Raw genomic sequence first — 269,339 nt, 5'->3', positions numbered from 1 at the left:
TACACCTAAGGAAGTGGAGGGGGCAATAAATAATTTGGTCCCCAATAAAGCAGCAGGCCTGGATGGAATTCCCGGAGACCTGCTACGTGCTAACCCAGATCATTGGGGAAAACTTATCTCTGCCCTACTAAATTCCAACTTCGAAGGGGCATCTCTTCCGACCTCATGGAAGGGTGCTGAGGTCGTTCCTATTTTTAAGAAAGGCTGTCGGAACGACCCGGCCAACTACCGTCCAATAAGTCTTCTAGACACTTCTCAAAAGGTGGCTGGTAAGGTGGTTTTAACCAGGATACTGCAGTGGGTGGAGGACAAGGGCATCCTCTCTGATTTCCAGGCAGGGTTCAGAGTAGGCACGGGGACAATTGAGCAATCCTTTAGATTAATGATGCTTTACTGGAAGGTCGTTCTCCTGGCTAGGGGCAGTCTATATCTCGCCTTTATAGACTTGCGGACTGCCTTCGACCTAGTTCCCCGTAGCCAACTCTGGAGAGTATTAAACGAACTGGGTATTCCACCCTATTTGCTAAACCTGCTAATTAATCTACATGCGGACAACTTTGCACAGATCAGGTGGGGTAGCCAGGGGCAAAAAACAGCATGCATCCCTGTAAATAGAGGGGTTCGCCAGGGATGTGTTCTTGCTCCTACTTTGTTTTCGTTATACGTTAATGGAGTGGTGGAGCACCTGCTCCAACATCCAGCAGATGCACCATCCCTGGCTGGCAAAAGAATACCTACCCTTCTATTCGCAGATGACACCCTCCTGATCTCAAAATCCCCGGCAGGTCTGCAGAGCTTGCTAACCAATTTTAAGTCCTTCTGTGATGCAAGAGGGTTGGTCATTAACACTGCAAAGACAAAGTATCTGGTCCTTAATCCCCCTAAAAAACTGGCCAAACCACCGACATTAGACTCTGTCGCGCTGGAGAGAGTCTCAGAGTTCGATTATCTGGGCGTCCGACTCTGTGACTCTATGAGCTGGAACTGCCACCTCCAAAAGATGTTGTTGACACATAAGAGGGTAGTGGGGGCCTTGCTTAAGGAACATCGTGCCTCATCCTTAAAACCTATCGCTGCTGTCCTGGACATTTACAAGGCAAAAGCTGTAAGCGCCGCTCTATATGGAGCTGAACTTTGGGGGGTCCAAAAGGCAGATCTTCTTTCTCGTTCAGAAAACAAATTTCTGAAAGATCTAATGGGGCTTCCGTATAGTACCCCAAACCTCCCCTTGTTCCTGGATACAGGAATCCGCCCATTGAGAGACCATGCAAGGCTTCGCCCTCTTCTCTTATGGGCAAGAATTTGGAGAACGCCAGAACTATCCAGCTACGCAGACGGCCTAACTGACGTGCTGGGTTCATCAGCCTGGGCCAAGATTCCTTGGTTGAGGGAAGTCAAGCGTCTTCTCTACAACCTTGGCCTCGGCGAATATTGGACCAACAGATCTGCTCCTCCTAAGATGGAGCTGAAAACGATTTATTGGGCCTGGGTAGCGGGTACTAGAAATAGTGATGCCAATCTATGTAGGACATCCATGGATTTTCTCCTAATTAAGGATATGGGTTTCTGCGAACCTTATCTGGACATTATTACAAACCGCAAGGATAGGGCGTTGTACTTTCAATTTAGAATAGGTTTACTTCCTGTTGGTGAACTGACATCTAGGTGGAAGGCCCCAAGCCAGACAATTTCTTCCTGTCCCTTTTGCGAAAACAGGCTTGAGTCTGTGCCCCATTTACTGTTTGAATGTCTGGCTTATTCAGCCCCCCGAAGGAGATGGCTCAAGCCTCTTTGCAGAATATTGGGCACCAGGTTCCATATAGAGGCCATCCGAATACTAAAAAGTGACCCCCGTCCCCTTTTTGTTTGTGGGTTAGCCAAGTTCCTTGGTTGGGCTTGGCGTATCAGATCAATTAGACTTGCTTATCTCGTTTAATTTGTTTTTATTCTAGTTCTCTGGTTTTTATCTAATTTATTAACACCAGTAGCGGATCTGAATTGTTTGGTCTTTTCGCAATGTACTGATGTTTTTTAAAATTTTAATGTGTGTATTTTACATGTATGCTTTTAAGATATATCTATATCGAAATAAAGCCTTTGATTGTTAAGAGGCAAGTCCGTTGTCCTGCATCCTTTATGTGCCCTAGAGTCAGGCGCGCAACACCCATTGGACTCACAGGGCTTCAGCCCCCCCCCCCGTCGTGTGTGGCAGTCCGGGATGAGACACCTTCCCGGGCAAAAAAGCAGCCGCACCCGGGCACTTCACAGGTCTTTAAAAGACCATTTGCATGTTAATGAGGCCTTGCTGTTGTTTCACCCCTTCTAAGAGCCCCTGCAGCTCCACTCTGCCTATTGCTTAAAGTTCAGCCCCCCCCCGAAAGTTTTGCTCAGCCCCCCCCCCCACCCCCCCCCGAAATTTGGCTCTAGTTGCGCCTCTGCCTAGAGTCTTGCAGTACGTGGTGCAGCGTCATAGTTTATCTTCAGTGTCGGAGGCTTTGGCACAGGACACATATTCTTGAGCGCATGCATCTGAAGCTTCTCCCATATGTCTTAGTGAAGAGGAAGCTCCGAGAAATATCCCATCTCCTAGAATCCCACAATTTGGTTAAGCGGAATAACGAGCTCGATCTTTAATGTTCTGGTTTTACTTTGTGGGATCCAGCCAATACATAGGCGTAGGTTTCTCTCTGCCTGCTTACGTGTAAGGCCTTGTCTTTAATTGTTGGCACCTGCGATTAGAGTGTGGGTGAGCCGCATGTAAGCTCGGCTCGTTTGGGCTTGAGTCTCCAAGAGTACCCTGGGCAGAGCCAGAACAAGGCATCTGACTCAAGCTTTTATGGGCTCGCCCAGCTCTACTCTTCCCCTCCCCATGTCCAGTTCACTGCCCCATGGCCTCCTCTTTGCTTCCACCCTATGTGATCTTAGGCATATCTTGGCTGCTGCTGAATGTCCTCTTCGCCACATCTTTACAATATTATCCTCTTGAATGGCCCTATCATGTATAATTTAGGTAGAGTTTTTCTGGTTGGGTGAGCAAGCCCGGAACTTTGCTTTGTCTATTATTCCTCAATATTAGCAGTCGCCATGCCACCCCCGCCCCCCATATCCCACCCGTGATGTGTCACCTTGGGCTGCTGCAGTTTCAGGACACACACAAGTCTGTGGCAGTCGCCATGTTCCCCTCTCTCCCCCCCTCCACCGTGACACACACAGTTCTTTAGCTGATGTGTACTGGGCTGCGCTGCTGATAGACTCCAATGACAGCCTCGTACAAGGTATTTCCCAGGTCATCCAGAGGTTGAGGTGCATAGAAAAAATGACCTCTCTGATCCTGAGAACAATGTTGGTGACATGGCTTAAAAAACGAAAACCAAAGTGTTCTGCAACTATTTTGTTCCCCTTCACCTTGAGGTAACTACAGATAAGATATAGCGCACATACCTTAAATGCAAAATAAAGTGTGTAAGTGTGTGCGTGTTTGTTTGTTTGTTTGTGTGTCACTAGACAGTCGCCCAACGGAATCCTGGTTGGGGCACTAGTAGAATAGTGGTGACCATTCAAAGTGCTTCGAGGTCCCAGCTAAATGACAGAAAGTACTGTGAGTGTGATAGTCATTATTTTTAAATTCTATTGCAAACAGTATAAAAAAACAAGCATTTGCAACGCAATAGGTCTCGCATTTGCGAAACTTTCAGCTACTGGCATTGTAAATGACAAAGCTTTTATCTATATGTTGATTTTAAAAACCGATAAATTAAAGGCATTGTCATTTACAATCCCAATAGCTTAAAATTTCGCAAATGCGAGACCTATTGCATTGCAAATGCTTGTTCTTAATTGTAGACTCCAACCGGATGGTGGATTCTTACTAATCTATGCCTCTCTTGCTATAAACTACACGCTTAAGGTAGGCCTTGCGCCTCATTGCCCGTATTACATTAATGCTCCATTATATAGTCTAATCAATTGCTTGACTCACATTAAATCCCAGGTGGACACCAAATCCATATGCCAGTCTTCATGACCGCATTATTCGAAGGAAACAGTTTATGACGCCATCTTAGTATCGGAAACTCTGCTGTTCGATACTCACTCCAGTAATTTTTTGGTCAGTCTTTTACCAATTTAGGCACTCAGTGGCTGAGGTTTCTCGCATCAGAACACACCTGACTCATGTTTACTTATATTAAACTTTATAGGCTGTACACATCTGCATCCTCAGTCCTGAAGAAGACCTGCTGTGACGCTTGTTGAACTGCGCATACCTCTGGGTCGAAATGGCAACACATTTTCTGTTCATGTCCAGCAGTGTCCTTGACCCAATTCTATAGAAATCGCTTAGGGCTATTGGAACGCATGGGATACAAATATATATATATTCCCAATAGGAATTATTGATGTTATTTATATGTGTTATGTATATATCGCTCTCATTACTCCACTTTGTCACTATATAGCACTTGATTCACACGAGTCACCTTTTCCATTTTTCTGATGAAATTAAAAAAAATGTTCATGTGACAGCCATATACAATTCTTCTTGAAAAAAGATTAACATACTGCTGTTATAGTGGTTTTGTTGTGTTCCATTGTTTTTGCTAAAACGTATTAGCTCCTCAAAAAATAGTAGTATTGTTGAATTTGACATTGGTAAAATTATCCTTGTTGTGTTGTATTGATTACTAAATGCTAAGCAATTGGGCCACCCAACAGAACTGTAGATTATTTTATCAACACTCAGGATCTGAGGGGCACAGGGTTACCCCATTATTTTAAATGGTTTGTCCGAAGAGGAGCCTAGGGAGTCTGGTATTCCTATTCCTACCCTGCCCTCTTCTCTTTTTTTATGATATTTTTGTTGAACTCAGCTTTAAGCTGTGTCCCAAGATGTTTGCCAACATTTCCTGGTTGAAGTGTTGGCAGCCAATCAGATCTCAGCACAAGTTCGAGAGGGGTCAAGGAGCCTTCGTGGATCAAGATAAACAAATTTGGATTTTCTTTATTACTTCCAAAGTTGTACATATAGGGATGTTGACCCTCCAGCAGTCCCCATGTTCAAGTCTAATTGGCTGCAAACACTTCAACTAGGAGGTGATGGCAGCCATCTTGGGACATGACTTGAGCTGAGTCCTGCAGAAAATGTGAAAAAGAAAGAAAGGGGGGCAGGGTATAAATACTCTTATCCCTAGGACTGGTAGATGGGTCCCACAGGGACCCTGCTGGGGATTAAAACATGTTTGGTGGGATTAATTTGCCATGAAGTAGCGGATGAATCAGCGGATTTGTGACAAAATTGAAAATAAAGAAGCTCAGGCTCCCGTTCTTTTTTTCAAGAAGTCCCTTAGTTGGGCCCAATCCTGGGGGCACTGCTTTTTAATTATGCAGACTATGTCTACATGGCACCACCACCTCCTCAAGGCAAGCACTGGTAATTTAATGCGGGTGTGCCTAAGGCCCCCCTGCAGCCACAGGCACCACCACTTCCCTGGGGCTTTGATTTCATTTAACATGGGAGGGTGCATAGACCCACTCCTTCAGCCCCAGGGACACCACCTCCCCAGGGATTTATTTGAAAACAATGCGAGGGGTGCATAGTCCCCCCCCGAAAAATCAGGGAGCCTCCACCTTCCCAGGGGTTTCATTTTATTGAATGTTGGGGGTGCGTAGAGCCCCACAGCCTCCTGGACTGCCACCTTTTCAGGGCTTTCTTAATTTGATTTTGGGGGAGCCACATGGACCCACCCACCGCACCAGGGACTGCTTCCTCCCTGGGGTACTTAGTACTTCAAAATATGGATGTGGGCGGGCCGGCTTGACCCACCCATGCCCAGGGACCGCCACCTCCCCAGGGTAGAATCTAGGAAATCCTAGAAAGGAGGGGTGCAGCAAAGTCCTCCTCCTGGAGCCACACATGCTATGTATTGGGATGCTCTAACCTCTTCCGCCAAGCCACAGCAAACACTCTGCTTTCAGTAAACGAGAGCAGTGAAAATGCTCTTGCTTGCTGAAAGTGAGCAGAGAAACAGACAAATTGCTTACACTCACAGGGAGTAGCATCTTTAGCAGCTCCCTGTGTGTGGAAGCAATGCGGGCTCCCGCAGCAGGCAGGAGCCGGCAGGGACTGTGGAGTCCTTGAGCCTTCTTCCACAATCCCAGTGCAGACTGGGTGTTGTGACGGGACCAGGGAACCCAGAAACACATGGTTGGACCTTGGGGGATGGGGTTACCGTGGATGAAACCTGCCTGGGGAAGGTGAGCTAGGCTGACCCCTCCCCCATTAAATTGAGGCCTGATCCCAGAGGATGTTGTCCCCAGGGCTGAAACCAGCCTGGGGAGGAGGGCTGCACAACATCCCTTACCAATTTCAAAATAAAATAGGCTGAGCCCTGGGAGATGGAGTCCCCAGGGCCAAAATCAACCCGGGGAGGGGGCAGCGTTTCCCCTCTCCCCCATTAAATTGAGGCTTGGTCCAGAGAATGGGGTGCCCTGGGCTAAAATCAGCCCAAGTAGGAGAGCCCCCTTACCCATTTTAAAAAAAAAATATATTTTTAGACTTGGCCACTGGGGGATTGAGTCCCTGGGGCTGGAAACATGGAAATTCAAAGAAAAAAACAAAGGTTACAGGGATGTAATAGTTAGGAAATTAATTTTTTTTTTTAAACCTTAGAAATTCACTGAAAAAAACAAAGGTTACAGGGACATTATAGTTAGGCTCAGATCTCACTCGTACAAAACCAGAGAAATTCAGCAGTTATAGTTAGCTGAGCTAACTATAACTTGCATGCCCAGAATGCACTGCTTATGAGTTAACCTATCACATCACTCATAACATGGTCAGTGACATCACTGATGATATCACTCATGGCATCTCAAATGACATCACTGTTTACCATAGGAAATGCATTTATTGTGTCTTTAATAACTTTGGTATCGTTTGACCAATCTCAAACTGAGATCTGATTGGCTGCCACCACCTCAACCAGGAAGTGGTGGTAGCCCTTTTAGGACTCGGTCCCAAGTACAAATTCAATGAAAAAAAGACAGAAGAGAGCAGGGTAGGAATACCCCAACCACCTAGGCCTGTTGATGGGGTCCCCCAAGCTCCTGGCTGCAAAAACATGCTTTTATTTTACAACAAATTTACAGAGGATCTGCTAATCCACGGCACACCAGTCTCCTTCACTAGTTTTGTTAAGCCCACTGGGTGGGCCAGGTCCAGGGAGAACATATATTTACAGCCCTGAAGACGTTCATTTAATTAATAAAACTTGTTGCCTAGAGAATGTTTTATGGAAATGGAATAAAGAAAGAAAAATAAAGAAGATTCTTGGACATTGTTAGACCTGGCACCTTGGCGTGAGTCTCCCTTCCACTTTTTGCTGATGTGCCTCATGTGTTTTGTTGGTGTTAGCTGCTCAGGGCACTGCCAACCAGTGCCACAGTGCAAGTGCTCCCTATGAAAAGTGTATACATTGATTGGTGTCCATGATTGGCTTATTTGGTTTACTATCAGCCCCTAGTAAAATGCACCAGGAGTGCCAGGGCTTGTAAATACAAATGCCGCTAGTGGGCTTTCAGCACTGCTTGTGCCACCCACAGAAGCGGCCTAGTAAAATGTGTCTAGGGTCTGCCATTGCAGAACCTGCGTGCAGTCTGGTACTGTCATGCTGACTGCGCAAGTACACCTACTTGCCAGTCCCTAAACCTTCCCTTAACTACATATTAGTCACCGCTCTGGTAGGCCCAAGGGCAGAGTGCATTGTACGCATAAGGTAGGACATGCCCTGATGTGTGTGGCATGTCCTAATAGTGAATTACAGCCACTTTCGCTTTTCACTATTGTAAGGCTACCTGCTCTCCATAGGCCAGAATGGGCTGCTGGAATTATTACACTCTATAATCCCAGCGGACTCAGAGAGCATGGTAGAAAGTCAAGTATAGTATGCCTGAACTCAGAATAATAAAATACTTCTTTTAGTAAAGTTTATTTTAATATCCTGTGTTTGTAAATACTACTTTTAGAAAGTTAGTATTTACTCGCCTAACCATTTCAGTCCGCCTCTGCTGTGTGTGTGTGTGCTGCCTAGTTTCAGTGAGGGCCAGGGCTGGGGAATTCCAGGAGACAGGCTGGCTGCCAAGTGGCGAGTAGAGAGATTACACCAGGATGGGTGGGAGGAGAACATCTTGACTCTGAATAGGCTTGTGCTCTGCCACCACAATGCTGGCTCCGCCCCCTGTGGAGCGGCTGATGTCTCCACCCTGTGCACTGAAAAGAAAGAGCAGAGTCACCACAACAAAGTGCTCCAAAACCGGACTGAGCCAGGCGCAGGCCCCCTGGCCACAAAGAACAAAAGAAACTGTGTATAAAAGAAGGAGCCCTGCTCCTAAGAAATCAGATCCTGTTTATGCCAAGAAGAACCTCCACCCGAAGAGAAGGACCTGGGAAAGCTGCATGGAGGAGTACTGTCTCTAAGCCTGAGAGACTGGCCTGTGGTGGGTGCCTTGCTGCAAGAAGGAGAGGAAAAGACTGAGAAAGACTTTAAAATCAACTTGTGCTTTGTGAACAATCTCCAAGGGCTTGCTTGTGAACTTGCCCCCTGAACTGCGCCCCAGGAACAGTGGGCACTACCCCTCCCTGGAAGAAAGGAAGCTGCTGCTGGTGAATTGCCCTGCTGACTCCAGAGAACCTGTGTGCCCTCCTCCTGCCGAGCAACGCGACCCCTGCACGACTGTGCCGCTGTGAGCACCGTGATGGCCTGCCCCCACTGGCCTGAACAAAGTAAGCTGCTGCCCCCTCGTGCCGGAGCTCGCATCGTGAGAAAGGACTGTCTGATCTGAGCACCGAGCCTCTGTGGCCCCCGAGCCGTAGAGCCCACCGCAAGGACCGACGACCCCCAAGTTCGCCGCTTCTGGACGACATTGCAGCGCCTCGCACTGAATTCACCCCCGAGCCGCCCCTCCTTCCACCGACCCCGAGGCAAACTTTGAAGTCCCGAGGCGCCCTACCAAGCATCGTCGTCCTCTGCCGAACGGGACTTCACCGCGACGTGGGACGCCCCTCGTACGACTGCCGAGACCGCCCCGAACTCAGCATCAAGAAATAAGGTATTGTGCGCCTCGAACGCCCCAGCGTACTTGCAGCGTACGGCTGCATCCACCGGAGCGGTACACGTCCTCGCGGGCCGACTGTACGGCCCGTACTATCTTGGAGACTATCGTCCCCGTACGCTGACCCCGCGGGAAGCGTGAGCTATTGAAGGGAAGCGTCCAGAAGAGTGTACGGCCCGTAAAAACACCGGTACAACGCGTACCATCACCCGTACGGCCCGTACTGCCTTGGACGTCATCGTCCCCGTACGCCTGCTCACGCGGGAAGCATGAGACGTAGGGGGGGAAGCGTCCAGAAAAGTGTATGGCCCGTACTAACACCGGTACGACGCGTACGAATGGCGCTTCGACACGCACGGACCCCCAAAAGGTGCAGATTGCACCCAATTCGTGCATATTGAAGAACTGTGGCATCCTTAAACATTGCAACCAAGTAACTGGAACTATATTTAAAAGTTGAAGCCTGTAACTAAAGCCTGCTTGAAGAAACCTATATAAAGAAGCTTTATTTTTATAAATACAGTCTGGTGTCTCTGTGTGGTGGGTTGGTGATTGTTGTGGGACATCCTAAATGCTTAACCTAATGTACTCCAGAGTTTAGCCTGACTGCTCGCGCCACACTACCTAGAGGGTGAGCAGGGGTTATTGTCTGAGAGTAATCCTTTGCCCTGACTTAGAGGAGAGGGTCCCTGCTTGTCGCAAGTGCATACCTGCGCCAACCAGAGACCCCCGATTCTAACATTGGTGGCAGCGGTGAGGGTCACGGATTTGCATTTTTGGGGTCTGTGCAGTGATTATTAACCATTGCACAGTGAGTACAGTCCAGTAGCTTGAGCCACAGACCCTTTTAATTTTTGCTTGCCAAGGAAGAAGATCCCTTGTGGTTGAAGTCATGCCTGGCTCAAACAGCATAGAGAGAGCGACATCTGAAACCTCTGAAGTAGGAGAGGTTGACTGGGATGAGTCAAAACTGAACAGCTACACGAAAAACAAACTCAAGTACTTCTGCAAGAAGCTCAAGGTTCCACATGTGGGATGCAGGATCAAAGCGGATCTCTACAGAGCACTGAAAGCCTGGATTGAATCAAGAGGTGCAACTGAGGAGGTTGTACCATTGGAACCAGCGGAGAGCGTTCAAAGTTTTGGCAGAGGCCTGTCGCCAGAGGAGCTGGCAGACAGACAGGCCACCAGGGATCATGAAATGAAGTTGGCAGAGCTGAAATTAAATGGCCAATTGGAGCTAGATACCAAGAAGATGGCTCTGGAAGAAAGGAGAATTCAGATGGAGCATGACATGAAAATGAGGGAGCTGGAGCTGAAAACCGAAAGTTTGGAAAACACTCCCTCTGGTGGCAGCGCAACGCCGGTGCAGGTAGAGTCAAGGGTGTACATGCCAAAAGATGTAGTCAAAGAGTATTTTAAGAATGATGACATAGGGCAGTGGTTCAGTGCCTATGAGGTAGCCATGTCCTCCCACCGGGTCCCTGAGAGAGATTGGGGAGCGGGGTTGTGGGGGTGGTTCCTCAGTGAGGGGCGGGACACACTCTTAGATTTGCCCTCTGATGTCTATAACTCTTACCCCCACATGAAGGAAGCTTTAATGACCAGGTATGGGCTAACTCCTGAATTATATAGACAGAGGTTCAGGGGGTGTACCAAGATTGTGGGGAGTACTTATGTGGAGTATGTAACCTTTTTCTGCAGAGCACTGGATGGCTGGGTGAAGGGTAGCAAAGTGAATGATTACCAAGGTCTCTGATTTAATTGCATGGGAGCATTTGTCCCTTAATTGTTTTCCTGAACTACGCCAAAACCTGATTGATAGCAAGCTGACTAACCCTAGGAAACTTGCTGAGGAGGCGGACCGCTGGGTCAGCACTAGGGTCCACAAGGGTCACGTGGGAGACTCCGCCAAGGGTGGGCAGGGTCCCCAGCAGAAGAGTGGGGGGGACAAGGGAGAACAGAAAGGGTTCCAAAAAAGGCCCCCAACGTAATCCCCAAGGGAACCAGCAAAAAGGTTCTCAGCCTCCCCCGCCCCCGAAGCAGGCCGGGGCCCCGACAGGTTAACCTGTTCCCAAGGGGCCCCCACAATGTTATAAATGTGGTGAGCAGGGTCACTTTGCCAGTGATCCCAAGTGCCGCCAGTATGTAAAACCAGCACCCACTGGTGCTCCACCCAGGCAGATGGCTACAGTAGCCTTTGTGGAGGAGGTAGAAGTCCAAGGTGGGTGGGACCCCGTTCAGATGACCTTAGTCTCTCTAGGAGACAATGAGATGGTCCCTAATACCGACTTGCCCTCTAACACTAAGAAATATGGGCAAGTGGTGACCGTCAATGGGAGGAAGGTAGAGGCTCTTCGAGACACAGGCGCCAGTGTGACTGCAGTCCGGCAGCACCTGGTACCTCAAGTGCAGGTTGTACCCCATGCCTATTGTCGGGTTGTCAATGCTGACAACACAGAGAGTCGTTGTCCAATGGCTCAAGTTCCCTTTGAGTGGGGAGGGGTCTCTGGTACTCTGCAAGCCGCTGTGAGAAATGCCATGCCTGTAGACTGTCTCCTAGGGAATGATTTGGAGAGCTCCCCTTGGGAAAAGGTGGAGAAGACAGCTCACCTGCGGATGGTGGGTTTACCTGACTGGGCGTGCGTGACCACCCAGTCAATGGCAGCCAGTAGGGGTGTTCAAGAGATCCTGGAGCCTGAGGGAGAGGCCCAGGAACCGGCCTTAGGGAGAGGGCGCAGGAGGCACGGGAAATCGGCCCCTACAGTTCCCACGGCCCAGGAGGAAGCAGACCTTGAGGGGGATGCCCTGGAGCCTACCGGGGAACAGATAGCCGAACTGGGGGACCTGCCTGAGCTGACCCATTGGCAGCAAGAAGGAGGCCCCTCCAGGGAGGAATTCTGCAGGGAGCAGAGAGAATGCCCCTCTCTAGTGGGTATGCGGCAGCAGGCTGCAGCCCAGGTCAATGGTGATCAGTCCGGTAAACATTTCATTTACTGGGAGAATGACCTCCTGTATTCAGAGCCTAAGGTTGCTGAACCTGGGTAAGCCCATGCGCTGGTGGTACCCCAGAAGTTCAGGGCCTTCCTACTGGGGCTGGCTCACGATGTGCCATTAGCAGGGCATTTGGGGCAGGACAAGACCTATGAGAGGCTTGTCACCCACTTTTATTGGCCTCAAATGCACAGGAGCTCAGATGCTCATTGTAGGACCTGCCAGACTTGCCAGGCAAGTGGTAAGAGTGGAAGGAAGCAAAAGGCTCCACTCCAACCTTTCCCCGTGGTCAGTACCCCATTCCAGCGAGTGGGAATTGACATTGTGGGGCCACTGGACCCCAAGACAGCCATGGGCAACAGGTTCATCCTGGTCTTGGTGGACCATGCCACCCGGTACCCTGAAGCCATCCCTCTGAGGACAGTGACGGCCCCCGTGGTGGGACGGGCACTGATGGGAATTTTTTCACAAGGAGGATTCCCTCTAGAGGTGGTGTCTGACAGGGGCACCAATTTCATATCCAAATATATGAAATCCCTTTGGCAAGAGTGTGGTGTAACCTACAAGTTCACCACCCCTTACCACCCCCAAGGAAATGGGTTGGTTGAGAGATTCAACCGAACCCTAAAAGGCATGATTATGGGTCTTGAGGAACCCATGAGGCGTAAGTGGGACGTCCTCTTACCATGCCTTCTCTTTGCGTACCGTGAGGTGCCACAGAAGTCTCTAGGGTTCTGTCCCTTTGAGCTTCTGTATGGCCACCCAGTACGAGGACCTCTTAGTCTGGTCAAGGAAGGCTGGGAGCAATCTCCCAGGAAACCTCCCCAGAATGTATATAGTTACATGCTGGCCTTCAGGAACCAGACTAGGCGTTTCAGGCAACTTGCTGAGGCAAATCTGGAAGCCAGCTAGGAGGAAATGAAGCGGTGGTATGACCAGAACGCCACTCTGGTTGAGCTTCAACCTGGACAAAAGGTATGGGTCCTGGCCCCTGTGGAGCCTTGTGCACTCAAAGACAAGTGGACCGGACCCCTTGAGATTGTGGAGCGCAAGAGTCCTGTCACCTATTTGGGGGACCTGCAGTCTCCTAGGAACCCCTTGAGGGTCCTACATGTCAATCGACTAAAGCCCCACTTGGAGAGGTCCGAAGTGGGCATGCTCTTGGCCACAGACGATGGGACGGAAGAGGAATCCGAGCCTCTTCCTGACCTCCTGGTAGCATCAGAGCGAGATGGGTCAGTGGATGGAGTTAGCCTCTCACCCACCCTGACCCCTGAGCAACGGGATGACTGCCGCCAGCTGCTGGGGCAGTTTCCTGACCTGTTCTCCCTGGTTCCTGGTGTCACAGATTGGTGTGCCCATGATGTGGACACAGGAGACAGCTTGCCTGTGAAGCACAAGGCTTACAGAGTAACTGACAGGGTCAGAGCCTGCATCAAAGAGGAGGTCTCAAAGATGCTTGCTCTAGGGGTGGTTGAGTCCTCCAGCAGTCCTTGGGCCAGCCCAGTGGTCTTGGTCCCAAAGGCTGCAACGCCGGGTGCCACACCCGAACTCCGGTTCTGTGTGGACTACAGAGGACTCAATTTAGTAACCAAGACTGACGCGCACCCCATCCCCAGAGCTGGTGAGCTCATCGATCGGTTAGGGGCTGCACGGTACCTCAGCACGTTTGATTTGACGTCTGGGTACTGGCAGATCGCCTTGACTGAAGGGGCAAAAGAGAGGTCAGCATTCTCCACACCAGATGGGCATTTCCAGTTCCGGGTTATACCATTTGGGATGAAGAATGCCCCTGCCACCTTCCAGAGGTTGGTCAACCAAGTGTTGGCTGGGCTGACCGAGTTCAGCGCCGCCTACCTGGATGACATCGCAGTTTTCAGTGGCACATGGGAAGAACACCTGCACCACCTCTGGGAAGTGTTGATGGGACTGTGCAAGGCACGCCTCACGATCAAGGCAAGCAAGTGTCAGATCGGGCAGGGTTCAGTGGTGTACTTGGGACACCAAGTGGGGAGCGGTCAGGTGGCGCCCCTCCAACCCAAGATTGAAACCATCCTGGCTTGGGAGCCCCCAAAGACCCAGACAGAGGTGAGGGCCTTTTTAGGACTCACCGGGTACTACAGGAGGTTTGTCAAGGGGTATGGCAGCCTTGTTGCCCCCTTGACAGAGCTGACTTCGAAGAAGCAGCCCAGGAAAATGATCTGGATAGACACCTGTCAGAAAGCTTTTGACACCCTAAAGACTGCCATGTGCACGGCGCCGGTGCTCTTGGCTCCTGACTTCTCCAAAGAATTCCTAGTGCAGACAGACGCATCAGAGCATGGTGTAGGGGCTGTTCTCTCACAGATGACTGAGGAGGGCTGGGACCAACCTGTAGCCTTCATTAGTAGGAGGTTACTTCCACGGGAACAAAGGTGGAGTGCAATCGAGCGAGAAGCATTTGCTGTGGTCTGGGCGCTGAAGAAGCTGAGACCCTACTTGTTTGGGACTCACTTCCGGGTTCAGACCGACCACAGGCCCCTCAGATGCTTGATGCAAATGAGGGGTGAGAACCCAAAACTGTTGAGGTGGTCCATCTCCCTACAGGGTATGGACTTTACGGTGGAGCATCGCCCTGGCACAGATCACGCCAATGCTGACGGTCTGTCCAGGTTTTTCCGCCTTAGTGAAGAGGAACTCCCTGGGGTAGGGTAGTTCCCCCAACATTTCAGCTGGAGGGGACACGTGTTAGACCTGGCACCTTGGCGTGAGTCTCCCTTCCACTTTTTGCTGATGTGCTTTGACTGTTTTGATTGGCACAACAGGGACTGTTGTATAGATACAAACCAATGCCATTGAGTATGAGATGAATTGATTGCTCTCAACATGGTGTAAAGTACACTTTCAATGGAAGGCCACACTTGTTATGTTATCTTAAGTTATGTTAAAAGGTTTATAAAGCGCCTGGTTGCTCCATTCGGAGTGTCCCCGCACTAAGAATCCAGAACCAAGATGGACTAATACACATAACTAAGGTAAGTTTTAACTTTGGCTAAAAAGCTAGCTCTTAAACTTCTTACGAAAGATCACTTCTGAGTCTCAGATCTGCTCGAAGGGCGTTAGACTGTTTAGCAACCAAAGAACTGAAGGCGCAACCTCCCATTTGAGCTCTTTCCACCCTAGGAGTCACAGTGAGTGATGCTCCAGAAGACCTGAGACTTCTTCTAGGATGATATGGCCTTATCAGGGAATTGAGATATCGGGTCCTTTCAGGTTTTTAGATCTTCTGACATAAACATAGAGCTTTAAAATATACTTGTTTGCTGCTAGGAAGCCAATGAAGTTTGGCAAGGGCAGAGCCCCTCGAAGACTATCTAGAAATATTCAGCAACATCCATGCGGCAGCATCCTGTACTCTTTGAAGCTTTCTCAACGTGCCTTGGGTGGCCCGAGATAAAGCACATTACAATAGTCCAATGAAGAAATTAGTAAGGCTTCGACTACTGTCTTCCCGGCCGCATCAAGGAGAAAACCCAGGATCTTGCGCAGCATATGGAAAAGGCCAAAGCAGACCCCAGCAAGACAGGCTATCTGGCTGTCAAAGGAAGAGTATTGTCGAACCAGGTACCAAGAGTCTTAGCTTTCAATTTAGGTGTTGGAATCAGCCATAAAACATCTGGCAACCAAGCAGTGTACCAGATAGAGTGTTGCTTTCCCAGAACCAGGACTTCAGTCTTACAGCGTTCAATTTAAGACAACTGTGGTCCATGCATTCTGCTAGCGCTAGCAGTCATAATCTAAAACTGGCTCCAGGAAAACCTTCATCCCGTGTCAAGGTGATGATTAGCTGAGCATTATCAGTGTATGGTACAATTTTAATGCCATAGCACTCAATCACATCAGTGAGGGGATGCAAATAAAAGCTAAATACGGGTGGGTAAGGGTAGAGCCATGCAGCACTCCTTGCTGCAGTGGGAAAACATCAGAAACACATGGTCTTTGTAACAACTGACCAGTGCAATTCTGGAGAAAACACATCAACCATCTTAACGCTAAGACTCTTAAACCGTACCCTCAGGCCATTCAAGTAGAAGCCCATGGGACACAGAGTCGAAAGCCGCGATCAGGTCCAGCATTATCAGCGTGGCCACCTTCCCCCATCAGCCATGAGTCTCCGCGACTCTGATGCGAGCAGTCGCGCAGATTCGGTTGGATCTCGTGCAATTTCTCTCTATTTTCAAAATACCTCATCAGCTGTTGGTTAACGCATTCTACCTCTACTTTGGCAACAAGCAGAAGCAATCAATCAATCAATCATGTATAGAGCGCACTACTCACCCGTGAGGGTCTCAAGGTGTTGGGGGGGGGGGCTGATAGGAGAAGGATCTGCTGCCGGTGGGCGTTCGGTGAATGCGTGAAATGGTGGCGAGGTCAGCGGAGCGAAGATGGTGGTTGGGGGTGTAGAAGGTGAGTCGCTTGTTGAGGTATGCTGGTCCGATGTCGTGGAGTGCTTTGTGAGCATGGGTGAGGAGCTTGAAGGTGATCCTCTTGCCGGGGAGCCAGTGCAGGTCCCTCAGGTGGGCAGTGATGTGACTGTGGCGGGGGATGTCGAGGATGAGGCGTTCTGTATGCATTGGAGTCTCTTCTGAAGTTTGCCCGTGGTTCCCGCGTAGAGGGCGTTGCCGTAGTCCAGCCTGCTGGTGACAAGTGCCTGGGTGATCGTCCTTCTGGTTCCGGTGGGGATCCATCTGTAGGTCTTGCGAAGCATGCAGAGGGTTTTGAAGCAGGAGGAGGAGACGACGTTGACTTGATGGGTCATTGATAGTGATGAGTTCAAGATGAACCCCAGGTTGCGTGCGTGGTCGATGGGTGTTGGTGCAGCTCCCAGCGAGGCCGGCCAATAGGAGTCATCCTAGGCGAAGGGGATGGAGCCGAGGATGAGGACCTCCATCTTGTCCAAGTTCAGTTTCAGGCGACGGTTCTTTATCCATTCGGCGTGTGAGCCAAGGCGTGCGAGCTGAGGACATCTGTGATGGAGTCGCTGAACTGTGGTTGGGGTCCGGGGGTGTCTGTACACAAGGGTTCCTCTGAGGGTGGTGTTGGGATTGGTGTGGATCAGGAAGTGCAGGTGTTCGGCAGCGCTGAGGGTGTCTTCGGTGCTGGTCGAAATTCTGAGGGTATTCCTGTGGATGATGGCGATTCCTCCTCCTGCACCGTTATTGTGGTCCCTGCAGGTGATCTTGTAGCCATCTGGGATGGCTATGGCAACATCGGGTAAGGATGAGGTGTTCATCCAGGTCTCCGTCAGGTAAGCGACATCCGGGGAGGATGAGTCGAGCAGGTCCCAGAGTTCGACGGCGTGCCTGTGGACAGAGCAGGTGTTGAGCAGTATACATCTGAGATGGTTGTGGCCTGCCTTGGTGGGGGGTGGGCAGGACATGCTGGTGTACGCTGGCTGGTGAAGTTGCAGTTTCGGCAGGTGAAGGGTCCGTGGATGCGCTTCAGGGTGGCCTGGAAGCAGGTGGTAGATCGGCCAGTATTGAGTGTGTGGAGGAGGTTGACGTCCTAGCGGCGTCTGGTGTTGTGGCACTCATGGGGGCCAGGGGATCTGGTGCTGGGCGCGGTCCAGGTGCGGAGGGGCACAGACGGGCTTGACTTAGGCACATCTTTGGCGTGCCAGCGGCACACCCGCTGCTCAGCCAAGCAGCGGCCACCATTAAGAAGGGGAGGTGGGAGGGAGGGGCAGCTGGGAGGCTGGTGGGATGGCGAATGGGCAAGCGAGGGAGGCGGGGCCGCAGGGGCGCAGTGGCAGGAAAATTGGAACCAGGGGCTACGGGGAGAGAGGGGAACAAAATGCAAAATGGAAGAATGTGAAATGCAAGCCAAAAGGAAGGCAGCACAGAAGCCCAGAAGAGCGGGCAAATTACAGTGAATAAAAACAAAAGCGAACAAGAGCGGCCACAGGAGGCTAGAACTCGCGGCAGTAGCGGTGGAGAGGCACGTCACAGACAGGTGGAGCAAGCTGTGCGGCGTGGGGAGCAACCTGCCTGAACACAGGGTCAAGGGTCGCTCCAGCATCGCAGGCGGGGCGGGATCCAATGGAGAACAGCCTCCACACCCCGCTCCAGCATGGCAGGCGGGGCAGGATCCAATGGTGAACCAGATTTCACCTTAAATAACAGAGCACCTAGCTCCTCCAGTGACAAAGTATTTAGAGTAAGGAGACCACCCGTCGAAGCAGATGGAACAATCCATGTGTTACAAATCAGAACCTCTCTAGCTTCTTTGCGGAAGGAAGCTTAAATCTTGGCAGTCTTCTCTGAGAAAAATTGCACAATTTGTTGGCCACTATCTGCTGGAGGAGTAATAGAGGCAGAAACATGCTCAAAAGAAGATAGGGTAAAAGCTCTTGTCAGGAAATTTTGAGCACGCGCAATCTTCTGAGCGTGGTACTAATTACACGTATGCCTAATTACTCTATAATACTATTTTAGGGACTTAAGATATATTTAGCTTTGTCAAGTGTGCCATAGGTATTCAAGGTGTTTACAGGACTTCTTTATAGCCAACAGTTCATCATTGAACCATTCTTCTGAAGGGTTAGAGTAGTCAGCACTTCAATTTTTTATGGGTGCATTGCAATCTAGAGCCTCACTAATCCAGGTTTCAACCTGCGAGTTGGCTAAATTAGCACAATCTCCAGGACCAGGGCGATTAGCGCTCAAAGCCGCCGTAAATGCGGAAGGAGAGACCATAGACCATTTCTGGGTTTTATGGCACGAGTCACCAGATGCAGTAAGAACCAAAACAGACATGGAAATCTGTATGGGAAGGGTGTAATGGTCTGACCATGCCACCGGCTTAGGAGGGGCCACACTAGTGGAATTAGCAAAAAAGGGATCTAAAATATGGATGCGTTTGAGTGGGGGCTTCGACCAACTGAGTAAATGCTACATGTCAAGGTCTTCAATAGGAGCCACAGCTAAATGCCATGCAGCATCCTCAAGATGCACATTGAGGAGGTCACCTAAACTTTAACAATTAGAATAGGGTAGTGCATAGGCCGGTAAAATATCCACTAATGCAGTTGAGAATTGTGAAGCTGAGCCCTGCGGGTGTTGAATCAAAAATCCTTCTAAAGTACACCTGCTAGATAAAGATAATGAGAAGAAAGCCGCCTTACAGTCCACAATCTCTACTTCTGAAAACATCCCCAGGATGTGCCGTTTAAAGAATACTGCTATCCTCCCTGCCCTTTGAGTAGGTCTGTCCCGCCTCAGAATTGCAAAATCCTGTGGAAAGGCCTCAAATATGTCAGGCGGCGGCAATGCAGTAGGCTGGTTTCAACAAGGACAAGCATTGGCAATGCAATAGGTCTCGCATTTACACGAGTTTGAGCATTTGGCATTGTAAATGACAATGCCTTTTATTTATTATCTTGGTTTTTAAAACGAAAATAAAAGGCATTGTCATTTACAATGCCAATAGCTTAAACTCTCGCAAATGTGAGACCTATTACATTCCAAAAGCATGTTTAAAAGTGTGTGTATGGGGGAGGGGTTGCAAACAGGAGGTAGAAGAAGGAACACAGATGGGGCGGGTGTGGGGAAGCAAAACTGAGGGTGTGGGTGTGCAAAAGGAAAAATGATGGGGCAGTGGGGAAGAGGCACGGAGGGCATAGGGAAGCAAACGATAGCGCAATGTGGCAGGCAGGGAGAGAACAGCAAATGAGCGAAAGCAACATTCAGCTGGGGGTGAAAGCACACCCTTTACAGGTAGTCTTAGCCGAGGAGCATAGCGCAGCGAGCTCCCACTTTGGAACTGGAGAACTGCTCAGTAAAGCACTCCAATACTGTTAGACCCGGCCCTCGTAACATAGCCAGACCTGGCCCCTGCACCTCACACCAGCCCCCAAACCCACGGCCTAGCCGATCCTTCCCACCAGAACTCACACGCAACCAACCCAGACTTCCCCGTCCGTGGCCTTCCTCCCTTCGGCCACACCGGGCCCGCGTGCCCACTTCATGCACCAAGATGGCCGCCCGGCCCCAGCGCGACCCTGGCCTAGAGGCGCCACTCCGGCTGGAGGACATCACGCTCCCCTTGGGATGAGAGAGGGAGGAGCAGTTTCTATCACACCTCTGCGCTTCCCTGGGACGGTGGGTTTCGATCGACCTGCCTTCCTCCCCGAGGGCTGGCTCCACGCCTGCTGGGTGTCTGGGACTCCTCCCGACCCGGCCCTGAAAGGATCAAAAGACAATGGCAGGAAACCCCAACAAGCGACCCCCAGGTGACAAGACCCCTGCCTGCACAGACTCCGGACATCAAAGAGGAGTCGCCCTATAACAAGGGGTGCTCTGGGACTGTCCGGCAGATTCGCCTTGGAACACCTGAGCCCTGCTGAGTGACTCGCGGCTCCCTGAAGATCGTAAGACCTCCGAACTTGTGCTAGAGCCCTGCTGAGTGACTCGCGGCTCCCTGAAGATCGTAAGACCTCCGAACTTGTGCTTGAGCCCTGCTGAGTGACTCGCGGCTCCCTGAAGATCGTAAGACCTCCGAACTTGTGCTTGAGCCCTGCTGAGTGACTCGCGGCTCCTCGAAGATCGTAAGACCACCGAACTTGTAACCGAGCCCCGCTGAGTGACTCGCGGCTCCCACAGACTCTCTTGGTCCCGCTGGACCCCACGACGACAAGCGTATCCCCCAGCTCGAGGATTGTGAGCTGTGCGCCGGGTACGCTCCTGCATTTGATTCTTATCCACAAAGACTGTCCCGCTACCTCCTAAACCCCCTCCAAGACTCTGTGAGCCCACGCTCTGCTTGTATATATTTGCCTAGCTGATCATAAAGATCTTACCACTTCGATCTGATAAAGATTTGCTCTTAAGAACTCTCGGTGTGGCGTCTCTTTGTCGTGTGGTGCCGAGTGTGCGATCCTAGATACGAGTTTCCTCCCCTGAGGAGTCTCCCGCCAGTGCCCGGCTACGATACCTCGAGGGTAGGTCTCAGGGCAGTCAGGGCCCCCTCCGGGCCCCTCTGAGGCGGCCTTCTAACAAATACCTTCCGGTCGGGTTTGCGCTTGTGGTTGCAGGAGAGTGTGTCCAAAGAGACATTTGTAGCCAAAGAGTTTCTTTCTTTTTTGGATCCATTTCAGGCTCTTACCCAAGAGGGTAAGAGCCCTTTCTTGAAGTCTTAAGGGCAGATTTACAAGCCCCCTGCGCCACCAGTATGTCACTTCTTATGACGTACTGGTGGCGTATTTCACTGCTCCATATTTACAAGGCAGGGAAAGCCACCCTGCGTGGATTTTCCTGTCCTTGTAAATATGGCCCCTTTATACGCAGCACTTGCATGAAAGGGGCGTCCCGTGGATGCTGCTGTGGGTGTTCTCACGCAACACCCATGGAGTGAGACACATTTCCAGATTTACGAGGAATTGTAAATCTGGAAATGCGTCAGTATGCTATGCCACCCTAGGGGTGGCGTAACGAGGCACACCAAGGAGAAATGTTTTGATTTCTCCTAGTTGTTTACTCTTTCAATGCGTGCTGCATTCTACAGCAACCATTAAAAGAGGAAAATGCCTGTAGTGATTGTTTTCATGCAGAAGGTGCCCCTTCCTGCAAAAAAACAATCTCCCCATGACGCAGACATCTTTGCACCATGGTGCAAGGGTGCCTGCGCCGGCGCATGGCAGCTGTTTGTGCACCAGCGCAGGGGAGAGCACAGGAATGCGACATATAATTGTAAATATTTCGCATTCCTGTGCTCTGAAAGTAACTCAGTGCGGCGCAGCCAAATGGCTTGCGGAATGCAGTGAGTCACTTTCTCATAAATCTGCCCCATGGTTTTTAGCAAGTGAGTAGAGGAGCAAACCTAAAGCATATTAATTTTCAACATAGATGTTCGTTCAGGAAATAAACACACCAGATCTATCAGAATTTACATCACCAAGGCATCACTGAGTTGCCCCCTTCTGTCTCCCATGGCCTCTGAAGAACTCCCCGTTTGCTACGAGTTAAGCAAGCTGGTGGTCACATCTGCTCATGAGAGACACTCCTGCCCTCCTGCAGTGGGAAAATTCATTAAAGAAAATAGTGCCTACAGACTAAACAACACAGTCTGTTGGACCCGGCCTCGTGGCGTGGTCCTGAACCCCCCTACCAGACCCTTCGGGGCCCCCCTGGATTGTATCCCGCTACCCCGCACCAACCTTCACGACTCGACCCGCCCTGCCGCGGTCCCCGCGAAGCCCCGACACCGAGACACCAAGATCCACCAGGGGTGGTCGAGTGGCCACTCCACAGATCCCGGAGGAGGAGAGTCTCGATGGGGCCGTCCGCCGTCCCCCAACGCCTGGTTTCGATCGCCCTCCGGCCTCCCTGGGCGCTGGCGCCCCCTTCCGCTGGGTGTCTGGACCTTCTCATCCCGGCCCCTCCGACCCCCCCAGGCGCGAGGGTCCGGACATCAAAGGGCTCCAGACCTATATCTGGGGCAGCCCGAAACCAGGACAGTAGTTGTATCCTGGAGTCGAGAGCCCTGCTGATCGGATCGCGGCTGACCCTACGGAGAGAGACTCATTGCCTGGACCTCGGGACTCGAGCCCTGCTGACTACGTCGCGGCTCCCCCCTTTGCTGAGAAGAAGATCCTCACGGAACATCGGCGCCCTGCTGACGTCGTCGCGGCCCCACCTCGCTGAACTAACCATCGGAGCCCTGCTGACCTAGTCGCGGCCCACCCTCGCTGAACTAATCATCGGAGCCCTGCTGACCTCGTCGCGGCTCCTGAGACCTCCCCAGCTCGAGGATTACGACCTGGCCGCCGAGATCCCCGGACCAGACCGGTACTGAGACTGTCCCGCTACCCATCCCTAAAAAGACACTGAGACTCTTTCGGATCCCTCGATCCGCCTGTAAATATTGCCACTGAACCCTGCTGCTAATGCTGATAAAGATTTGTGAGAACCGATACTCTTGTTGCGTCCTGTGGGGTGGTAGGGTTGCTGGGCTGTTACGATTATAGGAGAAGGACCTCCCCTGGGAGGCTCCTCAGCGGCGCTCGGCTACTTCCCTACGGAAAGGAGGCTCTTGGGGGGCTCCCCGGGGTCGCCCTTCCAACACAGTCCTTGTAACAACCGAAGTAAAAGGGCCAGTCCTCATGGGAGGTTACAAATCAAGACAAGGCGGTACTAAGAAGGGACCAACAAGCCTAATAACGAATCAGAAGCCATCATTTAGGAAGAACAATGGAAAAAGCCAATTACAAATATGGGCGGAGAATCGGCGTGGCTTCAAGTATATACTGCAATACAACATGGCTCGTAGAGTAGTGCATGCTCGACCTAAAAAGTGGGTCTGGCTGATAATCTGTCAGTAAATCATACATTTCTGACTTATGCTTCGGTGAAAAGTGGCAATTCGGTGAATAACAACGTGCTACGTGTAAGGGGTGTCCTGCTCTACTTTCCTCAGGTCCCTCCGAGATCAGACTCGTGAACACAAACCCACACTTACCGCAATCGGTTGCACTCATGGAATCATCCATAGAGTATTTACATCTCTCAACAATAGCAGCAGCAAGTTGGAAAATCTAATTGCTGTATATCGCAAGACCGCTGACTCTAATCCAACAGGGTCGTGTACAGGAAAACAAGGGCCACCCGACTCACATGGAACCAGGGTATCTATTATATAAGGAGGAACGGCGGTCCCTGTGGACAATGTGTGCAATATATGGTAGCAGTTAGCTCAATGTCAGTATTCATGGGTAGAGAGATGTCAGAGAGAGAAGAAAAAAACATATAACAACAAGACACTTGCGAATATGAGCTGTTTATATAAATGTGTAATCAAATTAATCAAGAAAATGGCATGGTGTCCCAAGTGAACATAGAACCTACATATCAAGTTAGTGAGAATTTTTGACATAAAAATAGGTTTCAAGAATCCAAAAACGACCATAACATAAATATTCAATAGTCAGTCACAGCCATCTTGTACAATGGTAGTGGCTGGGAATGGTTCGCTTTAATATTTTGTTGAAGGAGTTTCGACCCCGCCATCATTAGGAGGTCTCTTCAGGACCTAACATGGAGGGACACCTGAAACTGTGAATCCCATGTCAGAGTGTAAAGTGCACACCACAAGGAAGTGTAATCTGAGAGAGGCACGCACATGGGGCCCAGCCGGGTACCCCGTGAGGGGAAGGGGTTGACAGTTCTGTTGGTGTAATGAGTATAATTAACATCCTTAACGTAGAGAAAACACGACAATCCGTGTTAAGGATGTTTATCCATTTAAGCAGAGCTAGGGAATCCTCTTGGGTGTGTTGTACGTGAGGCCACCGCAGTCAGCCCCACAGTAAATCCAAAGTCATGGAGTACAATAAAGGAGGATCGCCCTAGTCAGCCTCCGTCCGTAGAATAACATGGGGGCCATGATCACTGCGTGGTCCAGGCAAGGACTCGGGCAGACGGGTGCAGACAGGCACGGATAGGACCGGACAGGTGCAGATGGCAAGGAGGCCCAGATGGGCGCAGACGGCACGGATGGGTGCAGATCGGCTTGTCTTAGGTGCAACTTTGACACACCAGCAGCGTGGCCTCAGGTGCTTCTGCTACACATTTGCGCAGCTGTCATGATTAAGTATCCCACCTACAGGAGGGTGAGACTAAGGTCTGGCTAAGTGCCAAGAACATGGAGGACAAATAAATGCAAACTGGAGCCCCATAGCTACACCCCTACCTGGCAGGCTACCCTCACAGGTGGAAGTACAGGGAAACAAAATGTTGCACCTAAAAGAAAAAATGATAAAGAAATAGTGAATAAGAAAAAACATAAACAAATTAAAACTGGCGTGGCCAACCTAAGATGACTGCCAGCTGGGACAAGGAGCCAGGCAACTCCTGCGGCTAGTGTGCTACAAGGAAAAAATTGCAGGGATGCCGATTAGCACAAAGTGAGGGTGTGTCAGCGCACCGTATGGTGAGAAATCCGACCATTCATCTGTCCTCCCATACTTCCCCTTCCTGAGCATTTCTGTTCTGTACCACCCCATAATACTCACAGCATTCTGTGATGTCATTTAAATATGAATCAGCCCTTTGATCTCTACAGCTTCATTGATTTAAACAGCATCCTTAAGACCTGTGCAGAATATACTTAGATGTGTGCGACCTGTGGCTGCTCACTTGTTTCAAAGTCACTTGAAACACCTGTGTGTGCTCCTCATCTTCTTATTCATGAAACAGCATCCTTGGTGCCTACCAAGAGTTAACTTGGATTGTGTGCTAACCAGCTTCTCACTTAGCATCTGCAGAAATGTGTCTAGAAGTATACAGATGTTCACTCACTCACTTACAAAACACTTTGCACCTGTGCAGAATATGCTTAGAAGAAAGTGCTCCACAGCTAATTGCGCACTTTACAAGTTTGAAAGTTCAAAGTGTTTCTCGTGGTGCTCTGGTAAATATGGCACCAAACCAGTTCATATAAAGATCCCACTGAAAGCCACAAAATGAAGATCTCTATCATTTTACACTGACCTGGTTCACATAGTTTCCGTCGAAATGCCACCGGATGGCGCTCTGGTTGACGAGAAGTTGTTGCCCTGATGGAGCGGAGAGATCTAAATGTCCAACTTCATAGGGCTCCAGAAAACGTTTTTTGTCATTGTAAATCCAGTTCATAATGTCATACTTTGCTGGTATCTCCCATTTGTCATCAAAATAGATTTCATCTCCAGCAGCAGTCTTAAAATGTACCTTCTGGAGGAAACGGTTCAGCTAAAACAATAAAAAGTACAAAGTCAGTAAATCAAGTTTAAGCACAGAAGTGTGGGTGAATTCTCAGCCATGCACGTGGAGGACTAGGCGTGCGGCATCCAGTGAGTTTATAACTATGACCAGAGTGAAGGGTAAGGCCAGTATTCAGGAGTAAATGACTGCCTAGGTATGAACAGAGATGGTTGGAAAGGCCCTCTGGAAGATCTTTAGCAGACTTGTGGGCAGGTCTGTGGACAACTCTGAGCATTAAAAACAAATCACCCACTGGGCTTTGGCTACTTAGGATCCTCTCTCAGAGTAGGTGCAACCTCATGTCCGGGCATCAAACAGCCTGCCAGATGAAAGCATGATTCTCATTCCAAAAACAGACATATATTCAGTCTAACCCTTATTGACAGGCTTAAACTTTGTGAACTGAGTGCAGATCTACTCTTACATTAATGGTCCAGTTGGCCATTCAGCAAACATAAGTTAAAGTACAACTTAAAATCAGCAGCAAAAGATCAGATGCAAACAGTAGGAAGTTAAACCCTGGAAGTAGCAATGCATGGACCTTGGAGCAGTCTGAGGGTCTGATTTATATTGTCATAGCTGATCCGCTGTGTGCTAGGGTCGCAGAGGGCATTACATCTGCCATCCTTATGGACTAGAGTGATCTCTGTCTCTCCAGAAGAACAGCTGTAACTCTGAAGGCATTGCAAATATGTGTCCAGCTGCCATCACAAATGGGAGTTTGTTACTGAAAAACAAAAAACTAATGACCAGCAGGATCTGGGCACCATGATATCTTTTCTGGCTGTGACCACCAGACACCAAAGACATCAGGTTGTTTATACTAAATAGGGCAGGTGACCTGATTTCCCTACCCAATTACTCCTGCATCATTGGGCTGTTGGAGTAAGCTGTGCTGTGGTGGAGCCATGATGGCCCACCTGACTCTAAAAAGAGGGCAGCTCTAAGGGCCTCAGTTACTAATGTTTGGCGTAGGGCAGTGCTGCAAGCCTTCTTGCTGTGCTACCCTACATCAAAATAAAAGGGCAGGAATGAGCCGTTTCTATGAGATACGGTGCATTCCTTTCCTCTTCCACTGAGCTGGTGCACAAAATGGTGCCTAGCACCAACATAAGCACCCTTACACCATGGCACACAGGCGCCTGCATTGAAATCAAGTTGTTTTCCTGGGGGAAGGGACACCTTCCTCCACAAAAACAACCCTTACACCACACTAAGCTAAAGACTCCTGAGGCGGAAGCCGGGAGAGGTTGTATTTCGCATATTGCACTGTTTTTTAAAACAAAACTCACCTTTTAACTGTGATTAACCGCTGTAAACACTGCGCACTTCAGGGCACGGTAGAGCAGATCTAGCGCTCACGTGACCCGAGCACCGGCTGCCTTCGCCGCTGGACACGCCCCCCGTGAGGCCACGCCCACTTCCCGCCTTACGGCCCCACAAATATGTGTAACTTTAGAACGCGCAGCGGGCGAGCGCAGCGGGCGCGCCGAAGGCGCGCCTAAGGCAAGCCCGTCTGCGCCCGTCCGCGACCAGCCGGGACCCGGGGCCACAAAATTTGGCTCTCATGATATCCATACCGTGACTTACAGCGCGGCGGCCCTACACAGTATAGGTAGGATTGTCACTCCTAAGTGCTCCCACACTTTCACGCCGCTAGAACTGCCCGCCCGCTGTCCAGGGTGCAAGCACTCATTCCGTAGATCCCCGCTAGCCACTACACAAACGTACCGTATGTACTTGTTAAACTGCCGCTCTTTGCCCAAACACAGTACACAGATTGCCATGCTGCTTGAAGAACATAAGCCTGACGCAGTATTTCTGACAGAAACGTGGCTCACTGTACACTCTGAACCAGACGTAGTTCAAGCCTTACCCGCAGGATACTATATCCTTAGAGCAGATAGATCGGTAGGGAGAGGCGGAGGTCTGGCGATCATTCTGAAGAACCAGTACCGATGTCATACCACAGCAGAGACTATTCCTGACTGTGAGAGCTTAACATTCTGCATAGAGTTCAGCGCCAATAACACCTTTTCGGGTACCTTGATTTACCGCCCCCCGGAGCCTGTAAAGAGTTTCATAGGTCTCTTCCTGAGACAATAGCGGGAAGAATTCTCTCTGCCGCCAACTACACGATCTTAGGAGACCTTAATCTTCATTTTAATTCTCTCTCAGACCACATAGCTCAGGATTTACTGGATGATCTGGAAGCCCTCCAACTTTCCCAACTGGTTGCTGCCCCGACTCATGAAAAAGGCAATCTACTCGACCCCATATTCAGTAACTGCCTGGATCTAATTGCTGATCAACCCACCCCCCTCCCTTGGTCGGACCATTTTTTGGTCCCTTTCACTTGGGTCAAACACAAAACCCCCCAGCCCCCTCCTCAAGTTTCCTCTAGGAGGAACTGGTCCAAACTTCCATTGGAGCCCTGGCTGCTTAAACTAGACTCTACCCTCCCTTCACTTGGCCCAGATCCCAATATGGCCAACTCTCATTACGAAAACTGGATCATCCACTCGTTAGACTCGATCCTCCCGGTTCGCAAATCCTCTTCGAATAGACTACAGAAATCTGCCCCTTGGTTTTCTGACTCTCTAAAACAACTAAAACGCCTCTGCAGGCAACGAGAGCGAGCCTGGCGCTTAGACTTCCTTCCAGACAAAAAGGCCTCCTATAAAGAGTCGATCAAAGTCTATAAAGAAGGGATCAGAAAGGCCCAGGCAACTTACTATTCTGAGAGAATTTTAGAAGCCAAATCTAAACCTAAAGAAATTTTCCAGATTATAAAACATTGTTCCATCGCCAACACGGCACCTCCACCCAACAAAACCAAGGTTCAATGCAACGAGCTTGCGGATTTCTTCCATAATAAAGTCACAAAAATCTACTCCACCTTCCCCACCTCTGACATAACTCTGGATATACTTCATTTTTCCCCCCCTAAAGCACCTCGGCACCCAGATCAGCCCTTCCTTGAGCATTTTGCTCCCCTGGACCTTGACATTTTAAGCAAGGTGGCACGACAAGTAAAATCTGGCTCCCCCGTGATCCTGCCCCTCCAGAAGTTCTATTACAGGCAAGCCCAGCCACTCTGCCTGTCATCCGGGATCTTCTAAATACTTCTATTTCCGCATGCTCAGTCCCCACAGCCTGGAAGCAGGCCATGGTACGAGCACTGCTGAAGAAGCCCAGCCTGGACCCAAACGATTACTCCAGCTACCGTCCCATTTCACTTCTCCCCTGGACCAGCAAGGTGTTAGAGAAGCATATAAATGCGCAGCTAGTCCAGTTTCTGGAGGACCACTCCTTACTACACACATCCCAGACAGGCTTCAGACCAAAGCATGGCACTGAAACCGCCCTGCTAGCCGTCACGGAAGAAACTCGAAGGATACTGGACCAGGGAGGATCAGTGGCAGTGATCCTCCTTTATCTAAGTGCCGCCTTCGATACGGTCAGCTATACCACCTTGCTGGACCGTCTCCATAACATCGGAGTTTCAGGTGACGCTTTAAGGTGGTTCGATTCCTTCTTGTCTGGGAGGTCGTTTCAGATCTTCGACGGAGAGATGGTGTCCTCGAGTAAACCTCTGAGCTGCGGAGTACCACAGGGCTCTTCTTTGAGCCCTGTACTGTTCAACATCTACATGAGGCCGCTGGCGGGTGTTGTCGAACCATATGGCATTAAAATTGTGTCATATGCCGACGACACCCAGCTTGTGGTCTCGTTGGCTACGAAGAACAATAGGCATTCCGCAGCCGATCTCCTAAACTGCCTGGTGGACGTCAAGGGATGGATGACCAACTCCTCCCTAAAACTAAACGGTGATAAGACGGAGCTTCTGCTCCTAGGCCCTCCCTCTCCCGTATCCCTCACTTCTCTGTGGCCCAATGTTCTGGGTCCCCCTCCCACCCCCAAGGACAGTGTCAAAAGCCTGGGGGTGTGGCTGGATAATAAACTCTCCTTCTCTACTCAGGCCAAAAAACTGTCTTCCACCTGTTTTGGCCTACTTAGGATCCTGAGGAAGGTTCTCCCGCTACTCCCCCTCGAGGCTAAAAAGGTGGCGATTCAAGGCCTCATCCAGTCTCGCCTGGATTCGAACAATGCCTTATACATAGGGGCACCGGAGATAACCCTCCGGAAACTGCAGGTCGTTCAAAACTGTGCAGCCCGCACATTGCTGGAAATCTCGCGCACTCACTCAGCCAGACCTGCTCTGAAAACTCTCCATTGGTTGCCAGTGAGGCAGAGAGTCACCTTTAAGGCTCTGTGCTTGGCGCACCACGCCTTCTGGAAAACAGCTCCAGCCATCAACTCCGACCTTATCATTCCTTACCAACCTAACAGGAACCTTCGGTCGACGGATGCGTTCCTTGTTGTTGTTCCCAGAGTGAAGCGAGCCAGGTCGGGGGGCAGGCTGTTCTCCTTGAACACCGCCAAACTCTGGAATGCCCTCCCCATATCACTCCGATCCAACCCTGACCTCCTCTCATTTCGCAAAAATTTAAAGACCCTATTGTTTGCCAAATCCGACTCCTCCTAGACTGCCTCTAGATCACTCCCTGCTTCTACTCAGCGCTTGGACGCTTTCGGGCAGCAATCGCGCTTAACAAGTACTTTTACAATTACAATTACAATTACAATTACACAGGGATGTGACGCAGTCCCAGGTTTACAGAATGTTGTAAACCTGTGAATGTGCCAAATGTTACATGAGAAAACCCACCGCAACACCCATGGCACCCCTCCCCATCGCAGCGTGAGGCAACGTAACAATGTGCGCTGCGTTGAATCACTCCATCTACAAGGCCATGAAAAGCCACGCAAGGTGACTTTACGTGGCCTTGTAGGTATGGTCCTGCAATGTGCACCGCCGCAGCGTCATTAAAAGTCACATTCTGGTGGTGCACGGGGCTTGTAAATGAAGCCCTGAGTTCCTATAAGCTCAACACTTTGAAGATATCAGAAACCCACACTGCATTCCAAAGCTCCGACCGCATCCATATTACTAAGAACCGGATCAGGATTATTCTGTCCACATAGTTAAAGCCATGAGGGTGTCTTAGTACTTTGCTATGAGAGCGTCTATTCTTAGCTCTGTATTTATTCATTCATTCTTCTACGCCTTATATAGGAGCATAGTCCTTCAGTAACACAGTGAAATAAGCATGTGCAATGCAATCGGTCTCGCATTTAGTAGAGTTCGAGCTATTGGCATTGTAAATGACAATGTCTTTTGCCCATGTGTTTTGGCTTGGAGTGGAATTATGTGGTTTGAGTCTGAATTGTTGATTTTGGAATTGTGTGGAATGGAATTGTGTGGTGCGTAGTGGAATTATGTGGCATGGTGAATAGATAGTGCTGAGAGCTGTACAAAATCAATAGAAAGGGAGCTGGACAGGGATAGGTACTTTGTGTATGACGTGGTGAAAGAACTCAGTATAGAGGAGCAGACAGAGTGTGTGAGAAAGAGAGAAAGAAGGGGAGAGCAGGCCACAGATGCATACATAGGGTGCGCCTGTGTACGCAGAAGAAACCCCCAAAAAAGGAGGAGAGCATGGTTTTGAGGGACGGAAATCTTGAAAAGGCACAGGAAAGAAACTGGGCTTTCAGAGCTGAAGTGAACCAATGTGAGAGGGAGGAAGAGTGCATGAGAGGTGAGAGAGATTACGAGAGTGAGAGACGGAAGCGTGGGTGGAGGCACCCAGAGGGGGAGGCGAGAGGTGGACCAGTGCACAGCATGAGGCAGTACAAAAAGGTAGCATCTGTCTACGTAAAAGCAAGCCTCTCCATGGGGGTATTGCACATTTATAAGTGCTGCTGAATCAGAGGGCTGAGGAATGTCTGCATTTTCTAGCCCCTTTAGTCTCGGGGTAGGAGTGCTCATTTGACTGTTGGAACCCAAAAACAACAAGCATTTGCAATGCAATAGGTCTCACATTTTAAAAACTTTGACCTATTGGTATTATTAATGCCTTTTTTTATTGCAGGCTTTTTAAACACATATATAAAAGGCATTGTCATTTATAATGCCAATAGCTCAAAATCTCGCAACTGCAAGACCTATTGCATTGTAAATGCTTGTTTGTTATATCATCTAATTTGCATACAATTGGCCCTTGCATAACGGTGTACGTGGAAATTGGCACCAGTTACATTTCACCAATTAAAGGAGAGGAACAAAGGTAATAGTTTTATGAGGCTTACACTCTAGGGTATGAAAGGATTTTCAAAATGTATGTTGTCAGTTGAGTGGAATTGTTAATATGTCATTTGCTTGCGTGTTTATTGGAATGTAGAATTCTCTGTTGCTAGAGATTCATTGTATGCTGTGCTTACTGGTGCTGGAGCTTCTCTGTTCTCCTCACTGGTGGGTTTTTCATATGTTTATTTCTCAATAAACATTTTCCCTGATTCTTCGTTGTGCACTCATCTTTACACTAACCTCAACTTTGTATCTCAGGACTTCGTGCGGCATTTCCTTTATACATTCCAGCCAACAAACATGAGCCTTCAGAACAATGAAAAAAAAAACAACACAAGGAGGAATGTTGTGAAGCAGAGCAGGGACAGAGGGTGGGGATGGAAAGCAAGCAGAAGCAGCTCTGATGAGGGCGGTGGGGGCAGGTGGAGGGAACCAACATAAGATATGGAGCTTGGTTGCTGATAAAGTAAACCAGGCCAGAGGGGCTGAAACGGAGGGGCAAGGATTGGCTGAAAAACAAGCTGCAAGTGGTTGTGTCTTAAGGCGATCCTCGTAAGTTTTAAGCAATTAACGAGGATCACCTGACAACACAAGCGCTAATTAAACCCACACACAAACAGAAGTGATGTATCGGGAGCACCGGCCAATAATGAGCCAGGAAACAAGCACAAAAGAATGTTTAACCAAATGGCAAGCAGCAGCAGATTTTACACTCGGTAGAGTGTTTAGAGGAGGTCTTGCAGACAGCGCATGCGCGGATGCTCGACCTAAAAAGCAGTGGCTGCTAGCGATCGGGAGCGCAAACCAGTATAAGCACAGCATATGGATCTGGAAAATTATACACAATTCCTTCTGATCGGTTTGGTTCTAAGGTGATAGATGGATACATCTGCACCGCAATCTCTTTAGCATCTAAGAGCCTGATGAGCTCAAGCATTTTCAGGTGGAAACTTCTGTGATTCACAAAAACACAGGGATTACAACTGCAAAGTAACATTATAGTATTTGCTAAACACCTTTTGTGATGCGGAGAAAGCTTTCCAAATCATAAAGGGGATTTTATGACTCATTCTGGATTGTGATTAGGAAGTTGTGTGACATGGGCATCCTCTCCTAATTGTAATTCAGTGAGTGGTATTTCAATATTTTGCAAGCACAAGCCATTGAAATGTTCCTGAGGTGGTACTAGATTTATCAAATATGTCCCCTTTGAGGATCCTGTGTAGTGGCCTTCCCTAAAAGTTTCAATTTTCCTAAAGCATCACTGCTTCATTTGAAGAACATGCGACGGGTCAAAAAAAGTGATCTATTTGGGAATGCAAACACAAGGATGATGACAGCGTCCACTGTTCTGTGCACACCACCATCTCTGTTTGTGTAGCCCATCACAGGGCGTCACAACTAGCACCATGCCTAATTCATATTCAATGCGCAGGTAATTCCGGGCCCCCCTGCTACTAGTCGTTTAACATTGAAACCTATTAGTACATAGCTTGCAAAATCAGAGACAGTTTCCAAAATGTTGATTCACAATTTGGAGCCACTCTTGTGCTCTGCCTCCTAGTGCGCTTGCTGGAGCAGAGTTTTCTGTTGAAAATTGATTGGGTTTTAAGCTCCAGTTTTGTCTATACGTCGAGACTAAAATTCACTAATCTGTAATCGATAATTAATGGTTTTGTGTGAAAATATTTACTAACCAACATGGTTAACCTGAGAAACTACACGTGGGAATGCATATATGTTGCTTAATAAAAATGTGCAGGTTTAACTAAATGAATGTTGCTAAGTGCTGTTTGTTTAAAGCACAAAACGCTTTTGAAATAACTTGTATTAATGCTTTACTGTGTTGCAAAAGGCTAGATAATTACATACACATAAGGGTATTAGTGGGGTTAACACTGTTTAATCACTATGCTGTGGTAATGTTGTTTTTGTCTCTTTTAATTAAGATGGTCCGTTTTGGCCTGTGACAAAATGGCTGCCTTTTACAGCCTGCACTCGAGTGATCGAATTTTGATGAGAGGGCCTTGCTGAACATGGTTGACAGTCACCTGACCATGGCTTCTGCTGGAGTTTTGAAAGTTTCCGTGATGACAGTGACTCCAGGCAAGCGTCCAAATAACCTTGGAGGACAAGAGAGCCACAATGAACTTTGTGATTACAGTGGTGGTTCCGAGGAAATGTATGCGCGAAAGTAACATTTGCAAAACTCGAGTTTCCTTCTTCCGTCTTTTTATTTTTGTGATTTTTCTGAGCGGAGATTTTCCAAATGTAGCGATGCTACATCCTTTCCTGCTCGCTCTGCTCAGTGGTTTAACGGATATTCAGAACATTTTATGTTGCGTTATTTTTGTAAGATTTGCTATAAGTATTGTTAGCCTAGAGAGGGTCTAAGGCCACTTCTTCCCAAACCTGCGTTGGTGAGGATCGATGCTGTGAGGACGGCGACTCGGGAGACTTCTACTGAGAGACCTGTCCTGACCCATTCATGACATTTAGCTAGAATAGGTAATTATGAGAATAATGATTTGCTTTGATTGAATTTCATTTGAACTAATTTTAGATAAAGCACTATTATTTTAAATACAGTGTTGGTGGTTATTTCTTGTCGTTTATTGAGTACTCTATTTTGATTATTGTTGTTTAGATCATGACTCAGGACAGTATCAAACTGGTCGCATCGGCCTTACTGTAGATACAGGGTGTTTCAGGAGTTTCTCTCATGTTCAGTGCTGATAGAGTAATCAAGCGTATGTTAGTGAAATGGGCCCAAGCGTGTGATGAGTGCATGTGCGTGTATTTGTGAAATTACTCTATCCGTGGAAGTAGGGAGAATTTGTATGCCCTGATCTGCAGCAATTTCCTGGTAGCAGAGGATGGTTTTGATTATTGTCTTGATCTGATTAGATTGCTTGTACATTGGCTTTTTGATTCATTGATTATTGATTGATGTTGGTATATGTACTAATACTATATGTTGGAGTCGTCGTATTGAGTTATATGTAATGCTTCTGGAACTTGGGAGCTGGTAGCAGTTCCGTAGTAGGGCAGAGGAAAGTATATACTGCTCTCGGGAAAGACGGGATTGTTGGTCCTGTACGTATGCAGGAGAAACGTGTGACAATTGAAGTTGCGCGTCACATTGTCTGAGTTCGGAATCAGTGACATCGTCGTGTGTTACTATTAGGGACATATTTTCAGTATAAAAGGAGTGTGTATGGTAGTGAAGGTTATCTGTGAAACTCTGGTCTTAAGTCCCAGGGATCCGTAAGGTTCGCCGTTAAAGCTTATCGCGGGAGAAGTAATAGGTATTCTCTGAGCTTGTCTGAAGGACTGGGCAGAGGTATACACTGCTTGGTTAACGTGTGTTATAATTCTGTAGTGGGGCAGATCATATGCTGTTCTCGGAAAAAGCAGGATTTTGTGTGTATGTACTATATTTTCTTGAATGAATGTGCGTGAATGTATGAGCATTTAGTTGATTGTAAAACTCTTTGGAGCAGTCCTAGAGGAAACAGTTAATGGATGCATGTTAGAAGGGCAGAGTAGAGGGATGTGCTACTGTGTCAACGAGAGTATTAATTCCGTAGTGGAGCAGAAGTGAGTGCTGTTTCAGGGAAAGACGGGATTCTTGTGAAATAGATTTTCTTTACTATTCTGTGGTTAGCGAAGCAGACAATGGAGATGTTTATATGTTGTAACTAATAGATTTTGTAGAATTTGAAACGAAGTCTACTGAGGAGATTTTGTAAAGGAGGGGTAGACGAGTGACAGGAGACAGAGCAGAAGCTGCAGTCAGCGGCTGCTGACGTCATAGAGACCGCACTCTGATTGGGTAGTGGATCAGAACAGGGTTCGCGCTGGGATTGGTGCGTTGGTGTGAGCCGCGCAGGGATTGGAAGGAGTACAGGGTGACGTAGGCGCTCCAGGATTGGTGCGTTGGTGTGAGTCGCGCTGTTATTGGACGAAAGATTGTATCGTACAGTTGTATTACGGAAGGGATTAGAAAGTTTTGGTAAACGCTAAAATGTATTACCAAGAAGAGAAAAAGAAGAAATCCTTGTTCGGAAAAATTAAAAGATGGTTTGACAAGGATAGAGACATTAAAACAAGAGAAGGTGAATTGTTACCTCCAGCGAAAACGCCTGCATCCTTCATGGTTGCAAAATATGGGTATCATACCTGTATATGGTTGGACAATTGGGTTAGGTACACTAGAGAGGATGGTGTTTTGGCTTTCCCGGAACATGGTTCATTTAATATGGCCGTGTTGAGAAATTTACGGGAAAAAATGTTGTGTCTTGACCCAAGACCAAGGCCGACACAGTTTGAGGCATTGGTGGAATGGGAGGATGAAGTACATGAGCGAGAAAAACAGAGGTCTGGAGGCAACTATAGGTACATGTTCGGGAGGAAATATGATCGTGAAACTCATCATGATCGAATGAGGAGATGGCGAGATGCTAGTATGTCAGAGGGATTATATCCTATGAGAACAGTTGACGAGAAGGAAGAAAGGAAGGGTACGGAAAGGGTTCCTGAGGCAGAAGTAAAAAGATATAGAGTTAATGATTATGAGGATGAGGTCTTGGATGACATGATTTACAAGAGACCACCTCCATATAGACCAGAACCTGAAGAGAGCACACCAGTTGCTTCTCCGATAAGAGATACATTGCGTATCATTGAAACAGAAGTTGTGACACCTGATTTAAGAAGTGGTAGTTCTTTCAGGGAAAAAGAGAAAAGATGTGGTGATGAAAATACGAGAGAATTAGCCAGAACTACATCAGAACTGACTGAAAAGATTAGAGAACTGACGAAGAATCTAGAAGCTGTTACGGTGCCTGTAACCATAGGTCCGGTTATGCCTATTTTTGATAAGCAGAGGACGGGTGAAAATGGTTTGGTGGTTCCATATGTTGGGAATAAGATAACAAGTTTGGCTGGTCCCTCAGGAGAGTCAGGAAAAAGGACAGAAAGTAGTGATTTGAGACAATCCAGACATGACACATGTAGTGGAGGATTAGAGGTACAGTCTAATTCGAGATTGGATACTAGTGATACTAGTTGTTCAGGGATGCCAATTTTAGAACCACAGAGGATGCCAGAAAAAGTGGTTCCAGTGAGAAAAACTACTGAAATAACAGCTGAAGATTTGAATGATTGGATGAGAGTCCTTCAAAAGAGGGATAAAGATTCACAGGCAATTGATGTGGCCAGGTTACGCATAGAATTAGAGGAGCTTGTTGTAGGGACAATTCCTACGGACATTCTAAAAAACCATCATGATGGAGAATTATTATTCATGTGCAAAAATATCACCTGGAGAGCTAAAAATACACATGACAGGTTAAGAGCAATAGCGAATGAACAAGGAGTTGACATTGATAAGGTGAAAGCATTGCAGAAGTCTTACAGGATGGATTTCACGGACAAAGATATTGAAAATTTGAATGGTGCTGGTAGAACAGGACAGATTAAGGAAATGATTGCATTGTTGCGAAAATGGGGTGATGTAGAAAAATGGAAGGATAGGTGGTATAAGAAAAGGGAAGAATCAGTGGACAGGACTTATTCAGCATTTCCTGTGAGAGAAAAAGAGAAAACAGTGGATGCTTATCCTATGAGAGAAATACCTGGAGGAGGATATGTACATGTTCCATGGACCAGACAGGATATTTTATCATTTACGAATGATTTCCCTCGACTGAGAGAAAAGCCCGTCGAGTGGTATAGGCAGGTAGACAGGTTTGTGAAATTGTCAAAAGTGCTGTGGATTGACCTGAATAGTCTGTTTGATATAATTGTTCCAGCAGACTTGTGGGCTGAGTGCAAAATAGTTGTAAGTTGGCCTACTGAGGAATATCCAAGAGATCAGAGAACAGGAGCACCAGATCCAGAGGTAATGAGGAAGTATGATCAGGTGATTGTATACCTGAAAAGTAAAGTACCTCCAAAAGAGACAGACTGGGTTAAGAAAGATCGAACACATCAGGAAGTAAAAGAATCAGTTCATGCTTTTTATGAGAGGCTGATACTGGCTTTTAAACAATTCAGTGGGGATGAGCACCTGGGTGACAAGGATTTGAGTCATTTTGTATACAGATTTGTATATGGCCTGAGACCTGAGATTAGTGAGAGAATTCGTGAGCATACAGTGGACTGGCAGAGTAAGAAAATAGATGAGATTCTGAGACATTTCATTTCAGTGATGAAATTGAAGCAAAACAAAGAAAGCTGAAAGAAAAGGCAATGTGGGCACAAGTGAAGGTTGCGGAAAGACAAGAAGCACAGTTGGTGGAACAGGCAAATAATTCAGGGAATAGGCCCAGATATGCAGGGAAAGGAAAGGGGAATCTTGAGGAAGCAAAGAAAAAGTTCACTTGTCACAACTGTGGCCAATTGGGACATTGGAGATCCGAGTGTACCAATCCACCATTAGCAAATAACGAGAGTAAACCCTTAAATCAACAGGTGCAGAACGAGGGGAATAATCAACAGCAGCAACAACAGAAGGTTGTGAGACAGCAGAGCCAAGAGCCAAAACCGCCCTTGCCGCAAAATAGAGGGCCACAAAAGTACAATCAGGATTCAGGATTCTACAATGATGAGCAGGTAAACAATCCAAGGCGTTCTAACCAGGTACAACAGTATTTGTTAAAGAATGAAGGGAGTGAGTCTGAAGGTGATTATTGACGGTGCCGAGGAGAGGAGGAAGAGTGCATACTTGGTGCAACTCTAGAAATAGACCAGGCAGGACCATTTGTAGATGCGAAAATAAATGAAGAAAGTGTTACTTTTTTAGTAGACACAGGTGCGACAAGATCAACTGTCAGGTCAGCAGATATTAGAAATCTTCCTCTCTCGGATGAAGCAATCCAAGTAGTGGGTGTAGCCAATACACAAATCAAGACACGTCTTACTGAACCAGTAAGGGTGAGAATAGGGAAATTTTCAGACATGCACAGATTTGTGGTCTGTGACACTAGTCCAGTGAACTTGTTAGGCAGGGACCTGCTATGCAAGATGAATTGTACAATTTTTTGTACACCGGATGGAATAGCTTTTGAAACACCAGATGAGGATGTTTTGTACCGAATGACTCTAGATCAGTGGTTCCCAAACTTTTGACTCCTGAGGACCCCCATTGTGTCACCACTGGAAGCCGAGGACCCCCAAGCAATTTGTAGGATTTAAATTTCAAACATTAAAACAGTAATTCGAAAAAATAAAAACGTGTGCACACAAAATAAATACTCGAAATACTAAGGATTTTAGGGGAATATTTACAAGACCCTATCACCATGGGAACATCACTTTTTGCGACGTTCCCGTGGCGATAGGGGCTTCACCTTATTTACAAGGCATCGTTAAGCCACTTAACGTGGCTTAACAGTGCCTTCTAAATAAGACCCCCTTTCTCCCAATGCTTAGCGTGAAATGGGTGGGCAGTGCGTGTTGCGGTGGGCGTTTCCCTGATTTTGACACTGCCCCCTATTTACAAAGGCAGCGTAAATGGGAGGCAGTGCCAAAATTAAGACCAGGGAAAACCTGGTCGTAACTTGGCGAAACAAGGAGAAGTGCTTTATTTCTCCTAGTTTTTGCAAAACGCCTTGGATTGTTTATGTTCAGGAAAGAGACCCTTCCTGCACATCAACAATCTTTAAAAAAAAAAAATAACATTTTGTAACTTTCAAGATTGTTTATGTGCAGGAAGGGGCACCTCCCTGTACATATACAATCTTCTCCTGCACAAAGACACCCTTGCACTATGGTGCAAGGGTGCCTGCGTTGGCCCTACACTGTTAAGTGTAGTGCCAGCACAGGGGAAATGCAGGGCTGCACCATAATCCTGGAAATATGGTGCAGCTCTGTGTTTCTTTAAATGGCGGAGTGTGTCGTTAAGCCAAGGAGGCTAACGACACTCTTGGCCACTTCTGTTGTATTTTATATTGAAAGAATTTGCAAGAAAACGAAAAAAGATAATGGGAAGGTTGGTGCTGCATCTCTGTGACTAACTTTTAAATGGTTGGTTTTATTTCGCAGTACAAGGCTCCTGCTTCTGCCAGGGCCAGGCTGGAAACCCAAAGCAGCCCTGGCAAATGAGTTCGAATCAGTCCCCATACGGTGCACACCAAGTGCAGTGAGTGAGCCTGACCACAACAAAGGGGGCTTTGGGAGGCTCTCCCCCAAAAAAATTTAGGAAACAATGGTGCAGTCTACAATACATTTATCATTTTATATTGAATTGTATCAGCCTTTAAAGAATAGTAAATGAAGACCTTACTATGCACCAGGATGCGACAATCTTTTTGGCGCTCTTCAGTGATTCCCCCACTATCACCCTCCAACAGTGGCTCTCATCTCTCCATAGCCCCTCTGTCACGTGTATTTCATTTTTAGTAGAATCTCTCATACCATTGTAGGATGTCAGAGCACTTTAAATCACACACATATAGACAGTGAATCATACGTGTAAATCAGTGTATAGAAAATTTTACATAAGGCAAAGGGGACTACAAGGTGTAGAATTCACATGTCATTCATACTGGTAGGCATTTTCAAAGAGTACTTGGTCTGGAGAAGCATTGCCTTTAACAATAAAAATGTATTTCCACCCAAATAAACCTTTTTAGCAGCATCAGGATAATGAAAGACTGGGAACAAACATACGTAACTAACTTGTACCTTGCAGTTTGCAAGCAGCTCTTTGACAGTTTATAGCTCACTGTGCTATATTACGATTGCCACTTATAAACTGCACAGTAACAAAAATCTCAGTGACAAAAGCAGTAACCCACTGACCTATGCATATAAAATACTGTTTTTTAAAATGCATGGTACACTTTCTTTGCAGTAGGCATATTAACCCTCTGTGCTACATTAGATAACTCAAAGCTGCCACTAGACAAAACTCTCATCTCTCTCCAGCAGGTACATTAATCACTGGTGTTATCTTGACACTTTTATTGTTCTTTGAACACTGCTAATCATACAAGATACTTTGCAGTGCTTTTAAAACTGCTGCCTGCGGACCCCCTGGGAATGTGTCAGGGACCCCTGGGGGTCCGCGGACCACAGTTTGGGAAACCCTGCTCTAGATAATAGAGAGAGTGAGATGGTTGGTGCATATGCTGTGTTTAATCCGGAGGATTTGCCTCAAGAGCTGAGAGACACAGTGAAAAGAACAGTTTGGGATTTTACTGGAGAGGATGTGGGATTGATGAATAATGTAGATCCTGTGAAAATTTCAGTGAAAGAGGGAATTACTTATCCTAACATTCCTCAGTACAAAATGACACCAGAAATAATTGAAGGAATAACTCCTATAATTGAGAAAATGATTCAGCAAGGAGTTTTCAGAGAACTACTGAGTAGCCCGTGTAATTCACCAATAATGGGGCTAAAGAAGCCGAATGGGAAGTTCAGGATTGTACAAGATTTGAGAAAGATTAATAAAATTGTGGTGGCATGTTGTCCCATTGTGCCAAATCCGTCAGTGATTTTGTATCAGATTCCACATGATGCTGAGTGGTACACAGTGATTGATTTGTGTCATGCTTTCTTTTCAATTCCATTGCATCATGACAGCCAGACGATTTTTGCATTCCGGTTTGGCCAGCGTATTTTAGCATGGTGTCGTATCCCACAGGGGTATACAGAGAGTCCTTCGATATTCAATCAGCTGTTGAAAAAGTCGTTGGAGAGTTTGATCGTGCCTGAGAGCTCAGTGCTAGTGCAGTATATTGATGACTTGCTTGTGGCATCAAAGACACGTGAAGCTTGTGAAGTAGATACCATAGCTTTACTGAATCATCTGGCCGATGGAGGGTTAAAGGTATCTCCAGCTAAACTGCAATTTTGCAAGAAAGAGGTGCATTATCTTGGACACAATATTGAGAAGGGTCTGAGAAAAGTGACTGATGACAGGATCAAAATTATCAGGGGAATGAGAGCCCCAAGGACCCAGAGAGAAGTGAGGATGTTTCTGGGGATGGTGGGTTATTGTCGTCAGTGGATTAGTAATTTCTTCCTGATAGCAAAGCCATTGGTTAAGCTGACAAAAAGTGAGGTGAAAGACCCATTGGAACTAGATGGAGAACAAATGGCAGCATTTGAGGAGTTGAAGAGCAGAATGTGTGAAGCCCCTGCTTTGGGAATGCCAGACTATGAAAAAGAGTTTGAGTTGTACTGTAGTGAGAGAAATGGATGTGCACTTTCAGTGTTAATCCAGAAACATGGACAACTGAGGAGGCCTATTGCGTACTTCCCATCGACACTTGACCCTGTAGCTGTGGGTTTGCCAGGTTGTCTGAAATCAGTAGCTGCTACATGCAGAAGCTTGGAACAGAGTGAGGGTATAATAATGGGATATCCTGTAAGGGTATTCGTACCCCATAATGTGGCAATTCTTTTGACAAGAAGCAGAACTCAGTACATGTCACATAGTCGGCTGACTAAATATGAGAAAGTCATTCTGGGAGCATCAAATGTGACTCTTGAGAGATGTGTGAATGTGAATCCAGCAACATTATTGCCGGATACTGAAAACGTGGGTGTGAAGAACGAAGATGATCATAATTGTTTGGATGTGCTTGATTTCTGTACGAAACCGAGACCAGACATAAGAGATCTTCCATTGCCCGAGAGGCACCATGTGCTGTTTGTGGATGGATCATGTCTGAGGAATGATGAGGGTGTGCTGAGTGCAGCATATGCAGTGTGCAAGGTTTCAGAAGTTATGGAAGCTTCACCATTGAAAGGAGTGAAATCTGCACAAGTTGCTGAATTGGTGGCATTGACGAAAGCTTGCAAAATTGGGAAAGATCTGAGAGTGACTGTGATGACTGATAGTCAGTATGGATTTGGAGTTGTGCATGATTTTGGCCAGCTTTGGCTACAGAGAGGTTTCTTGACGTCGAGTGGGACTCCAATAAAGAATGCTGAAGTGATTGGGAATTTACTTGAGGCGATACAGCTGCCTAAAGAATTAGCAGTTGTAAAATGTGCTGCTCATGGACAAGGAGATGATTTTGTTACCCTTGGGAATCGTTTCGCAAATGACATTGCACAGTATTGTGCTAAAAATAATCACTCGATTAACAGGGAACGAGAAAGGGAAATGTCTTTGTGTTCTGTGATGTTTACTAATGTCCTAGAAACGTGGGATGAAGTGAAACAGTTGCAGGATGAGGCAGGAAAGGAAGAAAAGAAAGACTGGATCAAGGCAGGTTGTGCCCCAAGAGAAACATATCATGTCTGGATCTATAGAGATGGTAGACCAGTCATGCCTAACTCTATGCTGTCGACAATGGCAAGGATGTATCATGGCCAGGGACACTTGGGAAGGGATGCGATGATCAGGTCTTTTAAGCAGACTTGGTACAATGCAAAGTTCAGGATGATTGCAGAAAGCACCTGCCAAAGATGTTTGATTTGCCAGCAATTTAACACTGGGAAAAAGACAGTGGTGAGTCTGGGAACGATAGGCAGAGAAGGTGGTCCTTTTACGAGAATGCAAATTGATTTCATTGAAATGCCACAAGTGAACAGATTGAGGTATGTTCTAGTGGTAGTCTGTTTTTTCTCAAGATGGGTGGAGGCCTATCCGACTAGGAGAAATGATGGAATAACAGTTGCAAAGTTGCTGTTAAGAGAGTTGATTCCTAGGTACGGATTTCCAGTGACGATTGAGTCTGATAGAGGTGGACACTTCTATAATGAACTCATGAGTTTAATTTGTGAAGCATTAAGCATACAGCAGAAGCTGCATTGTGCATACAGACCAGAGGCTTCTGGCGTGGTGGAGCAGATGAATGGCACAATCAAGAACAGGATTGGTAAAATGTGTTTAGCCACTGGAATGAAATGGCCTGATGTCTTGCCTCTAGTGCTAATGACTATTAGATCTACTCCAGATAGAACTACTGGTTTGAGTCCACATGAGATTTTGATGGGACGCGCAATGCGACATGCATTTGTGCCTGTCAATAAGTTGATGATAATAACTGATGACATGATTTTGGATTACTGTAAAGGCCTGGCTGACGCAGTTCATTCTGTGTTTCACCAGGTTGGAGAAGACGCTACCACACTTGAGAAGAAGCAAGCTCATGATCTGAGTCCAGGGGACTGGGTGAGGATTAAAGTGCACAGAAGAAGAAATTGCTTGGTTCCAAGGTGGGGAAGGCCAAGACAAGTTATTCTGACTACGACAACTGCAGTAAAGTGTGCTGGTGTGAAAAACTGGGTGCATGCAAGTCATTCTCTGAGAGTTCCAAATCCAAAGGATGGGACTGGTAAGGAGTATTTTGAAGAGTCAGATTCCAGCGATGATGAAGAAACTGAGTCAGTGAGAAGAAATCAGAATTCTGGAAGAGAGTCAGAGGAGGCTTCAAGAGAACCATTGAGAGTCTCAGAAGAAAGATCAGATTCTGTAAGAGTGTCTGAAGTTCCAACGAGCAGTAGAGAAAACAGAAGAGAAAGGAACAACTCCACAGTGATTACGTCTGAATCAGAAGAAGAAATTGAGAATCCACTTGAGATTACACCTGAAGAAGCAGGGTCAGTAGAAGTTAGAGAGGGACAGTTTGCGGAAGACCCCCGAGGAGGTGTAGGGAACATTCTTGATAAGCTAGGTGAAGGGACAAGTAGACAGCAAGAAGAATGCGTGTTGGAGACCCGAGGAGGGACAGAAATAGGGAAGTCTCAAACAGTGGTGGAAAAGAGTGTGGAGCGAAAGAAAACTGCTGAAGAACAAGAGGCATTTGAAACAGAATCGGATAACAGTGAGAATGAGAAATCAGAGGGTCGAGTTCTGAGAAAGAGGACTTGGATTGGAGAAAGGAATAATAAAGAAGTAAGACCGAAAAAGGTTGTGAGAGGAGATCTTTGGCCTAACAACAGGATAAAAAGGCTGAGATACAGACTGATACGAGCAAAAGCAGAACAAGTGAACGAGGTGTCGAGTCAGAATCAGGCAAAGGCTGAAAACCAAAAGGTTACAAAAGAACCAGAGGGGATCAAAAGAATCAGAAAACCTAACCAGAAGTATAGGTCGCCGGAATGGACGTACGTGGCACTGTCTGAAGGTGAAGAGGCAGATAGTCAAGGAAATCCAGAGGAGACCATACGAGAAGTGGTTGAGGAAGATACAGGTGAAATCCTGAAAGTTATCTTGACTGACATTGATGAAAAGTCAGATACTGAGGATATTGTTGGAGATCTAATACAATTTGATGTCGAAGAAGTTGAAGTAAAGAATGATGAATATCCAAAATGAGTGAACTAAAGGAGTCACTTGGAGAAAAGTGAAAAGAGAAAGTCTGAATTTAAGCTGTTTGAAGTAATCCAAAGTTTTAGAAGTGCCAGTAGTGAAATAAAGAGGCTAAGTCAAAAGACACGGTCAAAGTAGTAAAATGGCTAACATAGAGAATAATCAAAGTAGATGTGCCTTCTTAAAAAGATGGTGTAGAATGTGCTGCTGCTGTACTAGATTATTAATGCTATTATGGGGTGTACTAGCTTTATTAGTTACTTTTAGAGTTACGATAGGTACATTTGAGATACACACTGAGAATGTGACTAATGCAGAGAAGAGTTCGCATAAAGTAGTTCCAACTAGAATTAGCAACACTTACATACATAAAGATAGGTCAATTAATGATTTTCTAGCAATGTTTTTTCAAAGTTGTTGTACGAATATGTGAAGACGATGGAAGTTAGGGATTGCTACGTATGTATGCAATTACCTGTATCCGTCTCAGAGGGTGTTACTTATCACCATTTACCAGCTACGTATGGAATTTCATGTAGTGTATTGAGTAGTGTTTTTTATTTGCTAGGGAAAATAGATTATGAGATGTCTAACAAAGATAACATTTTTGGGCAATTGCCAATGAATAAAAAGCTGAATCCAGCTAAAGAAGCTAATATTTTTGGTGAGATTTTTATTGAAAAAGAAGAATTAACATTAGATTACATTTTTAAGAACAATTTAACTTGCAGTTTGAAAGAAGAGGAGAAGGCTTTCCTAAACATGGTGGAGGAAAGGAGAATGAGTATGAATGAAAAGGCAGGGAAATATAAAATGAGTGAGACAATTTGGGACATTGAGATGGGGAAAGAATTGAGAAATGGGGCTAGTCCAACTTTAGCTCTAGATGCACCACAGAAGGGCAAGCTATGCATTACAAGAAAGAGATCCCAATATGATACATATTTTGTTGGGACTAGTGAGTGTCATGATACATACTTCATTGCAACAGGATGGGGTTTCAAGGGAGGAGAAGATCCAGTTTTCCCAGGAGTATATTATGTTTGTGGGAACAAGGCTTATTACAGGTTGCCTGACCATTGGTATGGCACGTGTTATGTGGGCCTGGTCTTTCCAAAGATATTTCATATAGATAGGATAGAAGATGTAGAACATATTAATTTACTAACACGTTTTAAGAGAGAAACTTGGTCAGAAATTGTAGGTGATATTTTTGGAGCTTTAATTCCAGCAGTGGGAATTTCTTTAAATGCACATGGGATTCGAAAACTGTCAACAGTGGTGGATCGCTTATCGACAAGTACCGCTGGAGGGTTTCTTTTGGTGAATACGGAGATGATTGCCGTACGTGCCATGTCTATGCAAAATCGACTTGCCCTTGATATTTTATTGGCCAAGGAGGGTGGGGTCTGTGGAATGCTGAAAGTTCAACATTGTTGCACTTACATTCCTGACGAAAGCAAAGACCTGAAGGTCTATATCAAAAATATTACTGATTTGCATGAAGAATTAAAACCACTGGAAGCTGAAAGTATCTGGACTAAATTAGCTAATAAAGTGATAGCTGTTAAGAGTTTTATTGCTGAGATAGGTAGTACTATTATAGGTAAGATATTGTTTCCTTTGACCTGTGTAATTGTTGCTTTGTTGATATTAAGATTGGTGTGTATGTGTTGTAAAAACAGGGGTGGGAAAAAGAGAATAATTAGAAGTAATGCTGAGAAGAAACAAAAGAGGTCAAGGAGAGATCCACCAGAGATAGAATTAGAAGAATTGAGGGAGAGTGTGTACTTGGAGACGAAGAGGGATGATGAAAGGGAGTCTGGTGTGTAGTGTTGTGGAGAAGAAAAAATACATTTCCAATTTCTCCTAAAATGGGACTAAATTTTTTTTTTTTTTTTGGGTTGTTTATTTGGTGATGATATCACCAAAGGGGGGATTGCTGGAGCAGAGTTTTCTGTTGAAAATTGATTGGGTTTTAAGCTCCAGTTTTGTCTCTACGTCGAGACTAAAATTCACTAATCTGTAATCGATAATTAATGGTTTTGTGTGAAAATATTTACTAACCAACATGGTTAACCTGAGAAACTACACGTGGGAATGCATATATGTTGCTTAATAAAAATGTGCAGGTTTAACTAAATGAATGTTGCTAAGTGCTGTTTGTTTAAAGCACAAAACGCTTTTGAAATAACGTGTATTAATGCTTTACTGTGTTGCAAAAGGCTAGATAATTACATACACATAAGGGTATTAGTGGGGTTAACACTGTTTAATCACTATGCTGTGGTAATGTTGTTTTTGTCTCTTTTAATTAAGATGGTCCGTTTTGGCCTGTGACAAAATGGCTGCCTTTTACAGCCTGCACTCGAGTGATTGAATTTTGATGAGAGGGCCTTGCTGAACATGGTTGACAGTCACCTGACCATGGCTTCTGCTGGAGTTTTGAAAGTTTCCGTGATGACAGTGACTCCAGGCAAGCGTCCAAATAACCTTGGAGGACAAGAGAGCCACAATGAACTTTGTGATTACAGTGGTGGTTCCGAGGAAATGTGTGCGCAAAAGTAACATTTGCAAAACTCGAGTTTCCTTCTTCCGTCTTTTTATTTTTGTGATTTTTCTGAGCGGAGATTTTCCAAATGTAGCGATGCTACATCCTTTCCTGCTCGCTCTGCTCAGTGGATTAACGGATATTCAGAACATTTTATGTTGCGTTATTTTTGTAAGATTTGCTATAAGTATTGTTAGCCTAGAGAGGGTCTAAGGCCACTTCTTCCCAAACCTGCGTTGGTGAGGATCGATGCTGTGAGGACGGCGACTCGGGAGACTTCTACTGAGAGACCTGTCCTGACCCATTCATGACATTTAGCTAGAATAGGTAATTATGAGAATAATGATTTGCTTTGATTGAATTTCATTTGAACTAATTTTAGATAAAGCACTATTATTTTAAATACAGTGTTGGTGGTTATTTCTTGTCGGTTATTGAGTACTCTATTTTGATTATTGTTGTTTAGATCATGACTCAGGACAGTATCAAACTGGTCGCATCGGCCTTACTGTAGATACAGGGTGTTTCAGGAGTTTCTCTCATGTTCAGTGCTGATAGAGTAATCGAGCGTATGTTAGTGAAATGGGCCCAAGCGTGTGATGAGTGCATGTGCGTGTATTTGTGAAATTACTCTATCCGTGGAAGTAGGGAGAATTTGTATGCCCTGATCTGCAGCACGCTCAGCTCTATGTTCATTGGTGTATTATCCCCATGCTTCGCTGTTCCTCAATTCAGCATCTCTGACAGTCCCAGTTTCACTCATGAAGACCTTGACAAGAGCTCAACATACATTAGCATAACTAGCACGGTGGGCATCCACGGGGCAGGAGCCAATGATCACGGGTGACTACCATCTCATGTCTTGTCCGCAACACATCTAACAGTTGGTGGCAAATGACTGGCACGTGTAAGTGCAGGGTTTCTGTCTGTCCCTGAGGCTGGGGGTGCTGCATACCATCCCTCCCTGGAAGGTCTCTGTAGTCTAATAGGAGTGGGGCCATGTGCTTTCAACAGAGAGAGGGAGAGAGAGGGAGACAGGGAAAAAGAGAGCGTGTGAGCGAGTGTGTAATACATGCGGGTTTGTGATACCTCAAGCTGCGAGGCTCCAATTGTATGGGTTTCTGTGAGACCGCGGGGTGTCATTTTATACAGTGTCACCGTATAAGAGAAACAACATCTTCCAAGGGGCAGAAAAGGACTCACTGTGTTCACATCATTAGATTAAGCCACTTTGGAAATTAACCTGTAGGCAAAAAGAACCAACGCTCTATCACAGACTGTGGCTAATGCTGTTACCTCTCCCAAAAAATACATTTGCAGCCCGCCGTACCCCGTATTCTGTGCTTCGCTTTGGCAGCTTTTATGGGCTGAAGGACTGCCTGATAGAGATGAAGAATTTCTGCTAGTATTATGGGATGCCTATCACAGTCCTGCCAAGTACCACGCACCAGGCATTAGACTAACCCTTTTTAGTGTGGTGGTCCACATCACTGCACTAAAATGCATGAGTCATGAATTTTTAGTGCGTTACTTTTGACACCACCTGCGCACTGTGAGAGAGACGATGTCAGTGATCGTGAGTGTCAGAGAGGTGCTGTATTAACAGCAGCAAATGGAAGGTGAGTGTGGTGCAGACTGTGCTGATGATGTGTGTGATCGCGGGTTTCAGAGAGGTGCTGTATTAACAGCAGCAAATGGAAGGTGAGTGTGGTGCAGACTGGGCTGATGATGTGAGTGATCTCGAGTGTGAGAGAGGAGCTGTATTAACAGCAGCAAATGGAAGGTGAGTGTGGTGCAGACTGGGCTGATGATGTGAGTGATCTCGAGTGTGAGAGAGGAGCTGTATTAACAGCAGCAAATGGAAGGTGAGTGTGGTGCAGACTGTGCTGATGATGTGTGTGATCGCGGGTTTCAGAGAGGTGCTGTATTAACAGCAGCAAATGGAAGGTGAGTGTGGTGCAGACTGGGCTGATGATGTGAGTGATCTCGAGTGTGAGAGAGGAGCTGTATTAACAGCAGCAAATGGAAGGTGAGTGTGGTGCAGACTGGGCTGATGATGTGAGTGATCTCGAGTGTGAGAGAGGAGCTGTATTAACAGCAGCAAATGGAAGGTGAGTGTGGTGCAGACTGTGCTGATGATGTGAGTGATCGCGGGTGTCAGAGAGGCGCTGTATTAACAGCAGCAAATGGAAGGTGAGTGTGGTGCAGACTGCTGATGATGTGAGTGATGGCGAGAGTCAGAGAGGAGCTGTATTAACAGCAGCACACAGCCGGCAAGTGCGGTGCAGACTGTGATGCAAGAATCGTTCTGGCCTCATTCAGTCAGGTCTGTGTGGAAAAGGTAACTTTGAACATTAGCAGCCTGCTCTCACCTCGGGCCCAGACTACCGTGACGGGCTGGGCTCAGCTGACTGCAATGACGTAAACAGCTGAGACCCACGGAGCTGCCTCAGAGGTGGTTCAGTGTCACATGGCCTGCAGTTTCATCCTGCTCGTAGCAGTGAGTGTAAAGACAGCCAAGTGAATCTGAGACTGGCGCCTTCCCTGTGTTCCTGTTTTTCAGAAACTGGCATCCGTAACCGCCCCCGCCTTAGTGCCGCTGACACCTTTTGGTGGCCGCAGGCGGCATTACCTGCAGAGGATCACAATGGGCATGGACTATCTATCTTGCACAGGCCCAATCCGCCAGAGTGGGGTCAATGGCGCCTCTTAGGTCAGTGCTCATGAACAGACTCTGGCCAAGGTTCACAAAGGTTTCGCTTCGGGTTAGTGTTTCTTTTTTAACACTAAACTGATGTAAAATCTTTTTGGGGGATTAACAGGTCAACACAACTTGGTATTTGCCTTGGTGTGTATGGAAACGCTGCTTTCCATCTCTTTGTGTAAAGAGGGCGTTACATGGGTTCCCATGCTTTTTGACGCTAAACCCTATCTACTAACATTACCAGGCTGGCTTTAGCACCAAAGAATAATGCCACTGAAAAAGCAGGCGTTTAAAGGAGAAATGTTTTCATTTCTCCATGCTTTTCTGACTTTGCATATCTGCTGCACTATGCACCACACATACAAATCAACACAATACAAAGTAGGAAAAGGTTTTAAACTTGTCTAACCATTGTATTTTGTACAGGAAGGGTACCCTTCTTGTGCAAAACCTACTCAGGCACGCACCCTAGCACTATAGCGGTGCTGTGTATTCAGAAATACAACCACTGCTGCCAAATTCCTATTCCTGTCTGTCCAGGAGTTTTCAGGCAACAAGGAAAATGTCAAGATAACTCTTGTGAACAATTTTTCTGCTGGAGCAAGAGCAGCGTTTTGTCTAGTCAGTGGCAGCTTTCACTCATCATAAGGTAGCGCAGAGGGTTACAGCGCCTGCTGCAAAGCATGTGTACCAGATAGATCCATAAACTGCATTTTTTGTGGCTAGCTCAGTGGGTTGCTGCTTTTGTCACAGAGATCTTTGCTTGCAGTCGATAAGTTACAATCCTAATGCACATATGAACTGCCTTGAGGAGCTGAATTGAAAGTGCACGGTATACATTAGAACCTTATCACCCCCCCGCAGTCTTTCATGATCCTAATGTTGCTAAAAGGGTTTGTTTAGGTAGAAATACTTTCTTTTTTAGTCAAACAAACCACTGTGGTATGTTTTCAATCCTGAATGTGTGCCCCTTCAGTCCATACGATTCCTACAACTTGTAATCCTCACCCTCTTATGTGGCATTTCCTATAGACACCTATGATTTGTTGTCTCCGTATATTGTGTGTATGATGTAAAGTGCTCTGACACCCTACACTGATATAAGGAGCGCTATAAAACAAATGAAACACATGAAAGAGAGATTAGTGCCTTCCGTTTCGGGTGCTTTTGCAGCAGGTTCACAATCTTCTTACAGTTTCTCAGGTGCTCATATGAGTGTAACTTCTGGTATTTATCTGTTCCATGGACTTCATTGCTTCATTTTACTCACGTGTCCATCGTAAGTGCTGTAGGAAGATGACTCTTTTTATACTATACCAAAGAGAGGTATGCTGTGTAAAGAGTCCAGGTATCCCTTATAAGTGGACCCGGGGTTGCTTTAATAGTCCGAAGGAGCTCTATTTGTGATAGTTTGGTCGAGCCTTAGGCTTATCTGAGGGGAGTGTGTAGTAATCTCTCTTTTACTTCCATGTATATTCTATGTGCATGCTCACGTCCATTATCACTATGATGTCATTGTCATGGAAATGGAGTGTTGTGCTTTGAATCTCTGGGATAACCAGTTGTTTTCCTGGAAGCTGTGGAGACAGACAGTTAATACATCCAGTGTCTTACATCTACTATTTGTAATGTAATTACTGCAGAGTGTTAGACATTTGTTGCATGCACAGAGGCAATACATGATACACACACTCAAGAAGAAAAGCCATGGCAATGTAGAAAAATTACACATATATATATATATATATATATATATATATATATATATATATATATATATATATATATATATATATATATATATATATATATATATATATATATATATATATATATATATATATATATATATATATGTAACACCAAGAGTTCTTAATTAGGTAAGTACCTTTTGAGTTATCCCTTTTACAGATTTTAGCAAAGTTAGTAAATAGTGTGTTATGCTGTAATGCTTTCTTAAAGAAACATTTACTGCATACAGGAATTTGCAATAGGATAACTAGGATCCCCTTTAGGTCGTGAGGTGCTGGGGGGGCAAGGTCCCAAGTTCCACCAGCAGATTGGACTTACCTGCCCTGGTGTTTCCGAGTGCAGAGGTGCTGGACGGGTTGGTAGCCTTGAGCAACACACTGAAGGCAAAGAGGGTGGCCCCCTAGGTATAGGCTGCAAAGGGGGACTTGGGTACAAGTCCAAGAGCTCCCAATGGAGGGCTCGGTTTGTGAGGGTCTTGGGAGCAAGGGGGAGCAGTCGGTGCTTGTGAACCTGGACCGGGAAGCTCAGAGGCAGAAGGTTTTGATTGACTGGCACTCTTGCGTCGTAGGCGGCCACAGTTCTAAATATGGACCTGCTAAGGTGGATAAAACAGGACAGCTGGTCCGCTCTTGGTGCTGGCATCTGCGGTGCTCATGTTCCTCATTGACTGGTCTGTCTTTGGGCTGTTATAAAGATCCTTACACATTTTATGCTGCCTTGAGGACTGCCCTCTGGAGGAGGCGCGTGTGTGACAAGTTTGATGCTGCCTTGAGGAGTGCCCTCTGGAGGAGGCGCGTGTGGGAAACCAGAGTATTGATGATGTGTAGGAGTTTAGCACCAGGATCATCCCTGGCAACAGAGACTGAGCGCTCAGTATTCTTCTGTTTTAATGTGTTAATAAAATAGGCGCATAAAACGTATCACGAAGTACAATGTAAACCTCTATCAAGGGCACAAACATCTGAGTCACTGGTAGAGAATCAATAGAAAGGTAAGTCAGGTGTCCAGGAAATATCGGGTACCAGCTCATAATGACCAAAAGAACTGATGAAGGGAGCTGCTCAGTACATAATTATCAGGGTAGCTTGGCATCGAGAACATAGGCAGGAATTAATGTCATCATCCACGCCCAAACAGGGTGAGCAGGCATCAGTACAACCACTGACAATAATAAATATAGTGTATACTCATTGGGTGGATCTTAACGGGAAGAAGAGCGTCAAGTACGGAGCGGGGAATTTCAGTGCTGTATAGCGTCATACAGGGGGCAACCACAAGGGTAGCAGGTCAGGAACGCCCCCCAGGTCTCAGTGCACCCTGGACTTGATAATTCAGTCTACATATCAGGTGTTCATGAGCTGCCATCATGACCATCACATCTATCCAGTCAATGTGCGTAGAAGGGAAAGGAGGTTTCCATGGCTGAATGAAGCAGAGTTTCGCAGTTGCCATGGCTGGGTCCATCCAATGCGCCTTGTGGTTGATTACGCCAGGGATAATGCCTGTATCGTGCAGAATTGGCAGTGCTTGTGAGGGGTAAAGTATGCTTGTGGTTTGATGGTGCATCACCAATATGGCTGGATGAAGAGGCAAGACCATAAGATAAGTAGGGATAGATTTACTAAACTGTCACCCAACGCAGCGTAGCCAGCAAAAATGTGCTGCATTCGGTGACAAGGAGATATGGCACTCTCCTTCCCTCTCCTAAGCGTTAGTAGAGAATTTTGGTGCCGTGAACCATGCTCACACCTTAGCACCATAGTGCAAGAGAGTGTGCAAGAGTCTAGCATAAGTTTTGTACTGGAAGGGTTCCCTTCCAGTGCAAAATGCTATGCCTAGACAACTTCTAAAACGTTTTCTACATTGTATGTGTGCTGTAAAGTGCAGCACACATGCACAGTCGAAAAAGAAAGGAGAAATGAAAACATGTCTCCTTTCAGCCCCTGCTTTCAAAAGATGCTTTTTTTAAATGCAAAACCCTGTCTCATATTCTTGGTAGATAGTGTTTTGCATCAAACAGGGTGGGTGATTGCATGGGATTGCCCATGAAACACCCCCTTGTTGCTAAGTAATGCAAAGCAGTGCTTTGCTCTACTTTGTGTTACGTTTAGTCTATTTCCAGAGCAAAACAAGTTGCACGCTAGAAAGTAGATAATAAACACAACATTTTGTGCTGGTTTGCATCACTTTTATGATGCAAACCCAGGTCAAAATGTTAGTAAATGACCCCCATAATATGTTACTGCAATGCGTCTGGTGGGGCCACCACTCGTTAGTAGCAGACATATGAACCCGATGAAGCTTGGCATCTGTTAAAAGCCGGAGATCCCGTATGCACGGTTGTTGCCAAGTGCTCGACCCGGACCCCCCGCTTTCCACATTAGGCCAAGAAAGGACACCGTCCGAGACAGCCCTGCTCACCCGCTTAGTATCTTGACACGAGCAGCCAGGCTTATCTCCAAGGCACGAGTGTTCAGTATGTGCAACCATGCCCACAGCAATCCCAATGATGTCCCCACAAATGGACTCCACACGAGTTTGTATAAAACAAGTATAGTTTATATAGAAAGGTACACAAAATGATCACACAATACAAATCCAACATATATACAGTGGGTATTATTGTTTCCGATGGGTTGGGCGGTCCTAATCCCCAACCACCGTTTCTAACCAACAGTTACGCTGACTTTTAACCATTCTCAACAGGTTAGGTACGTCGTATCACTAGAATCACACATGTTGCAAAATAAAAGGAATACTGCACTACTTAACGATGGGTTACGGTAAAATGCCACAGTGAAACAATGCAATGCGTAGCGTCACGATCATGTACTGAGCCAACACAAGATAATGCAACTCGGATTGCTACCAGCATGCCCTGTTCAAGGAAGAAGTAAAGCAATGCGTTACTCTGCAATTACGTGCAGTGTGATAAGAAGACAATACAATGCGTATCACCACCAGCATGCCCTGTGCAAGGAAGAAATAATGCAAAAACAACAGTTGATGGACAGAATGCAGAACAATGTCATACATTCACCCCAGTACAGAGATCTGGGCATAAATTCATTGTTTTTTTTACTCGCCATGCCATTCCAGTTTGAACCCAGCCATATGCAAATCAGTCTTGACCCTGTGCCTCATGGGGACAGTCCAGCCCGAGCTGCCAAGCCAGGTCCTCCCTGGACTGGAAACAAGCATCCTAGGACCGGTTTCGGGGTTTCACCCCTCGTCAGCCAGGATAGCTTGATTCCAGTGCCATGGAGAGCACGGGACTCACGTCTGAGCATACCCGTCCCACTCGGGGTGACAAATGCAAAAACAACAGTTGATGGACAGAATGCAGAACAATGTCGTACATTCACCCCAGTACAGAGATCTGGGCCTAAATCCATAGTTTTTTTGCTCACCATGCCATTCCAGTTTGAACCCAGCCATATGCAAATCAATCTTGACCCTGTGCCTCATGGGAACAGTCCAGCCCGAACAGCCAAGCCAGGTCCTCCCTGGACTGGAAACAAGCATTCTAGGACCGGTTTCGGGGTTTCACCCCTCTTCAGTCAGGATAGCTTGATTCCAGTGGCATGGAGAGCACGGTACTCGCGTCTGAGCATACCCGTCCCACTCAGTGTGACAAATGCAAAAACAACAGTTGATGTGTGGAAATATGGATTTTTCTGATCATTTATGTCCCCTATCTTGGACCCCAACGGTTCCATGTATAAATCACAAGTACATGTATGTTCCCTCCAGTTCCAGTTATGAAGACGCAAATACATGTGCGTCCACCGTTAACATGTCCTCTTTCAGATCCGCCATGAATGGGCCGGATATTCCATCCCTAAGTACGAAAGGCCACCGGCTTTATATGGTTCACTTATGCCATTTTACAGTTCAGGCGAGTAGGCCCTGATTCTGCCATCAAGCTTTCCCTGCCTTCTGCCTCTGAGAGCTCCAGTCTGAGCCTGCATCTGTATCCATGAACTTTGTCCTCATTCTCTGCGCGGCTCACGGTGCCTGACGTCAGCTTGCTGCCTGCCAAAAACTGTATTTCACCTTCGAAATTATCTGCTCCGCTCCCTGCCCAATGCATTCCTGTCTAGTAGTTTAAGTAAACAGTCTTCCAGCTACCGAGCAAAGGCCCGGCTTCTCTGTCTTTATGCAAGTAATTCATAGCCTTATTATTATGGAAGACTTCTGCCCTCGCATCTAGTGTAGACACTTAGACGCTTGTACACGCACTAACAGTCAGTATAGTCAGTATAGAATAAGATTCTACTCTAAGAGACCTCTCTTTTGGATAACATAGTTCTTTAAACATAGGATGTTAGATATGATTTGGGATAAGGTTGACTTGACCCACCAGACATCTGTCGCCACATGTAGAGTTAAATGTCAAGTCCCCTTCACCCCCTAGTCGCACGTCAATCATACGTCATGCTGCTGCGCACATTTCTGCCAAGTATTTCTGCTGACATTGCGAAATTCCTTCATGGAACTACCCTATTATGACATCACACCTGATGACGTTCTTTAGTCACACCCAGTTACGCCCACTTTTGCTACGCATGTATGTTTTATCTACACTATCAATTGTTACGCCTCTTGCATTTGCTTCAATGTAATGCCTATTGTATAAAAGTACTTACTTATCAATAAAGTATGTACTTCACTTCCTGAACCTCCGTGGTGATGGAACTTGGAGTCAACGATTCGAATCGTCCATTGGAATAAAGCCCATTCCGAACCTCTAATACCACGGATTCTGCCTCTTATTTACTGAGCTATATTTATTATGTTTCTGTATCAAATTAAGTCCCGGTAATTAAATTATTTACCACATGAATGGCGCCCGAATAGGGACACTTTCTCATCTCACGCGCCGGCGGTGCGTTGCAGGCCCGGTCTCCTGCCACAGCTGGACGGACAACAACGCGTACCAGCAGGATTTCCTGTATCTCCCTCCGGTCAAGCGGGGGCGACTGAGGCTGCGATCAACACCCAGACGAGGCGGTGAGAAGTGCGAAGTATCCCGACCAGAGCCTAGCTGAGAGAGCAAGATCCGAGGTATACAGAGGCCCACCAAGTTCCGAAGTTCCGAGGTTTCCGATGTCCCGAAGTGTCCGAAGTTTTCGAGTCCAGTCCGGTCCAGTCCAGTTCAGTTCCGTTCCGAGGCCTTCCGTTCCGAGCTACCCGGTGAGTACCATTACTGGGGAGGCGTTCTGGCGTGCACATAAGTTGTGCCGGTCCAGACGGGTTTGGGTACACAAATCCGGTCTGCACTGTTTTAGCAGTGTATCTGTACTGTTTAGCAGTATATCTAGTATATCAAGTATATAAATTCAGAATAATTCAGTTAAAATGCCGAGGATTATGTCTTGTGATAAAGTTTTCTTAGATCGTCATCATCATTGTTGCTCATTTAAACGTTAAATGTTAAATGTGTTAATACGTCCTGCATATTGTGGTGTGAATGACTGTTCATCATTGTGTTTATTGTATTAAGTTTGTTCAAGATCAAGTATCAGATCAGTTCTCAGTATGCCGCTCTTTTCGAAACTAAGACAGATCACAACTAGAAAAGGGGTACTCGAAGAAGCTGTTCCCATTCCTCCTAGGGACACTCCAGGGTACTTCATGTATCATAAACATGGCCTAGACGCCATATTATTTCTTGATCTATGGGTAGACTACACTAAGGAATTACCAGAAAGTCAGAGGTGGCCCGCAGCTGGGACCTGGGATGCAGATTGCATCGTGAAAGTAGAGGAAGAATTATGGAAAAAGAAAGCTAGACAATCACAGAAAGACGCCATTGAATTATGGCGTAAAGAATCGTATAGACGTACAGAAAAAGCACGTAGACAGGAAGAGAAGAGTAAGGAAAATTCAGATAAAGTCCGAGAAAATCTATTAATTGAAGAAGGTACACGAGTGAAATCAGAACAAGTAGACAGACAAAGAAATGCCCTTATGAAGGGTATGTATCCCCTTCTGGCCGAGGGATTACCTAAGGCTACTCCGGGGATACCAAAAGACTTGCCACCCCCATTGTTCCCAATAAAAATGCATCCTAAGGGGCATCCTAGAACAGCAGAAGATGTTTTTCTTTCCTCATATTTAGATGAAGCAGCTCCCGAGTATGCTAACCCCGCCCCACATAGACCGTCTGCCGGGGAGGTTCAACGCCAAGACCCTGTATCTGTATCCCTACAGCATCAAATCCTGACACCAGTTCCGGCAAGCACATCTGTTTCCACGTCTGTTCCTACAGCTGCTTCTACAGCTGTGCCCACACCTATAGTTGCTGTATCGCGTTCAACGAATCCTTTCACGCCCGATACCCCAGACGGGGCTACCGGAGGTGCTACCAACATTTTTTCTACGCCACCCAGAATAAATAAACTTACTTTTCAAGAAACAGCACATCCACGTACCCCCAAACTCATAAATGCCCGCACGCTTAAGGAACTTCTTGTAGATTGTAGATATGACCCTGTGCCCGGCAAAGAGGACGAAATGATCATGGCATCATTACGTATCAGACGAGCTGCGGTGTATTTAGGGAAGCTACCAGGAATGACTGTGCATCTAGATAATATATATCATTTTGTCCAAACAGGGCGAGATTCTGAATGTATTAACAGAGCTATGGAATACCAGAAAGTGGAGATACAGGGGGAACTGTTACGTTTCCTCATAAATTGTGTGATCAGAAATCAAGACCGACCGGGGGTAGACCCGGAAGCAATGCAAATTCTTACCAGATGGAGCCAGAATATATCAGAAGGGAGACATGATAAGCAAAAATGTATAATAGCCATGTGTCGAAAGATCCGTAAAGAAATAGAACGCCTACACGAAGAGAGATTAACGGTAGATCAATTCGAACAAAGCGAGGAGGAAGGATCAGGACTGCCCACAGGACAGTCAGAAACCATAGCCTATGTAGGTAGAGGAAGATCTTGTAATAGTACTAGATGTTTTACTGACCCGATACGTCCGATATGTCCAGAAAATAACAGGAATTTCCAAACACCTATAATAAATATAAGGTCCCCCGAGCATTCGTTCCAAGCCGCTGACAAATTACTCCGAGAACGAAGGGGTTATCATTTACTCGATTCTATGGATGAACAAGAATTAGCCAGGTCAGCCGTTCATTGGGCTGACAGTCCCGGAAAATATGGTGATGATACAGTAGCACACACATTTTTGAACCTCACCCCAGATGAACAGCGTTTAGCTGGGATTTATATGATTCAACAACTTCTTATACTTTATCAAAGTCAACATTCAGACCCTGGTCCGTTACCTGATATATTGACTGAATTACTCACGAATAGATGGAGAGGTTCAGGTACTAAGTTAATTAGAGAAATACTAGAATCAAGAAAGCAGTACATTCTTTTTGTATGCCCAGAACATGTCTCACTGCCCATCAAGGAAAGAACGACGTATTACATGGACAGACAGAATCCCTTACGAGAAGTACACCCAATAAAGGGCGAGGACAATCAGTTTAAACGTGTATATGTATATACGCCCATATCGAAAATAGAATTGTTAGAAATGAAGAAAGTGGTACCCAGTCATGATAAAGACCCAGCGGGTTTTCACCGAGAAACTAAAGACATGTTACTCATGGGAGAGTATACCTATCCCGACATTATGACAATATTAAAGGTATTAATGCCTGCTGGCATTTATGAAAAACTCAAGGAAAAAGAGTGGGAGGTAGGAGACCAAAAGATAGACTGGACAGCATTAGAAAATGAAGAAAGGGCCCGAGGTCCAGGTTCGGGGCTTGGGGATAAAACTAAAGCACTACCAGGTTTACTAGTACAGGTACTGCCACGTTTATTAACCACGAAAAAGGAAGACTGGGGTGCAATCTCAGCCTGTAAACAAAAGCAAGATGAAGACACTAGTGATTTCTATGCCCGATTCGAAAAATGTTTTGGTATAAATAGTGGTATAAAAGCAAGTAGCGAGTCATACCCACATCTGTTTGTGACAAAATTAGTTGAAAATTCCTTGCCCCAGGTGAAGAATAGAGTATTAAAATTCGAGAGTACCTGGCAAGGTAATACCCCATCACAAATGTTACAAATGTTACAGTACCATTACAATAGAATTAGAGAGGAACATGAACATGAACAGAAACGCATGAAAGACACAAAAATGAAAATGCTAGTCTCCCAGACAGTTCCAGCTGAAGGTCATAAAAGGGGTACGACACAGTCCGGTGATTCAGCAGGACCTGTAAAAGGGACATGCAACTATTGTAAACAACCAGGTCATTACATACACGATTGCCCAGTCTTGAAGCGTAATATCGCCACAGGTAAAACACAAGAAAGACCACGGCCACCTAGACAGGATCAGAATGAACAAGGAGCACCACAGCATGCACAGTCCATGCCAGCTCCACAACAGTCTATACAGTTTGTGCCAGCTGCACCAGCGCTGCCTGTTGCTGCCACACAAACCACGACACGACAGCTGTACCAGACCGCACAGTACGACTATCCTGATTATCAACGATACGCATGAACCAGCCTAGAGAGGGAAGTTGACTTACCCCTTATCGAGGTCCCTGTAGACCAAGAAGGACCTTATGTACATAGTGAACTATTAGGCCAAGATAGAACATTTTTACTTGATACAGGGGCAAGTCGAACAACTATAAAACGTAGTGAAGTTCCAGGGGCACCCCTCTCAGGCTCACAGAATATTTCCCTTGGTTTTTCAGGAAAACCTATTGTTAATGAAGTATCACAGCCTCTTCCACTTACGATAGGACCCTTAACCCGAACTACAGATTTATTGCTTACTAAATCATGTCCAGAAAACCTGTTAGGTATAAAAACACTGAAAGCTCTAGGAGCTATAATATGTTGTTCTCCGGAAGGAGTAAGATTGTTTTTACGTGATTTCAAAGGTCACTATGTGTCTCGAGACATGGATCCCCGACTACAGACTTTACCTGCACATTTATGGGCACAAGGCCCTACTGATGTGGGTTGCATGAATATTACACCATATCGGGTTACATTAAAGGCAGGAGTGGTACTACCACGAATGCGACAATACAAGTTACCACCAGATGCTGTAGTGGCTTTACTGCAAATTATTGACGAGCTCATTGTCCAAGGAGTAGTTGTGGAAACAGACTCCAATGTATGTAATTCCCCGATAATTCCGATTCTTAAACGAACAGATCCAAAGGCTCCGCCAGTATATCGATTGGTTATTGATCTGCGCGAATTGAACAAATGCATTGTGCCACAATTCCCTGTGGTCCCAGATATCTCGTCATTACTGACAGCTATTGATTCCGAAGCAACATTCTTTACTGTAATTGACCTCAAGAATGCCTTTTTCAGCGTCCCAATAGATCCGGAAAGCCAATACTTGTTCGGATTTAGTTTAAATGGACGTAGCTTTAAATTCACACGCGCACCTCAAGGATTTACAGAAAGCCCCAGCATCTATAGCCAAGCACTGAAACGAGAACTCGACAGTATCCACATGCCAGTCAACACTGCCCTGCTTCAATATGTCGATGATCTGCTGATCACCGCTAGAAACGAACATGAATGTGAGAAAGCATCACTGACAGTTTTACAATTTCTAGCCGAAAAGGGGCACAAGGTGTCCCCTTCTAAGCTGCAATTCTGTGTCCAGCGAGTTGTTTACCTTGGTCACTCGCTGTCCAAGGAGGGAAGGCCGATACCCAAGACACAAAAGGAGGTGCGGGCTTTCATAGGCCTCACTTCATATTGTAGGCAGTGGATCCCTCAGTATGCATTTCTAGCAAAACCACTCATTCAATTGACAACACAGGAGGCAGCCACATTGACTGTCCTCCCTTGGACTCAGGAACATACACACGTTTTTGAAAGTTTAAAGAAAGCTTTATGTCAAGCACCTGTCCTAGCAACACCATGTTACAATAAACAGTTTACACTCTTTGTTACAGAACGCGAAGGTACTGCCTTGTCAGTACTCACACAGGAACAAGCAGGATCACACAAACCATGTGCTTATTTTTCTAGTACATTAGATCCCGTAGCTCAGGCTTTGCCTGCATGCCTAAAATCAGCGGCAGCAACAGCCTTAGCAATCAGACAAAGCGATGCCATAGTATTAGGACATCCATTGACAGTACAAGTACCACATGCAGTAGAGGTTCTTTTGAACCGCACACAAACACAACACTTGACTATAGCACGACTCACCGGTTACGAATTAACATTGTTTCAGCCACATATAGAAATCAGACGTTGTAGTACATTGAATCCTGCCACACTGTTACCTGTAAATGGAACAGATCCACTTGCACATGATTGTATTGAAGTTATCACTATCACGACGAAACCCAGACAAGATTTAACAGACGTTCCATTATCAGACCCAGACCTGACGTTGTATGTAGATGGTTCATGTATGAGAACAGGTACAGGAGAGTTAGTGGCCGCTTATGCAGTCACAACAGACGCTGAAATCATTGAAACAAATTGTATAAATACCTTGTCCGCTCAAGCAGCAGAGCTCATCGCTCTGACACAAGCCTGTATTCAAGCCACAAATAAAAAAGTCAACATATACACTGATTCACGTTATGCATTCGGAGTTGTACATGACTTCGGCGTGCTGTGGCGAGAGAGAGGTTATTTAACTTCTCACGGTGCCCACATTCAGCACGGACCCCTCATTCATGCCTTATTAGATGCAATACATCTACCCACTGCAATATCAATTATGAAATGTAAAGCTCATACGAAAGTTACTGATATCATTTCTCAAGGCAATGATCTAGCTGACAGAACAGCTAAACAGACTGCTCAAACTCAAACATCCGACATAACAAAGACAATAGTCCCGACGCCAACACATTGCATGATGGTTAAGGATCCCGCTCTTGACGTAATTGACATACAGACACATGCTACACCAGACGAAATAAAGAAATGGACTGAATTAGGAGGGATCCAAACGGATCAAGGATGGATGACAAAGGAAAAATCTGTGTGGTTCCTTCCTGATTCAATGGTCCAAGTCATTATTAACACTGTACATAGTCCAGCGCATCTAGGGGAAAAAGCTATGCTAGACAGCATTCAACACATTTGGTTCAACAAACATTTACGAGCAGCAGCTAAACAAAAAGTCCGTACCTGTATGATCTGTTGTCAGTTTAACCCGGGAAAAAGCATTCCCGTAGAACAGGGTGGATTTCAGCCTCCTGATCACCCTTTTGAAATCCTCCAGATGGATTATATCCAGATGGAACGATGTCGAGGATTCAAATATGTTCTCGTAGTTGTCTGTGCTCTTTCCCGTTGGACAGAGGCATACCCGGTTTCAGATTACACTGCCCAGACTACTGCCAAACAGTTAGTTCGAGAATTCTTCCCACGGTACGGTTTACCACGTGTTGTCTACTCAGATAACGGCCAGCCGTTCTCATCCGAACTAATGAAATACGTTTCACTTTTGTTAGGTTATCAGTGGAAGTTCCACTGTGTCCGACACCCCGAGGCAGCAGGTCTCGTGGAAAGACATAATCAAACTCTGAAAATTAGATTGTCCAAAATATGCAGGGAGAAAGGTGTCGACTGGGTAGTAGCGTTACCAGTTGCACTCTTTTACATGAGAATGGTAGCACACTCTCGAACAGGGCTATCCCCTTATGAAGTGATCTTCGGTAGACCACCAAATATGTGGGGGACGCCTATACCACGCAAAATAACTGATATTGACTGTAATATGCTGACAGATTACTTGGCTTCCTTGATGTCTGCACTACATTCTTGTCGTTCACAGGTAGCTGCAGCTTTTCCCGACAACACTGAGGTGAAACCCCATGACGTAATTCCAGGAGACCTGGTCTTAGTGAGGAACTTTGATCGGAAGTCTCAGCTGGACCCTAGGTGGAGGTCGCCTCAGCTCGTGTTATTAACGACGAGGACAGCCGTGAAGATCGAGGGTCGAAAAGGCTGGATACATTCAAGTCATATCAAGAAATTTCATGGACTACCATCGGATGTAAATACCACACCTCGTGTGTCTTCACCCATTGACTCAAAACTTCCTTTGGTTGAATCAAGTAATCACGAACAATATAAACTGAAACTCAGGTCTAACCAGTCAGGCAATTTGATTGTTTAAGTCCTCTCCAAGGTGAAGCGGTTGAATTTGTCTCTGACATGTATCCCCTAGACCTGAATAGAGAAAAAACCCGAAAAATGTCGAAACGACATGCATACTGTAAATCACTGCGTAGTCATTGCACAGTGACGTTATTAATTTTGTTTTTCTTAAGTCTTTTAATAATTACTGCAAGTATATTGTTGCACATATATTATCCTATTTCTAGATATGTTTATAATGTTACTGCTGAACATTCTTTTAGTGAATTACCTCCGCATGAATTGTCATATAGATTTGCGCTGCGCAATAACACTTTTATTAGTATGTTACATCATTCCCATCAGGTTAGCAATGCTACAAATTGTTGGATATATGGCCGACTCCCTCCCTATCAGAATTATAAAGGAATTCTACCTCTCTTTCCATACCCGTTCACACACAACGGCTCCTGTGGAGCATGGTTTAGTTTAATTAATTCCCAAGATTCGAATTCTGCAGTTTATCAAGACAACTGGGTATGGGGAAATTTGAACTTAGTTTTACTTAAAGTCTGCCACCCCAACAAGGAGGGACTTCCCAAAAGAACAGGAACTGATCTAGAAAATGAAGTATATGGATTAGGTAATTTTACGCTTAATCTTATGATCCTAAATGTCGAATCCGAAGCTACTCCAATTTTATCCGCTATGTCAATATTCCCAGTAAAAGGTGAATTATGTGTAAGAAAGAATGGTTCCATACATATGGGCCATAGTAGGTGCACCACTGTAATAGAATTTAGTGATCAAGGCAAGTCGACATTTAGAGCTTACCGCCATTCCTATTTTATATGTGGTCAGACCGCATATATACTCCTACCTCTAGATTGGGATGGTACCTGTTATATAGCATTACTTTTGCCACCTGTTTTCCTAGCTCCTCCTGATTATCACAGAAATACTCAGTTAGTACACAATAGAGAAAGGAGAGATCTCCCAATAGTCGATTACACTGAAACAGCATGGGAAAAATACACAGATTTCAATAAAGGTCTCTTTCCCTATATAGGTACCGTTACTAATAGTAAGCTGATACGTAGATTAACTAGAACCCTTGAAGCAGTAGTGAATGAAACTATTTCCGCCTTAGGCAATTTAACAGAAGAGCAGTCTGCTATGCGGATTGTTGTGCTTCAAAATCGTCTTGTCCTTGACGTCATCCTGGCCGATAGGGGCGGAGCTTGTAGGGTCATCGGATCAGGTTGTTGCATTTTCATACCAGAAAATTCGCCATCTGTATATAAAGCCATAACCCGCCTTCATAAGATTGTAAGCCAGATACATCAGAGCCCAGGCACCTGGACTTGGTCCGGTTGGTTTTGGAGTGTATTATCTACCTTTGGATGGAAGGTCCTATCCTTCCTAGGTATTGGCTTTCTCATACTATTCAGTTGCTGTCTATGTCTACAATGTGGACCAGCGATCTGTGGTCTGTGTGCCACATCGTGTATTCCACCACCAAGATTTCGTTCGTCCCAGAAGAAAAAAGAAGAACAAATGATGCTATATGAACAGATCAATGGATTGACGAAGATTGATATCTCTTGACGGGCAAGTAGGGGACAAGGAGGGAATGTGGAAATATGGATTTTTCTGATCAGTTATGTCCCCTATCTTGGACCCCAACGGTTCCATGTATAAATCACAAGTACATGTATGTTCCCTCCAGTTCCAGTTATGAAGACGCAAATACATGTGCGTCCACCGTTAACATGTCATCTTTCAGATCCGCCATGAATGGGCCGGATATTCCATCCCTAAGTACGAAAGGCCACCGGCTTTATATGGTTCACTTATGCCATTTTACAGTTCAGGCGAGTAGGCCCTGATTCTGCCATCAAGCTTTCCCTGCCTTCTGCCTCTGAGAGCTCCAGTCTGAGCCTGCATCTGTATCCATGAACTTTGTCCTCATTCTCTGCGCGGCTCACGGTGCCTGACGTCAGCTTGCTGCCTGCCAAAAACTGTATTTCACCTTCGAAATTATCTGCTCCGCTCCCTGCCCAATGCATTCCTGTCTAGTAGTTTAAGTAAACAGTCTTCCAGCTACCGAGCAAAGGCCCGGCTTCTCTGTCTTTATGCAAGTAATTCATAGCCTTATTATTATGGAAGACTTCTGCCCTCGCATCTAGTGTAGACACTTAGACGCTTGTACACGCACTAACAGTCAGTATAGTCAGTATAGAATAAGATTCTACTCTAAGAGACCTCTCTTTTGGATAACATAGTTCTTTAAACATAGGATGTTAGATATGATTTGGGATAAGGTTGACTTGACCCACCAGACATCTGTCGCCACATGTAGAGTTAAATGTCAAGTCCCCTTCACCCCCTAGTCGCACGTCAATCATACGTCATGCTGCTGCGAACATTTCTGCCAAGTATTTCTGCTGACATTGCGAAATTCCTTCATGGAACTACCCTATTATGACATCACACCTGATGACGTTCTTTAGTCACACCCAGTTACGCCCACTTTTGCTACGCATGTATGTTTTATCTACACTATCAATTGTTACGCCTCTTGCATTTGCTTCAATGTAATGCCTATTGTATAAAAGTACTTACTTATCAATAAAGTATGTACTTCACTTCCTGAACCTCCGTGGTGATGGAACTTGGAGTCAACGATTCGAATCGTCCATTGGAATAAAGCCCATTCCGAACCTCTAATACCACGGATTCTGGCTCTTATTTACTGAGCTATATTTATTATGTTTCTGTATCAAATTAAGTCCCGGTAATTAAATTATTTACCACAGATGGACAGAATGCAAAACAATGTCATACATTCATCCCAGTACAGAGATCTGGGCCTAAATCCATCGTTTTTTTGCTCACTATGCCATGCAAATCAGTCTTGACCCTGTGCCTCATGGGAACAGTCCAACCCGAACTGCCAAGGAAGAAATAAGGCAATGCGTCACAGTGCAATTCAGTACAGTGCAGTAAATAACCAATGCAGTACGCTACGCTATGATCCTGTATACTGCAATAGAAACATAACGTAGTGCGTAGCGCACTAACCCCTGAGTTCGTTAAGCACCACTAGTGTCAGACGTTGTCCAATATTTAGATAGTTTGTTAGCAGCAAATATGCAAAGTGTTATGCGACTGATTTTAGAAGTTGTGCGACTGGTTGCCCCCAACACGGATCAACGATGACACCCAAGTTCCACTCCGGGCCCTGGCCCCTGTACTGCCCTGTCCTGGACCAGCACGGACCTAGATCTGGGCCGAAGCAACAGGCGCACACTGCTGTCAGCAGCGAGAGGCCGAGAGAGTGTCCCTCTGAGCCTGCACCCCGCCCCAGGCGATGATCCACTTTACCATGGGGGGGGGCGCGACCCCACTCTCCTCTCCTGCAGCAGCGGCTTGGCCTCTCTCCAGAACCTTATCACCACGGGCAAGGCGCACTCGGGCCGGTAGTTCGGCTCCTGCGGGGCTGGCGGTCCGGGCTGCCAACGTTCAGCACAAACTCCTTCCACGAAGCATTCCAAACAACGCTGGTGTTACCCCATGTTGCCTTTGAGTGCCCGATTACTTGGTCCTCCTCTCCAGTGCTGTTAGGACTTCTTCGCTCCCCGGTGCTCACTGCTCCCCGGTACTGATCACCAGCACCTCCGGTGGCACCTTCGACACGCACCCCCGGTGCGTCCGAGACTCACTCCTCCTCCGGCCTCTGATGACCAGGCGCACCCCACTACGCCTCGGCTGGCACCTTGACAGGCACCCTGCATGTCCGAGTCTTGCTCCGTCTCCTGATGCACACGATGTGCTGGCACTCTCCTCGAGCTCTGCAACTGCACCCGCACACGCACCCTGCGTGCTGGAGACTCAACTCGTTTCTTGGTGCACACGATGACCCAGGCGCTCTTCACTAACGTCCTGGTCGCACCACGACACGCACACTGGGCGTCTGAGTCTCACCTCTCCTCCTGGTGCACACGAGGTACCAGGCGCTCTCCACTAACTCCCTGGCTGCACCACCACACGCCGACCCGCGTGCTTCTTAGTGCTCACGATGTCCCGGCACTCTTCCCTAGCGCCTTGACTGCACTACGACATGCACCCCCTGCGCGTCCTGAATCTCGGCTCTCTTCCACGATGCCCACAATCCACAGGCGCTCCAACACCTGTAGCTGGACCAAGACACGCATCCTGCACGTCAGAATCTTGATTCGCTCCGGGTGCCCACGATCACCTTAGGCACCCCTTCGGAGGTCTCAGGTTGCCACGACAAGGTACCACCACCGCGCCACTTGAGATTTCCTGGAAACCTTTATGTCCCTGTGTTTCCGAACAGGGAGCCAGCTCACCTTGGGCCCTTGGGGTACAGGACACAGCACACAGCAAAGTCCTGGTCAGGAAGAAGGGGGGGCATGACCCACTGCAGCACCCCTTCAGTCTCTCCTCGGTCAAGAGCTACAAACTGCCCACAAGCCCCAGATCATGAAGCAAGGGTCAAGTGTCTCCCGCAGCCTATTCAGCAACTCTTCCTGAGGTAGAGGTTTTCTTCCCGATCGTGGACAGGTCAAAGCCGCCAGAGACTCGACTAGTCCACGGCGTCTTCAAAGCGCTCCCAGCACTTCTCCGAATGATACCGAGACCGTTCTCGACGACATCATCAACATAACCAAAGTTTTGGGGTTACACTTCTTCTAGTTATACCCCTTATTGTCTTTGAAGTTTCCATGTGCTCAGGGGTCCCCAACCCCTCCCTAAATCAGTCTTGCGTATCTCCCCCCCAGTGTCACCATCCTCCCTTTGATACTGGGGGCCTGGATCTTTAATCACTCAGATGGAGATGGGTCTATTGTTTTATGGCTCTAAACCAAGCCTCTTCACCTCGCAAGGCCTCACCTTCTCCCCTCTCCAGGTGCAGGGCAGTCTGGTGCCATTTCCACCCCTCCCCTGGGGCACAACCTCCCTCAGATCCAGGCAGGCAATTCACATTCTGCTGAGACACACAAAAAGGTCTAAAGCACAAACTCGGCCATTTTCTCAAACAGCGGTTTCTGGACACACAGAGACAAAACCATCTTCCTAAAAAGATGCGTTCTGACGCTGTGAGTTCAGACATACCAAACTTCACTGTTCCATTTCCAATTTTTGGGAAACTAGGCTAACAATACTGCATCCAGCCTCCCCCATTCTGTCCTATGGGCAGGATGGCCTTTCACCAGGGAAAATGAAATGGAGTATTTTCCACTGTCAGGGCCTAGCACCCTCACTGGCACAGGTCCTGCCTTTTACCTACACTGCACCCTGCCTAGGGGTTACTCAGGACGTCCTGCAGGGGTGCCCCATGTGTATGCAAAAGGGAAAGTAAGGCCTGACAAGTGGTAGCACTTGTCAGGACAACATGCTAATTTAGCATAATGCGCGCAGGCCCTACATTGAAGACCTATGTTCCCTCTCTGCGCATTTCTTTAGTACTAGCCCTGGCACACACAGTGCACATCACCTATGGGTCTTGCTAGTAAGGCAAAAATACCAATCATGGACAACCAATTACCACTACCATTTACACAGGAAACATCTGTACTTGCTCACTGATTAGCAGTGGCAAGTACCTACAGCATCTAACTTCACAAATCTCTGTCAGGAAAACGGTCTAGGGGAAAAGCAAAAAGTTTAAGTGAACCTTAGCCAAAAAGGCCAAGTCCAACAGCGTCCAATAACAAACATATTGAATTGATGATGCCGCCTGTAGGAGAGTAGGATCTGCTTCACATGGGTACCCCCACTTTTTGCTGATGTTTCCCTGTTTTTCGACCTTAGTCTGGCTGTGGCCCTGCTAATCAGGACCACAGCCTAGCTGCTTCCTCTCTAAAATGGTTTGCATGTACATTAGGTATATATCTAATTGGATTCTGGAGTGCCTTATAAGCCCCTAGTATATGGTATACTATGTACCTAGGGCATAGGTACCTCAGAGGCCTACCAGGGGCTGCAGCATGTATTATGCCTCCCCTGGGAAGCACTCCAAAATGGCACCACAAGTCTGCTACTGCAGCCTGGGTAAGGGTGTCCTTGCACCCCTTACAGTGGAATAGGCTACCTAGATCCACATATATGTACAGACAAATATAAACCTATAAGTCACTCCTATGGCAGGCCTTGACAATCCTGAAGGCAGAGTGCTTGGTTTTGTGTGAGAGGGTGCCTAAGCATGAGCTGAGCCCCTCTGCAGCTTAAGGAAATCCTTCCTTATGGCTGTTCTGTGATACATCCACACCATATACTCTTAAGTGCATTATAACCTCGTGGTAAATGCTAACTTTGGAATGGCTACATCAAAACATGTCGTGTTTGGTGTCAAATGCTTTGGAATACTACCCCCCCCCCCCACCAGTTCTGGTGGCGGGGGTAGCATTCCACCCTTCTAGAGGGAGAGACATGTTCACACTGGTCAAACCTGGTAGGACTTTCCTGAGCCCTAGCATCACAAAATGTATGCCTCTGCCACAGACACGGGTCTGGCCTCCTGCTGCTGACCGAAACTCGAGCAGGGGAGGCCTGGACAATAGGTTTCCTGTTGAAGGGAGGTGTAACCACCTCCCCAGACAGGCAGATGTGTATTGGGGCTGGGCGGGAGCACTCTCTGGTGCTTTGAAGTCCTGCACTTGGGGCATGTTTGCTGTCCCTGTGCATAGCCCAGTTCAAACCGGTTGCAGGGGCTACCTGCCCCTGCTCTGGCGCGAAACTGGACAAAGGAAATGGGTGTAACCACCCCTCTTTCCAAGCCTACCCATAGGTGGGGCCTTATACTTAGTCCATCCCCTAAACTTGGTATAAGTATAGGAATCCAGTCCCTAGGACTTTAGATTACCCTTAACGAAACCCTGCTACATATATCCTGGACCTTCAATGTTCTATCCTGACTAGAAGACTGAAGAAATCTCCCTTGGGGTCAAGGAGTGACTCCCCTGCTTGGCAGGCACCAAAGAAGCAACTGACCGGTCTGCATCGCTGAAGCTCCCGCCAGACGCCGAAGACTTTGCATCACCAGAGGCCCGTGGCTATCGTGTGTGACGTGGAACCGTGACCCCTGGACACCGTGAACTTTTGCAGCAACACTATCTTCCTGGACATCCTCGAAGTTGTGCTTTGGGCTCCGAGTAGCTCCAGCCTTGAGCACCTCCTGCACCAAAGTTTGTTGGCCTCCACTCCACGAGTGACCCGTGGGGCAGCTTCAAGTGCGACTGCTCAAGGCTCCTTCGCGATCACTAGCCCGTTGGCTAGGAAGTCTCCACGAAGCCAACTCCTTTTCTAATTGGGCTTTCCTGGTTGCTCCAGACATGCCCTGACTTACCCTTGCTGGGTGAGTCCCTCAGACCTTGCTGGTCTGCACCGCAGTCCTTTTTCTGAATTCCAGTGACTTGCCGTTGCCAAGGCTTGTTGGGTCCATTCTGTTCGCCGACACCGCAGCACTCGACAGACTTTGTGGGACAGCTCGAATCCGGCTCGTGGACTTCGTCGATGCCTCCTGGACCTCGTGGATGAAGAGTCAAGACGCCCATCAACTCACCTAAAGCACCCAACATCTGTGGGCATTAGAACATCCTGCCCATGGTCACTGGCTATTGACCCAGACTCTGTCCCCTCTGCTTTTAGGGTCCTTCCATCCTAGATCCAGGCTTGGATCTCTTCGGAAACTTCTCCTCTTCATGGCAGCAGCAGTTCTTTGCAGGCTTTCATTGAAATCGACGACCTGACCTGACACCAAAAGACACCTATGCACCCGGCTTCCCTGGGTAAGGTAAGTCGAGTACTCCGGTGCTCTCGTGGGTACTAGCCCTAGAACTTCTTAAGACCAAAAGGGTTTGGTCCTGACTCGTTTAGAAGTGTCCCTAATCTTTACATTTCCAACCGCGCAATTGCCCATAGAAGATAACGGGAACCCGCGGTTGTGTTTACACACTGCATACAGTCCCCGTGGGTCCCCTGTGTCACTACCTTGGGTGGCTCCTTGGGGTCCCAGTAATTCTACAGGCTCTAGCCTTGTGCCTATTCCAGTCGTGGTTCTTATACCACTTTTTGGTATATGGTTTAGTACGCCCCTAGGGCCCAAACGTGTATTTGTGCTATTACTGATAATTGCTGACTTGTAAATAAAGTGCTTCGAACTCCAGTCTCATAAAGAGACTAGAGGGGTGTGTTTTATCTTAAATACATATATTTTGAATATATACCTGGTGTGGTTGTCTTTTCATTTGATCATTCAAGAGAATATAGAGGCATATCAACAACAACCGGTGATAATTATCGCTAAGCGCACTTAGCGCTAGGATAATTATCGCCGGCTAGCGTAGATTTTTATCGCTGAGATAGTGTGCTATTAGCAACGCTTATCTCAAAAGCGATAAAAATACTTGCGCTAACTGCCTAACGTGAGATTATCGCTGGAAACCCAGCGATAATCTCACGTTAGCTTGTTGATAGGGACTCACAAACTTAGCCATGATATCCATCTTCCATAGGATACCATGGCTAAGTCAGTCCTGAAGCAGGCGTAAGGAAAGTAGCGATAACAAGGGTTATTGCTACTTTTCCTGCCGCTAAGCTTCATAGCGTGGGGCTTGATCATAGGAGAAATGTCGCTTAGCGACATTTCTCCTGTCATGTCAGGTCATGTCAGGTCAGGAACGCCCACTTTGCATCTCATTAGAGATGCAAAGCTGGGCGTTAGGAATCCCCATGCTAAAGCAAGGTTTCACGCGTTAGCGTGACCTTGCTAATTAGGCGATAAAATTATCGCCGCTTTTTGGCCGAAAACAGACGCTAAGGCGGCGATAATTTATTATCGCCTCCTTATAAATATGCCCCATAGACTGGTAAAACAATCTGCTTTACATTCCTTCAAGACTTAGCCTGAAGGCTGCTCTCCATAGCTACCACTAGGATAGGTTTCAATAAAGGTTGTCTTTAACCATTCACCATAAGGGGTTGTTTGGACTGATACAAGGTGCCCACTAGAACTAGTGGACAGCATATATCGGGCCACCTTCTCACACCTCCATTGAAGATTTGGTCACAGTCCTGCCATTTGAAGGAAAGAGTTGTCACTTGTCAATGCCTTGTTATACAATAGGAGTGCTTTGGGATGTAGAAAGCTATGGGTCGAGAGTCAGATATGTGGTTGTTGGGGTCGGATGACGCTTTATAAGCATTGATTGAACATAAACAGGGTTTAGGCTGCAATCAGTAAGGCCATGCCTCATATCAAAAGTAACAACAAAAGTACCAATACTGATACACTTTTACTCCACTTTTTTATGTGGGGACATTTTGAAAGGAAACCAAAATGAACAAGGACCTTTTGTTTAGTCGATTTAATCAATCTATTTTAAACGTTTTGTTTTCAATTTACCATATACTTATGGTGTATTTCCACGATTTACATAAAACAAATAACAAAAATTAGTAACTGTACATATATAGACTTATTTACACATTGCACCACAATCATATCCACATTCACTCCCATACCACACTGGACAGTCCAGAAACAAACATACTCTCTAATAATACAATCAGAATTCACTCTAAAGACACAAATTCGAATAGGGCCATAGGGAAGTGTTATACTCGGTAGAAAACAACACAGAAATTACAAGTGGTTCTTTGAGTCCTTTAGGCCAAAAGTTTAGGGTCGACGCGTTTCAAGCCCCTTCTACTACTGGGGCTCTCATCAGGACCTGGGAGCTGTAACGAGAACACAAGGGGAGTCTTACTAAACTGTCACCTCCTCTTAAATGCAACAGCATATTTCATAGTAAAAGATATACCTGTGATTGAAGTTCACTAGTGTGTCCACCAGACCTCTTGTTGTCTGAGATCTAAATGACAAATTAAACCAAAATTCAATACGACTATGTCATTTTCAAAACTACAAATTAGAAGACCACCATACATACAAGTGACATTTTTACTGTTATGCTTACGTGCAGAAGTGTTGGGGCGGAATTAGTCTGGAAAACCAAATGAGAAATGTGTAAGCTGCAACGTATGATAAAAACGATATCAGTTCACCACATCTTAGGGTTGATAGTTATGTTGGAACGGGTTACTTGATTAACAAATGTCAGAGGTGCTCTGGGAGTGTCAATTACTCAAGAGCGCCTTGCGCACGGCTGGCAGACAAGTCGCCTACCTTAGATCGGGGAGCTTTGGAAGGAAACAAATCTTCTCGTATGTTCCGTTTTATTTGTTCCGTCGTGATTAGATCACTGAAAATGATGAAAAAGAATTCATCAAAGGGGTTCAAACCGCCGTGAAAGCGGGTGCGCTTTGATATTTTTGTTCGATCTTTCTCATACCTGTGTTCGTTGCTTCTCACTCGTCAAACTCGGAGGAAATGAACTTCCGTGTTTGTTCTCCAATTCTCGTGAGAATATAATCTTGTCTAACACGCCCAGTGAGTTCTGGGTAGTGTAGTGCTTGGCGGTTTTTGCCGCGGAACAACTTCAGTTTAGGAATTGCGGAGTGTTGGTTGTTTCTAAATTTCCTTCGCAAAATTAATTACACTTTTCTTGGCTGCGAGGGTGTACATTTATGTTTAAATCAACTTTGATAAGTGTAAGGGTTGTAATCTGTCTTTCTTTTGAATAGATGAACTTTATTGTTCAGTCAAAGATGAGCCAAGCAGGCAGTTAAGTACACTGTTATGTTCACTTGTATCGCTCCACGCGAAAGGTGAAATGGTACAGTGGGCTTGACTTGTGAGTTAATATTTACATATATCACTCATCCAAAGATGAGAATTTTGTTCAATGAGTGTCAGGCTCTTGAAGGGACAGTGTGGAGGGGAAGGGGTCCCACTATCATCCACGGTGTTTAATCAAAGATTATAGATTTCCGATAATTCATTTAGACCATTCATGGCTGTATTGAATTTCACTATGAGCATTGCTTCGCGCCGCGAAAGTTGTCGTTCAAGGTCGCCTCCTCTTGAGTCAGGATCCACCTTGGAAATGACAGTCCATTTTAAATCTGTTATTTGATGGTTGTGGGTTTTCCAATGTTGAACCAAAGGAGCATTTTGTACATTTTTATTGATCCGCGATTTGTGTTGTGATATTCGGACTCTGATTTCCTGGCTGGTTTTACCTATATACAATAGTCCACAAGGGCAACGGATCGCATAAATCACATTTTTGCTCTTGCAATTTGTGAAGCATTCATGTTTCCAGTACATTGAATTATGTGCAAATAAATCACCTTCTTCTGTTAACGAACAACAGGCACATGTTCCGCATTTATGATGGCCAGTTATTGGAGGTAGGCCCACATATTCTCTTAGTGATTTTTTGGTTGTTGTTGTCATGGATGCTCGCACTATTTGATTTGCAATACTGCGATCTTTTTTGAAAGCAAAAAGGGGATAGTCACTTAAAGAGGGGTCTAAGTTCTTGACTAGGTGCCAATTTTGGCAAATGATCCTCTTTAATGGATTTGAGTTTGGACAGAATGTTGAAATACATACAATCTTCGTGAGAGGGGATTTTTCTTTCTGTGTTAAGAGCTCCTCTCGTGGTGTCCACCATGCTCTTTTCATGGCTTTTTTCAATAATTTCTTCGGATAACCCCTCATTTTTAAGTTTTCCAGCAGATTGGTTGCATGGAGAAAATATTCGTCCTTGAAAGAACAATTTCTTCTAATCCTGAGAAATTGCCCGTAGGGCAAGTTCTCTCTTAGATTCCTTGGATGACTGCTGGTGAAGTGCAGTGCTTTATTGCGGTCTGTTGGTTTTTTGAACAGAGTTGTCACTAGTCCGTTGTTTGCTGGATATACCTCTACATCTAAAAAAGGTATCTTGGTCTTGGAATGATTCAGACTGAATTTGATGTCTTCCGTTCGGTTGTTAAGCCAGTCGTGGAACAGGTCCAGGTTCTGTTCAGTGCTTGTCCAGATCATAAAAACATCGTCTATATAGCGTACCCATTTTCCAATGTGTTGGGAGAATGGGTTGCCATTATAGACAAATTTTTCTTCATACATTGCCATGAAGAGGACTGCCAGTTCAGGAGCAAATGGACAACCCATTGCTACTCCTCTTATTTGGTAGTAAAAGTCTCCTTTAAAATTGAAATAGTTCTTCTTCAGGGCGAAGCCAGCTAGGTCCATAATGAATTCCGTGGGAACTCTTGTTGGTTTTGGTCTACTCTCCAAATACAATTTAATCACTGCCAAGCCTTCGTCTTGGGGTATTTGGGTGTACAATGAGACAACATCTAGTGTGACTAGATGATGTTCGTTTTGCTCAAAGACTGATTCTTCTAAATGATTAATGAAATCGGTCGTGTCACGTATGTATGAGGGTACTTCTTGAATGAATGGTTTGAGGAAAAAGTCAACAAATTTTGATATCGGTTCTAAAAGAGATTCGCAGCCGGAGACTATCGGTCTTCCAGGTGGTTTTGAGGCATTTTTATGTACTTTGGGAAGTACGTAGAAAAGAGGAATCCTTGGATTCTTATTCTTTAAAAACTCGAATTCTTTTTTGTTCAGAAATCCTTGTTGGAAGCCTTCTTCAAGTATCGGAAAAAGTAGATTTTGGAGCTCAGTTGTCGGGTCATTCTTAATTTTCCTGTAACAATTAGTATCTTGTAGTTGTCTAAGCACTTCGTCTGTGTAGTCTATGGTGTCCCAAACTACAATTGAGCCGCCTTTATCAGCCTGCTTTATTATAATGGAAGAATCTTTCTGGAGATTTGAAAGCGCTTGTGTCTGGGGTTTCGAAGTGTTGAATTTCACCCATCTTTTTTTCTTTTCCATTTCTGTGATTGCTGATAAGATTGTTTTTTCAAAAGTCACCATTTCTTTTGGAATCTTGCTTGTGGGAGGACAAAAGGAGGATTTTTTCTTTAGACCGGTGTTCTCCGTCAGTTCGATGTATGGGTTCTGGGCAAAGAAGGTTTTCAACCTGATTTTTCTACAAAATTCAATGACTTCCATTTTTAGTCGTACAAAATTTGTATTCTTGGCGGGTACGAATGTTAGCCCTTTTTCCAAAATGCTCTGTTCGTCTTTTGTCAAAGTTTTTTTGGATAAATTGTACACTAATGATGGCTCTAATTTTTGTAGTTTTGCCTTCGAGTGGACATTTCCCATGGTTGGGAGTTGAATCTGACCCTTCCTCGCGACTTCTGTTGACCCCTGCCTAAAAAAGGCGTTTGTTGTTGTTGTTGTTGTTGTACGAAGTTTCCTCGTCTGCTGTTATTTCTGTATTCTTCACTTGTCTCTCCTTCACTGCCACTTGAGGAGGATGAAGTGTTGGAAAAGGTGATGAAGTTCTTTGATGACCTGCCTTGGTATTCGGATAGATATCTGCGTGAGTCCACTCGAGAATAGAAGTCTGGCTGTAAATAAGGATATACTTTTTCAAGGGAAAAATTCCTTTTGTCTTTGTCAAATTTATTGCCTTTTTGATTTACTGTGTAGTCTCTAAAATCTCCAATTTCTTTTTCCACTTTGTCCAGTAATGCTTTTGAATCCGTGATGATTTGGTTTGTTTTAATTTCTGATTCTAATGCCTCAATTTCCTCTAGTTGTTGTTTTGACAGACGTTGTGCTGTTTCCACTGTTAGAACCATCAAGTCGCGGCTGCACTTTGTTTCAATTTGGCTGTATCCTTTTTTGTATTGTGGGTCTTCGGTGAAAATCACAGGAATATTTTTGATTTGTAGACCTCCTGGGATAGTACCTGCTCTGAGATGTTGAATGAGGAAATGTCCATGTAAGTCTGTCCTTATTTGTTTTTTCTTTAGACGTAGAAGCTTATCTGCCTCGTTTTGGTTTTTTGCGGAGGAGCTTAATGTGGCTGAGGCAAAAAGGGGGGGGGCGTCTAGTAGTTGTTTAATGTGTTCCTCGCTGTAAGCGAAGGTGTCTTTTTCTGACATACTCTCACTCAAAGTGCAAAAGAGACCCACATTCACTATACTTGACAAAAATAATAATAATGATAACACCAACTTCAAGAGAATCTTACCAGAAGATTCTGTGCGATCTGCATAAACTTTCTAACAAATTGAACACCCAAATTAGTGGGTTACCAACTCGCAGAGCATCCTCTGCTAATAACGATTGAACATAAACAGGGTTTAGGCTGCAATCAGTAAGGCCATGCCTCATATCAAAAGTAACAACAAAAGTACCAATACTGATACACTTTTACTCCACTTTTTTATGTGGGGACATTTTGAAAGGAAACCAAAATGAACAAGGACCTTTTGTTTAGTCGATTTAATCAATCTATTTTAAACGTTTTGTTTTCAATTTACCATATACTTATGGTGTATTTCCACGATTTACATAAAACAAATAACAAAAATTAGTAACTGTACATATATAGACTTATTTACACATTGCACCACAATCATATCCACATTCACTCCCATACCACACTGGACAGTCCAGAAACAAACATACTCTCTAATAATACAATCAGAATTCACTCTAAAGACACAAATTCGAATAGGGCCATAGGGAAGTGTTATACTCGGTAGAAAACAACACAGAAATTACAAGTGGTTCTTTGAGTCCTTTAGGCCAAAAGTTTAGGGTCGACGCGTTTCAAGCCCCTTCTACTACTGGGGCTCTCATCAGGACCTGGGAGCTGTAACGAGAACACAAGGGGAGTCTTACTAAACTGTCACCTCCTCTTAAATGCAACAGCATATTTCATAGTAAAAGATATACCTGTGATTGAAGTTCACTAGTGTGTCCACCAGACCTCTTGTTGTCTGAGATCTAAATGACAAATTAAACCAAAATTCAATACGACTATGTCATTTTCAAAACTACAAATTAGAAGACCACCATACATACAAGTGACATTTTTACTGTTATGCTTACGTGCAGAAGTGTTGGGGCGGAATTAGTCTGGAAAACCAAATGAGAAATGTGTAAGCTGCAACGTATGATAAAAACGATATCAGTTCACCACATCTTAGGGTTGATAGTTATGTTGGAACGGGTTACTTGATTAACAAATGTCAGAGGTGCTCTGGGAGTGTCAATTACTCAAGAGCGCCTTGCGCACGGCTGGCAGACAAGTCGCCTACCTTAGATCGGGGAGCTTTGGAAGGAAACAAATCTTCTCGTATGTTCCGTTTTATTTGTTCCGTCGTGATTAGATCACTGAAAATGATGAAAAAGAATTCATCAAAGGGGTTCAAACCGCCGTGAAAGCGGGTGCGCTTTGATATTTTTGTTCGATCTTTCTCATACCTGTGTTCGTTGCTTCTCACTCGTCAAACTCGGAGGAAATGAACTTCCGTGTTTGTTCTCCAATTCTCGTGAGAATATAATCTTGTCTAACACGCCCAGTGAGTTCTGGGTAGTGTAGTGCTTGGCGGTTTTTGCCGCGGAACAACTTCAGTTTAGGAATTGCGGAGTGTTGGTTGTTTCTAAATTTCCTTCGCAAAATTAATTACACTTTTCTTGGCTGCGAGGGTGTACATTTATGTTTAAATCAACTTTGATAAGTGTAAGGGTTGTAATCTGTCTTTCTTTTGAATAGATGAACTTTATTGTTCAGTCAAAGATGAGCCAAGCAGGCAGTTAAGTACACTGTTATGTTCACTTGTATCGCTCCACGCGAAAGGTGAAATGGTACAGTGGGCTTGACTTGTGAGTTAATATTTACATATATCACTCATCCAAAGATGAGAATTTTGTTCAATGAGTGTCAGGCTCTTGAAGGGACAGTGTGGAGGGGAAGGGGTCCCACTATCATCCACGGTGTTTAATCAAAGATTATAGATTTCCGATAATTCATTTAGACCATTCATGGCTGTATTGAATTTCACTATGAGCATTGCTTCGCGCCGCGAAAGTTGTCGTTCAAGGTCGCCTCCTCTTGAGTCAGGATCCACCTTGGAAATGACAGTCCATTTTAAATCTGTTATTTGATGGTTGTGGGTTTTCCAATGTTGAACCAAAGGAGCATTTTGTACATTTTTATTGATCCGCGATTTGTGTTGTGATATTCGGACTCTGATTTCCTGGCTGGTTTTACCTATATACAATAGTCCACAAGGGCAACGGATCGCATAAATCACATTTTTGCTCTTGCAATTTGTGAAGCATTCATGTTTCCAGTACATTGAATTATGTGCAAATAAATCACCTTCTTCTGTTAACGAACAACAGGCACATGTTCCGCATTTATGATGGCCAGTTATTGGAGGTAGGCCCACATATTCTCTTAGTGATTTTTTGGTTGTTGTTGGCATGGATGCTCGCACTATTTGATTTGCAATACTGCGATCTTTTTTGAAAGCAAAAAGGGGATAGTCACTTAAAGAGGGGTCTAAGTTCTTGACTAGGTGCCAATTTTGGCAAATGATCCTCTTTAATGGATTTGAGTTTGGACAGAATGTTGAAATACATACAATCTTCGTGAGAGGGGATTTTTCTTTCTGTGTTAAGAGCTCCTCTCGTGGTGTCCACCATGCTCTTTTCATGCCTTTTTTCAATAATTTCTTCGGATAACCCCTCATTTTTAAGTTTTCCAGCAGATTGGTTGCATGGAGAAAATATTCGTCCTTGAAAGAACAATTTCTTCTAATCCTGAGAAATTGCCCGTAGGGCAAGTTCTCTCTTAGATTCCTTGGATGACTGCTGGTGAAGTGAAGTGCTTTATTGCGGTCTGTTGGTTTTTTGAACAGAGTTGTCACTAGTCCGTTGTTTGCTGGATATACCTCTACATCTAAAAAAGGTATCTTGGTCTTGGAATGATTCAGACTGAATTTGATGTCTTCCGTTCGGTTGTTAAGCCAGTCGTGGAACAGGTCCAGGTTCTGTTCAGTGCTTGTCCAGATCATAAAAACATCGTCTATATAGCGTACCCATTTTCCAATGTGTTGGGAGAATGGGTTGCCATTATAGACGAATTTTTCTTCATACATTGCCATGAAGAGGACTGCCAGTTCAGGAGCAAATGGACAACCCATTGCTACTCCTCTTATTTGGTAGTAAAAGTCTCCTTTAAAATTGAAATAGTTCTTCTTCAGGGCGAAGCCAGCTAGGTCCATAATGAATTCCGTGGGAACTCTTGTTGGTTTTGGTCTACTCTCCAAATACAATTTAATCACTGCCAAGCCTTCGTCTTGGGGTATTTGGGTGTACAATGAGACAACATCTAGTGTGACTAGATGATGTTCGTTTTGCTCAAAGACTGATTCTTCTAAATGATTAATGAAATCGGTCGTGTCACGTATGTATGAGGGTACTTCTTGAATGAATGGTTTGAGGAAAAAGTCAACAAATTTTGATATCGGTTCTAAAAGAGATTCGCAGCCGGAGACTATCGGTCTTCCAGGTGGTTTTGAGGCATTTTTATGTACTTTGGGAAGTACGTAGAAAAGAGGAATCCTTGGATTCTTATTCTTTAAAAACTCGAATTCTTTTTTGTTCAGAAATCCTTGTTGGAAGCCTTCTTCAAGTATCGGAAAAAGTAGATTTTGGAGCTCAGTTGTCGGGTCATTCTTAATTTTCCTGTAACAATTAGTATCTTGTAGTTGTCTAAGCACTTCGTCTGTGTAGTCTATGGTGTCCCAAACTACAATTGAGCCGCCTTTATCAGCCTGCTTTATTATAATGGAAGAATCTTTCTGGAGATTTGAAAGCGCTTGTGTCTGGGGTTTCGAAGTGTTGAATTTCACCCATCTTTTATTCTTTTCCATTTCTGTGATTGCTGATAAGATTGTTTTTTCAAAAGTCACCATTTCTTTTGGAATCTTGCTTGTGGGAGGACAAAAGGAGGATTTTTTCTTTAGACCGGTGTTCTCCGTCAGTTCGATGTATGGGTTCTGGGCAAAGAAGGTTTTCAACCTGATTTTTCTACAAAATTCAATGACTTCCATTTTTAGTCGTACAAAATTTGTATTCTTGGCGGGTACGAATGTTAGCCCTTTTTCCAAAATGCTCTGTTCGTCTTTTGTCAAAGTTTTTTTGGATAAATTGTACACTAATGATGGCTCTAATTTTTGTAGTTTTGCCTTCGAGTGGACATTTCCCATGGTTGGGAGTTGAATCTGACCCTTCCTCGCGACTTCTGTTGACCCCTGCCTAAAAAAGGCGTTTGTTGTTGTTGTTGTTGTTGTACGAAGTTTCCTCGTCTGCTGTTATTTCTGTATTCTTCACTTGTCTCTCCTTCACTGCCACTTGAGGAGGATGAAGTGTTGGAAAAGGTGATGAAGTTCTTTGATGACCTGCCTTGGTATTCGGATAGATATCTGCGTGAGTCCACTCGAGAATAGAAGTCTGGCTGTAAATAAGGATATACTTTTTCAAGGGAAAAATTCCTTTTGTCTTTGTCAAATTTATTGCCTTTTTGATTTACTGTGTAGTCTCTAAAATCTCCAATTTCTTTTTCCACTTTGTCCAGTAATGCTTTTGAATCCGTGATGATTTGGTTTGTTTTAATTTCTGATTCTAATGCCTCAATTTCCTCTAGTTGTTGTTTTGACAGACGTTGTGCTGTTTCCACTGTTAGAACCATCAAGTCGCGGCTGCACTTTGTTTCAATTTGGCTGTATCCTTTTTTGTATTGTGGGTCTTCGGTGAAAATCACAGGAATATTTTTGATTTGTAGACCTCCTGGGATAGTACCTGCTCTGAGATGTTGAATGAGGAAATGTCCATGTAAGTCTGTCCTTATTTGTTTTTTCTTTAGACGTAGAAGCTTATCTGCCTCGTTTTGGTTTTTTGCGGAGGAGCTTAATGTGGCTGAGGCAAAAAGGGGGGGGGGCGTCTAGTAGTTGTTTAATGTGTTCCTCGCTGTAAGCGAAGGTGTCTTTTTCTGACATACTCTCACTCAAAGTGCAAAAGAGACCCACATTCACTATACTTGACAAAAATAATAATAATGATAACACCAACTTCAAGAGAATCTTACCAGAAGATTCTGTGCGATCTGCATAAACTTTCTAACAAATTGAACACCCAAATTAGTGGGTTACCAACTCGCAGAGCATCCTCTGCTAATAACGATTGAACATAAACAGGGTTTAGGCTGCAATCAGTAAGGCCATGCCTCATATCAAAAGTAACAACAAAAGTACCAATACTGATACACTTTTACTCCACTTTTTTATGTGGGGACATTTTGAAAGGAAACCAAAATGAACAAGGACCTTTTGTTTAGTCGATTTAATCAATCTATTTTAAACGTTTTGTTTTCAATTTACCATATACTTATGGTGTATTTCCACGATTTACATAAAACAAATAACAAAAATTAGTAACTGTACATATATAGACTTATTTACACATTGCACCACAATCATATCCACATTCACTCCCATACCACACTGGACAGTCCAGAAACAAACATACTCTCTAATAATACAATCAGAATTCACTCTAAAGACACAAATTCGAATAGGGCCATAGGGAAGTGTTATACTCGGTAGAAAACAACACAGAAATTACAAGTGGTTCTTTGAGTCCTTTAGGCCAAAAGTTTAGGGTCGACGCGTTTCAAGCCCCTTCTACTACTGGGGCTCTCATCAGGACCTGGGAGCTGTAAGGAGAACACAAGGGGAGTCTTACTAAACTGTCACCTCCTCTTAAATGCAACAGCATATTTCATAGTAAAAGATATACCTGTGATTGAAGTTCAATAGTGTGTCCACCAGACCTCTTGTTGTCTGAGATCTAAATGACAAATTAAACCAAAATTCAATACGACTATGTCATTTTCAAAACTACAAATTAGAAGACCACCATACATACAAGTGACATTTTTACTGTTATGCTTACGTGCAGAAGTGTTGGGGCGGAATTAGTCTGGAAAACCAAATGAGAAATGTGTAAGCTGCAACGTATGATAAAAACGATATCAGTTCACCACATCTTAGGGTTGATAGTTATGTTGGAACGGGTTACTTGATTAACAAATGTCAGAGGTGCTCTGGGAGTGTCAATTACTCAAGAGCGCCTTGCGCACGGCTGGCAGACAAGTCGCCTACCTTAGATCGGGGAGCTTTGGAAGGAAACAAATCTTCTCGTATGTTCCGTTTTATTTGTTCCGTCGTGATTAGATCACTGAAAATGATGAAAAAGAATTCATCAAAGGGGTTCAAACCGCCGTGAAAGCGGGTGCGCTTTGATATTTTTGTTCGATCTTTCTCATACCTGTGTTCGTTGCTTCTCACTCGTCAAACTCGGAGGAAATGAACTTCCGTGTTTGTTCTCCAATTCTCGTGAGAATATAATCTTGTCTAACACGCCCAGTGAGTTCTGGGTAGTGTAGTGCTTGGCGGTTTTTGCCGCGGAACAACTTCAGTTTAGGAATTGCGGAGTGTTGGTTGTTTCTAAATTTCCTTCGCAAAATTAATTACACTTTTCTTGGCTGCGAGGGTGTACATTTATGTTTAAATCAACTTTGATAAGTGTAAGGGTTGTAATCTGTCTTTCTTTTGAATAGATGAACTTTATTGTTCAGTCAAAGATGAGCCAAGCAGGCAGTTAAGTACACTGTTATGTTCACTTGTATCGCTCCACGCGAAAGGTGAAATGGTACAGTGGGCTTGACTTGTGATTTAATATTTACATATATCACTCATCCAAAGATGAGAATTTTGTTCAATGAGTGTCAGGCTCTTGAAGGGACAGTGTGGAGGGGAAGGGGTCCCACTATCATCCACGGTGTTTAATCAAAGATTATAGATTTCCGATAATTCATTTAGACCATTCATGGCTGTATTGAATTTCACTATGAGCATTGCTTCGCGCCGTGAAAGTTGTCGTTCAAGGTCGCCTCCTCTTGAGTCAGGATCCACCTTGGAAATGACAGTCCATTTTAAATCTGTTATTTGATGGTTGTGGGTTTTCCAATGTTGAACCAAAGGAGCATTTTGTACATTTTTATTGATCCGCGATTTGTGTTGTGATATTCGGACTCTGATTTCCTGGCTGGTTTTACCTATATACAATAGTCCACAAGGGCAACGGATCGCATAAATCACATTTTTGCTCTTGCAATTTGTGAAGCATTCATGTTTCCAGTACATTGAATTATGTGCAAATAAATCACCTTCTTCTGTTAACGAACAACAGGCACATGTTCCGCATTTATGATGGCCAGTTATTGGAGGTAGGCCCACATATTCTCTTAGTGATTTTTTGGTTGTTGTTGGCATGGATGCTCGCACTATTTGATTTGCAATACTGCGATCTTTTTTGAAAGCAAAAAGGGGATAGTCACTTAAAGAGGGGTCTAAGTTCTTGACTAGGTGCCAATTTTGGCAAATGATCCTCTTTAATGGATTTGAGTTTGGACAGAATGTTGAAACACATACAATCTTCGTGAGAGGGGATTTTTCTTTCTGTGTTAAGAGCTCCTCTCGTGGTGTCCACCATGCTCTTTTCATGGCTTTTTTCAATAATTTCTTCGGATAACCCCTCATTTTTAAGTTTTCCAGCAGATTGGTTGCATGGAGAAAATATTCGTCCTTGAAAGAACAATTTCTTCTAATCCTGAGAAATTGCCCGTAGGGCAAGTTCTCTCTTAGATTCCTTGGATGACTGCTGGTGAAGTGAAGTGCTTTATTGCGGTCTGTTGGTTTTTTGAACAGAGTTGTCACTAGTCCGTTGTTTGCTGGATATACCTCTACATCTAAAAAAGGTATCTTGGTCTTGGAATGATTCAGACTGAATTTGATGTCTTCCGTTCGGTTGTTAAGCCAGTCGTGGAACAGGTCCAGGTTCTGTTCAGTGCTTGTCCAGATTATAAAAACATCGTCTATATAGCGTACCCATTTTCCAATGTGTTGGGAGAATGGGTTGCCATTATAGACGAATTTTTCTTCATACATTGCCATGAAGAGGACTGCCAGTTCAGGAGCAAATGGACAACCCATTGCTACTCCTCTTATTTGGTAGTAAAAGTCTCCTTTAAAATTGAAATAGTTCTTCTTCAGGGCGAAGCCAGCTAGGTCCATAATGAATTCCGTGGGAACTCTTGTTGGTTTTGGTCTACTCTCCAAATACAATTTAATCACTGCCAAGCCTTCGTCTTGGGGTATTTGGGTGTACAATGAGACAACATCTAGTGTTACTACCAAATAAGAGGAGTAGCAATGGGTTGTCCATTTGCTCCTGAACTGGCAGTCCTCTTCATGGCAATGTATGAAGAAAAATTTGTCTATAATGGCAACCCATTCTCCCAACACATTGGAAAATGGGTACGCTATATAGACGATGTTTTTATGATCTGGACAAGCACTGAACAGAACCTGGACCTGTTCCACGACTGGCTTAACAACCGAACGGAAGACATCAAATTCAGTCTGAATCATTCCAAGACCAAGATACCTTTTTTAGATGTAGAGGTATATCCAGCAAACAACGGACTAGTGACAACTCTGTTCAAAAAACCAACAGACCGCAATAAAGCACTTCACTTCACCAGCAGTCATCCAAGGAATCTAAGAGAGAACTTGCCCTACGGGCAATTTCTCAGGATTAGAAGAAATTGTTCTTTCAAGGACGAATATTTTCTCCATGCAACCAATCTGCTGGAAAACTTAAAAATGAGGGGTTATCCGAAGAAATTATTGAAAAAAGCCATGAAAAGAGCATGGTGGACACCACGAGAGGAGCTCTTAACACAGAAAGAAAAATCCCCTCTCACGAAGATTGTATGTGTTTCAACATTCTGTCCAAACTCAAATCCATTAAAGAGGATCATTTGCCAAAATTGGCACCTAGTCAAGAACTTAGACCCCTCTTTAAGTGACTATCCCCTTTTTGCTTTCAAAAAAGATCGCAGTATTGCAAATCAAATAGTGCGAGCATCCATGCCAACAACAACCAAAAAATCACTAAGAGAATATGTGGGCCTACCTCCAATAACTGGCCATCATAAATGCGGAACATGTGCCTGTTGTTCGTTAACAGAAGAAGGTGATTTATTTGCACATAATTCAATGTACTGGAAACATGAATGCTTCACAAATTGCAAGAGCAAAAATGTGATTTATGCGATCCGTTGCCCTTGTGGACTATTGTATATAGGTAAAACCAGCCAGGAAATCAGAGTCCGAATATCACAACACAAATCGCGGATCAATAAAAATGTACAAAATGCTCCTTTGGTTCAACATTGGAAAACCCACAACCATCAAATAACAGATTTAAAATGGACTGTCATTTCCAAGGTGGATCCTGACTCAAGAGGAGGCGACCTTGAACGACAACTTTCGCGGCGCGAAGCAATGCTCATAGTGAAATTCAATACAGCCATGAATGGTCTAAATGAATTATCGGAAATCTATAATCTTTGATTAAACACCGTGGATGATAGTGGGACCCCTTCCCCTCCACACTGTCCCTTCAAGAGCCTGACACTCATTGAACAAAATTCTCATCTTTGGATGAGTGATATATGTAAATATTAAATCACAAGTCAAGCCCACTGTACCATTTCACCTTTCGCGTGGAGCGATACAAGTGAACATAACAGTGTACTTAACTGCCTGCTTGGCTCATCTTTGACTGAACAATAAAGTTCATCTATTCAAAAGAAAGACAGATTACAACCCTTACACTTATCAAAGTTGATTTAAACATAAATGTACACCCTCGCAGCCAAGAAAAGTGTAATTAATTTTGCGAAGGAAATTTAGAAACAACCAACACTCCGCAATTCCTAAACTGAAGTTGTTCCGCGGCAAAAACCGCCAAGCACTACACTACCCAAAACTCACTGGGCGTGTTAGACAAGATTATATTCTCACGAGAATTGGAGAACAAACACGGAAGTTCATTTCCTCCGAGTTTGACGAGTGAGAAGCAACGAACACAGGTATGAGAAAGATCGAACAAAAATATCGAAGCGCACCCGCTTTCACGGCGGTTTGAACCCCTTTGATGAATTCTTTTTCATCATTTTCAGTGATCTAATCACGACGGAACAAATAAAACGGAACATACGAGAAGATTTGTTTCCTTCCAAAGCTCCCCGATCTAAGGTAGGCGACTTGTCTGCCAGCCGTGCGCAAGGCGCTCTTGAGTAATTGACACTCCCAGAGCACCTCTGACATTTGTTAATCAAGTAACCCGTTCCAACATAACTATCAACCCTAAGATGTGGTGAACTGATATCGTTTTTATCATACGTTGCAGCTTACACATTTCTCATTTGGTTTTCCAGACTAATTCCGCCCCAACACTTCTGCACGTAAGCATAACAGTAAAAATGTCACTTGTATGTATGGTGGTCTTCTAATTTGTAGTTTTGAAAATGACATAGTCGTATTGAATTTTGGTTTAATTTGTCATTTAGATCTCAGACAACAAGAGGTCTGGTGGACACACTAGTGAACTTCAATCACAGGTATATCTTTTACTATGAAATATGCTGTTGCATTTAAGAGGAGGTGACAGTTTAGTAAGACTCCCCTTGTGTTCTCCTTACAGCTCCCAGGTCCTGATGAGAGCCCCAGTAGTAGAAGGGGCTTGAAACGCGTCGACCCTAAACTTTTGGCCTAAAGGACTCAAAGAACCACTTGTAATTTCTGTGTTGTTTTCTACCGAGTATAACACTTCCCTATGGCCCTATTCGAATTTGTGTCTTTAGAGTGAATTCTGATTGTATTATTAGAGAGTATGTTTGTTTCTGGACTGTCCAGTGTGGTATGGGAGTGAATGTGGATATGATTGTGGTGCAATGTGTAAATAAGTCTATATATGTACAGTTACTAATTTTTGTTATTTGTTTTATGTAAATCGTGGAAATACACCATAAGTATATGGTAAATTGAAAACAAAACGTTTAAAATAGATTGATTAAATCGACTAAACAAAAGGTCCTTGTTCATTTTGGTTTCCTTTCAAAATGTCCCCACAAAAAAAAGTGGAGTAAAAGTGTATCAGTATTAGCTTTATAAGCATGGCAGAGGGATATAGGGGCCACCGGCTCTCTTATGCAAACGTTGCTCTAGTTTGGCCCAAAATTAGGTTGTTTTATGAGTGTTCAGGTGTTAAGCTATCTGTGAAAGATTAAACCCCCGTCAGACATTTGTGGGGTAGACGTAGACGTAGACCTCCTGAGGTGGTGGCTAGATAGCACCGGGACACTCCTCTGGAGTAGCCGTGCGCTATATAAACACACTATAACATAACATAACATTGTGCAGCTACCTTGGTGGTGTTTGGTCCCATATGAACTTCCGTATTATTAAATCTATCATTTAGAGAGTAGCAAGGATAATCTTAAAAGGCAGCATGCCAATATCATAGCTAAAATGAGGGGTGATTACCTTCTTTACTGTTTGAACGCTACCCCACATGGGGTGTTGAAGGGATTTCCAACTGGCAATATTTGTTTTCGTTGGTTAGTGTGATGGGACAATGCAGGGAATACTTTGCATGCCTTTACAATACATTTTTGCACCACATTTTTTAGAACGCATATGCTTTTACAAAGAATGCTATTACCACAAATTGTTTGTATATATTTATATTTAAATCAATGGTGGGAGGAGACCCCCACACCCTCCGACTTACCTTAAATGCAATGTAAAGGCATATAAATGGTAAAAACATGAATGGTAAAAATATATGTTTTAAAGGTACTACGTGGTGAAACCTTGTTGTAAAGGTTGTTTCCTGTTTTGATTTTCTCAAGCAAGCTTAGGATACTGTCATTTATCATAGCAGAGTAGTCAGTGCTAACAAGGATTCCCAAATACTTGAACCCTGTTGAGATCCATTTCACTGGAAGGGCACCCAGTGCTTGTCTGTTGTGGAGGCAGTCATCAGCATGCCTTCAGTTTTGTCCCACTTCATTATATAGCCTGAGAAGAATGAGAAGTCTTTGGGGTATATAGTGTGAGAAGGATGTCGCTGGCATAGAGCAGTATCTTGGATTCCTGAAATAGCTGGCGTAGAGCCTTTGGCGATGGCTAGAGGGCAAGCACGAAGAGTAGAGGAGAGAGGGAGCACCCTTGTCTTGTACCTCTGGTGATCATTATGATATCTGAGACCGAGCCATTGCAGATAATCTGCACAGAAGGTTTTGATTCCAGCCACTGGACAATCTTGAGGAAGGTCCCACTGAATCCGGAGCATTCCATGGTGTGGAAAAGAAATGGCTCTTCGACTCGGCTGAATGCTTTTTCTACATCCAAGGAATGTCGGAGTTTCTCACCCTCATAACGCTTCTCTAACCAGAGGAGGTCCATTAGAAAGGACAAATGGTTTCTGGAGGAGTGGTGCAGAACAAATTGAATGTGATTGCTGTGATCTAGAAAATGAAATGCCCGTCCGAGCCTGGACGCCAGAAGTTTGACAAGAATTTTCATGTCACAGTTAAGGTTGGTCTACAGCTGACAGAGGAGAGGTGATCTTTCCCAGGTTTAGTAATTATGGATATGTGTTTCCTGTTATAATTGGTGCACAGAGGGTGTGTAACCTGGCCATGTACAGAGATGGCCACTTTAAGCCTGAGCTCTGTGCCAAGGCGGGCCCCGAACGGCGTCAGCGGTATCTTTGGCATTGCAGGGGTCTCATACACAGCCCTCCTGTGTCGCAATCAAGCCGCGGTCGCAATTGCTGGTGTTCTGGACTTGACGGAAGCCTCCTTCCTGGCCCGCACAGCAGATCGCAAGAAGGGCCTGCAGCGGGATCAGCAGCCATGGCCCACAGTGAGTGGAGACACCTGCCCTTATCCTCTAGCAGTGGGGCGCTCCACTGTGACAAACTCCTCACCTCTCGCAACTTCACTGGCAGTCCTGGGGGGACTCTGAGCTCAGCCCCCTATCAGCTAAGAATCCCATCCATGATGCAGGAACCCACATGCCCTCCGTGAGCCGACATCCTAGGAGGTAGCGCCATCACCCAGCACATCCGCACACTGCACACCACAACGGCTGCACGGCCTGATAACAGGAGGGCCTAATACAACAGACGCACCTGGCAAGACAGGTTGACCGGTTGTCTCTACTTACAGTGGGGCTGTGTATCAATCACAGGTGGATCAGAGTGAAAAAGTGAAGCCAGAGACCACCTGCAACAGGGTGATAAGCCCTAAGGTCTTCCTTCCCCGGACCTCTACACCCAGGGGTGGCAGGGGGCTCTGAACTTTATTGTCCCCATCACACCTACATGGCAGTAGTCACAGGACCCTGACATGGACCCCACCAACCATAACTTGGTATGCTTAAAGCTGAAGGCCTGCGATCCCAATAAGGCCTAGTCTTGTGCAGTGAACAGGATCCCTGTGACCCCATGTGGGTTGCTCTAGACTGATTATAGTCATACCACCTGCCTGCGGCCTTCCCAACAATATAGAAAATTATATAGAAAACCGGCTGAACCGGAGCCTCTCATATTACCTGTGCTTACCTGTTATAGGCCCGCTCCTTTTCACAGTCTGGACTGCAATGGGCACACCTGGCACCTAAAGTTTGCGTGAATCCTGTGAGCCCACTCACATATTTCTCTCCAGGTCGCACTCCTGACTTAAGGACCCTGCGTGTGGTCTGGGTATGTCTCCCAGCAAGACTCCGGGAAAGCCTGTGCAAAAGCACTTAATCAGGGTCGCTCCATGAACAGCACCAAGAACGCTATCTCATCAGAGCCAGGCAATTCTCCTTCCACTCTGGCTGCCACACCTGATGCCACCATGAAGCAAATACTGCAGGAAATCTCAGCTGTAGGCTGTGGGCCTTGGGCATGTGGGCTGGAGGTCTTGGAGACAACCATCTCTGCCCTGGCCACCGAGACCAAGTACATCCATATGGATATAGTCAGTTTCCAGAACCGTATGGACTACCTGACCCAGCATGTTTCTGTGCTGGAGGAGCACCTCAACATCGTACCGGAACGAGACCAGGAACTCCTATTCCTATGCAGTAAAGTCATTAGGGCCTGATTCACAAAGATAAACTGAGATGAAAGTCTAACTTTGTGAATCAGTCCAATAGACTTGGAAGACAGGAGCCGACAAGACAACGTCCGCTTTTCAGATTTCCAGAAAACCATGGAAGGCCCTGATATCAAATTTTTCCTTGGGGCCACACTCTAGAAACTGATAACCTCAGCCCGCACCCACGGCCAGTACACATTTGAGGGGCATGAGATTCGAATAGCAGTGGACGTCTCCAAGGAAACCAACAAACATTGCAAAGCCTTCCTCTCTGTTAGGCCCCTCCTCCTGCAATTGGACATTAAATATGGCCTCTTCAAACCCTCAAGCCTCCAGATCACTAGGAACGGTGTCTCAAAGGAATTTTTCAACCCAGAGAATCTCTGTCAATTCCTGGAAGGTCTCATCCCTCAGGATATGGACACTGTCACCTCTGCTTCTGGAGACAGCTTCACCCTGCCATCACCCTCCTTCCTGCCCCCTGCAGTGGACTCTGGCGGAACTTGGGAGGCTCCCAATACAGAGGCAGGGCCCCTATAGAGTTGCTCACTCCCTAGGTGACAGGACCCAGGCTCTTCAAGCTGTGGTTGCACACACACAGGAGCACAACAGGGACAAGCCACACTCCCCCCTGAAGCCCATCTCTGTCGAGGAGAGTGCATCCAAACACCTGATGAACTACAACCGCCCTGACATGCCAGACGCTGAGTACCAGCTTACTTTATTCAAAGACTGTTTCTTTGCATACTTTAACGTTTATCTACTCAATGTTTGATTGCCATATACATGCATCTTATCTGCTATGTGTCTCACGTACTATGGGTTGACTGATTCCGGGAGTCCCCTCCACCCCAGGTGATGCTCCATCTGACTGCCAGACTCGTGTGCGCAGCATCAAGGGCCTACCGTGATATCCCTGCCTTATCCCTCTGCACATCACTGTCCCTCATCCCCCCAGTACCGGCAGTGGCTACGACCTTGTGCAAAACTGCTGACACACTCTCTGGATTTAGTGGAACTGGATGGTGCATCTCTTTTTTCCTCCTGCCTGACACTATTCATGACCACCCAGGGTGTCGCCACTTCCCCTATCTCCCTCCTCGAATCCAAGTCTTGGGGCCACCCTCACTCACTGACACACCCATTTACATGCCCAGTCCCATACTGGAGGGTCTACCAGGACCCAGCTGTGTGCTGCTTACCACCCCACCTCCTGCCATGTGCGAGGCTCTGGCTATACTTTTCCTCATTCCCACTCTGACCCCCCTCACCAGCTGCATCACATGGCTTGGGCACGGGCTACCCACAATGAGTGCATCTGGACCCCAGCCCCATTGATGACACCCAGGATTAATGGCCATCCACCTGACAGGTCTCTTCTCCCCCTCCCCTCCCTCTTTGTTGCACAGCTGGTTGTGTCCCACCAACACACCTCTTCCCTCCACAGGTCCCTGGAGCTTGCCTTTCTCCCCCGCACAAATGTGACACCAGCCCTGGCCACAAATGCACCTATGCACTTGAACACCTCTCAGCCAGCCCTGCTGCCCGAAGGAGTCCACCCAGCACGTTTCAGCCCACAAGCTTAGACCCGCAGCATACAGCCCAGTGTCTCTAGAGCTGCGTCCCTTTCACATACCTTACCCCCCTCTCTCCCTGCTATCTTCTCTCCTCCTTTCGGATCCCCGTCCAACGCATCCTTTAGTGACTCCTGGTCACTCATCCTCAGCACTGCCTGGTGCACACCGGTAGATCAGTCAAATTATAAGGGACCACAAGGCTATCTGCATTACACTCACTCTCAAACCCCCGACCAATGGTCAAAGTGGTATTTTGCACACTTGAAGCATAAAACAAAAAAAATGAACATGCCTTGATGGAAAGCCATGAGATGCTGCAGAGACTTTGGATGTACCTCAAAGAGTTGAAAGAATGGGCGCTGATGCATTGCCATGTTTTTAATTACTTGAGGTTTCAGTTCTACAGGTAGCCTGCCGACTGCTGCTCATCTGGACCTAAGCCTAGGGAGAAGCATGAAGATGTTACACTAGGGGGACTTCATTCATATTCAAACATGGTTCACCCTGTCACATCCAGTGATGCGATCTGTGGAATAGGCAACGTGCTGTCTGCATGTGATGGACTTCCAGGCAAACATCAGAATGCAAGGACCTGGTAGTGGACACTTAAGCTCAGGCAGAAGCCCATCTGCGCCTGCACAATAATCTGCCTTGGCTTTACCAAGTACGAATGGCCTACTCCAGCAAGACTCTACCACACACTTTTGCACAAAAGTGTAAAATGTTATTAATCAAGAGGAGGGGACTCCTTGGACCATTCTTAAATTACCTTGACCATCAATTCTGTCCAAAAGGGGATGTGTTATATGAACAATGGAGGGCATAACCTAGCCCACCACTACAGTAATTTTACTTTATAACTGAGCTAGAAGAACTCAGGCGTATTTACTTTAGCAGAGAGTCGGTCACCTCAAAAAATACTGCTAATTAAGTGAGATCATAATTGTATGTACAATATGGAAATATTTGTTACATGAAATCTGGAGGGAAGCAAGATGGCGGCAGGCTAGGCTGTCGTTCGCAGCACAACTGGCATGATCCAGTGAGCCCCTTCCAGGAATATGCCTCCCTGGCGATTTAAAGAGTATGAGTCTGTCCTTGCTGAATTTCCTGCTTGAGGTACTGGAAGAGAGGACAAATAACTGCGCCTTCACACCCGAAACAGTAGATATACAGCAGGAGTTGGCTCTTACCTGCTGGTAGATTTACCGATGTCTGTACTTTGGCTGCTGTCAGTCAGGATCATCAAGAGAGCAGCCCGGTGCAAATTGGAAGATAATGAGGCCGAAGGGACCTCTGACGATGTGGGCCAAGACTGGGAAGAACTTGACCTCGGAGAGTCTGATGCTGACGGCCGCAACAGGAGCACTAGTGATATCCCGCACGCTGGAACCAAGCATGGCTGGGGGAGGAGCGAGAGTAGGAATGACTCGACTGCCGGGGCTACATGGACAGAATTTGACCCGGAAGGAGTCTCCTGGAGAGGCGGCGGCCCAGCAACGTTCGTCCGGCCCATCAATTGTGGAGCTATTTGCCAGATCTAAGAGGCTGGAGAAGCACGCAGGGCAAGCAACATCTAACTCTAGATCTGAAGCGCCGGTTCTGGTGTTGGAGAAGGAGAAGGGGCTGGTTGCGATAGACTCTGATTTAATGTATGTCGCTAATCTAGCCCAGATGGATACCTCAGAGACTTGGGGTGAGCGGGTGGAAAAAAACATGGCAGGGGATACGAACACAGCTGCCACGGCTGCTTGTGGGGAGGTGCAGGTTGAAGGAGACAGGGCACAGCAGGTTGGGGGTATGAATGCCCAGTATACAGATACTATAGATCCTACAACTACGGTAGAGACTAAACGGATCAGCCAATCAGAACCAATACTAAATCAAGTCACCAATGCAGGAAAAGCCCCTGAAAGTTCTATACAAAGGAAAAAAAACATTGGTAACAGCCACAAAGTCTGGAGGCTAACTCATGCAAGATTTAAACATTTTGCACAAAAGATCCAACGTGGCAAAGAAACTGACATAGACTCTACTGATTATTTTTATTCATTGTCGGATGACACAGAATCGGTAGACGACTCCCTATCCCCGCTAAGAATTAGCGAAGCAGAGAGTGAAAGTCTACAAGACACTAGCGGAAGAGACTCAGCTGTGACGCTACGGTTATCTAAAAGGGCAGCTGCTCTTTCAGCACAAGTAAGCACAGGAGGGCAGGATTTAATTTGGGACTACTCACCAACAAATCAGTTAATTGGGGATAAAAGCAAACCACCTCATGACACAAAAACAGTCCCCACTACAACTTTGGATGCAATTTTACAGTCAGTCATGGCTCATCGGGAAGAGTCCAGACAGGATAACAGGCGATCTCAAGTGGCTATCCGGAAAGTCCAGGGCTCATTTCGGAAAATAGCCAAAGTATGTAGCGAGATCTCGGATCGGTTAACTGAGCTTGAGACAAGAACCAGGAATATCGATTCTGATATGGTGTCATCTCAACAACAAACAGCATCACACGAGGCTAGGCTCATCGACGTGCAGTGGAAGCTGGAAGATCAGGAGAATCGCTAACGGAGAAACAATCTGCGATTCCTGGGCATTCTGGAGGATAAAGGTGGCACAGATATTCGTCTCTACATGGTTGACCTTTTAGCTAAGGCATTTCCCGAGGTAGAAGGCTGGAATTGGGCACAGGAAGTCCAACTAGCACACCGGGTTCCCCTGACTATAAATCATCAGAAGGGTGCAGATGCCAGACCCTGAGCTGTGCTTGTTTATTTTGGGAACTTTCTTCTTCAACAAACCATCTTTGAAAAGGCCAGACCAGATCATAAATGCAAGCTAGGCGATATAGAGTTTTTTACACAACCAGATTTCTGTCATATAAATGTCGAACGGCGTTGGAGGCTACGACAGATGATAAATCTTTTTCAAGCAAAAGGAGCACAGGCATATCCCTTGAACCCTGCAAATTTGAAATTTGTAATTGGTGACAATGTTCGCTACTTTGTATCGGAAATCAAAGCTAAAGAATTTTTGGAGGCGTTAAAAAGAAAGAGCTAGTGAGGTTTAGTTTTTGGAGGGCGAAGGAATTGATAGTTCTTTAGATACTGGCAAAGGGCAGAAAAAGAGAGCCGAGGCGGAGGGAGGGGTAATAGAGCTGGTCTTCTTTTTATTGTCTGTCTGTGTATTTCCTCTAAGTCTCTGTAACTCCACCATCTATGTTTGGGTTGTCAGCTTTACCTCTTTTTAGTGGTATTGGGGGTTGGTAGGGTGGTTGCTAAGTGTTTCCTTTTCTTTTTGGCACCAGGGTGGGGGTTGAACTACAAATGGCTTAAGAGAGCTTAAGGTGCTAGGAAGTATTGATGGAAAAGGGGGGGGGGGGGCTCACAGATCATGGTGCAGTGCTGCTCCATCTCCTACTAGACAATTGGTCTAGCAGCTTCCATGGGAAGGGCATGGGGTGGGGGGAGGGAGGAGTTTGGGGGTAGAAGGGAGAAAGGAGGGGGGATGGGAATTAAGGGGAGAAAAAGCCAGGCAAGGTACATTAAAAGAGTAAGAATAGAGGCAATAGAAGAAATAGCTATGAAATGGAGTGGTAGGCAAGTTAGACGGTTATCTCAAGGAGTAGGGCATGAATAAACTATGGATTTGTTCAGTCAATGTGGCAGGGCTAAACAATAGAGCAAAAAGAGCTAAAATATATGAGATCTTGCACTATATCAATCCCGAAGCTATATGTATACAGGAGACTCATATCCCATGGAGCAATAGGGGTGTTCTCCAAATAAAGGGGTATGAGATGGTAGCTTGCTCCTCACAGACCTCTATGATAAGGGGAGTAGCGATATTTATTAAACACCAAGCTGGTATTAGTAAGCATACCTTGGTGGACAAATGGGGTCGATGGGCAATTGTTACATTAAGCACGGGGCTGACAATGGGGACGATTTATGCCTCAAATCAGGATGACCCAGAAATTTGGAAAGAACTTGAAGTGGAACTCGCCTCATGGCCAACCCCATTAATACTATGTGGAGATTTTAATATCCATCTTGGGATCTCACACGAAGCAGAGCTGAAATACAGCGGGAGGAAACTGCAGGTTAATCGAGCACTGAATACCCTTAAAGTTAGTCATGGACTGGTAGACGTTTGGGCAGCTTAAAACAACAGAGATCCAGGCTATACATATTTTTCATGCGCCCACTAAAAATATGTTTGCTTGGACTAATTTCTGGTTTCAGCCAGGATCCTTAGGGAGGTGGAGATAACTAAATTGCCTCAAATATTCTCAGACCATAATCCACTTCTGCTGGGAATAACTAGCCATGGTATGGAAGGGAAAACGCGCTCTTGGTCTTTTGATAGGAAATTGTTAGCGGATGAGGATTTTATAAAATAAATCAAAAGATGGTCTAGAGAATTTTTCAACATAAATCGGTATAGTTCTTCCCGTACGATTGTGTGGGATACATTTAAAGCTAGTCTAAGGGGGAAAGTAGTAAGCTATGTTGGCCAGCAGCGGAAGGTACATACGAATCAGATTGCCTCCCTTATAACTCGGTTGGCACAATTGGAGACAGAACATACTGATGGGCTATGCCAGGGGGGAACCGGAGAGATTAAGTGAGGTAAAGAACAAAATAATTATTGTTACGACAGAACTCAATGGTTTTTTTCAGATACAAGTTGCCCAGGCATATCAGACACATCATAGAGAGATGTATGAGTATGGGGAGATGGCTAGTAGACTTTTGGCCCTCAGGATTAGACAAAAGGCTTCCCGGAATAACATAACTGAAATAAAGAACCCCGAAGGGCAGCTCGAAACTACCTGTGCAAAGATTATTGGTGTCTTTGAACAGTTTTATAAAAAACTGTATCAACCAGATCATATTGATTCTACACAACCAGCTATTGTAAGGAATTACCCACAGCTCAGTAAACTCGATGCAAAGGTATGTTCAGAGTTGGAAGGAGAGATCACATTGGAAGAAACAGGGATAGCTCTAAATTCCTTATCTTCTGGGAAAGCATCTGGCAGGAAACAGATATAGTGATATTCCATAAGAAGGGGAAACCACCTGAGCTGCCTGGCTCATACCGTCCCATCTCACTGATAAATTCTGATGTGAAAATGTATTCTAAAAACTTGCCCAATCGTCTTCAGAGGGTCATAGCCAAACTAGTCTTGCCATGGCAACATGGCTTTGTACCCGGCAGAGGAACCACAGACCATATCCAGGGGTGATCTCTCCAATAGATATAGCTGGAGTTATAAGTGACGGTTTGACTGTGATCCTCTTAGACGCCGAGAAGGCTTTCGATCAAGTGGCATGGCAGTGTCTGTGGGAAGCTTTAGCAAAGAGAGGGTTTGGCCCTAGATTGATTACAGCTATCCAAGCGATGTACCATAACACATATGCAAGGCTGCAGGTGATGGGGAACACTTCAGACCCAATTGTGGTGGCTAGGGGTACTAGGCAGGGATGTCCGTGCTCCCTAATTCTCTTCGCCATATATTTAGATCCTTTTATTAATCAACTCATTCTGAATTCTGCAATTGAACCTTTTAGGACAAATGGCTAGGAGACCAAGGTGCTACCTTACGCAGACTATATTGCCATTGTTACATCTAAGCCAGAAACGGCAAAGATTGAGACTGAAAGTATGGCGGAGGAATTTGCGAGGAGGTCAGGTTATTGACTTAATAAGGGAAAGACGCAAATAATCTGCATAAAACAATGCATCCTACAAGATCAGCGACAGATTGAATCTGCTATGTATTTGGGGGTAAGGATAGCATCTGATCTGGAGGTATTATGGGAAAACAACCTTGATCCAGTATTGGAGGATATTAGGATCGAACTTCGGTGGCTGGATAAACTGCATCTAACTATAGTAGGTAGGATCAATGTCCTGAAAATGAAAATCTTTCCTAGAATATTATATTTATTTTGTTCCATCCCCCTAAAGTACCCCCTAATGCATTTCAGAAAATGAATGCAATCTTTTCGAACTTCATATGGAATTATCAAAAAAACAGACGGGCTTTGAGAACATTAACCCTCCTGCGAGAGAGAGGCGGATGGGCTGCCCCGAATCTACTTTTTTATTACTGGGCAGTTTTTTTGCAACAAATGGGGGCCCTGCTGGTAGCGGATAGCTCTGCTAGGGATGACGGCTTACCATCTATATACCATTTAGCCATTGGGGAGAAAGCAACAGGGCTTTTTCTCAGACAGCTGAAGCCCAGCTATTATAAAGAAAATCCGTTTTAAATGTATAAAAGTAGCTAGAATGGGATGGATTAAAGCTAGCAAAACACTAAAATTTCCCAAATTTAACAGATATACAACTTTATGGGGATCCTCACTCTTCCCAGCTGAGGTAATCGGTGGCATGGCTAGAGAGTGGGATCAGGCTGGTATTCAACGGGTGGCGAGTTTATACAATGAGAAATTAGAGCTACTATCCCTCTCGGAATTAGGTCCGAAATTTGGGATCGACAGCTGGTCATATTTTAAATATATTTAAATAAAGGGATGTCTAAAAAATTGCTATGTTGGATCTGGTAATTTTGGGCCAATACCCCTATTAGACAAGATATATCAGGGGATGGCCGGATCAGGGACTTTTATAATATAGTGATGGAAACTATACCAGATGACCTAGGAAAAACAGAAGCGAGATGGGCGGATAAAATGGGCGATGATGAAATTGATCTAGACATATCATTGGAATTGGTGAAAAATATTCTTTTAGCGGTGAATCTCAAAGCACAACACTATAAGACCCTGTTTAATTTATATTATACCCCAGCAAAACGTTTTGGCTGGCGGAAACGGGAGACCGCTAATTGCCCAAGATGTCATCATAGTCCCGCTGACAGTATACATATGTTTTGTGAATGCAAATCCCTGATCCCGCTGAAAAAGGGTATAGAGAAATTTTGGCAAGAATCGATCAATTGCGTGATTACTATCAGCCAACCGATGATGCTATTTGGATATGATAATCGAGCAAAACTATCAACAAAACATAGGGATTTTGTATTCATTACGATAGCAGTAGCTCGATTACTGATAGCCACGGCCTGGAAGGATTCTGAACCCCCTGTGTATACTGCTTGGCTTCAATGGTTATTGAGCATACACGTTCTGGAAATGGCTCTATATAACAAGCACTGGCATAGCCAATAGATCTTGCTTTTGGGACCTTATAAGTATTTAGTTATGCAGCACAATATCCTTGGTGCAACAACATCAACTGTTGCATAGTTAAACACTTATAAGGTCCCAAAGGCGAGACCTATTGGCTATGCCAATGCATGTTTCAATAGGGCACGTGCTTTAACTATCGGTACTATGCCCGAGATTTTAGTTTAAGAGTCAGCCTGCCATGCGGTGGGAGGGGGAGTTGGGGGGGGGAGAAGGAAGGAAAAACCCACACATTGAACCAGGACTCTCCCCAATAGCGAGACCTGTATTTGTTAATCTGCAGCAGTGTGCACAGCCCTGTATGTCCTGGCACAACTACCATATTTAAAGATAAAGCGCTGTGCAAAGGAATAATGTGGAGCATCCCAATGTCGGGTTTCCTTGTATTTTCGCGGATCAAACCAATGCAGCAACAAACGTTTAATGTAAAACAAAACCATTCCAGAAGCTCCCACCGTGGAGTTTCACCAACAGAAACTCAAAAGTAAACTTTATTTCTCTCCAGTGGTTGACCCTTGTTAACACATTTGGGAGGGAAGTCCATCGAAAAGATTAGAGGCCCATGCAAGGAAAAAATGAAGGTAACAAGAGACTCCGCCGATGAAAAGAAAATAAGCCCAAAAGGAAGGGTTTCCAGAAGAAAAACTATGCCCAAGTAAAGAGACAAAACTAGACAAGAAACGGAAACCCAAATTATAAGAAAAGTTAGTAAAGGAGCAACAGAAAGAATATGACAGCAAAACTGAAAGGAAAACAAGTTTTGTGGGAAAAGGAAAGTTAGAAAAGCGTGCGTGCCTCGCGCTGAAAGTTAAAAAAATTAAAATAAAAAAAAAAGGCATGCAGGCTGCAGCGGTAGGCGCGCGCACGCTTGGGAGAGCAGGCTACACTTTTTCAAGCACTGCACTCATGCTTGTGGCACGCCGCTGCGCACTCCCGCAAGGTGTATGCGGCCACAAGCACGAGTGCAGTGCTTGAAAAAGAGCTGAACGACGGCTATAGGTCCTCCTATACAACGTATGCGCACTGTGTAGGCGAGACCTAAACAGACCAAGACTAAACAATAGAAACATAAAAACTAACCGCTCAGTGCTCACTCATTTACCAGGACAATCAACAATCCTAGGTTAAGAACCCCCACCATCCCCCTGTAGGGGTGTATCCCAGTTCAACAGTTTTGTGTATCAGTGGACCTACCATGGTTCTCGATCAGAGTAACGTGATCCATTGGCGGCTCCTCAGCTCACACTCATGTCACTCAGTCTCTTTGTTCTTCCTCTCCCCAACCCCTAGAGGGTAACCTATGTGTGTCACCAGTGGACCCAGTCGACTGCGAGTGCATACTCTGTGGGCGCCCCATTTGTGTCCTTTAGCTCAGTTAAAAGAGTAGCCCATGACTCAAGATCGTTCTGTAACTTCTCACACCTGTTGGCCTACATATGCACCTCTGCTGCTAGCGCCCACTCTGTCATGTCTTTGTACCACAGTGCAACCAAGGGGGACCGGTACCGCCTCAATGGCGACGCGTGTTACTGTATGCCATGGCTGAACCACCACCGTCCAAAATGCGTGTAGTGAAGGACACACCCAAGCCAAATGTAAGAAGGAACTGTCATTCATCCCGCACCTCGGACAAGCCACGCTCTTGTCCCTGCACATCTTACAGAGCTTAACAGGGTTAAGTACGTGCAATGGACATAATTGAAGCATGTCCGTTTGAACCTGGCATTGCATGGGATCTGTTTCACGAGCATACAAGCCATTTACCACTCCCTATTGAATAAGGGAGCTTCAATATCTTCTTTCCATGCCCTTTGAGCCTTGAGGTCACTACTGACTCTGTCGCTATTGAGGGCCTTATAGAGGAGTGACACCAGGTGTCAGGCCGTCCCAGCCGGCTGTATGATCTGCAATATTTCTGTCTGCTGTGGTGTGTTAGGGAAGTCCGTCCCAATTTTCCTCGCAGTTTTGGCTTTCTTAGCCTACTAGAGGAATTGGCCACCCTCCATAGCAAAGGCCTCTCGAGCTTCAGCAAAGGTGAATGTAAGTCTCCCAATGTTTCACATCCTCCCTTCCTCCACTGCACAACCGACATGTCCGCACGAATACAATAAAACTGCAGGAGTGTCCACATAACTAGTTCTCCAGCGAAGGGGAGTTTCTTCAGCACTCTTCTGATCACCCGCTCCCACAGCTCCGCGATCTGAAACCATATATGGAACGTGCCTTGCTACTCTCGACCCTCTAATAAATAATTCCATCAGCGAAAGATCACCATAGGTACCGGGTAGTAGTAGTTTCTCCCAAATAGTCTTCATCTCCCGCCCAGTGATCCGCGTGTTGTAGCTTGGTGGCATAGTAATCGAGCTCGAGGTCAGATACTCCCATGCCGACCTCCTGTAGCTTGACTTAAAATAGCAGTAGTGCCACCCTACTTCCATTCCCTGCCCAAACCAATGAATCATAAGACTGTCTAGAATACACAAAATGAAAATACCTATAAATGAACTGTACACCTATTTCCGAGTATATCATTAGTAAGGAAAGCAAAAATGAAGCACATTTTTTGTAATTCCGAAGTTTGATGAAAGCCAAGATTTTAATAGGATCAAAACAAATAAGACACTTTTACTTGGCAATGTGCAAATGATATTTACTGAAACCCAATTTCCACACATTACCATAATTCAATAATTTTGAAAAGCAACTGAACCCTGAGGACATCATCATCAAACTGCACACCTAACACTGAGACAGAGGAAACACTCACTAAGGAAGACACCACCTCAATCATGAAGACTGTCTTCTCTGTTGCCCCCACAGACCCATGTCCACACCATATCTACAACCTCGGAGGATCTGTGATAAGCAGATTTCTCACCCAGATCATCAACTCCTCCATCGAGTCTGCAACTTTCCCAGAGGAGTGGAAGCATGCTGCAGTCACAGCCCTCCTTAAAAACCAATTGGCTGACCCCAATGTACTACGCAACTTCCAACCCTTCTCTCTGCTACCTTACCCAGCAGAGGTGAGAGTGAAAGCAATCAATCAGTAACTCACAAACAACCTGGAACTCAACAATCTTCCCGATCACTCTTAATCCAGCTTTTGTAGCAACCACAGTATGGAGACAGCACTTATGGCCACCATAGATGAGATTCTCACCCTTCTAAACCGAGGAGGAACCACCGCACTCAAACTGCTGGGACTCTCAGCAGCATTCAACACCCTGTCACACCAGCAGCCTCATCAAAATATTGCAGGGTCCAGGCACCCAGCCCTCTAATGGATATGCTCCTTCCTCACAAGGAGAACACAGCGAGTCAAGGCTACCCCCTACCCATCGAAGCCCAAGGACCAGATCTGTGGAGTCCATCGAGGATCATCCTTCAGCCCACCCTATTCAACATTTACATGCCACCACTGTCTGACGTCATCAGATCCCACGGAATTCCCATAGTTTCCTACGCCAATGACACCTAACTTATCCTCTCTTTGTCAGACAAGTCCATTCTGACTAGATACAACTTCACCAAATGCATGATCCACATAACAGAATGGACGAGAACCAACTGCCTGAAGCTCACCAAGGACTGACAGAAGTGCTGATCTTCAGGAGCAAGAACTCCCTCTAAAACTCCACATGGTGGCAATCAGAGCTCCGTCCAACTCCATCACCCACCAACCACATACGTAACTAGAGTATCATATGAGATAACAAACTCAACATGGCTGCACAGGTGAATGCAGTTAGCTAATCCAGATTCCAAACGTTACGCATCCTCAAAACAAATATTCAGATGCATTCCCAAGAGCTCCGACGTACCGTCACTCAAGCCCTAATCACCAGCACACTTGACTATAACAAAGAACTCTATGCTGTAATCCCCAACCACCTCCTCCACCATCTCAAACCATCCAGACTTGTCATGGATATTCCTCTTTTGACCCACATCACGCCTCACCTCAGGGATCTCCTCTGGAGGCCGGTACACAAATGCTGCCAATTCAAACACCTTGTGAACGCATACAAGGCACTGCACAACACTGGTCCAGCATCCCCCAACTGCCACCTCAACTTCCACCATCCCACCAGTCACCTATGCTCTGCCTCTCTATCTCACAGATACTCCACACCTGCAATAGCAGAACAGGAGGCCAAATTTTCTCAAACCTCGCATTCAAAATATGGAAAGACCTCCCTCTGCACTTAAGGGCCTCCTCTTTGCTTCTGGAATTCCGCAAGAAGCTGAAGACATGGCTTTTCAACTAACACCCTTCGAATGATCTGCACCAGTACCTGAATACCCCTCGGGCCACAAGTTGCACTTTATAAATCCTGATAACATTTGTGAGCTATGTATTTTTTATCAGTAAAACTGTATGTTTGTGCAAGAATCCACTTTATCAAAAATAGCATGTGTGTAAGAGGCAGAGAACAGATATCGAGAGACTAAGCTGTCCAAACAAAGTGGATTGAGATGTAAAAGAATGAGCAGATGGAGAGCGCTCTCTTGCATTTCTTACCAAGGGGTACAACGTTTCAATAAAGCCTCCGACTCATTCAAAAACTCTATCACCAAGAACCATCTGAAGACCCCAAGTCTTAAATTCAAATGAACCCGGCTACTACCAGCCTATTCATGGGATACCAATTTGTAGTAAAATTCTGGAAGTGATGTGTAACCTGCTTCAATCCCCCTTGAGTCAGCACAATCTGCTGCATCACCATCAATCCGAGTTCAGGCGATGAGAAGACACATACAGCATCCTGGTAGAATTTGATGATAAAGTGTATCAGGTCTTTGACAAAAAACATATTACCATGGTAGTGTTACTGGCCCTAACATCTCTCTTTGACAAGGTGAATCATCAGATGATAGACAGGAGGCTAGCCTCAGTTGGCAGGGTTAGAGGTCTTGCTTTGATCTTTTCTCTAAGACCACAGCACTGTATTGATGTTGGGTCCCCACTACTCTAAACATTCCATCTTAAACTATGGCTCTCTTCTCTAAGGACTCACCAATTTCAGACCCACATGCTCATTAGGCAGAGATGGCATTTGATACACAAACTACGCTCATGTTACTCAACTCATTGTTGACCCTGATGGTATGCTACCCAGGATATATCACACGGGAGTGCTGCTTAACGGACACAAGTGAATGGGTGCTCATGAGCTTATGCTGGGTAAATGAGGGAATAAGCTTTTTGATTTCGGGGGCGAAGACCTTTCTCAAGCTACAACCATAATTTCTGTCCGGGTGAAACACAAAGGTCACAAAACCGTCTGGTAGCTTGGCACAAAAGCAGTCAGGTGCAATTAGAATAAATGAGTTAAGTATTCATGCGGCACACAAACAATAAAAAGTGAAAATACAACACCGGGAAAATCCCACACCAATAATAGGGGGGCTGCGTTTTTCCGCAGCTGCCTCTCTTGTGCAAAATAAGACTATAGCTTTCAAAAGCACCATATATTACTTTTCAGGTACTTTTTACATAATCAGTGGCCTCAACCCACACTTATAAGGGTGCACACCTACCTGCTAACAATGTGTGACAATCGAAAGATTTAGCAAGTTTCAAAAACCACCAGGAAGCAGCTACTACCCTCTTCCACATAGTTTTGTTTATTTTACTAGTATTACCCTTTTAGCAAGCTGAGGATTATAGTTGGAAATACCTGGTTACCCGGGTTTGCGTGAGGTAAAATGCTTTACTTGCATATAGCCAACATTCCTAGCAAGAACAAAACGCTCGCTAGAGAACGTATATAAATGCCGCAATAACTCAGAGCCCGCTTTGATGTGCTGCTGATCCACGTCTGTCTTCTATGCACCCAGTTGTTAACCATCCAATGCTTCTCTGGGCATTTAAAACATTGTGTGTCAAGCACTGCGAGAATATCAAGGTTGTCAGCACTTTTGTTACGAAGCAGCAAGGCAAGCACACCCCAACTTCAAAAGGATAGCACACATTGCTATTATGCATGTATATGCTGTATGACTAATATGCGCGTTTACAAAGGGCTTTGACAGGGATAACGATAAATTATCATAATATGAACAAATAATAACAGCGACACAGTTCAGTAATACCCTTGCCACTGGCCGGTTAATAATATGATTATTAATAATAATGGCTCACCTCAGGCATGCCCAGACTCTCTCCTTTCCACTGTGCCTGTCGCCTGTAGCTCTGCTGTTACATTGAGCGCACAGACAGGGCACGGGAGGGACACGCGCTTCCGGCGTCCGAACACAAATCTCCTAGCAACTTCTCGACCTTCGAAGAATGTCTTGTCGGGTGTTGTAGTTCATTTGTTTCCAGTTTACTGTAATGGGGAACGCGCACGCTGCTTACTGAAAGACTACAATACCCAGATTCCCTCAATGCATCTAGACGTCGACGCACTCCGAAACGTTCTCCCGCATCTGCCTGGGTGGGACGTTATTTATTTATGCATTTTTATATAGCGCAAACTATACCAAACAAGCATTTGCAATGCAAGAGAACTCGCATTTATGCGAGACCTCTTGAATTGCAAACGGGAGTGCGGGTGGATGGGCTGGCGTGATTAAGACATGAACAACGGGAGTGGGAGGGGCGGGAGAGAAGGCACGCACAGCGGGAGGGGTGGCACCAACACAAAGTAGTGCTCAGGAAATATGCAGTAAAGGGGCCAATAGCCATGGAAGGAGACATGGCTGTCATAAGGAGGGATTTACAGCCTCCAAACTAATCAGAAGGCAACATTTAGAAAGGCCAAAGCCGCAAGCCAATGAAAAAGTGGGCGGGGGAGGGGGCGGGGCTCCCCTCACCTATAGCGTATACTGCATGCCTCGCAAAGCTTGCAGCGCATGCGCTGCACCGCTAGGCAAGACCTAAAAATGAGGATTGGCGGGCAAGAGAGAAAGGGGGTAGGATTTGGGCACCTATGACCAACTGACTCAAAAATAGATAAGGGAGCTACCAAACAGTGTAGGAATCGGTTAGTTTGTTTTTTGGTTTATGTTTATTCTGGTTTATATATATTTAATTTTGTATTCTATACCTCCCTTCTCTCTGGTTTTGTTCATCCTGCCATTTTTATGTATTTTGATATAATCAAACATGACTTGAAATGGAAGTCTATAAGTTGATTGTTTCTTTTTTTTTTTCTACTATAACTTATCTTCTATTTTTGGGGTTTTTCAAATCTAATGGAACGTAATGAAATTTAAATGTTTAAACATTCTTTGTGTTTGGTGATGCTTACTGATGTACCTTGTGGCAAATAAAGAAAAAAATTTAAAAAAAGGAAATATTTGTTACAGAATTGTTTATTTCCTCATACGTTTCCTTGGCTCCAGATAACTGGTCAGACATTCTCCACTGATAAATATTTTTACATTCTGCAAAGAGTACCATAGCAATGTTTGTTGCTCAGACCAAACTCTGAAATCTGCAATCTACACCATCCTCTGATAACCTGGTAATAACAGACACCACTTTCCTTTTTTAATTGTAAATGTGATCAATTTCGCTTTTGCAGGTGATCCATGTTTACCTTCCATGGTTCCTTCCTCGAGCTCCAACCAATAGGGTCAGCTCCTGGCCCAGGATCAGATGAATACATGTCATGTAAAGCATGAGCCAATGTGTAGACGGCCTTATAAACACTGTATGTCTCTCTGTAGTTCATGCGCTGATATTCACTCAACATCCGAAACGTCTCGTTTCCTGAGCAAAGAAAATCAGATGATCTGTCCATGAACTTATCATCGGGTCCATCCTTTACTATGCAAAAGAAATCTGATAGCCATAGATCTATCAGGGCTGTATCTTCGATGAACTTTGATGGAGTAACTTTATCGAGAAAATCTTGAAATCTAATAATTTCTCCACTTTGGATACAAAATGCTAGACTTCCATTGAATATTTCGGAGGTTAGATAATTGCCTAAAATGTTGCAGGTAGACGCTGACAGAATCCAGATTTTCCGAGGTAGCTTTTCCCAACCGTTATCTGTGAAATAACTCGTTAGGGCCATTGGGGTGCTGTAGAGAATGATCACCTTGGCCGTGGATAGCCTGATGGCGTCCATGACAGTAGGCATGTTCTCATCGTTAGTGGCAGAAATATAAGAGGTAATCATATAGGAGAACTCGATGCAGCCTCCAGCCTGGCCAACCACCTCCTGCAGTGCTCGCAGCGCTCTCTCCCCACCGTCATCATCCGTTGTCAGAAGACCCACCCACGTCCAGCCAAAATATTCTAACAACTGAGCAACTCCATCGTAGAAGGAGAGCTCGTTTGGGGCAATCCGGTAAAAGGTTGGAAATCTTGTTCTGTCGCTGAGTACAGGGGTCTGAGCGCCGTCGCTGATCTGCAAGGAAGAAAGGAATGAAATACGCATTAAATAAAATCTGGCAACATCCTAAGCAAGAGGCAGCGAATACCACAAATCTTCAACTCTAAAAGACCCAGCAAATGTATCATGAGTTTGAGCATATTGCAGCTCTCATTAAAAACCAGAACAGACTGTGCCAAAAACTATTACAATGCCATAACATGTTTAATAGTCTAGGTCCAGATGTATTGTTTGTGTGACGCTGTCACAAACATGATATGTATCCTGTCTGTGGTAATACAAGTGCATTATATCCGATGACACGTTTGTGACAGAGTAACCCATCACTGGGCTCTAAATCAGGCCCTTTGTTCATAAAACACCACCATTCATACAAACCATCAAATAGTTTTAATAAGCTAATTTTTTAAAGGTTTTTTTGAAACAGCTTTTAAAAAAATGTACTAACATTTTTAGGTTTCGCCTGCACAGCGCTTGCACTGCACTTGAATTTTTTTTAATATAAATCTTAAAAGGGACTTACATCCAGCCCCCTTGCTTTCCTGGCTTTTCATTGGTTTCTCTGCTTGCCACTTTCCTTTACTCCATTTCTATTGGCTGTCATATATTTCCCTGCATTTACAATGCTTGTTCTTCCTGTTGTTGCTGTGTTCTTCTGTTAACAGTTCCCATAGCCCAAGTACTGTTTACTTTTGGGTTCACCCTTGGATTAAACCAGACTTCTTCACAGGCTTCTTCAAATGCATTTCTTCCAGAGACTCGAATTGTCTTCTACGGCTGATTCCAACGTCACTTTACCCCAATGCACCCGACTCCCCTAGTGCAGGTAACCTGGTTCCTGGGGTGCCCATCGGTGGGATGGCTCTCCAACCTTCCATCCTCCAAAGGGTTTCTTCAGGGTCCTCTTGGAAGGGTCCTTCTTCTTCAAAACTGCAATCCAGACTTCTCAGTTGACTTCTAATGGGTATGTTTACAAGGGCCCAGTAAAGCTCAGAGAGTTGGTAACCATTTATGTTCCATCTAGACACCTAAGATCCTCTCATCATGATTTCCTCAGTACAACCAGGGTAAAAAGGATGAGATGGGGAGGGACATTGTTTGCACACGTAGTACCGAAGTTGTGGACCGATCTTCCACCCAGTCTCAGAGCACTGGAAAATGAACTTCCCTTCAGGAAGAAAGTTAAGACATGACTGTTTCCCTGTTAATGTACCCGAGGCCCTACTCAACACAGTACTCACCAGTGCGTGGAAGCCTTTGGGTAGCCATGCACTTTACAAAACATAAAAATAAACATAAACATGTGGCTGTGTTTGAACACTGCACACAGTCTCTGTGGGGTTCCTGGGTTCTTACCTCAGGTAGTTCCTGGTTCTTCTGGCTCCTCTGAGTCTTCTGGTCCAAGTACCGTTCTCCTTTGCAGTTTGCATTCCACTTTCTTAGTGTATTGTTTGGTTTCCCCCTGGAGACCAGTGCATATTTGTGCTGCTTTATGTATCTTCTTGTGTATTGTTGGTATCTCTGGTCAGGAGATATGCCAATGTGTTAGTGATTGTGTGTGTAATAACTAGATTTTTTTTTTTTATATACACTGTACGGTTTGTTTTAGTTCGATCTACAGTGTCGAATAAATGTGGTAAAACAAACTGCTTTATACTCCTTCAAGAAATGCCTGAAAGGTGCTCTCCACAGCTACCAATTTGAGAGTAAAGTTTATTAAAGACCACTAAACTCACCATAAGGGTTGCTTTGATTAGTGCAAGGTGCATCACTCCTTTGAGTGTGCACCATATGCCAAGCCAGCCGCCTACACTCACACTCATGCGAGTAAAGTTGGTACAGTGCACATTACATCATCGTAATGTATTCACATGTGGGATCTCTTCCCCAATGGACATGTTGTACAATCTACTGTTGACCCCAGCTTGCAGATCATATGATACATGAGTCTCTTTGTCTTCTGGAGACTACACAATACTCTCCAATATCTATTCTAACTCCTACCCGCTATCCCCAGAGGATTTTCCACTCCAACACTTGTAGTGACTGATGTGGATGGTGTCTATATGACTTAAAGAGTATACAGTTTATATATCATATGAAACTCAACACTACTACATGATTGCGGGGGTGTGGGCGGAAGAACTGGGTTTTGCTCTCACTGACAAAATATGGTCATATAGCTGCTCACAGATTCAACACGTCTCGATTAACCACAGGCACAAACTTTTACGTTTTAAATTCCTCTATCACATCGACCTCTCCGCTTTGGACATTGTTAAATTCAACCCCACTAGGTTTAACCACTGTGTTAAGTATCACTCCCCTGGGGCAGACTTTGCACACCTAACATGCACATGTACGGATATCTCCTTAGACAGGGCCTCTGTATTCATTCATGTCTCTACCATGACAAACATGCAGCTTACACCTGACCCTCTGCTTGCTCTTTTGGGATACACCTAGTACATACTGCGCTCTATATGCTGTCTTACCTCATTGGGATTTTTATTAGGGAAATGGGCGATTGTGCTCTATTGTGGCAGTAACAAACTGCCCACCTCTTTGGAATGACTTAAAAGCATGACATATTTGTGATACTGTTGGTGAGGAGTATGCCCTTCTTCAGCCACATTCGTCTCCACCCAAGGATATTTGGCAGCCATTCCGAAAATATCTTCACACCCTTGAACGGGACTCTACTGATTAGTACCTTCATCCCTTTCCCCCATAACTATTGATTTATCCACCTATGTTCCACTCAACCACACTTTGTTCTCACATAATACTGCCATACTGCCTATTGTGAGGATATTTGATATTGCTTCCTTGTTCTTATGACATACTTCATTGTGTGACCCCAACAGCTTGCCGCTGTTGTCTGTTTGTCATAACTGAAAATGTATAAAGACAATTTTAAATGACGGCAAAAATTGATCAGAGCTCTCCTATGCTGCTTATGTTGCTAGATTTGTCTTTGGCTTTTGAGCCTGTCTCTCATGTCATCTAGTACACAGAATCGAAAGAGTTGGGGTCAGAGGTCAGGCTCTACGGTGATTGAAATCCTTTCTATTGGATCACTCCCAAGTAGTCTTCCTTCTTCGTTTCTCCTCCTCTTCCAATCTTCTGGTCTGCAGCTTCTCCCAGGGCTCAGCACTTAGCCCTACTCTTTTTAATATCTACCTGGAGACTCTGGCTAAAATGGTGGAGTCCTGGGAGTGTGTGTGGTCTCCTATGCAGTTGACACCCAGCTCTTTTTAGCTTTGCATGAAAACATGCCCTCAACTCTGAGTTCCTTCAAGAAGTGTCTGAAAGGTGTGGTGGCGTGGATGGAGGGAAGTTGTCTCAAACTGAACTCAGAAAAAACGGAGATACTTTTTGTGGGCCCTAATTCCTTCCTCAATGCCATTCTTTGGTGGCCATCTGAGTTGTGTGCTTACCCAGCCCCAACTCAGATGGCCAGACACCTTGGTGTAAAATTTGACTCACATCTCACCTTTGAGCCTCAAATTCGGTCCCTCTCCGCATCTTGTTTTTCCACCATCAGAACCCTTAGAAGGATGCTCCTCAGTCTGGTGGAGTCTCAAAAAACAGTTGTCCATACTCTGGCTGCGTCAAAACTGGACTGTGCCAATAGTCTTTACTTAGGCCTACCGACCTTCATTATCCAACAGCTTCAAGTTATCCAGAATTCTGCTGCACTCCTCATCTTGAAGATTCCTCCACGTTTATCAATTTCTTCTCTCTTGCGGCATTTTCACTGGCTTCCTATTAGTAAGAGAATCCAGTTTTAGGCACTTACTCTAGTTTTCAGTACCTGCACTCAAAAGATCCCTTTATATCTCAGGAGGAGACTTCTGCCTTACTCCCAGTCCAGAGCTCTGAGGTCCAATAGCCTTAAGCTACTGTATGTTCTCTGCATACTTAAAGCCAGATGAGGCGGTCGTTCCTTCACATATCTGGCTTCCAAACTGTGGAACACATTGCTGCTCAGTCTGCACTCCAGCCCTTCGGAATCACTTTCGACTGAATTTCAAAACCTTTTGTGTAATACCCCTCTTATGGCTATGCCATCTTCAGTGTCCCCCTTTGCTTTCTGCTAGCACTGGGACACTTCCTTGGAGGTAGCTGTGTGCTATATAAATTGCATGAAATTGAAAACATTACTATGAACCCCCTCATCACCGCCTCGAAGCTCCAGCGTTGATGCTGTGCCTGCAGAGTAAAGTCTGTGAAGCACACCCCTACATTTTCATATTGCAGGTCACCGTGAGAGCGGGCTACTTATAGAATAGACTCTATCACAATAGTTCAAGATCTTAGCTATGATTGTAAGGGGAGGTGCCCCGGGATTTGTATCGGGATAGGCATCCTGTGTGCAGGCTCAATTGTGAAAAAAGTTGAGAGGTATTTAGGGCACAGATGGTTAAGTGTTAGATCTTCCAGAAATAGGTCAACACTAGGTCCCTCCGCTCCTATGGGGACTCCGACCACCCTGAGTTGTTCCTTTGAACACAGCCTTGGAACGCGGAGTTCCAAAAATCTCCGCTCCATAGAGTGGGCCAGAGTTTTTCCCTCATTTTTACTTTAAGCTGGCGAATGCGAGAGAGGAAAATCTTACTTCAGACCACCTCCTCGTGAGATTTCTTAATGCGGATAGTCGCGGATGGCTGGAGATGCTTTCGGTGAGAAACCTTCTGTTTGCATTGAGAAAGCTGCCACTCAAGTGGAATATCTACTCGAGTGGCAGAAAGAAGCATTCCCCTCTTGCGCTGTGCATTGTGCCGCTCACACTGATTTTCCAGTGTGGGTCAAACACTCGGTGCTAAAAATCAACATAAACAACACAACCAAACGCACTCCACTGCTTGCAGGACTCCGCTTAGCATGGCAGAGTTTTGAGGTTACTTTGTGGAGTTCCATGTAGCAGAGGTCCGCAAACTCCACCCAGGCCTACTTCAGTATCTGCAGGCCCGCCATGTCATCTCGAGCAGTCCTTCTTGGAGTGTGAGTCAAGCTGGTGGGAGGTGAGAAAAAGGTCTCAGTCACCTGCATCACTGATTTGTAGGTAGCTGTCAGGCCACAGGGACCATCAAAGACAACTGTGCGCCCCGTCACTGCTCAGAAATACCTCCTCTTCACCATAATCATGACAGGTATCAGGTTATAGTGCAAGCAGGCCCCACACATGTGCAGGACAGTCACACCTGGTGAAAGGAAGGTAGACAAAAGCCAACGTTGTCTCAGCCCTGCTTTACAGTCCTGACTCACCACACCACCGGTGTTGCTGCCTTCTTTGAGTCAGATTTTCACTGCCCCACATCAGTTCACCAGCCCTGAGGTGCATCTCCTGATCCGGCCCCTACATCATCCCCCATTTCCCGGAATTCCCTCATGGTGCCTTCTGGATCCCAGGCCCTTGCTCAGGGTCCCCTCCTTCGTGGCACCTTTACTCATGTCCGGGCTGCAGGCCACAGTTACTCCCCCTCCAATGATATTTGAGCTCCTGGGTCCTCGGGCCGCTCAGCGTCACCAGTTCTCAGCCAAACCCCTCACTGGGGAACATATGGGTAGGCAGGACCCTGTTCATCCTCAGCACATGTAGACATCTCATCAGAGGGCTGTATGCAGCCTCTCATCAGTGCGCTGCTGCTGCCGTGGCCCACCAGGCCCACAGCCAGGCCTGGCCATGAGGTCACAATCAGTCTGCCAAATGGGCAGGGGTGATAGATGGTCGCTGATTTCATCTCAGCACTTTTCTCAGCACCCTCGGTATGTTACGAGCAGGATTAATAAGGAGATTTTAGGGATTAAACGCAGCTCTGGCACAGAACTTTGCTAATGTGTGACTATCAGTGACTTCATAGACTTCACTCATACAAAACCTGTGAAATTCACCAGTTATAGTTGACTGAACTAACTGTAACTTATGCCCTCACAATGCACTGCTTATGACCTCACACAATGCCTCACTCATGACTCAGTGACAACCCTGATGACACCACCTTTTTCATAATTTAAAAGGCTCCCTCGAGCCGTTTGAGCTGACGAGCTTGGGAGCGCCTGCATGCCCAGAGTGGAATTGTGCCTGAGAAAATTAAGCGGCAGCATGTCCAGCAACCTACTATTTTTTCCCTACTGATGACGGAGAAATCCAGAAACACGTGTCTAGGGATACGCTTTGAAAAATATGGTATTGAGCCAAGAAACTTTTCGAACTTTGTCCTGTGCCAAAAACAATGAACTACATCTACCACGATGCTCAGAGGTAATGACGCTGCGATGTGAAGTCAGTGTGCTCCCACCCCCTTTTTCATAATTTAAAAGGCTCCCTCGAGCCGCTTGAGCTGACGAGCTTGGGAGCGCCTGCATGCCCAGAGTGGAATTGTGCCTGAGAAAATTAAGCGGCAGCATGTCCAGCAACCTACTATTTTTTCCCTACTGATGACGGAGAAATCCAGAAACACGTGTCTAGGGATACGCTTTGAAAAATATGGTATTGAGCCAAGAAACTTTTCGAACTTTGTCCTGTGCCAAAAACAATGAACTACATCTACCACGATGCTCAGAGGTAATGACGCTGCGATGTGAAGTCAGTGTGCTCCCACCCCCTTTTTCATAATTTAAAAGGCTCCCTCGAGCCGCTTGAGCTGACGAGCTTGGGAGCGCCTGCATGCCCAGAGTGGAATTGTGCCTGAGAAAATTAAGCGGCAGCATGTCCAGCAACCTACTATTTTTTCCCTACTGATGACGGAGAAATCCAGAAACACGTGTCTAGGGATACGCTTTGAAAAATATGGTATTGAGCCAAGAAACTTTTCGAACTTTGTCCTGTGCCAAAAACAATGAACTACATCTACCACGATGCTCAGAGGTAATGACGCTGCGATGTGAAGTCAGTGTGCTCCCACCCCCTTTTTCATAATTTAAAAGGCTCCCTCGAGCCGCTTGAGCTGACGAGCTTGGGAGCGCCTGCATGCCCAGAGTGGAATTGTGCCTGAGAAAATTAAGCGGCAGCATGTCCAGCAACCTACTATTTTTTCCCTACTGATGACGGAGAAATCCAGAAACACGTGTCTAGGGATACGCTTTGAAAAATATGGTATTGAGCCAAGAAACTTTTCGAACTTTGTCCTGTGCCAAAAACAATGAACTACATCTACCACGATGCTCAGAGGTAATGACGCTGCGATGTGAAGTCAGTGTGCTCCCACCCCCTTTTTCATAATTTAAAAGGCTCCCTCGAGCCGCTTGAGCTGACGAGCTTGGGAGCGCCTGCATGCCCAGAGTGGAATTGTGCCTGAGAAAATTAAGCGGCAGCATGTCCAGCAACCTACTATTTTTTCCCTACTGATGACGGAGAAATCCAGAAACACGTGTCTAGGGATACGCTTTGAAAAATATGGTATTGAGCCAAGAAACTTTTCGAACTTTGTCCTGTGCCAAAAACAATGAACTACATCTACCACGATGCTCAGAGGTAATGACGCTGCGATGTGAAGTCAGTGTGCTCCCACCCCCTTTTTCATAATTTAAAAGGCTCCCTCGAGCCGCTTGAGCTGACGAGCTTGGGAGCGCCTGCATGCCCAGAGTGGAATTGTGCCTGAGAAAATTAAGCGGCAGCATGTCCAGCAACCTACTATTTTTTCCCTACTGATGACGGAGAAATCCAGAAACACGTGTCTAGGGATACGCTTTGAAAAATATGGTATTGAGCCAAGAAACTTTTCGAACTTTGTCCTGTGCCAAAAACAATGAACTACATCTACCACGATGCTCAGAGGTAATGACGCTGCGATGTGAAGTCAGTGTGCTCCCACCCCCTTTTTCATAATTTAAAAGGCTCCCTCGAGCCGCTTGAGCTGACGAGCTTGGGAGCGCCTGCATGCCCAGAGTGGAATTGTGCCTGAGAAAATTAAGCGGCAGCATGTCCAGCAACCTACTATTTTTTCCCTACTGATGACGGAGAAATCCAGAAACACGTGTCTAGGGATACGCTTTGAAAAATATGGTATTGAGCCAAGAAACTTTTCGAACTTTGTCCTGTGCCAAAAACAATGAACTACATCTACCACGATGCTCAGAGGTAATGACGCTGCGATGTGAAGTCAGTGTGCTCCCACCCCCTTTTTCATAATTTAAAAGGCTCCCTCGAGCCGCTTGAGCTGACGAGCTTGGGAGCGCCTGCATGCCCAGAGTGGAATTGTGCCTGAGAAAATTAAGCGGCAGCATGTCCAGCAACCTACTATTTTTTCCCTACTGATGACGGAGAAATCCAGAAACACGTGTCTAGGGATACGCTTTGAAAAATATGGTATTGAGCCAAGAAACTTTTCGAACTTTGTCCTGTGCCAAAAACAATGAACTACATCTACCACGATGCTCAGAGGTAATGACGCTGCGATGTGAAGTCAGTGTGCTCCCACCCCCTTTTTCATAATTTAAAAGGCTCCCTCGAGCCGCTTGAGCTGACGAGCTTGGGAGCGCCTGCATGCCCAGAGTGGAATTGTGCCTGAGAAAATTAAGCGGCAGCATGTCCAGCAACCTACTATTTTTTCCCTACTGATGACGGAGAAATCCAGAAACACGTGTCTAGGGATACGCTTTGAAAAATATGGTATTGAGCCAAGAAACTTTTCGAACTTTGTCCTGTGCCAAAAACAATGAACTACATCTACCACGATGCTCAGAGGTAATGACGCTGCGATGTGAAGTCAGTGTGCTCCCACCCCCTTTTTCATAATTTAAAAGGCTCCCTCGAGCCGCTTGAGCTGACGAGCTTGGGAGCGCCTGCATGCCCAGAGTGGAATTGTGCCTGAGAAAATTAAGCGGCAGCATGTCCAGCAACCTACTATTTTTTCCCTACTGATGACGGAGAAATCCAGAAACACGTGTCTAGGGATACGCTTTGAAAAATATGGTATTGAGCCAAGAAACTTTTCGAACTTTGTCCTGTGCCAAAAACAATGAACTACATCTACCACGATGCTCAGAGGTAATGACGCTGCGATGTGAAGTCAGTGTGCTCCCACCCCCTTTTTCATAATTTAAAAGGCTCCCTCGAGCCGCTTGAGCTGACGAGCTTGGGAGCGCCTGCATGCCCAGAGTGGAATTGTGCCTGAGAAAATTAAGCGGCAGCATGTCCAGCAACCTACTATTTTTTCCCTACTGATGACGGAGAAATCCAGAAACACGTGTCTAGGGATACGCTTTGAAAAATATGGTATTGAGCCAAGAAACTTTTCGAACTTTGTCCTGTGCCAAAAACAATGAACTACATCTACCACGATGCTCAGAGGTAATGACGCTGCGATGTGAAGTCAGTGTGCTCCCACCCCCTTTTTCATAATTTAAAAGGCTCCCTCGAGCCGCTTGAGCTGACGAGCTTGGGAGCGCCTGCATGCCCAGAGTGGAATTGTGCCTGAGAAAATTAAGCGGCAGCATGTCCAGCAACCTACTATTTTTTCCCTACTGATGACGGAGAAATCCAGAAACACGTGTCTAGGGATACGCTTTGAAAAATATGGTATTGAGCCAAGAAACTTTTCGAACTTTGTCCTGTGCCAAAAACAATGAACTACATCTACCACGATGCTCAGAGGTAATGACGCTGCGATGTGAAGTCAGTGTGCTCCCACCCCCTTTTTCATAATTTAAAAGGCTCCCTCGAGCCGCTTGAGCTGACGAGCTTGGGAGCGCCTGCATGCCCAGAGTGGAATTGTGCCTGAGAAAATTAAGCGGCAGCATGTCCAGCAACCTACTATTTTTTCCCTACTGATGACGGAGAAATCCAGAAACACGTGTCTAGGGATACGCTTTGAAAAATATGGTATTGAGCCAAGAAACTTTTCGAACTTTGTCCTGTGCCAAAAACAATGAACTACATCTACCACGATGCTCAGAGGTAATGACGCTGCGATGTGAAGTCAGTGTGCTCCCACCCCCTTTTTCATAATTTAAAAGGCTCCCTCGAGCCGCTTGAGCTGACGAGCTTGGGAGCGCCTGCATGCCCAGAGTGGAATTGTGCCTGAGAAAATTAAGCGGCAGCATGTCCAGCAACCTACTATTTTTTCCCTACTGATGACGGAGAAATCCAGAAACACGTGTCTAGGGATACGCTTTGAAAAATATGGTATTGAGCCAAGAAACTTTTCGAACTTTGTCCTGTGCCAAAAACAATGAACTACATCTACCACGATGCTCAGAGGTAATGACGCTGCGATGTGAAGTCAGTGTGCTCCCACCCCCTTTTTCATAATTTAAAAGGCTCCCTCGAGCCGCTTGAGCTGACGAGCTTGGGAGCGCCTGCATGCCCAGAGTGGAATTGTGCCTGAGAAAATTAAGCGGCAGCATGTCCAGCAACCTACTATTTTTTCCCTACTGATGACGGAGAAATCCAGAAACACGTGTCTAGGGATACGCTTTGAAAAATATGGTATTGAGCCAAGAAACTTTTCGAACTTTGTCCTGTGCCAAAAACAATGAACTACATCTACCACGATGCTCAGAGGTAATGACGCTGCGATGTGAAGTCAGTGTGCTCCCACCCCCTTTTTCATAATTTAAAAGGCTCCCTCGAGCCGCTTGAGCTGACGAGCTTGGGAGCGCCTGCATGCCCAGAGTGGAATTGTGCCTGAGAAAATTAAGCGGCAGCATGTCCAGCAACCTACTATTTTTTCCCTACTGATGACGGAGAAATCCAGAAACACGTGTCTAGGGATACGCTTTGAAAAATATGGTATTGAGCCAAGAAACTTTTCGAACTTTGTCCTGTGCCAAAAACAATGAACTACATCTACCACGATGCTCAGAGGTAATGACGCTGCGATGTGAAGTCAGTGTGCTCCCACCCCCTTTTTCACAACCCTGATGACATCACTGATGACATCTCAAATGATATCACTGATGACATCATCCAGTGAGTCTACGTACTTTCTAAAAGTTTAAGAGTGGTAAGCATATATACTAAGGTACCACAATATTTAAATAAGTATACAAGGTGTATAATTACTAATGAGTGATTCTACTTCTAATTGCATTATGAGAGTGGCTTAGTGACTGTGTGTATCCGTGTGTGAGTGGGTGTCTGAGTGCCTGTAAGGGTGTGTGAGTGCATGTGCAAGTGGCTGTATGGATATGTAAGCAGGTGTGTGAGTCGCTGAGTGACTGTGTATCCGTGTGTGAGTGGATGTCTGAGTGCCTGTAAGGGTGTGTGTGTGCATGTGCGAGTGGCTGTTTGGATATGTAAGCAGGTGTGTGAGTGGCTGTTATGTTATGTTACAACAATTTATTAAGCACACATCTACCCCTGAGGTGTCTTGGTGCTGACTTCTAAAGAGCAAGAAAAGGAGCATCATTTTTAAAGAGCCACGTTTTGAGCTCCTCCCTAAAGGAGATCAGCATGGGCATTGCTTAGATGTGAGGGGGCAGGTTATTCCAAAGCTTAGTAGTTCCAGTGATAAAGCTTCTACCTCCCCAATTGACTTTGCAGAATCTGGGAACCATCATTAGATTGGCCCCAAGGAACGCAGCCATCTGCTAGGGACGTACCATTCAAAAGAGTACTTCAAGTACTCAGGGCCAATTTCATGTAAAGCTTTGTAGGCGCTGCCTTAAATTTGGCATGGCTTCTCACTGGAATCCAATGAAACTGCCAAATTTCCTTAGAAACAGATTTGGCTTTCAGAGTCCCAGAAAGGAGCCTGGTGACAGCATTCTGCCCCATATGCAACTTGTTATAGTTTGTTTCCTGCATATTAACATAAAAGCCATTGCAGTAATCCAATTTTGATAGAACTAATGTAGTAGTTACTGTCTTTTTAGAATGATCTGGAATGAAAAGAAATGATTTCTTCATCAGTCTAAGCAGGAAGAAGCAGGAGGAGACCATAGAATTGACTTGCAGTCGAAAGTTTGGGTTTTCATCTATAAAGATTCCTACATTTTAAGCTTTGGTCATTGGGATAGGGGAGGGCCCATTTCTTCTGGTTACCAAATAGGAGACCAGGCAGGATAAAGATAACCAAACGGAACAACCTTGGTTTTATTTGAATCAAGTTTGAGGCAGTTTCTGCTCATCCAAGAAATGATTGCCAACATACAGTCATGAAAATGAGCAGATACCTCAATGCTATTTTTGAAGGCTGACTGGACAATTTAAGTATCATCTGTGTATGAGGTAAGCAAGAGGCCAATATTTTGACTAATAGGGCCAATTCTGTAACATACATGTTAAACAGTGTTGAACTAATGTGGCTTTGTGGGTGAGTGATTGTTGTGAGAGTGTATGTGTCAGTACCTATATGGTAAGTGAGTGGTGGTGTGAGGGGCTGTATGGGTGGGTGCGTGGGTATATGAGTGACTATGGGTGAATGATCGTATGAGTGAGTGACTGGGTGCCGTCAAGAGCAACTTCCACAACGGGATGAGGGCAGTCACCACCTGGATGAAGGACAGCTGCCTCAAACTCAACTCAGACAAGACCGAAGTCTTCATCATCGGCTCCACCCCCTGTGCATGGAACAACTCCTGGTGGCCCGCTTCGCTCAGGACCCCCTATCACTGCATCCATTTCACCATCAAAACTAACATCACCCACAAACGCCCACACCAGCTCCAGTGCAGGAATTGGAACAAGATCTCCGACGACTAGCTCACTGCCTTCCTCAGCAGCTCCGCTTCCACCGCCTCAGATGATGACCCAACCACCACTGCCCATACCCTACACAACTGGATCACCGACTGCTCCAACACCATCGTCCCCTCAAGATAACTTGCAACCCACATGCCAAGAAAGCCAGCTGGTTCTCCACCGAACTCTGAGAATCTAGATGAACCTGCAGACACCTCAAAAAGTTATGGAGGAACTCCAAAACCACAGCAGAACCTGATATCTTCAAAGCAGCTAGCCCCACCCACCACAAGCTCATCAGATACTTAAGGAAGAAAGCACTCCAGTAAAGAATCTCCACCCATGCACACAACAGCTAGGAACTCTTCAGCTTTATTAAAGAGTTCGCCCAAACCAACAGTGAGACAATTGACATCCCTCCCTCCCAGGACCTTGGCGACAGGCGCAGCGCCTAAGTCCATCAAAAAATAAAGACCATCTATGGCAACTTTGATGACGACATCCTACACGTGGAACCTGTAGGAAGGTGGAATCTGACTTCATGGTTGCCCCCACTTTTTTCCTGGTATTTTGCTGGTTTTTGACTTAGTTGCACTGGGATCCTGCCATTCAGGGCCCCAGTCTATCTGCTTTCTCTTTAAAATGGATTCCATGTACCTTAGGTACACTCCAGATTGGATTCTGGAGTATCCTTATAAGTCCCTAGTATATGGTCCCCTAGGCACGAAGGGCATAGGTACCCAAGAGGCCTACCAGGGGCTGCAGCATGTATTATGCCACCCCTGGGAAAGCATCCAAAATGACACCATAGGTCTGCTAATGCAGCCTGGGTAAGGTGGTGCATGCACCCCTTACTGCGGTATAGGTTACCTATATCACTTAAAGAAACACACATATAAACCTATAAGTCACCCCTATGGCAGGCCTTAATAATCCTGAAGACAGGGTGTTTGGTTTTCATGTGAGAGGTTGCCCATGCATGAGCGGAGCCCCTCTGCAGCTTTCTGAATCTATTCTCCACAGCTTTATGTGGTGCAGCCAGACCATATACACTTAAGTGCATTATAACCTTGCGGTGAATGCTAACTTTGGAATGACTGCACGGACACATGTCGTGTTTGGTGTCAAACACCTTGGAATCATACCCCCACACCAGTAATTGGTGTGGGAGTATGATCCCACCCTTCTAGAGGGAAAGACATGACAGCACAGGTATACCTGGTACCAACTTAAAAGAGGCCTAGCATTACAAAATGGATGCTGTAGCCACAGACACGAGTCTGGCCTCCTGCTGCTGACCGAAACTCCAGCAGGGGAGGCCTATACAACACGTTTCCTGTCACAGGGAGGTGTTACCACCTCCCAGACTGGCTTTAGTGTATTGGGGCTGGGTGGGTGCACTCCAAGTGTGCTTTGAAGTCTGCACTGGGAGCACATTTGGTGTTCCTGTGCATAGTCCAGTTCAAACCGGTCCCAGGGCCTACCAGCCCTTATTCTGGCGCGAAACTGGACAAAGGAAATGGGTGTAGCCACCCCTCTTTCCAAACCCTCCCATAGGTGGGTCCCCTGAGTTAGCCCAACCCCTTCCTTGAGTATGCAGAAGAAACCCCAGTCCTTAGCACTTTATATTATCCCTGGATGAAACTCTGCTACAGAAATCCCGGAACTTCGACGATCTACAAAACTAGATGACTGAAGAATCTCCCTTGGACTAAATGAGTTAGTCCCCTGCTTGGCAGGCACCAACGAAGCATTTGCCGGTCTGCATCTCCGAAGCTCCCAACAGACTCCGAAATATTTTCAGCCCAGGAGGTTGATTTCCAGACTTCTCAGAGGCCGACCCAAGTCCCCAACAAAGCTGAGACCCGCAGCCTCTGTGAGTAACGTGGAGCCTTGCACATTTGCAAGTTCATCAGCTTCTCGACATCTCTTGAGGCTGTGCTTTGGTTTACGTGTAGCCCAAGCCCCGAGCACGATCTGCACTGAAGATTGCAGGCCTACACTCCACGAGTGTTCGGTGAGCCAGTTCTGAGTGCGTCAGCTCGAGGCCCCTTTGCGATCCCTGGTCTGTCGACTGGTGGGTCCCTTTGAAGGAAACTCTTAATTTCCATGGGCTTCCCTGGTTGCTCCAGATGTGCCCTGACTCTCCCCCACTTGGTGAGTCCCTCGGACTTCGCTGGTCCGCACCAAAGCCTTTCATTTCTTTCTTTTTGCGTGGGTTGCTGTTGCCAAGGTTTGTTGGGTCCAGTCTGGGCACCGACACCGCAGCACTCGACATCCTTCGTGGGACAGCTCAAATCCAGCTCCTGGTTGTTGTCGACGCCTCCTGGTCCTCGTGGCTGCAGAGTCAAGCTTCACCTCTTCAACCTGAAATCACACAAAATCGGTGGGCATTCGTCTATCATGCCCCTGGTCACTGGCTAGTGACCCAGACTCTTTCCCCTCTGCTTTCAGGTTCTCCTCATCTTTGATCCAGGCTTGGATCACACTGGACACTTTTTACTTTGACGGCAGCAACACTTTTCAGCAGATCGCCATTGAAATCAACAACGATTCCCGACACTAAAAGACACCTATGTACGCGGCTTCCCTGGGTGAGGTAACTCGAGTACTCCGGTGCTCCCGTGGGTGTTGGCCTTAGAACCCCTTAAGTCTGAAGGGGTTTGCTCAAAGTCCTCTCCTACGTGTCCCTTTTCTCTAAATTTCCAACCGCGACTTTCCCCATAGAAGTTAACGGCGATTCGCGGCTGTGTTCTCACACTGCTCACGTCTCCCGTGTCTCTACCTTGGGTGGTTCCTTGTGGTACCAGCACTTCTACAGGCTCTAGACCTTATGTCTAGTCAAGTTGTGGTTCTTATACCACTTTATTGATAAATTGTTTGGTCCGCCCCTCGGGCTTAGTGTATATTGTGCTATTTACTGTGGATATTTTGCTTGTAACTGGTGTACCTCGAACACTAGCCTCATAAAGAGACTAGTGGGGTGTGTTTTAGAATAAATACATATATTATTTGCATACCTGGTGTGGTTCTCCTTTCATTTGGTCACTCAAGAGATTATAGACAGGTAAAACAGGCTGCTTTACACTCCTTCAAGACATAGCCTGAAAGCTGCTCTCCATACCTACCACTCGAATAGCTTTCAATAAAGGTTGTCTTTAACCTACCATCAATAAAGGGTCATTTGGACTGGTGCAAGGTGCCCACTATAACTAGTGGACAGCATATACCAGGCCAACTTCTTACAGAACCTGCACCCACCGTTCCCTACACCGTGCAGCAGACACTTGACAGTTGGACCGCCCTCACCGTCAAAGACACCCTCAAGACTATGAAGACAATGGGGGCGCTAGAGAGCCAGCGGACAAGATGGCCGCACCTTATGGAGGCTCTATAAGCCTGGGAGCTGCATCTGGCATAATCCAACAAAGATAAGGCATCAAACGGCGTAAAAATTATCTATAAAACAATCAAACACTGTCGCCTTCCTGAGCGCTGCAGTAGAAATGTGCCTGAGCTCCTAAAGCCCGAAAAAGATGGATGCTGCGCATAGACCCGCGAGGCATAGCAAGATGGCGGACTAAATGGCTTTTACACACCGCGGGCCGCGACCGCTGAAGCAGGGGCTGCAACAGCGATAGCTTCTCCTCCTGTGCTGAGACGAGACCCCCCTGGAGGCGAGACGCGGAGAAGCGATGCACTGCCGGCGTTGCTGACTGCGGCGACTGGTGGGCCCAGATACTGCACGCTTGGACCCAAAACCCTGAAGGAGGACTCCTGAGTGGTGCGGCGCAACTTCGGGTGAGTGCGATACGCCCCTACCTGTGTCCGATGTGATTTTTGGGGAAGCGCCGCAGGTGGAAGCAAATGATTGCCTCAAGACTAGAGGGCGACCTCCACTAACTGCAGGGAGGGAGTGCAACGTGTGTGCTCGACTGATCGCGCTACCCGGGCCTGGGCTTGCCTGCGGCTGTTGCTCTACCGCACAGGCCTTGCCAGGATCAGACAAATGGCCTTATGCGACGCGGTATTAAACGAGAGTGTAAGGGTTCCCAGGGTTTTCTGCAGGAGCGTCAGGAACCTGAAGAGTAGGTCTCAGTCCTCCCCTACGGCCTTCCGTCTCTATCAAACACTAGAGTACCGGATGACACGCCAGGGGAAAACAGGGAAACAAAACAAGGGAAGGTGGGTGTGACGTCAGTGGTGTGGCTGTGGCTGGACCAAGGATGAGGCTCTTCTCTGCTGTAATATAAAGGCCTGATTAACTTCAATTATCACAATGTTCACTACAATTATTTAGACATTACTAACCCTTGAATCCTACCTACCGATGGTGGGTATGCTCTTCTCAATGGTGGGTCTGTCACCTCCACTCAGAAGTGGTGTGAATCTTGGGAAGTGTAGGCTGGGAAGAGCAGGCCGGGATTTCCAATACCACACAAAGCAAATGATTCAGGAACTGACCCCCTCCAATGTAACATATGGCTCTCCTCATACAAACAACTCACCCTATTAATCAACAATAGAATCACAGATTCTCCAGCTATGGTCCATGTGACATGTTAAAACGAGAATCTATTCAGGTGTAGGTAGAGAGCTGTAGAGAGCTGCAGAGATAGAACAAAACAACAACTGTTACCCCCACCCGATCTGTATTTTGCTATAGGTAAAATAAAGGTCAGCGCACAGCGCTGTTACCGTGCTTCACTTGTACAATGGCTACCGGCACCGTGGTCCACGCTAGCGTCCCCTTCGGACTTCAAGATGCTCTTCTACCCCAGGGGGAATTCTCGCTACATTGCGGGGCGAGAAGGTCTGTCTTACAGCGGAGAGGCAGTGAGGATATGCTTGGTGTGTGGCCCGAACGGTGGGCCAGGCGCCAGCGAGGCGTGACAGTACACAGCGACACGTAACAAGAGGCTGAGGTTAGGAAGGGAGTAACAAGGGGTTGTGTGTGAAGATCGAAACAAAATATCCGGGACTGTTAAATACTGCCTTTTTGAGGGAGCGGCTAGTGGGGGCCAAGTCATGGGAACTAGGAAATCTTACTCAGAATGTGGGGACATAAGGAAATGGGCTGCAACAAGACAGAGAATAAATACCACTCACGCTACACGCCGCCACCAAGGAGTGAATGCAACTACGAGAGGAGCTGCAAGAGGAAAGGGAATATGATACACTCACGCTTCACGCCGCCACCAAGGATGGAAATGTAACGACGATGACAGCGAGAACAAAGCGGCACGAAAACCGCACTAATTTAGCAGGATCGCCACTTGGATCAGATAGCGTCTCCACCGAGAACGCCAAGAACGCAGGCATTAACCGCGAAACACTCAAACACAACAAACGCGGCTCCGGAAGCAGGAAACTACAAACCGTAAGTCAGGCAACACGAACCAGGGACGGAAACAGGTCTCCAGGCTAGACCGCTAAGCGCGTTCGAGAGCGCTTAGGGACCTTATATACTGGGCCGTCTGCCGATCCGAACCTCGGGGCATGACAGTGAGATCCTGTGGGGCTGAATACCCAAGGCACACTTATCACTGACAAAACTGCACAAAAGAGAGCCACGATTCTGTGCTGGAGGACGCTTGGACCCATAAGACTGCAGACACTCCTTAGGAGCAGCTTTATACCGATCAGCGATACAGCACTGAATCTTGCCACAAATTACAATTTCAATTTACTTCTACAGACCTACACTGGGGCAACACTCACTCGGAGATAGATACCTGTATACAGAGCAGAGAGGCCTGCATGAGGGTCTGACTTTCACCTGAGGGCATACTCTGATCTTTTGCTGCCTGGGTAGTGTCTGTTGCTGTCTGCATACGTGGTGGTCCGCACTGGGAACTGGGCCCTGCTGTACAACCACAGGGGAGCGCGGGCTGGGTGCCGGTCGTGGGCGAGCCTTCTGAGAATCCCTTGCAGCTGTGCACCCACACTAAAGTACTGTATCCCTGATGTGAGGGGTGTTCGACTTGGACCAAATCTGCTGTTTTCCCTTAACGTGAGGTGTATGCGACACATCTGAAGCCTCCGCCGCTATTCATTTGGAGCCTCTCTTTCTGCACAGCTGGGACCAGCATGGGCCGCACGGAGGGCACGCAGTCCAAGCTCCAGTTTTCCACCTGGAAAAATGCCCCCGAAGACCAAAATTATGCGGCAACACAAAGAAAGGAGGACACCCCTGCCTCAACCTTGACACAAGACTCGGACATCAAGGCGCTACTACTGACTATTCGACAGAGCCTCACGTCAATAGAATCCAAAAGGGATACAATGAACAGTCGCATGGACCTCTCCGAAACCGAACAGCGCATCTCTGTCATAGAAGACTGCTCTGGGGTCAGTAATGAGAAAACCCTGGGGATGGAGAAGCTGCTAAAGATCATTCCTGCCAAAAATGAGGACCTGGAGGTGCATTCACACAGGAATAATTTGTGTTTTGTAGGGATACCGGAATCCATGGCCATTGGACGTATGGAGGACTACTTTGAGAAACTCCTGCTAGACGTATTTGGTGCTGAGGCTTTCTCCAGGGTCCTGGTGGTTGAGAGGGTACATTGTTCCTTGGTGCTAAGGCATCCTCCAGATCCCCCAGACCGATCCTGGCACGCTTACTCAACTATAAGGATCGAGACACTACACTGCGGTTGGCAAGGGAACGGCAAGAGTGTCCTTTAAACAGAACAAAATATCGATATACCCAGACTTCACCCTGGCAGTGCAAGAGGCAGTTAAAAAAAAGCTGCAACTGGCTAATATACAATATTCCATGCTTTACCCAGCCAAATTAAGGAATTTTCTAAAAACTGTCTTGCGACTCTCACCTGCAACCCGTGAAGAGAGCAGCTGCTCTGGAGGGTCTTCCCCAGCCCCAGATGTGGAATGAAGGTGATCATTTCATCAAAACCTAACTATTTCTGTATAATTGACTGGACAATGTGGCTTACTGTGTTGAGTAATGATGCACGTGTCGTATTGAACAGATAAGTCCCTACACATGTATATTATATGATGTGCCAGGTATAACTGCATATTGACACACCATGTTGCCTTAGAAGCATGTCCTCCCGGGTCCCCTCATTACTGCGAGGTGCTCTAACGGTCTCTTTGGTGCATATCCCCAGTGGGAATGCACCCTCCCAAGTTTGTAACTGAACTCCTGTACTATGTTGTTTTTAGCGGTGCTGTGCACTATGCTGAGCGCCTCTTATACTCTCTACACTGTTGGGAAGGTTGGGTATGCAGTCACCTGTGAGATTGGGCTACAGGTGTGGGTGTAGAGGGGTTCGCTTTCTTTTTCTTACTGGAAAAGACTTGCACTGCATAGCAATTCATACATGGAATCGTATATGCTTGATTTCACAATCTAGCTATTATTTAATATGGCCCAGAAATACATCCTCGATCCCACCGGCATTCCCAAAGGGTGATGGCTGCTGATACCTCAGACAGGATTCCTCCAATTCGCTGCTTAACATGGAACCTGTGCGGGCTTGGAGACCCACGCAAGCCCTGGTTGGCGCTAGGATATTTGGAAAGACACATGATCCAAATAGCTATGATACAAGAGACACATCTCAATCCGGGGCACAGCTATTTTAGTCCGATTGGGTATGGACTATTGTCTAAGAGGACAGCTAAAGGACTCCAAAGGCAGGTACTGCATTATGTGGGGTAGGCTTGCAGGTCACTCAGTCACTCTGGCCTACTGCTACTCACCCAACATTGACAATCCGGATTTTATTGTTAACCTCTGGGGGTGCATCCTAGAAATAGGTTTCACATTGGTAGTGTGGGGTGGAAATTTTAACCTGACGCTTGACCCAGGGCTAGACCGCTCCCCCATGCATACACTCTTGCATCCCCATGCAACTAAACATCTTTCAGACATTATAGCTGATCATCACTTATTTGATGCATAGAGAGCCCTCCATCCTGCTCACAAAGAGGACACAGTTATATAAAGTGTACACTCCAGCTGGTAAAGGCTAGACTTCTGACTACTTTCAACTGGGCTAAACATGTGGCTAAGAGAGGCAACGCACCTTGCACGTACCCTTTCCGACCACTCCCCTGTTCTTCTGAAACTCTCTCTATGCCGGGGAGGACCTCCCCTTACCAGCCGTGGAGGCTCCAGCCTATGGCCTAACTGGATACAGCTTTCTGTAAGGAAATCCACCAGGAGATCACCAATTACTTTCTGTGCAACATTGGTAGTGTTGCGACATTATCTTGTGTCTAGGAGAGCTTCAAGGTTACGATCAGGGGGCTGTGTGTAGCCAAAAGTGGGGGAATACTCAAATCTATCCGAGGCACCCTACGCAAAATAGAGACAGACATAAAAAAAACAGAAGAAGCAGTTGCATCCTGCCCTGACTGCTTACATAGTGCAAGGCACAGAGAGCTCCTTACAGAGTATGCAGAAGAAGCAGAGCTCAAGTCCAGATTTTGCTTGAAATACCACGTGGCCAGAGCATATGATGAGGGAGAATGCCCCGGCAGGGCCCTTGCAGAGGCTGCTAGAATCCCTAGGTTTGCCAACCAAATATTGGAAACAAAAGATGGTGGAGGTAACAGAAATCTCAAGAAATCCTTGAGATATTCTCCAACTACAATGCGGAGCTATACCAACACTAAAGAGAATGGTATACCAGATATAGCATCCTATTTTGAGGACACGGTACTGGGGTGGGTAAATGACTCTCGCAGAGAGCTTCTATCAGCGGAATTTGAGGAGGATGAGATACGTGCAGCTATAATGGGCCTGCGCTCGGGTAGGGCCCCTAGGCCGGACAGGTTGCCTGCAGACTTTTATAAGTGCTACGTTGAGCAGCTGGTTCCGATACTTAAATACGTTTTTGAAGAAGCCACGGAGGCAGACATCCTCCCACCATCAAAGTGCCAGCGTATGATAATCTCGGTACTCAAACAGGGCAACATGGCCTCCAACTGCGACGCCTACAGGTCTTTGTCGCTAATTAATTGTGACACCAAAATACTTGCCAAAACTATAGCTAATAGGCTATCACTGCTAATGGAGGGATTGGTGCTCCCGGATCAGGCAGGGTTTGTGCCGGTCAGGGCCACCTCCCATAATTTGAGAACCACCTTTGCTCTGTTACATACATGACATAGACCCGGACATACCTGCAGCCAGAATCTTTTTGGATGCTACTAAAGCGTTTGATTCCCTCGAATGGGGGTATTTGTTTGCCATACTGAGCAGAATGGGACTGCCCTTGCCCTTCCTAAAATGGATAAGGCTATTTTACACCGAGCCTGAAGCAATAGTGCAGGTTAACGGATCATATCCAGACCTGATAAATATCACAAGAGGTACTCGGCAGGGCTGCCCGTTGTCCCCGCTACTTTTTGCTTTAGCAATCGAACCCCTAGGGGCTAAAATTAGACAGCACCATGGAGAATATCCCATCCCATACCCCTCACGTCAGATTCAGATATCGTTATATGCTGATGATATCACGTTATATCTGAGAGATCCCAGCGTCAGCCTCAACCCAAATCTTTGGGAATTTATAAAGTTCGGTAACATCTCCGGGATAAAACTAAACTGGACTAAATCTCAGATCCCTCACCCCCTCTACAGCACAATTCACCCTGATTTCCCACTGAGCTGGTGCGCGCAGGAAATAAAATACCTAGGAGCGGTCCTAACCAGTTACAGAGAAACAACCATTTGTGCTAATTATGGCAAAGCAATTGAGACCATTAGCTCATGGGTCGATAGATGGATCACGCTACCACTGTCTTTTGCCGGTCAGGTGGCGGTAATGAAAATGAACATGGTACCCGAACTTTTATATTTGGTCATCAATATTCCCTGAGCCCTGGCATCACAAACTGGATGCCTCTGCCACAGACATGGGTCTGGCCTCCTGCTGCTGACCGAAACTCCGGCAGGGGAGGCCTGGACAATAGGTTTCCTGTCGAGGGGAGGTGTCTCCACCTCCCCAGACAGGCAGATGTGTATTGGGGCTGGGCGGGAGCACTCTCTGGTGCTTTGAAGTCCTGCACTGGGGGCACACTTGGTGTCCCTGTGCATACTCCAGTTCAAACCAGTTGCAGGGGCTACCTGCCCCTGCTCTGGTGTGAAACTGGACAAAGGAAATGGGTGTAACCATTCCTCTTTCCTGGCCCACCCATAAGTGGGGCCTTAGAGTTAGTCCATCCCCTAAACTCACTATAAGTATAGGAATCCAGTCCCTGGGACTTTAGATTACCCTGGACGAAACTCTGCAATGTACATCCTGGACCTTCGACATTCTATCCTGACTAGAAGACTGAAGAGATCTCCCTTGGGGTCAAGGAGTGACTCCCCTGCTTGGCAGGCACCAAAGAAGCAACTGACCGGTCTGCAATTCTGAAACTCCCACTGGACGCTGAAGTCTCTGCATCCCCAGAGGTAGATTTACAGTCTTCTCTGAGGCTACCCTGACTCCACAGAAAAGCTGAGGCCCGTGGCTATAGTGGGTGATGTGGAACCGTGACCCCTGGACACCATGAACTTTTGCAGCAACACTATCTTCCTGGTTCTCCTTGAAGTTGTGCTTTGGGCTCCCAGTAGCCCCAGCCTTGAGCACCTCCTGCACCAAGATTGTTGGCCTCCACTCTACGAGTGACCCGTGGGCCAGCTTCAAGTGCGACCGCTCGAGGCTCCTTCGCGGTCACTAGCTCATTGGCTAGCAGGTCCCCATGAAGGCAACTCCTTTTCTGATTGGGTGTTCCTGGTTGCTCCAGACGTGCCCCAACTTACCCTCACTGGGTGAGTCCCTCAGACCTTGCTGGTCTACACCGCAGTCCTTTCTCTGAATTCCAGTGACTTGCCGTTGCCAAGGCTTGTTGGGTCCATTCTGGTCGCTGACACCGCAGCACTGGAATAGACTTTGTGGAACAGCTCAAATCCGGCTTGTGGACTTTGTTGACGCCTCCTGGACCTCTTGGCTCAAGAGTCAAGACACCCATCAACTCACGTTAAGCACCCAACATCTGTGGGCATTTGTCCATCCTGCCCTAGGTCACTGGCAAGTGACCCAGACTCTGTCCCCTCTGCTTTCAGGTTCCTTAAATCCTAGATCCAGGCTTGGATCTCTCCGGACACTTCTCCTCTTCACGGCAGCAGCAGTTCTTTGAGGGCTCTCATTGAAATTGACGACGCGACCTGACACCAAAAGACACCTATGCACCCGGCTTCCCTGGGTGAGGTAACTCGAGTACTCCGGTGCTCACGTGGGTGCTAGCCCTAGAACTTCTTAAGTCCAAAAGGGTTTGGTCCTGACTCAATTAGAAGTGTCCCTAATCGTTAAAATTCCAACCGCGACATTGCCCATAGAAGATAATAGGAACCCGCGCTTGTGTTTACACACTGCATACAGTCCCCGTGGGTCCCCTGTGTCACTACCTTGGGTGATTCCTTGGGGTCCCAGCAATTCTAGAGGCAATAGGTCTAGTGCCTATTCCAGTCATGGTTCTTATACCACTTTTTTGGTTTATGGTTTGGTACGCCCCTAGGGCCCAAATGTGTATTTGTGCTTTTACTGATGCTTGCTCACTTGTAAACTAAGTACTTCGAACTCCAGTCTTATAAAGAGACTAGAGGGGTGTGTTTTATCCTAAATACATATATTTTGAATTCATACCTGGTGTGGTTGTCTTTTCATTTGATCGTTCAAGAGATTATAGACTGGTAAAACAAGCTGCTTTACATTCCTTCAAGCCTTAGCCTGAAGGCTGCTCTCCATAGCTACCACTAGGATAGCTTTCATATAAGGTTGTCTTTAACCATTCACCATAAGGGGTTGTTTGGACTGATACAAGGTGCCCACTAGAACTAGTGGACAGCATATATCAGGCCACCTTCTCACAGCTATACCCTTTGATAACCACAGCTCAACCCTGTGGTAACCTAGCACGAGCAGACAGGCCTATCTCAGAGGCAGTGTGTGAAGCATTTATGACCATACACAATAACGCAGTGAAGACACTACAAAGGGACACCACACAAGTAGCTATAGAAAAATAAGCATCTTTATGTAGGCTTAACACAAGGCTCAAAAAGCGATCAAGAAGCCACAATGCACGTAAATATAGATTCACTCAAAAAGGAATAAAAGCACTCAAAAGTGTGTGAAACAAACTAAGTTTGAGGCTGTGGTCTACGCAACCCGGTGATGCACAAAGTACCTGAGGTTTAAAGGGGCATAGGACTCAGCTTCGTGAGGAAGCCGCGATGATGACAGGCGGACTCGCAGCAGCCACAGCTCCCAGCTGCAGCGGTCCGCGGCATGCACTCACGATGATCCTGGGATGGTGTTTGAAGGTGGCCACCCAGCGGCAACGGTGCTCGGTGGCGGCGGCCCACGCAGGTGATAACAAAGATCCTCGATGTGGTGACCAGTGCGGGCACTCAGCGGCACAGCTCCTCAGCTGCAGTGGCCCACAGTAGCGATAGCAATGATTCTCGTAGCACAGACCGATGCGGGCTCTCAGCAGCCACAGCTCCTCAGCAGCAGCGGTCCACAATAGCGATAGCGATGATTCTCGCAGCACAGACAGATGCAGGCTCTCAGTGGCAATAAGCTCCTCAGCTGAAGCAGCCCACAATAGTAATAGCGATGGATCTCGTAGCACAGACAAATGCGGGCTCTCAGAGGCAACAGCTCCTCACCTGCAGCGGCCCACAATAGCGATAGCGATGGTTCTTAGCCCACGTTCCCAGCAGAAGACCCAGAGGCTCTGGAGTTCTTGACAGAAGCCTCACCTGCGAGTATAATCCCCCTCAATAGGAATTCAGAAGGCTGATGGGTGAAGTCTAATGTCCCTGAGACTTCAGCAGGAGGCAAGCTCAAATCAGGCCCTTGGGTAGTCGCTTCAGCAAGATGGATGAAAGTTTCAAAGTCCTTTCCCTCTAGTTACATGGACAGAGGTTCGTCTTGACATCCAGAAGTAACACACCGTGTAGGTGTTTTAGCACAGATATTTATACCCCAAAAGTCTTTGTTCTTAAAAGTCACAAGCCACTGAACCCAGCCAGAACTAGTTTGGTGTGGTCCTGGAGCACTTTGTTTACAAGGCAGCATCCTGCCTTTCAGGAAGAGGGGGTCTGCCGTCAGACGCACAGTGAGAGGTGGAGCCATCATTCACCTTGCCAGGCACAGCCCTGCTCAGATCAAAGGGTCACCCCTCCCCATACTCCAACTGCTGATCTCTCTATTCAATCCAGGTCGGGCTCAGCCTGCCCTGTCCCTCCAAAACCAGACAGCCAATACACATAACACATAACAGCAGAGCACACTGGGAGGCTTAGGCAAGAAAATACCTACTTTCTAAAAGTGGTATTTTCAAACACAGAATATAAAAATAATCTTCACTAAAAGATGCACTTTAATATTCTGAGCGCAGGCATACTAAATTAGACTTTCCTATCATGTTTCTTGGGTCAATTAGGATTATAGAATGTAATAATCAAATTGCCCATCCTGGCATAAGGGACCAGATAGCCTTGAAATAGTGAAAAACGAAATGGAGTGTAATTCACTATCAGTACATGCTACACAGACCAAGGCATGTCCTACCTTTCACATACAATGCACCCTGCCATAGGGGTGACTTACATGATGCCAAGGGAAGGTTTAGGAACTGGGAAGTGGGTTCACTTCACAGTCAGCATGGCAGTTCTGGACTGCACACAGAATCTGCAATCTGCAATGGCAGGTCTGGGACACACTTTACAAGCTGCTTCTGTGGGTGGCACAATCAGCGCTGCAGGCCCACCAGCAGTATTCGTTGTACCAGCCCTGGGTAAGCACGGTGCACTATACTAGGGACTAATAGGTAAACCAAATGAGACAATTATGGGAATACCAATTCATACAGTCAATTTACAATAGGGAGCATTCGCGCTCTGGCACTGAATGGCAGTGACACAGTGCCCAGAGCATCTAACACCAGAAAACACAGAGGAGACAAGCGAAAGATGGAAGGGAGACCCAGGCCAAGGGTGCCTGGTCTAACACGTGTCCCCTCCAGCTGAAATGTGGGTTGAACTACCCACCCACTTGGGGGTTCTCATCACTAAGGCGGAAAAATCTGGACAGATCATCAGCATTGGCGTGTTCTGTACCAGGGCGGTGTTCCACCGTAAAGTCCATTCCCTGTAGGGAAATAGACCACCTCAACAACTTTGCATTCTCACCCCTCATCTGCATCAACCATCTGAGGGGCCTGTGGTCTGTCTGAACCCAGAAGTGAGTCCCAAACAGGTATGGTCTCAGCTTCTTCAGTGCCCAGACCACAGCAAATGAGTCATGCTCAATTAAACTCCACCTCTGTTCCAGTGGAAGTAACCTCCTACTGATGAAGGCTACAGGTTGGTCTAGGCCCTCTTCATTGATCTGTGACAGAACAGCCCCCACATCATGGGTGTCTGAAGTACAGGTGCTGTACACATGGCAGTCTTCAGGGCGTCCAAAGCTTCCTGACAGGTGTCAGTCCAGTTCACAATCTTTGGCTGCTTCTTAGAAGTCAGCTCAATCAAGGGTGCAACAATGTTGCCATACCCCTTGACAAACCTCCTGTAGTAACCCGTGAGTCCTAAAAAGGGTCTCACCTGTGTCTGGGTCTTTGGGGGTTCCCAAGCCGGGATGGTTTCAATCTTGAGCTGTAGGGGCGCCACCTGGCTGCTCCCAACCTGGTGTCCCAAGTACACCTATGAGAAAGGGTGGCGACCTCAACCTTTGCAGTCAAACACCAGGGGCACCAACGGGGATATCACAGACGATACTGCCTTAACAAAAAGCTGTCCCTCACCTCCACAGGGCGGGGAATCAGAGTGTTTGGGATCGAGCCCGCCCAAACGCTCACACCTGACTGGAGGCAACCAATGGCCTGTCACAGCAGGTGTAGAAAAGGAGGCCGTCTCACCAGAACAACACAACAACCCGGAAGAGGAGGAGGATCCGCAAGCGGACGCGAGGAGAACCGGAGAAGAAGACGCCGAGGGGAACGCAGAGGAGAGAGAATAGTCCCAACAGCGAGTGACTACCGGGGAGCAGTGAGGCTCGACAGCGACACCGGAGAGGACCCAGACGAGTGGTGGGAAGAGTGGTGGACCCCGGAGGAGACGCAGGAGCCGCCGCAACTCAGGAGAGTTGCGACTTGAGGCGGTACGTGTCGGGTCACCGGGGGTTTGTGTGGGTGGTGGGTTCCACGTTAAACCGCGAGATACCAAACTTTCCATTCATACCTTTTTCCTTGCACTTCTAGTATCCCCAGCCTCGAGATCGTTCACCCGCATAGTTTCTGTTATGCACGTGCTTTGACTACTCACTGTGTCCCATTTGTTTCTTTTCCCCTTACCTCACCAGTTTTCGGACCCTTATAAAAGTTTGATGTGCACATATTCCTACCTTTCCTTTCTTCACTCTCGCAATGTAAAGGGGGGGAAAAAAAAGAAGGACCCTGAGGGAAGGAATCGTGCTTCCAGCACAACCCTCTACTGTAAACCCTACAATCGACACAATTGCACCTGAGTGTGGTGGTAGAATAGAAACCACAAAACAGGGATACTTATTGTCTCTCTTTCCTCTTTTGGGGTTATCCTACCTTGAGAGCCTACTGGGAAACCCTCTTCTGGACCACCTCCACGGAAGAGAAATGAGAGAAGAGAAGCATCGCTAACCGAAGACCTCCCACCTTACGGCTGCACACCAAAGAACACACCAAGACTCTGTTTCCCTTGTTCTTGCTCTGTGACCTTATCTACACCTACTTTTCTGACAATAAAACCCTCACTATCAACCTTATACGGCCTCCAATTATTCCAATTCCCCAGCACACGTAAATATGAAAACTTTAACGTTTTTGTCTGTTAATGACAAACACAGTTGGCCAAACAATTTGAAGAGTCATGCGTCAAGTCTTCTTCTTTTCTTTTATTCAAGAAGCTTTCATACGAAACACCACAGCCACAGCCAACACGTATTTCGTCGTGTAGGGATAATGGTCCCACGACTTCCTCAAGGCTGTACAGGTAAAAAACTGTTGTAAAGACCAGTGCATGGAATCAAAATTCCAACAAAAGGGGTTTCTCATTGTGAATATATAACAATTACAATATGGAAAATTTCCATCAGTTACAAAGCATTTCATTCACAGATCTCACAGATAACAGTAAGTCAAAAAGGCGAAGTGTGAACGCCGAAATTTGTTGAGACTATGACCCAAAGGATGGAGAGAGAAAGGAATTCAAACGTGACAACGTCAAAGATACACACTCTGGTATTTCGTGTGAAAATTAGGTAAAGACCGTTCCTTTACGCCATAAAGTAGTGAGCCTCAAATATGCATGCAAACCCGTGATGACTTCCACAGCCATAATTCCACTAAGGCTAAACATGTTTACCTAGTTCTTTGTTTGATCATGAATCTGTAAGTAAATAAATGTGGAAAAAGGGAAAGAAAAGAAACCGTCTCAGAAACAATCCAACGGAGTCTGATTATGTCTAAAACCGTACTTGTAAGCAGGACAAATAACCTACTTGAAATGTGGTACAAATTCCAGACCACACAGGATTCTATTCTCGGACGGTTGCTGGCAATAATATTGATATATTCCACAGAATGGTACTAGCAGATCTAGATAAACATGATGATAGGAACATTATATCCAGAACCAAGTCAGACAACCTCTCTGTGAAAGAACGTGCTGCCTTAAAAGAACTAAGCACTAACAATGACATCACCATACGCGAGGCAGATAAGGGAGGCAACATGGTGATAATGCGTAGTACAGACTACAACAATGAAATTCTTTCCCAACTTGCTAATAAAGAATGTTATGAGTTGTTACACACTAACCCGATTTGGGTCCTAACTGACCATATCAACACACACCTTAAACGTTGGCATGGGCAGGGCTTGATTGACGACAATGAACTGACATTTTTGAAAGTGGACAGGCCAAGATATCCATGCTTGTACACTTTACCAAAGATTCATAAGGCATTACCTTTCCCCCCAGGAAGACCCATTATATCGGCCATTGGGGGTCCTACTGAGAGAATATCCGAGTACGTGGACACATTTCTCAAACCTATGGTGACAAACCTTCCATCATACATTAGAGACACCAAGCACATTCTCAGTACATTGGCTGATTTCAACTGGGATGATGATATGATTATGGTGACCCTTGACGTCACGGCATTATATACCAGCATCAAAAGAGAAGTGGGGATGATGGTTATCAGAAAAATGTTAAATAACAGATCGGCTAATGCTTGGAGTCACACGGAAATGTTAATGGAGATGGTGGCATTGTTACTGGACAACAATGTATTTCTATTCCAAGAGAGATGGTATAGACAGAAACAAGGTGTCGCACTGGGCTCCAGATTTTCTCCCTCGTACGCCAATCTGTTCATGGGATGGTTCGAGGCGATGAGAATCTGGGGCCCATTGGGCATTGAATGGAATGACTCCATACTTTACTGGGGAAGATACTTTATGATATGGACTGGGTCTCAGACCAAACTAACTGCCTTTATCAGACTTCTTAATTCAAATGAATATAATATTCATTTCACTTCTGAACAGAGCAGAGACAAAATTTCATTTCTGGATGTAGAATTTTATGTGAGGGACAAGTGTTTACAGAGTAGACTCTTTAGAAAAGAAACAGCATGCAACTCTTTACTTCACGCCTCTAGCTCACACCCACAGCACCAGATACGCTCCATCCCCTATGGGGAATTATTGAGGGTAAGACGCAACTGTAGTGTAGATACTGACTTTGAGACATATAAAAAGGGAACCCTTGCGAGATTCAAGAACAGAGGGTATAACCAAGAAACTTTGAGGAGGGCTGAACACAGAATTGATGCAGTCAAAAGGACTGACACTCTGGAAGAACGAACAGTGGTTAAAAAAGACGAGAATAAGATAAGGATTGTCACTGGTTTTAACAACTGGTCAGGGATACTCAGACGGAGCCTGAACAAACATTGGCACCTACTTAAGGCTGACAAATCCCTGAGAGAAGCCATCACAGACAAACCAGACATTACCTACAGACGAGGTCTTTAATTAAGAAACATTTTGAGCCCCAGTTATCCCACACCTAGGAATAGAGAGAATTGGCTGACCCAACACTCATGTGGTTTCTTTGGCTGTGGACGTTGCTTGGCATGCAAGTGGGCACACTCGAAGATTACTGAATTCCAAGGCCCTGGTGGGAAGACATACAAGATCAGGACCAATATTACTTGTCTTACCAAGTTTGTAATCTATGCCATAGAGTGCAAGTGTAGTAAGAGATATATTGGCAGTACTATCAGGCCTCTACGGGACAGAATCGGGGAGCACATACGGGCTGTTAAAAATGGGGACATGAGATACCCTCTAGCAGCACACATGTCTATCTGTTCAGAACAAACTACCAATAGATGTTTTGAATTCTACGGAATAGATCACATACCCAGACACCCAAGGGGTGGGAATAGGGAATTGACATTAAGACGAAAGGAAGCTCTATGGATTCTGAAATTGAGGAGTACAGAGTGTGGCTTAACTATTGATCATGAGCTACATTACTTTCTAGGCAGATAGAATGTCTGTGTTCAGTTTTCTCTGACGTACATTGACTTTAGTATGAGGTTTTATTTCTGATCAGAGGCAGACTGTGATGGAATGCGAGTCACTGTATATGAGGTGGGCTAATTAACCACACATACATCCTGACTTAAATAAAGGGATTCAATTGGAGGATTATAAACAGGATGTCTAATGTCTATGTTCTAACTTTGTATAACTTTTGTCTTTTTTATTGATATCATAAATGTGGCCTAATATGCTTACAACACGAGTGACCAATTGGAGGAATTAAGAATTTAAGGACAATATTGTAATGACCGTAAGTGATGGAGAGATTTAAGGGAACGATACCTGGAACACTCCCGACATTATTAAGAAGCGGCGAGTTAGGGATAGTCCAGTTATTACTCAACGCGTTCTCACGTTTTTTCACGTCTTAATCAAGAGATTTAAGGGCACGATACCTTGCACACACGTGGCATTATGATGGAGCGGTGAGTTAGAGATAGTCCTGGTATTACGGAACGCGCACTCACGTTTTCTCGTTGTAATCAAGATATGGTAATTCTTTTCATCTCTGAGTCTTATTGGAGATTTAACTAACTTTTACAAACAAATGTATTTGTAAATATTGAGATTTTCTTTAAGTATTCGTGTGTCATAATTAAAATGAATAGAGAAAAATGTAAGACTGTGAAGACATCACAGAGTCTTTTCTTTATTTTTATGATTCTGACGCGATACGTTAGCGTCACCAGGAAGTGTTATTCGCCGAGTGGGTATTCAGAGGCATTAGACGGAGACACTCGAGACACGGGCTGCTGTACTCGGCTTAGCCGCTTTTTGCCTGGGAGGACGGTGTACCGATATATACATTCATACCGATAGGTAAGAGGATACACTGACTCTGGGTTGCGATGCGGATTTATGAGATTGGAAACTTTTAGTGACGAATAGCCTCTTTGACATTTGAGTATGAATTCTCTGAGTTAAATTTCGGTTATATTTTGGGCGCAATCTACTTAGATGACAGGGACATTGGTTTTTTAAAGATTGAAGAAAAGTTTTTTTGATAGTTATTGATACTTAAGGGACCTGTACTCCATACGAGTAATCATGGGCCTCATTCTTGATTTTACAGACTACTGCGGATTTACGGGGTACGTGAAAACGAAAGTGAGAGGTTTTGATATATCAACGTCCAAGAATAGAATCCTGTGTGGTCTGGAATTTGTACCACATTTCAAGTAGGTCATTTGTCCTGCTTACAAGTACGGTTTTAGACATAATCAGACTCCGTTGGATTGTTTCTGAGACGGTTTCTTTTCTTTCCCTTTTTTCCACATTTATATACTTACAGATTCATGATCAAACAAAGAACTAGGTAAACATGTTTAGCCTTGGTGGAATTATGGCTGTGGAAGTCATCACGGGTTTGCATGCATATTTGAGGCGTAAAGGAACGGTCTTTACCTAATTTTCACACGAAATACGAGAGTGTGTATCTTTGATGTTGTCACGTTTGAATTCCTTTCTCTCTCCATCCTTTGGGTCATAGTCTCAACAAATTTCGGCGTTCACACTTCGCCTTTTTGACTTACTGTTATCTGTGAGATCTGTGAATGAAATGCTTTGTAACTGATGGAAATTTTCCGTATTGTAATTGTTATATATTCACAATGAGAAACCCCTTTTGTTGGAATTTTGATTCATGCACTGGTCTTTACAACTGTTTTTTACCTGTACAGCCTTGAGGAAGTTGTGGGACCATTATCCCTACACGACGAAACACGTGTTGGCTGTGGCTGTGGTGTTTCGTATGAAAGCTTCTTGAATAAAAGAAAAGAAGAAGACTTGACGCATGACTCTTCAAATTGTTTGGCCTACTGTGTTTGTCATTAACAGACAAAAACGTTAACGTTTTTATATTTACGTGTGCTGGGGAATTGGAATAATTTGTGCTAGCTTTGCTTCCCCTTGTAGAGTTTGTGGTTCTCTACACCTTACAGCACCGTCATAGAAGTAGAGAACAGGAAACTAATGTGCAAATCCTTTTTGCGGTGCCGACACACCTATGACCAATACCACGTAGCTGTCTGAAAACCTATACGGCCTCCATGCTTCTAATTCCGCCCATCCCTCTGACAACACCCCAGAACCCTGCCCAATCTGACACTTACTTGCCTTGATTGTGAGGCCTGCCCTTCGCAGTGCCATCAACACTTCCCAGAGGTGGCGCAGGTGGTCCTCCCATGAGGAACTAAACACTGCAATGTCATCCAGGTAGGAACCACTGAAATCTTCCAGCCCAACCAACACCCTGTTGACCAACCTCTGAAAGGTGGCAGGGCATTCTTCATACCCGGACCTGGTAGTACCCATCCGGTGTGGAGAATGCTGACCTCTCCTTTGCCCCATTAGTCAAGGCGATTTGCCAATACCCAGACATCAAATCAAACGTGCTGAGGTACCTGCAGCCCCTAGTGGATCTATGAGCTCATCAGCTCTGAGGATGGTGTGTGTCATAGTCTTTGTGACTGAATTGAGTCCACGCAGAAGCAAAGTTCTGGGGTTGCACCAGGCACTGCAGCTTTTGGTACCAAGACCACTGGGCTGGACCAAGGGCTGCTAGAGGACTCAATCACCCGTAAAGCAAACATTTTGGAAACCTCCTCCTTAATGTATGCCCTAACCCGGTCAGTCACTCTGTAAGCCTTGTGCTTAATAGGCGGACTGTCCCCAGTGTACACTTCATGGACACACCAATCAGTGACACTAGGCACCAGGGAGAACAGATCACTCAATTGACCCAACAGTTGGTGACAATCACTCTGCTGCTCAGGGGTCAGTGTGGTGGAGAGGACCACACCCTCCACTGACCCATCCTGCTCCTTTGCACACAGGAGGTCAGGAAGAGGCTCACTCTCCTCCTCCATCCCAGCATCTGTGGGCAGGAGCATGCCCACTTCGGGCCTCTCAAAGTGGGGCTTCAGGCGGTTGACATGCAGGACCCGCAAGGGCTTCTGGGGAGACCGCAAGTCCACCAAGTATGTAACAGGACTCTTGTGCTCCATCACCTCAAATGGTCTAGTCCACTTATCTTGGAGTGCCCAGGGCTCCACTGGGGCCATGACCCAAACCTTTTGACAGGCTGAAACTCAATCAGAGTGGCATTCTGATCGTGCCAACGTTTCATCTCCTCCTGGCTGGCTTCCAGATTTGCCTCAGCAAGCTTTCTGAAACGCCGAGTCGGGTTCCTGAAGTCCAGCATGTAACTAAACACATCCTGGGGAGGTTTCCTGGGAGATTGCTCCCAGCCTTCCTTGACCAGACTCAGAGGCCCTCTTACCAGGTGACCATAGAGCAGTTCAAAGGGGCTGAACCCTAAGGACTTCTGTGGAACCTCACGGTAAGCAAACAACAGGCATGGCAAGAGGACGTCCCACTTATGCCTCATGGACTCTTCCAGGCCCATAATCATGACTTTGAGGGCCTGGTTGAATCTCTCAACCAGCCCATTACCTTGGGGGTGGTAAGGGGTGGTAAACTTATAAGTTACCCCACACTCCTCCCACAGGGACTTCATATATTTGGAAATGAAGTTTGCTCCCCTATCAGACACAACCTATCTGGGGAACCCCACACGGGAGAAAATCCCCATCAATGCACGTCCCACCACGGGGGCCGTTACTGTCCTGAGTGAGATGGCTTCAGGGTACCGGGTTGCATGGTCCACCAAGACCAGGATGAACCTGTTGCCCATGGCTGTCTTGGGGTCCAGAGGCCCCACAATGTCAATGCCCACTCGCTTGAATGGCGTACTGACAACTGGAAATGGCTGGAGTGGGACTTTGATCTTCCCCCACTCTTCCCACTTGCCTGGTAAGTTTCACATGTCCTACAGTGAGCATCTGTGCTCCTGTGCATCTGAGGCCAATAAAAGTGGGTGACCTGCCCCAGATGTCCGGCCAATGGCATATCGTGAGCCAACCCCCGTAGGAAGGCTCTGAAGCACTGGGGTACCACCAGCACACAGGCTGACCCAGGCTCAGCAACCTTAGGCTTGCTGTAAAGGAGGTCATTCTCCCAATAGATCAGATGTGACCCTAACTTATCACCTGCTGCCTGGGCTGCAGCCTGTCACCGCAGCCCTCACGAGAAGGGCAGGTTCTCTGCTGTTCACAAAATTCCTCCCTGGTGGGCCCTCCTTCCTGCTGCCAATGGGTCAGCTCAGGCAGGTCCCCCAGTTCGGCTACTTGTTCTCGTGTAGGCTCCAGGGCATCCCCCTCAAGGTCTGCTCCCTCCTGGACCGTGGGAACTATGGGGGCTGGTTTCCCGTGCCCCCTACCCCTTCTGTTTAAGAAAGGGGCCTGGGCCATACTTTCAGGCTCCAAGTCCTTCTGAACATCCTTACTGGCTGCCATGGACCGAGTGGTCGCGCACGCCCATTCAGGCAGACCCAACATTTCCAAGTGAGATCTCCTCTCCACCGTAGACCACGGGTAGTTCTCTAAATCGTTGCCCAACAGACAGTCTACCGGCATGGCTGGCCTCACAGTTACTGGAAGAATTCCTTAGATCCCCCCACTCAAAGGGAACTTGAGACACCTCACACTGGCTCTCAGAGTTGTCTGCTGACACTACTGGGCAGAATGCATGAGGGACAACTTGCTCTTTGGACACCAACTGGGAACTGACAGTAGTCACACTAGCTCCTGTGTCCCTCAGAGCCACCACCCTATGGCCACTGATGGTCACACACTGCCTGTACTTCTTAGTGTTAGCAGGCAGCGTGGGGTTAGGGACCTTCTCAAAGTCTCCTAGCGAGACAAGGGTCAATTCTACGGGATCCCACCCACCGTGGGCACCCATCTCTTCCCCTCTCAGGGCTACACTAGCAAGCTGACGGGTTGGCGCATAAGGTGGTGCATTGAGGTCCCTCTGGGGACACTGGGGATCATAATACCGGTGGCCCACTTGACCTCACTTAAAACAAGTAAGGGGCCCACTATGAACAGGCCTACCTGTCGGGGCACTGGCTTCTTCTCAGGGGAAGACTGGGACACCACTCCTTGGTTCCCTTGGGAATTACTTTGGGGCCCTCTCTGGAACTCAACTCGGTTTACCCCTGTCCCCCCACTTCTCTGCTGGAGACCCTGCCCACCTTTGGTAAAGTCTCCCACATGACCCTTGCGAACCATGGAGCTCACCCAGCGGTCCGCCTCCTCAGCAAGCTTCCTAGGGTTAGTTAGCTTGCTATCAATAAGGTGCTGGCGTAGCTCTGGAAAACAGTTACTAGCTAAATGCTCCCACGCAAACAAATCATACAGTTGCTCAAAAGTTTCTATTTTGCTATCGTTTACACAGCGATCCATTGCGCTGCAAAAAAAAAGACACATATTCAACCCAAGTGGTACCCTCTAACTTCTTACAGGTTCTAAATCTCTGCCTGTACATTTCTGGGGTCAAAACATATCGCGTCATCAAGGCCTCTTTCATATGTGCATACACCATCTTGCTCTCCTCAGGCAGGTCAACAGGGTATTCCTACCATCACTCACAAAGCGTCCCCACAACCCCGCTCCCCAATCCTTCTCAGGGACCCGGTGGGACACCATTGCTATCTCGTAGGTGGCAAACCATTGCCCAATATCCTCACTCCTATGGAAATCCTTGATGACATCCTTGGGTATGTAACCTCTACTCTTGGTAGGTACTAAAGGTATGCTGGCACCAGAGGGGGAGATCTCTAAACTCTTAGCCTTGATCTCCAGCTCCCTCAATACTCTCTCATGCTCCAGTTTCATTTTCTCAAGTTCAAATGCCAACCTGTTATTCTCAATACAATTTTTTACTCTCTAGGTTCTTCTGACCTTCTAATTTGGCCATCACCAATCTATGCCTCCTATCTCTTTCCCTGTGCTCCATCTCTTCTGGAGGCAGGCCCTTTGAGGACACGCTAGTACCTGGACTGGAAAGTGCTTTACCTCCCACTAAATCCACTTCGTCCTCCTGCTGCCCTCCAGCATTCCTTCCCCCATCCACAGGCTCTCCCTTTTTCCCAGGGGACTCCCTCGTCTCTAAACAGGCCTTTAGCGCCTTTTGATACTGATCCTTCCCAGAGAGACCTGCAATAGGGACTGTGAATTGTTTGCAAAAAGACTTTAGCTGTTTGGCAGTGTAGGTTTCTAACCTCTCTTCCTCAAAGGTGAGATCCTCTGAAGCATTGGATGTTGGCTTACCCATTCTAGAAATAATTGGCAATTACGATCAAAAATAGAACAAAATCAAAAACATATGTGGTTGCGTTTAGGTCTGCACTCACTAGTAGTGTACACCAGTTATTGTTTGTGGATCATAAATGCTAGTCCTGATCCTCAACGCTGACCACCAATGTTAGAAATGGGGGTCTCCAGTTGGCAGCGGCTGGCACCAATGTACAAATAGGGACCCTTCTTCCCAAGTCAGAGTAAGAGGGCTACAACCTTTGATAATCTCTGCTCAACCTTGTGGTAACGTAGCACGAGCAGACAGGCCAATCTCAGAGGCAGTGTGTGAAGCATTTATGACCATACACAATAACGCAGTGAAGACACTACAAAGGGGCACCACATAAGTAGCTATAGAAAAACAAGTATCTTTATGTAGGCTTAACACAAGGCTCAAAAAGCGATCAAGAAGCCACATTGCACGTAAATATAGATTCACTCAAAAAGCAATAAAAGCACTCAAAATCGTGTGAAACGAACTTAGTTCAAGGCCGTTGTCTACGCGACCCGGTAATGCACAATGTACCTGAGGTTTAAAGGGGTACGGCACGCAGCTTCGTGAGGAAGCCGCGATGATGACAGGCAGACTCTCAGTGGCCACAGCTCCTAGCTGCAGCGGTGTGCACTCACGATGATCCTGGGATGGTGTTTGAAGGCGGCCACCCAGCGGCAACGGTGCTCGGTGGCAGCGGCCCATGCAGGTGATAACAAAGATCCTCGATGTGGTGACCAGTGCGGGCACTCAGCGGCACTGCTCCTCAGAGGCAGCGGCCCACAGTAGCGATAGCGATGATTCTAGTAGCACAGACAGATGCGGGCTCTCAGCGGCCACAGCTCCTCAGTGGCCCACAATAGCGATAGCGATGATTCTCGCAGCACAGACAGATGCGGGCTCTCAGCGGCAACAACACCTCAGCTGCAGTGGCCCACAAGTCTTTTCCCTCTAGTTTCACGGACAGAGGTTTGTCTTGACATCCAGAAGTAACACACGTGTAGGGGTTTTAGCACAGATATTTATACCCAAAAAGTCTTTGTTCTTAAAAGTCACAAGCCACTGAACCCAGCCAGAACCAGTTTGGTGTGGTCCTGGAATACTTTGTTTAAAAGGCAGCATCCTGCCTTTTGGGAAGGGGGGATCTTTCATTAGACGCACAGTGGGAGGTGGAGCCATCATTCACCTTGCCAGGCACAGCCCTGCTCAGATCAAAGGGTCACCTCTCCCCATACTCTAATAGCAGATCTCTCTATTCAATCCAGGTCAAGACCAGCCTGCCCTGTCCCTTAAAAACCAGACAGCCAATACACATAACAGCAGAGCACACCGGAAGGCTTAGGGAAGAAAATACCTACTTTGTAAAAGTGGTATTTTCAAACACAGAATATAAAAATAATCTTCACTAAAAGATGCACTTTAATATTGTGAGCTCGGGCATACTAAATTCAACTTTCCTATCATGTTCCTTGGGTCAATTAGGATTATAGAATGTAATAATCAAATTGCCCATCCTGGCATAAGGGACCAGATAGCCTTGCAATAGTGCAGAGATCGACAATCAGTAAGGCGCGCCCCCTTGGGGGTGCGCCACACCATCTCAGGGGGGGCGCCCACTCCTCTCTCATCTTACCTTCCTTCCCTGCGTTGCAAGTCTTCTTGGAGAACTCCGGTATGGTTGTAGGGGGGAGGGAGGGGAAATCGATGGGGCACTACTTGCCCATGCTTTTGTCTTGCTAACTCTCCTGGGGGGGGGGGTTAATTCTTAGAGGTGAAACGCTTCAGCTGCAGTGGGAGGCAGGATGTCTCCTCTGCTAAAACCGAAAGCAAACGAACAGACAGTCCTGTTCCTTCGCGTTTGATATCATAGCAGAGGAGACCCCTTGCCTCCCACTGCAGCTGAAGCATTTCAGCTCTATGAATTAACCCCCTCCTGGGAGAGTTAGTTCTTCCCAGAAAGGAGAGAAAGTTTCCAGGGACAATTTAAGGCATGGGCAAGGTGGGCTCTGGCCCAGGGCCCCAGCCTTTTAAAGCGGGTGGGGTGGAGGGGGGTCTGAAAGAGCCAGCTGTGTTCTACAGTCTTGCCCTCATGACCTTGACATTTTTTTAAACACAAGTTGTAAAGAGCGTTTTTCCATCATTCATTTTTAATGTGTAAGAGTCTATTACAGACATTTTGCAGCTAAAAGTTGTTTATGCGTTATGTAACATCCATATAAAAAAAGTTATTTTAGATGAATACAGGACCTCACATATGAGAAATGGGAGGGTTTAACAGAGATTATTTGCAGTAATATTAGTGAACTGCTGTTGTGTTACATACTGAAAACACACATCACTATCCCTGAATATCATATGTACACACATTTAGTATTTGACCAAAGAAGGCATGAAAGAGCTGAGACTGGATCATAAAATCAAAGCTGGTCCGAACAGGGGCCCCCAAAATACATTTGGCCCAGGGCCCTCAAAATCCTTAAAGTTTCTTTTAAAATTACACAGGCAGGCGCGCAAAATGCCAGCCAGCCATGTGTTTTTTAAACAGCCTGCAAATTGCTTGTCTTGACACAAAATATGGTTATAAATAAAGAAGTATGTTATTCATTTGTAATGTGACTTTTCTGTTTTTGTTCCCTTTTATTATCAGTCATGGGTCATTCAGGCAGCTCTAGAAAACAATTAAAAGTTTTTTCTATTTATATTTGCTGTTCAAACTATGCACAGACAAATGCTGAAAATACGGCTTTAGGTGACTGCTTATTTTTATACCATCTGTGACATCAAAATAATGAGCTGGCTACCCTAATCATAAGACTGGAAGTTTGTTGAGGTAGCAGCACATTATTTCTTTCCTCCGTCCTGATCCCTGGTTACTGCCATAATAGCAATAGTTTAACACATTTGAAACCCTACGCTGCCGTCAATAACATGCTGAGTTACTTCAAGTGTCTGGGATTGCACCTTGCATTCAGACAACTCGCTCCTCATTCTCGCCCTTCACTTTCACCCTCACCCTGCACTCACACTGATCCCGATGCACTCACACCATTCACCCGCTCACCCTCCACTCACACTGATCACCATGCACTCACACCATTCACCCGCTCACCCTGCACTCACACTGATCACCATGCACTCACACCATTCACCCACTTACCCTCCACTCACAGAGATCACTGCACTCACAGCGATCACAATGCGCTCACACTGATCACCATGCACTCACACCATTCACCCACTCACACTGATCACCATGCACTCACACCATTCACCCACTTACCCTCCACTCACTGTGATCACTCTGCACCCACAATGCACTTGCGCTGTTCACCCTGTACCTCACCCTGCAGTCACACGAGCACACTACTCAACCTGCACTCGTGACACTTCACTCAACTGTCCCCCTCACTGTTCAATCTGCAATATCACTCAAATAAGCCCACCACTAACCATACATTCATTCGTCCCACTCTGCACCAACATGCACACCCAAATTCATATGGTCACCTCACTCACCCCTGTACACAAGTATGGGCATGTCCTGCCCCATCAAGGTTTTTGTCCTAAATTACAAAAGTAGACATCTAAATGCACTGCAATCCAGCCTTCCAGGGGCTCCTTGATAGAGACAGTTCTGTTTTTGCCTTGATGGCCTGGAATAATTCCTAACCAGATTCTTGCAAATACCGTTTTGTTTAATCTCTTTTTAATGTGATTGATGTGAGGAAGTCTATTACTATTTGCAGAGAAATGTGTTTGTTTCATGCAACAACCATATAAAAGTTAACCATAAAAAAGTTAGCTCCAAGCGAGTCCTCACACATGAGAAATTGGAGGATTACATAGATATTATTCACTGTAAAATTAGCGGGCTGCTGCTTTGTTACAACAGTGAAAACACATCACTATCTCTGAATATTAGATGTAAACGCTTTTAGAATTTCGACTACAGCGCCTGTTTCACCGTTAGTAGCCTGGCTACAGAGGGTAAGGCAGAGCTGAAAGTAAATCATTTAAACTCAAAGCTGTATTGAACAGGGGCCCCCAAAATAGGTTTGGCCCAGGGCACCCAAAATCCCTAACATATCCATGCCATAAAAAAGTCTGTCAGACAACATTACTCTGAAGTAAAATAGACAACATCATTCATTTATTATTAGTTCTATTTGTTTTAAACACAAGCCTGACGTGTCTTAAACCCCCACTGCTTCAGGCAAGCAACTTATCGTACCACTAAGGAATTCTCAATTAGGTGTTCGTTCAACGCCCTCTCTGTGGACTTTCAACTGTCTTCGGATCCATAACTGTTTGGTGGGCAATTATCCCATTATAATGCTGCCTAAAACGTTTGTTAATGATTTCTAGAGAAGATATGTTTCTCGTGTACCAGCTCTGAGCTAGGGAGTGCTCGAAAGATCTGACAACACTGTCTCCCTTACAGTCCCTGTCTTGGCTGAAAATGTCTGCAGAATATTCAGCTTTGGGAGAAACTGCTATCAAAACTCTCTTGTCTTTCAGCTCGTCCTATTTATGTGAGATTGGGTTCTCAGCACTTGCGGTGTTAAATACTAATTACCGTTCAAGACTGGATGTGGAGCAGAACCTGAGGATGGCAGTAGCAAAAATCCATCCACAGATTGACCGTCTCTGAAAAACAGGCACGCCTTGTCACATTTATGTTGAGGGTGTTATTATCAATCTATGTCATGTGTAAAACAAAGCATCCTAGTAAAAACAATCTGCGCACATTTTATCTTGAAAAGTGGTGTTTTGAGCTGTGTTTTAAGCCTTAGTCATTTCACCACACCCACTCACAAACCTGCAGTTTTCTAAACACTCTTATTGTATTGAACATTATTTGCTGGATATGCCAGATATATGCGCGTGGCAGTCAATTCCAGAAATTTCTGTCAGCTGGTGGGGGGGCCCAACATCTAAAAAAATTCAGCTGGGGGGGCTCAACGTACAAAAGTTTGAAGACCTCTGCAATAGTGAAAAATGAAATGGAGTGTAATTCACTATCAGGACATGCTACACAGACCAAGGCATGTCGTACCTTTTACATACAATGCACCCTGCCATAGGGGGGACTTACATGATGCCAAAGGAAGGTTTAGGGACTGGGAAGTGGGTTTACTGCCAGTCAGCACGACAGTTCTGGACTGCACACAGACTCTGCAATGGCAGGCCTGAGACACACTTTACAAGTGGGTGGCGCAATCAGCGCTGCAGGCCCACCAGCAGTATTCGGTCTACCAGCTCTGGGTAAGCACGATGCACTATACTACGGGTTAACAGGTAAACTAAATGAGCCAATTATGGTAATACCAATTCATATGGTCAATTTACAATAGGCAGCATTCGCGCTGTGGCACTGAATGGCAGTGGCACAGTGCCCAGAACGTCTATTACAAGCAAACACAGAGGAGACAAAAGCGAAAAATGGAAGGTAGACCCACGCCAATGGTGCCAGGTCTAAAACGCGTTCCCTCCAGCTGAAATGTGGGGAGAATTACCCACCCACTTGGGAGATCTCATCACTAAGGCGAAAAAATCTGGACAGACCATCAGAATACTGCAGATTGACGAAATATATAATCATATATGCCTAACCATAAATATGGAGGGAAGAGCGGAGATATTATGCAACAGGGTTGTCAGATGGTTAAAACCTTCCAAAATGCTTTATGATGTATGTTTTTTATAGACATGATTATCAAAGCTCAATGCAATGCGATCAGATTGATATAAATCAATGATGACGTGTTATTACTCTATAATATGTATTCTATTTTGGAACCTGGGTTCATGCACAATCAACAAATGACTGTAACATCGTAATCCATGCTCAGATTCATGCATCCATTCATCACTATGTGCTATGCAAGTCGCTCCGATGTTTGTTTATTCTGTGTTCTTGAATGACTGTTTGCTTGAAAATGCTACCATTTCCATAGCTCCCAAGGTCCCTTGCCCCCACCACATCTACCACAGAGCAGAGACATTATCGCCCGAGCTTCGACAAATCATCAACCGCTCATTCGAGACTACCTCCTTTCCCGATGACTGAAAACGCTCTCCTGAAAAAACCCTCGGCGGACCCCACCGATCTCAAGAACTTCAGACCGATCTCCTTACTCCTGTACCTAGCGAAAGTCATTGAAAAAGCCGTCAACAGTCAACTCACCTCCTTCATAGAAGAAAACAACATTCTTGACTGCTACCAATCAGGCTTCAGAAAGGACCACAGCATCGAAACCGCCCTTCTCGCAACAACAGACAACATCCACTCCTGCCTCAACAGAGGGGAGACTGTGGCCCTCATCCTCCTGGACCTCTCCGCAGCCTTCGACACAGTCTCACACCGCACCCTAGCCTTCAGACTCCACAATGCAGGAATCTGGAACAATGCCCTCGACTGGATCTGCTCATGCCTCTCTGTCAGAACACAGTGGGTCAGACTCCCTCCCTTCCTCTCAGATCCTTCACCGCCCACCTGCAGAGTCCCCCAAGGATCCTCCATCAGCCCCACCCTGTTCAAGCCAGCATGGCCCGCTTGCATCCATTGTCAGATCAGATGGACTCAACATCGTATTGTACGTAAGCGAAACCCAACTCATCCTCTCCCTCTTCAACGAACCCAAAATCTCCAAACAACTTTCAAGAAGGAATGGAAGCAGTCGCCAGGTGGATGACGAACAGCTACCGTCAACTAAACATGGACAAAACTAAAGTACTCATCATGGGCCCATACCCCAATGCCTGGAACAACATCTAATGGCCCCCCACCCTCAGGAACCCTACCTCCCCCACTTACCCCGCATGCAACCTGGGAATCTTCTTGGACTCTAAACTCAATATGGACCGCCAAATCAACGCTGCCACCTGTTTCCACACCCTCCATCTCCAATGAAAGACCTTCAACTGGATTACCCTCAAACACAGGAAAACCATCATCCATGCCCTCAGCAGCAGACTAGACTATGGAAATGCACTCTACGCCGGGATTAACCAGAACCTCACCTGCAAACTCCAGAACTCCTCCGCCAGACTTGTCCTCAACATACCGTGCCACTATCACAACATCCAACACCTGTGGACACTACACTGGCTCCCAGTCGAGAAGAGAATCACTTTCAAGATTCATACCCACGCCCACAAAACCCTCCACAACACTGGATCCACCTACATAAACCACCGCCTCTCGTTCCATGCACCCCAAAGAACCCTCCTCTTAGCTCAGCTCTCCCTTACGACGGTTCCACACATCAAGATGATCAGAACAGGAGGCCATCCCTTCTCCTTCCTCACGACCAAGGCATGGAACACCCTCCCTCTCCACCTCCGACAGACACCAATAGTCTCCAAGTTCTTGAAGGACCTCAAGACCTGGCTTCTCGACAAATAACCGTGAACATCCAGGAGCTATGTGCCCACACCTCAACCACCCCTCAGTGCCTTAATACCCTATTGGGTGAGTAGTTGTACTTAACAAACCTTTGATTGATTGATTGACACTCACAGACCGTGCACATAACCTCTGCATGATCCTGGACTTCTTGCTCTCTAAGAACCACCAAATCAATGCTGTCTTGTCCTCCTGCTTCCACATGCTCCACCTGCTTCAGAAGATCTTGAAGTGGATTCCTAGTCCTACTGAGTCCAGGAAAATGGTCACCATGTGCTCGCAATCCACAGAATGGACCACGTCAATGCACTTTACACCGGCATCACCAATACCTCCTGAAGAAACTGCAGAACATCCAGAACACCTCCATCAGACTTATCCTGGACATCCTCTATCACAGCCACATTATCAGTCTCCCGAGAGACCTGCACTGGCTCCTCATCAACAAAACAATTACCTTTAAGCTCCTCTCGCACCCCTACAAAGCCCTGCACAATGCCGGACCTGCATAACTCAACCACCACCTCTCATTCTTCACACCCATCAGCCATCTATGCTCCACCTAACTGGCCCTGGCTACAATTCCATGGATCTGCAAAAGCACAGCTGGAGGTCTATGCTTCTCCTACCTCGCTGCAAACACCTGGAACTCCCTGCCTCTACATTTCAGACAATCACCATCTCTACCTCAATCAGGAAGGACTTCAAGACCTGGTTGTTTGACTGAATTGCAGTTCCACCCCGACTCAGTGCCTTAAGACCCTAACAGGTGATTACTCACGCTTTGCAAGAATCATGATTAATTGATTGAGTGATTGATTGATCGGTGTGTAAATTAATGTATGGGCAAATGATTGGCTTTTTAAGTGGGTGTTCGGTTAAGTGAGTTGGCGTGTGAATAACTGTATTGGAGAGTGAGCCAATTTCAGCCCCAGGAACCCCATCCCCTGTTGCCCATCCTCTTTTCTGGGTGCCCTGGTCTGACCCAGGGTACCCACTCCCAACTGTCCCTGCCACCTCCCCACCTCCTGCAGGTGCTGACATTGCTTTCACACATGGGGAGCTGCTAAAAACACTCTGTGTGTAAAAGCAATTGTACTCCGCTTCCAGCAAGCGAGAGCCTGAGGCCCCTCAATACAAATGAATTTTGTCCCTGGGGAGCTGGTGGTCCATGAGGTCTGGGGAGAGTTAGAGACACTCCTGCCCCCATAATGATATATTAGCCCCAGGAAGGTGGTGATCCCTGGAGAACCGCTGGGTCCAAGAGACCCCTAATTACTTTCTGACATGTAGCACCTTGAAGGTGTTTGCTCCATGGCCTGGGGGGTCCGAGAGGCCCCCTCAAGTATAAATGAATAAGCCCATGGGAAGTAGTGGTCACCAGCTAAGTAATAAGCCCGAGGAGGGGGGGCACTCCCTTATTAATAATATGCCCCCAGGACCTGCCCAACTAGGGGCCGATAACTAAAAAATTAAGCCTGGGCCAGTGAGCTTAGTTAAACATTTTCAGCGGAATCCGCGGATCCCTCCAGGGGTTCAGACTATTACAACAGATATGGCTCCAGAGCTTTTAGTAATTCCCATGTTTTGCATAGGCTGTAGTGTTGTTATAATTGCTGGTGAGCAGTGTGTTACAGCTATTTGCAATGCTGCAAAAATCATTCATGCTAATTTTTTCTCCCCTTTTATATTTTTTGCACATTTCTCAGTGCACATTTTTCTAATTCCTCCTGTCCTAGTTGTCATTTTTGTTACCATAAAAAAAATATCTGAAACTTTGCAAAAGAACTTAAAAAAATTATTCAAAAACAAAACAAAAAAAACATATCACCGAGAAATAAAGGAATAGCATTGGATAATACACTTTTCAATTAAAATAATAAGAAGACGCCCATTTATCAATCTTGGACATTCTTTAAGACGAGTCCATCGTGAGCAGATTTGCGCAATGGATAATATGTCTCAAGACATTCTCAAGGGGTGGAAATGAAACTTATTCTTGCGGGATTACGTCTATGCTTTACCATCTAAAAACAAACCATAGCAATAGTGTGAAAGCAGCAAGAAGGCAGCGGAAGACTGAAGAACCTTAAACTGAAGGAAACCTTTAGAATACTGTTCTGAATCTTAGCGGGTTTGTTTCCTCTCTCGAGGTTCGCTGGAGTTACTTCCGCTTTATTGCGACCTGCCTCATTGACAGCACTTTTTAATGTTGGGTATTTGAAGGAGGCAAGCAGATGACGATGGTAAAGTGATCTTAGAGGAGTACCAAGAATAATGCAGTCTGGTAAATCCTGGCCCCTGTCTGTGAAGTACTTTAAATCCAATGTAGAGGCTTTTGAAAACATTTCATTTCTCTATCAAAAGGCAACGCAGGGATTGAAAATGGTTAGAAATAAGAGAAAACTTTGGAAGTCCAATAAAAGTTGGAGGCACAAATGTGCAGAAGGTAAATGGAGAGCATTGGCATAACCTATGTGAACCCACAGAAAGGGTTGAATAGTATGAGAGTCCACATAAAGGGTTGAATGGTAGGAGAGTCCACATAAAGGATTGAATAGTAGGAGAGTCCACATAAAGGGTTAAATAGTAGGAGGGTTGAATAGTAAGAGAGTCCACATAAAGGGTTGAATAGTAGGAGAGTCCATATAAACGGTTGAATAGTAGGAGAGTCCACATAAAGGGTTGCGAGGGTTGAATAGTAGGAGAGTCCACATTATAAGGGTTTAATAGTAGGAGGGTCCACATAAAGGGTTGAATAGTAGGAGAGTCCACATGAAGGGTTGAATAGTAGGAGAGTCCACATAAAGGGTTGAATGGTAGGAGAGTCCATATAAAGGGTTGAATGGTAGGAGAGTACACATAAAGGGTAAATGGTAGGAGAGTCCACATAAAGGGTTGAATAGTAGGAGAGTCCACATAAAGGGTTGAATGGTAGGAGAGTACACATAAAGGGTTAAATGGTAGGAGAGTCCACATAAAGGGTTGAATGGTAGGAGAGTCCACATTGTAAGGGTTGAATAGTAGGAGAGTCCACAGTATAAGGGTTGAATAGTAGGAGAGTCCCCAGAAAGGGTTGAATGTTTGGAGAGTCCACAGAAAGGGTTGAATGATAGGAGAGTTCACATAAAGGGTTGAATGGTGGGAGAGTCCACAGAAAGGGTTGAATGGTAGGATGGTCCACCTAAAGGGTTGAATAGTAGGAGAGTGCACATAAAGGATTGAATAGTAGGAGAGTCCACATAAAGGGTTGAATAGTAGGAGAGTCCACATAAAGAGTTGAATAGTCGGAGAGTCCACATAAAGGGTTGAATGGTAGGAGAGTCCACATTCTTGGTAAGATATGTCAGAATTTTCCTCCAAGCTTTCAACAAATATAGGTGCCCTAATATTATGAGGAAGGAAAGAAATATCTTTGCAAATAGCACTTCAAAGTGTCCAACATCTAGTGAATGACTTGTGGTACTCCACTCGTCACAGGTTTTGAAGGGAGGGATGATGAAGGACTGATAACTATCTGTGACAAATACTGGACATAATCAAGGGGACATTCCATCTCACCTGCAGATGCTCAGTCGGTACACCAAGACAGAGTTCCTGATTGTATCAAATGTGGAGGACGGATCAAGGAATATGAGAACTGCAGTGCCTCCCTGGTCTGAAACCATTCATAGCTGTTCATATACAGCCACCTAAGCAACTTCTGTCCCATAATGCTTCCTAACCCCAGCTTGGTCGGGGTTAAATAGATATTTCTTTTGAATAATTTCCAATTGTGGCATATTAAATACCTTCTTTGCAACCTTAGGGCACACTGGCAGCAAAGAGATATCATGATAATTGCCAGGAATAGCACAAACAGTAGAATGAACTGGTTCACTAACCGAGGAACTAATAAAAGGGCCGAATTTATGAAAAACATTAGCTGGACATCAGTCGTCTTATGAACCTGATTTGATGAGTTTCATCACTTGGGCTCTTTGTTTCGTTGGCATGTGCCTGGATAAAGTACAGTTCAGTAGAACGTTTCTGCCTGTCAAGGGAATGGCAAGTGAGGGAGCCGCACTCTGGTCCTGCTCCATGAGGGCATCTTCCAAGCTTGTATTAGGACCTCAACAACTCTGTATGTAACTGAATAAATATGTATAGTAAACTGAAAGGTATATTTTCAAAAGAAAATATGCAAATTGTATGAACTATAATATGGTACTATTGTGAAAAACAGCAGTAAATCACTCATTCATCTTTCCACAATAACATTGCTGAAGATCACTAAATAATTGTAAACACTGGAACAGTTGAGGAAGAGATGCAATTATGAAACAGTCCTATTGACTCTGCACCGAGGGATCAGCAACCTTGTTGTAAAGGGGGAAGACCTCAAGTCCACCCATGGACATATAGGATTTGTGTTTCCACAAACACAAGGACTCAAACCGGGACAATTTAAGCTGATGATGATGCAGTCTTTTTATTGTTTAGTTAGTATAAACCATAAAAAGAATGATCATGACAAAAACATAATACATACTATAACAGAATTCATTGTTGAGAAAAGCATAAAAGCATTAGTTCCTTGTGTGGAAGTAGACCAAATATTGTGCATTAGTTAAATATGTTATTTGACTCGTGGCTGATCGTAGCTGTGAGCGCAAACTTAATTCTTGGATAAAGCAAAGTACAAATTTCATCTGAGGTTGATTAGCTGTCAGAGGTCTTTGAGTGGCTCTTTTGCAGATTCTAGTATGAAACGTTATGTTAAAATGGTTGCATTTATTTGATTGCCTAGTCTAGGCCATTCTGTCCACTAGAAAGCTAGTGCAAGCAAGGATGTTGAATATATTGAATTTTAAAATCTGTGCGAGTGCGCAAACGTTTAAAAAGTAAATTGCCAACTGTTTAATTGAGTGTTAGAATGGCATGTACAAACTTGCTGGAGTGCACAAGCTTATGGGAGTGGTGTCTTAAATTCCTGCCATTTTGTTGAGTTTGATCCGATGACCCTACAAGCTCCGCCCCTATCAGCCAGGATGACGTCAAGGACAAGACGATTTTGAAGCACAACAATCCGCATAGCAGACTGCTCTTCTGTTAAATTGCCTAAGGCGGAAATAGTTTCATTCACTACTGCTTCAAGGGTTCTAGTTAATCTACGTATCAGCTTACTATTAGTGACAGTACCTATATAGGGAAAGATGCCTTTATTGAAATCTGTGTATTTTTCCCATGCTGTTTCAGTGTAATCGACAATTAGGAGATCTCTCCGCTCTCTGTTGTGTACTAAATGAATATTTCTATAATAATCAGGAGGAGCTAGGAAAACAGGTGGCAAAAGGAATGCAATGTAGCAGGTACCATCCCAATCTAGAGGTAGACGCATATATGCAGTCTGACCACATATAAAGTAGGAGTGGCGATAAGCTCTAAATGAAGATTTGCCTTGATCACTGAATTCTACTGTAGTAGTGCATTTACTATGGCCCATATGTATGGAACCAACTTTTCTTACACACAATTCACCCTTCGCTGGGAATACTGACATGGTGGGTAAGACTAGTTCAACTTTGGATTCGACATTTAGGACCATGAGATTAGGTGTAAAATTACCTAATCCATATACTTCATTTTCTAGATCAGTTCCTGTTCTTTTGGGGCGACCCTCCTTGTCAGGGTAGCAGACCTTGAGTAAAACTAGGTTCAGGTTTCCCCATACCCACTGATCTTGGTAAACTGCTGTGTCTGAGTCTATGGAATTGATTAAACTAAACCATGCTCCACAGGAGCCATTATGTGTAAATGGGTGTGGAAAGAATGGCAGGACTCCTTCATAATTCTGATAGGGAGGGAGCCGACCACACACCCAACAATTGGTTGCATTACTAGTCTGATGGGAATGATGTAACATACTAATGAAAGTGTTATTGCGCAGCGCAAGTCTATAAGACAATTCATGCGGAGGTAAGTCACTAAAAGAGTGTTCAGCAGTAACATTGTAAACATTTCTGGCAATAGGGTAATATATGTGCAACAATATACTTGCAGTAATTATAAAAAGACTCAAGAAAAACAAGATTAATAATGTCACTATGCAGTGGCTACGCAGTGATTTACAATACGCCTGTCGTTTCAACATTTTCCGGGTGCTTTCTCTACTCAGGTCCAAGGGATACATGTCAGAGACAATTCAACCGCTTCACCTTGGAGAGGACTTAAACAATCAAATTGCTCGACTGGTTGGGCCTAAGCTTTAGTTTATAGTGTTCAGAGTTGCTCTGTTCAACAAAAGGAAGTTTTGAATCAGTCTGTGGGGGAGTGCAGGGCACAATGTCTATATCCGAGGATAGTCCATGAAATTTCTTGATATGACTTGAATGAATCCAGCCCTTGTGGCCCTCGATCTTCACGGCTGTCCTTGTAGTGAGCAGAACCAACTTGGGTGTCTTCCACCTGGGCTCCAGCTGAGTCTTTCGGTCGAAATTTCTCACAAATACGAGATCACCCGGAACTACGTCATGGGGTTTCACCTCAGTGTTGTCGGGAAAGGCTGCAGCTACCTGTGAACGACAAGATTGTAGTGCAGACATCAAGGAAGCCAAGTAATCTGTCAGCATATTACAGTCAACATCAGTTATTTTGCGTGGTATGGGCGTCCCCCACATATTTGGTGGTCTGCCGAAGATCACCTCATACGGGGATAGCCCTGTTCGAGAGTGTGCTACCATTCTCATGTAAAAGAGTGCAACTGGTAACGCTACTACCCAGTCGACACCTTTCTCTCTGCATATTTTGGACAATCTGATTTTCAGTATCTGATTATGTCTTTCTACGAGACCTGCTGCCTCGGGGTGTCGGACACAGTGGAATTTCCACTGATATCCTAACAGAAGTGAAACGTGTTTCATTAATTCGGATGAGAACGGCTGGCCGTTATCTGAGTAGACAACACGTGGTAAACCGTATCGTGGGAAGAATTCTCGAACCAACTGTTTGGCAGTAGTCGGGGCAGTGTAATCTGAAACCGGGTATGCCTCCGTCCAACGGGACAGAGCGCAGACAACTACGAGAACATATTTGAATCCTCGACATCGTTCCATCTGGATATAATCCATCTGGAGCACTTCAAAAGGGTGATCAGGAGGATGAAATCCACCCTGTTCTACGGGAACGCTTTTTCCTGGGTTGAACTGGCAACAGATCATACAGGTACGAACTTTTTGTTTGGCTGCTGCTCGTAAATGTTTATTGAACCAAATGTGTTGAATGCTGTCTAGCATAGCTTTTTCTCCTAGATGTGCTGGACTATGTGTAGTGTTAATTATAACTTGGACCATTGAATCAGGAAGGAACCACACAGATTTTTCCTTCATCATCCATCCTTGGTCCGTTTGGATCCCTCCTAATTCAGTCCATTTCTTTATTTCGTCTGGTGTAGCATGTGTCTGTATGTCAATTACGTCAAGAGTAGGATCTTTAACTGTCATACAATGTGTCGGCATCGGGACTATTGTCTTTGTCATGTCGGATGTTTGTGTTTGAGCGGTCTGTTTAGCTGTTCTGTCAGCTAAATCATTGCCTTGAGAAATGATATCAGTAATTTTCGTATGAGCTTTACATTTCATAATTGATATTGCAGTGGGTCGATGTATTGCATCTAATAAGGCATGAATGAGGGGTCCGTGCTGAATGTGGGCACCGTGGGAAGTTAAATAACCTCTCTCTCGCCACAGCACGCCGAAGTCATGTACAACTCCGAATGCATAACGTGAATCAGTGTATATGTTGACTTTTTTATTTGTGGCTTGGATACAGGCTTGTGTCAGAGCGATGAGCTCTGCGGCTTGAGCTGACAAAGTATTTATACGATTAGTTTCAATGACTTCAGTATCTGTTGTGACTGCGTAAGCGGCCACTAATTCTCCTGTATTTGTTCTCATACATGAACCATCTACATACAATGTCAGGTCTGGGTCTGACAATGGGACATCGGTTAAGTCTTGTCTGGGTTTCGTCGTTATAGTAATAACTTCAATACAGTCATGGGCTAGTGGGTCTGTTCCGGTTACTGGCAAAAGTGTGGCAGGATTCAATGTGTTACAGCGTCTGATTTCTATATGTGGCTGAAACAAAGTAAGTTCGTACCCTGTAAGTCGCGCTATAGTCAAGTGTTGTGTTTGCGTTCTATTTACAAGAACCTCTACTGCATGTGGTACTTGAACTGTCAATGAATGTCCTAACACTATGGCATCGCTTTGTCTGATTGCTAAAGCTGTCGCTGCTACTGATTTCAGGCATGCAGGCAAAGCTTGAGCTACGGGATCTAATGTACTAGAAAAATAAGCACATGGTTTGTGTGCTCCTGCTTGTTCCTGTGTGAGTACTGACAAAGCAGTACCTTCGCGTTCTGTAACAAAGAGTGTAAACTGTTTTCTGTAACATGGCGTTGCTAAGACAGGTGCTTGACATAAAGCTTTCTTTAGGCTTTCAAAAGCTTGTGTATGTTCCTGAGTCCAAGGGAGAACAGTCGATGTGGCTGCCTCCTGTGTTGTCAACTGAATGAGTGGTTTTGCTAGAAATGCGTACTGCGGGATCCACTGCCTGCAATATGAAGTGAGACCTATGAAAGCCCGCACCTCCTTTTGTGTCTTGGGTGTTGGCATGTTAGCTATTAACTGAATGCGGTCGGGTGTAAGCTGCCTTCCCTCCTTGGACAGCGAGTGTCCAAGATAAACAACTCGCTGGACACAGAATTGCAGCTTAGAAGGGGACACCTTGTGCCCCTTTTCGGCTAGAAATTGTAAAACTGTCAGTGATGCTTTTTCACATTCCGGTTCGCTTCTCGCGGTGATCAGCAGATCATCGACGTATTGGAGCAGAGCAGTGTTAACTGGCATGTGGATACTATCTAGTTCTCGTTTCAGTGCTTGGCTATAGATGCTGGGGCTTTCTGTAAATCCTTGAGGTGCGCGTGAGAATTTAAAGCTACGCCCATTTAAACTAAATCCGAACAAATATTGGCTTTCCGGATCTATTGGGACGCTGAAAAAGGCATTCTTGAGATCGATTACAGTAAAGAATGTCGCTTCGGAATCAATGGCTGTCAGTAATGACGAGATATCTGGGACCAAAGGGAATTGTGGCACAATGCATTTGTTTAACTCGCGCAGATCAATAACCAATCTATAGACTGGCGGGGCCTTTGGATCTGTTCGTTTAAGAATCGGAATTATCGGTGAATTACATACATTGGAGTCTGTTTCTACAACCGCTCCTTGGGCAATGAGCTCGTCAATGATTTGTAGTAAAGCCACTACAGCATTTGGTGGTAACTTGTATTGTCGCATTCGTGGTAGCACCACTCCTGCCTTTAATGTGACTCGATATGGTGTAATATTCATGCAACCAACATCAGTAGGGCCTTGTGCCCATAGATGTGTAGGTAAAGTCTGCAGTCGGGGATCCATGTCTCTAGACACATAGTGACCTTTAAAATCACGTAAAAACAACCTTACTCCTTCCGGAGAACAACATATTATGGCTCCTAGAGCTTTCAGCGTTTTTATTCCTAATAGATTTTCGGGACATGATTTAGTAAGCAATAAATCTGTAGTTCGGGTCAAAGGTCCTATCGTAAGTGGAAGTGGCTGTGACACTTCATTAACAATAGGTTTTCCTGAAAAACCAAGGGAAATATTCTGTGAGCCTGAGAGGGGTGCCCCTGGAACTTCACTACGTTTTATGGTCGTTCGACTTGCCCCTGTATCGAGTAGAAATTTTCTATCTTGGCCTAATAATTCACTATGTATATAAGGTCCTTCTTGATCTACAGGGATCTCGATAAGGGGTAAGTCAACTTCCCTCTCTAGGCTAGTTCATGCGTATCGTTGATACTCAGGATATTCATACTGTGCGGTCTGATACATTTGTCGTGTTGTTGTCTGTGTGGCAGCAACAGGCAACGGTGGTGCAGCTGGCACAAACTGTATTGGCTGTTGTGCGGCTGGCATGGCCTGGGCATGCTGCAGAGCTCCTTGTTCATTCTGATCTTGTCTGAGTGGCCGTGATCTTTCTTGTGTTTTACCTATGGCGATATTATGTTTTAAAACTGGACAGTCGTGTACGTAATGACCTGGCTTTTTACAATAATTACATGTCCCTTTTACAGGTCCTGCTGAATCGGAATGTGTCATACCCTTTTTATGTCCTTCAGCTGGAACTGTCTGGGAAACTAGCATTTTCATTTTCGTGTCTTTCATGCGTCTGTGTTCGTGTTCTTGTTCCTCTCTAATTCTATTGTGATGGTACTGTAACATTTGTAACATTTGTGATGGAGTGTTACCTTGCCAGGTACTCTCGAATTTTAGTACTCTATTCTTTACTTGGGGTAGAGCATTTTCTACTAATTTTGTTACAAACAGATGTGGGTATGATTCGCTACTTGCTTTTAGGCCACTATTTATACCAAAACATTTTTCAAATCGGGCATAGTAATCACTAGTGTCTTCATCTTGCTTCTGTTTACAGGCTGAAATTGTACCCCAATCTTCCTTTTTCGTAGTTAATAAACGTGGCAGTACCTGTACTAGTAAACCTGGTAATGCCTTAGTTTTGTCCCCAAGCCCTGCTCCTGCAGTTCGGGCCTTTTCTTCCGCTTCTAATACTGACCATTCTATCTTTTGGTCTCCTACCTCCCACTCTTTTTCCTTGAGTTTCTCATAAATGCCAGCAGGCATCAATACCTTCAGTATTGTCATAATGTCGGGATAGGTATACTCTCCCATGAGTAACATGTCTTTAATTTCTCGGTGAAAACCCGCTGGGTCTTTATCATGACTGGGTACCTCTTTCTTCATTTGTAACAATTCTATTTTCGATATGGGCGTATATACAAATACGCGCTTAAACTCGTTGTCCTCGCCTTTTATTGGGTGCACTTCTCGTAAGGGATTCTGTCTATCCATGTGATACGTGGTTCTTTCCTTGACGGGCAATGAGACACGGTCTGAACATACAAAAAGAATATACTGCTTTCTTGATTCTAGAATTTCTTTAATTAATTTAGTACCTGAACCTCTCCATTTATTCATAAGCAATTCAGTCAATATGTCAGGTAAGGGACCAGGGTCCGAATGCTGACTCCGATATAGTATAATGAGTTGTTGAATCATATAAATCCCAACTAACCTCTGTTCATCTGGGGTGAGATTCAAAAATGTGCGTGCTACTGTATCATCACTATATTTTCCGGGACTGTCCACCCAATGGACAGCTGCCCTAGCTAAATCTTGTTCATCCATAGAATCGAGAAAATGATAACCCCTTCGTTCTCGGAGTAGTTTGTCGGCGGTTTGGAACGAATGCTCGTTAGACCTCATATGGACTACGGGTGTTGGGAAACTCCTGTTATGGTCTGGACATATCGGACGTATCGGGTCAATAGGACATCTGTTACTATTACAAGATCTTTCTCTACCTACATAGGCTATAGTGTCTGACTGTCCTGTGGGCAGTCCTGATCCTTCCTCCTCGTTTTGTTCGAACTCATCTACCGCTAATCTCTCTTCGTGTAGGCGTTCTATTTCTTTACGGATCTTTCGGCACATGGCTATTATACAATTTTGTTTATCATGTCTACCTTCTGATATATTCTGGCTCCATCTGGTAAGAATTTGCATTGCTTCCGGGTCTACCCCCGGTCGGTCTTGATTTCTGATCACACAATTTATGAGGAAACGTAACAGTTCCCCCTGTATCTCCACTTTCTGGTATTCCATAGCTCTGTTAATACATTCTGAATCTCGCCCTGTTTGGACAAAATGATATATTTTATCTAGATGCGCAGTCATTCCTGGTAACTTCCCTAAATACACTGCGGCTCGTCTGATACGCAATGATGCCAGGGTCATTTCGTCCTCTTTACCGGGCACAGGGTCATATCTGCAATCTATAAGAAGTTCCTTAAGCGTACGGGCATTTATGAGTTTGGGTGTACGTGAATGTGCTGACTCTTGATAAGTAAGTTTATTTATTCTGGGTGGCGTAGAAAAAATATTGGTAGCACCTCCCGTGGCCCCATCTGGGGTGTCGGGTGTGAAAGGATTCGTTGAACGTGATACAGCAACTATAGGTGTGGACACAGCTATAGAAGCAGCTGTAGGAACAGATGTAGAGACAGATGTGCTTGCCGGAACTTGTTGCTGTAGAGATACGGGTACCGGATTTTGGCGTTGAACCTCCCTGATAGGTGGTCTATGTGGGGCGGAATTAGCATACTCGGGAGCTGCGTCATCTAAATATGAGGAAAGAAAAACATCTTCTGCGGTTCTAGGATGTCCCTTAGGATGTACCTTTATTGGGAATAATGGGGGTGGCAAGTCTTTCGGTATCTCTGGAGTAGCCTTAGGTAATCCTTCGGCCAGAAGGGGATACATACCATTCATAAGGGCATTCCTTTGTCTATCTACTTGTTCTGATTTCACTCGGATACCCTCCTCAATTAATAGATTTTCTCGGACTTTATTAGAATTCTCTTTACTCTTCTCTTCCTGTCTACGTGCTTTTTCTGTTCGTCTATGTGATTCCTTACGCCATAATTCAATGGCATCTTTCTGTGACTGTCTGACTTTCCTTTTCCATAACTCTTCTTCTACTTTCATGATGCACTCTGCATCCCAGGTTCCCGCTGTGGGCCACCTCTGATTTTCTGGTAATTCCTTGGTGTAGTCTACCCATAAATCAAGAAATAATATAGCGTCTAAGCCATGTTTATGATACATGAAGTACCCTGGAGTGTCCCTAGGAGGAATAGGAACGGCTTCTTCGAGTACCCCTTTTCTTGTAGTGATCTGTCTTAGTTTCGAAAAGAGCGGCATATTGAGAACTGATCTGATACTTAATCTTGAACACACTTAGTACAAAAGCACAATAATGAACAACCATTCATACCACAGTATGCAGGACGTTTAACACATTAAACATTAAACATTAAACATTCTTAACCTTTAAAATAACCAACAATGATGATCGTCTGCATAACTAATCACCAAGCATAATTCTTGACACTAACTAGATACTTCGGAATACTTGATATACTGCTAAACAGTACATATACACTGCTAAAACAGTGCAGACCGGATTTGTGTACCCAAACCCGTCTTGACCGGCACAACCTATGTGCACGTCAGAAATGCCTCCCCAGCAATGGTACTCACCGGGTAGCTTCGGAAACGGAAGGCCTCGGAAACTGGACTTGGACCGGACTGGACTGGACTCGACTCGTCGGAAACTGGTGGGCCTCTGTATACCTCGGATCTTGCTCTCTCAGCTAGGCTCTGGTCGGGATACTTCGCACTTCTCACCGCCTCGTCTGGGTGTTGATCGCAGCCTCAGTCGCCCCCGCTTGACCGGAGGGAGATACAGGAAATCCTGCTGGTACGCGTTATTGTCCGTCCAGCTGTGGCAGGAGACCGGGCCTGCAACTCAACGCCGGCGCGTGAGATGAGAAAGTGTCCCTGTTCGGGCGCCATTCATGTGGTAAATAATTTTCCTTTACCGGGACTTAATTTGATACGGAAACATAATAAAACAGCTCAGTAAAATGAGAGGCAGAATCCGTGGTATTAGAGGTTCGGAATGGGCTTTATTCCAATGAACGATTATAATCGGTTGCTCCAAGTTCCATCACCACGGAGGTTCAGGAAGTGAAGTACATACATTATTGACAAGAAATGACTTTTATAGTACATACATTACAATGAAGCGAATCCAGTAGGCGTAACAATTGATAAGGAAAATGACGATTTATCTGCGTAACCAAAAATGGGTGTAATAAGGAGTAAAAAGGAACATAATTGGTTATGATGTCACATATAGGTGGATCCATAAGATAATACTTGGCATAGATGCGCGCGCAGCAGCATGACGTGTAATTGACGTGTAACTAGGGGGTGAAGGGGACTTGACATTTAGCTCTACATGTGGAGACAAGAAGTCTGGGGGGTCAAGTCAACCTAATCCCAAATCATATCTAACATCCTATGTTTAAAGAACTATGTTATCCACGAAAGAAGGACTCTCGGACAGAATCTATTCTATACTGACTGTGCGTGCGTGTACAAGCGTCTAAGTGTCTACACTAAATGCGAGGGGGTAGAAATATTCCATGGTAACAGGGCTATGAATTACTTGCATGAGGACAGAGAAGCCGGGCCTTTTGCTTGGTAACTGGAAGAATGTTTACTTAAACTACTAGGCAGGAATGCATCGGCTGAGGGGGAAGCAGATAATTCGAAGGTGAAATACAGTTCTTGGCAGAGAATAGGCTGATGTCAGGCTTCGTGAGCCGCGCAGAGAATGAGACAAAGTTCATGGTCACAGATGCAGGCTCAGACTGGAGTTTTCAGAGGCAGAAGGCAAGAAAAGTTCGGTGACAGAATCAGGGCCTACTTGCCTGGACTGTAAAATGGCATAAGTGAACCATATAAAGCCGGTGGCTTTTCATACTTAGGAATGGAATATCCGGCCTATTCATGGCGGATCTGACAGAGGACATGTTGACGGTGGACGCACATGTATTTGCGTCTTCATAACTGGAACTGGAGGGGATATACATGTACTTGTAACATGCACATAGAACCGTTGGGGTCCAAGATAGGGGACATAACTGACCAGAAAAATCCATAAACGCCCTGCCTGTATGTCATTTGATACCCTGCATTGCTCCCCCAAGCTAGATTGGCAAGCTGACAGATATAAGGGGGTCTCTTTGGTAGGTGCAGGGAGTCTTTTCAAACAGGAGGAGGGTGGGCGCACACTGCCTCACATCCCAGCAGTGCATGATAGCACTTACTTCAGAATCAGGCTTTAGCTTTTCACCCTTGTTGGTGCAGCCAGTGCTGTGTATCTCTAGACACTTGTTTCAGGATAGGTATGTTATGTTATGTTAACTGAAGTTTGCATAGCGCGTAATCACCAGCAGGTCTCTTAGTGCTTTGAGAAGACTAAAGTCCACCAGCAATCGCCGATAAGAACTTGGCGGGCGATTCAGATGTGCCTAGAGCATCCCTAAACAGAAGAGTCTTGAGTTGCTTCATAAAAGGGAGGAGTGCAGATTATTTACGAAGATTCTCAGGCAGTTGATTCCAAAGTTGGGGAATTAAGGCAGAGAAGGCTCTGCCACCTTTGGATGCAGTTTTGACCCGTGAGTAGGCCAAGAGGCCTGCCTCGGAGGACAAAGAGTATGTCCAGGCGCATTGTTCCCTAGGCACTCCTTGTTATAGGCTGGCGCCTGGCCATGGATGGCTTTGTGGACGATGCAAAGGCCCTTGAAGTTTGCTCTCTGTTTGATAGGGAGCCAGTGCAACTTACAGATGAAAGGGGTTGCATGAGCCATTCTAGGGAGCCTGAAGATCAGCCTAGCTGCGTCATTCAAGGTCACTTGTAGCTTGCTGATGAGTTTCTCAGGGAGGCCGGTGTATACAGCATTGCCGTAGTCCAATCTAGACACGATTGTGGCCGACACGATAATTTTTAAGTGGCAGGTGAGAGAAGGGGAGCAGGTTTCCTCCCCTGTCTCATTAAACCCTTAGAGGTGCCGACCACAGAAGCTGCCTGATTTCCATAGATAGATTGGCATCAATCTTGATGCCCAAACTTTTTACGACTGGAACTGGCTTAGGGGAGGTGCCAAGCTCCTGTGGCCAGAAGAGGTCTTTCCAGAGGTTGTTTTTAGAAGAGATGACAAGGACCTCAGTTTTATCTGGGTTGACTTTTAGCGAGTTAGCTGTCATCCAGTTCACTGTGTATCTTAGGATGTTTTGAACATGAGTGTGGGCTTGAGGGGAATTCTGGATCTGGAGAATAAGTTGGGAATCATCCGCATAGTTAAAGACTTGACAGTCCATACGGGCCAGAGCGGCAACAAGTAACTGGAGATACATGTTGAAAAGGAGTGGGGACAGTGCTGAGCCCTGGGGGACACCACATGTGAGGGCACCACTGTTCAACACCTGCTCACCCAGTTGGACCCTTTAGGACTGCCCTGACAGAAAGGCCACAAGCCACTGGTGTGCCAACCCACAAATGCCCAAGTCGGAAATTTGGACCAGAAGCTGTGCGTCCTTCTTCAGAAGAGAGCAAGGTGTCTAGTGAGATTTCTGCACCACTGTGGGGCAGATCGCGGTGGAAACCCCATGTGGGTCCCAAGGGGGGCAGAATGACTGTCTAATTTGTGTTTGGGAGTGCTGGCATGTCCATTTTGGGCAGCCCTCACCCCTATGTATAAAAACATATAATCCATGGTGCAGAGTGAATTATCTCCCCCCCTGGGGGGATACATCAGGGGCTATTGCCCCTATCTGCCTCCCTGGGGGACAGAAAAACTGTGGTAATTTCTTTAGGGGTTGGGGTCATTTGCATGCTCATTTTGGGCAGCCCCCACCCCTAAATGTACATAAATAAAAATCCCTGGTGCCTAGTGTGCTTTCTGCCCCTCCTGGGGGGGGGGGGGGGGGGTAGATCAGGGGCTATTGCCCCACATCTGCCAGCTGTGGGGGCATAAAGACTGTTTCCAAATACATTTGGGAGGGGGCTTGGTCTTTTATAAAACAAAAACATCCCTTGTGTCTAGTGGGCTTTCTGGCCACACGGGGGCAGATCAGGGGTATTAACCCTCATATTCCCCCCAGGGGAGCATAAAGACTGTGTAGGTTGTATAAGGGCAGGTGGGGGCATTGGCATGTCCATTTTCGTCAGCCCCCACCCCTAAAGGTACATACATAAAAATCCCTGGTGCCTAGTGTGCTTTCTGTCCCCCCTGGGGGGCAGATCAGGGGCTATTGCCCCACATCTGCCCCCCAGGGGGGCATAAAGACTGTTTCCAAATTTATTTGGGTGGGGGCCTGGTCTTTTATAAAGCAAAAAACATCCCTGGTTTATACAGGAGCGGAAGGACTGTGTAGGTTGTTTGGGGGATGTAGGGGCATTGGCATGTCCATTTTGGGCAGTTCGCAACGCCCAAACTTTTCACACAAAAAAACCTTGGTGTTTAGTGTGCTTTCTGCCAACCCCCCCAGAACAGATTTGGGGCTACTGCCTCCATCTGCCCCCCCGGGGCTGAATATTTGGGGGGAGCAAAGGCCCTTGCCCAAGGGGCCGCTCTCCCCTCCCTAGTGTCCAGTGGGTGGATCCCTGCTTGGGGGTTGCCATCACCCTCCTTCGGCAATCCCCAAGCAGTGATCCACTAGGAAGAGATATCAATGGTTAGGGCTCCCGGTTTAATGGTATTTATTTTTTTGATATTTCCATCTGTATTTATCCATATATATTTTTGGTTTTGTGGAAAAATTAAGCTGAAATTTGTATATTTCCACATTTATTTAACCAGTAAATATGCACTCATGCTTGAATGCCTACTAGGTTTCAATATTGTAAACCCCCACAGAAGATAAATCAACGCACTTATAAGAAAATATTCATATTTCAGTATCAACCTTGTGCATGCCTACTGATGTTAAAGCCTCTTAACTAAAATTCCTTTCTTTTTTAGCCCCCTTGCCTATCAATCCACATTGCTATTGGCCTGACAGTCGTGGCAGACAGTATTTACAACTACTCAAAAATCAACCCGATTTCCATTTTTATCCACATTTAAAAATAAATACAGAAAGAAAATAAATGTTTTCTGTCTGTATTTATCTGTAAAAATCAGTAAAAACGGAAAACGGGGAGCCTTAATAATGATACCTGTCTCATCTCCCTATGTGCTCCGGTGGGTGGGCTAGCCCTACAAGCACATAGGCAGTGAACATGAAACTACGTCAGCGTAACTTGCTCGCTGCTCGTCATTTCGGTGAAATAATCAGAACAGTCTTGGGCGCTAGGGATTTCCTGTGCCATGTGTGCGGAAGGCCAGGACTGTCCGATGCACATAAGCACTGTAGCATTGGACAGCTCCCGGCCATCTGACGCATGGAAAGGGTTAAGGCCACTACTCCAGTAAATGCCCCTCCACTGTCCCCTACTCCGGTGTATGTTATACTAGTGTATGGTAGTGTACTGTACACCATTCCACTGGACGCCACCCCACTCTAAGCAACTCCTCTATACACCACTTCTGTGTATGCTATTCCACCATAAACCACTCCACTCTACCACACTCCACTATTTGCCACTTCACACCATACCACTTCGCTTCATGCGATTCCACTGTACACCACTCAACTGTATGCAAATCCACTATACGCCAATCTACTCTAAGCTATTCCACTATGTGCAACTCTACTTTATGCTGCTCCATTCTATGCTAATTCACTCTACTGTAAGCCACTCCAATGTATGCACTACAGTGTAAGCCACTTGACTGTACCCTACTCCACTGTTCAACTCTACGGCAGTGGACTGTTCATCACTCAAATCAATGCTACTCCACTGTATGGCTGTGAGAAGCTGGCCTGGTATACGATGTCCACTAATGTAAGTGGGCACCTTGCACCAGTCCAGACAACCCTTATGGTGGTTTAGGAGGTCTTAGACAACCTTAGAAAGCTCTCTAATTGGTAGCTGTGGAGAGCAGGCTTCTGGTTTGGTCCAGAAGGAGTGTAAAGCAGCTTGTCTTCTCAGAATAAAATCTTATTGAATAGATTAAGTGAAAAGATCCACACCAACTATTTATAAAAATAGGAATTTATTATAAAATACTCTCTAGAATGTTCAAGTATCTCTAGCATGGAGATAAACACAATGCAAACAATACTTTTGCAAAGAAACACATTATATAGCACAGAATACACAGTGGACCCCAGGGGGGGACCAAACTATATACTAAGAAAGTAGTATAAGAACCACGACACGGATCAAGACAATGTCAAGAGGATGTAGAAGTGCTGGGGACCCACAGAACTACCTAAGGTAAGTAGATAGGGACCCCATGGAGAGTGCTCCGTACAAGTCTACATGTAAGTCACGGTTGTATTTTTAAAGATTAAGGACCTTTCCCAACGGACCCTGATGAAATCCTGTGGAAGACAGAAGGTTGGAGATCCACCCCACCCATGGATACCCTAGTACATATCTTATCTACACCAGGGAAGCCGGGTGCATAAGTGTGAAGTGGTCCCGGAAACCGCAGTCAAACTCAATGGAGGACTTCAGGAAAGTGTCGCTGTTGCAGAAGGGGAAAGCGTCCAGTTGAATCTGAAGGTGGATTCTAGATGAGAGGTACCTGCAAGCTGAGGGGACAGAGTCTATGTCACTCAGGAGTAACCAGGAGACCTGGAAAACGAATGCCTTCCAATGTCGAGTGTTGCAGGATGGGTGACAATGGCCTCGACTCCGCAGCTGTGAGGACCAGGTGATGCTGAGGAGGACCAGGAGCCATGCAAGATCTGTCCCACAAAGGATGTCGAGTGCTGAGGGGTCAGTGTCTGGCAAGAGCACCAACAAGCCTTGGAAAATGCAACCAACGCAGGAAGTGAAGAAGGAGCAATGTCGGGGTCAAAAGGTCCAGGGGACTCACCGCAAGTAGGGGAGTCAGGCCAGGCCCAAGCAATCAGGAGACCACAATTGAAACAAGTGTGCCCCTCAAGTGGACCCACAGGCCAGAGGCACTCAAGTCGCAAGAGGACCACAAGCAGTTCACCAAATGATGCAGGCCACGATGCACAAGATGCAGTATGGCTGAAGATTCTGGACACTGGAGGTGCTCAAGGTTGGGGCTACTTGGTGCCCGAAGATCTTCTTGGAAGGAAGCCAACAAGCCTTTGCAACTGGAAGTTGACGAAGTGCACAGGGGTTTGGTTATTGCAACGCCCAAGATGGATACTGGCCTCAAACTTGGTGAGAGGGCAGGGCAGGCCTCAAGAGCTGTGGAGAACCACCACCGGTTTTCGAGAATCTAATGGAGTCCGGAGCAGCTCAGGATCAGCAGACTGGTCGACTTAGTTGCGGTGCCTGCGAATGCAGGAGAGTGACTCCTTGACTCCAAGGGAGATTCCTTTGAGTGTCTTTGATGCTTCACATCTGTCCAATTGCTTGGAAAGGGTCTCCGTGTGGATGGATGACTCTTTTCTAAAGCTGAATGCAGCCAAAACCGAGCTGATGTTTTTGGGTAAGACCGCCAACCTTGATACTAGTGTACTGTGGCCAAAATGATTAGGTGCCATGCCCCCCCCAAAGAGCAAATAAAAAGTCTAGGGGTGTGGCTGGACTATGACCTGAATTTCAAGGAGCAGGCGCGTAGGGTGGCAGGTACTTGTTTTGGTATCCTGAAAACGATTAGGAAAATGTTACCATTTCTGCCCTTTAATGCCAGGAAACTATTGGTTCAGGCCTTGATTCTCTTGAGGCTTGATTACGCCAATGAATCGTGGGACCTACACTCAGGTGAGCCCTTAAGTACCCTAGGGAAAAGGCTGGGAAGATTCAGGGGACCCTCCCAGGGGAGGGTCTGAACAGGGGGAAGTTACTCCCCTGTCCTTTGTCCAGTTTTATGCCAGAGCGGTAGCCAACGGCTCCCAGGACTAGTTTGAAGTGGACTATGCACTGGGACACCAAATGTGCCCGTCATGCAGACTTTGTGGTGCTGACAAGCGCACCCACCCGGTCCCAATACACTAAATCCGGTCTGGGAGGTGGTCACACCTCCCTGCAACAGGATGAATTGTTCTGTCTTCCCCTGCTCGAGCTTGACTCGTCAGCAGGAGGGCAGAAATGTGTCTCTGGTTTGCAGCAACCATTTTTTGCTGTCTGAGTCTAGAAGGTTGGCACCCGGATCACTGAGAGCCTAACGGAGGGCTCTTCCAGTGCTTGGAATCACACCTCCCATACCGTTTACAGTGTGGGGTTATGATTCCAACATGTTTGATACCAAACATGATAGGATTCGTTGCAGCCAGTTTTGAGATAGTCATAGCGTAATTACGCGGTGCCCCTATATATAGTATGTATATATATATATATGATAGCCAAAATCCTGGAGCGATCCTTAATGGGATCCAAAAAGCAGGTACGGACCACAACGTGGAAGATAAATTCTTTTTATTTGGTTTGCAGATTAAAGTGCATAGTGCATGAGAATATCACGCAAGTGCTCAGCCTGACGCGTTTCGACTGCCCCACGGCAGTCTTGATCACATGACGCGCAGGACCAATCAGTGACTATATATAAGGTGACTAATCACAAAACCGCTTAGAAAATTGCCAACACAGTTTACGATTGAACATAAACATAGGACTGCGATTTGAAAACAAATACAAATACTTTCGTAAGTAATTACACATTTGCCAATCATTACATAATGAATATGAAATACCACAGTGATAGGCATGGAAGTCTGAATGTCCAATAAGAACATAGTGTTCCTATACGTTCTTTCAAATTTAGAACATCACCATTTAGCATTTGTCATATAATGCATTATTTTGTTTCAATAGTTGTAAAAAATCTAAATAATGTCATCAGTGATGTCATTTGAGATGTCATCAGTGATGTCATGAGTGATGTTACTGACCATGTCATGAGTGATGTAATATGTGACGTCATCAGCAGTGGATTGCGGTCGCGCGAGTTATAGTTAGCTGAACTAACTATAACGGGGGAATTTCAATGGTTTTGTACGAGCAAAATGTCCAGCTAACTATAACATGTGTGAAACCTTTGGTTTTTTCAGTGAATTTGCAAGGTTTTTTAAATGCTAATTCCTAACTATAACGTGTGTGAAACCTATGGTTTTTTAAGTGAATTTGCAAGGTTTTTTAAATGCTAATTCCTAACTATAACGTGTGTGAAACCTATGGTTTTTTCAGTGAATTTGCATGGTTTTTTAAATGCTAATTTCTAACTATAACGTGTGTAAAATCTATGGTTTTTTTAGTGAATTTGTAAGGTTTTTTAAATGCTAATTTATCTATGTATTATTATATTTTTTATATATTTATTTTACAATAAACTACCTATGTATATAGTTATAGATTGACTGTATCCTGTAATATGGAATGGATCAGCTCTTTTTTTTTTGAATTTGGATAAAGTTGAACAGCATAGTTAATATCTTCTATAAGCTTATAAACAGTTTAAAATGTTATTTTTTAAGGGTTTTTCACGGTGCGCGCACCGTGCGCGTACCGTGCGCGCACGGTCGATTTTTTTTTAATCAAACAAAATGTGTTTTTTTTTATTTACGAGGTCCTTTAGCGACCCCCTGAGAAAGTCTAGGGGGTCAGGGAGTGTCTTCCCTGCCTCCTTTTTATGTTTTAGAAATCGGGTTCAAAGTTATCCATTTCCGTTCCGTGCGAGCACCGTGCGTGCACGGCCGATTTTTTTTTATCAAACGAAATGTTTTTTTTTAATTTACGAGGTCCTTTAGGGACCCCCTGAGAACGTCTAGGGGGTCAGGGAGTGTCTTCCCTGCCTCCTTTTTATGTTTTGGAAATTGGGTTCAAAGTAATTCATTTCCGATCCGTGCGTGCACCGTGCGCGCATGCGTGCGTGCACCGTGCACATATGCGTGCGTACGTGCTCCGTGCGTGCTCCGTGTGTGCATGCGTACGTGCTCCGTGCGTGCTCCGTGTGCGCATGCGTGCATGCTTCGTGCACGCACGGTGCATGCACGGTGCGAGCACGGTGCACGCACGGCAAGTCATATGATTACGAAACAACACTTTTCATTGGTTCATAGTAGTTTCTGTTCCAGAATCTTCAAAAACCACACCCACTCCCACTCCCCTCACTATTTCTACTTATTTCCTGAGAGAAGGTTGCTGAAGAGCTACTCCAGTGAAATGGCAGAACACCAGTCATCTTCAGACAGTGAGGAGACCTTTCAAGAACCACCAAGAAAGAGCAAACAGAAGCACTCTTTTATTTGGAATTATTTTACTTTTCCAGATGGGCAAAAAAAAGTGAATGCGCCAAAGGTCACTTGTACAATTTGCGGAACTGTCCTGTCTAGAGGGGACCCGGCCAAAAAATACTCCTTCAGTATTTTTTGCATGCTCAGGCACTTTCAATTTAAGCATCCAATTCGGTATGCTCGTGAAACCACAAGAGCCCTAAGGGAGAACCCTCCACCTGGACCTTCTCAGCCGAGCACATCATCTGCGGCCGCAGATTCACCATGCACCAGGCCTCTTGACATCCGGCCCGTGTTCCAAAAAGTGCATATTCATAGCAATGTGTGAACTGAGGTAATTTGCTACGGAGAGAGTAGCATAAATTTAATTGAAAACCGTATACAGCAGCACACATGCTCCAGGTCATAATTTTTTTGTTGTTGTTCCTGTTGAGCAGTTTTTGATTCCCAGTTTTGTTTTGGTGCAGTAAAAAAATCCACACAAAAAAAAAATTGTTAAAAAACTTTAAAAAAAATATAAAACAAAAAAAAGACAAAAAAAACAGTTCTTTTAAGAACTCACTTCACTTCTCCAAAAAGAGCTATATTCCTAATATACTGTTTTTTATTTTGATTGAATGAATGTGTACTGTATACATGAATGATTGAAATGACTGAGTGATGAGAAGGAAAGGACAGACAGAATGAGTGAGAAAAGGAAATTATGATCAGTCATGAAAGGGAAGTGAAAGACTGACTGCAACAAAAGGACTAAGGGTAGAGGATACAGGTAAGAAGAGTAAATGAGTAAGGGAATGGCAGTGAGTAATGGAGAGAGAGGGAGGGGGGAGTGAGAAAAGGAGAGTAAGAGACGGAGATAGGAAAAGGGAGTAACAGACGAAGCGGATGAAGTACAGCAGGGTAAAGGGATTGAAAGTAAGAGAAGTGGAGTGATGGTGAAATAACAGGTATGAGGATTAAAAAAGGGGGTAAGAGAAAGTGAGAGATGGGGAGTGAGGGGGTGGAGGGATTTAGGAAACTGGAGTGAGAGAAAGGGAGTCAGGATTTCAATGAGCAAAGCAGAGTGAGGGAGAGTGAAGGAAAGAATGCGAAAAGGTGAAGGGGTGTGAGATACAGACAGGAGGAAGTGAAGTAGGAGAATAGGAGTGACAATGAGTAAATGACAGTGACATTTAGGGAAGGTGAGGGTAGGAGAATGACGGAGAAGGTTAAAAAATTAACATAGATGGAAAATGAGTGATGGAGAGAGGAGGAGTGGTAGAAATAGAGGGGCAGATTTATAACAAACTAACGCAGCACGGTGCAGCAAGTAATTTTGCTGCGCCGTGCTGCATTAGTTTCAAAGCACAGAGATGCAACATATTTACAAGAATATATCACATCTCTATGCTTCCCCTGCACTGGCGCAGAAACTGCAGCCATGCGCCGGCGCAGGCTCCCTTGCACCATGCTGCAAGCATGCCTGCGTGGTGGGGAGATTGTTCTTCTGCAGGAAGGGACACCTTCCTGCACAAAAACAATCACAAGAGGCTTTTTCCTCTTTCAATGCGTGCTGTAGCATGCAGCACGCACTGAAAGAGGAAAAAACGAGGAAAAATGAAAACATTTCTCCTTGTTGTGCCTCGCTACGCCACCTCTAGGGTGGCGTAGCATTCACATGCATCTCCAGAGTTACTATTTCTCGTAAATCTGGAGATGTGTCTAGTTCTATGGGTGTTGCGTGGGAACACCCACAACAACACCCATTGAACGCCCCTTCAACGCACAGTGCTGCGTGTGAAGTGGCTGTATTTATGAGGAGAGGAAAAGTCACGCAGGGTGGCTTTTCCTCTCCTTGTAAATATGGAAGAGGCCCCTGCGCCACCAGTACGTCATGAAAAGTGACGTAGTGGTGGCGCAGGGGGCTTGTAAATCTGCCCCAGAGATGTTAAGGAAATTAAGGGTAAGACATGCAAAGGGAGAGAGACAGAGACAGAGAGCAAGGAGAAGGAGCAAGGCAGTTAGAATAACTGAGACATATGGAGACAGGGAGAGAAACATGGTTGAAAAATAGTGATGGAGGCAGTAAACCTAGGGGAGTAGTAGAGAAGGAGTGAGGGAGTTACGAAAGAGCAGTAAAGGAAGAAGAGAGAGGGAAGGGGAATGAGAAAAGCAGAGTGAGGAGAAGTGAAGAAAAGGGAGCATGAAAGTGAAGGGGTGACAAATACAGATATTTTAAACTTACCTGACCAACAAAATAACTTAATTAGAAATAAATGTTTTTTTTTAATTACAAGAAAAATGGATTCAATTTCCTAAATTTTCTTTCTCGATCTGAAAAAAAAGAAAAAAACTAGTAATATTTATCAATACATTTCAGAATACAGTACACATATTTTCATATTTTACAAAGTAATTTTTTGCCCTTTTTTTGCTGTTTTCAGAATATATTGAATTTCACTGAAAATAGTGATATCAATTGCATTCATTACTTAACAGCGGGCACAAAAATAAACAATCAGAAAGATTGTTTAAAAAAGCCCTGAATCTATCCTCAGTAAAAAATACCTTGATAGAAATGTAATATATATATTAAAAATATCTTCTAAGAACAATAACTATGTACAATAAATAATGTCTGTAAATCTTGTTGCTTAAGCACATACACCAAAATAATATCTGTCAAAGAAGTCCACAATAGAAACAGTTACCTTTCCATGAGGCCAAATGGTAATTTTTAAATTATTTTTTGGTGAAATATCCAATGGTAATCCAATAAAATCGAAATAATGGTTTCTTCAGATGCTGCAATTTGTATCTAAAATTTTGGTTTTAGAAAAATTAAGTAGGAATTTGGTAATTCTGCAGGCAAACGTTGCTTGAAAATCAATTGAGAATCATTACACAGTGTCCAGCCTTTTTCACATTTTAGATAAACTGTGTAATGACCAGAAGTTATAGAAGGTCCATCATGGAAAATTATTGCAACTGCAACAAAAGTCTTTCCTGATATTGATAATTGATTTACTACAAAAGTCTTTATTAATGTGTCCAATTTTGTTCCATCAGCTCTACAACGTTGCATCATTAAAATAATATACTGTCCATATTTCTTTAAAAATAACGTTGATAACATTTCTGATTTACATTGAGAACATTCCATGTTGTGATTTGCATCTTTAACTAATTTACTAAAAGTCACTGATTTACTCTCTGGTAATGTTAAATATATGAACCTTTCAGAATCAACATTAGAGCTGCATGTATTCAAACAGTTTTCACAACAATGTTCCCATTTATAAGAGAGATCAAACATATTTTCTATTTCTACCCCTTCATCTTCCAGTACCATAAGCATATACATTAAGAATTCCTGTGCATCTTGCTGGACATTTTGTGTAAACTGTGTACATCCAGAACATACATCTAAAAGATTTCTAACATCAGAAGCACTTTCTATTTTAGTTTTATCATTACTCAACTTCTCATAAAGGAAACTCAGCAGAGAACAGAATCTTTTTTCATGATTTAGTATTATCTGCTCTTGCAAACTTTCAAGATAAAATGCAACATTCAGCACTACATTATCGTAGCAGTTGACACCAGAGCTATTTTCAAAATGACAACCAACAACCTCTTCAACATTGTCCTTTTTCTTTTTGCTTGCAATCACATCACTCTCCTTTTGTTTTCTCTTCTGTACATCCTCATTACAGATATTCTCAATTCTCCTTTTCCGACAAACAACATGTTTTTCAAACACAGGATACTGACCTAAATGAGGAGCATAGCTTCTTCTTAATCTATTATACTCCTTTACACAATTTGCATCAGCACTCACTTTTGAGTCATCAAAGTCTATCATGAATAAACCAGATAATGTTTTCACTCGTGACAGAGCAACATATGCCATACCTTCTTTAAACACACTAGATCCAATGTTTACAAAAGCACTATCTACAGTTAATCCTTGAGATTTGTGAATAGTTACAGCATATGCTAGAGAAAACGGAAACTGCTTCCTATGTACATATAAGTCTTTCACAAGCAAAAAACGAACTGAACAACGAGTAATGTCTTTAACCTCTTCAATCTGATCAAATTTTATTTTTAAAAATTCAATTCCATCTTTTTTCTGGTAATTAACAAAACCCACAACTTTACCCATAGCTCCATTCACTAAACCTTTTTCTACATTCAAATTACGTCTTAAAATTACTCGACAGTTCATACATACATAAAGATTCTTTTCTAAACCAGCTGTTTTCAATATGTTTTTTTCTAGAGAATCCAATTTAGTTCTCAATTTGCCTGTCAATATAATAGTTATTCCTTCATGCTGTATTTTATCCACGGCTTCCATTTTCACAATCTCTTCATTTTCCAATTTCAAAAGTTCTTCATTGAATATAGAGCATTCATGTAGTGTTGGCATTAAGCAGATTACAGTATTTTTTTCTGCAATTTTCTTGTATATTTTCTCTGGAACTATTTGTTCTGTTGGAAACAAATTACATGGCAATCGACTCTGTAAAGCTTTTCTGCCATGTTCTGTGAGTAGTCCAATTCTGATATCTTTGAGAATACTTGCATAATCATCATCATTTGCTTGCCGCATATTGGTAATGAGTTCTTTGTACTCAAAGTATGACCAAATATTCAGATTACCTATACTTCCTAATGACTTTTTCGTGTCTTCATGTGTAACATTATTAAATACTGAGCTGCAGTAGATCCCCAAAAACATGTTTTCCTCCAAATAACACGTCATAGTCTCTCTTTAGAATTTGCTGCATTCTTAAATGCACAAAGGCAAGCATTAAGTTGATACCATGCTTACCTCATCAATAATGAGAAGTTTCATTTTCTTCAACACTCTTGAAACTTCAAAACATGCTTCTCCTGTTAGCTTGTGGTATTCTATTTTGTTCTCATGCTCTACTGGTAACATTAGCAAACGATGTAAGGTAATTCCTTTTATGTTATATCCTGCTAACCCAGTTGGAGCAGTAACAACACAAGACAAAGTTGAATCAGTTTTTTTCTGTAGGTAGCTTCTAATTACTTTAATTAAGAAACTTTTTCCAGTTCCAGCTTGTCCACTAACATACATTCTGATTGGTTCAAAAGATGTGCATGAGCACTCTTTATTTTCATGTAGTGATCCATGATCAATTTGTTTTGTGACTTCTTCATACATTTGTTGTTGTTCATCATTCAGTTGTTGTTCCAGATTTGGTAAGTCTATAAAATCCTCCTGAGCTTGATTCATAGCTGTTTCCACTTCAGTCATGGCTATTGCAGCTTCATTTTCTACGATTGGTTGTCCTAGGGGATCTTGACTGAGCGTACCAGAACTTTGACTGTCTTAAGAACTGTCTCTAGCTACTTCAGCTGCAATTGTAGCTTCTTGTTCAATTTCTTCATTTAACATTTGTACATAATTTGTGAAAGTACTGCATTCTATGCTATATTTACATGCATTAAAGGAATCTTCATAACTGTGAAAATCAACAAGTAATTCATCCTCTGAACGCCATGGTTTAAACAGCTGTAAAAGTGCTAAGTAGTAAAATTCCTTTTTGTCAGTAGTGTCGCAACTCAGCTTCCTGTGATTAATCAAACTTCCTTTTTTTTGTTTCACCAAACATCCTTCCTCACCAATGACTTTATATTTTCCATTGTTGATGTCTTCTGTGGCATTCCGTGTAAAAATGTAGTTCTGCAGCACTTCATAGAGACACATGTTCTCAAGATGATGACTTCTGTTTGGGTAATATGTGTCCAACATATTTGTTTTCAAAATGTCTGTACTTTCTGGTTCGTTCTCTGCTAAATATTCAATTTCTCGAACAGATTTCAGTGCCCGATTTCGCATTCCTGCAAGGCCTAAACTTACCCAAATTATTCTTCTGGATTTGGAGTACAGACTTGCAGATGATAATCTATCTGAGCATTCGTATGACCCAATTTCTCGATGCGATAACATCTTTAAACTGAAACTGTATAGCTTTTTACTGACAGTCTTCTCGTGAGAAATCTCTTCCCACATTTCTCTCAATTCCGTTTTCTCAGATTTAGTGATGTAAGATGTGACATACCGAGCAACAGCAATAGAATTGTCAGCTACATACTGAATATCCATGTTAGCATTCCACATGGATAAAATGACTGGATTGTAGTCATTTATAAATTTTGACTCTTCTTTTCTTCTTAGGTTGTAAGTATTTTTTTGAGATTTTCTTGTAATGGTATGTCGCACAGCTGATATAAACCTGTTTACTCTTCCTTTTGAAAGAACAGGTCGTGGAAATCCAAATCGACATTTTGTGTAGAATTTATCTTTACTCTTGTACTTTCGTCGACAGTATTTTCCACACCGATGACTTTGGAAACGTAAAACTTGCTCTTTTAAGTTTTTCTCTTCTGTGCTTTTAGCTATAGCACATGTTGCATATTCTTCAATGAAACTTAAAACTGCATTATCAGAATCTGTTCCAAATTTTGGGGCATCCTTGATCCACAACAGCATTTGAATATGTGGAGCACCTCTTGCTTGGTACTCTTTTCTCCAAAAGAAATCCACAACTTCTCCAAGAGGTGGATTTTTTTGATTGCAGATGAAGGACATCATAGCCTCAAATCTATGATTGAAATATCTGCAAACATTTACCGGATCCAATGAGCACAATTCTCCTGCTGTCTTGTATTGGATGTTTTCAATATTTGAATTTGCCTCTCGAAGAAAATCCAGTAAATCATCCCAAGCGTACTCAGCACAGCTTAGGGTAAGGAACCATGTAGGAGTTCCTAAATTCCGTAACATACATTTCAATTCTCCATGGCGTCGGTACCAATATTCATTAGTTCCACGCTGACAAGCCATCAGATTAATCAATTGAGATTCCAAATGATCATCTCGCTGTTGCACTTTGTTCATAAAATCCTTTGCAGACACATTATGTAGATGTACTCCACTTTTTAAAATGTGATTTACTGCATAAGATAGTGCAGACAAGTCACTTTCAAATAAAATATGGAACAAATAAGGAATACTTTGATGAAATCTTGGATCTTCTGCATATAATCTTGTAGTCCGATACTCAGAAGCAGGAATCTGTACTGGACGTTCATCATATCGTCCACCTTTTCCTGTAGGAAACAGCTGGGGAAAACATCGAGCTTCCAAGCTCTCCTCCCATACACTCACAGGAGTTCCTTTTGCTTTTTTCATCTGAAACAGATCAATAGTGTTTGCCATAACTTCTTTTGAATGAAGCTTCCCGCCGCTGCTCCCTCGCGGCCCGCCCCCTTTTCTTTTCTGTATCCCATTGGCCGCCCCGCTCCCGCCTCCCAGCTGCTCCTCCCTCCCACTTGGCCTCCTATGGAGCCCGCGCGGCACAGGTGAGTGTGACCTGACCCCAGGACACCCCCCACGCCGCACGGCCCTCCAGCTGTAGCGTGTCCTGCCCAGGCGCCACAGGCTCGCTCCTGACCTCGGTGCCCTCGCTGCTGCTCAGCTGTTCTTCCCCGCTGTAGCCCCTTCTCGTCAGCCTCGTGTTGTTATAATTATTTTTCCTTTCTGTTAACATTGTGATTGTGCCCTCGCTAGGACTGCACCCCTGGTGTGCCCCCCCAGCCGCTTCCCGACGCTGCTCCCTCGCGGCCCCGCCCCCTTTTCTTTTCTGTATCCCATTGGCCGCCCGCTCCCGCCTCCCAGCTGCTCCTCCCTCCCACTTCGCCTCATATGGAGCCCACGCGTACGCGCAGCGTTCACGCGCTGCGTTCACACGCAGCGGGCGCGCCGATTGTGCGCCGAAGGCGCGCCAAAGGTAAGCCCATCTACGCCCGTCCGCGCCTGGACCGTGCCCAGCGTCAGGATCCCTGGCCCCCATGGTTGCCAGCCCACACGATGGACTTATGACGCCGCCACCCTCAACACGCTCAAACCCGACGGAACCCCGCCTGCTACCGAGCCACCCCTAGACGTACCCACGGACCCTTCACCTGCCAAGCCTGCAAGTTCACCTGCCTCTGGACCTGCACCGCACCCGCCAAGCCGACGAGCACCAGCAACAACCACCTCAAGTGCATCCTGCTCAACACCCGCTCTGTCCACAGACACGCCGTCAAACTCTGGAACCTGCTCGATACTACTTCCCCAGACGTCGCCTTCCTCAGGGAAACCTGGATGAACGCCTCCTCAGCGCCCGATATCGCCATAGCCATCCCGGACGGATACAAGATCACCCGGAAGGACCGCGTCAACCAGACCGGAGAAGGCCTCGCCATCGTCCACAAGAACACCATCCGCATCTCGACAAACCCCGACGACACATTCACCGCCGCCGAGCACCTCCACTTCCAGATACACACCGACCCAAAGACCACCCTCAGAGGCACCCTCATCTACAGACCCCCGGGACCACGCACACAATTCAGCGGAGACATCGCAGACTTCATCAGCCCGCACGCCCTCGCCTCCTCAGACTACATCCTCCTAGGGGACCTCAACTTCCACCTGGAGAACAACAATGACAGCAACACCACCGCTCTGCTAGACAACCTCGCCAACCTCTGACTCAAGCAGCTGGTCAACACCCCCACCCAGTACGCTGGCCACACGCTTGACCCAGTCTTCTCCTCCAGCAAGTACATCTCCTTCAGCCACTCCACCGGACTCCACTGGACGGACCACAGCTGCGTCCACTTCAGCTTCAAGAAAACCACGACCCACCACCACCCGCAACAGGCTCCCTGCAGGAGCTGGAGCAAGATCACCGCCGACCAGCTCACCACCTCCCTCAGTCGGAACCCTCCCGCCAGCGCAACGGACCCCGACGTAGCAGCCCGCATCTTCACACAGTGACATATACATAGAAAGAGGAAGCAGCCGGGTCACAGAAGACTGCACCACCAGAATCAGTCACTAGTAATGTAGAATATTGCCCACCTCAAACGTTCTGCTGCCTGTAGAACGTGAATAAATACTTGAAAACAAATTGGATGAGAGGCAATATAGTGGCACAAATAGCTCAAATACAACACAGAACAGATCAAAAAAAGAGATGTATTATATCTTCCGTCTTTTATTGTTCTTGTTGTACTTCGTACAAAACAGTCAGCCAACGCGTTTCGCCCAAACACGGGCTTCTTCAGGGCAAAATTATTAAGAGTGTAGGATATTTCTTTGATGATCAGCAAACAGAGAAACGTCAAATCCGTCAAGCCAATATGTAGCGACAATGAGACACAACGACCTCAGAGACCCAAGAGTAAGCGATCTTTGTCTGAGGTCTTAATTCGAACAGTGGTATTAGCCACGTCCAAAATAGGGTATCCGACGCAGTCTCCGTACTTCACGTCCCGTACCAAGACTGACAAGTAGTCAGTCTTGGTACGGGACGTGAAGTACGGAGACTGCGTCAGACAAAGATCGCTTACTCTTGGGTCTCTGAGGTCGTTGTGTCTCATTGTCGCTACATATTGGCTTGACGGATTTGACGTTTCTCTGTTTGCTGATCATCAAAGAAATATCCTACACTCTTAATAATTTTGCCCTGAAGAAGCCCGTGTTTGGGCGAAACGCGTTGGCTGACTGTTTTGTACGAAGTACAACAAGAACAATAAAAGACGGAAGATATAATACATCTCTTTTTTTGATCTGTTCTGTGTTGTATTTGAGCTATTTGTGCCACTATATTGCCTCTCATCCAATTTGTTTTCAAATCTTCACACAGTGGCTCACCGACTGCGCTGATGACCTCGCACCACTGAATTCCCCTCCCTGCAGACCCGGCAGCAAGAAGGCCTCCTGGTTCACCGATGAACTCAAAAACTCCAAGAAGAACTGCCGCACCCTCGAGAAAGCCTGGCGCCTCGACCAGACCACTGAAAACATGACTGCCTTCAAGAACGCCACCCGCATACACCACCAGCTGATCCGCATCACCAAAAGGTCAACATTCAAAGAACGACTGGAAAACAACACCCACAACAGCAAGGAGCTCTTCAGCATCGTCAAAGAGCTCTCCAACCCCAGCTCCGGAAACAACGACATCACCCCCTCGCAAGACCTCTGCGACTCACTCACCTCATTCTTCCACCGCAAGATCGCCGACATACACAACAGCTTCGGCGCACCAACCACGCACCCAACCACCGAACCAACGCCCCCCACCACCACCATCCGCAACTGGACCCCGGTCAGCACCAAAGACACCACCCGCACGATGAACACCATCCACTCCGGATCACCAACTGACCCCTGCCCCCACCACGTATTCAACAAAGCCGACTCCATCATCGCACCCCAACTCCGGGACATCATGAACGTCTCCTTCACCACCGCCACCTTCCCGGAGAGCTGGAAGCATTCAGCGCTCAGCGCCCTACTGAAGAAACCAACAGCGGACCCCACCGACCTAAAGAACTTCCGCCCCATCTCGCTCCTCCCTTTTCCTGCCAAAGTCATCGAGAAGACAGTCAACAGACAGCTCGCCGCCTTCCTCGAGACGAACGGTTCCCTCGACCCCTCGCAGTCCGGTTTCCGAGCCAACCACAGCACCGAGACCGCCCTGATCGCAGCCACCGATGACATCAGATCCCTGCTCGACAACGGGGAAACAGCTGCCCTCATCCTCCTGGACCTCTCTGCACCGTTCGATACTGTCTGCCACCGCACCCTAGTACAGCGCCTCAGCAAAATCGGCATCCAAGAGAAGGCACTGGAGTGGATCATCTCGTTCCTCACCGGCAGAACCCAGAAAGTCCGCCTTCCCCCGTTCAGATCCGAGGCCACCGAAGTCATCTGCGGCGTACCGCAAGGATCATCACTCAGCCCGACCCTCTTCAACATCTACATGAGCCCTCTCGCAGCCATCGCACGCCAACACAACCTCAACATAATCTCCTAAGCCGACGACACCCAGCTGATCCTCTCCCTCACCAACGACCCCGCCACCGCCAGAGCCAGCCTACACGAAGGGATGAAAGACGTCGCTGAGTGGATGAAGAACAGCCGTTTGAAACTGAACTCAGACAAGACGGAAGTCCTCATCCTGGGATCAGCCCCCTCCGCCTGGGACGACTCCTGGTGGTCCCCTGCCCTGGGCACCACACCCAAGCCAACGGACCACGCACGCAACCTGGGGTTCATCCTGGACTCCTCCCTCTCGATGACCAGACAAATCAACGCCGTCTCTTCATCATGCTTTAACACCCTGCGCATGCTCCGTAAGATCTTCCGATGGATCCCCACCGAAACCAGGAAGACGGTCACCCAGGCACTCGTCACCAGCCGACTGGACTACGGAAACACCCTCTACACCGGAACCACAGCCAAACTACAGAACGCCTCCGCACGACTCATCCTGGACATCCCCCGACACAACCACTTCTCCGGCCACCCGAGAGACCTGCACTGGCTCCCCGTCAGCAAGAGGATCACGTTCAGACTCCTCACCCACGCACACAAGGCTCTCCACGACCTGGGCCCCAAGTACCTCAACAACCGCCTGACTTTCTACACGCCCACCCGCCAGCTACGATCGACCAGCCGCGCCCTCGCCGCCGTACCACGCATTCACAGAGCCACCGCCGGAGGAAGATCCTTCTCCTACCTGGCCGCCAAGACATGGAACTCCCACCCCATCTGCCTTCGAACGACCCAGGACCACCTCTCCTTCAGAAAGCAACTCAAGACCTGGCTATTCGAGCAGTAGCGAACCCCTCCCCCCAGCGCCTTAAGACTCTACCGGGTGAGTAGCGCGCTATACAAATGTGATGATTGATTGATTGAACTGCTGAAATGTTCATAAATTTCTTCTTCTTTTGACTTATCCACTTTTTCAATTTGCCCAGTTGGTATTCCTGTGTCTCCTAGTAAAACTTCTTCATCTTCATCCATATAAATTGATTCATAGTACTTATTATTTCTTTTCAAATATAAATTTGTACTTTTTGTACATCTACTAGCTCCTGCCAAATGTTCTTTTTTTTTTTTTTTTTTTTTTTTTTGAAACCGTTTATTGCATCCATAAAAAGGTTACAGGTATGGGCCTACAACCGCACGGCCGGCCGCTAAAGCATCACAAATATAGTACATACAGACAGTAAAGGTCTCTCAGCGGTGTACAGTAGAAACACAGGAGTAATCAACGGTGCAGGCCTCACGGCGTCCTGCCACAGAGTACGGTTTCATTTTAAGGACTAACAACATCAACAAAAAACCACAACCGCAAGGCAACCCGAGATTCAAGATGACAACACTTGCTCCATAGTGGGGGATCCAGACTGGCAGGAAAGATCTGAAGAGGGGGATGGGAGGAGATCAAGGACTGGGGGGCCGCGTGCCCGCGGCCGAGCAAGAGGGTCCAGCTAGGGAGACGGAGCAGGCGAGGCAGCCGGCAGCTGTGGTGGCTCACAAATGCCCCCACGGTAGGCGTTCCAGGGGCCCCAGATTTTCACCCACGCGCCAGGCTTACCCCTCGCCACATACACCACCCTTTCACGGAACATACACCAATCCATGTGCTCTTTCCAGGCCGACACCGCAGGGGGCCTCTGGGATCCCCACAATTGAGCAATATCACGTTTCGCTATCATGTATCCCAGAGTCACCCACCGCGTCTGCGGAACCGAGTAGTCATTCGGTTCCCATACATTCAACAAGCACCTCCTCGCTTCGGGCAGCAGCGCTACACGCGTGACCACACGCAGGACCTCATGCACACCACGCCAGAATCGCTCCACCTTCGGGCACTCCCACAGTATATGCATAAAAGTCGCCAACGCACCACAGCCACGCTTACACAGTCCGTCCACGGCAAAACCCATACGTAGAAGCCTCGGCCCCGTCACGTAGACCCGGTGAAGAATCTTGAGCTGGACGAAACGAAGGCGAGCCGGGATGGCCACCTCTTTCGGAGAGGCCACCGCGGACATCCAATCCTCGTCGTCCAGCTCCAGCCCGTCGGCCACCCAAGCCTCGCGTAGACTAGTTAACAGGCACGATCTATCATTAATCAGCTTCTTGTATATGAGGGAGATCGTGCTGTCCGGGACATGGCCATCCAGCACTCTGTCCTCCAGGGGGGAAGTCTCCGGAATGGATGCAACATCCGGGAAGACGGAGCCCAGCGCATGGCGTACCTGCAGGTACCGAAAGTACTCACTGCCCTGCAGCTGGAACTCCGCCTGCAGCGTCTCAAAAGTTTTGAATCCCCCCCTCGTCCAGAGATCCCCCACTGTGCTGATTCCGATCGTGTCCCACTTCTCGAAGCCCTTCGATGTCCACAGGGAGCCCAGTCTCTCAGAGGCATACAGTGGAGACGCCCGGGTCAAACGGTCCTTCCACCCCATAGCTGCATTAGCCGCGTGCCAAACCCGCACCATTACACGCGTCGGTCCCGTCAGACGGGAGTCAGGCGCGCCAGAGTACAGCGCTCGATTGTAATCGCCACCGGGCAGGAGCATCTTGTCCATCTCGAATGCCGGGTTCAGGGCGGGCCCGTAAAGGCCATGATTAATTGCAGCTAGCTGGGAGGCCCAGTAATACCGTTTAATGTCCGGGAGGGCGACCCCTCCATCGTACCACGGGAGCGTCAGTTTAGCCAGAGCAATACGCGGCCTCCCGTCCCAGAACAGGCGCCGCTGAAGGCCCTCCACCTCACGAAAGTAGCGTGCCGGGACCATATCCATAGTGTTCTGGAGGGCGTAGAGGAAGCGCGGCAAGGACATCATTTTAAACAAGGCCGCTCGACCGAGCGGCGAGAGCGGGAGACGCCGCCAGCGCACCACATCCGCCTTCAAACGCTGGAGAGGGGGCAGCAGATTCCGCTCATAGCGGGCCTCCGGGTCAAGAGTGATATATATACCCAAGTACCGGAAACCCTGGGAGGCAATCTGGATCGGGCAGTCCCGCGGCAGGACCGGAGCCTCCCCGGAAAGCACGTAGACGCAGGATTTCGCCCAGTTAATGACTAGGCCTGAGTTGCGACCGAAGGAGCGCAAAACATCAACTAGGACGATCAGGGACTTGCGCGGGGAGGCGAGATACAAAAGGATATCGTCCGCGTAGAGGGACACGCGGTCCTCGTGCTCGGGGGTCCAGCGGAGACCACGGATGGAAGGGTGCCACCGCAGCCACTCCGCCAGGGGCTCCAGGGCCAGGGCGAACAGAAGAGGCGACAGGGGACAACCCTGTCGCGTGCCCCGCCCCAGCGCGAACGGGGTCGACACACGCCCGTTCACCACCACCTGCGCCATCGGGCCCGAATATAGTAATTTGACCCAGCTAATGAAACCCGGGCCGAACCCAAACTTCGCGAGCATCGCCCAGAGATATGGCCATTCGAGCGTATCAAACGCCATGGTGGCGTCCAAGGACGCCAAGATGGCTGGCTCCCGCACAAATGGGACACGCGCAAGCACGCCGTGCAAGCGCCGTAGATTAAGAGCCGTGTTGCGGTGTGGGATAAAGCCCGATTGGTCTTGATGGACCAAATCGCCCACCACGCCAACCAACCGGTTAGCCAACACCTTGGCGAGGATTTTGGGCTCCGCGTTCAAAAGCGAAATCGGCCGATAGGATGTGACCCGTTCACGGGGCTTCCCCTCCTTGTGGATTACCACAATTGTGGCCAGACGCTGGTCCGGCGGGAGGGAGCCCTGCGAGTGGGCCGCGAGGAACATCGCACGCAGGTGGGGTGCCAGCACATCCGGGCGTAACTTATATAGCTCAATGGGAATGCCATTGGGGCCCATGGCCTTGCCGGATGAAATCGAGCGAATAGCCGAGGCAATTTCGTCCGAGGTGGGAGGGACGTCCAGCGAATCTCTGTCTTCCGCCGTAAGGGAGGGGAGTGCAATATCCCGAAGCAGGGCACGGGAGTCCGCCTCCGAACAGGGAGAAGCAGGGGAGTAGACTCCGCGGAAATAATCCGCGAAACAGGAGACAATGGCTTCCGGCTCCGTGGCACACGCACCATCCACACTCTCAATCAAAGGCACTACTCGGCTCGCTCTCTCTCTCTTATCCAACCACGCAATCAATTTACCGGCCTTATCACCCACATCATACAAGCGCCCCTGCTGCTCTCTACCAAGGCCCCTGGCCGCCTCCGTGACAAGGGCCCGGTAGGCCGCCTGCTTTAACTGCAGAACATGTAACTTGGCGTCTGTTACCCCGTTCCCCAGGTCACCCTCCAATTCCGCAATCTCGGCCTCCACCCGGGTCACCTCCTCCCGCTCACGCCGCCGGGCACTGGCAATAAAGGAGAGGGCCTCCCCTCTAAGAACCACTTTGAAAGCCTCCCATAGGGAGATGGCAGATGGGACCGACCCCACATTCTCCTCAAAATAGCGCTGCAAGGATGTGATCAAGTCGGCACGAATGGTGGGGTCACGCAGATACCAGGCGTTAATCGGGGCCACCCTGCCATCCCCCCTCGGGAAGACATCGAAATGCAACAACAATGGGGAGTGGTCTGAAATACCCCGTGCCAGATGGCGCACCTCTCCCACCCTCCCCGCATGGGCCGCTGGGACAAGGATGTAATCAAGCCGCGAAAGACTACCATGGGCCCCCGAGTGGAAGGTGTATTGTTGCAATACGGGATGCTTTAGGCGCCAACAGTCCACCAGGCCCAGTGTGTCTAAAAGGCCAGGCAGCCACGCCTGTGCCCGGGGGAGGTCCCTAGGGGGATGGCGATCCATAGATCCAGAAACAACCGCATTAAAGTCCCCTCCAACCACCAATAGGCCACTCGGAAGTTCCAGAAGGAGGCGCCCCAGGTCCGCAAATGTAGTGGCCTGTAGCCCAGGCGGGACGTACACCGACACAAAACTGAACACTCTACCCTCCATACGTCCCGCCAGAGCAGTGTAACGTCCCCTCTCATCGTGGTGCACCTCATCAATCTCCAACGGGAGCGAGTTCCTAACCATAATACCCACCCCCCGCGAGCCTGAGGTGAAGCCAGAGTGGGCCGCCAAACGATATCCCCTCCGATTCATTGCATGAAAGGTGTTACCTATAAGGTGCGTCTCTTGCAGAAAGACAACATCTGGGGAAATACGTTTTAAATACTGCAGGACCACACCACGCTTAATCCTATCCCCCAGGCCGTTAACATTCCATGACAACACAGTCAAGTCCCTACCCCCCATCATACGTCGAAACAATCGGTCGTCCCCCACCGAGCAGTCTAAAGACAACAAAACAGTTGCAGGATTGCCTTGCGGTACGAACAAACAACACACCCCCCCCACCCCCCGGTCCCAACAAAACTCCCCCCTCCCTGCACCCCTGCATGAGCCCAGACAGCCCCCCCAAAGTGCAGTGTGCCTGTCGCCCCATAGCTAAATACTAACTAGTCCCCCAGAGGAGGAGGGAAGCCCCCAGCAGACCCCACATGACCTCCATGGGAGGGGAACCTACAGAAGCAGTATGTGGTGAAGGAACAATGTCCCGAGTAAGGCAATACAGTCACCCCTCAATTCTGATCCAGCGGGCCCTCCTCGCCAGCTGCGTTCCCCCCACCCCCCCGGCCCCGATCCCCAGGCAAGGTGTCCAACCAGTCCCCAGCCGCCTCGGGCCGGTCGAAGAAGTGCGTGCGACCATCCACCTCCACCCGCAGCTTAGCCGGGAAGAGCATTGAGTACTTAAGATTTAGGTCCCTTAAACGACGTTTGATGCCAATAAAGCTCTGCCGCTGCTTCTGGACCGCCGGGGTAAAGTCTGGGTAGAAGTTTACGTCCATGTTGGCCAACCTGACCGGTCCCCGTTGCCTGGAGGTCTGGAGGATGGCATCTCGGTCCCGAAAATTAAAGATTCGGGCAATAAGGGGCCGCGGCGGGGCACCGGTCTTAGGGCGGCCCCCGGGGACCCGGTGGGCACGTTCCACCGCAAAAAACTTACTCAGCCCCCGGGGCTGGAGATGGGTCAGGATCAAGTCTTCCACGAAGAGATCCGCCGCCTCCGCCTCACGTCCCTCCGGCACACCAATAATGCGGATATTATTCCTCCGGGCGCGACCCTCGGAATCCTCCAGTCGCCGGTCCATCAGGGCGCTCGCCTGGCCAAGCCGGCGCACCTCCTTCTGGAGGGCCACCACGTCAGTCGTGAGGCTCGTTGTGGTGTGGGTCAGGGAATCGACTCGGTCGTTCGTCTTTGACAAGTCCGCCCTCACCAGGCCCACATCCACCAGGACCGAGTCAATTTTTTGCGACAAGGTATCAAAACGCTGGTCCACTGAGGCCTTCAGTTCAGCGATGGCGCCCATGACGTCCCGGAGGGTTAGATCCACTGGATGGGCAGGTGTCTCCGTCGGTCCCACCGGGGATGACCGCGTTGTCTCCGGAGAACCCTTTTGGAGCGTGTAGCGGTCCATACTATTGGCCTGGTGCGCCGTGCCACGGCGGGTCGTCTTCACCTTCGCCCGGTCGCCATCTTGTTTGGTGGCCATGCTGGCCCTTCCACCGTCGTGCCAAGATCTCCAAACGGGCCGTCACACCAGATCACGGGTGTCAAGGGGGCGACCACAGAGCCGCGGGTCGACCCACCGCCGGTGGGCCAGCTGGGCACCTGGACAAGGCCACACCACCGCACCCCGCTCCGCAGCCCGACCTCGCCAGAGAGCAAGGAGGGCGCAAAGGCGAAAGTGAAAGTGCGGGGTGCGCGAGTCGCCCAGCCCCGCTCGCCGCTGTTATTCACCTTGTCCCCGGATCGCGCCACTACTCCAATCCGGGGGGCCGGCGAGGAGAAGGCCGCAACCTTCAGTCGATGTTCCCACCGGTGTTCGGGGTCCGATTCGAGCCCAAAAAACGGGTAGTGCCTCAGCTCGGGTTCCCCGACACAGTCCCCTTAACAAGGACAGGATATTTCCAGGATTTATTCAGGAGGTCGCGGAGGTCCTCGGGAGCCTCGCACCTACGCGGCCATCTTGGTTGCGCGCTAGGCTCCTCCCTGCCAAATGTTCTTATTCTTTGTAGGTACACCATTAACCAGAATAACTAATGGTTCAGTTTCCAAACTATCTGCATCAATTGTTTCAATATTTTTTTTCAAATCTAACGGCAAATAGACAACTCTTCCTTTTAAACCTCTTTGTAAATCTGAAGGAGGTAATTTACCTGTTTTGGGCTCCATACGAACTATAGTCTGAAACGGATGGACACATTGAATGAGTATCGACTCATACGTATTTAAATCACTAAGTTCTGCAGGAATATCAACCAATTCTAAATTATTATGTACAGCTCTAGCTGGCATTTTATTTTCTTCTAACTTTTCTTCTAACTTTCTTCTAACAAATACGCTGATCTTCACCCAAATCAAAACAATTTTCCAGAAACAAATATGTAGCAAAATCCTTCCACTCATAATTATTTTCTTTTTCACTTTTTTTATAGAGATCAACATTCCTTGTTTGAGTTTTATAATGGCTTCTCCGTCAACAAATACAAGTAATATTTGGTCTTTCATTAGAGATGATAGTAAATTTTGTCATTTGATCTTCAAATTTTTTACTAACAGTGGGTTCTACATTCTCTTCCACATTTTCTTCAATAACTGTGTCATTTCCTGCACTTTCTTGCTCTGGACCAAAGTAACAAAACTCAATATCCTCACAAACCTTCACATCTGATACAGATCCATGGAACAGAGCACTATTCAACTCATTTAACTTTAGTGCTGGACTTTAGCAAAATACAATCTTCTCACAAACTTTCTCATTTCAGTATGATGAACTGCCAGCATCCTAAAATGGTGAAAAACACTTTGACAAACTTTCCTAGAAAGACAAGCCAGAGAATTTCCTTGCAAACCAGTATTCTTTCTCACTCTGCATGGATCTAGTCTTTGAAGCACCTTAATCTTCTGTTTAACACTTTTTTAACTATATTCTCTTAGAAAGTCACGTAATTTATCAATAGATTCTTGCCGTACAGTACAAATACTACTACAATTCCAAGTGTACACTGGGGCTTTAGGACGTTTCCCCATAACCTCATCAGCTAACACTTCTTCCTCATTTCTTGGAACCATTTTCTCCTTTTCCATTACACAACCATCCTTAACTTCATAAGCTCGACCACTGGTGTCAACTGCATGCAGCAAACTATTACTTTGAAGATAACTCTCTTCATTAAAAAATGGTTCAGTACTTGAACTATGCTTCCATTCTCCTAAGAACACTTTACAAAAGTTATTTTTTTTCACTACTCTTTTCCTTTTGCTTTTTGACTTCATTACATTGACTATTTTATCTAATGTACGGATCCTGTTCAAAATTAAAATAAATAGTTTTCTTTTTAATTCCAAAGCCTTTGCAACAATTGATTCAATATGTTTCTTTTTCTTATAAAATGTTGCTTTCTTCCTATATTTTTTCACATCCTTTAGCAAATTGAACATCACTCTTCTCTGAAACATTTTTCTACGAATGTTTTGAAATTCTGTTTTTCTTTTTAAGTCATTCTTTATTGCTTCTGATTGTACATTAGCATTTACTATTTTCTTTCTATTGTCTTGTTGTTTTCTACTTGAAACACTATTTGCAGTGGATATATTTTTTACATTTTTTCTTTGTTTGAAGATATTTTTAAAAAAATCCTTAGTCTGCTTACCAGAAGACTTTTTCTTTTTTCCAACATGAGGTTCTTCAACTAATTTGTGTTGTCCAGTTGTCTTCAAATATAGATGTTTTTGCTGTTCTTTTCTCTTTCTTGATTTTATAGGCATGTTTAATTTATTTCAGTGTTGTTCAGCAATACCTAAAAGAAACTAAAAAAAATACCTTTATGTAATTTAAATATATTACTATATTTTTTTTGAGCTTATCATATTATCTGCCCCTTTCCTATGAGTCAAAGTCTTACACAATAATAGCAATACAAATTAAATCTCTGACAACAATTCCTGTGTGCACACAGACTCATGGTGTGATTCTAGACAGAAAACGATATTTGAATGGCAATTTGAAAGCACATTTACTACTGTGGTTTTGCAAGTGATAATTACTGTGACAGCCTGACACATTTTCCTTATAGTTTAGAGAAGCAGAAAAGAGCACATGTCCTAACAGCTACTTGAGACCATGAGCATGTGTAACCTGGGTGAGTGATTAGACTACAGCAAAGTAAATGAGCCTTGGTGATGTGGAATGTGTTAGCGTTACTCACTGCTATCTGAAATACCACACAGTGCTGAATAGTAAGCATGAGAGTGCAGGAGAAGCAGCTGGCTGTGTGCTAAGAGTGTGCTTCTGGAGACTGTGTATTGTCAGGTGCAAGATAGATCTGCATGGATGCTTGCACAACTGCATGAAGACTGCAGAGATGTATGTAAGAGTACATGTGTGGTAAGTTTTAATTGGAGTTTTGAACATGTAGGAACTACCTCACCTATTGCAGGAGTGGAAAGAAAATCTACCATGTTGATTTCAAATGTGTTAGCATTTGCCTCCTATTTGTGAGATATTGATTTGTGCTGAATGCTAACCATCATAGTTCAAGAAAACAAGCTGCCCCTTTCCTACGAATGCAAGTCTTACAGAACCAGACCAACACGAATTAGATCTCTGACAGCAATTCCTGTGTGCACACAGACTCATGGTGTGATTCTAAACAGAAAACGATATTTTAATGGCAATTTGAAAGCACATTTACTACTGTGGTTTTGCAAGTGATAATTACTGTGACAGCCTGACACATTTTCCTTATAGTTTAGAGAAGCAGAAAAGAGCACTTGTCCTAACAGCTACTTGAGACCATGAGCATGTGTAACCTGGGTGAGTGATTAGACTACAGCAAAGGAAATGAGCCTTGGTGATGTGGAATGTGTTAGCGTTACACACTACTATCTGAAATACCACACAGTGCTGAATAGTAAGCATGAGAGTGCAGGAGAAGCAGCTGGCTGTGTGCTAAGAGTGTGCTTCTGGAAACTGTGTATTGTCAGGTGCAAGAGAGATCTACATGGACGCTTGCACAACTGCATGAAGACTGCAGAGATGTATGTAAGAGCACATGTGGTAAGGGTTAATTGGAGTTTTGAACATGTAGGAACTACCTCACCTATTGCAGGAGTGGAAAGAAAATCTACCATGTTGATTTCAAATGTGTTAGCATTTGCCTCTCATTTGTGAGATATTGATTTGTGCTGAATGCTAGCCATCACAGTTCAAGAAAACAAGCTGCCCCTTTCCTACGAATGCAAATCTTACAGAACCAGACCAACACAAATTAAATCTCTGACAACAATTCCTGTGTGCACACAGACTCATGATGTGATTCCAGGCACAAAACAGTATTCCTGAGTGATACCAGTACACCTTAACTTATGGTGAAGACATACTCCATAATATCTTACAAGTTCAAGGCAGTTAAATATCTTCCAAAACATAAAATGTAAAACACAACTTTAAAAGAAGAATCACATTTCTATTATTTATATCAAAATGCACCACATACATCCCCTCTCAAATTCATAACTCACCTTTAAAAGTAGTTAGTTGAGAAAGAAATGTGGCACTCCACAGCAGATTATCAGAGCCAGAATCTCTGAGCTGTACACCTCTCACCAGAACCAGTAAATGGCAAACTTTCCCTCTCTTTTTTCACACATATACATGTTAACTTCAAATCACAGTGCTTCCCACATTTTTTCAAATGGAAACACACATTTCTATTGGTTGCAAATTTCAACCCTTTCCAAATGATCCCTACCCCCAATATGACTTTTGCCTGCTAGCATAGCAACAGGTCATGGAACACTGGTGTGAGCAGAGAGGTCAGAAGTTCAGCACACAAAGTTTCTAATCCAAAGAGCAAGAGTGCTTGACTTTTCAAACCTAACAGCAAATCCAAAGTAATGTTCTGTGGGAACACATTTTTCTGAATCAATACAAAACATGCTAGTAAAAATGTAAACATACAGCCTAGTTTTTAGTGTAGAATGGTGTGAAACAGCCAATGAGTTCATTTAAAAACAAAAAAGTATGTAAGCCTCCATTTTACAACTATCTTTCTTTTCATATTGCCATTCTACTGAAAGACACCTTCTGAGTGCATCCAGATCTCCTTGAAAGATGTTCACAGTGTGGATTGTAGGTCATAGCTATGTCTTCTGGAGTGAAAAGTATGCAGAAAAAAGAGGTATTGTGACAGACCTTGCTTTGCCAAATGTAGACATTAAATGGATTGGTCAGAGAGGGTTAAAGTGGCACCAATTAATGCCTTTGGTGATATCCTTTCTACATCTCCCACAGCCTGACCTTATAATTGTGCACTGTGGTGGAAATGAACTAGGCACTTTAACTGGGGTAGGTCTGGAAATGCTTGTTAAGGACACCTTTGTGCAATTGATGTCACTTTTTCCGCAAACTACCTTTGTATATTCTAATATATGCCAAAGGCAAAAGTGGAACTGGTCCAACCAATATTGTCCGCAGATTGAGAAAGCAAGAAAGCACGTCAATAAGTCTGTTTCTGCTTTCCTCAGAGACTATGGTATGGGTTCTATATACCACAACAACTTGCGTTACAACATGCAAGGCATTTATAGAGGAGACGGTGTACATTTCACAGATGACGGCAACAGAGTCTTCCTCTTGAACTTTAGACTCTGCATCGGTACTTACTTGTAGGTACAAAAAAACACTCAATGAACACAACGGCTCTTTTTAGAGCCAACCAACATCTAAACACTTAAATTTGATTTTTAATTCTATTTTTTTTAAGAATTTATTGCCGCCGTGCGCGCACCGTGCGTGCACTCCGTGATATTTATTAAATTTTTTTTTATTTTTTTTGGGACCTAAGGGGTCTTTCATGGTCCCCCTGAGAAGGCCTAGGGGGTCAGGAACTCTCTACCCTGCCCCCTTTTCACGTTCTCCACTTGTGTTTTTAACTCTCTTCTGCCTCTAAAACTCAAAATGGCGGCTAGGGGTGTGCGCACCGTGCGCGCACGGCGCGATTTTTTGAAAAAAAATAAAATGTTTTTTTCACCCTTCGGGGTTCTTCAGGGACCCCCTGACAAAGGCTAGGGGGTCAGGAACTCTCTACCCTGCCCCCTTTTCACGTTCTCCACCTTTCTTTTACCCTGTCACACACACAACAAACAAAATGGCGGCCGACACTTCCTGATTTTGACCGATTCGAACGTTGACTGACATGTAACCACCAATCAGAATGACGCTCGCGCACGTTAGGGTGCGCGCACGGTGCGCGGCTATAGATATTTATGTACTTTTAACTGCAATTTTCTCAGGAACTACTGAACAGATTGACTCCAGATATGCAAAAGGCACATGTCTGACCTGAGGACTACCTCTTTGCCAAATTTCAAGTAATTCTGTTCAGCCGTTCGGGCTGTACCTTCGACTAAAGGTCCTATGGGAAAATGCATGGGGAAAACGCATTTTGGGACCCCCCTTTTTTCTCAGCCCCCGCTTGACGAATCACCCCGAGACTTTCAGGGTAGGAGCTGAGCGGAGCGCCCCATTAGTTTTGAAAATTTCGCGAGGATTTGTCAATCGGCGCCAAAGTTATTCAAAATAGAATTTTGAGATTTCCTATGGAAACGCGGTCCTAACTATAACTATCTACTGGCGACCGCCAGTAGATAATATATATCTATCTATCTATCTATATATGCGCGCTCACTCCCAGTTGCTTTCAAGAACTCGGAAAAGCACTCAGCGGGACACTCCTGCAGTTATTCAATCCTTTATTGCATGGCGAGCATGAAAAACATGACGCGTTTCGGCTATGCCTTAGTCGAATGTTTCACAAAGTTCGCGCCCTATATATTATATGGCTGCTTGACAACCTGGGAGAATAGACTGCCTAGGCTGCAGGGTTGCTCATGCAGCCGCACCCTCTCACGTAGAACCAAGCACCCTGCCTTCAGGATTGCAAAAGCCTGCTAGAGGGGTGACTGATAGTTTTTAAGTGCAGTGACCCTAGGAAACCTATATCCTTAGTATGTAATGTAAGCACAAACTTACACAGCCAATGGCAGGCCTGTAACTACAGTTCAAATGGTCTCCCATAGGTGGCATAATACATGCTTCAGCCCATGGGGGACCTCTGAGAAACCTATGCCCTGGGTACATAGGTACCATATACAAGGGACTGATAATTGTATCCCAGTATCCAATCTGAGGTTTACCAAAGTACTGAACATAACCATTAAGGGAGAAAGCAGATAGACTGGAGTCCTGATTAGCAGGATCCTAGTCAGACTAGTCAAATACAGTCATCACATCAAACAAAAATTGGGGTAACCATACTTTCCTACAATGGCAATCCAGTCCATGCCACTCCACTATACACTATTCTACTTTCTAGCACTCCATTGTAGGCTCTTTGCTGTACCCCACTCAGCTGTTTACTATTCCACTCTAACCCACTCCACCGTTCAGCATTACAGTCAGCTCCACTGTATGCTACTCCACTCTATGCCGCTCCTCTGTGCACTACTCCACTGTCTGGCACTCCACTGTGTGCTATTCCATTTGACGCCACTCATGTGTGCACTACTCCACTGTCTGGCACTCCACTGTGTGCTGTTCCATTGGACACCACTCATGTGTGTACTACTCCACTGTCTGGCACTCCACTGTGTGCTGTTCCATTGGACACCACTCATGTGTGCACTACTGCACTGTCTGGCACTCCACTGTGTGCTGTCCCATTGGACACCACTCCACTCGATGCTATTCCACTCTATACTAACCCTCTCTATGCCACTCCACTGTACACGGCTACACTTAACGTACTCTATGGAACTACTTTTGACAACACTAAATGCCACTCCACTGTAGCACATTGTACCACACCCTATTCTATTCTACCTCACTCCACTGTATAACACTGTACTCCTCTCTGTGTCACTACACGGTATGTCACTCTATGACAGTTTCACACACTCTATCACATGCCATACCACTCCCAGGGGCGTAGCTCGGGGGGGGTTGGGGTGTTACACTCCCCCTATAAAATGTATTCTGTGGTAAATAGCTGGGTACAAGTGCTTTCAATTGGATATAGTGAGGGGTCTGTCGGTAACACCTGGGATTTTCACATACACACATACAAAAACACACACATACTCGCTCACGTCTCTGTTTTGAAGTTCTTTCAAAATGTTGGTTACATTGAAAGATATGATGTTTTAATTAGTCCTAATGCACTGCTCCTTGAGCCCCCTCATTCCCTGCTTCTCATATAACGTGTCTTAACACATTTACCACAGTATTCTAGTAGTTTTTTATGTGATTTTTCAGCCTGGTAAAGCACCCCAAGCCTTATTCACAGCAACATTAATGCTTCCAATAAATATATCACATCCAAAGGTGCAATAGTTCCCCATCCATTGCAACATAGTCAGGATTCATTTTTTCAAACACATTATATTCCATGTGAATCATAAATAGAAATCTTGAAAAGACCTTGATAAACTGGACATGATTGAACTGAGCCTCGTTTGACCCGGTAAAGTACCCAAGGATCAGACACAATACCGTCTTGGTTTCCAGTAGTTATGTCCCATCTAGAGATTGCAGAGCTGTCCATATGTTCACATAGCGTCATTTACCAGTACTTACAGCTCTAAGTCAGTCATTTTCAATTTAACATAACAACTGGACAAGAAAATTGTTTCATTATATTCACAGACTGTCAGAAGTACAAAAAGTGATTAAGGTGTTTTCCAGAGTGCTCTGTTAACTGGCTCAATCAGATCAGAGTACTTCACCCAAAACCTCAGTGTCACAAATATTACAGCATCTAAACTTTCACTTATACATAGGCTTGATGGCCCTCCATTTAAATGATGTATTGTCATTAAACAATCATATATAGTCATTTCAATATCGTTGCACACAACCTGAAAGTCATTGTTCTCAGCTAGATGCTAGCCAGTGTTCTCCCAAATATGAATATATCCTCGGTGGACTCAATCTCAGGGAAAAGGGGGGTGGGGGGGGGCGATACTGGAAAAGACATCTATTGGATATAAACAACCATACGATCACTATGTTAGCAATCTGTAAAAACCTATATAAACAAAAGTGCTTTGCGTATTTTATGTAAGCATTATCGAGATGTAAACAATAGCCCCCATTTATATATAACCCACTTGCATTGATTGCATGATCATTTTAATAGTATGCATACTCTACAGTGCTGACAATGGCTTCATATAAATACCCATTGAGACAAGACAGTTAGAATTGAGATAGAAATATTTCACAGTGGATTGGCAGAACCTTTAGATTCATTTTAAAAATTAAAAAATCTCCATGCATCCGAATTGTACATCAATCATTTCATGGAGAATGACTCAGCAGTAGTTTAAGCCACCTGTTTAGAGCAGGGAATAATCAGAAGAGAGCAAAGAATAGAGAAAAAGAAGAGCAAATGAAATAGTGAGAAAGGGAAAAGGGTAGAAAAAAGTAAGAGAGGAACAGATCAGTGCAATGCAACTCCAATACGGTGGAGGTGTACCTCTGTTTGTGGTGAAACAGGTACCAGTGAAATCCCATGTCTTATGCCATAGCATCATTCATCTTAAAGGCATAAAACACCTTTATTTCCATATGAAAATATACTGTTATATAGGCCTGGGCGGTAAATTTCGTTCCGCTCGCGGATTTTGCGATATTTCGACATTTTCACGTTCTGCGGAGAATGCGGAAATATCGAAACTTCCGCGATCCGCTGCGAAACGTATTTTCTTGTTTGTGCTTTAAAAATGCATTCTCGCGCACGAGGTAGCGACTTCCTGGGATCCCAACGTTCGCCGACGAGTTTTCCTATCTGTTCGCTTGCGCCGCGAGATGTTGTTAGCCGGTCGCGCTATCCCGTGAGAGTTCGCGATCGCGAACACGTCATTCGCCGCGCCATCGGATACCGCGAGACTGTGCGATCGCAAACATGTCATTCGCCGCTCCATCAAGACCGCGAGAGAGAGCGTGCAATCGCGAACACGTCATTTGGATGCACTATCGGACATCCGGCGGAAGTTTGGTGAAGCTTGCGATCCTGAACACGCAAAATTTTCAATCTGGAGAAGAATAATATCTCGAGTAGCATAAAACCGTCTGTAAATGATGATTTGGATGAAAAAAACTCCTCAGATTGACATTTGGCTGCCATTTTTTGTGCAAGGTTCACTGCTGCATCATTATCCTTGGATTTCAGGATTTTTGGATTTGAGATTTTACATGTAAGTTGGTGTTATTGTTTGTTTAATTGGGGGCATTGCAGTTGCTGCAACAACAATTATGTTACTTATCATTTTTTTTTTTTTATTGTTGTGGGTAGCCAGTAGGCCCATAACTAGTCATGGGTGGGTGCATGATGAAGCAACTGTTCCTTTGGTGTGTGTTGAATGTATTTCAAACATCATTTAGGGCATGGATGGCATTGGATTGAATTGCAAAATGTGTATTTTTGGGGGTATTTCTGTTCTTTTTGGATGTGTGTTAAATAAATGCCTTTGTTGTGTGTGGTGTGTTGTGTACCATGCAGACCTTGTTTAGCCCTGTGGATTTTCGTGTTTGCATTTTATTGCATTTAAGGCAAAGCAGTGTGGTTTAGCATGCATCCTTTGCCTGGCAATTATAGGCCTTTTGTCAGTACATTGTTTTCCAGGCCTCCTGCTTGTTGCTTGTGGTTTGTGAGTGTCCAGGTGTTGCTGGTGGCCATTTTGTGGTGAGAGTTATACGTGTGCTGTTTTTGCCATATAGGTCTGCATGTGTTTCCTTTGTGGCCTAGGCTTGTTGTTGTTGTTTTGGGCTTGGCCATGAGGCTGGTGGCCATTTTGAAGCTAGGCGTGTGCTTTTTGCACTAGGCCTGCATTGTCTGTCTTCAGTTTCTTGTAGTGGTGTGGGCCTGTCCATGTGGCTGGTGGCCATTATGAAGCCCGGTAGTGTGCTTTTGCCATAGGCCTGCAAGCTTGCGGCCTAGTCTGCCAACCGGCCTTTTATCCAGTAGGCTCAGAGGTAGTCATGGGTGCATGAAAGAACAGTTTCTGTGTGTTCTATTGAATTTAAACATCATTTATGGCATGGATGTCATTGGATTGAATTGCAAAATGTGTATTTTTGGGGGTATTTCTGTTCTTTTTGGGAGTGTGTTAAATAAATGCCTTTGTTGTGTATGGTGTGTTGTGTACCTTGCAGACCTTGTTTAGGCCTGTGGATTTTTGTTTTTGCATTTTATTGCATTGAAGGCAAAGCAGTGTGGTTTAGCATGCATCCTTTGCCTGGCAATTATAGGCCTTTTGTCAGTACATTGTTTTCCAGGCCTCCTGCTTGTTGCTTGTGGTTTGTGAGTGTCCAGGTTTTGCTGGTGGCCATTTTGTGGTAGGAGTTATACGTGTGCTGCTTTTGCCATATAGGCCTGCATGTGTTTCCTTTGTGGCCTAGGCTTGTTGTTGTTGTTTTGGGCCTGGCCATGAGGCTGGCGCCATTTTGAAGCCAGGCCGTGTGCTTTTTGCACTAGGCCTGCATTGCCTGTCTTCAGTTTCTTGCAGTTGTGTGGGCCTGTCCATGTGGCTGGTGGCCTTTTATGGTGGGAGTTAAGTAAGTGTGCTGCTTTTGCCATATAGGCATGCATGGTTTTCCTTTTGGCTTACTGCTTCCATCCATCCCCTTTGCCAGCAGCACTTACCTGAATGATGTGATGAGCAAATAATTTAATGCCATACAGGGTCAACTTCCATTACATTTGTATTTTTGTTGTTGTTCTTCTTCTTTCCTATCCTTTCTGAGAGTATACACAGTATACCATGAAAGCCCTTGTTGACAAAGTCTCACAAATGGCAACACTAAGTTATATCTTTTATTTCTTTGTTTGTACTAGTAGTAATTGAACCACAACAACAAATGCAACATTTAACTGATGTTCTATTCATGGCTACTTTGCTTTTAGATGCACAAAAAGACAGAGGAGGAGGTTTCATCATCACCCGTTGTACTGCCACCACGTCACGTCCACATGTGACCACAGATATCTCTGCAACTTGTGCACCTGCGTCCTGCTGACATCTGAAGAAGATGGGCCCAAAGAAAGGTAACAGGTCCTCCAGTACCAAGAAAGTTGTCAGTGAGAAGAAGGAACAGTAAAAGGAAGTGACACTTACCAAGACTGGTGTGCCGCCCAAGATGTTTTTTGGGAAACAAAAAATTACGCCTGCAGCAGCGTTGTCGTTGTCCGGGGACCAAGCTGGGAGCAGCACCTCCGCATCAGCGGTCCAGCCCCACCAACCTAGGCCCAAGCCCATGAGTGTCACAGAGGTAGCCAGTCTACTAACGAGCAGCGATGTTGAAATGTCATTATCGCAAAGTAGTACACAATCAACGCAGGCGGAAACTCAGCAGATAAGTGGCCAGGCGCAGCAGCAGCCGCAAGAACAGCAGCAGCTTCAAGAACAGCAGCAGCCACAGCCCACAATAGTAGTTGTTCCTCCTGAAGTAGGGGCATTTCAGGAAATCGAGCTTCCTGCAGACGAAGAGGAGCAAGCCACTGTTTCAGAAGATCCATTGTCTTCCAGAACCCTAGCAAGGAAAAGGAGGGTTGAGTGTCACAGAGGTAGCCAGTCTACTAACGAGCAGCGATGTTGAAATGTCATTAATGCAAAGTAGTACACAATCAACGCAGGCGGAAACTCAGCAGATAAGTGGCCAGCCGCAGGCGCAGCAGCAGCCGCAAGAACAGCAGCAGCTTCAAGAACAGCAGCAGCCACAGCCCACAATAGTAGTTGTTCCTCCTGAAGTAGGGGCATTTCAGGAAATCGAGCTTCCTGCAGACGAAGAGGAGCAAGCCACTGTTTCAGAAGATCCATTGTCTTCCAGAACCCTAGCAAGGAAAAGGAGGGTTAGTCCATCATCTTCTTCTTCAAGCCCTGCTTCTGATGATTTTGATGCCACTTGGAAGCCACCAGCTCAGAATGAGAGTGATGCACGCCACAAGACAAGGCTAGTGAAAAGGAAGGTTCCAGAAAGCCTTACAGTTATGGAGGTAGATGTAGAAGAGGGGGATGATGATGAGGAACCAGTCATCACGAGCATCACTCCCGGCCCGAGAAGATGGAGACCAACATTACTACCCTGTCCAAAATCGCTGCGAGGGATGTAGCACGGATTCCTCCAACACAGGTAACAACAACAACACGACCTCTAGCTTCCATATTTGCAAAGGCCCGGCAGGACCTACATCCAGCTCAACCACCACCTCAGTAGGTAGTGGTAGTGTAACTTCACAGATTCAAATTCCAGGCCCACCCTCCAGTTCATCTGGTATTGAAAGTGGCACATCCAGCAGCACCAGAAAGTTCTCCTCCCCAGTTTGGGACTTCTTTTTGGTTAGCAGTAAGGAGGAGAACATTGCTATATGCTCAATTTGTCAGCAGACTGTTAGGCGGGGTAAGCTTGGTACAAACTATGGTACCGGAGGCCAAACAAGTCATCTCAGAATACACCACGGTATTCAGTGGGAGGCTCACCTACTTCGCTTAGAAAAAAGTAAAACTGAGCCCATTTCAGTTGTTGGGGATGAAGAATTAGGGGAAGATATGATGGCGGTGGAAGGTGAACAAGAGGGAGACATTTCTAGCCCTGTCCCCAGTAGTGTGGTGGTACCACCCACATCCTCAGCAACATCTCAGTGGCACCGCAGTAAGAGTCATACTCAGAGTCAGCCTGGGACACCAAGGCAACCGAGTACTGCAATGGAAAAAGTGCATCGCTGAGCCTAACTGGGTTCAAGGAAACAGCTGCATCACAAAGGAAAAAATTCCAGCCTACCATTCTCAGCATGTTTAGGTTGGAGGGGCAGTACGAACGCAACCACCCAACGGCACTGTTGTACAATGAGAAGCTGGCTACAATGTTAGCGCTGGACCTTCTCCCTTTTTCAGTTGCGGAAGGGGTGGGTTTCCTTGAATTTGTGTCAGCCATCTGCCCTAAATGGTAGGTTCTAAGCCGGTCCTATTTCGCCAGAGTTGTTGTTCCAGCACTACATCATGATGTGCTGGAATTGAATGTATGACTTACAATGCATACATTTACAATGCATGCCTTTACAACACAGTTTTTACATCGCAACATCCTTTACAACACATTCTTTTACATTGCATGCCATTACATCGCATTTTCAGAAACTACCTTTACAACGTATTCCATTACATCGCATTATACCTTTACAATGCATACCATTACAATGCATACCATTACATCACATTTAAGGTAAGTTGGATAGTATAGGGGTAATAATTACTATTCTAACTCCAGTGAGTTCAACAGTAGGGTAAGTGTTGGATAGAGTAGGGGTGAAAATTACTATTCTAACTCCAGTGAGTGCAACAGTAGGGTAAGTGTTGGATAATGTAAGGGTACTATGCGTTATAATGGTATGCATTGTAATGACTTGCGATGTAATGCCTGCATTGTAGTGACATGCATTGTAATGAAATGCGTTGTAGTGACATGCGATGTAATGACTGCTATGTTAAGGTAGTGCGATGTAATTACTGAGTTGTAAAGGCATGCGTTGTTTCCCGCTGGAATTTGTATGACAAGCTTTGCAGCAGAGTGCTGTTCACAATATCCACCTGACAACAGACATGTGGACCAGTTGCCAAGCCACTGATCACATGTGCATCACTGCACACTGGGTCTCTTTTGTGGGGGTTAGAGATAAGCTATCTGAAGTAGGTGCTGTTGACACAGCTGAGATTTTTAATGCTACTCAGAAACATGCAAATGTAGCCATGTTTGCCATGGAGAAATCTCATACTGCTGTAGACATTTTGGAAGAGTTTCACAGCAAGGTCTCTCAATGGCTGCTCCCAAAGGGGCTTAAGATTGGTTTTGGTTCCACAGATAATGGCAGTAATGTACTTAAGGCCATGGAGCTTGGTTCCTATTTCAGGGTCCAGTGTTTGGCGCACTGCATTAACATTATAGTTCAAGACTTTCTGAAAAAAGAAGCCATAGTCAGCAACTTACTGACCACCTGCCGAAGAATATGCACTCATTTCGGCCATTCTTTTAAAGCTCGGAAGCAGCTGAGGATCATTCAACGTGACTATAGAATGCCAGTCAATGCACTCATCCAGGAGGTTGCAACACAATGGAACTCAACTTATTACATGCTTGATAATCTGTTTGAGCAGTACAGACCAATCAATGAATATGTCATTCAAAGAGGGGATGCTACTGTGAAAGGCATGACTCTTCAGATGGACCAATGGTGCCTAGTTAAATGCCTGACTGAGATGTTTCTTCCTTTCGAGGTCTTCACACGTGAAGTCAGCAAGGAGGACTGTACTATGGGCCAAGCTATCCCATTGTTGCACATGCTAGAGCAACAGCTGAAGGAGGTGTCTGAAGCGTACAAAGGTGTAGAGGAAAAAAAGAAGCATATGAGTTGGTGGAGAGCTTATCCCGTCACTTAGCTGACAATACAAGGGTGCAGAATAAGATTTTGTCAAAAGAACATTAGATTTGTGCCACAATTCTGGATCCACAGTCCAAATCGGCATTGAAAAGTAAGACATTAATTCCATTTTCAGAAGTGGATGTTGCCCGGTGCAAAACTTGGATACCTGAGGCAGCCAGTAAGTTGGAAAATGAACGGCTGGGAATTAAAAGCATGCTACATACACCCACAACCACAATAAGTACTGCAGTAGTGCATCTGGCATCAAGTTCGACTTCGGAGCCTGAGGGCAGTGTGTTTGGCTCAGAACACTCACCTACACTATCGACAACAGCAAGAACCGGATCATAATGCCCCAGTAAAATTGTTAAAGGATTGGTATTTACAGCAAGGATTTGCTAGGTCCAGTGCTGATGCAAATACAAAAGAGGCCAAACAAAGTGTAGCACCCCTGAACATTGAGCGGATGGTCCAGGCTAGCTGGATGACACAACAGAGGTCTACATTGATCAAAACCCATTGCGGTATTGGTATGAGAAAATGGGGCCAATGGCCACCGCTCATCAGGCTGGTGATAAACTATCTGGCTTGCCCTGTCGCAAGTGTCTCGTCTGAATATGTTTTCAGTGCTGCTGGTTCCATTGTAACAGTGAGAAGGACCAGTCTCTTGCCCAAAAATGTGGAGAGGTTAACCATGATCAAAATGAATCAGCACTTTATACCACCGAATTACACAATACATGAATCAACGCAGGAAATTGAAGACAGCGGCTCAGGTGACGGAAGTAGCGTGTTCGATGATGATTACCTACTTCTGGTTGAACCCCCAGAGTTTGAAGACGAGCTATACTTCCCTGACAACCAGACTTCCACTTCTTACTGTCTTCCTCCCTTATTTACATTTGTGTGTCTGTCTTTCTGGTTGAAAACTACGAATCACAACAAATCCATCACCACTGTCTTCTAGTCTTTTATTGCCATATATGAGTTTCAGCTTTATGCATTTCAGTCCACTCCTCCGAGTCCTGCTCCTCCATCCTCCTGAATCACCTTAAATCTATTGCCCTCAAGCCAGATGATTAGCATAATAGAAGAAAAAAGAAAATCTTGCCTCATTGAGTCCCTGCAAAAGAAGTGGAACATGATGATGACTACCATAGCTATCCTCCTTTCCGAGCCGAGAGAGACTGCCCATTAACTGAAGATGAGAAGGAACAGGTAATGAATGATAACATGCATTGGACGCTGACTGAGTGATTTGTGTTGTTGTTGTTTGTAGTGCATGAAGTTAATTAATTCATTGTGTACTATTATCTAATCTACTCACTGCAATGTTTGTTTCCCTTCTCGTTTTTTAAGAACTAATTAGTACTTCTACTGCAGTCCGATCCATTGCATTTTGAATATGGAAAGGGGTCTCAATCTGCACACTGAGTTGGACAACACCATGATGATGACCACAGTGACATAATATCTTCGCAGTCACTCAGTAGGATCCAAGATGATTGATGGAGTGGCTTAAAAGGTAAACAAGTCAACAACAACCGCTGTAGACCTAAATGTCTGTGTAGTGGTGGAGTTGAGTGTGGTGGTAAGACTGACAGTGGTGCATTGATTTAGTCACTTAATTTGTAAATTGCTATGTTGCTGTATATGTACTTTGTCTGCCTCTGTCCAAAAAAAAGTACGCTAAATGGAGGATGGGTCACGGCGGGTGCCTTGGGCCTAGTCTGTCCTGTTGTTGGAGGTTAATGCTGGAAACAGACTAGAGTAGACATGATGTATCCATGTCGTATCTGAAGGTGTTCTTGTTGCACTCCACCGTAATTTATGCATTATTTTGCTACTTGATTTATCAATATCCCTCTTGTTTTTCCATCTTCAGTTACAGGCTGCCCCTTACCCTGTGCTATACTGGGAAAAACAACTCACACTTACCTTACCAATGAATCTACATCTGCCAGGCAGGCCATGGCGTCACCCAAGATTGATGGCCGGAGAGTCCATGGAAGGGAGTACCAAGAGGAATGCCTAGCTGCAACTCCCCATTTTGACCAGGATAACATACAGTAACAGTATCAACTTTCATCATCTTTTAAATAATTTGATTCATTTTTTTGTCTTCAATCATTACTACTGTGTGTTGTTGTTATTAGTATGTTTGCTCTCTGCTTATAATTCAATTCATCCCTACGTCTATTTTTGAATTGTCTTTGCTATCTTTAATAGTAAGCCCGGGCCGGTACAACAGAACAGAAACTGTATGTAATTCGGGTCTCTCGGAGGGCAGACAGGCAAGGCAAATTGCATATACTGCTGCCCTGTACTGTCTAATTGTCTAGTAGTAGTTAGTAAGTACTTCATTAACCATCAAGTCATCATCATCATGCATGCATTTCCTTTTTCTCCCTTAACAAATTTATGGATATGGTCGTCTGTCAAGATTGTGTTTTCTTTTGTTGTTGTCCATGCGTACTGTTTTTCTTTGTCAAACCTTTCCCCAATCCCCCCTTCCCAACCATTCATCAAACCCTAACCCTCTTCCCTCGGGCTGTGTGACTTATTGAGGTGTGACTAGATTAAATGGACACCAATAATGTATCACATGCTTGCTGGGACGGATGTGGCAAAAGCAACAGTAATTCAAAATTTGAAGGCAGGGCGAGGATCTTCTTCTGCTTGCCCACCCATGAGCAGTATATTTGCGAGTTAATTTATTTTACTAAAGGAACCTAATCCATCAGCATCAATTACCGGCATCGATCGGTTACGCTTGTGTCTAGTCTACTGTAGGCCTAGTCGACTGACTCGCAACACAAGTTTAGAGTTTGTTGTAACTCTATGTACTTGGCTATCGCCGCCACCATTAAGTTTTATTGGATTTTGGCATATTATTGTTTGGCAGTAAGTTCTGTACTGTATTTCGTTCTACTACTCCTCCCACAGTCTCTCTCAGGCAACTGACTGTATAATTTTCTTTTTTTGCAAATGCTACTGCCAGATTCTACTACTACTACCACCACAACCATGGCATGTTGGGAAAGAAAACCATCACCACCATGCAGCCATCACTGTGCCTAAGTTAAACATCAAGCACAGGTAAGAGAAGAAGTTTGGGAAGGCATAATTAATAAATGAAATGTTTTCATTAATTCAATTTCACACACCCCTTTCAGTCCAGTTGCAGAATGCCTAGACTAGGGGGAGAGACTGACAGTTCTAGTAGGAAAAGTCACTCAGTGAGGAGTACCTCATTTATCTATTTGTGTGTTACAAATTTGGCAGATTATTAAAACCAACACTGGGTGCGGCCCTGCCTTCAGCAGCAATGAAACCACGTTTGTGACGTAAAAAAGTACCCGCCCCCAGAATACATTTACAACGTATTGCTCTGTTTAAGTAGAAATATAATTTAATACCCTAACAAAAATAAATTATGTAAAAAAAATCCCACAACACCCGACACACCCCTCTCCCGAACCCCAACCAAAGTCCTAAATGATAAAGTCCAACCAATGTCCAAAATGTCTATAAACCCCAATGCAACGCCCAATTCCCACCCGCTCAAAAAAAGGATTAAAAAGGGGGCAATGCAACGGGGTAAAGTTATTGGCGGGCTCTGAGTCTTCTGATTTCCCTCTCCAGGACCTTGAAGTTCTTCTACCTGCTCCTCTAGGTAGGCATTCCGGAGGAGCATGCGGCACGTATATGCTCTGCAGTTGAATCCACAGTGGGGGGGGCAGCAGTGCTGGATATTGAACTTCGGCAGTGGGCGGCTGCCTGACTGTGGCGCCGTACAACTGGAGGGGCCTGGCTGGGGCCCGGGGCATTGGGAGAGGCTGCACCTGCCGCCTCCTCCTCCGCCAGAACCACCTGCCCACGGTATTCTTGGCAGATGGTCTCCAGCTTCCGGCGCTGGGCATTGGCTGCCAACTCATTCCTGGATGGTTTAGCTTGCGAAGGAGTAGTTATATCAAGAAAGAAAAAAATAACTATTAACCAATACTCTTAGCAAAACAGTAACACAAATTAAATCAACACATAGTGGTCCAGTAGCACTAGCAAGCACAGTACATAACATTTGTGGTATGTATCTATCCTCCCACTTCCTCAGCCTCTAACATTTGTGGGAGTGTCTCTCATTATACTAGCACTATGTGTGAACTCGAGTACACAGTACACCAGTCTTCTTCTTCTCTCTTGTTTTGCCAAATTAACGTAACTTTGTTGTAGCCGGCATGCCAGCTCAGTCAGCCTGCGCCCAAGACAAACATACTAGAGTCATGAAGCAGTCTGCAGGTGGGGAAGCTCATATTTTTCTATTACAGGTGGCATTGGCCATACTCTGTTTACATCAAGGGCAACTGCTTAATTTCACTTCACAATGATCATTGCTTATATATAGGACGACATGAGGTACTTTGTTTTGATTGATTATGTAACCAGCCGATAGGCCACCCATGACAGGCTGGCTGACACAGTCAATTTTTTTTTACCTTAGGTAGGGAGTTATCCTCTGAGTCGGAGGAAGGCGCTTGATGATAACTACTACCTACATACACAATATATATGCTGTGCTTGCAAACTACTGTGGGTCAAGGGAGTATTCTGAAAAAACAACTTAGATTCTCCTCGGCTTTGCTACTCTGGTGCGGTTTCTTTCACAGTCGCTTCAAACTAAGACTCTTCATCCAGTGACAGTCTCCGCCTATGCTATCTATGATGATAGCATCCAGGCATCCATCCATTCAAAGTAAACGTCTATCATTCTTCTTAATCTCTCAACAAACCTTAGTTTGTTTCACCAACAAACAGTTATTCTTTTTCTTTTTTAAACCACCACCCATGCGTCCTTTCCTTTCCTTCCTTGCTTGCCTTGGCTTAGAGTTTGACCTAAACACCACTGAGGATTCTTGCCATCCTCCACCCATACAGTTTCACCCACCCAGGCAGGCATCTTCCACCCTTCCTTCAAACACCCATGCATCTGATTCCTATTAGCCACCTATACATGCATCCCACTTATCCTTCTCTGCCAGTCATAAATATTACATCTCCCCCATGATTCCTCCTTCCACCCTTCTTTCCATTTTCGTTCAACACACTCATCAAGGTAATCTAATCTGACTTTTAGTCTTCTCCATAAAACTTTCACAGCTGAGTTGAAGTCAGATAGAAGAGGTCATTGGTTACTCAACTCCCGCTGCTATTGCTAATGCTAATGCTAAGTAAAGGGTGTCCTCTTCAACCGTTGTTCACAAAAACTTCTTACTTACTAAGTCTCAACAGTACAGTGAAGTGTACACCCTTGCAGCGAGTGTAATGTCATTAAGTAAGGATAACTTACCACCACCCGCCACTGCTGCTGTCTCACCCCCTACAGCCCCTGCAGGTGCTGCATCTCCTGCCCCCTCCGGAATGGCCGTGTCGCCATCACCGCTGGCCCCCGCACAGGTGGTTGTTAGCATGCCTAGAAAAAACATTGCACATTTTTAAGATGTCATATACACCTCCCCCTATTTATTCTTTTTCACTAGCAAGATACAAACAAAAGTTAAACACATACATATACAACAGACATCACTAGTACAAATCTGGTGCTACTAGAGAAGAGTAGACACTAGTAGTGTTATGGTCTCTAGGGTCATGCCAGTCTCTTTGATAAGTTAACCTGAGCCGCGCAAGCATTTTAGCTTTGTGTCTTTTATTTTTGTGCACGTTACCTCGCAGCTTGTTGTGTAAGAACTAAGAAGCCTTTGAGCCCACATGAGCACATACTGCTACTGTCTGAGCGCTGCGTACAAGTTCGAAGAACAAGCAACTTTGTTATTGAGTTCTGGTGGTCAGTCCATTTTGCTTAGCCATAACATGCTACACTTTTGGCACGGCTGAGAAATGCTTGCAATATACTAATGCGCACCATTTTTCTCATTACAGACAGGAGATTCCCTTCTACGAAAGAGAGCTTTGCAGACCTTATGAAGTAACCAGTACTTATAGGCTCTTCTAAGGTGAAGGGTCCCCCAGAATTCGCTCAGAGATCTTCATTTATAATTTTATATAAACTATATTCCTGCCAAGGGGAGGGTGGTTCTTCAACCACTGTTCAGTTATCATGATTTCCACTTTTTTCTTCTCTGGACTTTTAGTTGTAACGATGTTTATTGTTTGAATCGTACGCATTTTGCTGTTGGTGCTGGCACTTATAGTTATTAGTATACTGCATTATAGAACAATGTACAGAGCTTGTTATTTAAAAATAAACCTTTTGAACTTACATAGACTCTGTGGTATTTGGTGTGGATTGTGGACTTAAACGAGTGAGTGAGCGAAAGGGTGTGCATTGCTTCCACGACTCTGAGAGGTCGGCAGTGTAGTGTTATGTTCTGGGTTGTCTAATCATTGGGTTTATTCGGACGGTTCATGGAGACGCAGCTAATGAGACACTATAGCTAGTCGGTCAGGGGATTGTGGGTGAGGTATGAGGAAGGTCCAACCTCCAATCAACAACGTCCTGTGCATAGTTCTGTATGTGCAGAATCCCTACAACTGTAGTAGTATGTACTAGTATCCTATAAAAAATAGTTAAATATCTGGTTGGGAATTTTGTTGGTGGGAATTTTCAAAAAGCCTCAAGATTAAGAGGACTAGAAGAAGACAACCCAAAGGACTGGACTCAGTGGCTAAAGAGATTGGTGAATCAGAGTTTTATTTAAAACCTTTAAAATAAAGACTGGCCACCTGGGCAAGCTTAGCTACAGACAGACTAATAGTAGTAGTAGTAGAGTCATAGCAGAGGCAGTTAGAGGCAGGGATAACAAGAATTTAGAAAATGATTGTTTAGATTGAACATTGGAGAAGATTTTGTAAAAAATAGAATTAGGAGGACTTACTGGGGCCAGCAGCAGAGCTCTCGGTAGAGGAGCGTTCCTGGCCCTGGGAGGCATCTTCCCCAGCTCCCGCCGACTCTGATCCTGTCTTCCTGCCCCTGGGTGCTAATCATGAAAGATGTAAGAAAGAAAGAGACAAACATGGATGATTGGTGTGAAACAAATGAAATATATTTTAAAATGCTCACAAAAAGCATTTATGGAAACAACAACTGCAATAAAATTGACCTATCTAAATCTGGTCAACTAGTGGTATTGCGGGATTCGCGCCGTGGTCCGTCTTGTTATTATTTAATTTATTTATGGACACTATTCCAGTGTTCCATTCTGATTCCAAAATACTAACTAAGCCTACGTACCACCTGACCTAGCCCACCTATTCCAGATGGGCCAATTGTTCACTAAGTTTACAAAAATGCAATGAAGGACACATGCATACGTTTTTGCAAACACCAAAGTGTAGATTTGGTTGGTTCCTGCTGGTGTTCTGCTAGTGATAAATAATAAGCCTATATTACCACTCAATGAACAAACTACAAAAAGTTCTACTAAGGACAGGGGTAAGCAGCACTTAGCAACATGTGACGTGACAGGATGCGTCACGCAGACCACTAAAAAACGTACCCACTAATAACAAGTAACTAAACTAAGCCTATCAATCCACCGTTATCTCTTCTTAGTTGCAGGAGGACAAAGGAAGGACTAGAGTGTATCTAGCATTACCTAACTTAAGTTCTCTAGAGTAAACTCTTACATAATCATGCCAAGCGAGCGCAAAGTTTCAAACAAGTAAGATTAGTAGCGCCGAGCACCTGTGTCATACCAATCACAGAAGATTTTTAAAAGTAATTTACCTGCAATGTAAGCAGCAGCGTTCTTGCTGTTCGGGGAAAAAATGTATTCGCAATATATAACACAGAGCAGAAGAACACAAAGTAGTAATATTAAATATCTACTCACCAGAGCAGTGAAACACTGTCCAGCGCACCTCTCCCCACTGCTGCCGACGCTAGCGGAGCCCATACCCAGGCCCAGTCCTGCCGCCTGCTGCCAGGGTTAAGGGAATGTGGCGCTGGATCAAAAAAACAAGTGCGGCCACCTCCGCCTCACCAAATAAGGCCCATGCATGCACCCCATCTGGGTGCCGCCTTTCGCAGGGAAGGCGGTCGTGGCTGTGGCTGCGAGCAGCCCTGCCCCTGCCCTTGTACTTGCCCTCTCCCTTGGCCATGGCTCTGGGACTCTGGGGGGGGCGGGGTGGAAAAGAAAAGGGAGGAATTGGAAAAGTAGGTAAAAGAAAAGCAAGTTATAGCAAAAGAGTAAAAAGGTAGTAAAAAAAACTCAAAATATAGAATCAGGAAAATAGAGAGATAGAAAATAAATCAAAAAGATAAAAAAAAAGTGCCCAGAACTATAGAATAGAGTGAAAAACAAGATGGCCGCGCCCATTGCGGCCGCGTGGGCAAGTTTGCGCGATATTTCCCCCCGAACACACAAAAAGTCGCGAACACGAAATACGCGTTCCTGAACAGGAAATGCTCATCACGAACAGGCGGGAGCATGCAATACGTGACCTGGAACAGGAAATAGGCATTGCGAACGGGCGGTACAAGTGAAAACAAGATGGCCGCATGGGCAAGTTGGCGACGCGATCACGCAAAAACACATCGCGAACAGGAGGGGCAAGCAATTCCGCGTCTTCACGATATATTTGCGCGTGTCCGCGGAGAATATTAAGTGCTTTTGTGGAGATTTGCGTAACTCGATTAAGCAAATTCCGCCCACCCCTACTGTTATGTAGAACAGCAGGATCATCATAGATACTGACTCTACAGAGCTTAAAGGTGGATGTAAAGTTCGGGATCTGTGTTTGGACCCAATGGTGTTTCAGTTCTGATCATGATAATCCATATTGATTTTTCTCTCCTTGAGAAAAGTTTGTGATCTCCGCCTCTAGGATTTGCTGGTATATGTTGAATTCCATAGAAGCATGAACCACTCCTATCATCTTTATGTTCTTCCTAGATATGTTTCGCGATCACGTGTACAAAGTCCTTGTTGTAGATTGTACGTATGTGCTAGAGTAGAGGAAGTTTCTTTGATCTTTTAAGTGCATCCATCAGATAGTAGAAATACATTTCCATTGTCACCCACAACACAGGCTATATACTTTTGACACTTGTAAAATCCTCGTTTTTTAGACAATAACCACTTGGTCAACTCTTGTATTTGATTGGTCATTCAGCTCCGAATAAGGATATCACCTGGTGATGATGATTCCCTGTATGTGATGTTTGGATGTCTGATAAGTGTGGTCTTAAATCCTCATCTCCCTTCAAAATTCTCCAATTATTTATAATCAATATCTTGATTTCCTTTTCTGAATTGTTGAAGTCCATGATGTGCCTAATCATCATTTCTTCTGTCGGAGCTTCCACTTTCTTGGGGATCAATAGGTCCTGCCTGTTTCCAGACATCTTTTACTACTGAAATGGGATATCCACGTCTTATAAAGCTCTGGTATATCTCCTTTACCTGACTTTCAAAATTCTTTTACTCTGATTAATTCCTTTTTACTCTTAAGAATTGTCCATATGACACTTTCCATTTTAGAGCATTTGGATGTGCCCTGTTTGCAAAATAGTGCTTTTACAACTAGTTGGCTTTCTATGTACTTTGTACAGGTCATTATTGTTTTCAGTATAGAGGCCGATGTCTAAAAAGTTGATGTCGCTGGTGCTTATTCGTAACTAAATTTCAGCTTTTGAGGATTGTTGTCAAGTGATTTTAAAAAGATTTGCAGCTCGATTTTGTTCACCTTCCCAGATCGATGAGGCATATCTGTAAAATCACCTATTGAGAGCCTGGGCATTGATGTCCATCCGACTGTCTCAGCCTTCCAGTACCCCATGGTCAGACTCGCATATGTTGGGGCAAATGAAGTGCCCATGGCCATTCCCAACTTTTGAATATAGTAATTGCCATCAAATGGGAAAATATGGTTCTTTAAACAGAATTACATTATTTCTAATAGCATGTGTGGTACTGCTCCCCAGAACCTGCAAGCCTTATCTCTGCCTTACAAACCTACACACCTGCTGCGTTCCACGACTCAGGGAAAATTCTTGGTGCCCAGGGTTAAACTCTCTCGGATGGGTGTCCGCTATTTTGCTTGTCCTGGCCCTATTCTGTAGAATACTCTTCCTACATCCCTTTGCAATGAAACAAACTTTGCAAAATTCCACAAAAGTTTAAAGACATGGCTGTTCAACCAATAACACTGCATCTTTTTCCATTCTTCAGGCTGGCGCAGGGAAACCCTTTTTGGGTAGCTGTGCACCCTATAAAACTAAATTAACATAAGATAACATGTGTGAATGCTCCATCAGGCTAATTGATCCAGATCTTAGATGATATTTGCTGGCCTGCAAACCATCCTCATGTTTTATGGATGTATGTAAAGATATGGCATCCACTGTTGCCATGATGTACTCTTTATTCCACGGAATACTGTTTATCCTATTTAAAAAGTCCATATAGTCTCTGCTGTACAAAGGGAGTTTAGAGATGTATGGGAGCAAGAAGACGTCAACTAATCTAGAAGTATTCTTTAATATTGAATCACAAAAAATCACTATCGGACTTCCAGGAGGGTTTTCCTGATTCTCACTGTTGCCAGGTCGTTTCCTACATTTGGACAAAATGATAGCAAGACTTCGATGGCTAACTTGCCACACTTCCAGAAGTATACAGTTGAGGTAGCCACAAACGGAGCATGCAAAGATTGAGAAAGAGGGACTCAAGTCACTAAACATGGTCAGAGTATCACAGCTCTGGACTAGCCTATGGCAAAATTGGAAGATCCTGTGATAGCTTGATGCGGGCCTAGGAGTACATAGGGTGTCAGTGAGTAGAGGGCCCTGGATAGGATTAGTGAGGCAATACAACCACAGCCTCAGAAAATGCAGACACCTGCCCAGGATCACACATTGTGAGTTTGAAGTGTCTATTGCCCTGTCCAGAGTTGTGCAAGGTGCTGGTATAACAACAAAGAGCCCTTCTTAGGAAGTCACTTGCAAGATGGGCTACATACTGAGTACTTAGTAACCCCATTTATCAATTCCCTATTTTTCTCCCCACTATGGTGGCTCCTAGTTTAATGTTTTATAGAGTCCTATGTAATCAGTAAAATGAATTGAAATTTGTTTTTCCCAAATTTATGAGACATACTCAAAAATGGAAGGTGTTTGAGTGGAGTGACGCACTTCAGGAGGAATTTGCTTCACTTAAGCAAGACAGCAGAACAGACGGAATATTCACCCCTTTTGATTCACCAAAGGAATGTATTGTTATGGTTGATGTGAGTAATGAAGGGTTGGGAGCCACGTTAGCCCAAAAGAATAGATCTGATATTGAAGTTACCGTGGAGTTTGTGTCAAGGTCTCTGAAGGAAAATTAGAAGGATTGTTCAGTCATCGAAAAAGAACTCTAAGCCTGCTGTTGACAGTGGAACGTTTCAAGTGTTTTTTGCTTGGGGAGAAAAGTTTCATTCAAAACATACCATAAGCCATTAGTGAATATACTCGGTGGGACCGTCATCAGGGTTCATACACTGAGACTGGCCAGACTAAGGGGCATATTCACAAGGACTTATCACCATTGTAACGTCAATTTTGTGACTTTACAGCAGCTTTTTTTATCGCCGTAATTACAAGTTGCTGCTAACTCTAGTTAGCATCATTTTCCTAGCTTTAACATTAATTTTTCCTAGTGCCACTTCTGTTAGCGTGGCTTACTGAAAGTGAGAAGCAAGGTAGGCATTCCCAGGTAAAAACTCCCACAAAACACACAACCCAATATTTACAAGGATTTCTTTGTAAGTCGCTAAAGGGAAAAAAATGCAGCTAAGTCCAATTAGAGGCAGTTATTTAACGCCAGTAAGCACCTGGTCATAGGAATGGTGCAAACACACTTGGGGCCTCATTTAAGAGGTTTTGTCGCGTCCACAAGAACTCCTCAGGATCGGGGCGATGCTCAAAGGGGTCCACCTCCTGACATCCGCAACTCTGACTAAATAAACCCAAATTTTTGAGGCGATCAGGAGAGGGATAGGGATTAGGGTAGGAACAGCAGGGAAAGGGATACCTGTCATAAAGTCTCACTAGCGAACGTCCAATACCTGTCATATGTCTCCCTCGGCTGCAATAAATGTCCTCTATACTCGGTAAGATACCTTCTCTCACCCTGAAGAATAAACACCTACAAACGAGACACAGCCCAATTAGAACTCCAATCTCTTCTTCCTCTCTCTTAAAGCAGAAAGAACAGGAAGACCCCCACACACCCTTTCTCTCGTTCCCATAAAGCAAGAAGAAAATAAATCAAGTTGACAGGAAAGAAAATGTCACAGTTAGAAAGGTTGAAGCTGACTGTATAGGTGCAGCAGTAACCATGCTCCCATATCCAATTCTGGTACCTTGCTAAGAATGTGGCCGAAACATAAGGCGCAAAAAGAACACAATCACCCACTCCAATAGTCACTCAATGTCTTGCATCAAATTCAATTCCTCAGCCGATGAACTCTCTCTGGAATAACACGGACCAGTACTGATTCTCCTGAAGTCGGGAGAAAATGTCCAGCTTGACTTCCGTGGTCTCCTTTCATGTAAAAAGACAATGGTCAGGTATCCACCGGCGATGATTTCCTGCCGCAGCCATGGAACAGTAAACAAAACTCAATACGCTCCTGCTCGTCCAAGTGGAATGTAGATCCCAAACACAACTCCCCAGTCGACTCAGGGATGTTCCGGGAACTTCCTGCACCGAACTTCCTGGTTCCCTCATAGAATTACGCCCAATGCTCTGTGCGCTGGACGTGACTTAAATGGAGATGTAGTTCGGCAGACCACCTCTGACTCTGCACATGAGGTAGGCACTGCCTGTCAATGCCTGACAGTATGCTCTCCTCCCATGCGCCTCCTAGACCCAGGCTATCCGGGATTATGGGAATAGAAGAGCCGCACCACCCTGGGGGTGTGCACCCCAGTGCATGGCTCCCAGGAGTCGTCTTCAGATAGATACCCTTTCCAGGAAATAAGATAACACAGCCGACCCCTGCGGTATCTGGAGTCTAGGATGCGCCGCACCTCGTATTCCAGCTGGCCATCCCTAACCACAGGAGGCACCGCTCTGCGTCTGGCACTTTTTGTTGGTTTCAGTAGACTAAAGTGGAACACTGAATGAATCCTCAGAGAAGCTTGCAGTTTCAGTTTGTATGCCACTGGATTGATTCTGCAGAGAACAGTATACGGGCCGATGAACCGGGGATGAAATATGCAGCGCATCCGAAAACAGATGTTCTTGGTAGAGAGCCACACATGATCCCCAACCTGATACGTAGGTCCCTCTTGACAATGTTGATCTGCCCATTTCTTGGATGACCCTTTGGCTTGGTCCAGGTTCACCTGTATCTTCCTGTGTATTTTCTGGAGAGGCTTTACTTGTGCTATAACTGTAGGGTGGTTCGTTACCTCACTAGGTATAGCCAGAGACAGGGTGGTGGCATGGAACCCCGTATTGGCCCTGAACAGTGTTTCCTTGATGGAGCTATGCCAAGCATTGTTATAGGACAATTCAGCCAACCATAGTAAGGACACCCATGACTCTACGGCCTCTTTGGAATAGCACACCAGGAATTTCTTTAGAGTCTGACACAGTCGCTCTGTTTGCCCATCGGTTTGCGGGTGGAAGCTGGTTGACAGAGCCGCTTCCACATGAAGTGTCTTGTACCACATACTCCAGAACCTAGCAATAAAATGGGGTTCTCTATCAGATACAATGACCCTAGGGAGTCCGTGTAAGCGAACCTCGTGTGATAGCAACAACTGAGCTGTTTTCCTTCAGTAGAAAGATTCTTGCAAGGTATAAAATGACCCAATTTTGTGAGACTGTCTATGAAAACAAGTATTACGTTATACCCCTGGTCAATTGGTAATCCTATGACGAAATCTATACTGATCGTCTGCCATGGTTGTGAAGATGTGGGCGAAGGCATCAGTTTCCCCTTGGTCTTGACTTGTTCCCCTTTTGCACAAGCACATGTCTCACATTGCAATCTCCATTGTACGACGTCCTTAGCCATCCTTTCCCACCAAAAGTGACGTTGGAGTAAGTGTAGCGTTTTCTTATGTCCGGCATGGCCAGCAAGTACTGCGTCATGACCAGTTGAAAGCCTTCAATCGAAGTGCATGGGTAGGTAAGTACAGTTTATTGTCGTGCAACGGGACTCCATGTTTGAGAGTTCGATGATTACTTTGCTCTGCCCACTGTTGCCACTGATCTAGGGATTGATGTTTAGTAATTTGGTTGAGGAACTGCTCCACGGTTACCACGCATAGCACTCTTTCAGGACTTACGATCGCCTCAGTGAGTTCTTGTCGAGGTGTATTACTCTCTTTTTATCCTTGTCTGGACAACGAGTCTGCTATTTTGTTTTCCGATCCTGGACTGAACGTAATGATGAAGTCATATTCCGCGAAGAACAGCATCCACCGCATCTGTCTCTGTGAGAGGTGTCGAGCTGTCTTCATGAACTGTAGATTTCTGTGGTCCGAGTATACAGTGATTGGATGCTGCGCCCCCCACAAGTAGTGTCCCACATGTTGTTCCTGAGAGGATGAATAGATCAAAATATCTTCGATGTATATGATCACAATTCGATCTACGTATTCCTTGAGCACGTCGTTGAGGAAGAACTGGAATGCCGCCGGGGCATTACATAACCCGAACAGCATAACCAGGTATTAGAACTACCCATAATGTGTTTTGAATGCTGTCTTCCACTCATCCCCGTCGCGTATCGAACCAAGTGATAGGCCCCTCTTAGATCGAGCCTGGTTAAATGTTGGCCTCCCTCACCTGGTCCAGCAAAACAGGATTGAGCGGAAGCGGGTATCGATTCACCACCGTGTTCTTGTTCAACAAGCGGTAATCGATGCACGTTCATAGCTCTCCATTAGCTTTTGCAATAAAGAAAGGAGGAGAAGCGGCTGGGGAGCGAGAGGGTCTAATGAAGCCTATATCAATGAAATTATCCAAGTTTTCACGCAATTGTTTGGTCTCGGACAAGGCATAGACTCTGCATGATGGAATGGTTGCTCCTGCAACCAAGTCTATGTGACAGTCATAGTCGCGGTGTGGGGCTAGGACCTCTGCTTTGACCTCACAGAATACCTCTAGATATAGGGCATACTCCGGAGGCAATTCTGTCTCTTTCTCTGCTGTAGTGGCAACGTGGTATATCCGCGCCAGAGCCAAGGTGTGTGCGTATATGTTTCTCATGCAGTGAGTTATACATTCCTCTGAGTAAAAACTTATGGTCTTCAGTCTCCAATCCATGGTAGGGTTGTCTTGCCATAACCATGGCATGCCCAATATGACCTCGTATTGTGGTGCCTCAATGATGTTTAATGTAAGATCCTCAACGTGGTCCTGAGGGTCCCCCTTTGGAGCCAGTTCCACCACTTCTGTGTGTTCTGTGATAGAAACTGACTTCAACGGGGTGCCATCTACTGCCAACACCTTTTCAGGCTTCTCACTAGCTGCTCTCTGTAATCCCAGTCTTTGTACCAAACCACAGTCTGTGAAATTTCCTGTGGCTCCGGAATCTATCATTGTCCGTACCTGGTGTCTTTGTTGTCCTGTCCTAAGGATCATGGACAGCAATATGTGTGATTCTTTGCTTTTTACCTCGGTGATCACTAATAATTTCCATTTCCTCTCGTGTGGTTCTTCTAGAGGGATCTCTGTCTCAGTGGAGTCTCCATTAGTGGAGGACCGCACCGCCACAACTGCCATCTTTTTACTGGAATAATAAGTATTCCTTTTCTTGAGTTCCAATGGGAAGTCTCTTACATAGTGTCCCTTCTTCCCACAATACATGCAGAGTCATTGGTCTCTATGACTCTCTCTCTCGGTCTTGGATAACGGAGCCTAATAGCTCCCACATACATGGGTTCATGTCCTGGCTCTTTAGGGGTGTATGCGGGACTGCTGTCGTACTCCACCCCGACTCCAGTTCTCTCTCCTCTTCTACGCTCCCCTCCCCTTTCTGCCAACCTATGGTCTAACCTCAATGTGAGGTTGATTAAGTCGGTGCACGTAGTGGGTAGGCACTAGCACGTCCTTCATGTCATCCCTTAATCCCTGGTAATAGAGCGACATCTTCTTCTCCTCTGGCCAGGCGGTTTCTGCTACCAGACGATTAAAGGCAGTCACGTAGGTCACGTAGGTCATCAGCTCTCTTCTACCCTGTCGGAGCGCCAATAGCTCTCTATCTGCGCTAAACGTGGTAGCCCGGCGATCAAACACTCTCTCGAATTCCCTCCAAAACGCCGTCCAGTCCGTAAGCAACAGATCGTCATTCCTGACCAAGGGCACCACCCCGTTGGCTGCGTCTCCAGTCAGGTATGAGATGGCAAAAGCCACCCGTGAAAGATTTTCAGGAAATGAAGCCGGCTTACAGGAGAAGTGTAAAGCTATCTGTGTCAGGAATGTTTATATCTCCAATGGATTGCCGGAATACCTCTCAGGACTAGCCAAAGAAATGGGGGGCGGAACAGTCACCTGAATCTGGGGGGTTGCTGTTGTGACATCAAATGGGTTCCTAGACTGTCTATCCACCCGCTCTCTTAGAGCTACTGTCTCTGCTCTGGAAGTAACTAGTTCCTGTTGTACTGCTACCAGTGCTTGCATGACATCATCCAAAGACACCATCTTTGCGAATGGCCCTGACCGGGAGGAGTGTATTCGTGGTACGTGATTCTGTCGCGTCCACAAGGTCTTCTCAGGATCAGGGCGATGCTCAAAGGGGTCCACCTCCTGACATCCCCAACTCTGACTAAATAGAGCCAGAGTATTGAGGCGATCAGGCGAGGGATAGGGATTAGGGTAGGAGCAGCAGGGAAAGGGATACCTGTAACAGAAAACAAATGGTTAGTAGGTTTCTACAACACTGACTACACTCATAAAGTCTCACTAGCGAACGTCAAATACCTGTCATATGTCTACCTTGGCTGCAATAAATGTCCTCTATACTCGGTAAGATACCTTCTCTTACCTTGAAGAATAAACACCTATAAACGAGACACAACCCAATTAGAACTCCAATCTCTTCTTCCTCTCTCTTAAAGCAGAAAGAACAGGAAGACCCATACACACTCTTTCTCACATTCCCATAAAGCAAGAAGAAAATAAATCAAGTTGACAGGAAAGAATATGTCACGGTTAGGAAGGTTGAAGCTGACTGCATAGGTGTGGCAGTAACCATGCTCCCATATCCAATTCTGGTACCCTGCTAAGAACATGGCCGAAACGCAAGGGGCAAAAAGAACACAATCGCCATCTCCAATAGTCACTCAATGTCTCATATCAAATTCAATACCTCAGTCGATGAACTCTCTCTGGAATAACACGGAAACTTACTGGTTCTCCTGAAGTCGTGAGGAAATGTCCAGCTTGACTTCCGTGGTCTCCTGTCATGTAAAAAGACTATGGCCAGGTATCCGCCGGCGATGATTTCCTGCCGCAGCCACGGAACAGTAAAAAAACTCAATTAGCCCCTGCTCGTCCGAGCAGAACGTAGATCCCAAACAGAACTCCCCAAGCGGACTCGGCTCAGGGATGTTCCGGGAAAACAGCACCCAAAGTTAGCGTGCGCACAACGAAAGGCACGTGAAAATAGAAGGTTAGCTTGCAGAGAGGCCACCCTGCACCGAATTTCCTGGTTCCCTCATAGAATCACGCACAACGCTCCATGTGCTGGACGTGACTTAAACGTTGTGTGATCACTCCCAGAAGGACGGCCTTTTGGGAGATGTAGTTTGGCAGACCACCTCTGATGCTGCACATGAGGTAGGCGCTGCCTGTCAATGCCTGACAGGTTTGCTGCTGGACAGCTCTACGAGTAGCCTTGCTGCTCTGCCCTGCGACAAAACAAAAGTGCAGGAACGCACACTATCAATAAGATAGGGCACAGTCCTGTCTTATTCCCCTATGTTGGCACACAATGGCTGCAATGCGCCAACTCAGGCACCCTTGCCCATCGTGCAAGGTTGCTTGTGTTCCAGAACTGATTTATGTTGTGCCAGAAGGAACACCTTAATGCACAAAATTAATCAATCCAGGTGATTTCCTCTTTCTATTTGTGCTGCAGAATTCTGCAAACATAGAAAAAGGAAAAAAGAGGAGAAATTTAACTGTGGAATAAGAAGAGATGTACAACTAGTCAACCTTAAATAAGGTCACCTGCCATCTTAGGAGTCACACCATGTAACAATGTTTGGTAAAAATGCAGCTAAGCAACAAAAATTCGGCTAAGCGGCAAATCTTGTGAATAAGTCCCTAACTTCTAAACTGTTGCTAAATGATTTTATCACAGAATACATCTCCGGGGAAAGCATTTCCAGGCAGATTATTTATAGCGATCTTCCATCAATGATCAAGGTCAGCCTATTAATTGGGATGAAGAGGATGAAGAGTGCATGATAGCGAGTGCAGATATATGAGAGGGTAAAGAGGAAAGAGAGTGCCTGATAGCGAGTGCAGATGTATGCAAGGGTAATGCAGTCACTGAGGAAGAGTGGAATTACAGTATGGCAGAAGATGAGGTTCTGGTATGTGTAAACAAACGGGTGACACAGGGATGGCCTAAAGAGAAGTCTTTTCCTTTTGGATTACAGACGTATGTCAAGGTGGCTGATGAATTGTCGGTTGAAAAGAATGGAATGCTGATTGGACTTGATAAGTTGATTCCCTCCAGTGGGTTAAGACACAAGATTATTTTGATCAACATGAGGGTCATCTGGAACAAACCATTGCTAAAAGGAAGATCAGAGAGAGTTATTGGTGGCCTGGTATGGACTCTGAGATTGTTGCCAATGTTAGAACATGTGTCATTTGTGCTAATAGTGACAAAAGCAGGAAGATTGAGACCATGACACTACAGCCCAGTGTGTTACCTTTCTGGGAGTGGTCAAAATTGGCTATCGATTTCATAGATCCATTCAACATTTTACCACAAATATCCAAGTATGTTTGAGTTATCGTGGATCACTACAGCAAGTGGTGGGAGGTAGATTTCATGTAGGAGCCTACATCGTATGTTGATATTAAATCTTTACAGCAGTTGTTTATGAGGGAAGGTTGTCTCAAAAAAATTGCCTCCGATAATGGAGTGCCATATGTGTCCAATGAGATGGAGTAATTTTCGGGAAAGAATGCTATTCAGCATAAACGTACAGCCAATCAGCAGCGGTCCGTGGAGGGAGTTCCATGGGGCGGAAAGGCGGGGCGGCGGAAGGGCAGGGTGGGGGGTACTAAACACCGGAATATGGATAGTTGGAGGTAAGTAAACAATTAAATAAATAAAACGAATTTCGTAGCGTGCCCTGCATCACAAAATGCGGTACAGCGCGCGCTACGAAATTCGTTTTATTTATTTAATTATTTACTTACCTGCAATTATCCATATTCCGGTTTTTAGAACCCCCCACCATGCCCCTCCCCCGCCCCGCCTTACCATCCCACGGGCCGCGGCTGATTAATTTACTTGATGTAAGGATTCATGTCCATAATGCCTTTTTTTTTTTGCCTGTTTACTGATTGTCTATCAAGCTGTAATAAATCCACTTACCCTTAGTTTCTGAACCCTTGTCTTTATTGTGGAACCAAATGGGCTACACAAATGCTAAAATCGAAATTCTTACTAACTCCCTTGACTCAAGGCAACCACACAAAGGTCCATCTGTTGAAGAATGACCTCCACTTCCAACTGCGCCCCTGCAATATGACCCTGTGGATGAAACAGGATCTACAAGACGAGCAGCAGAACTTTGGAATTTGAGATATCTGGCCCAAGGTTACAGGATATGGGTTTGTCTAATTGGCACCTTGTCAGTTTCTTGGCAGGTTTTGTATCTTGACCATGATGTCATATGCAAATATCAAAGCTCTGATGTCTGCGGCAGGTGAGGTTAGACTCCCCCCTCAAAAAATATAATAAAAGAGATTAAGTAAAGCATCCTCCTACCTGTGGGTACTTGTAGAGCGCCAGGAGTTGGGCCATGGAGTAGGTCGTTGATGAGAACGTGTCTCCGATGAAACTCACCAGGGTGCCCTTGCTGTGGCACCTGTAGTTTGGAACTGGCTCGCTTTGCTGGGACATGATGCTCAGGATGCTCTGAAGAGCTTTCATCTCACTTCCACAGGAGTCAAATAAATGGTACCCCAGCGTGAGGTTTGGTAAGAGAGTAGGGTTTCTGTTAATCTCCTCCACGGCGTAGACGAAGACCAGGCCATTAATAACGGACTGCAAGGTAGCCCTAAAGAGTGGAGAACATAGAACATAATTACTGATTTTTCAGAACAAATCTAAATAAAATGACCACTTAAGAAAACAAGGATAGGAACAATAAAAAAGGCTCTATGTAGAAGAGGTGTATGCTTGCATGTCATAAAAAGTCAACTTTCAAGGCTAGTGATGCTCTCCTTTTCATTTTCTGTATAGCTCTGGGATGGGATGAGCAAAATGCATCAGTGTCTGTCTAGATTTGGACAGCCTAGAAAATATGCCTACTCTAGCACAACTTCAGATGACAGGAAAAGCCATGGAAGGAATCTCTCCGCAAGCCATGGACTGCAGCAATAGCAGGGAATAGTCCCAGCTCATCTATCCAATCACAGGCAGCCCATGGGCAAGGGCCAGCAGCCAATCAGAATGGTCTTAACATAGAAGCAACTCTGACTGAATCAGCAATCTAAACTACCTAAAACGATCAGAGCTCATCTTTACTTTCAAACGTCTCTGATTGGCTTTTTGGCAATCAATCTAAACAGCTGGTAGTTAGACTGCCTAGCACCATTAGTTTTCCATTCCCAGGAAAGGAAATAACCACTTTTATTTATCCATCCAAGGATTGAACTGTGTGGTGTCAGCTGGTAAGCTCTGACCACACAGTGAATGTATGCTTGCCACCTAGAGGTTAAATACTTCGGTCTATATTTATAATTTGTTCACACAGTGCACGCAGGAAGCCACCTTGCTGCAATGTGTTGCGCTGCATGTAAGAGAAGGGGCAGGAAAGCGCTGTATTTAAAATTATACTGGACATTCCTTCCCTTTCCTAGTGCTGGCAAACCTTTGAATGCCTAGCACCAACGCAGGCACCCTTGCGTCTTGGTGCAAGGGTGTCTTCGTTGTAGGCGGGATTGTTTTTGAGTAGGAAGGAATGCCTTTCTGCACAGAAACAGTCCTGAGAAGTGAATTCCTCTTTCTATTTATGTTGCAGAATGCTGCAGACTTAGAAAGGGAATAAATTAGGAGAAATAAACATATTTCTCCTCATTATTATGAGTCTTGTAATGAGCACAGCTACCCAGAAGAGTTTCCCAGTGCAGAGCAAATGCTAGTATGGTGTCCAAGTAAATTTAATTAAAATTGCCAGGCATTTATGAAAGGTCATTATAAATTACAATTTCTAAGCTTCCAGAAGAGGTTACTACATTTCAAACGAAGATACTTGAAAGAGCAGCCTTTTATGCTAGTTAAACGGAACCTCGGTACAGGAAAAAAAGCTCGATTTGATGATCTCAAGGAACAAGTATGCTGGTAATGGACTGCCAGTTCTCGTATTGTTTGGCCTTGAACATAAAGCACAACACTTTAAATTCAACACTCTTAGTGAGCCTAAGTCAATGCCGTTACTGTAGCAAGTGAGAAACTGAGGCAGATTTCCGCAGGCAAATGAGAATTAGGAGACGGGCTGAGCAGGGTCCCTAAGAATTCCAACTAGTGTCTAGGGCCCCAAAGACAGGCATTTTTACCCAGAACCATGACCTCAGTCATGTTACCATTGAGCTTGAGTGACTACTTATTGATCCATAAGGAAATTCTACTCAACCCAGGTTCAGAAAAGCCGCTTAATGGTTCTGTGCCAATGACAGAGAAACGATAGTCTGTGTGTCATCGGCACATGAACATCTTGTTCCGCCTTATTTGGGGAAGCGTAGCATTGTGATGCATTCCAAGGTCTACCACTAATGGTAAAGCTGGGAATGTGCCATAATCCATGGGTGGGTGCGTGGAACACCCTTGCTCCACCCATGGAATGCCTCCCTGGGGTAGACTAATGCAAGGCAGCCTGGTATGGCTTGATAAATCTCACCTAGATTTTCCATTGCCCTTACCCCCCTTGCATGCACACCCATCAATCAATCAAGTGTTGGTGAAAAGCAACTACTCACCCGTAGGGTCTCAAGGTGCTGGTGGGGGGTGCTTAGCTCCAGGTTGTTCATTAGGGTTCAGTCGAAGAGCCAGGTCTTGAGGTCCTTCGTGAACTTGAAGAGTGTTGGTATCTGCCGGAGGTGGTGTGGGAGGGTGTTCCATGCTTTGGCTGTGAGGAAGGAGAAGGACCATCCCCCTGTTCTGGTTTTCTTGATGCGTGGCACCATAGCTAAGGAGAGCTGGGTTGAGCAGAGGGATCTCTGGGGGGAGTGGAATGAGAGGCGGTGGTTGAGGTAGTCTGATCCTGTGTTGTGGAGGGCTTTGTGGGAATGGAAGAATGCAATTTCCAGTGGTTCAAAAATAGGGGTGTGTTGCTTGGCCTGCGTTTAACAAAACAAGACAAGTGGGTTTGGAACATCGGTGTTTACTTGTATAATTACTTTTAGCTTGATGTGAGTCTCTAATCTTCTGTTACCTCTTTCTCTTCCCTCTTGGACGGCTGGAAGTCTCATCCACTGGTAAATTGTAATTTTCCACCCAGATTAAGGGTTAATACATCTGCTCTTCTTTCTCTGGGTATACAGTCTGTTTAGATACTAGTTGTGGTGAGGCGTGAGGTGTCTTTCTAGCCTTGACAACCAAATAAAGTAAGAAAGTTAACAGAAATGTGAAACTAAGAATTCCTCTTCTTTTAGCTTTCACCCGGTCTTTGGTTGAAGATGTGCGGTCTCTTCAGTCTTCAAGGACCCCTCTCGACTCGGGCCGATTTCCAAAGGGTGCTGTTAAAAGGATGGGTTCCCAGGGGGTGTCTCACAAGGTTTGTTTAGTCTTTGGAGTGCTTCCAGGTCATACAAGCCTAGTGGTTTAGGCGAGTGAAGTATTGTCATGCAGGACATGAAATCAAGAAAAAAGACAGAAACAAAAATAAACCCACCCGTTTTTTATATTGCTCTCCTCCCGACCCATCAGTTAGTATTTAATAGGCTTTAATTCATAGTGTTTAGGTTTCTAGGGTCTGTTTTATCACAGGCCCCAATTAGAACCTTGCGTGGCTCCTTCCTTTCGCCCATGCTGGAATAGCAGTCGGTCAAACACCTGGGCAAGTCACGCTCCTCCTGAAGCTATTGCAGGGGTTCTGCACATATGCAGAACTATGCACAGGATTATGGGACCTTGGTGTATAGGGGCTAAGCCTTCCTACCGCCTTAATGCCCACGAGTCCAGGACCGACTAGCTATAGTTTCTCACTAGCTCTCCTACTCACAAACAGAGAAACCAATGATTAGACACCCCAGAACACAACACTCCCAGATCTCTCAGGAATCGCGGTAACAAGACACACCTTTTCGCTCACACTCTCGTAGTTTTCCACAATAAGATCTGACAGAGACATGAAAATAGTTTAAAATACTTATTTTAACTAAAGTGCTCTAAAATGCAGTATACAAGCCAGCACCAGCAGCAAAATGGATTATATCAATACAGTTAGCATTGCAGCAAGGCCATATATCATAAAGGGAGATATCATTTTATAGAGACAGTCGATAAAGGACTATATGGCCTAACCACCTGCCCTTGGTAAGCAGAAGTATTATTATATAATAGAAGATCTCTGGGCTTTGTCAGCAGAAACCATACCTTAGGCCATAGATCTTATTTCTACATCAAAGGTGCGGGTTGCTCTTCTCCCTGGAAAGGTCCCTCTCCAAGTTCGTCTTCCCTAAACATGCATCCTCATAAAATCTACGTACGATTCTCTAGCAGAAACAGCTACATTGGTATGTTTTGTCTAAGTGATAGGGCCTGACCAGAACATAATAACAAAAGTCAGTGTTTATTGACCATGCTCACAATGATCAGACCAAAATCCAGGAATAGACAGAGAATGAGCACAGCAGTGAGTTCTCATGTAAAGGCATAAACAGTCTTGCAAAAATAAAGACGAGTGTTGTGTGCTCATGCTAACTTAAAGATGTCGGCAATTACTCTAGAGACCACGTGACACCTTCCCCTTGGCCAGGTTGTGGTGCATAGACAAACAGGTTTCAATGATAAGCAAAGCCAAATTGCATTATGTTCCATCCAAATAGAGCCAATCAAAAAAAAAGGGGCACAATAAAAAAAAAATATATATATATATATATATTCACTGAAAAAACCATAGGTTTCACACATGTTATAGTTAGCTGGACATTTTACTGATAAAAAACCAATGAAATTCCCCCGTTATAGTTACTGTAGGCAACTATAACTCACGCGACCGTAATCCTCTGCTGATGACATATGTGTCTTTATGAAAAAAAAATATTTGTAATATATGTATAGCTAAAATTTAATGGAAGAAGATATGGGCAAATAAGTGTCTAAATACAGTATTAGCATCAGCAGAGGATTGCGGTCGCGTGAGTTATAGTTGCCTACAGTAACTATAACGGGGGAATTTCATTGGTTTTTTATCAGTAAAATGTCCAGCTAACTATAACATGTGTGAAACCTATGGTTTTTTCAGTGAATTAGCAAGGTTTTTTAAATGCTATTTCCTAACTATAACGTGTGTGAAACCTATGGTTTTTTCAGTGAATATATATATCTATATCTATCTATATATTCACTGAAAAAACCATAGGTTTCAGGGGTGTTATAGTTAGCTGGACTTTTCACTTGTACAAAACCATTGAAATTCCCCCGTTATAGTTAGTTCAGCTAACTATAACTCGCGCGCCCGCAATGCACTGCTGATGACGTCACATATTACATCACTCATGACATGGTCAGTGACATCACTCATGACATCACTGATGACATCTCAAATGACATCACTGATGACATCACTGATGACATCATCCAGTGAATGTGTGTTATTCTGAAAATTAAATATGTTTTATATATGTATATCTCAAGGTCGATGGAAAAATAAATGGGTATATAAGTGTCTAAATGGATGATTTGTTTTTGAAAAATTGATTGTGTAACTGACTGATTAAGTGTATCATAGTGAATACATGGCTTAGTGAGTAATGTTTAAATATGTAAATATCTGTATCAGTCTCTCACTTTGTGTATAAGTGGCTGCATGGGTTGGTGAGTAGCTACATGGGTGTCTATATAGGTTATTAGTTGGTTTTTTGAGTATCAGTCTGAGTGTCTGCATGGTTCGGTGGGGGTATTACGTAGTGCATAGGTGCATGAATGAGTGACTCACTGTTTGTATGTGTTGAACACAGTATGTGTGCAGGACTGTATGGGTGGATGAGTGTGTGTATGGGTGTGTTAGTGAGTGAATGACTGTCTCAATAGTGTCTTTATGAGTAACTACATATGTTTTAAACTAGTATATGTGACTATTGGTGTATATATGTGAGTATATGTGAGAGTGAGAGATTGAAAGAGTTCCTGTATGAATAAGTATGTGTTTCTATAAGTGATTGTTTAAAAGACTAAGTATGTGTAAGTTTCCGTAGAAGTAAGTGTGGTGGTGTGTGTATAACTGTATATGCAAGTAAATGTATGTTTGATTCTTTATTAGCATGAGTGACTATGTGTGTGAGTAACTCTATGGATGAGTGGCATTGTGTAACAGGATGTATAGGTGTATGAGTACATATGATGAGTGAGTACATGTATGAGTGACTGTATTGGACTGTTGGTGAATGAGTGGATGTGTATGTGGATCTTAGAATTACTGAAGAGGTTGTTGTAACTGGTATTGGTATGTCCATTGTTTTGAAAATTTTAGTCTCTATTTTTGAATGTGTGTATCAAAGGTTATATTAGGGTGAGAGGAGGTCTGCCACTCTATCACAAGGATGATGTCATCAGTGATGTCATCAGTGATGTCATTTGAGATGTCATCAGTGATGTCATGAGTGATGTCACTGACCATGTCATGAGTGATGTAATATGTGACGTCATCAGCAGTGCATTGCGGGCGCGCGAGTTATAGTTAGCTGAACTAACTATAACGGGGGAATTTCAATGGTTTTGTACAAGTGAAAAGTCCAGCTAACTATAACACCCCTGAAACCTATGGTTTTTTCAGTGAATTTCTGAGGTTTTTTAAATGCTAATTCCTAACTATAACGTGCCTGAAACCTATGGTTTTTTCTGTTAATTTCAAAGGTTTTTTAAATGCTAATTTCTAACTATGCCTACAGAGATAGGACATGTGAAGAAAGAAGAAAAAATGCACAGAAAGAAACAAAAGAAGTGCAGAAAGAAGCAACAGAAGTCCTCAAATACGAAGATAAGTGCAGGAAGAAGGATAATGTGCAGAAAGAACAAAAAGAAGAGCAGAAAGAAGCCTTGTTGCAAAATCATCCTGTACCCTCAACTTTTTCAGACGGATACTGGTGGTAACTGAGTCTGACTAACCAGTCCTAGAGCCAGTGCTATGTTAAAAGACACTTAGAATACAGTGAAAACACCTACATACACTAGGGAACATTATGCGTTGGGGTCCCCCTGTGATTAGCCTTACCTCCTCTATAAGCCCCTAGTATATAATAGGGCATGGGGATTAAAACTACCTCTTAAAACAGGCCACAGGGCGTTTTTGCACACGTTAACTCAGGCCCCGTCCCCTCCTTTCACCATTGTGTAAACACGCCCTGTGTCCGTTTTTAGTTGGGAGATTAAGTTCATTTGAGTCCTGAGGGTCCCTAGGGTCCAACTAGCCCACTAGGTACCTCCAGTAAGTGCCACAGAGCTGCGTTGCAGAGAGGTGTAAAAAGTGGCACGGCCTGGACCACCTCTCTGCAATGCAGCTCAGTGGCGCTTACTGGAAGCACTTGGTGGGCTAGTTAGCCCCCAGGGGCCCTCAGTATTGAAGGGAAATTATATCCCCAATTTAAAACGTGCCATGGTGCGTGTTTGCACACGTCACCTCAGGCCCCGTCCCCTCCCTTCACCACTGTGTAAACGCGCCCTGTGGCTGTTCTAAGTTGAGAGATTAAGTCCCCTTGAATCCTAAGGGTCCCTAGGGTCACACTAGACCACTAGGTACCTCCAGTAAGCGCCACAGAGCTGCGTTGCAGAGAGGTGTAAAAAGGGGCTTGGCCTCAGAACACCTGTCTGCAGCGCAGCTCCCTGGCGCATACTGGAGATGCCTGTTGGGGGCGCGTTTGCAGAGTGCTGCATGGAGGGGGCATGGCCTCCGGCACGATGCCAGTCTTTTATTTATTTTATTTTTTTAAGAAGGGGGGCTGTGTGGTTCCCCTTCTTATTCTAATTTATTGGCCCTGATGACCCCATCCCCCAGGGCCTGTCTCCTAATTATATTTTTTTGACCCCAATCCCCAGGGCCGGCCACTGTTTTTTATTATTTTTAAAAAATATATATTTATAGACACACCTAGGACATGCTGGACAAACCGTACGTACCTATCACCATGACGATTTGCGTGATATTCATTAAAAGGCGACTATGCATGCAATTAATCCACGTGGAATGTATTTACACCACTAGTGAAGCTCTGACATGTCTGATGCTCTACCGTGCCTAATCCCGGTAGACACCCTTGTCGTTTATTTATACAAACATGGGTAGCTGTTGACGGGAACATTTAATACACATGCACACCAAGCCATTCAAAGGGGATTCGACAAAAATTCGACCAAAACTATGCAAGAAACCCCCCTCACAGTTAATAAAACACACATCCACTGCCGGATGTGTAATACTTTTTATTTTACTCTCTGGAAAGGGGACGAACATCACTTGCGAGTCACAGCGCGCTCCTGACAGAGCCCAATGCTGTGTTACACCCACCATTGCCTGCCGAGTGCCACACACCTCTGTATTGTATTCCACTAGCTAGTGCATATGCTATGACACTCTCTAGCCCATGTGCACTGTAACACCACCCCGTGAAAATGTCATGCCACACTTGTCTTCGCACGGGTTATATTGCCCCATCTAACGTGCCTTCCTCGATGCCTATGTTATAACGCACAGTGCTATGCCATACATATTACAATTTGGGATCCATATCTTTGTCACAGTGCATATGCAACGTTACACTCCCCAGCACATATTTTATATTACAACTTTAGAGACTAGTTAGGTTACACAACACTGCCCTGTGCATATTACACTCCAAGGCGCATATCGCATAGCACGCGCTAGTGCCTGTGCTATCTCGCGCTCTCCAATGAATCTGTCATTGCGCACAATGTATTGCATATTATATTTCACGCCTGGTTCATCTTATATCACACTTTTTGGTGCATAGTTTATACCATACACTATATCTAGTTTTCATTTTCAATCGTGCTCTCAGGACTATGTTCTATATAACACTGTGTTCACCTACCCTTTTCACGGGCATTACATTTTGCGATAGGGGGTGGAGGGTCAGGGGGTGTTTTTGCCAAGTGAGCCCGGAGTCACAGTCACTAACGTCTTCTTCTTCCTGAATAAAAGTGAGATTATGCTGCATACTTGTTCATATTTTAAGTAGTTTGCACAGACAAAATGTTTTAAAAACAATAAAGTTTCTAATACCCGCCTTCTCTGAACAGTTAGCTTGCTGCCCCATCCCCCTCCTCCCTATCCTCTGTTGTGTGAATCCATGGACTAGCCTCCTCCCTCCTGCCATGCATGGTCTGATGTGCTGCCACTGCCCTCAATTTAGTATGATGTACCAGTCCACTCCTCCTGCCCTCCATTGCCCAATTCTATGCCCCATCATTGACCTCCTGCTTAAACTCTGTGCTTAGCTTGCTGCCCCTATTCTCCTTCCCCCTGCCCTCCGATGTCTTTGTGCATGCCCCTGCTCCATCCTTTTTGCCCACCATGTCCCATGGACCTGCCACTCCTATCTACTCTGAGTGTTCTGTTGAGCTGCCACTCCCCTCCCACCTGCCTAGCATTGTCAGATGACTGTAACCTGTCCCTGCCACCTCCACCCTGCCTGTCCACATGCCATGCCTCTATCCTCTTCCTCCTGTCCTACATGGTCCATTGTACTGCCACACCCTTCTGCCCTCCCTGGTCTGTTGTGCTGCAACTGATCCTCCTGCCTGCCCCGTGTGGTCTGTTGTGAGGCCCCTTCCCCTGAACTTTCTTGTCTGTGCACAGGTCCTGACCCTCCCTTCTATCCCCCATCGTCCTTTGTGCATGCCCCTGCACCCTCCTTCTTGCCCATCATAGCCATTGTGCTGCCACTAACCCTCCCACTTGCCATGCATGGTCTTCTGTGCTGCCATGGCCCCTCCCACCTTCCCTGTGTGGTCAGTTAGCTGCCCCTGACCCCCTCCCACCTTCCCTCCATGGTCTGTGTGTATGCCATCACAGTCTCACTGTTGCTCTTCATGTTGTGTCTTGCTTCTAGTGCCCATCCTGCCTGACCTCCATGGCTATCTTGCTGCTCCTGCCCTGCCCCCTTGCCCCCAGCCCTCTGTTTACATGTGCAGACCCCTACTCCCTCCCTCCTGGCTTGTCTGTTCCATTGTAATGCCCCTGATCCGTCCCTCCTGCCCTTTATGGTCTGTTATGCTGCAGCCTTCTCTCCTGTCTGTCCATTATGGTCAGCTAGCTACCATTGCCTCTTGCCCCTCTGTTCTCTGTTGTCCATGTGCATGGTCCTGTCCCCTCCCTCTTGCTTTCTATGGATTGTTGTGCTGCACTCCCGTCCTGCATGCCCTGTGTGGTGTATTGTGCTGCTGCAAACCCTGATGCCTGCCCTGCAGGGTCAGTTTGGTGCACCTCTCCATGTCTCTCCTGTCCTCTGTTATCCAAGTCCATGTCCCTATCCCATTTCCTTCCATGATCCAATGTACCATACTTGCGAACATTTTGAACTTGGTAAGAGGGAGATTTTGAAAAAAAACTGGGGTATTGATTTTCCCCTTTGAGTTACATTGAAAAAGAGGATATTGTAGACAGGAGACAGATCAAATAAAGCCCATTTGAGCTTAAAAACATTGGACGTTTCCTGGCTGTATCGGGTCTGTTGGCATGTATGGTTGTACTACCATTGCCTCTTCCTTCTGCCCACAATGGTCTATTACATTGCCACAGCCTTGAAGGAGGGTAGATTTTGTATCACAGGGGGCCCCTGGCCCGTTCTGTCCACACCTGAAGTATGAGACCCTTGTCCTTGCCCTGCCAGCCGCATTTGTAGGCCGTATTAAATTGACCAGCGGGTCCTGTGTTGCTATATAATTATCCTGAGACATCCTTACCACTCAGCCAGCATAAAACCCCTGTGTAGGCCCTTCTGTTCAATATGTAGGCCTCTTTGTTAAATTGACCATAGCTCTGCAATTTTAGTGTATAGCAGTCTGAAGGCAGGTCTGCGAGGCCTTCTGCTCCAAACTAGTAGCCCCCACCCTACCCGAGTGCTCCGTGCTCGGTATCAAAGTTCAACATCCCCCTGAAGCTGTCGACATACAGTAGGCTGCATCCTGGACTGGTACTTGCTTCCTGGGCAGGTTTCCCGCTTTTAAGGAAGTGGCAACCGCAGAGCGTCAAGTTAGGAGAACTGAGGAGATTTTATACATGAATATATTGAATTCCTGTACAACACCCATTATTTTCTGCTTGCTCTATGGAACTTACGATAAGCGATTGGCCTGAGAGACTGACCTTTTCACCCAGTCCATTGTCAGCATTAAGTGGGTAAATGACGAAATGTCTGGTAAAATCTGCAGACGAAGCTTTTGGGTAGCATACGTAGGTAGATGTAGCGTGCAAAGGAGCCCACAAAATGATATAAAAAGGGAGCACCCACAGATATCGACGGACAACCTCGCCGTCTGTATGTAGGTTAACAGGCTGTGCAGGTTTTCCCCAAGAACTGGGAGCTCTTGTCTTCCTTTGCTTAAAATGTCTTGCTCTGCTTTGCTTGAAGTATCTTATTCTATTTTACCTATATGAAATGTCATGTTATGTTTAACCATTGTTCTCTTTACTTTTGCATTTAAAAGATGTTGTATTGTAATTGCAGGAATGCTTGCTCTAAGAGTAAATGTGAGTGTCCCTAGGTAACATTTTCCTTGGTGTAACTTGTTTCTCATGATGCATTTATAGATGTGTTTTCTCTCTCTCTCTGTCAGTCCATTAATTGAGATACAGAGAATATCATGACAGCTGTATGATTATCTGGATTCTGTATTTTGTACTTTATGTCTCTATTCTGCGGTTTCTTTGAAGTTGCATCTTCTCATTAAACTGCCATTGTATTCTGCCTCCAATTCCATGTCTCATATGTCTGTTTTCTTCATTTTTGGAGCAAGCGTTCCTAGGCACCCCGCCTCAAATTAAGGTGCCCCTTTTGTCCCTGACTCACTCTCCTGCTCAGTTCTGTGGTGGCTCCCGGGGCTCTGGGGACCGCCCCTAGCTTCCTTGACCCGTAATAGATCTTCCCTCCAACAGCCTCTCTTGCAAGTCCTGTATTGTTGGTTTGTTGCCCCTGCCCCCCTTTCCACTGTCCTCCATAGTCTGTTGTGCTTCCACGGCCCTTCCTGCCTGCTCAGTGTGGTTAAATTGTTGCCTTTGCACCCTCCTACCTGCCTTCAATTTTCAGAGTCCGTGCCCCTGGCCTCTGCCTCTCAACAGTATCCTAATGAACAACTAGATTGCTAACATTCTATATTTATTACAAAAGTGTGGAACGCCTGACATCATCTTAATGTAATCAAAACTGTAATACCTAGAGCATTCCTTTAGAAATTACATATATGAGAGGGTCTTATTGGCTTCAAAATTATGGTTAGTGCTCTAAAAGACTAAAATAAGGACATATTTTCTGAGTTTTCAAATAGCGACAAAGCACTTTTAAATTATTTGTTATCTTTATGTTTTTTTATCTAGTTGACAACTTGATTAAATGTTGCACTTAGGGGAGAGGATGTGGTGTTACTTCCAGAACTGCAGACTTTGCAACTGGGGAACCAGGTTGAAGTTTCTGCTTCAGCTCGACATTCTGTGATTCTGGTCAAATCACTTAGTCTCCCCATGTCTACAACCAAAATGAATTTGTTCTTGTGTGATGTAACCAATGCTCATGTAAAGCACTCCAATACCTGACAAGTCTGCACTATATAACACTGCAAAAACACAAAATAATAAGTGTTTTGCACACTTCTGTCATTGGGCTATATTTGGGCTATATCTGGGTGATTTTGGGCTACATTTGGGCTCTTTTGTCTCCGGTGGCCATCTTGGGAGATTTATTTGTTATGAAGTTTCCTAATTTCCTCATGTACTGCAGTCTCCTCAGTCGGAAATGCTTTCAGTTTTTTACTTTGATTCCATCATGAAGGTATTCAGATATGTCACACATTCGCCATAAATTCTGAATGTTAGCACTCTAGTTGCTCATTAGATCACTGTAGTAAAACTACTGTTCACCATGGAAGTCTGCTCCTGGTATTAAAAGTGCATGTTTCAGTCTGCATGTCAGAATTTTTTAATGAAATAGAAGAGGATTTGAGAAGTCACTCAAAATGTGCCCTCATTTTCTTTCTTCAGCATTAATCATAATTTCTATGGCAAAATGAACCCCCTCATTGTGTTCCTTTTTAAATTAAATGTTTTAGGTGTTACCAGTTTATTCCAATCAAGATGGCTTCAGGTGTGCCATACTTTTGTCATAATGAAGACAGTAAGTGCTCTAGTTGTTTTTAAGAACATTCTTGGACATTCTGTCATTGGGCTATACTTGGGCTACATCTGGGTGATATTTGGGCTACATTTGGGCTCTTTTGTCTCTGGTGGCCATCTTGGGAGACTTATTTGTTATGAAGTTTCCTAATTTCCTCATTTACTGCAGTCTCCTCAGTAGGAAATACTTTCAGTTTTTTACTTTGATTCCATCAAGAAGGCATTCAAATGTGTCACACATTTGCCATAAAATCAGAATGTTAGCACTCTTTTTGCTCATTAGATCACTGTAGTAAAGCTACTGCTCACCAGGGAAAACTGCTGCTGGTATTGAAAGTGCATGTTTCAGTCTGCATGTCAGAATTTTTTAATGAAATAGAAGAGGATTTGAGAAGTCACTCAAAATGTGCCCTAATTTTTCTTTCTGCAGCACTAATCATACTTTTTATGGAAAAATGAACCCCCTCATTTTGTTCCTTTTTAAATTAAATGTTTTAAGAGTTACCACTTTAATCCAAGCAAGATGGCTTCAGGTGTGCCATACATTTATCATAAGTAGGACGGTTAGCGCTCTAGTAGTCCTTTGGAACACTCTGGAAAGCTGCAGTAGAACACAAAGGAATCAACTGACAGTCTCTGCCCTTGTTGGATGTACATGTTTTACTGAGAATGTCAGACTTCATTCTCACATGACTGAGAAAGATAATGTGAATTTACAGAAAATAAGCTCTCAGTTTAGCTTATAGATCACCTTCCAAACCTCTGTGGTAAAAGCATGAGAAAATATTTTTCTCTCAATCATGATATCCCAGCAGAAGGCTTTTTCACATGGTGAAATCACCTTAGAACATACCACAATTCCTAAAATGAGTATGGTACCATCAACAAATGATTTATAATGTAACTAAAGTCTTAAAACCTTCTATTAACTGCAATTCTTTTTAATGAGGTGCTATCATGTATATTGGTCCCAAGATGGCTGCCAACACTTCTTGGATGAAGTGCTGACAGCCAATCAGATCTCAGGATGAGATGTGTGGTTAGGCTCCGCCCACATATATATATTGATTTAAATGCTATTTTCTCAGGAACTACTGAACAGATTTACACCAGACCTACAAAAGGCACTTCCTTGACCTGAGGACTACCTCTCTGCCAAATTTCAAGTAACTCTGTTCAGCCGTTCGGGCTGTAGCTGTGTCTAAAGGTCCTATGGAAAAATGCATGGGAAAAACGCGTTTTGGGACCCCCCTTTTTTCTCAGCCCCCGCTTGACGAATCCCCCCGAGACTTTCAGGGTAGGAGCGGAGCGTAGCGCCCCACCTATTTTGAAAATTTTGCGAGGATTCATCGACCGGCGCCAAAGTTATTCCAAATAGAATGTTGCGGATTTCCTATGGAAACAGGGTCCTAACTATAACTATCTACTGGCGACCGCCAGTAGATAATATATATATATATATCCACTCGAAACCGCTGCGTCTCACTTTCCCCTCACGGGACGAAAGAACACTGGAGCCGAGGCCACTATAGAATGCGTGTTTATTAACACCAGGTCTGACGCGTTTCGGAGTTACAAGTCACTCCTTTCTCACGGCCCGTGAGAAAGGAGTGACTTGTAACTCCGAAACGCGTCGGACCTGGTGTTAATAAACACGCATTCTATAGTGGCCTCGGCTCCAGTGTTCTTTCGTCCCGTGAGGGGAAAGTGAGACGCAGCGGTTTCGAGTGGATCTGTTGGGGGTGGCTACCCCTGCCGAGTGCCCGCCGTACAAGTGGCTTGGGAACAGCCAACATAATTTTGGAATATATATATATATATATATATTCACTGAAAAAACCAAAGGTTTCAGGGGCGTTATAGTTAGCTGGACTTTCACTCGTACAAAACCATTGAAATTCCCCCTTTATAGTTAGTTCAGCTAACTATAACTCGCGCGCCCGCAATGCACTGCTGATGACGTCACATATTACATCACTCATGACATGGTCAGTAACATCACTCATGACATCACTGATGACATCTCAAATGACATCACTGATGACATCACTGATGATATCATCCAGTGAATGTGTGTTTTTCTGAAAATTACATATGTTTTATATATGTATATCTCAAGGTCGATGGAAGAATAAATGGGTATATAAGTATCTAAATGGATCATTTGTTTTTGAAAAATTGATTGTATAACTGACTGATTAAGTGTATCTTAGTGAATACATGGCTTCGTGAGCAATGTTTAAATATGTAAATATCTGTATCAGTCTCTCACTTTGTGTATAAGTGGCTGCATGGGTTGGTGAGTAGCTACATGAGTGTCTATATAGGTTATTAGTTGGTTTTTTGAGTATCAGTATGAGTGTCTGAGTGTCTGTATGGTTCGGTGGGGGGTATTACGTAGTGCATAGGTGCATGAATAGTGACTCACTGTTTGTATGTGTTGAAGACAGCATGTGTGCAGGACTGTATGGGTGGATGAGTGTGTGCATGGGTGTGTTAGTGAGTGAATGACTGTCTCAATAGTGTCTTTATGAGTAACTAAATATGTTTTAAACTAGTATATTTGACTATTGGTGTATATAAGTGAGTATATGTGAGAGTGAGAGATTGAAGGAGTTCCTGTATGAATACGTATCTGTTTCTATAAGTGATTGTTTAAAAGACTAAGTATGTGTAAGTTTCTGTAGAAGTAAGTGGTGGTGTGTGTATAACTGTATATGCAAGTAAATGGATGTTTGATTCCTTATTAGCATGAGTGACTATGTGTGTGAGTAACTCTATGGATGAGTGGTGTTGTGTAACAGGATGTATAGGTGTATGAGTACATATGATGAGTGAGTACATGTATGAGTGACTGTATAGGACTGTTGGTGTATGAGGGGATGTGTATGTGGATCTTAGAATTACTGAATAGGTTGTTGTAACTGGTATTGGTATGTCCATTGTTTTGAAAATTGTAGTTTCTATTTTTGAATGTGTGTATCAAAGGTTATACTAGGGGGAGAGTAAGTCTGCCACTCTATCAAAAGGATGATGTCATCAGTGATGTCATGAGTGATGTCATTTGAGATGTCATGAGTGATGTCATGAGTGATGTCATTGACCATGTCATGAGTGATGTAATATGTGACGTCATCAGCAGTGCATTGCGGGCGCGCGAGTTATAGTTAGCTGAACTAACTATAACGGGGGAATTTCAATCGTTTTGTACAAGTGAAAAGTCCAGCTAACTATAACGCCCCTGAAACCTATGGTTTTTTCAGTGAATTTCCAAGGTTTTTTAAATACTAATTCCTAACTATAACGTGCCTGAAACCTATGGTTTCTTCAGTGAATATCAAAGGTTTTTTAAATGCTAATTTCTAACTATGCCTATAGAGATAGGACATGTGAAGAAAGAAGAAAAAACGCACAGAAAGAAAAAAAAGAAATGCAGAAAGAAGCAACAGAAGTCCTCAAAGACGAATAAAAGTGCAGGAAGAAGGATAACGTGCAGAAAGAACAAACAGAAGAGCAGAAAGAAGCCTTGTTGCCAAATCATCCTGTACCCTCAACTTTTTCAGACGGATACTGGTGGTAACTGAGTCTGACTAACCAGTCCTAGAGCCAGTGCTATGTTAAAAGACACTCAGAATACAGCGAAAACACCTACATACACTAGGGAACACTATGCGTTGGGGTCCCCCTGTGATTAGCATAACCTCCTCTGTAAGCCCCTAGTATATAATAGGGCAGGGGATTAAAACTACCTCTTAAAACGCGCCACAGGGCGTGTTTGCACACGTCACCTCAGGCCCTGTCCCCTCCCTTCCCCACTGTGTAAACACGCCCTGTTGCCGTTTTAAGTTGGGAGATTAAGTCCCCTTGAATCCTGAGAGTCCCTAGGGTCCAACTAGACCACCAGGTACCTCCAGTAAGCACCACAGAGCTACGTTGCAGAGAGGTGTAAAAAGTGGCACGGCCTGGACCACCTCTCTGCAACGCAGTTCAGTGGTGCTTACTGGAAGCACCTGGTGGGCTAGTTAGCCCCCAGGGGCCCTCAGGATTGAAGGGGAATTATTTCCCCAACTTAAAACGCGCCAAGGGGTGTGTTTGCACACGTCACCTCAGGCCCCGTCCCCTCCCTTCCCCACGGTGTAAACACGCCCCGTGGCCGTTTTTTAAGTTGGGAGATTAAGTCCCCTTGAATCCTGAGGGTCCCTAGGGGCAAAATAGCCCACTAGGTACGTCCAGTAAGCGCCATTGCAGAGAGGTGTAAAAAGTGGTACAGCCTGCACCACCTCTCTGCAACGCAGAGTAGTGGCGCTTACTGGAAGCACCTGGTGGGCTAGTTGACCCCCAGGGTCCCTCAGGATTGAAAGGGAATTATTTCCCCAACTTAAAACGTGCCACAGGGCGTGTCTGCAAACGTCACCTCAGGCCCCGTCCCCGTCCCCTCCCTTCACCACTGTGTAAACGTGCCCTGTGGCCGTTCTAAGTTGAGAGATTAAGTCCCCTTGAATCCTAAGGGTCCCTAGGGTCAAACTAGCCCACTAGGTACCTCCAGTAAGCGCCACAGAGCTGCGTTGCATAGAGGTGTAAAAAGGGGCGTGGCCTCAGAACACCTGGAGCATACTGGAGATACCTGTTGGGCTAGTTGGCCCTCTGGGACCCTCAGTATTGAAGGGGAATTAATTCCCCAACTTACAACTGGCCAGGGGGCTCGTTTGCAGAGTGCTGCAAGGAGGGGGCGTGGCCTCCGGCGTGATGCCGGTCTTTTATTTATTGTATTTTTTTAAGAAGGAGGGCTGTGTGGCCCCCTTCTTTTTCTAATTTATTGGCCCTGGGGACCCCATCCCCCAGGGCCTGCACCCTAATTTTTTTTGTTGAAAAAAATAAATTTGGCCCTCCCAAGGCCTTTGTGGAAATGTGGATTTTCCTGGTCAGTTATGTCCCCTATCTTGGACCCCAACGGTTCTATGTGCATGTCACAAGTACATGTATGTTCCCTCCAGTTCCAGTTATGAAGACGCAAATACATGTGCGTCCACCGTCAACATGTCCTCTGTCAGATCCGCCATGAACAGGCCGGATATTCCATTCCTAAATATGAAAGGCCACCGGCTTTATATGGTTCACTTATGCCATTTTTACAGTCCAGGCAAGTAGGCCCTGATTCTGCCATCGAAACTCCTCTTGCCTTCTGCCTCTGAAAGCTCCAGTCTGAGCCTGCATCTGTGACCATGAACTTTGTCTCATTCTCTGCGCGGCTCACGAAGCCTGACATCAGCCTATTCTCTGCCAAGAACTGTATTTCACCTTCGAATTATCTGCTTCCCCCTCAGCCGATGCATTCCTGCCTAGTAGTTTAAGTAAACATTCTTCCAGTTACCAAGCAAAAGGCCCAGCTTCTCTGTCCTCATGCAAGTAATTCATAGCCCTGTTACCATGGAATATTCCTACCCCCTCGCATTTAGTGTAGACACTTAGACGCTTGTGCACGCACACACAGTCAGTATAGAATAGATTCTGTCCGAGAGCCCTTCCCTTGTGGATAACATAGTTCTTTAAACATAGGATATTAGATATGATTTGGGATTAGGTTGACATAACCCCAGACTTTTTGTCTCCACATGTAGAGCTAAATGTCAAGTCCCCTTCACCCTCTAGTTGCGCGTCAATCACACGTCATGCTGCTGCGCGCGCATCTCTGCCAAGTATTTCTGCTGACATTGCGAAATCATCTCCAGGTATCCACCCACACATGACAATTTACCCATTATCATCAAGTGGACGCCCACATGGACGCCCACCTTCACGCCTACTTACACGCCCACATGCTCTTATCTCATTCTCTCTTGCTCTTTTGCTTACGTACAATTGAGAAATGTATATATACTGTACTCTGTGAATAATGTTTTGAGAATATTGAGAATACTTTTCAGCCCCGTCCAGATCCTTTTTTGGTGATGGAGATATTCTCCCTTTGACTCGAGTTATTGGAATAAAGCCCTTTATGAATCTGATACCACAGACTCAGCCTCTTGCTTTATGCATGATCTTATTGATATCTGAAAAATTATGACAGCGTGATATTTTATTTACCACAGAATGGCGCCCGAACAGTTTAATCTCTTTCCCCACACGCCGGAGATGAAGGTCCAGTTTTGCCCCCTTCCATAACCGTGATGGACTTCAAGCGTGCACGTCGCGGGTTTTCCCGCCAACTCCCTCAGGCCACCGAAGGGGACAGACTGCGACCAGGCATCCATACGAGGCGGTGAGGAACGCAGATTGTCTACCCAGAGCCCACCTGCGAGAGAGCTGTGTCCGAGGTATACAGAGGCCCACCAGGTTTTCGAAGTCCCGATGTCCAGAGGGTCCGATGTCCGCAGTCGTCGAGTCCAGTCCATTCTCCGAGGCCTTCCGTTTCAAGGAGCTACCCGGTGAGTACCATCGCCGGGGAGGCGTGTTGACGCGCACATAGGTTGTGCCGGTCAAGACGGATTTGGGTACACAAATCCGGTCTGCACTGTTTAGCAGTGTATATGTACTGTTTAGCAGTATATCAAGTATTCCGAGGTATCTAGTTATGGTCAAGAATTATGCTTGGTGATTTAGTCATGCAGACGATCATCACTGTTGGTCATTTTAGGACACAAAATGTTTAATGTTTAATGTCTAATGTGTTAAAAAAACGTCCTGCATGTTGTGGTATGAATGACTGTTCATTATTGTGCCTTTTGTACCAAGTGTGTTCAAGACAAAGTGTTCAAGATTAAGTATCAGATCAGTTGTCAATATGCCGCTCTTTTCGAAGTTAAGACAGATTACTACTAGAAAAGGGGTGCTTGAAGAAGCAGTTCCTATTCCTCCTAGGGACACTCCAGGGCACTTTATGTATCACAAGCATGGCTTAGACGCCATATTATTCCTTGATCTATGGGTGGACTACACCAAAGAGTTACCAGAAAGTCAGAGATGGCCCGTAGCTGGGACCTGGGATGCCGAATGTATCATGAAAGTCGAAGAAGAGTTGTGGAAGAGGAAAGCTAGACAGTCACAGAAAGACGCTGTTGAATTATGGCGTAAAGAATAGCATAGACGCACAGAGTAAGCGCTCAGAAAAGAAGAGAAAAGTAGGGAGGATTCAGACAAAGCCCGAGAAAACGTGTTAGTTGAGGAAGGTATCTGAGTAAAAGCAGAACAAGTAGACAGACAACGAAACACTCTTATGAAAGAGGAAATGTAGACCAGCTTGGAAGGATGCCATTGAGTTTTTGGCGCACGGAGTGACATAGAAGGACAGAGTAAGTGTTTCACGAAGCAGAGAGAAGTGGACTGGAGTCTGGAAAAGCCAAGGATGAGATGAGATGAGATGTTACAGGAGGAATTTGAGCTGGTAAAATGAGCGCAGGCTGACAGAAAAAGAAATACTGACGTTGCTGGTATTTATCCCGTCCTTTCAGAGGACCTAGCAAGAGTGGCCCCAGTAAAAAGACCAGTTATAATACATATATTAATTACATAGTAGCCCAAAGGTTCTTGAGCCCCCCACCAAATGAACAGCGCATAGCTGGTGTTTACATGGTCCAACATTTGACTACGTTGTCAATAGGAAATTGAGAGGGGTGCAGCTAGAGAAGGAGCAACTCCTGTGATTTGATGACACCCCTAATGTACAAAGTGTTAACGAAAAATAATTAGTGACAAGTTTAGCTTGGAAAAAGAATTGTGGGTATTTCGAATTTGCAAATTTTTCATGAATACAGGTTTGTGTTCTTGATGGTCCAGTGAGCCAATGTGCTGGGTCAAGTCGGTAAGATTATGACCCCCTGAGTGCAAATTGTATGTAAAAATAATTTTTCAATTGAGCGAATTATTGCAGTTTTTATGGAGTTGAGTAGTCTTTTTGTCTTTGACAGCTTCAGAGTGAGGAGAAGGTGGGGGCCGTGTAGAGCAGAATGTGATACAGAAATCGGAGACAGATTCTGACCTTGTAGCCAGTGTAGGTGGGGGCCGATGAGAGGAGCAGAACAGGGCACTGCTTAGAAGGCTTCTCTGACATCGCATCTGTGTAATGCCTGCAGCTGGAGAGCCTTGGGGCCAGGAGTAGGAAAAACAAAAAAAAGATGGCTGGCAGCCCAGGCTCAGGCCGCGCTGAGGGGCTATTTTTAACTTCTCTGATAAGACAGGGCAGCTGAGAAATGTAAGTCGAGAAAGATTCCCTTGTTCTATTCTGTGCAAAACAAGTGCCCCGAGGAAATGTCTATGGAGAAGATTTGTTTTATTTTTTAGCAATTGTTATATTGCTTCTGGTCAGAAAGTAAAATGTTGCTCTTGTTTGGAATTTTAAGGGCTATGTGCCTATATAAAAACGATTTTCAAATTCAGACATTTTTGAATTGTGGCCACAAGCTGCCACCAGTTGCATTGGATAAATGATCCAGTGGTTACGGGTCTGTGAGGAAAGATGTGAGATGCATCTTCGACTAGGACATGAGGGTACATTGTGTACAAAGAAGCATAGCACATTTTTATAAAAAAAAAAAAAAAAAAGAGACAGGTTCGTGTGTTCGTCATTTTTTGATTATTGTTGCTGTGTGTCAGACTTGACGCGGTCATCATTGGGATGACCCACTGCCAGATGGGGTTGTATAGGGCAGGTAAATAAGTTATTGATTATAAGCCTGACAAATTAAGCAGGCCAGAATGTTCGCATCTGAGCTGTAGGTACTGTAATTACGCATCGCTGCTCATTTATATATGTTAGTGTAATTATCTATGCTTTCTGTGCCCGGTATACTGATGGCTTGGCACAATTACTAAATTTCACAGACATGATATTACCATTATCATGCTGTCAAAATAGCAGACAACACGTTATCAGTGTATGTCTAATTGGTGTTGGAGATGAATGAAACAAAAGAAAAAGGCTATGCAAGACTAAAATATTTTTCACATAACTGCCTTTCTCTTATAGACAGGCAGCCTCGGTCATATGTTTCCAGATTGGACATTAAGGAACAATTATGATCTGTGCACTCGCATTTTAACTCTTGAAAGGCCTGTTTTAAATAAGGACTGCCACCACAGAGTGACAAATAAGGCTCGGTATTTAGGGTAATGAGAAAATATCTGACAGGATTTCCTTTTTAAAGTTTGCTTTAGTAAGCTCATTCTTGTGAGTGGTGGCCCCAAAAGTTGACTTGTTTTTGAATTAGGCTATTTATTGTATAGGTGGAAATTATTGCACATTGACTGATTTCTTTAGCAGATAAATTATTAATTATCAACATTAACAACTGTTCTTAAACTTGGTTTTCCGAATATTTAGGTAATTTAGCATTCCTATTAGGGCCTCCTAGCATTAATATTGACTTCAGGTTGGTGTAGGTTCATGTAATAGGGACATTTGCATATGAGATGTCATTTGGCCAGCTTATGAGCTAACACAATGAGGTTTGTACATTAATTTGAAGGATTTCTCGCCGTTTCACATACGCTGTGTATCTCCTATAATTTTGCTTACGCCCAGTAGCTACACACAGGGATTAATAGTGTTGACAAGACACAGGGTTTGATAGTGTTTGACAGCAGTGAAATCTGTTTCAGATTTCCTCCTGTCAAAAAGGGGGGGAAGGAGGAGAATATTGGCTTTCTGCTGGCCCCTGAGGAGGTTCGCTTCCCGCTAGCCCCTTAAGAAATTAAGCCCCTTAGAAATTAGCCCCCTTAGAAATTAAGCCAAGGAAATAGGTATGGTGTTTTCCCCTTTTTCTCATGTTTTATTGTGATCTTTCAGGGGAATTAGTCCAAGCCCCTAATACAGCTTCTACTAAAGTCCTCCCTTGGACACAAGAACACACTGTGGCATTTGAAGAATTAAAGAGAGCTTTATGTCAAGCACCAGTTTTAGCAAACCCTGATTACAACAAATCGTTTATGTTTTTGTGACAGAGCGGGATGGAACAGCACTATCTGTCCTAACACAAGATCATGCAGGAAAACACGAGCCCTGTGCTTATCTTTCTAGTACATTAGACCCAGTAGCACAGGCTTTGCCTGCGTGCCTAAAATCAGTTGCAGCAACGGCCTTAGCCATAAGACAAAGTGACTCGATAGTGCTGGGCCACCCTCTGACAGTACAAGTACCACACGCAGTAGAGGTTCTCTTGAACCGGACACAAACACAACACCTGACTGTAGCTAGACTGACGGATTATGAGCCAACGTTATTTCAACCACACATAGAGATCAGACGATGCAACATACTGAATCCTGCTACCCTTTTGCCCTCCAGTACAGAAAGCGTTTCACCACACAACTGTGTTGAAGTAATACATACCGTGACTAAACCAAGACAAGACTTGACAGATGTTGCACTCCCAGACCCCGACCTAACACTATATGTTGACGGCTCATGCATGAGGACAGGGGCGGGAGAATTAGTGGCAGCATATGCAGTGACTGCTGATACTGTAATAATAGAGACTAAAAGAATAGACATATTGTCAGCACAAGCAGCAGAGCTCATCGCCCTGACACAAGCGTGCATAAGAGCTAAGCACCTGAGAGTAAACATTTACACCGATTTTGTGGAGAGAAAGAGGTTTCTTGACCTCTCATGGGGCCAAGATACAGCATGGCCCCCTTATTCAAGCCCTACTGGAAGCAATACATTTACCAACAGCCATAGCTATCCTAAAATGTAAAGCACATACTAGAGCCACAGATACCATTTCCCAAGGCAATGATCTGGCAGACCGAACTGCTAAACAGACAGCTCAGACCCCACTAGACATGACAAAATCACAGATACTATCACTGTCCAAAGCCATGACAGTTAGGGATCCTTCCAGGGATGTACAAGACATTCAGACACATGCTACTGTAGACGAATTAAAGAAATGATCAGAACAAGGAGGGGTACTGACTGATCAAGGTTGGATGACAAAGGGCAAATCCACATGGTTTCTTCCTGATACCATGGTACAAGTGATTATAAATACCGCACATAGTCCTGCACACTTAGGAGAGAAAGCAATGATAGATAGCTTACAGAATATATGGTTCAACAAGCACCTGCGTGCAGCAGCGAAACAAAAGGTCAGAACATGTATGATCTGTTGCCAATTCAATGCAGGTAAAGGCATTCCGATGGAACAAGGTGGATTCCATCCACCTGACCACCCTTTTGAAGTGCTCCAAATGGATTATATCCAAATAAACAGATGTAGAGGTTACAAATATGTCCTGGTACTAATGAAGCAGGTGTCCCTTCTGTTAGGGTATACCTGGAAATTCCATTGTGTGCGACATCCTGAAGCAGCAGGCCTTGTAGAAAGACATAATCAGACATTAAAAATTTGCGCAGACAAAGGTATAGACTGGATGGTAGCCCTGCCGGTTGCCCTCTTTTACATGCGAATTGTAGCTCATTCTAGAACAGGCTTATCTCCCTATGAAGTGGTCTTTGGTAGACCACCAAAATATGTGGGCACTACAATGCCTAAAAGATTACTTATGTTGACAGTAACATGCTGACAGATTACCTGGCTTCCTTGATGTCTGCACTACTCTCTTGTTGTTCGCAGGTTGCTGCCGCCTTGCCTGACAACACCCAGGTCAAAGAATACTCCATCGCTCCTGGATGAAAGGCGCCAAAGTCAGTGCTCTGGACCACGGGGACGGCCGTTAAAGTCAAAGTGCACCTTCACCACTCTTTTACAAAGGAAAAAAAAAACTTTGAACTTGGATTTTGGATTTTGAACAACATTTTCTAGAGGAGAATGCCCAGAAGTTTCCACAAAGCTAAACCTTGATTCAAAAAGTCAGAACCCGTTTGATCAATTAAGTCCACTAGGTGGTGAAGCGGTTGAACATGTATTCTGGCTCGCATAAGATCTTGGACAATAACATAAAGCAAAAATAAGAGAGCTAGATAAGAAGCAAATAGATGTATAGTGACTGTAATTTTTCAATCTCTTATGTACATCACGATAATATGTATCAGCTTAATACTACATGCTATTTTTCCTCCTATTGCCTCACTTTTACACTCCTCCACTAATGATACCATAAAGCACACATTTAGTGATCTGCCATCCTATGAGCTATCATATCGACTTGCCTTACGCAACAATACCTTTATTCAGATGCTGCACCATTCACATCAGACTAGCAATGCTACAGACTGCTGGGTCTGTGGCCGACTCCCCCCCCTATCAGAACTATAAGGGAGTTTTGCCCCTCTTTCTCTATCCGTTCACACACAATGGCTCCTGTGGAGCATGGTTTAGTTTGATTAATTCCCTAGATTCGAATTCCGCAGTTTATCAAGACAACTGGGTATGGGGAAACCTGAACTTAGTTTTGCTTAAAGTCTGCTACCCTAACAAGGAGGGACTTCCCAAAAGAACAGGAACTGATCTAAGAAATGAAGTATATGGATTAGGTAATTTTACACTTAACCTCATGATCCTGAACGTTGAATCTGAAACTACACCAATCTTGCCCGCCATGTCCGTATTCCCAGTAAAAGAGGAATTATGTATAAGAAAGAATGGCTCCATACACATGGGCCATAGTAAATGCACCACTGTAATAAAATTCAGTGATCAAGGCAAGTCTACATTTAGAGCTTCTCGTCATTCCTACTTTATATGTGGCCAGACCGCATATATACGCTTACCTCTAGATTGGGATGGTACCTGTTACATAGCATTCCTCCTACCACCTGTTTTCCTAGCTCCTCCTGATTCTCATAGAAATACTCATTTAGTACACAATAGACAGCAGAGAGATCTCCCAATTGTCGATTACACTGAAGCAGCATGGGAAAAATACACAGATTTCAATAAAGGTTTCTTTCCCTATATAGGTACAGTTACCAATAGTAAGCTGATACGTAGATTAACCAGAACCCTTGAAGCAGTAGTGAACGAAACTATTCCCGCCTTAGGCAATTTAACAGAAGAGCAGTCTGCTATGCGGATTGTTGTGCTTCAAAATAGTCTTGTCCTTGACGTTATCCTGGCCGATAGGGGCGGAGCTTGTAGGGTCATCGGATCAAGCTATTGCATTTTTCATACCAGAAAATTCGCCATCTGTATATAAAGCCATAACTCGCCTTCACAAGATTGTAAGCCAGATACACCAGAATCCAGGCACCTGGACTTGGTCCGGTTGGTTTTGGAGTGTATTATCTACCTTTGGATGGAGGGTCCTATCCTTCCTAGGTATTGGCCTTCTCATACTATTCAGTTGCTGTCTATGTCTACAATGTGGACCAGCGATCTGTGGTCTGTGTGCCACATCGTGTATTCCACCACCAAGATTTCATTCAAGATCACGGAAGAAGAAAGAAGAACAAATGATGCTATATGAACAGATCAATGGATTGATGAAGATTGATATCTCTTGAAGGGCAAGTAGGGGACAAGGAGGGAATGTGGAAATGTGGATTTTCCTGGTCAGTTATGTCCCCTATCTTGGACCCCAACGGTTCTATGTGCATGTCACAAGTACATGTATGTTCCCTCCAGTTCCAGTTATGAAGACGCAAATACATGTGCGTCCACCGTCAACATGTCCTCTGTCAGATCCGCCATGAACAGGCCGGATATTCCATTCCTAAATATGAAAGGCCACCGGCTTTATATGGTTCACTTATGCCATTTTTACAGTCCAGGCAAGTAGGCCCTGATTCTGCCATCGAAACTCCTCTTGCCTTCTGCCTCTGAAAGCTCCAGTCTGAGCCTGCATCTGTGACCATGAACTTTGTCTCATTCTCTGCGCGGCTCACGAAGCCTGACATCAGCCTATTCTCTGCCAAGAACTGTATTTCACCTTCGAATTATCTGCTTCCCCCTCAGCCGATGCATTCCTGCCTAGTAGTTTAAGTAAACATTCTTCCAGTTACCAAGCAAAAGGCCCGGCTTCTCTGTCCTCATGCAAGTAATTCATAGCCCTGTTACCATGGAATATTCCTACCCCCTCGCATTTAGTGTAGACACTTAGACGCTTGTGCACGCACACACAGTCAGTATAGAATAGATTCTGTCCGAGAGCCCTTCCCTTGTGGATAACATAGTTCTTTAAACATAGGATATTAGATATGATTTGGGATTAGGTTGACATAACCCCAGACTTTTTGTCTACACATGTAGAGCTAAATGTCAAGTCCCCTTCACCCTCTAGTTGCGCGTCAATCACACGTCATGCTGCTGCGCGCGCATCTCTGCCAAGTATTTCTGCTGACATTGCGAAATCATCTCCAGGTATCCACCCACACATGACAATTTACCCATTATCATCAAGTGGACGCCCACATGGACGCCCACCTTCACGCCTACTTACACGCCCACATGCTCTTATCTCATTCTCTCTTGCTCTTTTGCTTACGTACAATTGAGAAATGTATATATACTGTACTCTGTGAATAATGTTTTGAGAATATTGAGAATACTTTTCAGCCCCGTCCAGATCCTTTTTTGGTGATGGAGATATTCTCCCTTTGACTCGAGTTATTGGAATAAAGCCCTTTATGAATCTGATACCACAGACTCAGCCTCTTGCTTTATGCATGATCTTATTGATATCTGAAAAATTATGACAGCGTGATATTTTATTTACCACACCTTAATCGGCCCCGGGGACCCCAACCCCCGGGTCATGGCCTTTTTAAAAAAAATTCTTTAGGAGGGGGGCTGTGTTGCCCCCCTCCTCAGGCTACTTATGGCCCCGGGGACCCCATCCCCCGGGACCGGCCTTTGTTTTTTATTATTTAAAAAAATATATATTTATAGAAACACCTAGGACATGCTGGACAAACCTTATGTACCTATCACCATGACGATTTGCGTGATATTCATTAAAAGGTGACTATGCATACAATCAATCCACGTGGAATGTATTTACACTGCTAGTGAAGCTCTGACGTGTCTGACGCCCTACCATGCCTAATCCCGGCGCCCCCGCCGGTGGGTAGTCTCCAAGTAGACACCCTTGTCGTTTATTTATACAAACATGGGTAGCTATTGACGGGCACATTTAATACACACGCACACCAAGCCATTCAAAGGGGATTCGACAAAAATTCGACCAAACTATGCAAGAAACCCCCCTCACGGTTAATAAAAACCACATCCACCGCCGGATGTGTAATACTTTTTATTTTACTCTCTGGAAAGGAGACGAACCTCACTTGAGAGTCACAGCGTGCTCCTGGCTGAGCCCAATGCTGTGTTACACCCACCAGTGCCCGCCGAGTGCCACACACCTCTGTGTTGTATTCCACCAGCTAGTGCGTATGCTATGACACTCTCTAGCCCATGTGCACTGTAACACCACCTCGTAAATATGTCATGCCACACTTGCCTTCGCACGGGTTATATTGCCCCATCTAACGTGCCTTCCTCGATGCCTATGTTATAACGCACAGCGCTATGCCATACATATTACAATCTGGGATCCATATCTTTGTCACAGTGCATATGCAACGTTACACTCCCCAGCACATATTTTATAATACAACTTTAGAGACTAGTTAGGTTAAACAACACTGCTCTGTGCATATTACACTCCAAGGCGCATATCGCATAGCACGCGCTAGTGCCTGTGCTATGTCGCGTTCTCCAATGAATCTGTCATTGCGCACAATGTATTTCATATTATATTTCACGCCCGGTTCATCTTATATCACACTTTTTGGTGCATAGTTTATACCATATACTATATCTAGTTTTCATTTTCAATCGTGCTCTCAGGACTATGTTCTATATAACACTGCGTCCACCTACCCTTTTCACGGGCATTACATTTTGCGATGGGGGGTGAGGGTCAGGGGGTGTTTCTGCCAAGTGAGCCCGGAGTCACAGTCACAAACGTCCTCTTCTCCCTGAATAAAAGTGAGATTATGCTGCATACTTATTCATATTTTAAGTAGTTCGCACAGACACACATTTTAAAAACAATAAAGTTCCTAATACCCACCTTCTCTGAACAGTTAGCTTGCTGCCCCATCCACCTCCTCCCTATCCTCTGTTGTCTGAATCCATGGAGTAGCCTCCGCCCTCCTGCCATGCTTGGTCTGATGTGCTGCCACTGCCCTCCATTTAGCATGATTTACCAGTCCACTCCTCCTGCCCTCCATTGCCCAATTCTATGGCCCATCATTGACCTCCTGCTTAGCCTCTGTGCTTAGCTTGCTGCCCCTATTCTCCTTCCCCCTGCCCTCCGATGTCTTTGTGCATGCCCCTGCTCCATCCTTTTTACCCACCATGTTCCATGGACCTGCCACTCCTATCTACTCTGAGTGTTCTGTTGAGCTGCCACTCCCCTCCCACCTGCCTAGCATTGTCAGATCATTGTAACCTGTCCCTGCCACCTCCATCCTGCCTGTCCGCATACCATGCCCCTATCCCCTTTCTCCTGTCCTCCATGGTCCATTTTACTGCCACACCCTTCTGCCCTCCCTGGTCTGTTGTGCTGCAACTGCTCCTCCTGCCTGCCCCCGCACGGTCTGTTGTGAGGCCCCTTCCCCTGAACTCTCTTGTCTGTGCCCAGTTCCTGACCCTCCCTTCTATCCTCCATGGTCGTTTGTGCATGCCCCTGCACCCTCCTTCTTGCCCATCATAGCCATTGTGCTGCCACTAACCCTCCTGCTTGCCATGCATGGTCTTCTGTGCTGCCATGGCCCCTCCCACCTTCCCTGTGTGGTCAGCTAGCTGCCCCAGACCTCCTCCCACCTTCCCTCCATGGTCTATGTGTATGCCATCATAGTCTCACTGTTGCTCTCCATGGTGTGTCTTGTTTCTAGTGCCCATCCTGCCTGACCTCCATGGTCATCTTGCTGCTCCTGCCCTGCCCCCTTGCCCCCAGCCCTCTGTTTCCATGTGCAGATCCCTATTCCCTCCCTCCTGGCTTGTCTGTTCCATTGTAATGCCCCTGATCCGTCCCTCCTGTCTTTTATGGTCTGTTATGCTGCAGCTTTCTCTCCTGTCTGTCCATTATGGTCAGCTAGCTACCATTGCCTCTTTCCCCTCTGTTCTCTGTTGTCCATGTGCATGGTCCTGTCCCCTTCCTTTTGCTTTCTACGGATTGTTGTGCTGCACTCCCGTCCCGCATGCCCTGTGTGGTGTATTGTGCTGCTGCAAACCCTGATGCCTGCCCTGTAGGGTCAGTTTGGTGCACCTCTCCATGTCCCTCCTGTCCTCTGTTATCCGAGTCCATGTCCCTACCCCAATTCCTCCTGCCTACCATGATCCAATGTACCATACTTGTGAACATTTTAAACTTGGTAAGAGGGAGATTTTGAAAAAAACTGGGGTATTGATTTTCCCCTTTGAGTTACATTGAAAAAAAGGAGATTGTAGACAGGAGACGGATCAAATAAAGCCCATTTGAGCTTAAAAACATTGGACGTTTCCTGGCTGAAATGGGTCTGTTGGCATGTATGGTTGTACTGCCACTGCCTCTTCCTTCTGCCCACAATGGTCTGTTATATTGCCACAGCCTCTCTTGCCAGTCCTGTATTGTTGGTTTGTTGCCCCTGCCCCCCTTTCCACTGCCCTCCATAGTCTGTTGTGCTGCCACTGCCCTTCCTGCCTGCCCAGTGTGGTCAAATTGTTGCCTCTGCACTCTCCTAGATGCCTTCAATTTTCAGAGTCCGTGCCCCTGGCCTCTGCCTCTCAGCAGTATCCCAATGAACAACTAGATTGCTAACATTCCATATTTATTACAAAAGTGTGGAACGCCTGACGTCATCTTGATGTAATCAAAACTGTCATACCTAGAGCATTTCCTTTAGAAATTACATATATGAGAGGGTCTTATTTGCATCAAAATTATGGTTAGTGCTCTAAAAAACTAAAATGAGGACATATTTTCTGAGTTTTCAAATAGCGACAAATAACTTTTAAATTATTTGTAATCTTTATGTTTTTTTATCCAGTTGACCACTTGATTAAATGTTGCACCTAGTGGAGAGGATGTGGTGTTACTTCCAGAGCTGCAGACTTTGCAACTGGGGAACCAGGTTGAAGTTTCTGCTTCAGCTCAACATTCTGTGATTCTGGTCAAATCACTTAATCTCCCCATGTCTACAACCAAAATGAATTTGATCTTGTGTGATGTAACCAATGCTCATGTAAAGCACTCCAATACCTGACAAGTCTGCACTATATAAAACTGCAAATACACAAACAATAAGTGTTTTGCACACTTCTGTCATTGGGCTACATGTGGGCTACATCTGGGTGATATTTGTGCTGCATTTGGGCTCTTTTGTCTCTGGTGGCCATCTTGGGAGATTTATTTGTTATGAAGTTTCCTAATTTCCTCATTTACTGCAGTCTCCTCAGTAGGAAATGCTTTCAGTTTTTTACTTTGATTCCATCAAGAAGGTATTCAGATATGTCACACATTTGCTATAAATTCTGAATGTTAGCACTCTAGTTGCTCATTAGATAACTGTAGTAAAGCTACTGCTCACCACGGAAGTCTGCTGCTGGTATTAAAAGTGCGTGTTTCAGTCTGCATATCAGAAGTTTTTTAATGAAATAGAAGAGGATTTGATAAGTCACTCAAAATGTGCCCTAATTTTTCTTTCTTCAGCACTAATCATAATTTCTATGGCAAAATGAACCCCCTCATTGTGTTCCTTTTTAAATTAAATGTTTTAAGTGTTACCAGTTTATTCCAATCAAGATGCCTTCAGGTGTGCCATACTTTTGTCATAAGTAAGACAGTAAGCGCTCTAGTTGTTCTTAAGAACACTCTGGGACATTCTGTCATTGGGCTATACTTGGGCTACATCTGGGTGATATTTGGGCTACATTTGGGCTCTTTTGTCTCTGGTGGCCATCTTGGGAGATTTATTTGTTATGAAGTTTCCTAATTTCCTCATTTACTGCAGTCTCCTCAGTAAGAAATACTTTCAGTTTTTTACTTTGGTTCCATCAAGAAGGCATTCAGATGTGTCACACATTTGCCATAAATTCTGAATGTTAGCACTCTAGTTGCTCATTAGATCACTGTAGTAAAGCTACTGCTCACCAGGGAAGTCTGCTGCTGGTATTCAAAGTGCATGTTTCAGTCTGCATGTCAGAATTTTTTTATGAAATAAAAGAGGATTTGAGAAGTCAAAATGTGCCCTAATTTTTCTTTCTGCAGCACTAATCATAATTTCTATGGCAAAATGAACCCCCTCATTTTTTTCCTTTGTAAATTAAATGTTTTAAGTGTTACCACTTTATTCCAATCAAGATGGATTCAGGTGTGCCCTACTTTTGTCATAAGTAAGACTGTTAGCGCTCTAGTTGTTTGTTAGAACACTCTGGGACATGCTGTCATTGGGCTATACTTGGGCTACATCTGGGTGATATTTGGGCTACATTTGGGCTCTTTTGTCTCTGGTGGCCATTTTGGGAGACTTATTTGTTAAGAAGTTTCCTAATTACCTCATTTACTACAGTCTCCTCAGTAGGAAATACTTTCAGTTTTTTACTTTGATTCCATCAAGAAGGCATTCAGATGTGTCACACATTTGCCATAAATTCAGAATGTTAGCACTCTAGTTGCCTATTAGATCACTGTAGTAAAGCTGCTGCTCACCAGGGAAGTCTGCTGCTGGTATTGAAAGTGCATGTTTCAGTCTGCATGTCAGAATTTTTTAATGAAATAGAAGAGGATTTGAGAAGTCACTCAAAATGTGCCCTAATTTTTCTTTCTGCAGTACTAATCATACTTTCTATGGCAAAATGAACCCCCTCATTGTGTTCCCTTTTAAATTAAATGTTTTAAGAGTTACCACTTGATTCCAATCAAGAGGGCTTCAGGTGTGCAATACGTTTGTCATAAGTAGGACTGTTAGCGCTCTAGTTGTTCTTTAGAACACTCTGGGAAGCTGCAGTAGAACACAAAGGAATCAACTGACAGTCTCTGCCCTTGTTGGATGTACATATTTTACTGAGAATGTCAGACTTCATTCTCACATGACTGAGAAAGATAATGTGAATTTACAGAAAATATGCTCTCAGTTTAGCTTATAGATCACCTTCCAAACCTCTGTGGGAAAAGCATGAGAAAATAGTTTTCTCTCAAACATGATCCATGATATCACAGCAGAAGGCTTTTTCACATGATAAAATCACCTTAGAACACACCACAATTCCTAAAATGAGTATGGTACCATCAACAAATGATTTATAATGTAACTAAAGTCTTAAAACCTTCTATTAATTGCAAGGCTTTATAATGAGGTGCTATCATGTATATTGGTCCCACGATGGCTGCCAACACTTCTTGGATGAAGTACTGACAGCCAATCAGATCTCATGATGAGATGTGTGGTTAGGCTCCGCCCAGATATATCTAACTTTTTAACTCTAATTTCCTCAGGAACTACTGAACGGATTTACACCATTTAAGCAAAAGGCACGAGTCTGAACTGAGGACTACCTCTTTGCCAAATTTGGTGTAATTCTGTTCAGCAGTTCGGGCTGTAGCTGCGTCAACAGGTCCTATGGGAAAATGCATGGGGAAAACACGTTTTGGGACCCCCCCTTTTTTCTCGGTCCCTGCTTGATGAATCACCGTGAAATTTTCAGGATAGGAGCGGACCGGAGCTGGCCAAAAGTTTGGAAAATTTCACGAAGATTCGTCAATCGGCGCCAACGTTATTCCAAATAGAATGTTGCGGATTTTGTATGGAAAATAGGTCCTAACTATAACTACCTACTGGCGACTGCCAGCAGGTAAGATATATATATATATATATATATATATATATATATATAGAAACAAAGTCCTGAACTCCCCAGTAAGACAAAGGGAGCTACAAACAGGTAAGGACCTCTTCACCACGCACAATGCTGACGTCCAAAAGTAAAGACAGCAAACGATTCCAAATTTTTCAATTCTGACGTTTTATTTCATTGTCAGACAAGTGTCCGCCTCAGACGCGTTTCGATCGCCTCCGCGATCTTGATCACCTGACGCGCTGGTGCCGGACCATTCAATTTAAAATAAGGTTCACCCAATCACAATGCTCAGTGTTAATAGACATAACTGAAATACTGCAACTTAGAGTGTGTTTACTTAAAGAGATGCCGAAAATCAGTCAGAAACAAAAGTAACCGGGTTGATGGTACAAATTGATACATAAAATGCAACAAAACAATTCATAGCAAATAAAATACACGGCTAGTGCCCCTGAATGCTAGAATGCTAATTCTCAAATCCTAACCACGGCTCGCATGTTTTGGAAAGAAACGACAACAATACTTCATTTTTTGTCCACAGATAACACACTCTCAATGACTAAAGTTAAATGGAAAAAAATAAAAATTAAAAAGCATAAATAGGGATAAAGAAAATTAATAAATACAAGAAAGGAATAAAAACAAAGAAACTAGAGCAGAAAGCATTAGAGTGAATACTCATACTGTAAAAGACTGCCAGTCATATATATCAACTTTCACTTCTCCAGAAAAACCGGGACACTTTCAGCGTCGGTGCAGTTACGGGTCCGAAGCAGCCCGAATATTTACATCAATTTCACTGAGTACCAAAGTACTTTTGCACTCTCGTCAGGAAGCAGTAACCGCTACGAGTCCATCCGTCAATGAAAGATCGTATTTTATTCCATAATACAGAGCATCAGCCAGAAAATTAACCAACGCGTTTCGGCGAAACTCGCCTTGGTCACGGGTAAGTAAATGTCTCAAAAACACAAATTTAAGACTTCATGTTGCATACATAAACATGGACGACAGACTTACATAACAATCTGTAACATAAAAGTGGCGGCCATTTTGGAACAGTCTTATTTCCATTGTAACCTAAATATTTTGTAAATAAAGTTCTAGTTGAAAAAAATACTAACATTTATATACAAGCTGGATTTCTCCACAGAATCAAGTGTATCTAATGCGATCTTCAACAATTATTTTACACATCTATTCGTAAAAATGCTGCCTCCAATTCCCAGAGGTTTTGTATGCCGTATTTATCCTCGTGAATAATTACATATTATTAAATACATAATGTATCAATTAACGGCATAAAGAAAACTGCCACTTACTTCAATGGCTGTAAGAACATGAAGCTAATAAGCTTCCGCTCATCTCGCAGTTAAACTGGAAATTCATGAACATACAGTTTCTGCCCTACTCTGGTTGCTATAACACAAGCTCCTGTAACATAGCAGCACCTCTTCAAGAGAACACGCCCCCAGTGGGGTAAAAATAATACAATTTGAATAATGAGAGTCATACTCAAATGTGACATATCATACATAGATTCTCTATCTACATGTCGATAGTACTGCAATGTTTGTAGCAAACCCATTCGGTCCAAGTGGACTAAAGTATTTTCCAAAATCAGACGTAATAGCCAGGGCTATTTGAGTATGACTTTATTTTGTCATTGCAGAACTTCAACCTCCAGAAGAAACTTTGGTACACGCCCATTGGGGCGGGATGTTGGTATAAGTACTCTGCAATGCTGTTGCTGCTCCGTTTGTGATTTGCCTATGATTAAGAACGAGATGTTCGAAACGCGTCAGGCTCCCGAGGGAGGATTCCTGCTGTGAGTCCGTGTAACCTGCAAGTCCTCAATAAAGTGGTGAACTTACCGTGTGTGCGGTCCCATGCAGGGCAACCTTTTCTTCTCATAAATAGCGGCTCGCCTCAGCCGCAGGACTGCACTGCCGCGAGGGAATGCGGATTTGTGGCGACTTTGCAATGAGGTTGCCGACAGAGCGTAGAGGTTCCCTTGTTGCTGGACTACATGGGCAGTGTACTTGTGACTGTCAGCTAATGTTTTACTCATTGTTGGGGATTATTAACAACTTTGGATGTCAGCAACACCCACTGGGGTTTTATTTTGTCGTTGCAGAACTTCAACCTCCAGAAGACACTTTGGTACACGCCCATTGGGGCGGGATGTTCGTATAAGTACTCTGCAATGCTGTTGCTGCTCCATTTGTGATTTGCCTATGATTAAGAACGAGATGTTCGAAACGCGTCAGGCTCCCGAGGGAGGATTCCTGCTGTGAGTCCGTGTAACCTGCAAGTCCTCAATAAAGTGGTGAACTTACCGTGTGTGTGGTCCCATGCAGGGCAACCTTTTCTTCTCATAAATAGCGGCTCGCCTCAGCCGCGGGACTGCACTGTCGCGAGGAAATGCGGATTTGTGGCGACTTTGCAATGAGGTTGCCGACAGAGCGTAGAGGTTCCCTTGTTGCTGGACTACATGGGCAGTGTACTTGTAACTGTCAGCTAAGGTTTTACTCATTGCTGGGGATTATTAACAACTTTGGATGTCAGCAACACCCACTGGGGTTTTATTTTGTCGTTGCAGAACTTCAACCTCCAGAAGACACTTTGGTACACGCCCATGGGGGCGGGATGTTGGTATAAGAACTCTGCAATGCTGTTGCTGCTCCGTTTGTGATTTGCCTATGATTAAGAACGAGATGTTTGAAACGCGTCAGGCTCCCGAGGGAGGATTCCTGCTGTGAGTCCGTGTAACCGGCAAGTTCTCAATAAAGTGGTGAACTTACCGTGTGTGCGGTCCCATGCAGGGCAACCTTTTTCTGACTAAACTACATATATATATATATATCGTCATCGTCATGTGAACAAGGCTCTTGGGGAGCCGAAACGTTATGGCGACAATTCTGCGAACAAGCGAATAAATTTGCACTAAGGAATCTGGTCCGTGTCTGTGATCTCTTGGTTTGAGGCTACAACGATTCAGCCACGCCTGGGGAGCATTACTTGTTGGATATATATATATATATATATATATATATATATATATATATATATATATATATATATATATATATATATATATATATATATATGTAGTTTAGTCAGAAAAATCCAAAAGATGACGCGCACCCTGGAATGCAAGGTGCTCCAAAAGGGCATCATTGTTGTTAAGAATAAAGAGAGATGCCATCCAATGCAGCAGAGCGAATCAACATTCATATTCCTCATAATCCAGTGCATCCAGCAGCAGGAAAGGGCAACTTGCGTGATATTCAATGAAACTCTCCTGCAAGAGGTGCTGGGCAGCCTCACAGGTATTACAACATGCCAACACTCCAAGTGCAGCCGCACACATTATACGGGCATCACTAGAACAGTACTGGTCATGGGCTGGCAAAAGACCCACCAACAAATCATTATCCGGGTCAGCGCCTGATGTTGTGGAGTGGCAGATATCCAAGGCCCAATAGGAAGGGCACCGTCGGCAGTTGTACACAGGTTGCACGCAAGTGAAGTAAGCAAAGCAAAAGGTAAGCCCATAGTTCACACTTAGTGATGCCAATGGCAAGCATCCAAAATGTTGCTACATTTCTCCACGGTATTGATGCCATAGGCCTAGGCCTAATCTGTGCAGAACCAGAGGATGGACATCCATTGCATAATAGGAGCAGAAGTAACAGCACTCCACACGCCAATAATTGGAAAAGTGGAAAACACCGAAGGCACTGGAAAAAATAGAATGCATAACAGCCGGTATTATTCCAAAAATCATCTGAAGGGATAAAACAAGGCCATACCCTATACGTTTAAAAAAATGCACAAGGCCTTGAGTATCAAACTCATTAAAGATTTGATGAATCAGTTCCCAAAATGTAGTAGGAAATCGTATTCAGCGGTGACTGAATTTCACTAGATGTTCTAGCCACCTGCATTCCGAAGGTCCTTCGGCCAGAAGTGAAAGCGACTTCTTATTGAAAAAATAGCTCCTTGTGTCTGCAGGTTTATTGAAGTCTGTTTTCAACGTGAGAATGGAAGGCCACAGAGAGCTATCTACAATCCCATGCGGGGAGGATAAAGAACATTGGTGCAACAAGTAACTCTTTCTGAAACCGTCACTATATACGGAATGCCTGCCCGTAACCCACAGCAGTTGTGGTTATTTAGGATAAGATAACTACCGTTAGAAAGCAATGTAAGCGTGGGAATTAATTAGGGAACTGGCTTTCCTTTTAGAAAACAGGCCAAATTGGTTGCTGATCCGTTGCAAGCCCGTGAAGCTGACCTTGTGTGCACACTAATGTGTGTCCCACTGTAGAATCACAGTCCTCCCCTGTCAGGAAAACCTCTTTATCCTCACATAGACAGCGAAAGGTAAAAGGTAAAGACCACATTTCGTGCAGAAAAGTAGTACCCAGGGGTTCAAATCTCCCGATAGAATAATGTTTCATACATGCACTAAATTGAAAGAGGGAAATGGGCAAAGAAATAACCCCATGTATTAACCATAACAAGGAATCGGTCATTGCTATTGAAAATGGTAGTTGTTCTAACTTCTCAATACGTTACAAGGTATATGTGGAATCTTTCATTGACATAAGAATTTGTTTATCGTTCAAATTAAAAAGTAAAAACTGGGTAGTTGTGTTCAAATAATCGCAATGCACTTTCCCATATTTCAATGTTTGCAAAGTCCAGCCAAATTGCATCACAGACGCAACTGATTTTGACCATGATACAAAACAGATACATCATTCTGCACAATGTCAATAACTGAAGAAACCATATTGTCCAAAGTGAATATATGAGAAGACAACATATTAATGTTGTTGTCTACCACATCCAAAACTTTACGCAAGTTGTCTTGATCTAGTTGTCGCAACCTGAAAGCTGCTTCCATTTGGGACAGCTTCCAGATTTCATTATATACTGCATATGCAAAACGTTTTAGACAAGAAGACCATGGATCTAAAACAAAATCTGCCTGATCAATGTCTCCATTTAAACGTGAGAGATGTTGTTTCACAGATGATAACGATGACTGTCCCAACTACTGTTGACACAATTTACCCACAGAATATGTAGTAACTGTGTGTGTTTGTGGAAAGTGAGGGTCAGACCTACTGAGTGTAAACCCCCCTGTTGAATTTGAAAAACGCAACTGGCAAGCATTATTACTGAGCGGCCAAATTAACCATCCCAAGGGAGCAATAGTGGATGAATTGAGGGTACCATTATGGACCATACCTTGTAAGTCCTCTATAGAATAATTTGTATATAGCTGCCATCCGTCATAAGCTGCTAATGACAGAAATGAGGCAAAATCTAAAATATTAGCAACAGCTAAACCAAAACATGTAGTTTGCTGCACTGTCTGATTAAAGAACAACAGCTGTGACTGTATAAAACACACATGATGCAATGATTCAGTTCCCTGCATGCACCTGCCAATTTTTGGTACCCCATATTGATTTAAAATCAATCATGTCTTTCCAATAATCAGTTATGAAAACTGAAGAATATACCAATTTTTGAGCACTCAATTTATAATAATAGGATCTTAGGTCCGATAGATTACAACCCTAAAAGTAGACACATTTATTTTTCTGTGTCAGCGAACTACCTTGAAACGGGGCAGGACAATGTTCCCATTGTGTATAATTAACTTGATTACAGACTGTATTTGATTTATGTAAAAGATTATGATCACAATGTTGGAAACAGAATAAATCAGCATCATTGGCAGAACTCAAATAGTCATCCTCAGTTTCAAAAGCAGTGTAATATTTTAAATCTGAAAATAACGAATGGATTGCATTAACATCCCAGTCGTCGGAATGCAGACCAGGAGTGATAACGTTACCTAATTCGACACAAAAGACGTACAGCATTCGAATCATCTCCGTCGGGCCGTATATTTGGTATTGAACTTTATCCCAAACCATGCCATCTACTACTGGCACAGCAGAAATATTAACATGGGATTGATCCCTT

General features: G+C 45.3%; 1 protein-coding gene across 1 annotated transcript; it reads right to left on the bottom strand.

Annotated features, from left to right (window-relative positions):
• Positions 1–108,778: 108,778 nt before the first annotated feature.
• LOC146863641 (extracellular calcium-sensing receptor-like) lies at positions 108,779–265,866 on the bottom strand. The gene is made up of 3 exons (XM_085636647.1): positions 265,670–265,866; positions 229,791–230,082; positions 108,779–109,630 (listed from the first exon to the last, which is right to left on the bottom strand). Exons 1-3 carry the CDS (start codon positions 265,864–265,866, stop codon positions 108,779–108,781), a joined length of 1,341 nt encoding a protein of 446 aa, XP_085492773.1.
• Positions 265,867–269,339: the final 3,473 nt, after the last annotated feature.

This window comes from Triturus cristatus, chromosome 2_1 (genome assembly GCF_964204655.1).
Source record: "Triturus cristatus chromosome 2_1, aTriCri1.1, whole genome shotgun sequence".
Lineage (NCBI taxonomy): Eukaryota > Metazoa > Chordata > Amphibia > Caudata > Salamandridae > Triturus > Triturus cristatus.
The sequence above is the reverse complement of the archived record's forward strand: the minus strand, read 5'-3'. Positions and strand labels throughout refer to the sequence as shown.

Excerpts from the sequence above, each read along its gene's own strand:
- LOC146863641 (XM_085636647.1), bottom strand. The coding sequence starts at position 265,866 with ATGAGTAAAACCTTAGCTGACAGTTACAAGTACACTGCCCATGTAGTC. Across the intron at positions 230,083-265,669 it reads TGCATGGGACCACACACACG|GGCTACCTTGCAGTCCGTTA; the intron begins GTAAGTTCACCA and ends TCCACTCTTTAG. Across the intron at positions 109,631-229,790 it reads CGCTCTACAAGTACCCACAG|ATCAGCGACGGCGCTCAGAC; the intron begins GTAGGAGGATGC and ends TCTTCCTTGCAG.